The 288,358-nt window shown below is 43.1% G+C and overlaps 1 protein-coding gene across 5 annotated transcripts; it reads left to right on the top strand.

Moving 5' to 3' along the window:
• The first annotated feature begins 80,624 nt into the window (after nucleotides 1-80,624).
• Nucleotides 80,625-277,946, top strand: EML6 (EMAP like 6). Of its 5 annotated transcripts, XM_073553918.1 has the most exons (45): nucleotides 80,625-81,381; nucleotides 135,795-135,954; nucleotides 136,844-136,942; nucleotides 143,137-143,205; nucleotides 143,767-143,952; nucleotides 144,083-144,218; nucleotides 160,953-161,154; nucleotides 166,209-166,346; nucleotides 167,551-167,807; nucleotides 174,935-175,147; nucleotides 178,701-178,868; nucleotides 180,042-180,148; nucleotides 185,198-185,316; nucleotides 187,327-187,513; nucleotides 189,895-190,000; nucleotides 193,264-193,357; nucleotides 194,694-194,794; nucleotides 196,649-196,851; nucleotides 198,400-198,511; nucleotides 201,725-201,852; nucleotides 207,003-207,144; nucleotides 207,953-208,105; nucleotides 209,572-209,703; nucleotides 214,678-214,766; nucleotides 214,975-215,151; nucleotides 217,076-217,277; nucleotides 218,682-218,808; nucleotides 220,040-220,147; nucleotides 229,978-229,992; nucleotides 247,391-247,399; nucleotides 250,746-250,824; nucleotides 252,141-252,270; nucleotides 253,727-253,825; nucleotides 263,548-263,568; nucleotides 267,350-267,523; nucleotides 268,260-268,468; nucleotides 269,965-270,122; nucleotides 270,899-271,013; nucleotides 271,479-271,667; nucleotides 271,744-271,916; nucleotides 273,338-273,500; nucleotides 273,656-273,759; nucleotides 273,866-274,019; nucleotides 274,937-275,037; nucleotides 275,920-277,946. In XM_073553918.1, the coding sequence occupies exons 1-45, from the start codon at nucleotides 81,185-81,187 to the stop codon at nucleotides 275,942-275,944; spliced, it is 6,030 nt and encodes a 2,009-aa protein (XP_073410019.1). In that variant the 5' UTR covers nucleotides 80,625-81,184; the 3' UTR covers nucleotides 275,945-277,946. The 5 variants fall into 5 exon arrangements, with proteins under 5 accessions (XP_073410019.1, XP_073410015.1, XP_073410016.1 ...); XM_073553914.1 differs by lacking the exons at nucleotides 220,040-220,147; nucleotides 247,391-247,399; XM_073553915.1 differs by lacking the exons at nucleotides 220,040-220,147; nucleotides 229,978-229,992; nucleotides 247,391-247,399.
• Nucleotides 277,947-288,358: the final 10,412 nt, after the last annotated feature.

Here is a 288,358-nt window from a genome sequence, read left to right as displayed (position 1 = left end):
CGGAGACACCATCACATGTTTCTCAACGCAGTGATCTAGAGCAATGCCCCCATCCCTTATGGGAAATATGCAAAAGCATGTAAAGCAACAGCCGCGGAGACACCATCACATGTTTCTCAACGCAAGCAATGACTAGCCAGGTCTTTCCCCGGGAAGGAACAACCACGGGAAGGGCAGTCTCCAATGAAGGAAACCACCTATGCCAAAACATGGTATCCATCCACAGACAGCTGTTTCGGGGTATTGCCCCTCATCAGTGTGGAGTAGGAAACTGGCTAGTAGGAGCAATGCCTAGTGAAAGGCTATGAACATAAGGATGAGTGACCTCATGGAGATCAACATCCAACACTGCGGAGACACCATCACATGTTTCTCAACGCAGTGATCTAGAGCAATGCCCCCATCCCTTATGGGAAATATGCAAAAGCATGTAAAGCAACAGCCGCGGAGACACCATCACATGTTTCTCAACGCAAGCAATGACTAGCCAGGTCTTTCCCCGGGAAGGAACAACCACGGGAAGGGCAGTCTCCAATGAAGGAAACCACCTATGCCAAAACATGGTATCTATTAGGGACCCTGACGGCCTGTATTCCGGTGGTCAGGTGGGCTCAAATTCACACCCGACAGCTCCAGGGGGAGATACTGTCAGCACAAAGATCGCTGAGAGGGAGTTTAGAAGGAAGACTGGAGCTTTCCTTAGAGACCAGAGACTCTCTCAACTGGTAGCTGGACAGTACAAACTTGGCTTCGGGAATGCCTTGGGACAGACAGACGACCGACGTAATACTGACAGACGCAAGCTCCTTTGGGGTGGGGAGCACACCTAAGGTGTCATGTAGCCCAGGGTTCCTGGAGGCCTCAAGAAATGGGGGCATCCTCCAACCTGAGAGAACTGTGGGCAGTGAACAAAGCCCTAAGCCACTTCATTCCCCTACTCAGGGGTTGCAACGTCCGCATCCTGTCGGACAACAAAGTAACGGTGGCGTACATCAACCAACAAGGGGGGACAAGATCACACTCCCTAATGAAGGCAGCGGGCGAGATACTTGGCAGAGCGGAGCAACACCTAAATTCCTTAACAGCCTTGCACATAAAAGGGGCAGAAAACATAGGCCTATTTCCTGAGCCGCAATACTCTGAGGCAAGGAGAATGGGCTCTAAATCGGTCTGTTTTTCAAAAAAATAACAGCTTTGGGGGAAACCGGTGATAGACCTCTTTGCCAACAAGTACAACAGGCAAACTGAGAGGTTTTGCTCATTAAACCCGAGGGAAAAACCATGGGTAGTTGACTCATTACAGATTCCGTGGGACTTCAGGCTAGCCTATGCGTTCCCCACAGTGGCCCTGATCCCAACAGTTGTCAAGAAGATCAGGAACGATCAAGCCAGGGTGATTCTAATAGCTCCATTTTGGCCAAAAGGCCCTGGTTTGCTCTGCTACGAATGATGTCCCTCTCCGATCCATGGGTTCTGCCAGAAATCCCGGACCTACTAGCTCAGGGTCCAATATTCCACGCTCAGGTCAAAGGATTCCATCTGATGGTGTGGAATTTGAAAGGTCGCTTTTAATGGATAGAGGGTTCTCTCTCGGGTTGGTGGCCACCCTGCTAAAGAGTAGGAAACCGGTGACGACCAATATCTATGGCAGAACATGGAATAAATTCCTGCAGTTCCTAGGTAAGCCGTTAGGACAAGAACCCCCGATTAGTGCCATCTTGGAGTTTTTACAATCAGGGTTGCAGCCGGGGTTAGCGGTAAACACTCTTAAAGTTCAGGTATCTGCAGTAGGAGCGCTCTATAACTGCAACTTGGCAGCAGATAGATGGGTATCCCGATTTATCAAATCCTGCCATAGGTCTAGGCATATTCCAATACCTAGAATAGCCCCGTGGGATTTAAACCTGGTACTAGAAGCCCTTACAAAAGAACCATACGAGCCTTTACATCAGCTACCCATAAAATATCTGACCCTAAAAACGATCATTTTAGTGGCCCTTACATCGGCCCGTAGAGTAAGCGACTTGCAGGCTCTCTCGGTAAATCCACCCTATACACAAGTTTTTCAGGACAGGGTGATATTAAGAACAGACCCCGCTTATCTGCTTAAGGTAGCATCAGATTTCCATCAAGGTCAGGAGATTATCCTCCCATCCTTCCGCGATAATCCAAAGAATTCAGGGGAGGAAAAATTCCATAGATTCCATAGATAAGAGAGCCCTGCTAGAATACATATCTGTCACTAGCCAGTGGAGGAGATCCCAGTCCCTATTTGTAGCCTTCCAGGGTGCCAGGAAGGGCTATTGAGTATCAAAAGGGACTATTGCCAGATGGATTAGGGAGGCCATTAGTGTTGCCTACTCAGCTAGTGGTGGTCCGATTCCTGACTGCATCCATGCTCATTCCACCAGAGCCGTGGCGACCTCCTGGGCTGAAAAGGCAGAGGTATCGGTTGAACAGATTTGTAAGGCCGCTACCTGGGCCTCACCTTCAACCTTCTTTAAGCACTATAGATTAAATCTATCCTCCTCTGCTGACTTAACCTTTGGTAGAAGGGTGCTGCAAGCGGTGGTCCCTCCCTAAGGTGTTTCGAAGTCTCCAAAAATCTCTCAGGTGTGCTGTCATGGGTGAAGGAAAAACCACCATGGTTACTTACCGATAGCCGTTTTTTCCAGAACCCATGACAGCACCCGTATATTCCCCCCCCCTTTTTCACCGTATGGGTGTGCAAGATTAGTAGGGTGCATTTGTGTGATGTGGTGTTGGATTAACATTTAACAAACTGGGAAGTCCTCTCAATGCTCTGGAACCAACTGAAGCGGGGGAGAGGTGCCACCCCTTATATCTCAGTAGGTTCCTGTCCTGGCGGGGCGGATCCCGCTCTCAGGTCATGGGTTCCGGGAAAACCGGCTACAAGTAACCATGGTGGTTTACATTGGTAACCAGCGTGCAGCGTCGCTCATCGCTGGCTCCCGCTGCCACACGCAGCAATGAGCGCTGGCCAGCGGGAGACCAGCGATTAAAAAATGGCCCAGGACAATCCAGCACGATCAGCGATACCCGGCAGGGGGGCCGGTTGCTGCTGGATGTCACACACAGCGATCTCGCTGGAGAGATCAGATCGCTGATGTGTCACTTAAATCATCGATCTCGCCAGCAAGATCGCTGTGTGTAACGGGCCCTTTAAGGCAGCCTCCCAAGTCTACTATGCAATATTTAGTGTTCCAAATTTTTCAGTCACAAGTGTAGAAACTGTATAAATTTATTCTAATGTGTAAATTGTCTTGAAAATTGGCCATTTTCACACCCCTATATAAGTCTGGGGTGTGTACAATCCTTACTCCACTCGTATGACTGCAATAAACCAGGAAAACGCCACACTTTCCCATTAACCCCTTACCTACAATTGACGTAATATTCCGTCCATGTGACCATGGACCTAATTACCATGGACGGAATATTACGTCATCGCGATCAGCGGCGCCCACGTGGTGAGCGCCGCTGATCGCGGCCGAGTGTCAGCTAATTATCATAGCTGACACCCGGCACAATGTGTCAGGGGCGGTCACGGACCGCCCCCGACACGTTAACCCCTTGCACACCGCGATCAAACGCGATCGCGGTGTACCGGGGGTTAAAGGGAAGCATCGGCAGGGAGGGGGCTCCCTCCGTGCTTCCCTGAGCCCCCCACGGCAGCGCAATGTGCAGCGCTGCTGCGGGGGACTCCCTTCCTCCAGGCCCCCGAATCCAAGATGGCGACGGGGGCCTTCGGGGGCCTGAGGAAGCTGGCTTCCTCAGTGCCTGCAAAGCGCAGGCATGAGGAAGTCTGCAGCAGTGCCTGTGACAGATCGCTGATCTGTCACAGTGATCTGTGATGTGACAGATCAGCGATCTGTCACAGGACAGTGATGTCCCACCTGGGACAAGGTAATAAAGTAAAAAAAAAAAAAAAAAAAGTGTTAAAAATAATTTAAAAAAAATCGCTAAATAAATTAGTTAAAAAAAAAAAAAATATTCCCCAATAAATCCATTTTTTGAAAATAAAAAAAAAAAAAAACAATAAAAGTACACATATTAGGTATCGCCGCGTCCGTAATGACCTGCCCTATAAAACTGTCCCATTAGTTAACCCCTTTAGCGAACCCCTTAAAAAATAAAAATAAAAAACGAAGCAAAAAATATTGATTTATTATCATACCACCGAACAAAAAGTGCAATAACGCGCGATCAAAAAGACGCATATAAATATCCATGGTACCGCTGAAAACGTCATCTTGTCCCGCAAAAAACGAGCCACCATACAGCATCATCCGCAAAAAAATAAAAAAGTTATAGCTCGCAGAATAAAGCGATACAAAAATAATTATTTTTTATATAAAATTGTTTTCATTGCAAAAAACCGACAAAACATAAAAAAACGACCTAAATGAGGTATCGCTGTAACCGTACTGACCCGAAGAATAAAAACGCGTTATCAATTTTACCGCACGCGGAACGGTGTAAACGCACCCCCCAAAAGAAATTCATGAAAAGCTGGTTTTTGTTCATTCTGCATCCCAAAAATCGGAATAAAAAGCGATCAAAAAATGTCACGTGCCCGAAAATGGTACCAATAAAAACGTCAACTCGTCCCGCAAAAAATAAGACCTCACATGACTCGGTGGGTCAAAATATGGAAAAATTATAGCTCACAATATGTGGTGATGCAAAAACTATTTTTACAATAAAAAGCGTCTTTTAGCGTGCGACAGCCGCCAAACATAAAAACCGCCATAAATCGTAAATCAAACCCCCCGTTATCACCCCCTTAGTTAGAGAAAAATAATAAAACTAAAAGAAAATGTATTTATTTCCATTTTCCCGCTAGGGTTAGGGTTAGGGTAGGGTTAGGGCTAGGGTTAGGGCTAGGGTTAGGGCTAGGGCTAGGGTTAAGGCTAGGGTTAGGGTTAGGGCTAGCGTTAGGGCTAGGGTTAGGGTTAGGGATAGGGTTAGGGCTAGGGCTCAGATTAGGGTTAGGGGTGTGTTGAGGTTAGGGTTGGAGTTATAATTGGGGGTTTCCACTGTTTGGGCACATCAGGTGCTCTCCAAAGGCAACATGGCGTCTGATCTCAATTCCAGCCAATTCTGCGTTGAAAAAGTCAAATGGTGCTCCTTCCCTTCCAAGCTCTGCCATGTGCCCAAACAGTGTTTTACCCCCACATGTAGGGTATCAGCCTACTCAGGACAAATTACAAAACAACTTTTGGGGTCCAATTTCTCCTGTTACCCTTAGGAAAATAAAAAACTGGGGGCAAAAATATAATTTTGCGGAAAAAAATGTTTTTTTTATTTTCACGCCCAGGCGTTATAAACTTCTGTGAAGCACTTGGGGGTTCAAAGTGCTCTCCACACATCTAGATAAGCTCCGTGGGGGGTCTAGTTTCCAAAATGGGGTCACTTGTGGGGAGTTTCAATAGTTTAGGTACATCAGGGGCTCTCCAAACGCACATGACACCCGCATACCAATCCATCAAAGTCTGCATTCCAAAACGTCACTACTTCCCTTCCGAGCCCCGACGTGTGCCCATACAGTAGTTTTCTCCCACATATGAGATATCAGCGTACTCAGGACAAATTGGACAACAACTTTTGGGGTCCAGTTTCTCCTGTTACCCTTGGGAAAATAAAAAAAATGGGGACTAAAAGATGTTGTTTGTTGAAAAAATACGATATTTTTATTTTCACGCCCGGTCGTTATAAACTTCTGTGAAGCACTGGGGGGTTCAAAGTGCTCACCACACATCTAGATAAGTTCATTAGGGGGTCTAGTTTCCAAAATGGGGTCACTTGTGGGGGGTTTCCACTGTTTAGGTACATCAGGGGCTCTCCAAACGCAACATGACACCCGCAGACCATTCCATCAAAGTCTGCATTCCAAAACGTCACTACTTCCCTTCCGAGCCCCGACGTGTGCCCATACAGTAGTTTTCTCCCACATATGAGGTATCAGCGTACTCAGGACAAATTGGACAACAACTTTTGGGGTCCAATTTCTCCTGTTACCCTTGGGAAAATAAAAAAATGGGGACTAAAAGATCATGTTTGTGGAAAAAATACGATTTTTTTATTTTCACGCCCGGTCGTTATAAACTTCTGTGAAGCACTGGGGGGGTTCAAAGTGCTCACCACACATCTAGATAAGTTCATTAGGGGGTCTAGTTTCCAAAATGGGGTCACTTGTGGGGGGTTTCCACTGTTTAGGTACATCAGGGGCTCTCCAAACGCAACATGACACCCGCAGACCATTCCATCAAAGTCTGCATTCCAAAACGTCACTACTTCCCTTCCGAGCCCCGACGTGTGCCCATACAGTAGTTTTCTCCCACATATGAGGTATCAGCGTACTCAGGACAAATTGGACAACAACTTTTGGGGTCCAATTTCTCCTGTTACCCTTGGGAAAATAAAAAAATGGGGACTAAAAGATCATGTTTGTGGAAAAAATACGATTTTTTTATTTTCACGCCCGGACGTTATAAACTTCAGTGAAGCACTGGGGGGTTCAAAGTGCTCACCACACATCTAGATAAGTTCCTTGGGGGGTCTAGTTTCCAAAATGGTGTCATTTGTGGGGGGTTTCTACTGTTTTGGTACATCAGGGGCTTTCCTAATGCGACATGGTGTCCGATCTCAATTCCAGCCAAAAACGTCAAATGGCGCTGCTTCCCTTCCGAGCTCTGCCATACGCCCAAATAGTGGTTTACACCCACATGTGGGGTATCTGCGTACTCAGGATAAATTGCACAATATCTTTTAGGGTCCTGTTACTTTTGGAAAAATAAGAATTGAGGGTGAAAAGATCATTTTTGTGGAAAAAATATGATTTTTTAATTGTACTGCTGTACGTTATAAACTTCTGTGAAGCCCTTGGGGGTTCAAAGTTCTCACCACACATCTAGATAAGTTCCTTGGGGGGTCTAGATTCCAAAATGGTGTCATTTGTGGGGGGTTTCCACTGTTTTGGTACATCAGGGGTTTTCCAATCGCGACATGGTGTCCGATCTCAATTCTAGCCAAAAACGTCAAATGGCGCTGCTTCCCTTCCGAGCTCTGCTATGCGCCCAAATAGTCATTTACACCCACATATGGGGTATCAGCGTACTCAGGACAAATTGCACAAAAACTTTTAGGGTCCTGTTACCCTTGGAAAAATAAAAATTGTGGGTGAAAAGATCATTTTTGTGGAAAAAATATGATTTTTTAATTGTACCGCTGTACGTTATAAACTTCTGTGAAGCCCTTGTGGGTTCAAAGTTCTCACCACATATCTAGATAAGTTCCTTGGGGGGTCTAGTTTCCAAAATGGGGTCACTTGGGGGGGTTTCCACTGTTTAGGTACATCAGGGGCTCGCCAAACGTGACATGGCGTCCGATCTGAATTCCAGCCAATTTTGCATTGAAAAAGTCAAACGGCGCTCCTTCCATTCTGAGCTCTGCCATGCGCCGAAACAGTGGTTCCCCCCCACATATCAGGTATCAGCGTAGTCAGGACAAATTGCACAATAACTTTTGCAGTCCAATTTCTCCTGTTACCCTTGGTAAAATAAAGAAAATTGAACCTGAAGTATTTTTTTTGTGAAAAAAAGTTAAATGTTCATTTTTTTTTAATATTCAAAAAATTCCTGTGACGCACCTAAAGGGTTAATAAACTTCTTGAATGTGGTTTTAAGCACCTTGAGGGGTGCAGTTTTTAGAATGGTGTCACTTTTGGGTATTTTCTATCATATAGACCCCTCAAAGTGGCTTCAAATGTGAAGTGGTCCCTAAAAATAAAATGGTGTTGCAAAAATGAGAAATCGCTGGTCAAATTTTAACCCTTATAACTTCCTAGCAAAAAAAAATTTTGGTTGCAAAATTGTGCTGATGTAAAGTAAACATGTGGGAAATGTTATGTATTAAGTTTTTTGTGTGCCGTATCGCTGTGATTTAAGGGCATAAAAATTCAAAGTTGGAAAATTGCGAAATTTTCAAAATTTTCGCCAAATTTCCGTTTTTTTCACAAATAAACGCAAGTTATTTGAATGCAATTTTACCACGAACATGAAGTACAATATGTCACGAGAAAACAATGTCAGAATCACCAGGATCCATGAAAGCGTTCCAGAGTTATGACCTCATAAAGGTACAGTGGTCAGAATTGTAAAAATTGGCCCGGTAGTTAACGTGCAAACCACCCTTGGTAGTGAAGGGGTTAAAGGGATGCCATCATCAGAAAATTACCTATATTTTTAAATCAGATTTTTGTGTTGAATGTATTTTTTTTTTATATATATATATAAATGTTGGCACTTTTTTTTACCTCACAATTTATTAAAAATAAAAAAAAATATAGAATCTTGCAATTACATTAGGGCTTTTTACTTCCTGTTAATTCAGGAATCAACACATGTACATAGTGACAATAGCGTCATACCCTGACCTTATTTCTTTTTATTAAATTATCTAATGAGCCAGTGCAATGGTCATTATGAAGGAAAGGTAAGCTGTGGTGGAATCCTGTGTGATCTGCTGTCTATAGAGGTATTAGCAGTCATTCTAATCCAGTCTCTAATGAGCCTGCGGAAAGTAACGATGAGTCATGAAATGGAAAAATGAAATTGGCAAAAGTTGTTTTGTTTTTTTAAATGCACGAAACACAAAAATCTGATTTATACGATGGGTAATCTTCTGATTATTTCCCTTTCAGACCTAATTTAGTCAAAATTGGAAATCGGAATTTAGCATGGATCGCTGCAAGATTTCTACAAGAGCTAGGAAAATCTAACAGTGATGATGAATGTGAACAAATACTGCTATTTAGGTCAGGTTCAAGCAGCCATATTTCATGGTCCTGACCAGAACTTACTGCCTCATAGAGGTGATCTGGTTTAGAAGACCCACGGTTCGCATAGGCATTGACGTCCGTATACAGATCGTGAAAGAAGTCTGTCTAAACCCTGCTTTGCTTTACTTTTCCTTTTCTAGGTTGTGTTCCTGCTGGTCACACAGAATATAGTTCTTGCCTAAGCAATCTCCCCTTCATTTATACCCGTGTAGCCAAGCTGGAGAAGTGAGACAATGGCATCCTACAAAGGCACTGACCCTTCTTTTTCCTGAAGAGAAACCTCAAGGGACAGTCCAGGATCTTCTTATACACTACTGATTGTTAGTGACGCCATCCCATATCCAGACAGGCATTATTACCATCTTAGCCTTTCATTGTTCTATACCGATTATGTTACAAACACGGCGTGGCTCTACTTTCTGTGGTCGGAGCTGGATGGATTCCAGTCTTGGATACAAAAGGCTGAAATAGGACTAACCATTTAAGATGTGGCATCAGGTTTTGACCATACTCTTATGATTTGCGAAAATGATCTGTGTGGTCTGTGGAGACATTTCATGATTGGTGGCTCCCTTATACATTATAAAAAAAATTTTAAGTCTGCATTGACACTTCAGCTATTACTGCATCTAGTGCAAAACCATTGCGAGGAATGTACTTGCAAAAAAAAAGCCTCATCTAAACGTTCAAGGTCTTCTAAGTTTGTAGACTTCAGATATCAAAATCTTATTCTCACAATGCAAAAGCTGTTCTTCAAGAGGAAGAAAACAGTCTCTATGAAGCCATTTATGTGGCTTAAGGCAATGGGCCTGATTTATCAACACATTCACACTACTTTTTAAGAACTTGAAAAAGTTACAAAATGTACAAGTTGCCCCTAAATTTTGCATTTTTTTTTGGCGTCTTCACACCAGTTTTCCCAGTTCTGCCGAGTTGAGCAGAACAACACAGCTGATGCAACTCATGATGAGCTGTGTCATTCCTTATGCCAGAAATCTCATTTCTCTATATGACTGGAGTGAGATTTCTGGCGTATTGCACAGGGATTAATGCCAATCGTCCGCTCCAGATTCATGAAGAGTTGTGACTCCAGTACGTCGCCCTCTTCAAGACCAGCGTGAACCATGCCAGTCTTGATGAAGTAGGTCTATTGCTGCTTTTTAATAAATCTTTAGATATTATTCCAGGTTTTTAGCAAATATTCAAAGTCCAGTTTCAAGGGATATTCTTAAGTTTGGATGTTATCTCTTAACCATGGGATAGGGCATACCTTCCTGACTGCTGGACGTCCAACCATTAAGACCCCCACTGATTCCCAGAACCGAGCTCTGTGTGGAGGTATATCATGAGTAGGGATGAGCGAATAGCTTTGGATAAGTCCTTAGCTCTTCAGATACAGTTCCTTAGTGAAAGTAAGGAACTTGGTCTTCATGATGCTCTCTGTGCATCAAACAGAACCCTGAGACTATCACAGAGCAGGTGCATTTATACAGAGACTTGATTACACACAGGTGGATTATATTTATCATCATTAGTCATTTGGGACAACATTGGATCATTCAGAGATCCACAATGAACTTCTGGAGTGAGTTTGCTGAAATAAAAGTAAAGGGGCCGAATAATATTGCGCGCCCCACCTTCAGTTTTTGTATTTCCACAAAAAATTTAAAATAACCAATAAATTTCGTTCAACTTCACAATTGTGTCCCACTTGTTGATTCTTCAATAAAAATTAACATTTGGTATCTTTATGTTTGAAGCATGATATGTGGGAAAAGGTTGAAAACTTCCAGGGGGCTGAATACTTTCGCAAGGCACTGTGTAACGCTTTCGAATTGCTGCATCAGGAACCTGGAGCGCTCCCGATGATCTGTTCGGTGCCGTGGCTGTGTGACAGTCACAACACATGCATAGAGAGCCTGTTTGTTGGCTCTCCATGCATGTGTTGTGATTGTCACACAGTCACGACACATGCAGCCGCGGAACCGAACAGCTAATTATCGGGAGCGCTCCGGGTTCCCGATGCAGCAATTTGGATAAGTACTTATTCAAAGCTATTCCGGTATGACCAGTGCTACTCCACGTATTCTCTATGGGACTGACTGACAGCTAAGTACTACATATGCAGAGACAATGCAGCTGCATGAGGGTCACTCCAAAGGGGACGTGTGTACCCCAGCAATCAGATCCACACCACCCATCCTATTAATAGGTGATAAGTCTTTGATCAGTTTCACACTGCTGCTTTATTCCAGCCTTGCTATCAATATTTCAAAAAGCCTATTTTCTGTATGTGAAAAACCTCTCCAATATTTCCCATGGGTTTTTTTTTTGTTACCAACGTTTCACCGCTGTCACACACTTGTTTTGATGACCAGTTTTGCTTCCGATCCAGGCTGCGTTTTCCCTTCACATGCTTGATCACTGCTCCATTCACACAGGATTTTGGAACCCTTGTTTCCGGAATTGATGGGGGTCACAACAGTCGCTCCTATATTTGGCACCTATCCCATTTTCCTTACCCTTTAAGGAGTACTTAACATGGCCTACAACATATCAAAAGTTTTAAAATATTATGTTTTCTTAGATCATCAATATTTGATCAGTTTGGGAGTTGTCAGCTTAGGGTTACACAGTGTGGTGACCTTGTGAAAGAAGTTGACGTTCCCTAATTTATTGGAATGGATAGAGACTACAGTTATGTAGAAATCCTGCAGGGCTGAATCTCTGCTGAAAGCCAGATTGCTATTGCGGCCACTTATGGATTGCAGCATGATATAGAGAAAAATTAAAATCCATGAAGACATCTCCTGAGAGGGGACAGATCACTCCCACTTTGAACATATGGGATTAATTATAACTGGGGAAGTGAAGGGTGACACTTCAACCTCAATTGAAGCAGGGACCTCCTGCAGTGACCAGGTAATTTCAGCAGAGATCTGCTCTCGGAACATGCCACCATGACTGGGATTCGTTTATGCAGAGTCAAGAGTACACTTCTGAGGCAAGAGTTTCCTCTGTTCAAAAGGCTTTTCTAAGACAATTTGGAACCAATGGTCAGTGATGAATATTGGGGTTTGCATCGATCCAATAATTTGAGAGAGATATTTTTGGTGTCGTAGAGCGAAGGGAAGAACATATCGCATTCACTCACATAACCATAAGGCCATTCTAACCCCTCCAACTTAATATTGGTCTGATTGATGATGCCATCCATGACATGTTTCATCTCTATAGAAAGATAAAATCGGAAATAGAAATAAGAAACATAAGTACAATAACTACCTCCAGGAGCAAAGACATCCTGAAAGTTAGGGATCTTATAAAATTCTAACATACCTAGCACATCCCACAACCAGCCCCCATATGAGGTCACTAAGGGGAGGTATAAGGGCATAACCATGAGCTAATAAAAATCGGAGTTTGGGTTTCCGTCGTTCATTCTGGAAGACAGAGTTCGCTGTGAGAGTCTTCCATTTTCCTAACTGGAGCGCTTCCCTCTAGAAAGATAAGAGCCACTCCTGCAACATGAGGTTTAGTACTTCTCTTTCATTATTTTATTTAATTGTATATACCGTATTGCTTTGTTCCCATTTTGTAACATGTTTTGTATATTTTTAGAAATACTGCCTACCTGTCTGGATTAAATATATAAAATTTAATAAGTATGTTCCTCTTGCTCTGTGAACCGCACCCCTGAAGCCATACATTACCTGTAACAGTTGTCCAATCAGCCTGTATAAATGATTGGTGGTGGCAACTAGTAGTTCCTTTTGTTATTGTGGAGTCGACAGCAATTGAATCAGGCAATATATATTCCACGAGTTGGAATCGGAGGTGTATATACCATACACTCACTGTGAGTCCTCAAGAATTGGCCTAGTAGTGGAAGCAGCCACAGCCTCATCCATTGATTCCCTGCAGTATGCACAAACTGTCAATGCAGGTACGCTCACTTCACACAGAATTAGGTCTGTGACCCTGAGTGCAGCGGTCAAGTGCTGCAGATGGGAGAGAGGGATGAGAGCACACTGCTCATGCAGTGTCAATGCAGATGTGCAGGACTGGAGATTCAAATCAGGCTGCACTCATTCTGGGCAAGCGCACTGTCAAGCTGAAGTGAGGTGCATGGCAGGTTGATTGAGGTGGCGGAATGGTGCACTAACTCTCTAGCCACACACCAAGGGTATACCGAGGAACCCTTATTCTGGCAGAGGTTTAAAAGCTTTTTATTGTCCAACTAAATAAGTAAAATCTATCATGTAGGTTGGAGCTTTATAGAAGCATAGTCCCCTGTACGGCAGTGTAAGTAGTTAAAATCGTGGTTTTGGGGTCCAGACTCCTTTTTATGCCTTCTCTACTAGCTCTACTCTAAAGACCCATTTAAAAATTGGAAATTCCTAAGGTTCACATATTTATAGGATATCCTGAAAAAAGGCTTCAATAAAGTGAATATTCTCTAATCTAGCAATAATCGAATTTCCTACATAAATTAGTGGTCCACAGGAGAAAATAAGAGTGCAAAGCCTTTTTCACATGTCCCTGTTTCAAGTGTGAAGAGAGCCTAAAATGGGTTGTATAAGACTCAGAAATGCAACATTTCTTTTACCTAGTGCCACTCTTGACTTTGGGATCTCTCTGATACTGCAGTCAAGCCTCATTTAATAGAAACCTGTTGTTTCCAGTAGCTTTTCAAAATAAGCTGTTGTGTATTACATTAGCTGTAACACTGATTCTGCCCATCATTTGGCTTTTTTTTTTATCAGTGTTACATTGTTCTGGCTCTGGCTCTTTTTCAGTTGTCTCTGAGCTAGTGGGTGAAGATTAGATGTTATGATGTATCATATACAAAGTAAACACGGATTCCTACTCTTTTTTGTAGCCCACAAGCACCTGCTGCAGCATGCAAGACATTATACAGCAGTACTGGGCTATGTGGCTGTGAATCCAGCACTAAATCTTTGCTGAAAGCTACAACACTGTATGTCTGATCTCTCATTGTGTGGAATGCTCCTCACTAACTCCTCCCATCTCCATCAAATATATTAGGAGTGTAACCTGACATCTCACTGTGATGGCAGTCCATCGTTTGTTGATCAACATGAATTTGAGCTGGGGGGGTTCATAGTGCTTAATGAGTTCAGGAGGTGGAGAGAGAAGTACAAGTGGCTCGTAAGTGAGGAAGAAGCAGATTTCTCTGTTAAGATATGATACAAAGTTATATTCGTTTGTAAGTTTGTTAAAACGAGAGTAACTATTTAAAGGGGTTGTTCTCTCCAAGATAATAAGTCTGCAGTTAATCTGTGTGACTGCAGACTTATGAATCCCCCAGTGCACATACTGGTTTCTGAGTCCGGACCGGCGGGTATATATGTGTTTCATTGAGCGAGGCCACGCCCTGTCTAGTGATGCTGCCATACAATGGTCGTGGTCGACTAGTGGCCTTGCTCAATACAAGTGTATGGAGCAAGGTTGAGCCCACTTATCTGGCATGTGGTGGGGGTATGCATCACATATACATACCCGGCAGTCCTGGCTCATGAACCAGCGAATCCCCGCAGCGCACAGTAGGGGGGGATTCATAAGTCTCCAGTGACACTGATTTACTGCAGACTTATCATTTTGGACTGGACAACCCTTTTAAGTGAGTGGGGTTGCAGTGGGCTGGTTTGCGATCCTGGATATAGAATACTCTTTCTGAGAAAAGAAAAGCAGATCTGTTATCCTAACCTCAGACTACATAAAGTTCTGCAAACAATATTATTACTCTTGTAGATCATGCCAAACAGAACAACTTGTCAATAGGAATCATTTAGAAAAAAAAACAATTCTGATTTCTAGATATTGCTGCTACCTACTTATTATTGTTCTACCCAACACGTTGGGACGCCGCTTCTACCGAAACGAGCCACAATGCCATTATTCATTACAGGGCCCCCCGCATGAGAGGATCCAGACTGGGATACTGATCATATTCAACCAAGAGCAAAGCACAGAGGAGGACAATCTGAGAGGGAATAAATTATACCCGGCAGCGCCATAGCATGTATTTCATCGCAATATCTAGTATACACAGTAAATAGAGGGCACCACCAGAAAAATGTATATTTATATGTAAGAGCAAGAGGTCTCACCAGGGTATGCAAGTAGACATGTAATAGAGCAAGAAAAAGTCAAACCCATAAAAGGGAGCACCTCAATTGCATAAGAAATATATATATATATATATATATATATATACCAAATATAAGTGCAATACAAAATTTGAATTTTTACTATTTACTAAAAAAATACATACAGAGATAGAACAAAACACATATAGTATAAAAACAATTGAAATTGCATCTGTGTGCAAAGGAGACTCAAGACCAAATGCCAGACCTCAGTATAAAGGCAATGGCACACCACAGCCGGCTCCCATCCAAGGCGCTGAATGAATCAATATAACTGGCTTTAGAAATGTATGCCTACAAATGTACAAGCACGTATCACAGAAAACTTATGTGAATATAATATGTGTAAAAAAATTTGCATATATAGAGTGACTAATGACAAAATCTAACAATGAGTATACAATACCAAAAGAGGGTCCAACAGCAATTGTGATCAAAAATTGGTTTGAAAAAAATATCCAGTTGCTAATATGAAACAATGGTAACCCCTCAAAGGGGGGAATGTTATCACTGAGTCAAATGTGAAGGACATATAACGAAGAGAAGTGTCCAAGAGATGGTAAGACTGAATGAGTGTGTAAAAGCACACTAAGGGGCAGAGAAGCTGGAATGAGATCCATCCCACATACTGGCTCCCCTTATCCCTGGTGGCGCTGCTGGCTTTTTTTATGTTTCTGGGACATACCATTGCCGATTCTCAGCTTCTCTGCCCCTTAGTGTGCTTTTACACACTTATTCAGTCTTACCATCTCTTGGACACTTCTCTTCGTTAATGTCCTTCACATTTGACTCAGTGATAACATTCCCCCTTTGAGGGGTTACCATTGTTTCATATTAGCACCTGGATATTTTTTCAAACCAATTTTTGATCACAATTGCTGTTGGACCCTCTTTTGGTATTGTATACTCATTGTTAGAGCTTGTCATTTGTCACTCTCTATATATGCAAATTTTTTTTGCACATATTATATTCACATAAGTTTTGTGTGATACATGCTTGTACATTTTGTAGGCATACATTTCTAAAGCCAGTTATATTGATTCATTCAGCGCCTTGGATGGGAGCCGGCTGTGGTGTGCCATTGCCTTTATACTGAGGTCTGGCATTTGGTCTTGAGTCTCCTTTGCACACAGATGCAATTTTAATTGTTTTTATACTATATGTGTTTTGTTCTGTCTCTGTATGTATTTTTTTGGCGAATAATAAAAATTCACATTTTGTATTACACATATATTTGGTATATATATATATTTCTTATGCAATTGAGGTGCTCCCTTTTATGGGTTTGACTTTTTCTTGCTCTATTATTAATCGCAATATCTAGACACAGAATTTTTTTTATACTTTGTTTTGCATGATCTGATAGAATAAATTATGTCTTTGTGCAGCAATCCCTTAAGAGTATATCCTTCTAGTAGGTACATTAAGCATCTACAAAAAATAAATATATATTTTAACAAGAGAAAAAAATGTATAACTTGTCTACTCTGTGACTTCACTAGATGAGATGAAGCACTGTGATCTAACACTACTATAGCTGGATCATCAAATTCACATTAGTCGTCTCTATTTACAACAACAGACATTTATATAGTAGTTTTCTCGTAGTGGACTCAAAGCGCGTCGGTAGTAAATGGTCAATTTGCTCTAATATCCAATGTGAGGACGAGTGTTACTTGTCTGGAAATGCCAAACTGAACAGGTGCAACTTAATTCGTGATGTAAATGTGTCTAGGGATGATAACTCCATTATTGATCGTACACATGACCCCCCCCGGTGCGGACATCGCTGTACCCCACCCCTGATAACTCACCATCAGTGGCTCCTTCTTGCAGTAGTAGCTTGTACCCTGCAATCCGGCTCTCGTAATACACCCAGTCCTCGCCTACAACAGGTTTAGTGTTGTAGTAACAGTTGCCGCGCAATCACACAAGCAGACAATGGCCGCACAAAACGTTGGCAGTGCAATGTTGTGGGATTCTATCACATTGTATAGAAACCGCCACCAGCCGCCAGCACACCAGCCATACAACAGCGGCATTCACAAGCCGGTACCGAGTCAATATTTACTCTGTGGGATTGTTCTTTAGGTATTTGTTAATAATTAAAAGTATTTTGCCAGAGATGATCGGGTTGGTTTCGTATTAGCACCAGACTGTGTTTCCAGCATACTGCACTCTCCAAGATTTCAAATTCTGCAAATTGCATGCATTTCTTATTTTAATCTGGGTTTTCTTTGTTTTTTTTCAATAATTTTGTTTTCATTCGCAGTAAGGTCCACGGGTCAACAGATTAAAAACGGATTAAGAAACTGACAAAAACTCAATTCATTTTGATCCGCCATTCTTTTGACATGTAAAAAAATAAATAAATAAAAAGATTTTTTTTTCAATTGGTGAAATATAAAATATAATAAAAATGTACAGTTTAAAAAAAATTATTAGAATTAAAAATGAAAAAAAAGTAAATGTACTAATTAAATATGCATAATATATGTATGGAATCCAAATGACAGGCCGACTGCAAAATAAAAATAATAATAATAAAACAAATATTAAAGTTCACACGTTGCGTTTCTTGCAGCAATTTTTTTAATGTAAATTGTAAGCTGCTTTTTTTTCACAGCAGACGCTATGAGATTCCAGAGACTTCATGCACGCGCTTGCTTTTTTTCCTGACTGAATTTAATCACTACAGCGTTCTGAAATCTGCAGCATGTGGATTCATTCAGCGTCTTTGGAGCGTTTTTCCACCCATAGAAAGCAACAAGAAAGTGTAAAACTGCTGCAAAAATGCAGCACACAGGTTTTGCTTTCTTTTTGCCAAATAAAAAAGGAAAAAACTCTGCGTGTGAATACAGCCGTAGTGTTAATGAATATACATTAAAGAATATGGCAGCCAAACACGCTGTATTTAAAGGGGACCTGTCATCACGATTTAGTGTGTTACAATAATGATGTGACCATAATGACGATAATATACTGATTTAATAGATACCAGTAGGGAAGAAATCCAAATCCTGGTTCTTTTATAATTCACATTTGAAGTTTTGGTGCAATATCCTTTTTGTTCATGGAGTCAGCACTGTAGGGCGGGTATTCAGCGCTGCCGTGACCTCTCTGTGTTTGTATGAGTCCGCCCATGCGGCAGGTGGCGCTTGCACACACTCATGTCCCGATGGTCTTCAGCAACAGGGCAGCGCATGCACAGATTGACATCCGATGGTCTTCAACAAAATGGCACCAGTGGCGGTGCATGAGATCTCCATCTGCACCGTCACTGGTGCCATTTTGGTGAATGCCATTGAATAATAATAATAATCTTTATTTTTTATATAGCGCTAACATATTCCGCAGCGCTTTACAGTTTTTGCACACACATCATCACTGTCCCCGATGGGGCTCACAATCTAAATTCCCTATTAGTATGTCTTTAGAATGTGGGAGGAAACCGGAGTACCCGGAGGAAACCCACGCAAACACGGGGAGAACATACAAACTCCTTGCAGATGTTGTCCTTGGTGGGATTCGAACCCAGGACCCCTTGAATGTCAATCTGTGCATGCGCAGTCACATCACCATCTTACGGAAGACCGGTGGGAGATTAATGTGCGCTAGCGCAAATTTTATGAAAGGAGGCTCATACAAACGCTAAAGAGGCCGCAGAGGAGTCAAAAACCCACAGTCCCGCCCCAATGCACGAAAAAGATATTGCACCAAAACCTTCTAATGTGAATTAAACCGGCAATACGAGTTTCTTCTCTACAGGTATCTATTAAATCAACATATTAGCGCCATTATGGCCATAACTTTATTGTAGCATGCTAGATCGTGATGACAGGTTCCCTTTAACATGTGAAAGTAGCATTACATTGACTATGCTGTTTACATATTGACATATAATTTCCCACATTATCCACTAGAGGTAGTATAATCCTCCTGAAATGTTTGAGAAGCTTGGTATAACCAAGGACAAGGATTAGAAGGGGAAGAAGAAAGAAGTCTCTAACATATTATTTGCAAAATATTTAGAAAACCAGCTAGCTATCATTTCCATTACACTTCACCAATACTTACTACTTTGTGTTGGTATATCCCATGAAATAAAAAAAAAAAAAAAATACATTTAAGCTTAAGGACGGGCAATGGGGAAAACAAACGATCACACAGTCCATAATATATGCAAAAAGTAGAAAATCATTTTATTAATAGACAAAATTACAGGTACAGGTAACAGACACCAAAGTATAATAGCAGCTCAAATATCGGGACGCCAATGTAATGACCAAGTAACCCCACAGACTTATAATAGAATATTTAATGGTAAAAACAAAATAATTTAATAAACATTCCCCCTGGAACAAAACCCATAAATAATGGTATGGGACTAGATAGTTTAAAACATTGCCAACATTCTTATAAGGTTATGGGCATATTCAATAGTAACTCCCATTAACACCAATGGTAACACGATCATATATTCACATATAATGGTAAAGTAAACAAATGCACATACCAATGAAACTTTCACACATAATCCGGGAAGCCCAGGGAAAGGAGTTGGGGACCTGTCAGCACACCAGCATCATCCCGATGCACGTTTTACCCCTGACGAAGGCTTGGCCGAAACGCACATCGGGGTGACGCTGGTGTGCTGACAGGTCCCCTCCTCCTTTCCCTGGGCTTCCCGGATTATCTGTGAAAGTTTCATTGGTATGTGCATTTGTTTACTTTGCCATTATATGTCAATATATGATCGTGTTACCATTGGTGTTAATGGGAGTTACTATTGAATATACCCATAATCTTATAAGAATGTTGGCAATGTTTTAAACTATCTAGTCCCATACCATTATTTATGGGAATTGTTCCAGGGGGAATGTTTATTAAATTATTTTGTTTTTACCATTAAATATTCTATTCTAAGTCTGTGGGGTTACTTGGTCATTACATTGGCGTCCTGTTATTTGAGCTGCTATTATACTTCACAGAGTATGAATACTTTTAAGGCACTGTATGCCAACCTGCCCTAGGGTACATTTGTGCCACAGAGGTGATTCAAGGTGATTCCCTGCTAAGAACCCCCCCCCACAAGCCAGAATAGTTTGCAGCTTTGCAGCTCCCCCTGGTGGTCCAATACCACCCACATCTCTATATATAAAAATGAATGTGTGTGTGTGTGTGTGTGTGTATCACCAACCAATCACGAAGCATCTTTCATTTCACCAGAGCTGTTCAAAAGAAGCTGAGCTGTGATTGATTGCTATGAGCAACAGTTTTCCTTGCAACCAATCACTAAGCATCTCTCATTTCACCAGAGCTGGTTAAAAGTAGCTGAGCTGTGATTGGTTGCTATGACCAACAGTTTTCCCACTTGACAACACCTCGGCAGACACTGACATGGTGGGAGAAATCTAGCATTCCCGGGAACATAAGCTCCCAGTCATTGTCTGCCCCCCTGAAAGGAGCAGAGAGCACATGACAGAAATGAATCCCCCCTCCCGTGCCTATATCCCCATCACACATCCTCCATCCTGTAGGCACATCTTCCCTCTTAAAGGGATCAGTGGTATGGAAGTCAGAGCAAATCTATCCAGCGCTTTGGTAGTGACCCCAGGGTCTCTTAAAGGGATCATTGGTATGGAATTTAGGGCAAAACCACTCTGCACTTTGGTACTGACCCCAGGCCTTTCTTAAAGGGATCTCCGGTATGGAAGTCAGGGCAAATCAATCCAGCGCTTTAATTCTGACCCCAGGCCTCTCTTAAAGGGATCCCCAGTATGAAAGTCAGGGCAATTGCCTTCAAATGCTCTGGTACTGACCCCAGGCTCTCTTAAAGGGATCCCCGGTATGGAAGTTAGGGTAAATCCCTCAGCGCACCGATTCTCACCTCAGGCTTCTATTAAAGAGATCATTGGTATGGAAGTCAGGGCAAATCCACTCCGTGCTCTGGTTCTGATGCCAGGCCTCTCTTAAAGGGAGCCCCAGTATGGAAGTTAGAACCGTTCCACTCAGCGCTCTGGTTCTGACTCCAGGCTGACGGGATGATGTGGGATATTAGTGGTAGTTGTCCGGTAGCTCTGGCTGATGGGATGCTGTGGGATATTAGGAGTAGTAGTCCAGTGGCTCTGGCTGACAGGATGATGTGGGATATTATGGGTAGTTGTCCGGTAGCTCTGGCTGACGGGATGATGTGGGATATTAGTGGTAGTTGTCCGGTGGCTCTGGCTGATGGGATGATGTGGTATATTATGGGTAGTAGTCCGGTAGCTCTGGCTGACGGGATGATGTTGGATATTATGGGTAGTAGTCCGGTGGCTCTGGCTAATGGGACGATGTGGGATATTAGTGGTAGTAGTCCGGTGGCTCTGGCTGATGGGACGATGTGGGATATTATGGGTAGTAGTCCGGTAGCTCTGGCTGACGGGATGATGTGGGATATTATAATGAATGTGGTTATGCAGAGTGGGCGGGGCTCTACACTCAGCTTTATATATATAGATATAATCATTATAATTTGTTACAACTAACCGTAGTTAGTTACTATGCTCGGGCAGCGCTGGGCTCTTCAGCTAGTATATAATAAGGCTGGTTCTCAACCAAAGCGATGTAGGAGCAAATGTTTTGCCCTGTGCCAACCATCTTACCCAGAAGATGGCAACTTTATGACCTAGTTTGCCTCTGAGTTGACTTTTTGTGGTGGAGAACGTAAAATCTGTTTCCTCATATGCCCAATTTGAGAGACTGATTTTTCTGCCAAATTGAAACAATCTGCCTCTAAATAGAGAGAAGGGAGATCAGTACCAAGGTGGTCATTATTGGTAATATCTGCCATACTATTGCTGCATAGTTGGTCAGGTGAGACATCTTTAGACGACTCTGCTCCCGCCAGGTGGGTGGAGTAGTCCAATAACGTGATAGCCTCTGTCATGTTAATAACACCACATTTGCTCCTTGTCAATCATGTACAAATGCTTTAAAGAAAGTGGAAAAAAAACACATCAAATATTTATAAAGCGTCCATGTATTTCTGCCTGGACATATATTTGTTTTCTGAAAGGGTGGAAGAGGTTAACCCCTTCACTCCCCCAGCCACTTTTCACTTTCCTGACTAGGCCAATTTTAACAATTCTGACCACTGACAATTTATGAGGTTATAGCTCTGGAACGCTTCAACGGGTCCCACTGATTCTGAAAAGGTTTTTTCATGACATATTGTACTTCATGACAGTGCTAAATATTGGTTTTAAGTTTATCCATGAAAATATAGTAAATTTCACAAAAAAAATTGAAAATGATGCAATTTTCAAACTTTTAATTGTTATGCCCTTAAGCCAGAGTTTTAGTACACAAAATAGTTAATAAATAACATTTCCCACATGTCTACTTCACATCAGTGTCATTTTTTAAACATCATTTTTGTTTGTTAAGAAGTTAGAAGGGTTAAAAGCTGAAAAGCAATTTCTAATTTTTCCAACCAAATTTACAAAACAATTTTTTTAGGAACCACATCTTTTTTTAAATGACTTTAAGGTTGTGTGCACACGTAAGCGTTTTTTTTGTGTTTATGCATTTTTACCGGCAAAAATGCTTAAAAAACGCTTACAAGAAGCATCCCATTCATTTTCATGAATTCTGCACTTTTTGTGCATATTGATGCGTTTTTTCCGCAAAAAAAAAAACCGCATCGCGATAAAAAACGCAGCATGCTCATTATTTTCACGGAAAAATCTGCATTTCTAACTATATTCTATGAGACTGTGGATGCTCCGGGGAAAAACGCATAAAAAACGAGCAAAAGTCACGCAAAAGAAACTCGCATTTCCTGGGAAGGAGTCCGGTTTTTAGTCAGGAATTTTCTTCATACGTGGGTACATAGCCTAAGGGGACTACGTGACAGAAAATACCCGAAAGTGACACCATTTGAAAACCTACATCCCTTAAAATGCTCAAAACCACATTCAAGAAGTTTGCTTTAGGGGCTTTAAAGCAGTGTGGAAGGAAAAAATGAAAATGCAACGTTTTCACGCAAAAATATTCCTTTACCATTTTCAAAAAGGTAATAGGAGAAAATGCACTGTACAATTTGTTGAGCAGGTTCTCCTAAGTTCAACAATATCCCATATGTGATGGAAAACTACTGTGATGGAAAACTACTGATTGGGCGCATGGCAGGCCTCGGAAGGTAAGGAGCGCTATTTGACTTTTGAAGTGCAAAATTGGAATAGATAGTGGATATCATGTCGCATTTGCAGAGCCCCTGATGTACCTAAAAAGTGGAAAAAAAACACCAGATGTTGGAAAATACATCCCTCCAGGAACTTATCTAGAGGTGTGGTGAGCACCTTGAACCCAAAGAATTTTATAGCGATGAGCAGTGAAAATGAAAAAAAAAATACATTTTTGATGCAATATTGTTGCTTTAGACCAAAATTTTCACAAGGGTAACAGGAGAAAAAAGGACTCCAAATCTGTTTTTGAGTATACCGATACCTCATATGTGGTAGAAAACTACTGTTTGGGTGCACGGCACAGCTCAGAAGGGAAGGAGCGCCAATTGAATTCTGGGGGGTAATTTTGGTTGGAATACATAGCGGATGCCATGTCACATTTGAAGAGCCCCTGATGTACCAAAACAAAAGAAATCCCATTTTGGAAACTACACTTCTTGAGGAATTCATCTAGGGGTGTTGTGAGCATTTTTAACCCTCAGGTGATTTTTCCAATAAAAATCTTGCTTTAGCCCAAGGTTTTTAATTTTTACAAGAGATAATAAGAGAAAATGGACAGTACAATTTGTTACACAATGTCTCCTGAGTACACCTATACCTCATGTGTGGTCAAAAACGACTTTTAAGACAGTGCAAAGCTCAGAAGGGAAGAACCGCTATATCATAGGAAGATTTTGCCAGAATTGTTTGAGGGTGCCATGTCTTATTGGGGAAGCCTTTGAGGTGCCAAAACTGCAGAACCTCACATAAGTTACCCCATTTTACAAACTACATCTCTCAATGAATTTATATAAGGATGTAGTGATTACATGGACAAGACAGGTGTGTCACAGAATTTTTTACCATTGGGCAGTGAAGAAAAAATAATTACATTTTTACCACAAAAATTTTGTTTCAGCCCCAGATTTTACATTTTCACAAGGGGAAATGGGTAAAAAAAATGGCACCAAAATTTGTCACACCTCTAAATACTTTGAAACTAATACCACGGCAGACACCTCACCTGGAATGGTGTGGATGGCACACAAAAAGTTTATTAATGGCACTTTGATGAAATTAGCAGTTCATAAAAAAAAGAGCCAGAAATGAAACTCAAACTAAGTTGGAAAGTAAGCTTGCCAAATTGGAATTAGCAAATCAACTATCTACATCCCTTTATCTCTCCAAACAAACAAATTCAAGATACTAAGATGCAGTTGGATGCTATCCTTACCACAAAAACAGAAAGAGCTTTAACCTGGTCCAAAGCCATCAAGTACGCCAACAAACCTAGTAAAATGTTAGCATGTAACTTATGAAAGAGTTACTCAATTCTATTTTTTCAATTAAAGACCTGACAGGACATGTATCCACTCACCCTGATAACATACAGTACAGACCAAAAGTTTGGACACACCTTCTCATTCAAAGAGTTTTCTTTATTTTCATGACTATGAAAATTGTAGATTCACTCTGAAGGCATCAAAACTATCAATTAACACATGTGGAATTATATAATTAACAAAAAAGTGTGAAACAACGGAAAATATGTCTTATATTCTAGGTTCTTCAAAGTAGCCACCTTTTGCTTTGATTACTGCTTTGCACACTCTTGGCATTCTCTTGATGAGCTTCAAGAGGTAGTCACAGGAAATGGTTTTCACTTCACATGTGTGCCCTGTCAGGTTTAATAAGTGGGATTTCTTGCCTTTAAATGGGGTTGGGACCATCAGTTGTGTTGTGCAGAAGTCTGGTGAATACACAGCTGATAGTCCTACTGAATAGACTGTTAGAATTTGTATTATGGCAAGAAAAAAGCAGCTAAGTAAAGAAAAATGAGTGGCCATCATTACTTTAAAGGGAATTTGTCACCCTTTTTTCGGCTTGCAGCTGCTGGCATAGACATCGGGGGCTTATCTACAGCATTCTGAAATGCTGTAGATAAGCCTCCGATGTAACCTGAAAGATAAGAAAAACACATTATATTATGCTCACCGGGGTGGGCGGTCCGGTCCGGTGGGCGTTGCAGTCCGGTCCGACGCCTCCCTTCTTCATGCGACGACGTCCTCTTCTCCCGTCCTGTAATGGCTGCGGCGCAAGCGCACTGCTCTGCCCTATTGAGGGCAGAGCAGAATTCTGCAGTGCGCAGGCGCCCGGACCTCTCCCGATGCCTGCGCACTGCAGGACTCTGCTCTGCCCTCAACAGGGCAGAGCAGTGCGCTTGCGCCACAGCCATTACAGGACGGGAGAAGAGGACGTCATCGCATGAAGAAGGGAGGCGTCGGACCGGACTGCAACGCCCACCGGACCGGACCGCCCAACCCGTTGAGCATAATATAACGTGTTTTTCTTATCTTTCAGGTTACATCCGAGGCTTATCTACAGCATTACAGAATGCTGTAGATAAGCCCCCGATGTCTATGCCAGCAGCTGCAAGCCGAAAAAAGGGTGACAGATTCCCTTTAAGAAATGAAGGTCAGTCAGTCCGAAAAATTGGGAAAACTTTGAAAGTGTCCCCAAGTGCAGTGGCAAAAACCATCAAGCGCTTCAAAGAAACTGGCTCACATGAGGACCGCCCCAGGAAAAGAAGACCAAGAGTCACCTGAGTTGCGGAGGATAGGTTCATCCGAGTCACCAGCCTCAGAAATCGCAGGTTAACAGCAGCTTCAATTAGAGACCAGGTCAATGCCACACAGAGTTCTAGCAGCAGACACATCTCTACAACAACTGTGAAGAGTAGACTTTGTGCAGCAGGTCTTCATGGTAAAATAGCTGCTAGGAAACCACTGCTAAGGACAGGCAACAAGCAGTCTTGTTTGGGCTAAACAACACAAGGAATGGACATTAGACCAGTGGAAATCTGTGCTTTGGTCTGATGAGTCCAAATTTGAGATCTTTGGTTCCAAACACCGTGTCTTTGTGCGACGCAGAAAAGGTGAACGGATGGACTCTACATGCCTGTTTCCCACCGTGAAGCATAGAGGAGGTGTGATGGTGTAGGGGTGCTTTGCTGGTGACACTGTTGGGGATTTATTCAAAATTGAAGGCATACTGAACCAGCATGGCTACCACAGCATCTTGCAGCGGCATGCTATTCCATCCGGTTTGCATTTAGTTGGACCATCATTTTTTTTTCAACAGGACAATGACCCCAAACACACCTCCAGGCTGTGTAAGGGCTATTTGACCAAGAAGGAGAGTGATGGGGTGCTACGCCAGATGACCTGGCCTCCACAGTCACCAGACCTGAACCCAATCGAGATGGTTTGGGGTGAGCTGGACCGCAGAGTGAAGGCAAAAGGGCCAACAAGTGCTAAGCATCTCTGGGAACTCCTTCAAAACTGTTGGAAGACCATTTCTGGTGACTAACTCTTGAAGCTCATCAAGAGAATGCCAAGAGTGTGCAAAGCAATAATCAAAGCAAAAGGTGGCTACTTTGAAGAACCTAGAATATAAGACATTTTAAGTTGTTTCACACTTTTTTTGTTAATTATATAATTCCACATGTGTTAATTCATAGTTTTGATGCCTTCAGAGTGAATCTACAATTTTCATAGTCATGAAAATAAAGAAAACTCTTTGAATGAGAAGGTGTGTCCAAACTTTTGGTCTGTACTGTATATAATACATTTTATAATTATTACCAGAGCCTTTATTCCGCTCCACAACCACCACCATCTCAAGCTATGCACAATTTTTTACATGATCTTCACGTGCCTAAAATCTCTGAATCCATGGCCCAACAACTTTATTTAGATATATCTGAAGAAGAGATAACTTTGACGATCAAAAACCTAAAAAAAGGCAAAGCCCCGGGCCCTGATGGCCTAACGGCGATATATTACAAAACATTTAGTGAAACCCTCATACCCCACATCAAAAACTTCTGCAACTCTCTATTAACCAGTTCCCAGATGCCCCCAGAGTTCTATGTAGCACATATTGCTGTCATACCCATACCTAAAAGAGACCATCTCTTGACTAAAAATTATAGGCCAATTATCACTGGTAGATTAAATGACCTACTGCCATCTCTTGTTCACCATGACCAAGTTGGCTTCATACCTGGTAAACAAGCTCCCGACAACATTAGACGAAACCTCAATATCATACACTCAGCAAACTCACGCAAAAGCAACTTCTACTTTTAGCTTTAGATATAGAAAAAGCCTTTGACTCGCTTTCATGGCCCTACCTGTTCCAGGTCCTCTCTAAATTTGGTATCCCCCTTAGACTCATCTCATGTTTAAAATTGATATACGATTGCCCAACGGCGTATCTTAAACTTCCCACCACTATCCCAACCCCATTAACATACGGAGTGGCACCAGGCAGGGATGCCCTTTATCCCTAGCCCTCTTCACTTTAGCCATGGAGCCTCTGGTTGAGGCTATCAGGAAAAACCCCAACATAACAGGTCACACTGACTTAGGTGACCAGTACAAGGTCAGTCTTTTTGCGGACGATCTCCTTCTATCTGTCACCAATCCTCACACCACTCTCCCTAATCTATTCTCACTATTGCTCGAATTTGAAGCTATATCGGAGATAAAATATTAATGTAGATAAGTCTGAAGCACTCTTTATTAATACCCCAAGAGATATACAAGATAACATTATCTCCCATTTTAAATTCACGAAAAGAGAGAATTTTCTAACCTATCTAGGTATTAACCTAACTTCACATAGAGCGTCTCTCTTTAAGTGGAACTACCCACCACTCCTCCAGAATCTCCAATCTGACTTGACCAGGTGGTCTTCTCTGAACTTATCTTGGCTAGGCAGAATACACTCGATAAAAATGGTGACACTACCTCGCTTCCTATACCTATTTCGTTCTCTACCAATACCAACTATAACGTTCTATAAGATTTATTCTGTAATACTTAAATTTATATGGCAAGGAAAAAAAACTAGAATTTCACAAAAAATTATGTATTTCCATAGGAGACATGGAGGTATATCTTAACCAAACTTTATGCATTACTTTAGAGCTGCACAAATAGCTCAACTAACAAATATATGTTTACAAACCAGTAAACCAAGTTGGGTACATTTGGAGTCTTTTCTCCTCAGACCTTTGTCCCTACCGGGCCTGATGTGGTCTACAGAGAAGCTTCCAAAAAACATATATACTCTCACACCCTTTGCAGCTCATTCCTTCACTCTTTGGAGAAAGGCCAGATTTAAATATAATTTGCAATCCACGCCTTCTCCGTTAATCTCCCTATTTCGCAACCCAATGTTCCTCCCTGGCCTTGATCCGCATCTTTTCTCCTGGTGGATTATGAAAGGAATTTCCACTTTAAAACACTTATATTCCCCTTTCAAAATATTGTTGGATATGCCAGAATTCATCCAAAAATTTACCCCTCCGGTCAGTGAGTCATGGCACATGAACCAGTTATTTCACTTTCCCCATTGATTTCTCCCTAACAAAACTCCTTTGTATATCTCAAGTTATGAGCAAAAATGTATACACGATCCTTTGGGAAGGGGTACAATCTCTTTGTTGTACTCCATTTTTAAATCTCCTCATAACGAAGAAAAATTAAGATATATGTCTCAGTGGGAGGAGGAAATGGGTTTTAATTTATCCTTGGAGGAATGGAGATCTTGCTCTGATACATTGTCCAAGGGCAGCCACCAGTCATCTCTTGTTGAAACCTCCCTGAAAGTTCTCCACAGAACTTACCTAAACTCCACAACATATATCCAAATGTATCTGATTCATGCTTCCGAGGGTGCAACCTCCAAGGCAACATGGGACACATATGGTGGACCTGCCAGGTAGTCCAAAGCCTATGGCAAAAATTTGGACTATTGATAGAATGGATGTTGGCAGGAAATTGGGATTATACCCTGGTGTCTTCCTATTGGGAGAAAAACACCCGTCACTTACTAAAAACTTCCACAAATTTCTAAATTTCATTTTTATGGCCACCAAAATCCACATCGCTGCGAACTGGAAATCTCCAGTGCTGTCAATTATACTCTGTTGTGAGTTCATCTTCTGGTCTACCAGTCAGGCTCCCTCTGGTGGTAACAGGAGGTAGTGAGGCTGATTTAATCAGTAGAGATCTGCCACCTGATAATGAGGATGACGATTGGACCTCAGGAATTTCAGATTGGATTTAAGACAGCCGACGCCCTACTCTGGTGCTGGTGATTCCTTCTGCTTGTCAGGTCTTAGTTCTCAGCTCTGTTCCAGTCAGCTCAAGCTAAGTTTCTCTGTTAATGTTCACACTTGATTTTGTTGTTCTATTCAGTTTTTTGTGTGGTCAGCCAGCCCCGGCTTGGGATGTGCTGAATTTCCACTCTTATTTATCTGTATTTGCCAATTGGCTTTTTGTCCCTTATTAGATTGGCCTCTTTTTGCTCTGCCTCAGAATATTTCAGAGTGCTGATATAGTGGGAGAAGTCTAGTGACTTCAGGGTTAATTTTGTTATCAGAAGTGTTGGACATTATTTTGTAGGGTTTTGGGCAGATTGCAGACAGTGTCTTTTCTTTCCTTTCCTCTCTAGTTAGTTTGGGCCCCATCGTTTGCTCAGCCTATTTTCCTGCGTTTGTGCTTTCATCTTGTTTCACCGTCAATACATGTGTGTGGGCTGTCTATTCCTTTGGGGTCTGCTCTGAGGCAGTTAGTTTTCCCCTTTCTTGCTTTAGGCTAATTTTGTCCTCCGGCCATGACGAGGCGTCTAGGATCTTCGTAGGAACGCTCCACGGCTGCTGCTAGTTATGTGGTAGGATCAGGGATCTGCAATCTGCATAGTTACCAACCTCTCTGGTTTTTCTGGGCTTAGCATGTTTAGGTTTTTTTCCTCCTCGGTGACCCATTCATAACAATACTCGTTAAAGAAAGAATGAATAGCATTATGCTTTACGAACGAATAGAGGCTACAAGAAATGACATGTGGATCAGCTTTTTCAATGCCTGGAGGCCTTGGTTGGAACTAGACCCCAATAGGTGGCCTAGGCACAGGCGATGTAGGTCACACTTTGTGCGAGCTCCTGAGGTAACCCTCTTATGCTACATTCAACACAACTTTTTTTTTGAAAATTTTGCTTCCACTCAATTTTATTTTTGTTCATAAATTCATTCTACACGTTTTGAGACGTTTCTCTACTGAATCGGATAGTCCTGCGATATTTTATCCTGGTTTGAAGATTGTGGCCTGTCAAAATGGCGTCAGTTAACTGCTGGACCCTAAGAGAGACTGTTAATCTGAGGTAATAAAGACTCCAAGACTACTGTTTTTTCTTTTTAAACATTTTGTTTATTTTTATTGAACACATTTGTGTGAATATTTTACTTTTTTAATATAATTTTCGCTTTTGGTGACTTTTTTCTGGCTTGCCTGCTTCCTAATGCACCTGAGGGGTTGCTATGGTTACGCCTGTGAGCTGTACTGCTCTGTTATAGGATTTCCTTTAATTTTTATTAAATATTGCCTATTGAGGTATTTGTTGGGACTGCCCCTGGCCTTTTGGGGGGTTTTTGCCTAATTCTGAGTAAGATTGCTCCTGGCATATTTTTGTGCAGCCCCTGTCATGGACCGTTACAAACGCTGGGGCCCTGCCATTTATTTTTTTCAGTGACGTCACCAGTAATTTGGTGTGGTGTCAATTTGTTATAAGACACCACCTGGGACCTTCCTTAGGTGTGCCCCTTGGCACGCCGGGGGTGAAGATTGTGATAGGAAAAGCTGCAGGCGCCATTTTCTTTTTATGGATGACATCATCGCAAATCAGAGGGTGTACTAAATTAATATGAAACACCTCTTTGGACCTTCCTCATCTGTCCCCCTTCTCATTTGGCGGTTTTTCACCCCTTTTTGGCCTTTTTTACCCCAGGCACACCGGGGGTGAAGATTCTGCTCCAGGTGCTGTCCCCCCTCCCTCCTGCTGACGTCACTGCTAATCGGGCGGTGTACTAAATTAATACAAGACTCATCTTCGGACCTTCCTTTGGAGTGCCCTTACCTAACTGGGGGTTTTCGCCCTCCTTAGACCTTGTTTACACCGAGCACACAAGCTGAGAAGATCCTGCAGCGCTCCAACTTTCTTCCTCCTCCATTTGACGTCACCGCGACCATTGAATAAATCAGACACAAGAATTCTGCTTGACTTCATCGTGAGTCTTCTCTGAGGCGGCCGCTACCCGTCCGGGTGGTTTTTGCTCCCCTCTGTCTGTATCCTCATCGGGCACACAAGCGGTAAGGATCCGGCTGCGGGCACGTCCATCTTCTCTCCTCCCACTGACTTTCACTAGGCTTCAGCGCTCATCTTCATTCTGGTTGTTGCTGCTGGCTAGCTGAGTGTTTTGGACTTTGTGTGACTGCGTCATTATCAGCAACGCCATTGGTACGGTCCCTGTTATAGCACGCTGCTTACACTGACCCCCAATCTCTCCGGCATTTTATTTTTCGATTTCCCTGCTTGTGTCGCCACTTATGGTCGCGGCCATCTTGTTGGTGGGTTTTGTGTCGCTGCCGCTGGATGCAGCCATTTTGTTGGTTGGTTTAGCAGATGCAGCTTCTCTATTTCCTGCTTAATATCATTTTTCTGACACATTTTGTCATTGAGCAGGGGAAAGGGGAGTGTATTGCTCTGGGTGGTTACATCTATAGAGTTATTTCTCTTATTTACTGTTTTAAATGCCAGTTGAAATTTTTAAGATTTACAAATTTGAGGGGACAGGTTCTGCCTTTAGTTTTAAATTGAGACAATTAAAAATAAAAAATAAAACTGAAACATATATACTGTATATAATCCGTATTAATTATTTTGATTAATTTAGGTTATTTTTGTTATTTATTAAATAATGTTATGTATTTTATTATGTTTATATATGTTTCAGTTTTATTTTTTATTTTTAATTGTCTCAATTTAAAACTAAAGGCAGAACCTGTCCCCTCAAATTTGTAAATCTTAAAAATTTTCAAGTCTATAAAACAAGTCTATGTAGTTTACTTATGTAGCTGTTGACATTTCATTGCCAAGGTCCGCACTAGCTAATACTTGTTCCCTTGGCCCTCTTTTTGGGAGTGGGGCTGCCAGTGCCTAGCCAATACGTAATCATTTGGGCACATCTTTGAGGAACCTTGTCTAACATACCCACAACTTCCTATTTTACCTTTCATCAGGTCTTAGTAATATAGCTTGGCAAAATGAGTCAATTTAATTCAAAATTGCCTATGGCTAAATCTACAGGTGCTTCTAGATTTCAAAGGCAAAATAAAGACATCAAGTCTAATCGTGTTCCTTCTAGGGACTCGGTTGATTTATTGAGTCCGACTAAGTCGCATTCTCCTATTGAGCGGACGCCCTCGCCATCCTCTCTCAGGACCCTCTCTCCTTCCTCATCCACATATAAGACTTGCTCAGCAGAATCAGTTGTGGCACATCTCTCTTCAAATGTTCATTCTGAGACCATGGATCTCTCCTCCTTCAGCAAGAGGAAGGGTGCGCAGTCCTCCGCTGCCAATTCCTCAGAGGAGGATTCTAGTTCTTCTTCACCCAGCCCTACTCCAAAAATGCCTAGGCCGAAGCCTGAGGAAATATCTATGCCTTCTTTGTCTTCTGGGGCCTTTCCTGATGCAACTTCCCTTGAGGCGTGTATGAATACTCTAGTTGAAAAACTTAGCGCCAGGTTGCGTCTGGACATGGAAAACCAGACAAAGATTTTCCAAGAGACTCTGGAGCATTTTACTTCAAGGTTGGATAACCATGAGCTTCGGTTGAGTGAATTAGAGAAATCGAGTGAGCTATCTCTGAAACACCAGTCTGATTTTAAATCTGAGGTACATCAGTTAAAGCTTAAATTGGTCGATCTGGAGGACCGTTCCCGTCGTAATAATATCAAGATTAGGGGAATATGGGGGGATATATCGCCCATTAAGCTCTCTGACTATGTTAAAGGGATTTTTAGGAGAATGATTCCAAATCTATCGGATACGGATCTTATCATTGATCGTATCATTGCCTCCCCAAACCTCCTTCCATCCCTAAGGAACTACCCAGAGACGTCATACTGAAAATTCATTTGTACCACATTAAAGACAAAATTCAGAATTTGGTAAGAATTAAGGGAGGATTCCTGGATCCATATCAACATCTAAAGTTGTTTTCCGATCTATCTAAAGTGACTATTGAGGGTCGGAAACACTTTCGTTCACTTTACCTCTGTTTTGAGGGAGAGAGGCCTTCCTTACAAATGGGGCTTTCCTCTATGCCTCATTTTTAATTTCAAGGGGAAAAATGCCATTTTTCTTTGCCCTGAGGAAGGGTTCCTCTTTTTGAAATCTCAGGGTGTCATTTCCTCTGTTCCTAAAGTTTCTTCAGCTGGTCCAGGACATGTCACTTGAGCCTATTGTAATTTGTGTCTTTGGATTGTCTGATATTATATAATTGATATTGTGCTTTTCTTATACATTTCTTTTCTTTTATATATTTGTTATAGATACTAATGAGGGTTTCCTTAGCCTTGCGCTGTACAAACCTTTCCCCCAGCGCAAGAAGGAGAACCACTTTTTTAGTTTATTTTATTGTTCTTTAAGTGTTGGGTCACTTTTATTTTTGTTTAACACTCCTACTTTCATCAGTAACTGCTTTGTTCTAGTCATATCCCATCGGGACCACTTTCTCTCGCAATGAAAATCAAATTGGCCACGTATAATGTCAGAGGTCTTAATAGCCCTAGGAAACGTTTTTCCATTCGCCATGAAATCAGTAGAGCCCACCTTGACATTGTATGTCTCCAAGAGACAAAATTAAAATCCAGTTCTCACCCTACCTTTATAGATAAAAATTATCCACATTTTTTTGAATCCTCTGGGCCCGAGAAAAAGGCTGGAGTGTTCACTCTAATCAGAAATTCCCTTTCATTTGAGTTCATAGAAGAAGTTAAAGATGAGAAAGGCCATTACCATATTCTAATTTGTAAGTTAAACAATTCTGATTATACTATTGTCAATACTTATGTTCCCCTAAAGGGGCAAATCAAATTTTTAAACAAATTGGTCAAAAAATTAACTCAGTAAGGAAAGGTTCATTTTTATTTTCCGGGGATTTTAACATGGTTCCCAAAGGTTCTTTAGATTCCTCCGCCCCAAATAGGCATAACACGGAATCTCTCAATACTTGGCTATACGGGAACAAACTTTTTGACACCTTTCAATGCCTGAACTCCACCACTATAGAGTTTAGCCATTTCTCTGATCCCCATAATTCGGCTTCCAGGATAGATATGATCATAACTGATATCTTCTCACTTCCCAAATTTCAGTCAGTTAATATTTTCCCTAAATCGATCTCAGATCATGCCCCTGTCGTGGCTGAGTTCTTGGATGGACCGGCCACCAATAGACAATTCCTCTGGAAGTGTAATTCCTCTCTTCTTCATGTCCCAAATGTAAATTCTGAAATATCCACAGCCATATCTAATTATTTTAAAGAAAATGACTCGGGTCTCACTAATCCCTATTCTTGTTGGAATTCCCATAAGGCAGTTCTAAGAGGACTGCTTATACAAATTTCCTCTAGAATAAAAAAAGCTAACAGAAATAAAATAATGAATTTACAAACACTCATTAAAGACAAGGAGTCTTCTCTTGCCGCCAGTTCCTCCCCCTGTCCCATTCTAAAAGCAGAACTCTCCAAACTCAGACAAGATCTCAGATCTCTGATCTTCTCATTTTACGATTCGGCGCTTAAAACTTCTAAATTCAAGCAATATTCCAACCTTAATCGTCCCTCCCGGTATATGACAAATAGGCTTAAAAAGCTCAGATGTAGGAATAGAATCGATGCCATCTCTTCCCCCAAAGAAATACTCTTATCTCATCCCCAAGAAATAGCTAATTCATTTGCCAAATTCTTCCATGATCTATATAATATTAATCAAAATTCCCCTCAGCTCCAGCCAAGTCAATTGGATATCCAATCTTTTTTATCAGTAAATCTTCCCAAATTAGATGATACAGATATAGACTTCCTTTCTTCACCATTTTCTGAAAAAGAAATCTTAGACACCATAAAACAGTTAAAAACTTTCAAAGCCCCTGGTCCAGATGGCTTTACCAATGACTGCTATAAAACTTTTGGTCCACTTTTAGCTCCCCACCTCACAAAAATCTTTAATTCTGCCTCTGAATCAGGTAATTTCCCAAATGAAATGCTTGAAGCCACAATAATCATTTATCCTCTTCTTTCAAAATAACCAATGGCACGAGGCAGGGTTGCGCCCTTTCGCCTCTCCTCTTTGTTCTGGCAATGGAGCCTTTGGCCCAAATGATAAGAGTAGACCCGGACATCCAAGGTATTAAAGCCGGGCTTACAGACTTCCGAATCAGCCTATTTGCTGATGATATTGTAATGACAGTCTCAAATCCACTCACTTCAATTACTAAACTTCAACTTTTACTCTTAGAATTTTCAAAGATCTCATGCTTCAAGGTAAACGAATCTAAATCTAAAATATTGCCTTTAAACCTAACTAACGCTCAAATAGAGGAAATCCAGCATATTTCCCCATGGAGTTGGACATATAATCATATTACTTACCTAGGTTTAAAATATATAAAGTGCTCTCAGTGAGAGAAACAAAATTTTTTTCTACTGGCTAACACGGTACCAAACCACTTTTTTCGTTTTACCTAGGTTTAAAATTTTCTAACAATGTCAACTCAATAATACCCCTAAATATGTCCTCTCTCATTCAATCCATTTCCAAAGACATGGCATCATGCAGCAATAGGGAACTCTTGTGGTGGGGTAGGATCTCCACCTTTAAATCATACATTTTACCCAAAATCCAATATATTTTTCGCTCCCTTCCCCTACCAATATCCACACCATATCTTACAAGCTTACAAACCCGAGCCCATAACTTTATATGGGGAGATAAAAAAGCGAGGATGTCATCAAATATTTTATCCAAACCTAAGAGTTTTGGCGGAGTCGGGCTACCTAACATTTCAGCTTACTTTTACACTTTTCTGATCAAACAAAGTCTTGCTTGGTGGCCACAATCCAATCCTCCAGCCTGGTATGATCTGGAATACTTTTTTAATAAGAACGTCCCACCCTTTCATTTAATCTAAAACTGTCTTCTTCTCAAGAAAGATCCCCTCCACTCGCATCCCATTTTTCATGCCACAATTGAGGCCTGGAAGATTTTATCTAGACCCAAAAGAGGACAGAAAGGATTTGACTTTATTAAAAATTTGTCTCTTCATACTATCTGCTCACTTTTTCACCAGGATATTAATCCTTTGTGGGCAGATTTAGGTATCACCAAACTCAAGGATCTTTATTCTGATTCATCTCATATCCCCTTTAGACAAATTAGAGAAAAGTTCAAAATTCCCTTTTCATCATTCTGCCACTATACAATTTTAAAAGACCTAATAGATTGCTTTTTACAGGCAAAACCCAGAATCTCTGAACTGGTAGCTAATCTTTTTAATAATCTTAATCAAAGTATATTTTGGTCTTCTTATTATCTATATAATTGGCTGAATAAAAGTTTTGAATTTGTAAAAACGCACAACATTCTGAAATGGGAATCAGATTTTCGCATAAATCCAGACCCTGCTGAGTGGGAACATGCCTGTGAAATTTCTTACGCCTCCTCCATCTCAATGTCCTTGCAGGAGACTCATCACAAAATTTTGTTGAGATGGTACTATACTCCTGCTAGGCTCTCCAAGATCAATCCCGAATTCTCCCCGGATTGCTGGAGGGGTTGTGGTCACTATGGTACCATATCTCATATCTTTTGGTATTGCCCCCTTCTTAAGCCCCTATGGAAAGATATATCAAACCTTTTTAATTCGTTGCTCATCAAATTCATCTCCATCACTCCCCAACTAGCTCTCCTTTCTCTCAATTCAGACAATATAGATCATCCAACAATCCCCCTAATTATTCACATACTGCTAGTTACAAAAAACTCAATCGCTTTTCACTGGAAACGGCCCGATCCACCCAAATTTCCAGATATCAAGGATATGTTAACCCTCCATAGATCCTTTGAACATAAGATCGCTACGATCAATAACAACCTCACTAAATTCACCAAAAAGTGGTCACGATGGACGGAGTTGTTTCCCTAGGGAGCACTCCATTCACTTTGCCTTTTATTGTAATTCTGGTGAAATGGGTATTCATTGTAGTTACTGTTCACATTGTTATATGTTACAAGTGTTTTATATGACTTGTTATCTTTTGTCTATTTTGACATTTGGGGCCACCTGGTCCTTTTCCCTGTTTCCTCCCCCCTCCCCCTCTCGCCTTTCCATTCCTTTATATTGTTAAAACCCCAATAAAATGTTTGGAAAAGGAACTAGACCCCAATAAGCAGCTGGACCGGGTGTTGCGACTTTCTCCTTGATGTTGTGGGATGGCGGGATAGGGGAGGAGATGGATGGGCCCTAGATTAGGCCTCACCCCTACTCTTTGTTAATATTATGACAACAAGTGCAATGACCTCCATTACACCTCATACTGTGGATTTATCACCTCTTTCCTAATGTGTTACTCCTCCATGTCTTTTTCAATGTCCAGTCTCGCCCCATGTCAGATATGTTTTATTATGTACATTTAAATTTGCCCTGAGATGGAAAAATTTACTCTAAACAAAGCTATGTTTTCAATTATTAAAATGTTCAAATAAAGCCTTATTGAAACTCAAATTTGTCACACAATTTCTGCTGAACATAGCAATACTCCACATGGCAAGAGTCAGGAGAGACAGAGCGCCATTTGACTTTTGGAGAACAAATTATTGTAAAATAGTTTGCCGACTCCATAGACAGAGCCCCTAAGTGCTAGAAGAGCAGAATCTCCTCTCTAGTGACCCCCATTTTGGAAATTACACCCCTCTGAGAAATTATCTACAGGTGTATTGATAATATTGACTCCATGGGCGTTTTCTAGAAAGAAACAGAAGTGGATGTTGCCGAGTGATAAATTGCAAATCTACCGTTGTAATGTCCAGTACATTGTACTGCACAAACATTGTGCCCAGCTCGTGCTTCTGGAGACATGGAGCTCATAAAATAGACGGGCTCTCGTCGCAACAGAAATGCCAAACATGTGAACGCTAAATCTGGTTTAGGCACACTGGGGCCCAGAAGGGAGTGGGGCATTTGGATTTGGGAGCCCAGAATTCGCTGGATTTCTTTTGGGGGTGAGGAGCCATTTTTCTTTTCAAAAGCTTGTGTGCTACCAGTAATGTGGAAGCCCCCTATATTTCCATTGACAGATTATAGACTTGAATGGCAGCTTTTTTGTGGATTGAGTTGAAGCTTTTATTGTGAACATTGTACATAACATTTGGGATAACATTTATCCTGCGTTCTATGCTGAGCACTTTGGGGCCTCCATCTATATCTCCAAATGACTTGATTTAGATGAAACCCCCAAGGGATGCGTTCACTATAATGAGGCAGCAGAGTAAAGGGCCCTTTACACATAGCGATATCGCTAGCAATATCGCTATAACGTCACTGGTTTTGTGACCCAGCAGCGATATTGTTAGCGATATCACTACATGTGATACTTACCTCTGACCGGCTCCCCCGCTGGTTATCGCTGATCGCGCGAGAACGTCCTGGGCTGTTTCTCGTCGGCTGCTTCCTGCTGGGCTTCCTGCTGTGGCGACGAGCGACGTGTGGACGCGGGCGGGAGGATGTCTTCATTGCCGCGTCTGACAGGTAAGTAGCGGCCGCCGACCGCTGCTATGTCGCTGGTGAGATCTGCCTGTTTGGCAGCTCACTAGCGACCACTTAGTGATGCACCAGCGATCCTGACCAGGTCATATCGTTGTCGGGATCGCTGGTGCATCGCTAAGTGTAACGGTACCCTTACTCTGGATTCCGTCTGGCTTCTGTTCAGTGATTTTTAACAGAGGTGCACAAAACTGTGTCCCACCGTGCTTTTATGGTTTGTTAATAAAGAAGGACAATGACAGATCATAGGCCAGACAGCGTCCACAGTGTCTCCATCTGCCTCACTATAGGGAATCTTCTGGGGCGGGAATCATGTGTTTCAGAGATTTACACAGAAACCTTGGTGTAAGCGCTCAGTGTAGAACGCAGGATAAACGTAAACCGAGCCTTACTGCGATCTTTGGGAGTCAGAATAAACAAATCAACAGCTCCTTCTCATTTGAGGGGCTCTCACAAAAGGAAGGTAAAATGATTTCCTGGTTTAAGTTCTGGAAGGATGTTATCTTGGGTACAACGGCAGGGTCCAATCTTAAGATTATGCGATCCTCCCAGATTTGAAGATATGGGTCAAGGGTAGACAGGACCTAGATCTCCCCTACTCATTTAGCCGTAGTAACGCCGTTTTTTAATGTCCGGATCGAGATGGGCTTCTCCTCCCCTGGAACATAAGGTTCCTTGCATAGGGACCTAAGAACCAAGTTTAGATCCCGGAGGGGGGGAATCAACCGCCTGGTTGTAGGGCGCAATCTCTGTACTGCTCTGACGAACCTTATTATCCATGGGTGAGTGGCCAAGGGGTAGTCAAAGTAAGTGCGAAACGCAGCTATCTGAACTTTTAGGGTGCTGGGCCTAAATCACTTATTAAACCCTGCCTGATGGAAATCTAAGACCCCTGGGATTTATGGAGCACTTGCCATGAAGTCAGACCTGTCACCCTCCAAGCAGAACCTCTTCCAGATCTTGTAGTATATTGCAAAAGTGACCAGTTTCCTGCTAGCCTGGATAGTAGCTATGACCTGATTCAACAAGACCCGAGCTCTCAGGATGTCCCTCTCAGGATCCAAGCTGAAAAGATGAAGCCTTCCTGGGTTCTGATGGAAGACTGGGCCCTGGGGGATAATATCCTCCCTCTGAGGAAGCAGGATCGGGTCTTCTACCGCCATGGCCCCTAGCAGTGGGAACCAACTTCTCCTCGGCCAGTATGAAATAATCATAAGTACCTTCACCTGATCTTCTTGAATCTTCCTGAGGACAGCTGGAATGAGTGCCATTGGTGGGAAGGCATAAGAGAGGGGCCTGTCCCACCTCTGACTCAGCACATCGACAGCTTCTGGGACGTCCAACGGATTCAGCGATTAGAATCTGGGCACCTTTGAATTTTTCATGGTTGCAAACAAGTCTACCCGAGGAGTCCCCCAGAGATGACATAGGTACTGGAACACCTCCTCATTCAGCTCCCACTCTGTTGGACAGATCTTCTGTCCGCTTAGGTAATCTGCCACGATGTTTTGAAAGCCTTCAAGATGAACCGCAGTTACTGATAGAATCTTTTCCTGGGCAGAGGAGACGATCCTTTCTGCTAGATCATGGAGTGCCCGATGTCTGGGGCCCCCTTGGTGTCGCAGGAAGGAAACTGTTGTTATGTTGTCTGACAGTATTCTGACGTGTTGATTCCTCAACAATTCCTGGTTCCGTCTTAGAGCTTCCCACATGGCGTAACGCTCCCTGTAGTTGGAAGACCTGTAGAGGATCTCTTCCGGCCATCTGCCCTGAAGGATTATTCCCTCTAGGTGAGCTCCCCATCCCCGCACGGGGAGGCGATCCACTGGATGCCCACCTGTAGGTTTCCGGGCTGAGTCCATCAAAATAGAGATCTTCTTACTGCTGGGGATAAAGACATTGTTTGTTGAGTGAGGACTGCTGCCGATCCCAAACTGACAGGATATGTCTGCAGAATTCTTGAGTGGAATTGTGCCCACCGGACACAAGGGATGCAAGCTGTCATTAGGCCCAACACCTTCATAGATCTGATGGAGATGCGGTTCCTCAGCAGCTCTTTGATTCTGCTTGCACTGACTCTTGTTTCTCTACTGGTAAGAAGGATGTCCTGCAACCAGAGTCCAGCAGCACCCCCAGGAAGACTTTCCTGGTCTCTGGTATTAAATCCGACTTCTGTCTGTTTATAGACCAGCCGAGGAACTCCATCTTTGAAATGGTCAGATCTCTGTGTCGAGCCAGTCCTTCTGCCAATCTTGCCACCACAAGAAAGTCATCCAGGTACGGCACTATGACGATCCCCTGGTTCCTTAGGTAACCCACTACCTCCGATATCAGCTTGGTGAAAACTCGGGGAGCCGAGGCCTGGCCAAAAGGAAGACACTGAAACTGGAAGTGGCAGGTTCGATTCGGCAGCTTCACCGCATATCTCAAAAACTTTTGGGATGCTGGGTGGACAGGAACCTGATAGTAGGCAGTAGAGTGCACAAAAAGGCGTCTTTGTCTATAAGGTGGACTGTAGATCTTACCGACTCCATCCTGAACCTTTTGTATTTGACCCAGAGGTTGAGAGGTTTTAGATTTATCATCGTACGGGCCTCTCCTGACAGTTTTACAATAGAGAACAGGGTTGAATAGTGACCCTCGCCCACCTCTGCCAGGGGAAACGGGACTATGACGGCTGAGCTGACCAGCTCTTCCAAGTCTGCTAACATAGCGGAATCTGCTGCCACTATAGTGGGAGCAATAAACCTTTCGGAGGGATAAGTAAATTCTATTACATACCCTTCTGCTATGGTCCTGAGGACCCATTGGTTCTGGTAATCTGGAGCCAATTTGTTGCACAGTGTTTGAGCCTCCCCCTATTAGAATGGCGTCACTGCCTCCTGGGTCTCGAGCTCGACCCAAACAGGGAGCTCTTGCTCTTCCCTCCTTTACCGTAGGAACCACTGTAGGTTCCTTTACTGGTCTTCCCCTGACTCTTGTATTCACATTTTCTCCAGGTGGGGCCTCCCTTCCAAACGGACTGATTCCTTCTAAACCTGTCTTCTGGGAACCCCTTCTTTTTATCAGAAGCCTGCTCTAGGATGTTATCCAATGCCGGCCCAAATACCCTCAACCCAGAGAAGGGAATGGAGCACACCTTGGTCTTGGAGGCGTTATCCCCAGACCAAGATTTTAGCCAAATAGCTCTATGGGCCGCACTGTACGGTGAGCTATTCCTAGCGGAGAATCTGACAGATTCGGCAGATGTATCGGCCAAAAAGGCAGTAGCTGATTTCATCAGAGGAAGGGAGGCTAAGATATCGTCTCTCGGGGTCTTATAGAACAAATGTTCCTCCTATTGCCCCATCCACAAGAACATAGATCTGTCCATGGACGTATCAGCTATGCTCGTTCTGATCAAGACCGCAGATCACTCCCAAGCCTGTTTCAGGAGAATCTCAGCCTTTCTGTCCATCAGGTCCCTTAAACTTGAAGAGCCCTGGGATAGATGTCTTCTTAGCGACCTTAGCGACTGGCACATCAATCTTAGGGATCTCCTCCCAAACCTTTATGTCTTCCGGATCAAAAGGTAGGCTACTTTTGAAGTCCCAAGACAGCACCAACCGTCTTTCCGCATCCTCCCACTCTTCCAAAACCATAGCGCGAATGTTATCACTTATCAGGAGCACAAGCTGCTTTTGCGCTCTAAGGCCCCCCTAACATTAAGTACTGTTCGGACTGTGGTTTTGGGACCTCCTCCACCTGCATCCTATCTCTAACAGCCTGTACCAGTTCATCTGTATCTTCAGAGGAAAATAAGTATCTTCTGCCCCTTTCGTGACTCTCCATCAGTATTTTGCTCTCTTCCTCCTGGTCTGTCCCCAGGATTCCTCGTCTGAGCTCTGCTCCATCTCCCACCTAGGCCTTTTAGGATGGACCCAGACTGGGAGGCTGTGGACGAGAGAGGCCGGATATAAAGGCCTGTACCTCTTCCCAGATTAGGGACCTCATTTCAGATAGAAGGGATGGCTGCTCTTCCCTTACAACCTTGGTAGTACAGGTATCACAGAGCATTCTGCCATAGGTGTCAGGGAGTTTTGTATGACATGTGGGGCATCGCCTGGATTTTGTTGTGGAGGCTTTGCCAGACCGCTTGGGCATAGGCAGGGCAGTAGCAGGGGTTCCATTATCCTGCACAGCGCAAGAGAGGGAATAGTTTAGGGGCTGAGTGCTGAGGGCAGGCCGAGTGCTGAGGGCAGGCCGAGTGCTGAGGACAGGGCTGCGCACAGCGCACTTACCCCACCATCCTGGTCCATCTTGCCCGGATCCTCCATTGTACCGCTGCACACCCTGCGATATCCAGGAAACCGGTCAGTTGCCTGTCTCTCTGCAGTTCCGTGTTCCACCTTGGAATGCGTGCCAACCTCTTCCCTGGTGCCCGTGACGTCATCAGAAGTGCGGCGGCCCATAGCGTGACCTCCGGAAGAAGCGATGCAAGCAGGCCGGCGTCCTAGCCAAAAGAGTGGCTCAACCCAGGAGCACGTCCGCTCGCTGGTCTCTGGGGCTGATGGACTCCCCACCAGGAAGTGTCAGCCTCGGGCCACTTGAAAGGGGGAAGGATTTGGACGAGTCGCACGATCCCTCTGAGCCCTCCGGTAAGCTGCGCTTCTCTCATGCGTCCCTCCATGCAGGAACAGGAAAAACACTGAGGGAATTGGGGTGGTGTGGGGCCTTTTAACCTCTCATGTACTTTTCATGTCCCTGTAAGGAGGAGGAGTACGCCCTACATGGTGCCATCAGGAGGGACGTCCTGGAAGCATAGTTTTCCCCCCCGTTTTTTATTTATTTTTTACAGTGTTCACTGAAGGGGTTAACTAGTGTTACAGTTTTATAGGTTGGGTGGTTTTGGAAGCGGCGATACCAAACGTATACTTTCCTGGTTTATTTTTGCTTTTACATAAATACACGTATTTCTTGGTATATTATTTTCTTTTTTTTTTTAAAACATATTTTTTATTTATTTATTTTTTACTTTTTTATCGATCGCGGTATTTAAGTGGTTATACAGCCGCCAGCCGGGAGCGATGCAGGGCACCGCTCCTGTCAGTGGAGCTGGAGCTCGGCTATCACGTAAGCTGGGCTCTCGGCGGCGATCGCATGGGCACAGTTCCTATGACGCGTATGATTGCCATGATGGACCCATACGTCAAAGGTCCACTCTACCTGACCATGACATATGGTACGTGAAAGATCGAGAAGTGGTTAAATTGTTAATTTTCCACTTAGTATGGTGTAAGATTAAGTAATAACTTGGTTTGAAAAAAATATGAGTGTCACCTTTAGCGGTGCTCTGCCACTTCACAATATGTTGAGTGAGCAAGTTAAAGAAGTATTCCTACTCCTCTCTTCAAAGTTTTTAACCTCTTAATATATTGCAGTCATCATATTATATAGCACTGTGTACTTACAATTGCTCATTTTGCCTTTCTACACAGCTAATTCTTCTATCGTCCATTATGCCTACGACATCACGTGATTAAAAATAGACTAACTGAATCCTTCTAAGCTCTGTGTAGGAACAGGAAGTCTCTTTTCTATCCATGAATCATCATTAGAACTAAGATTCGACATCACTACAAAATCACTGGCGGGAGGGGGGAGCGAAGCAGCTGGGTCAGGAGTTGAAGAGGAGGTGGAGATGGCCCGCTAGGGATTTTGCTGTGATGTAGAATTATAGTTCTAATGATGACTCATGAAGGGAAAATTTACCTCCTGTTTCTACATAGAGATTACAAGGATGCAGCTGATCTGATTTTAATCACATGATGTCATAGACCTAAAGGAAAGAGAAGAATTAGCTTGGTAGAAAGGCAAAAAAATTTTTACTTGCAGACTTGAACCATCAAAAGTAGCATGTCAGTTCTTACAGCATTATTGCAGCATTTTACACCCATGCAAATGAAAGGGAAAACAACATATTAAAAAAAGGAACAAAAACGTATCCAAAAAAGTAAAAAAAAAACATTTAAAAATCTCATATTTTACTCAGCATTTTTCTTGCCAACAATTTGTTTCTTTGCTGCAGTAAATCTGCTGCAAATACTCAGTGATTGCACATACCATAAAGGTATGTTCATACAGTGTCACTTAGACACCGACGTAGCTACCGAAATCTCCCAGGCAAAGCCAATGAGTGACTGCAGACTTTGGCGCCAAAGCTGGACAACCCCTTTAATTCCCACTTTGAGAGATTGAGAGGTTAAAGAGAATTTGTCAGCAGGGGGTTGCTATGTAATCTGAGAGCAGCATTGTATAGAGGCAGAAAGCCTGATTCCAGTGATGTGTCACTTACTGGACTGCTTAGTGTAGTTTGGATAGAATCCCTCTGAGCTGTATATAAGCTGCCCACACACCTGATTAGCAATGTACCATGTACAAAGTAAGCTGCCAATCATTGGTGGGGCCGGGGTTACACAGATTAGCCTGAATGACCTGCACGCGAAACCTAGTCCTCTAGTAAAAATCTCCTGCTAATAAAACACTGATTGAATTGAAACTGCAGCACAGCCTAATAAGTAACACATAGCTGGAGTCAGGGTCTCTACATTATGCTGCTCTCAGATGAAATAGAAAAAACTTCTGATAGACTCCCTGATGACTGTCCGTCAGTGTCGGTGCAGTTACAGCCGTGCTGTGAGCGATGACTGTTATTGCTCCTGGCTCACCTGAATGAATTGAAATAAAATTAATTTTCTCTTTCACTCCTGCAGCCAGGCACCTAAATAACACTACTGACCGGAGGATTAACCCTATATCTGCCTGTAATCAATCGCACAGATTCCCTTTAAGATGTAATCAATTACATGGACAATCAGACTAATTAATGTCTCCATATCATCGGAAGTATTGATACATATTTGCCAATCTCAGCCCCACTATATAGTATACTGAGCTATTGCTATGGGGGTCAATATAGTTTCAGCAAGAGCACGTAAATGGAAAAAAATGAGAAGAGAACCATGTTGTACTGATTGTCATACCATTGTCGTTCACACATTTTATTTATTACCAAGGTTAGATTACAGTCTTCATTATTTGTTAGGTTTTTTCATTTATGTAAAATGTTTCTCCAGAATCACAAAATGCACAGCCCGTCTTTAGGGCAGACCATCAGTATCAGACTTTCCACCCATGCAATCAGCTAACAGAAAGGACTACGTCCATGTCTGTCCCAGCGGGCGGATCTCTGTACAATTATTAGTCCTGTGGTACCCTGACACTTTTAGTAGCAGCACTGATTGATTTTAACTCTTTAGCTACAGGTGCTGTCCAACGCAATACATTGAGTTGTATACAATTGCATGGACTGCAGCTGCCACTTAAAATCAATATGTAGCACTACAAAAAGTCGCAGTGTAGCCAGCCCATAGTGACTGCGCCATGTACTTAGCGCCATAGACGGATTATAATAAGGGCAGTAGCCCAGACTGCCCGGGGCCCGAGGCTTCGGGGGAGCCCATGACCAGATTCCCTTCATGATAATGTTTTGTGCTCCGCCATCAGTGGCACATGTATCCCAGCAGGGGGTTTTACAGGAACTACAGAATAAAGAAGAGCAGCGCAGAGCCAGGGGAGCTCCCGTTGCCTCTGCTGTGACCTGCCAGCGCAATTATGTCATCAGCTGCCACATACCAGCATGTGCATGCCACAAGTACATGTGGACTCTCGGGGACCGGAGCAGAGCACCAGGGGAGCGGGAGCCAGGTATGTGGTGTTTTTTTAAGTAATATGCGTATGGCATGTGTGCCTATATATATTGGTTATGTGAAGGCTCATACTGTACATAGGTTTCTATGTGGGGGGTTCATACTGTATATAGAGAGTTATGTTGGGTTTCATAATGTTTATAGGGGGCTATGTGCGGGCCCATACTGTATATAGCCTCCTATATACAATATGAGCCTGCACATAGCTCCCTATATACAGTATGAGCTCCACATAGCCTACTTTGTCAAGAGTGTGCAAAGCAGTAATCAAAGCAAAAGGTGGCTACTTTGAAGAACCTAGAATATAAGACATACAGTGTTTTCAGTTGTTTCACACTTTTTTGTTAATTATATAATTCCACATGTGTAAATTTTTAGTTTTGATGCCTTCAGAGTGAATCTACAATTTTCATAGCCATGGAAATAAAGAAAACTCTGAATGAGAAGGTGTGTCCAAACTTTTGGTCTGTACTGTATCTTAGTACATAGAAATGAAATCCAATAGGGTCTATATTTAAATTCTCAAAATACAGTAAGTGTTACAAACCCCAAGATCTTGCTAACGTAATATGCTCAATAAATGAAGTGGACCACACAAGCAGAGCAGAGACTGTTGCTTTGACCAGGACACAGATATCAGGTGCGATAATATTGGACTTTGACTAATTTATATTTAAGCTACAGAAGGTTCTGATGAAAAAACAGTATAGGAATGGAAGAAAGAGGGCAAAGACAGCTCACCAATTGCCGAAACACCGGAAATCAAGGTTAGGTATCATTGCTCGGAAATGCCTGAGTCAAGGCCAGTGGAGTAACTACAAAGTTATGGGCCCCAGTGCGAACTTTCAAATGGGGCCCCCATGCCAAAATACATGCACATCTCCGCTCCGTACACCTCGTACACACGCGGCTCCGCTCCGTACACCTCGTACACACACGGCTCTGCTCCGCACATCTCGTACACACACGGCTCTGCTCCGCACATCTCGTACACACACGGCTCTGCTCCGTACATCTCGTACACACACGGCTCTGCTCCGTACATCTCGTACACACACGGCTCTTCTCCGTACTCCTCGTACACATCCAGCTCCGCTCCGTACACCTCGTACACACGCGGCTCCTCTCCGTACATCTCGTACACGTGCGGCTCCTCTCCGTACACCTTGTACACACGCACTCTGCTCCATACATCTCGTACACACACGGCTCTCCTCCATCCAAAATTGTACACACACAGCTCTGCTACATCCAGCCTTTAAACCCCTCCTGACCCTACACAGAAACTTTACCTCATCCAGCACTATGACAACCAGCACAGCAGAGTCCTGCAGACACGGAGGATCATGTAACCCCTGACTTCTCGCCTACTGTGACCTCATCACAGGTCCTGTGCGCACAGAAAAGAACAGCCTAGGATGTCATTGCAGGCCGTGGGGGGCTGCTGTGGATCTATCTGGGAGGGCGAGGATGGGGTGCATGGGAGGGCGTGGCGGCTCAGTGCAGTGCAGGAAGAATAGACTCCTGGGCGGGATGCGGGGGGGTAAAAAACGGGACTGTCCCGTGAGAATCAGGACGGTTGGGAGACATCATGGTCTGACCTGCCGGGCCCCTGACTTCCCCCGGGCCCGGTTACAGTGGCGACTGCTGCACCTGTGGTAGTTACGCCCCTGGTCAAGGCTTTACAGGGAAATCCAGAGTAAGTAGAAGATCCAGGGATGAGGAAACATAATAAAACTTCATAAATATGAAGTTGTAGCATTAAGTTTATATTTTATTTGTTAAAACACATGCTTCAATACAAAAGAGTGCTAATTCACATAGGACATCAGAACTGTGTCTTGGCATCAACAGAACACAGTACGTATCTCAAAAGAAAGGACAATGGAACGTTGGACATCAACTTACTACCCCTGGAGAATCTAAAAGGATTGCAAAGGCCATCCATTCACTAGGCCCCTAGATTGTGGATTAGAAAAAAAGCAGCTAGAACCATTTCATGAATATAAGGCTAAAGCCAAATTTAGTTAGTATGGAAAACAGGAATGTGTTCAGTATATAGTTAGTGACCAGTGGGACAGATATTTTGTTCATTTTCATGCAAGTTTTTGTAGGTTGAAAGTGTAAGGGGAGGCCAGGATTATAGTCGTGACCAGAGACACTGAAGCATCTATGTCCCGACCTTCTCTCACAGAAAACTGTATTCCACTTCTCAGCGTACCTGCGTCTCCAGGTTCAGGTCCCCCTGGGCACTTCCCAGGCAATGACGGCCCTCTTCCAGGCGACCTCCAGTAATGGAAACACAGTCCAGGATAACTTAAACATTCTCTTTACTTAGTACTTCACACGTTACATCCACAGTTGGCACATCATGGAATTCACTTGTTTCCTCATCTTTCCTTGCTTTGCTGACGCTTCTGTGTGGCACGCGTCCGGACCTTGCCACCTTAGACTGCTCCCCAGATCCTTCCAAGCCTAACCTGGCCATGATGACAATTCCTTCTGCCTGTTTCGCCCCAGACTCGAAATCATCAGCCACCCAGTTTGTTTTCCTCTGGTAAAGCATCTGGCCCATCTGTACCGTTCCCATTGAAGCTCCAACTCCCTTCAGTTCCTCACTCCAACCAACTCCCACCCTAAAGGCGTCCTGTTATGATGAGTCACCGACGGAGGAAAAAACAAAATACCAGCTAAGTCCAGAAAAACCAGAGAGGTTGGCAGCTATCGGATTGCAGACCCCTGAACCTATCCACAACAACTAGCAGTAGCCGTGGGGGGTTCCTACGGTGCCCTAGACACCTCGATCACAGCCGGAGAACTATATAGCCTAAAGACAGAAAGGGGAAAAACTAAACTGCCCCAGAGCAGACCCCAAAGCAATAGGCAGCCCCCAACAGATAATGATGGTGAAGCAAGATGAAAACACTAACACAGGTAGAAAGATAGGTTGAGCAAATGATGGGGCCCAAGCTAACGACATAGGACAGGATAGGAAAGCTGCTGTCTGCCATCCGCAAAAACCCTATCAAAATGAGCCAACCGACTGATAGGAAAAACAGGCCCTGAAGTCGCTAGGCTTCAAAAGACTATATCAGCACTCAGGTATATTCTGAAGACAGAGCAAAATATCAACAGATCAGAGACAAAAATGGAGTTCAGCTCACCCCCGGCCGGGGATGGCAGAACTCCCAAAAAACAAGGCAAAACAAAAACAAAACTGAAGAGTACAAAGAAGAGCAGAAAACTTAGCTTTGAGATGCAGGAATCAGACTGGTCTCCAAGAATCCAGCAGGAAAATCACCAGCCAGGAAGAAGGGCGTCGGCAGCCTTATATCCAGTCCTCAATTCCAGCCACCCAGTCATCATCTAGCTGCCCATGTGTTTGGTAATCAGCCTCACTACCTTCCTTCACCAGAGGAGGGAGTTCATCAGACCTCAATGGTGAAGGGAAAAATGAACTCACAACAGCGTCCACCCAGGCTATGAGTTGCCACATCTTTCTTCTCCTGTACTGCCCCACTGTTATGATGCCCAGTGGCCGTGGATAACTTGGCCTGCAGCTATTTAACGTTGCCTGGCTGCCGATCCGTCCTGGGCCTATAGCCCATGTGGACACTTCAGGCACCCTGGCCCCGTCTAACTTAATGGGTCGCCCTCACACCCAGGGCAGCGGGGTACTCGGTACCGGGCCGGTGTCAGGGGGAATGTGTCACAGCAGCGGTGACCCTGCCCGTGGCCCTGGGCGCCCAATATCAATGGCGGTGATGTTAATGGTGTTAAAGTTTATTGGAATAGTTTGTGACGCCACCTGTGGTGTTTGGCAAGAAAGATGTTAAGCCTGTTAAACGCTGCGTGCAGATTCACTGGGACTGATGGTGTGGTGCAGCAAAGATGGTGTAGCTCCCCACAGGTGGAGCTGTAGTCCCAGGGCAGTGTAGGTGCAATGGATGAGGAGAGGCGCAGAATAGTATAGACGCTGGTACTCAGGTGTAGCGGTGCTAGAATAACTGGAGGACACCAGAGTATGCGGTTCCAAAGCTTTACTCACTGTTTGCAGTTCACACAACTGCCTGCCTCCGCACTGTGTTCTTCAGGTCAGGGCCCCAGCCAACCTCCAGGCAGGATAGGATTCTCCCCTCCACACTCCGCCAATATGTACCTTACTGAACGACTCCTCCAATGCGCCTTTAGGTGCGAAGCACTCCAGTACTTAGCTACCCTGGAATGCCTCTCTCTAGGTGTTTCTAGTCTCTACTTGTATGACAGACAGCTGTAGCCTGCTTCGGGACTTCTCTCTGCATCCCGGCTCACTATCCAAGTGCTGTTGTGAGTTCATTTTCCCCTTCACCGTCGATGTCTGATGAACTCCCGCTTCTGGTGAAGGAAGGTAGTGAGGCTGATTACCAAACACCTGATCTGGTAGATGATGACTGGGTAACAGGAAATTCTGACTGGATATAAGGCAGCCGACGCCCTTCTGAGTCGCTGGTGATTTCTCTGCTGGATTCTTGGAGACCAGTCTGATTCCTGCTTCCCAAAGATAAGTTTTTGCTCTGCTATTGAACTTATTCGTTTTGTTTTGTTTACCTCATTTTTTGGCGTTCAGCCATCCCCGGTCGGGGGTGTGCTGAGTTCCATTTTTGTCTCTGATCAGTTTGTCTCTTTGCTCTGTCTTCAGAATTTACCTGAGTGCTGATATAGTCATTTTGAAGTCCTAGCGACTTCAGGGCCTGTTTTTCCTATCAGACGGTTGGGACATTTTTTGGTAGGGTTTTTTACGGATTGCAGACAGCAGCTTTTCTATCCTGTCCTTTTTAGTTAGCTTGGGCCCCATCGTTTGCTCAACCTATCTTTCTATCTGTGTTAGTATTTTCATCTTGCTTCACCGTCATTATATGTTGGGGGCTGCCTATTGCTTTGGGGTCTGCTCTGGGGCAGTTTAGATTTCCCCTTTCTTTCGTTAGGCCTATTTAGTTCTCCGACTGTGATCGAGGGGTCTAGGGCATCGTAGGAACCCCCCACGGCTACTGTTATTTGGGTGATTTGTGATAGATTCTCTAAGATGGTCCATCTTGTACCACTCCCTAAGTTGCCATCTTCCTCAGAGTTGGTGCCCTTGTTTTTGCAACAGGTGGTTCGCTTGCACGGGATTCCTGAGAACATTGTATCTGACAGAGGAGTTCAGTTTGTGGCTAGATTTTGGAGGACTTTCTGTTCCAAGCTGGGAATTCAGTTTTCCTTCTCCTCTGCGTTTCACCCTCAGACCAATGGGCAGACGGAGAGAACAAACCAGACTTTGGAGTCGTATTTGAGATGTTTTATTTCTGCTGATCAGGATGATTGGGTTTCATTTTTGCCCTTGGTCGAATTTGCTTTAAATAATAGAGCTAGTTCTGCCACTTTGATGTCACCTTTTTTTTGTAACTTTGGGTTTCATCCTCAATTCTCTTCAGGGCAGGTGGAGCCTTCTGCCTGCCCAGGTGTTGACACTGTGGTGGAGAGAATGCACCAGATCTGGGACCAAGTGGTGGATAAGTTGTCTCTCTCCCAGGAAAAGGCCCAGCGGTTTTCCAACCGGAATAGGACCATTGGTCCCCAGTTTAAGGTGGGTGATATGGTTTGGTTGTCATAAAAGAATATTGCTATGAAGGTGGCTTCTCCAAAGTTTAAACCTAGATTTATTGGACCTTACAAGATTTTGGAGATTCTTAATCCAGTCTTTTTTCGATTGGCTCTTCCTGTTACATTTAATATCCATAAAGTGTTTCATAAGTCTCTGTTAAAGAGGTTTGTTGAGCCAGTAGTTCCTGTGGTGGCACCTCCTGACCCGGTATTGGTTGAAGGTAATGTGGAATATGAGGTTGAGAAGATACTGGATTCTCGCCTGGCTAGACGGAGACTCCAGTATTTGGTTAAATGGAAGGGTTATGGCCAGGAGGATAATTCTTGGGTCCCTGCATCCGATATTCATGCCGAAAAATTGGTTTGTGCCTTTCATTGGGCCCATCCTGATCGCCCTGGTGGCGTGGATGAGAGTTCGGTGACCCCTCCTCAAGGGGGAGGTACAGTTGTGAGTTCATTTTCACCGTCGATGTCTGATGAGCTCCCTCTTCTGGTGAAGGAAGGTAGTGAGGCTGATTACCAAACACCTGATCTGGTAGATGATGACTGGGTAACAGGAAATTCTGACTGGATATAAGGCAGCCGACGCCCTTCTGAGTCGCTGGTGATTTCTCTGCTGGATTCTTGGAGACCAGTCTGATTCCTGCTTCCCAAAGATAAGTTTTTGCTCTGCTATTGAACTTATTAGTTTTGTTTTGTTTACCTCGATTTTTGGAGTTCAGCCATCCCCAGTCGGGGGTGTGCTGAGTTCCATTTTTGTCTCTGATCAGTTTGTCTCTTTGATCTGTCTTCAGAATTTACCTGAGTGCTGATATAGTCATTTTGAAGTCCTAGCGACTTCAGGGCCTGTTTTTCCTATCAGACGGTTGGGACATTTTTTGGTAGGGTTTTTAACGGATTGCAGACAGCAGCTTTTCTATCCTGTCCTTTTTAGTTAGCTTGGGCCCCATCGTTTGCTCAACCTATCTTTCTATGTGTTAGTGTTTTCATCTTGCTTCACCGTCATTATATGTTGGGGGCTCTCTTTTGCTTTGGGGTCTGCTCTGGGGCAGTTTAGATTTCCCCTTTCTTTCTTTAGGCCTATTTAGTTCTCCCGCTGTGATCGAGGGGTCTAGGGCATCGTAGGAACCCCCCACGGCTACTGTTAGTTGTTGTTGATAGGATCAGGGGTCTGCAATCTGATGGCTACCAACCTCTCCGGTTTTCTGGACTTAGCTAGTATTTTTGTTTTTTCCTCCTTTGGTGACTCATTCATAACACTGTTGTGTCCCAAGTCTATGATGGGAGTAAGGCGTTAGTGGCTCACTACTCCTCCGGTGTCTGTTGCCGGACATAAAGATCCAATCAACCTCGGGGACCGTGACCCGGCCTTTGCGCTCTGCACTGGAAGGGTTCTCTCTCTTTCTCAACCTGCTTCCCACCGTCCTTCTATTCTCCTTTGTTCCGATCTGTTCTATCTCTCTTATGGAATCTGTAGTCTCCAGTCTACGTCTGTTTCTACTTCTCTTCCTTCCCGTGCCAGCTGGCCCAGTTCACTGGGGCAGCTGCAGCACTCCTTCCTCCATCCCTTCTTCCAGGGATCCCCACTCCTCACCGAGTGGCTGTCCTCTCCTACTCCACCTGCCTTCTTCTGCGGACTGACCGACTGACTTGAAATCTTACACCTTCCATCTTTTATATCTAACTCCACCCGCCTCCCCAGCACCTCTCGTGTTACGAAGCCAGGGACCACAAAAGGCACCCTATGACCTTTCCAGCATAAAGCATGGATGGGTCCCTGCTGAACTATCCTGTGTGTGGGGTGCAGGTGTTGGAATGTGGGAGTTCCCACCCTACCTGGATAGTGGGGTACCACACCTTAGGAGAAGGTGCAGTACCTCTGTGGCGACTGAAGCCTCAGGGGTGCCACATACCCCTGCCGTTAAATACAGCACATCCGTGGGCTGCAAGACATCAAAAGTACAATACAGGAACACACAAAAATTTTAAATGCTGTTTAACAATACTTATCTAATCTTCCTAATGTAGGAGGCACATTTCTTAAATGTTACAAACAGGCTAACTTCCTATCTTAGTATCAAAAATTTTCTTTAAGTGCAATTCCTAGTTCAAAGTGCAATTATTCTTTATCTCTCTTTCTACTGGACGCAAGACACTGACCATCTGTACTTGGCCTGTCACCTGTCACTCTCAATTCTTTATTCTTTATTCAATTCTCACATTCTATCTCAAAACTTTTCTAATTTTCTGTATCAAACATGCTATAAAAGACATTTACTTTTCATAAGACACAACATTATCAATTACGTTGTCATAAAACATTCAAAGATTCTTGAAAAGTGCTGAACACTGCTCCCAGCCGGGATTTCTTGCAGTGTCCCTTGAGGTAGACATCATTCTTCGAAAAGTGTCAATTCAAAAACATCATCTTCGCAAAGTGTCTTTGTGTAACCATTATCTTCACAAAGAGGTCCTATATGTAAAACCAAGAAAGGGCACCTAAAGAGGTGCAACTATTTACAATAAAAGTTTTGGATCATACAGCATTCATGATCTCCTCAGTTCCCAATGTAGAAAATGCTGACAATCAAACAGGGAAACTTTGGAAAACCAAAAACTGAACCATGATGAGCAAACAAAAAGGCACAACGGTGCTAAACAAACCCTCCTGGGTAACGAGAGTTAAATTTTTAATGCTGTTCCCCTCCAGGGGTTGGTATCCCGGTCCCAGACCAGATCCAGGACGACCTGGCCAGCCGCTGCAACTGCGGTACACCCCAGGGCCTTCCCAGGTGGATGAACATCCAACATACCTGGGGCCTCCTGGCGGTGCGGCCTCTGCTCCGGTGCAGGTGCTAATGGAGAGGATGGTGGCTCCAGATCCGCAGGAGTCTCTGCGGGGACCTGCGCAGCCTCGTCAGGTCCAAGCGGGAGTTCCGCTTCCACTCCTGGGTCCTCCGGTAACTTCTCCGGGCAGGTGGTGCTCAGCTGCACGGTCAGGGTGGATGTGTAGGTCAGCGCCGTCCAGGGGCAGTCCGGTGTAGCAGCGGCGGGTACCAATGGAGAGGGTACCGCTGGTGTAGGCCCCGCCGGGGCGCGCTGCCGTCTCAGCTTCTCTAAGGCATCCTTCCTCAGCTGCAGACTGGCTGTCAATTCAGCTATTTCAGCTTCTAGTTGCTAGTGGTTCATTCCAGAGTTCGGGTTGGAGCCGTCAGCCATGGCGCCAGGGAGATCCGTTTCCCTGCGCTCCGCAGGCCTCCTTCCCTCACTCTCCAAAATGGCGTTCTTCTTCTTGCTCCGCCCTTCTGCTCGCCACTGGCTTCCTCTGCCCCTCCTTCCGGGGGCGGCATCTTCTTCCAGCGCCTCCATACCAAGCCAGTATACGAACCCCTCGGGGGGTGGGCCATGCATCTGTCACATAGTAATTCAGACAGGGAAGGCCCAATACTCTTCGCGGTCTTTTCTTAGGACCTCCCATCTCTTCACGCTCTTCTTCTCCACGCCAGCAGCCATTTTTGAGATTCATGTCACAGTCTATTAAATTTGGTCTTTTGCACATTTTCAAAAGTTGTAAATCCAAGGCACACAGAACCCGATGGCATCGGGTCTCGTCATTCTGTTTGTGACGCCAAAATTGGGTCGCCCTCACACCCAGGGCAGCGGGGTACTCGGTACCGGGCCGGTGTCAGGGGGAATGTGTCACAGCAACGGTGACCCGCTCCGTGGCCCTGGGCGCCCAATATCAATGGCGGTGATGTTAATGGTGTTAAAGTTTATTGGAATAGTTCGCGATGCCACCTGTGGTGTTTGGCAAGCAAGATGTTAAGCCAACGCTGCGTGCAGATCCACTGGGACTGATGGTGTGGTGCAGCAAAGATGGTGTATCTCCCCACAGGTGGAGCTGTAGTCCCAGGGCAGTGTAGGTGCAATGGATGAGGAGAGGCGCAGAATGGTATAGACGCTGGTACCCAGGTGTAGCGGTGCTAGAATAACTGGAGGACACCAGAGTATGCGGTTCCAAAGCTTTACTCACTGTTTGCAGTTCACACAACTGCCTGCCTCCGCACTGTGTTCTTCAGGTCAGGGCCCCAGCCAACCTCCAGGCAGGATAGGATTCTCCCCTCCACACTCCGCCAATATGTACCTTACTGAACGACTCCTCCAATGCGCCTTTAGGTGCGAAGCACTCCAGTACTTAGTTACCTTGGAATGCCTCTCTCTAGGTGTTCCTAGTCTCTCCTTGTATGACAGACAGCTGTAGCCTGCTTCGGGGACTCCTCTCTGCGTCCCGGCTCACTATTCAAGTGCTGTTGTGTCCCAAGTCTATGATGGGAGTAAGGCGTTAGTGGCTCACTACTCCTCCGGTGTCTGTTGCCAGACATAAAGATACAATCAACCTCGGGGACCGGGCCCCGGCCGTTGCGCTCTGCACTGGAAGGGTTCTCTCTGTTTCTCAACCTGCTTCCCACCGTCCTTCTATTCTCCTTTGTTCCGATCTGTTCTATCTCTCTTATGGAATCTGTAGTCTCCAGTCTATGTCTGTTTCTACTTCTCTTCCTTCCCGTGCCAGCTGGCCCAGTTCACTGGGGCAGCTGCAGCACTCCTTCCTCCATCCCTTCTTCCAGGGATCCCCACTCCTCACCGAGTGGCTGTCCTCTCCTACTCCACCTGCCTTCTCCTGCAGACTGACTGACTGACTTGAAATTCTACACCTTCCCTCTCTTTTATATCTAACTCCACCCGCCTCCCCAGCACCTCTCGTGTTACGAAGCCAGGGACCACAAAAGGCACCCTATGACCTTTCCAGCATAAAGCATGGATGGGTCCCTGCTGAACTATCCTGTGTGTGGGGTGCAGGTGTTGGAATGTGGAAGGGAGTTCCCACCCTACCTGGATGGTGGGTTACCACACCTTAGGAGAAGGTGCAGTACCTCTGTGGCGACTGAAGCCTCAGGGGCGCCACATTAACATCCTAAAAACTCCTGTCTTACTACCCAGCAGCCCCTCCTATTTTAGCCCCCTACAAACCAGCTATAACCTATTCTAACCAAGCACTCTAGTATGCCACCATCTAGTGGCCGCCAAAGAAACTACACTTACCCTTATCTATGAGAACTATAATACTAAGGTGCCCTCCTCTAATGTCCGAAGGGTGAACTTTACTTTCCATATCTTACACAGTATTATATTACAGGTACATAACACATATATAACATTGTACATAAATGGTAACGCTAAAAAGACTGTGACAGTACCATTGACTATGCGAGGTAATACATATTTTACATGTAGCAGTACCACTGAGTATTAACAATAACATTACAATAACTAACATATGTAAACAGTTACACATTAAGAACCAATAGGGGAGCAGAGCAAGGTGGTAATCCTATGTCACCCCCATACAAAAGCACCCATTTTGCTAAATGTGGACTGTGAAATTTGTCATTACCAACCATGCCACCAACACAAAATCCCAACAACTGGTATTGGATGCTTTGAGTATGTTGTTAGAGACAACAGAATGTGAGAAAGCTCATTATAAAGACTGGAAAATTGCTGGAAAATGTCCTGGTTCAAGTCTGCTGTTGTATTACAAAGCCAAGTCATCAGCGTGTGCCAGGCCCAGCAGGAAAGCAAACCTTTTGTTAATGGAACAAATTGCTGCATTTATAGACCTCATCCAGAAAGAATGAATTAAAGCTCTCCTGAGATTATTTACTTAAGGAGAAGCTTTGCCAAAGATGACAAAAAATGATTGCATTGAGACGGACGTCACAAGATTTGAAAGAGTGGCAACATAAGAGACAGCCCTAACAGTAGAATGAGTTCATGTTGTTGCACCTTTCCTGAACTGAGCCACAAAAAGTCTTTTGTAGCCTTAGTGAGCGTGATGTCAAGAACTATGCAAAGCTGAAAGCAGGGATTCTTCCTCATCTAGAGAACTGTGATTAAAGGGTCTATTATTGGAATCACAATCATGAACAAGTCTCCCAAATGGTGAGAAAGCGTATGGAACCAGTGTACACCTGCACCGACGGTGAGGTTGGTGGTTGTGTAGCACTTCTCCCAGACCATCTCTACTGATTTTCATCTCTGGGTACACATGGAGACCAACTTATTAACCTGTTGGAAAGGTTCTTACTAAGGACTAATTATTCCGTGATTTACCTCTAGCACAATTACCTCCCAAGAGTAACAGACCAATCACAACTTTTTGTACCAAAGCCCTTTTTTTGGTGGGGTGCACAAGAGTGCAGATAAAGGTTACTAGTGGGCAAAAGACTAATGGTGATCCCAAGTGGTCAAGTTGCCCAAGAGATGTTACAGATGCCAGCACAGATCGAGAGTGTTGGAGTTTCTATAACATGGGATATATACTGTAGCTGCCAACTGTCTTCTTACCTTTGACATAGAGTGTAATGCTGTCTGGGGTCAGTTACGGTTTGCAGAACCAGTTTGTGTTGCATCATCAGAACTAAAGACTAAGCCTAAGGTCTGCATCATCTTTGCCAATAACTGTCCTCTTATGTCCCTGTCTGCCTAGTGAGCTTGATTTATGTCAACATAATTGCTGGGGACTATAATCCCGCACAATGTATGAGTGAGGTTTGTGTCCATAGAGATGCTAGGCTTAACTGATAGCCCTAGTTACGACTGTGTTGGGAAATGTAAACTGTTAGGTTCGCGTGGTAAAAAATTCTGATACATAATACAGTACTAGGGCACCATTACCTTTATTTTGAAAGTTATGGGGGAAAAAAGTGAAATCCCCAGAAATAAGAAATGCCCTTCCCAAAAAGTGGTACAAACATTAATTAACAGAAATTTACTATAAGTGACAATTTTCTACTGCAAATCTGATCCTGAGAGGAGGATACTACTGGTCCAGAAGCAAACATCTGCTCTTGAAGTTTCCATTGATAATTTTGGAATCATGCAAGTGAAAGATCCTACTCTCATAAATGATGTACTCATAGTGGCATATGGTACTCAACATGGTCCATAATCACGGACTTGGAGGACAAGTAGGGACTATAAAAGCATGAGGACGATAAACCAAAGATTTTACTGGTATATTGGAAGTGAAGGACCACTGAGAGTCTTGCTCCATATGTCAGACAAGTGTCCCAAAGTCACAGTTTTATAGCTATCTGTTTGCCTTAAAATTATTGAGGTGCCACTTGTGAAAATTGCTGTGGTTTACTGAATTCTGCTGTAAAGGATGTTAACATATAGAATTTTGGTGGTCTGTGATTATGCAACGTGTAACCCTAAATCTTAAATTATGAGAAAAAAAAATAGGGAATTTCAAAGGGTGAAATTGACAGTTATATCAACAGCATAAATAGACATTGAACAGATTTAAATGGGAACCGTGCTTAACAAACTTTACATAAATCAAAAGTACGAGAGAATATAGCAAGTTTTGTAATATAGCATATGAAAGCTGCTACTTTCTCCCTTAATGAGCCACTTCTTTCTCTACCCATGCCTCCTGAACTGATCACCAGGAAAAGAGTGAGGTAGCAGGCAAAGGGAGACACAGAAAGATCATGCTGAACTTTCTAAGTCTTTTAACTCACACCACTGCTGGATTTAGACCTACACAGTTCAGCACTGCTGTCTAATTTCCTCCATGCTGCAGTTACTTTCCTTTGTGTGCTAACTAAGGAATGAAGAACAAGAATCCATCCATTTGCGCTGTGCCATTTATGGGAGACATTATAGCAGCTAGTCTCATCCCAGCAGCTCAGAGTAAATTGCAAATTATGAGACAGAGCCTACAGAGTGGAAAATACAAGACAAAAAGTAATATGGCTAAAGAGGAAGATGCTTTAAGTATTCCTCGCTTTAACACACATGATAGCTTATTCTTAAAAGTTACTTGAAAATATAGCTACCCTTTAAAATCTTCATTATGAATTTACACTTGGGGTAATCTCATTCATAATGTAGTTTTTTTTGGGCAAAGGTGCCGAGCTCTGGTCTGGAAAAGCAAGTACAGCAGGCGAATAGGGTGTATATTTCACTGAATATAGTGTTAGTAAGATAGGACGCCTGAAAAGTTGAGTTTCTTAGAAACACTAGTATTTCTAGGCCTGTATTTAATAAGTGTGGATTTGGTCATAGTAGTTGACCAAGTCTGATTTTAGGAAAATCAGACATGGGCTTTTATTTTTGGAGGGATTTGAAGGTCTGGAAGTGGGGCGAATCTCTCCCTCCACTTCAGGTTTTTGGAGTGGCTCTATGTGACGATTCCCATTTAAACTCTCAGTTTTGTCTTGGGTGTGTCAGTTTTGGTTTTTGCAAGCTGCAGAGCAGGAGGCTCTGTGCAACCCAGGCCTGTGTGAAGCCAACATAGAGCTAGGGACTTCAAAGTGGCTGACGCACCCAAGAGATACAGCGGTGTCATTGCCCACAGCAAAGGGTTGGAACATGGACTGTTTTTTTGAGGACCTGGCTGCGAACCGGAGGATATCGTTTTCCCGTTTATGTGAGTTTTTGGAGTAAAGACATTTTATGTTGAACTTTCTGTGGTCCCTGCCTATCTGTCATACTGTGTAAACCCCGCTGCACTATAGCAGGTAGGTATTGGGACCCACCATTCCCTCTCTTGCATTATGGGATTTTTGTAGAGGATTCAGTCAGCGCAGTTGATTGCATTTTCATAAAACAGCTTATTATACTCATATTAATAAATAGGTGCGGTTTACCACTAAAGTTAGGACAATGCAGCCCAAGATTAAGTTTCCTTAAGTTTGATATTTTTAAAATGGTGTCTAAAGTCTACAAATCCCAAGTGGAAGCAGGGCTTTGGTTAGACGCATTTTTTCTCAGAAGATGTACCATATTGGAAAATGTCTCACTGTGCGTCATATTCAGCCACTTTGATCGTGTGCAAGTGTCCCTATGCTTATATCATACCCACAGCCTCTAGTTCGCAACGTCTAATCATGCGAGTGTTCTGTGAAGGTACCGAAGCTCTCGGCCCCCGATGTGTAACCCACAGAAATCCTCTTATATCAATATTTATTTATTTCTAAATATCACGATTAGATTTACCAGATGAATTATAGAGTAATGAAAAGGGATAACAGAAAAAGCAGTAATATTTACTTTAAACACTGTGTGACGTAACCTTTCTCTTGCCAGGAGAGCAGAAAATATAGCTGAGCAAAAATAGAACTGCAGCTATAATGCCAACTTTCTGCCCGCTGGCAACATGCCATTGCACAAACATCCAGCCTTGACCACAGGCCAAACAAAAACTACATAGGGCTCTCATATTTTCATCTCCCATTTTTTGATGCAGTAAATGTCCATAACATTTTGTCAGCTTTTTGCTGCTTTTCTAAATCCATCAGTAAAGAAAAGAAGGGAATGCAGCACGTCCATCCAATGGTATTCTTAAAAAGAATTCATTTTATTGTTGGTCTATTAGAAAGCAAAAATCATAGGAACCATAAAAATCTGACGCATTTCTGGTGGAAAAAAACCGCCCTCCGTCAGGTCCATCAGTAGTCACACTTTACTTGCTGGGTTCGGTGCTCATGAAAGCAAAGTATCAGTTGATTCCTGTTTACATGCAGCCACTTATTATAGAAAATAGGGGACTCTCTGCAAGGTTAGAAAAACATCTATTATTATATTTTAAAAACAATCTGTCCTATTATTATCTAGATAACGGAAATCCTTTCATCTCTCCATTGTAGGCCTGTTCACGCACACAATCAGCAAACAAAACAGAATACAAGTAGTATAGCTACTGATAATATTTCAGAAAAACTTGCTTTTGGAGGAGTTGTATGTCCTATATTATTTTACCATGGCAGCATAAATTATTAATGCAAAGATATTGCTCCTGTGTCCATGTAAAGCATTTATTCACTGCGTGTAAAGTAAGGTATTTGAGTTTTCTACTCCAGTATAACATGTCTGTTGCTCATCCTTACCAAGGCCATATGTAAGGGGAAACAAACTGGGCATTTGCCCAAGGCCCCATCCAAAAAGGGTCCCCAGCCCTTCCAAACCAGAAACTGCACTGGTAATGTTATCAATGCAGTTTCAAAACCATAGAAAAACCTTTGGTGACATCTGGGTCATACGACCACTGATCCTTCATCCTGCGGAAATATGGAAGAACTGATAAAGAGCCAGGAGAAATTATTGTGGGATAGCCGGGTATGCCCTATACAGTATGTGTTTAACATGCAGTGTGTATGTAACACGCAGTGTGTGTATGTAAACGTAAGGCGCTTAACATGCAGTGTATGCACAATATGCTGTGTGTACAACATTGCAGAATGTGTGTAGCTTGAAGAATGTATATAACATGCAGTATGAGTGCAACATATAGTGTATGTGTGTACTATGCAGTGTGTGATGAAAACACATGAAGAAAAGAAAGTATATGCACACAAATAGAGATCACCACAAGGATATGATAATCAAAAAGTATCAATTTTATTAATGGACACAACAAACAGACACTTTGTTTAAAAACAATTAAAAAGTCTGAACAACCAGACACTGATGACAAAACAAAGACAATGGGTCATTTTGAAAAATAGTTAAATACTATGGGTCCCAAGGCCAACCATTCAGTATGATGCCAGATATCTGTGCTAGTTACCATAACCTAGGGTCTATCAAATCAATTGTAATGACAATCATGACCTTGGATCAAAAATACCATATTATCAATAACTACTATGGTTACATAGAGATTCTACATATGCCAGGACCTTGAGAAAGACACATCACTGTGTCGATACGCGTGGGTTTGGGGGTCCCATGTAACCTACCCGGTAGCTTGTTCATCCTCAGAAACCAGGTGATATCATGCTAGGGAAAGGGACTTGTTAATGTATGTTTATTTGTGTTGGCAACATGATAAGCATTCAATTTTCTGTCCATGGTATATGTAGAATCTCTATGTAACCATAGTAGTTATTGATAATATGGTATTTTTGATCCAAGGTCATGATTGTCACTACAATTGATTTGATAGACCCTAGGTTATGGTAACTAGCAGATACCTGGCATTATACTGTATGGTTGGCCTTGGGACCCATAGTATTTAACTATTTATCAAAATGACCCATTGTCTTTGTTTTGTCATCAGTGTCTGGTTGTTCAGACTTTTTAATTGTTTTTAAACAAAGTGTCTGTTTGTTGTGTCCATTAATAAAATTGATATTTTTTGATTATCATATCCTTGTGGTGATCCCTATTTGTGTGCATATACTTTCTTTTCTTCATGTGTTTTCATGTCAATCCATTTATATGCACTAGGTGATCCCACCTAAATTGACATTGTGGATGGTGCCCATTTATTCTATATCTTGTCAGACATTGATTACTATGCAGTGTGTAATATACAGTGTACTGTACTGTGTGTGTGTCTAGCATGTAGTGTGTGTATATTACATACAGTATGTGTGTAACATTCTGTGTGTGTAGCTCGGAGTGTATGTGTCTGTGCAACATACAGTGTATATAGCATCCACAGGTAATGCAGACGAGAGTCTGTAAGTGTAAACATGCCGGAAATCATCCAATGAATGAGCAAAGAGCTTACTCATTGGGTGATCGGATCCTTTATGCCGGATGCAAATGTTCTCAGCAGCTGAACGCTCGGTATAAATAGGTGATATGTTACCAATAACATCACAGTTTATGGGGACAGAACAAGTGTATGAGCAATCTTTCTATCCCCATCATTGTTTGTTAGCCTATGCAAAAACGGTAAACGAGTGCCAAACAACATGAATATATGAGACTGACGCTCGTTTATTGCTTTAAAATCAGCTTGTGGAAACAGATTCTAAATGGTTTTGTGTGATGGTGCATGTTCTGCCCATTCATGTGCAGCAAGACATTTCTTAAGTTCCAGCTAAGGCCATTAGATGTCATAGTTGCTCTTCTCTTTCCTATTCATGTGTTTAGAATCCTCTGTCCCTTTAATGGTTAATCTGTTCAGAACCGCCCCTTCTTCCTTCCAGGGTCAGCAACATGTAGCCATTTCTGCAAGATCCCTGAGGTACTTACACGTGTCCAGCTCCCTGAAAGATCACTGCTTATATCAAGTGGATTCCGTTTTTATCCGAATCATCCGCAACTTTGTACAACAATCTCCGAAATCATCCACAACTTTGTTTAACAACCTCTGATATCATCTATTACTGTTGTAGGGATTCGACTCGCTTAGGTGCAGCGGGAGACAAACATGAGGCACGTTCCTTTAAAATTTCACCAGGTTTATTACTCCATAAACCATAGACAGCATAACACTGAAATGTAACCTTCACTTCATGCAAAGGAACAGAAATGTCCGTGGCTTCAGACTCGGACTGAGAGTCTCAGCACATGCTGGGAGCTGTAGTCCTCCCCATATACACTCTCTGTAGTGTCCCACCTGGACACATGGAAGTCTGTCCACACTCAGACAGACTCCCTCCACACTCTCTCACATGTGCCAAACACCTCAATTACATAGCCCTGTAACCACACCCACAGGTGATCACATGGCTATGACATCACTAAAGGTTGTATAGACACACACAGGCTTTTCTGACACAGTGTAACAGAAAGATCAGCAGTACCTCTGCTGATCAATACACCCTGGAGCCTGTATCCCAAGGCCACCCACCTTTAGACCCATAATGGTCATTTAGGACCCTGCTCCTGTTACCACACTGAATGTGCCTGTACACCCGTCCTGGGACACCCACACAGCGCCCCCTAGCTGACATAGTGGTAACTACACCACATACCTCCCCCCTCTGTTCAAACTTGTGGGGTTGAACACATGACATCACCCAGGGATCTTGAGACCTGGCACCCATGTCACCTTGCCCTACCAGTCGGGAGGACCATCTCCGTCTGTTTCGGTAGTCATACTGCATATTTACGTTAGGCCTCCCCTGCCCCCAGCGGTCAGTATCTCGGCCTTGGGCTTTGGCATTCCCGTCAACGTCCGTCAGTGTGACCAGACCCTCTTTAGTCTCCACATGTCTGCAGTGTGCTCCATCACGTGACCTTTCTCTCACTGGCTGGCTCTCCCAGTTCGCACGGTCATGAGTCCCACGTCCAGCTGGGCCAACTGGCTGGTCTGAGTCTGACCCTCTGTCGCTATGTCCACCACCGAGTCTCGTGCCTATGTTACTAAGATTAGAACGGCCACTTGCGGACTCTCGACGTTCTTGCCTTCGACTACCTGTCCTTTCATTCCTTGGAGGATCCCTTCAGGTCTTTACAACTTGGGTTGGAGGTGGACGCCACCTGACGTTCTGTATCTGCTTATTCATCTGCAGCCGATCCTGTCTTAGCTGCTCAATCTCCTTCAGCTACGCTACCCGATATTCCAGGAGCATGCGAAGCTTCCCAATGCTTTCCACCGAACCAACCACAATGACAGGAACCATGTCATCTTCAACAACGACTTGGATTTCACCAGCAGGTGGGATCCTCACTCTCTTCACACAGGATCGATTCACCATCTCCTGCATCACCTTTCCAAGTCTGCCAACGACTTTCCCCACCAGATTTCTGGGTACCGGAATTATGTCTTCCACAAAGCCCAGCCGACTTTGTGCTTCCCTTGCAAGCTCCAGACGTCGAGCGGCTTTCCAACTACGCTTCACGAGCATCTGTTTCGTGCGGAGACATTGTAGGTGCATCTCCTTCAGGACAGCCACCCTTCTCTCTGTGTCTTCCGTTTCTGCCAGTATCACCAACTGGTCTGTTTCTGGTGCCCAGCTCACACTATAGGCCTTTACTGCCTTTTTAAAGGTCTCATGCACACCTTCGCTGGCACACGCTTCTCGCACGTCTTCGGGTACCTCCATCACACACTTGAAGGTCATGGACTTGCTCTCATCCTGGACAGATGGCTCTGGGTTCCCCACGGACACTTCCCTCAAGGTATCTGCCAAGACCGGGTGACTGTCTTGTGCAGCTCTTGGCTCACCATCTTCCTGAGATTTACAGTCTTCAGGACCCTTTTCCAAGATGGGCTTTGGCAGTTCTGCCTTGCTATCAGTCGGGCAAGGCCGCTGTAGGTCTTCGCCCATCCACTTCTTCTCCTGTAGAAGACCTTTTACTACTCCACTGAGTTCTTGCAGAACTTTATCTCGCTCCTCTGCCAGGTAGCGACGCTGATCCTCTCTCCTGAGAATCTCCTGTTGATGCTTCTCTTGGGCCTCTCTGAGCACCTCCATATCTTCCAACAGGGTCTTGTTCATGGTTTTACACGCTGACAGGTGACCTCTGAGCTCAGAGACTTCCTTCTCCAGCTCATCCACTCTGTGCTCAGCTGCTTGCCTTAGGACTCTTTCCCGTTCGACATGTTCTGTTACAGTCTCCTTTATAAGCTGTATCTCACAATCTTGTTCTCTTTTGGCCAGCACGTGTCTCACCACTACCTCTTTAATTATATCATCAAAGGGTACCACTGGGTCAGTCACACCAGTCGAGTGAACCCTCCAGTTACCGTCCAGCACCAATGTGTCTAGTCCAGTCGTCTCATCTCCCAGCCCACCATCTGTCTTATCACGAGACGTCAGGTCCGTCAGTTGGGCAGATGTACTTCGTCCTCTGGTCAGTTCTACCTCTGACCTGTCCATGTCAGGAGCCGTCACTGTCTTAGTGTCTGCTTGCCCCACAGTCGAAGCATCTCCACCGTCCGACCAACGTCATCAAACAAAAGAAAGTCCCGGCCCCTCTCCCAGGCATAGACTAAGTCCCGTGGTATCCCTCTACCTTGGCACTCACCACCTTTGGTCCCCTCAAACACTACCGTGTCTACTGCGTAGTTCACCGTGACCCCGTGTTTACAGCGAACCCTGACGTTTTTCTCGGTCAGAGAGAAAACGAGAGGAGTTCCTGTCAGAGTCACCTGACTCTCTGATTCCAGCCGACCAAAGGCTCCTTCCCGGTGCAGCATCACTGTACACATCTGTGGCCCGTCATTACTACCCGGAAAGGATATTCCACATTCTGAAAAAGACCTGCACATACACTGCGGTACTCCAGACATACCTACTGAGTCACCCAGTGCTGTCACTTCTTCACACTTGGCCCCTTTCTGGACCACCACCCCACTTTAGGTTGCCACTCCAATTTGGGTCACCGCCCCCTTTTGGAACTTCACCCCTTTTTGGGTTACCACTCCAATTTGGGTCACCGCCCCCTTTTGTGACTCCACCCCTTTTTGGGTTACCACTCCAATTTGGGTCACCGCCCCCTTTTGGGACGCCACCCCTTTTTTGGTTACCACTCCCTTTTGGGTCACCGCCCCCTTTTGGGATTTCCCCATGTCCATTCTGCAGAACTTCTTATGCCACAGTTCACACAGTACAGTTTGTTTCTCACGATACCAGACAAGTCCTTGCTGGCACCACCGCAGCTTCAGCTGTCACAAACCACCGGCACCTCCGGCTGCCGTTCACACACACACAGCGGCTGGTGTCACTGCAGTTCCTGCTGCGCCGTCTTCGTGGACCTGCCGATCCACCGGAAGCCGCTTGTCCCCTTCGTAACCCCGCCGGGTTACTGGAAGCCGCTTGTCACCCTCAAAGATAAAAAAAACCACAAAAGCGCGCCCATAGGGCCTTACCAGTGCAGGTATAATGGGTATAAAGAAATAATACAGGGTACTCACCCTTAATAGTTGTGTAAAGCCACAACTACTGTATCCGCTTAGTCACATGCAATACAGCTGCAGCAGGATGGCGTAGACAGACAGCGTCTGCTACCAATGCTCCCAGGGCAGATCCCAAAAAGAAAACACCAGGTCCCTGTGCTGCGAGACCTTCGTGACCCCACTGAGCCACAGCAAGCACCTTCAGGTTTTTGCAGAGAAAACGAGGAAAAGGAAAAGAAAAAAAAAAAAAAACACATGCACAGTCTCTCACGTGTCCTGTTCGTGTGCCACTCAGGACGTACCGTATCCACCTGAGACCGTACAACACACAGGAGCACACCGAGTGCTTTTCAGGGAGCCGACCCTCCTCCCAGGGTTTCCCAACACACCGGCCTCACCAGGTCCAGGGGCTCAGCGGGTGCTCTTCAGGACATCAGTCTCCGCCTGAGACTGCCCAACACACGCCTCACCAGGTCCAAGGTCATAGCACGTGCTTCAGGGCTCTTCCCAACACTGACCCTCCAGGACCTTGCTCACTGACCCCTCCAGGAACACAGTCTCACACTGACCCTGGTCAGTGCAACACAGACTCCTGTCTGTTACCTACTGGTGTCAGCCCCACAGTTTCCTGGACGCCTCTTCTCCTCAGAGGTATCCCACAAATATTAATAGTCACTTTCTCTGACCTCGGTCAGTATTACTCACAGTTGTCAGATCGGCTGCTCTCCTGGCTCAGAATCGCCAGCGCTGCCACACGTGCTTCTGGGAATCGCTGCCCGCAGTCTGTCACCAATTGTAGGGATTCGACTCGCTTAGGTGCAGCGGGAGACAAACATGAGGCACGTTCCTTTAAAATTTCACCAGGTTTATTACTCCATAAACCATAGACAGCATAACACTGAAATGTAACCTTCACTTCAGGCAAAGGAACAGAAATGTCCGTGGCTTCAGACTCGGACTGAGAGTCTCAGCACATGCTGGGAGCTGTAGTCCTCCCCATATACACTCTCTGTAGTGTCCCACCTGGACACATGGAAGTCTGTCCACACTCAGACAGACTCCCTCCACACTCTCTCACATGTGCCAAACACCTCAATTACATAGCCCTGTAACCACACCCACAGGTGATCACATGGCTATGACATCACTAAAGGTTGTATAGACACACACAGGCTTTTCTGACACAGTGTAACAGAAATATCAGCAGTACCTCTGCTGATCAATACACCCTGGAGCCTGTATCCCAAGGCCACCCACCTTGAGACCCATAATGGTCATTTAGGACCCTGCTCCTGTTACCACACTGAATGTGCCTGTACACCCGTCCTGGGACACCCACACAGCGCCCCCTAGCTGACATAGTGGTAACTACACCACACTGTGTTCTACTATACCATCTGTTATCATCTCCCATTGTTGTCCATATCATCCCAATAAACACAGACTTAAGCACCAATACAGTCTTCTTACTGGGAGTGGATGAAGGGTTTAGCCATATGCTGGAATCCACACAGCGTCATACGTGGAAGAAAGCAGAACAGTGCAATATGTTTGCAGTTGGAGACCCACTTTTAGGTTTTGCCCAGAGCCACACTTTGCCTGAAACAGGCCCTAATATTTACCAAACACTTTTTATGACTTCATAATATTTATTTTCATAATTATTGTACACACAGGACAAATTATCATTGATATATTATTTCTGAATTAAAGGAGCTGTCCAAGCTAGTGATACAGATGACCTCCTCAGAACGATCAGCTGTTCTGAGCGCCTGCTCTGGCTGTATGTAAACAGTGACTGGAGCTGATCAGCACAACTTTGCTCACCGTGTAGTGGTAGTTGCTTAAAACGTCAGCTGAGCACCTAGTATTCTGCTGCAGGAAATATGTATATCTTTGTACCGTGTTAGCCAGTAGATAGAAAAATATTCAGGATTGAGAGTCCTCAGTAGTTGATACCTTTTAATGGCTAACTGAAAAGATGGTAACACATTGCAAGCTTTCGAGACTACTCAGGTCTCTTCATCATTGACTTCAGATTTTGTATTAGTCTAGCCTGATGAAGAGACCTGAGTAGTCTCGAAAGCTTGCAATGTGTTACCATCTTTTCAGTTAGCCATTAAAAGGTATCAACTACTGAGGACTCTCAATCCTGAACCTGAATAGTATTCTGCTGGACATTTTGAGCCAATTGCGGTTTTAAAGCCTGTGTCACCCAGAGAATCATCTTTTGGGTGACTCTGACCCTGCTGCTGGGCAAACAATAATAATAATAATCTTTATTTTTATATAGCGCTAACACATTCCGCAGCGCTTTACAGTTTGCACACATTATCATCACTGTCCCCGATGGGGCTCACAATCTAGATTCCCTATCAGTATGTCTTTGTAATCATAGATGCTTGTATTGGCAATAGTGGAATAGTCACTGGTAACAGAAGTCCTCCAGAAGATGTCAGCTAAGACTATGGTAAGAATAAAAATGTGTGCGTCTAAATAGCCAAGAGTCCATTGCGCTAAAAAAATTAGACAAACAGTATTTTCAGGGAGCAAAAAGCAGATGTCACTATCAAGGAATCTAGCAATGAAAATACCAGAAGTAAATCTGAAGGTACAAGGCAGGAGAACAGGTCAGGAAGTTCACAAACAGAAATATGCAATAGGAGTACGGCAAGAAGTCATGAATACTTGTAGTTCAGATGAAGTGGGTAATGACATTGGGCTCCTAAAAAGGTGCTGTTGGACTGCGCTAGTTCCTATAATAGTGCTGTTGGACTGCACTAGTTCCTATAAAGGTGGTGTTGGACTGCGCTAGTTCCTATAATGGTGCTGTTGGACTGTGCTAGGTCTTATAATGGTGCTGTTGGACTGTGCTAGTTTCTATAATGGTGCTGTTGGACTGTGCTAGTTCCTATAATGTTGCTGTTGGACTGCGCTAGTTCCTATAAAGGTGGTTTTGGACTGCGCTAGTTCCTATAAAGGTGCTGTTGGACTGCGCTAGTTCCTATGTTGGACTGCGCTAGTTCCTATAACGGTGCTGTTGGACTGCGCTAGATCCTATAACAGTGCTGTTGGACTGCGCTAGTTCCTATAACGGTGCTGTTGGACTGCGCTAGTTCCTATAATGGTGCTGTTGGACTGCGCTAGTTGCTATAATAGTGCTGTTGGACTGCGCTAGTTCCTATAAAGGTGGTTTTGGACTGCGCTAGTTCCTATAATGGTGCTGTTGGACTGTGCTAGGTCTTATAATGGTGCTGTTGGACTGTGCTAGTTTCTATAATGGTGCTGTTGGACTGTGCTAGTTCCTATAATGTTGCTGTTGGACTGCGCTAGTTCCTATAAAGGTGGTTTTGGACTGCGCTAGTTCCTATAAAGGTGCTGTTGGACTGCGCTAGTTCCTATGTTGGACTGCGCTAGTTCCTATAACGGTGCTGTTGGACTGCGCTAGATCCTATAACAGTGCTGTTGGACTGCGCTAGTTCCTATAACGGTGCTGTTGGACTGCGCTAGTTCCTATAATGGTGCTGTTGGACTGCGCTAGTTGCTATAATAGTGCTGTTGGACTGCGCTAGTTCCTATAAAGGTGGTGTTGGACTGCGCTAGTTCCTATAATGGTGCTGTTGGACTGTGCTAGGTCTTATAATGGTGCTGTTGGACTGTGCTAGTTTCTATAATGGTGCTGTTGGACTGTGCTAGTTCCTATAATGTTGCTGTTGGACTGCGCTAGTTCCTATAAAGGTGGTTTTGGACTGCGCTAGTTCCTATAAAGGTGCTGTTGGACTGCGCTAGTTCCTATGTTGGACTGCGCTAGTTCCTATAACGGTGCTGTTGGACTGCGCTAGATCCTATAACAGTGCTGTTGGACTGCGCTAGTTCCTATAACGGTGCTGTTGGACTGCGCTAGTTCCTATAATGGTGCTGTTGGACTGCGCTAGTTGCTATAATAGTGCTGTTGGACTGCGCTAGTTCCTATAAAGGTGGTTTTGGACTGCGCTAGTTCCTATAAAGGTGGTGTTGGACTGCGCTAGTTCCTATGTTGGACTGCGCTAGTTCCTATAACGGTGCTGTTGGACTGCGCTAGATCCTATAACAATGCTGTTGGACTGCGCTAGATCCTATAACGGTGCTGTTGGACTGCGCTAGTTCCTATAATGGTGCTGTTAGTCCCTTGTTATGCCAGGTTTTTGCCATGTAAAAAAAAAATCATACTAAGAAGAATAATATCAGGACTTTGTTCACCTTTAATATCACCCATATTCTGTACAAATCCATTGAGAAACAACTGAAATCATTTTGAGAAGGGAAATAAAAAAGTAAAATAATATGGTTACATAAGTGTGAACACTGTCTTATAATTGGCGATATGGATTTGTTTGGAGTTAGCTAATCACATTTGGGGCCTAGTTAGACGGCCGTATAACACGGACGACGATTGCATCACAATGCTCGGACTAGCCTGTGGCTCTCCTGACCCAGGTGTGACAGCATGTATCTCGAAGCAGCTGTCACGCTTGGGTTATGTGAGCCACCAGCCAGTCCGAGCATTGTGATGCAATCGTCGTCCGTGTTATACAGCCATCTAAAGGCGCCCTTAACCTCATGTTACATAGCAGTCATGTCACTTGAAGCAAGGATCACCAAGCTACGACTTTCCTATTTTGGACACATCATGCAAAGACAGCAATCACTGGAGAAGGACATCATGGTTGGAAGAATAGAAGGAACAAGGCGAATAGGCAGAGCAGCAACCTAAAGGCTTGATACCATCAAGACAACGGTGGAGAAGACCCTGGTGGACTTATCTAGGCTTGCACAAGATCAATCTTCCTATCAAGCCTTCATCCATCAAGTCGTCTCGGCTTGAGATCGAGCCAAAGGCCATTAAAATAAAGCTGCCATCATTTACAATGATTCTGACTAACCCCATATAATGTTTAGCTGTTCTAGTAGGATTTTTATGACATTGACTTTTGCTGTAAAAGTCAACTAAGACATTGTCCCATAAACAGCTTAAAACACAGTAAAAATAACTTGTTGTTGAACGCTCTGTAGTCTCTGTAGCAGGTAACCGGGGCCTCAGGGGTTAAATCGGGAGGCAGGGGGGACACTGGGCAAACTGGGTCTCCCCTGATCTGAGTCTCTGCTTTCAAACTATCAGGTCTCTGCAGGAATGATGTACCGCCCCTTGTTAAGTCTCTCAGCCAGAATCAGGGGCTCTGACAAGTCACCGCGGACATCGGGGCTGCGTGCGCGGACTAGAGGACGTTCTCCTCTAGTCAATGGGGACTCCGAGTCCACGTACTCACAGACAGCAGTTTCTATTTTACGTCCTCCTGTCTTAGCCCTCTGACCGGGAGTCCTCTCTCTTCTGGTGTGTGCGGCTGCGACCTGCTCTCTCTGCTGCACACACTGCTCTGACTCACGCACACTATTTTTTCGCGCCCTCAGCCTGCACTGCTTCCTGTCCAGCACCCCTTCACCTTCGCCACTGCTTCTGACAGACACATGATGCAGACAGTCCAGGTCTAAAAGTCTCCCCCCCCGGCAACCCTGCTGCCCTGCTATGTGGGTCCGGGCAGAGGAGTAAACCCCCTTCTGATTCTTCTTGTGCTTCACCCCCTTACACTGGCATGCTACAAGGCTTCATTATATAATTAAAGGGTGTGTCCAGGTTTGACATGAAAGTCTGCAGTTGGGTCGCCCTCCCAGGGCTGCGGGGTACTCGGTACCGGGCCGGTATCGGCGGGACGTGTTACAGCAGTGGTGACCCGGACCGTGGCCCTGGGTGCCCAATGAATAGCGGATGTTGTGAACGGTGGAATGTAGTTAGATGAATAGTTCGTGACGCCACCTGTGGTGTTCGGCAAGGGAGGTGTTAAGCCGACGCTGCAGACAGATCCTCTGGGACAGATGGTGTGGTGCAGCAATGATGTTATAGCCCTCCACAGGCAGGGCTGTTGTCCCAGGGCAGTGTAGATGTGGAGACACTTAGATGGTGTAGTGTTTGGCGCAGGGGATGTAGCAGTGCCAGGCGGACGGACGCAGGAAGGAATGGAGGACACCAGGGCATGTAGTTTCAAAGCTTTACTCACAGTCTGTAGTGCCCGCTTCTGTGCCGTGTCCTCCGGGTCAGGGACTCAGTCAACCTCCAGGCAAGATGGAATGCTTCCTTCCACACTCCGCCATCTTATATGCCTTTCCTGAACATCTCCTCTATAGCGCCTTTAATTGTGAAGATCTCCTAGTACTGAGTTACACCGGAGTTCCTCCTGACAGATGTTCCCAAGAACTCTACTTGCACGGCAGACAGCTGTAGCCTGCTTCGGGGACTCTCTACTCCTAAGTCCCGGCTCTCTATCCGTGTTGCTGTTGTGCCCTCAAGTCTTAGATGGGAGTAGTGCATTTACAGCCCACTACTCCACCGGTGTCTGCTGCAGAACCATTAGTGTCCATACAACCTCGGGGACCGGGCCCCGGCCTTGCGCTTAGAACATCTAGGCAGGGTTCTTCCTCTAACCCACGTCCTCTGTGTTCCCTTTCACTCCTACGTTCCGTACTTGTCTTTCTTTCCTATGGAAGCTCAGGCTTCAGTTCAATGTCTTTCTCCTTCTTTTCTTTCCCGTGCCAGCTGGCTCAGATCACTGAGGCAGCTGCAGCACTCCTTCCTCCATCCCTCTTCCAGGGATCCCAACTCCTCTCCGAGTGGCTTCCTCTCTCAGCCTCACTCACTGACTGACCTGACCTGTAATCCTAAACCATCCCGATCTTTTATGTGTTCTAAACTCCACCCATCTCCCAGCACGTTTAGTGTTCCAAGCAGGGAACCAACAAAGGTGCTCTGCCTCTCTCTAGGCAAAGAGCCGCAATGTGGCTTTGCTGAACTACTCTATTGTGTGGGGTGCGAGTGTTGGAGCGTGGTCAGGAGCCCCCAACTTACCTGGATGGTGGGGCACCACACCTTAGGAGAAGGTGCAGTACCTCTGTGGCGACTGAGCCTCAGGGGCGCCACACAGTCACTTTAGGGGACTGCAAACTTCTGAATTCTCACAACACATGCACTGCACACTTTTAGCTTACTCCCTTGCCGGTGGCAAGAGTGGACGGTCATGTTAGAACAAGTATATGATTTTGTATACTTCTGGACACATTCTGACTAGACATGTCCAGCATCACTCAATTCATTTCACTAAGTGATGCCAAGCATGTCTAGTCGTCATGTGACCACATGAATGTAAATCGCCAGCACCAGAGACTCCTGACAGAATGCAGTGCGATCTGTGAAAATGCAAAAGTCTACAGTCACATAACATGACTGCAGCCTCATTGCAGACTTGGACAACCCCTTTCATGCCCCTTACATAAATAAAAATATGAAAATTAGTCAGTATCACAAATAACATTTACATCCAGGTACCTTATAGATGATGATGTCTCTGATTGCTGTTGTTCCCTTTCTTTTCATCTTCATCTTGTCCAGACTCCATGATGACTTTTCTCATCCACAGCTCTTCTTCGTCTCTGCAGACTTCCATTGTTTCCCGTCTTGTGCACCACATCCTGACCCAATGCCCTTAAAAATAGCAGTGTTATTATAATGCTCCTGAATAAAAATATCTGCCCTACACTGAGCCCCTAAATAAATAATTGCCCCTCACTATATTCCTTGAACAAAATATAACCCACACTGTCCCTCTTATGGTACATGCCCTCCACACTGCGCTCTCTTTTCTATACTTGCCCCCCTCTTCACACGGTCTCCCCCTATAGGGCCAAGTCTCTATACTGTGCCCCTTATCACATCCCCCTCCTTAGCTTACTGTCCCTCAATGTTACCCCCATTACACAGTTTTTATAATTTAAAAGAAAATTAAAAAAATCCACTGGTGCTAAACATCAGGTTTTTTATGAGGATTTTAGCTGCCTGTTTGAGTGACAATAATCACCTATTGTCAAAAAATTAATTAAGGTAAACTCAGATTTGGTAGAAATCCAAAACGGCGCTCAGAAGCCAATTAGGGGGCAACATTAGTCTTATCACATGTTGCCCCCTCCCTCTCACATCCTCCCTGCTAACCATACTGTCTTCTTATATATTTACCCGCTCACACATCCCCCAACTTCCCATACTGTGTCTGCACCCATCCCATCATCCTCGTTCCCAATACTGTCTGCATACACTTTTCCCCTCGCTACTCATACTGTATCTGCACCCATCCCCCCACTCACCATACTGTCTGCACCTATCCCCCCACTCACCATACTGTGTTTGCACCCATACCCCCACTCACCTTACTGTTTCTGCACCCATCCCCCCACTCGCTCCTCATTCTGTGTCCCCATACATTACCCCTTGGCTCCCCATATTTTGTTTGCACCCGTCCTCCCCATTGATTCTGCACAAATCCCCCACTCACCATACTGAATCTGCACTCATCCCCCATACATCATCCCCCCTCGCTCCTCATACTGTCTGCATCCACCCCACCATAATGTTTCCTCATACATTCCCCCCTTCTCTCGTCTTGCTCCTCATACTGTTTTCCACTTTCTACCATTCTCCATATTGTGTCCGCACCCATCACCCCACTCACCATACTGTGTCTGCACCCATCCCCCCATTCACCATACTGTTTCTGCACCTATCCCCCTGCTACTAATACTGTGTCCGCTTACATTCCTCCTTCGCTTCCCAAACTTCGTTCGCACCTGTCCTCCCCATTCTGATTCTGCACAAGTCCCCCCACTCACCATACTGTGTCTGCATTCACCCCCGTACATCACCCCCTCACTCCTCATAGAGTATCTCCTGCACTCACCATACTGTGTCTGCATCTATCCCACCATACTGTTTCCTCATACATGCCTCCCATGTATGCCTCTTGTTCCTCATACTGTGTTTTCAACTTTCTACCATTTCTACTGTTCTCCATATTGTGTCTGCGCCTATCCCTTCCTCGTTCTCCAAACTTGTGTCCTCAAATCTTCCCCTATTACATTCAAGCTCCCCTGCCCCCACACTAAATCTCCCCCACCACTCCTACCCACCCTAAATCTCCCCCACACTAAATCTCCCCCACCACTCCCACCCATACTAAATCTCTCCCACACCACACAATCTCCCAACCACTCTAAGTCTCACCCCTACACTAAGTCCCCCACACACTATGTCTCCCAGCCACACTAAGGGTATGTACATTCGCTGCAGATCCGCAAGTGTGTGACCAACCAATGTAATTCAATAGGGAAAAAAAAGCTGTGCACATGCTGCGGAAAATTCTGCACGAAATCCACAGTTTATTTTCCGCAGCATGTCAATTCTTTTTTCTGATCCGCATGCGTTCTTACACCCATTCCATTAATGAAATCCGCAGGGCTAAAAACACATGCCAATCCGCAAAGAATCCGCACAAAAAATGCAAAAAAAAGCACGGATTTTTACCTGCGTTTTCTGCCAAGAGATGCAGATTCCGTGCAGAAAATTATGCAGGCAAATCTGCAACATATGCACATACCCTTAATCTCCTCCACCACTCCCACCCACACTAAATCTCCTCCACACCACACTAAATCTCACCCATTACAGTGAATCTTCAGTGTCTTCAGCTGCACTTGGTACTTACCACTTCACACGCCTCTGCATGCCAGCGAGTGCCATCAGCAGCATGATCACATGACTTGATCACTTTGCTGATGTCGCCCTGACCCAGCAGTCATAGATTCAATTGTACTCACATCTGAACAAGTACAGACTAGGGCTGAAATCACACAGGCCCATGTTGTCCCCGTCCCCATGAACCAGATGGGATATATTAATGGGTCGCCCTCCCAGGGCTGTGGGGTACTCGGTACCGGGCTGGTCTCTCAAAGGGGAATGTCACAGCAGCGGTGACCCGGTCCGTGGCCCTGGGCGCCCATGTAAAAGGGGTTAAGTGATGGAATAAAGTTTATGAGTGAATGATTCGTGACGCCACCTGTGGTGTTCGGCAATGAAGATGTTAAGCCGACGCTGCAGACAGATCCTCTGGGACAGATGGTGTGGTGCAGTAATGATGCTGTGGCCCTCCACAGGTAGGGCAGTAGTCCCAGGGCAGTGTAGATGAAGAGATAGGGGAGAGACGTAGATGGTGCAGTGTCAGGCACAGAGATGCAGCAGTGCTGAGGGTGTTGGCGGAAGAAGGCAAGGACACAACAGGGTGCAGTTTCTTTACCTTTACTTTGCTTGGCAAATGCAGTCCAGGGTCCAGATTACAGATGGCACAGGAGCTGGCTAGCCTGGAAGCAACTTAGGAATCTCTCTATGCAGATGGGTTGTGTAGTCTCCTTCCTAGCGCTTATTTTTAGGTACTTGCAGTACAGTGTTACACTGAAGTTCCACTTGCTTATTCTCTTTAGAACTCCCTCGTATGGCAGACAGCTGTAGCCTTCCTCTTCTGGCTCACACGTCGCTGTTGTGCCTCCGAGTCTTATGTGGGAATAGAGCATTTACAGCTTCCTATTCCTCCGATTTCTGTTGCAGGACCTTCAGTGTCCATACAGCCTTGGAGACCGGGCTCCAGATCATGCGCTATAGCTGGGAATGAGCCTGAACTCTCTGCTCAATCTCCCAGCTCTTCTCCTCCATATCCACACACGTTGCCCTCCTCACACGAACTCCTGTCTTTTCCCTTCTGGCCCCCAGAGAGTAGATTCTCCCCCAATTTTGGTTCAGAGCTCCCTCTGCTGATCTGGAAAGGAAACTGTGTTGTGTGTATTGATTAACTGCTAGAGAGATCCTTTATTGCTTCCAAGCATGACATCATCTTCCCTAGGAGGAAGGCAATGCCACTGTGGCGACCATACTCCTGGGGGCGCCACATTAATAATATTACCCTGGATTGGAGGAAAGGAAGATTTTCTACAAGACCAATATTTCTAATGATACCCATGACCTGCTGGGGTAAGTGACGGAGTCAGCAACTTTGTGCTCCATCACAACTCTTAACCGTGTGGGTGTCTTGAGAACACCGATTCTGTTAACAACGTAGCAGAAAAGGCGGCCCATGACCAGACAGACCCTTCTGGCATTTGCCAGAATTGCCAGATGGCCAGTCCAGCCCTGCATCTGAAAGACCTGAGTAATTGGGAGCCGGACAGCTGTAGCTTCTCTGAGCCGGTTGTCAGCTTGATAGCCGTCTCAGAGAACGGCCAACTCCTAGTCTCAGGGGGTGTCAAAATGCAGCTGCGAGGAGAGATCGATGGCGCCCCCATGCCGGCTACGCCTGAGCAGACGCCTTGACTTCTCTACCCCAGATACGCCTCTGTCTTCAAATGTTAAGTATTTTTACAAAGCACAGATGAGCAAAAATATTGTAAGTTTTGACGTTTTCATACCAATTTCAGCCATCTCTCTCAAAGTGGAATGTGCTGGGTCAGTCTTAAGGGGGCTGTCCGGCGTTACGCTAGAAGTCTGCCATCACTTTATGTGACTGCAGACTTGTGAATCCTCTCATCGCGCGCTGTGTGGATTCTCCATTGCCAGCAGCATCGGGCGTGTGACCGCAAGTACGTGATTTGCACACATGCGGTCACGTGCTGTCATGCCGGGCATGGCTTGGCTCAATGCAAGTGTACTGAGCGAGGTCAGACACGTCTAGTCGGAATGTGGCTGGAAGTATGCAAATCACATCCTTGTGGTCACATGACCGCTGGCTTGCCGGGACTCACAAGTCTGCAGTCACATAGAGTAGCCACAGACTGGTAGCCTAAGGCCGGCCAACCCCTGGAATGTCAGCCCTGTGTGTGAACGCACCCTAAGGGAAGGTTTGCACGTTTTTTATGTGAATTTTGGAGTAGATTGTGCCTTAAAATCCATCTGAAAAAGTCTCCAAAAACTCATTGTTTAACCTTCCTATTCATGTGAAAGATTCCCCGCGCCAATATTGTCTGTGGGGGTTTATTTTCCCCATGTTTTATTCCACGCTGCTTCTTAGATGTTTCTGCTGGAAAAAAAAACAACAAAACGCTTCACACTTGATAACTGAATCGATGCAGAAAAAATGCCCCATATAAAAAAATGCATAAAAATGGGCCAATAAACTTAGTTTTTTTGTGTATTTTTCCACCTGAAATACCACATAAAACACCTCTGTATGAACATGCCCTAAAGCCCTTGGCATCTTGTCACTACCTGCCCTATAGTGACCTAGCCTCACACCTACACAGACGAGGAGGCTATTAGTTGCCTGACAACCTGTAACAATAGAGAATCACTAACATTCGTGTTTGCATTTACAACGGCAAAAAAATAAAAATAAACGGAGAATTAGGCCGCAAAGCACCTTGGGAATGTGAGTTTCTTCTCCCTTATCACACGATGTAAACACCTGAGCGTTCCACAGATGATCACTGCATTTCCCAGAATCCTTTTCGGAACAGTCGTTACTTCCAGATTTACAAGTGAGCAGCTGGCTCCCGCCCGCTTGGCGTCGCGGTTTCCATGCAATGTCTCACCCTGGTTACTACGTGCGGCCGCATTCTAGAACCTGACTTACGTGAGTGTTTTAGCGTATCTAGTGGTAGGATACGAGGGCTTACGGCACGGTGCCTCCGCCTACTGTCTGTGATTGAGGAGAGTGTATTATTTCCCCCCCAGTGGTTCATACGAGGCTGATTGGCCGTGCTGTGTCTGTCCTGAGCACTGATGCTGCGGATTGTTACCTCTCTGTCCCCACTTCCTGCGTGCAGCTGATGCACAGAGCCACATCTGATGTCCGGCCGGGATCGCATTGTCCCTCTGCGCTGCTGAATGACAAGCTGGAGATGCGGCAATGAGGGCTCAGCGCTGCTGCAGGCGGGAGCCCCCTCCCCTCACAGCCATCACACGCGAGCGCCCCCCTGCAGCCCACCTGTTTGTGGCGTAAACTTCCAGCCCCTGTCCGCAGCGCAGGGCATCTGCCCGGGCACCGGAGCCGTCTGCAGCATGATGCCATGAAGGCTCCCGCGGGTGCAGGCTCCGCCGCCCTCTGGCAGCTCGGGGATTATGGTGGCACTGGGCTGTGCTGTCATTAGCGCTCCTCTGCCGGCCGTCAGGTGCTGACAGCACAGGCTTCCCTTGTGGAGGAGGAGCAGCGGACACCCTGCCAGGAGGAGACCTTGTGCCCCCCTTCTCTCCTCTGTCCGCACACAGCAGTGCCCTCCTCATATCATGGCGGATAGGACTGCTCCTGGATGCCAGCTGCGCCTGGAGTGGGTCTATGGCTACAGGGGGCACCAGTGCCGCAACAACCTGTACTACACAGCTGGCAAGGAAGTGGTCTACTTCGTGGCAGGGGTCGGGGTGGTCTACAACACCCGGGAGCACAGCCAGAAATTCTTCCTTGGACACAACGATGATATTATCAGGTAAGCAGCTGGCACCCTGCCCTAGTGGTGGGCATCACTGGTACCCTGCGCCTGTGGTGGGCATCACTGGTACCCTGCGCCTGTGGTGGGCATCACTGGTACCCTGCGCCTGTGGTGGGCTTCACTGGTACCCTGCGCCTGTGGTGGGCAACACAGGTACCCTGCGCCTGTGATGGGCATCACTGGTATCCTGCGCCTGTGGTGGGCATCACTGGTACCCTGTGCTTGTAGTGGGCATCACTGGTACCCTGCGCCTGTGGTGGGCATCACTGGTACCCTGCGCCTGTGGTGGGCATCACTGGTACCAGGCGCCTGTGGTGGACATCACTGGTACCCTGCGCCTGTGGTGGGCATCACTGGTACCCTGCGCCTGTGGTGGGCATCACTGGTACCCTGCGCCTGAGGTGGACATCACTGGTACCCAGTGCTTGTGGTGGGCATCACTGGTACCCAGTGCTTGTGGTGGGCATCACTGGTACCCTGTGCTTATGGTGGGCATCACTGGTACTCAGTGCTTGTGGTGGACATCACTGGTACCCTGTGCTTATGGTGGGCATCACTGGTACCCTGCTCCTGTGATGGGCATCACTGGTATCCTGCGCTTATGGTGGGCATCATTGGTACCCTGCGCCTGTGGTGGGCATCACTGGTGCCCTGCGCCTGTGGTGGGCATCACTGGTGCCCTGCGCCTGTGGTGGGCATCACTGGTGCCCTGCGCCTGTGGTGGGCATCACTGGTGCCCTGCGCCTGTGGTGGGCATCACTGGTACCCAGTGCTTGTGGTGGGCATCACTGGTACCCAGTGCTTGTGGTGGGCATCACTGGTACCCTGTGCTTATGGTGGGCATCACTGGTACTCAGTGCTTGTGGTGGACATCACTGGTACCCTGTGCTTATGGTGGGCATCACTGGTACCCTGCTCCTGTGATGGGCATCACTGGTATCCTGAGCTTATGGTGGGCATCATTGGTACCCTGCGCCTGTGGTGGGCATCACTGGTGCCCTGCGCCTGTGGTGGGCATCACTGGTGCCCTGCGCCTGTGGTGGGCATCACTGGTGCCCTGCGCCTGTGGTGGGCATCACTGGTGCCCTGCGCCTTTGGTGGGCATCACTGGTGCCCTGCGCCTGTGGTGGGCATCACTGGTGCCCTGCGCCTGTGGTGGGCATCACTGGTGCCCTGCGCCTGTGGTGGGCATCACTGGTGCCCTGCGCCTGTGGTGGGCATCACTGGTGCCCTGCGCCTTTGGTGGGCATCACTGGTGCCCTGCGCCTTTGGTGGGCATCACTGGTGCCCTGCGCCTGTGGTGGGCATCACTGGTGCCCTGCCCAGGGATGCTGCTGATTACATGCCCATCACACCCATGCTGTGCTCAGTCATCAGGGAGGGGGGCTCTTCTGAATGTGGAATATTTGACTAAGCAGCAGATGCCACCGGTCTAGTTGTGATAGTGCCACTTCTGCTACATGGTGCCAGGTCATCAGCTTTATAATGGCTTTACTTACTCAGACGTCTGTGGTTACAGGTGATAACGGGTCGCACAGACCCAGCATGGCCAGGATATATATCTATATATCTTAGTCACCAGATAATAATGTACCATAACTACAGAAAAAAGACATGGACAACACGTCCAGATATTATACATCGATATGTCGTGGATAATGAAAAACTGACCATAAGGTTCTAAGTTGATACTATGATTAGAACGTATGAAGCCCACTACCACATCACGGGGAGCCAAGGGCGCTTTACCTTGCAACATGGGTGCTGTGGAGCGCCCCTTGCTGGTATGGTGTTGCTGTGGCGGCAGTCGCCATGCGACGACACGCCCGACAAGCTATGTAGCCACTAAGACCTACTTACAGCCAAATCAAATGGACAATACTCTATACTCCTGCTTCTAGACCTGTCTGCTGCATTTGACACAGTTGACCACTGCCTCCTACTACAGATCCTCTCCTCCTTCAGCATCAAAGGCCTTGCCCTATCCTGGATCTCCTCATACCTTTCCAACCGCACATTCAGCGTCTCCTACACCACCTCCTCATCCCACCCTCTCTCTGTTGGAGTCCCCCAAGGCTCTGTTTTAGGACCCCTACTCTTCTCAATCTATACACTTGGTCTGGGGCAACTCATAAAGTCCCACGGATTCCACTACCACCTTTATGCTGATGACACTCAGATCTACCTCTCTGGCCCAGTCGTCACCTGTCTGCTGTCCAGAATCCCAGAGTGTCTATCAGCCATATCCTCCTTCTTCTCCTCTCGCTTCCTCAAACTCAATGTAGACAAATCTGAACTCATCATCTTTCCTCCATCTCACAGATCTTCTTTACTCAACCTAGCAATAATTAATGACATCACACTTTCCCCCGTACGAGAAGTCCGCTGCCTCGGAGTAACCTTTGACTCTGCCCTGTCCTTCAAACCGCACATCCAAGCTCTTTCAACCTCCTGTCACCTCCAGCTCAAAAATATTTCCAGAATCCTTCCTTTCCTCAACCCTCAATCTACTAAAATGCTTGTGCATGCCCTCATCATCTCCCGCCTCGACTACTGCAACATCCTTTTCTGTGGTCTCCCTGCTAACACCCTCGCACCTCTCCAGTCCATCCTTAACTCTGGCGCCCGACTAATTCATCTCTCTCCTCGCTACTCCTCCGCTTCTCCCCTCTGCAAATTTCTTCACTGGCTCCCATTCCCTCAGCGTATCCAGTTCAAATGACTAATTCTGACCTACAAGGCCATCTATAACCTGTCTCCCCCATATGTCTCTGAACTAATCTCCCGATACCTTCCCTCACGTAATCTCCGGTCCTCCCAAGACCTCCTTCTCTCCTCCACACTTATTCGCTCCTCACCCAACCGCCTCCAAGACTTCTCCCGAATAGCCCCTATTCTCTGGAATTCTTTGCCCCAACAAGTCCGACTATCAACCACATTTGGATCCTTCAGACGGAACCTGAAAACCCATCTCTTCAAGAAAGCCTACAGCCTGCAATGACCCCGCTACCTCCTTCTCTCTCACCACTACCGGTGATATCACCTCAACCAACACCAGAACTGCTGCAACCCACCAACCTACTGTCTCCTTCCCCACCATCCTGTAGCATGTAAGCCCGAAAGGGCAGGGTCCTCTCTCCCCTCTGTATCAGTCTGTGATTGTTAGTTTGTTTCCTGTATTTGATATCTGTAATTTGTATGTAACTCCTTTTCATGTACAGCACCATGGAATCAATGGTGCTATATAAATAAATAAGAAGAAGAAGGTCACTGTGACGTGGCAGGCGACCTCATACATTCAGTTTGGTAAATGATTGTTTAGCCACAATAAATCAATGTGTAAGATTGAAATGTCTTTTTGACTATTGAGTGCGGCATTTCTACTATTTACATCACTAGGAGCCTGTATAAAAGAAGCTTTACTAGAGAAATTTGGTATTTTTCTTTAGAGAAATCATCCTTACATATACTTGGCTGCAGTTATCGAGATTTCTTTTTGGTTTTCATCGGTGAGACAGTCCGTGCTTGTGTATGGGGGCCTCACTGCTCTCTCCCAATACATAGGATCTTATGTTTGTGTTCCCTTTATTTTTTAGAGCACTATATATTAGGAGATAAGGAACGGCAGTTTAAATTTAAAGGAAATCTGTCAAAGACTTCAAAATACACATTGCATACATTATTAAATCAATTGCTTATACCTGATGAAGCTGGCATAATTATTTTGAAAATTCTTGTCAGATTGGCTGTATAATCCTGATATTAAAACAAGAATTCTGTGTGTCCAGGTAAAGGGTAAGTTCAAAGATAAGTGAATAGTTCACTCCAATAATGGAGTGTTGGCAGGAAAAGCTCTGCATAAAATCCATACATTTCTTCCACCTGATTGTGCATTTTTTCCATTCACTTGAATAGGTGAAATAAGCTGCAAAACTGCTGAAAGAGTTGACATACAGCAGCTTCAAATCTGCAAGGAAAAAATAAGCAGCGTGTGCATGAGATTTCAGAAATGCTGAAAATGCTGCTTTCTTCGCGGCAAAAACGCAACATGTCAGCAAGCCTTACAGGGATTTCCCGCCAGATTGTATTGATGATCTATCCTAGATATAGGTCATCGGATCCGATCGGTGGGAGTCAGGCAGCCACCCCCTCACCGATTAGCTGTTGGAAGCTACACCCTGATGTGAACACAATGAATGGAGCTGCAATGCTCAATGTGTACAGGTGCTTCTCACAAAATTAGAATATCATCAAAAAGTTAATTTATTTCAGCTCTTCAATACAAAAAGTGAAACTCATATATTATATAGAGTCATTACACACAGAGTGATCTATTTCACGTGTTTATTTCTGTTAATGTTGGTGATTATGGCTTACAGCCAATGAAAACCCCAAAGTCATTATCTCAGTAAATTAGAATAATTAACAAAAAACACCTGTAAAGGCTTCCTAATCGTTTAAAAAGGTCCTTTAGTCTGTTTCAGTAGGCTCCACAATCATGGGGAAGACTGCTGACTTGACAGATGTCCAAAAGGCAGTCATTGACACACTCCACCAAAGAAGCTGGCTGATCACATAGTGCTGCATCCAAGCATATTAATGGAAAGTTGAGTGGAAGGAAAAAGTGTGGTAGAAAAAGGTGCACAAGTAATCGGGATAACCGCAGCCTTGAAAGGATTGTTATGAAAAGGCCACTCCAAAATTTGAGGGAGATTCACAAGGAGTGGACTGCTGCTGGAGTCATTGCTTCAAGAGCCACCACACAGACGTATCTAGGACATGGGCTACAAGTGTCGCATTCCTTGTGTCAAGCCACTCATGACCAATAGACAACACCAGAAGCGTCTTAGCTGGGCCAAGGAGAAAAAGAACTGGACTTGTTACTCAGTGATCCAAGGTGTTGTTTTCAGATGAAAGTAAATTTTGCATTTCATTTGGAAATCAAGGTCCCAGAGTCTGGAGGAAGAGTGGAGGGGCCACAATCCAAGCTGCTGGAGGTCTAGTGTGAAGTTTCCACAATCAGTGATGGCTTTGGGTGCCATGTCATCTGCTGGTGTAGGTCCACTGTGTTTTATCAAGACCAAAGTCAGCGAAGCCGTCTACCAGGAAATTTTAGAGCACCTCATGCTTCCCTCTGCCGACAAGCTTTTTGGAGGTGGAAATGTCATTCTCCAGCAGGACTTGGCGCCTGTCCACACTGCCAGAAGTACCAATACCTGGTTTAAAATCAACAGTGTCACTGTGCTTGATTGGCCAGCAAACTCACCTGACCTTAACTCCATAGAGAATCTATGGGGTATTGTCAAGAGGAAGATGAGACACCAGACTCAACAATGCAGACGAGCTGAAGGCTGCTATCAAAGCAACCTGGGCTTCCATAACACCTCAGCACTACCACAGGCTGATCGCCTCCATGCCACGCCGCATTAATGCAGTAATTGATGCAAAAGAAGCCCCGACCAAGTATTTAGTGCATTTACTGAACATACATTTCAGTAGGCCAACATTTCGGATTTTAAAATCATTTTTCAAGTTGGTGTTATAAAGTATTCTAATTTATTGAGATATATTGGGTTTTCATTGGCTGTAAGCCATAATCATCAACATTAACCGAAATAAACACTTGAAATAGATCACTCTGTAATGACTCTATATAATATGAGTTTCACTGTTTGTATTGAAAAACTGAAATAAATTAACTTTTTGATGATATTCTAATTTTGTGAGAAGCGCCTGTAGCAGCTGCTGCTGGGAACGGCAGAATAGCTCTTATTCTCTTGGATAGTAGTTGTTCTGCAGTTCGCAGCAGTAACCGCTACACATTGGAGCTGCGCATTGCAGATGGAGGTGCGGTGGGTGTCGGTCTACACCTATCTGATATTCTTGACCTGTCCTGAGAATTTGTGCACACAGCAGTATAAATTTGATGTGTGCTACTTGTACTTTTGATGGATAGCACTCGTATCTTTTTCTATGGGGTTGTGCACATGTCCAATTTTTTTTTCCTCAGATTGAGTGGTTCGAGAAAAAAAAATTGCAGCATGCACGATTTGCCTCAGAGAATCGGATGGCACTCTCCAATTCAAGTCAATGGGTTCGTGAAAAAAATCTGACAGATTACGCCAGAGTGCAGTCTGATTGTCACAGACAGACTGCATGGTGGAGATTTATTAGAAACTTTTTTTTCTCTCCACCTCCAAGAAAATCAGATCACACTCTGACTGGAGTCTGATTAACATAATTGGACCGATTTTCTCAGATGGATAGAAACCAGATGCCTGCATCTAAGTCATCAATACCTTCTGAACGGACAACCTTTTTAAGTAGTTATTTTATTTTACTTATTCCTTCTGACTTTGCCCCAAAAACTGTATAAAATCTGTAGTGGCTTCTATTTCCCCCAAGTTTTTTTTTTTTTTGTGGAACTTCCACATTTCATAGGAAGTGAGCAGCAAGTGTCAAAAACAGCAGTGGTCGTTGTGTTCTTCCATAGGACAGCTAATTGAGTGAAAATACTCTCAGGAGATGCATATAGCCACTGCTAATCCATTAGACCAAGCAAGAAGATATAATCAATGTATACCTGTGGACATGTTCTCGTTAAATAATGTTTATTTATTTTCTTTAATTGCATAACCATTTAGCATAAAAAATTATTATAATACTAAAATACATTTGGTAGTGTCTACCTCTATAGTACAAAAATACAATACATGTAGACTGAACAACCCAAACCCTCTCCCTCTTCACTGGAGGAGAAAAGAGAAAAAAAATCCACAACACAGATTACCGGTATTTACCATCACTCTGGCTTTAGTTCCTATACATTCTTGAAACCAAGGATTCCAGCTCTGCACATACAGTTGGATCTTAGGTTACCATACACCGACTTCCCAAGTAAGATCTGATAGCAGGCATGTTTAACCCACACAGTTATAGAATGGGAATTATTACTAACCCAGAGGCGTAATATGCATTTCTTAACATAAAATAATAATTTAAACACAGCCAATGGTATCCCATTAGACACTAGACACATCTCCTAACCTGTAGACAATGGTGTTAGTCCAGTGCCCTCCCCCACTCCTGCTCTCACACCAGCATGTCTGCAGGAATACATTGATTTGCATAATATCTTCTTACCCTTGAGCTTTTTTTTAGTCAGTTATCTGTGGATTGCACACTGGTATAAATGTATTGGTGTCTGGGTTAATAACATTTTATTTTTCATAGTTATTTAAATTCTGGACCATTTTTGTTATTTTTCGGACCACCTGCAATACATTGTATATTATCTGTAATGACCTTGAGTTTGGAGTGAATTTTTTGCCCTTCGCTTACATTTATAAATATACTGTGTGTGTGTGTGTATATATATATATATATATATATATATATATATATTATGTAAAGCTCAAGTGTATGTATGTATGTATGTATGTATGTTGTGTATATCCGGGATTGGCATCCGCACCGTCGCAGCTACAGCCACAAAATTTGGCACAGTCACACGTCTGGACCCCGAGAGCGTCCTAGGCTATGTTGTGAGGCGAAATTTTAGCCCCGCGCGTTCCAATTCACCAAACAATTTTGCCCCTATCTACATATTTGGGAAAAAGTGTGTGTGTCAAGCCACGCCCCTCATTATGATGTCATAATGGTTGCCATGGCGACGCTGATGTCATAGGTTGCAAGCCCCGCCGCTCATTATGATGTCATAATGGCTGACTATGGGATGGAGGATGTGTGATGGGTATATGGGCACTGGACTATGGGATGGTGGATGTGTGATGGGTATATGTTATGCGAGGCTTAGGTCGAAGGAGGCTGACAAAACCCAGGCCCCTGCGGAGTCCCTCAAACTAGGGAAAACCCTGTCTGACCCTCAACCCAGGGTTTTTGCTAAAGGTGCAAATGCCTGAGCCTCCAGCCTCTCCTTATCTCCTGCTCAGCCCTAAGCTGAACCCTCCACCCTCCACCCAGTGAGTTGTCAAACCACCAAAACCCACACAGTAATGACAGACAGGGAGAACTCAAACCACACCGCACCGCAACCACACAGGACAATACTATAATGTGAACAGGGCAAAACAAAGCACAAATATAGGAAGACGAAAAGGTAACAACGGATCATACGACACCAGCTATGAATTTCTCTCTCCAACACCTCCACTCCAGACCGGAACCACTTGGCACAAAACACAAGCTATAATCGGCGACGCCCACAGGCCAGCACGACTATTTAAAGACCGTGGGCGTGACCAAACATCCCACCTGATTTCCAGCTAGATTAACCCCAGATAACCTGAGTAAAATCAAGCCGGCGCCACTGAGGCTATAGTGGACGGAGATGGAACTACCGCTGCCTGCCGGACGCTGTTCACACCACAGGACCCCAGGGCCCTCAAGACTCATAGGACCCGGCTTGTCCGGATGACGGCGGTGAAAGGAACTGACCAGCCGATCCGCATGTATGTCTGAGGCTGGAACCCAAGACCTCTCCTCCGGACCATACCCCCGCCAGTGCACCAAATACTGAAGAGTACGGCGCAGTACTCGAGAGTCCACCACTTTGGAGACTTCAAACTCTAAATCGCAATCCACCATGACTGGAGGTGGCATCGGCGTCGTGTCCACAGAGCCTACCACCTTTTTCAATAAAGACCTGTGAAACACGTTGTGTATCTTGTATACCGCAGGAAGCTCCAACCGAAAAGCAACCAGGTTTATGATGGCAGCAATCTTAAAAGGGCCAATAAACCTTGGACCCAATTTCAATGATGGAATTTTGAGTTTTATGTTTTTAGTAGCTAACCACACCCAATCACCCACACACAGGTCCGGACCTGGCACGCGTCTAGAGTCAGCCACACGTTTGTATCTTGCACTCATGCTCAGCAATCGCTGTTTCACACTCCTCCAGACCGATGATAGTTGAACTCCTAACCGGTCCTCCTCTGGGACGCCCCCAGAGCCCCCCTGATGCAAGGTACAAAATTGAGGATGGTGCCCATAAACACAAAAGAACGGAGACTCTCCCGATGATTCTTGGCGGTGATTATTTAATGCGAACTCGGCCAAGGGAAGGAACGTCGACCATTCCTCTTGGTTGTCAGACACAAAACATCGCAAATACTGCTCCAGATTTTGGTTCATGCGCTCAGTTTGACCATTTGACTGCGGATGAAACGCCGACGAATGAGACAACTTGATCCCCAATCGTGAGCAAAAAGCTTTCCAAAACTTCGCCACAAACTGGGTACCCCTATCAGACACTATGTCCGACGGAACTCCGTGCAGTCTGACCACCTCCTGCACAAAGACCTGAACCAACGTCTTCGCGTTGGGCAAGGAAGGCAATGACACAAAATGCGCCATCTTCGAAAATCGATCAACCACCACCAGGATGACCGTGTTCCCCGCCGAGGCAGGCAAGTCTGTGATAAAGTCCATGGAGATTTCTGTCCATGGCCTACTAGGTATCCCCAGAGGCTGTAGAGTGCCAGCAGGACGGGTTCTGGGCGACTTGGCCCTGGCGCACGTGATGCAAGCTGTCACGTAGGAAACCACATCCTGCCGGATTTTTGGCCACCAGAAGCGGCGCGATACCAGTTCCAAGGTGCCCCTAACCCCTGGATGACCGGCCAGGACCGAGTCGTGGTGTTCCCCCAACACTTTAAGACGAAGATGAAGGGGTACGAACGACTTATTAGCGGGAAGTCCTGGTGGTACCTCCTCCTGGGCCTCGGCAATCTCCGCCTCTACCTCAGTCGTGAGAGCCGAAACCACTACACCCTCCTGGAGGATGGGTACCGGCTCTTCCCGAGGTTCTCCCCCCGGAAAACACCTGGACAAGGCATCCGCCTTGGTGTTTTTCGCCCCAGGACGGTAAGTCACCAGAAAGTTAAAACGTGTAAAAAACAATGCCCAGCGAGCCTGCCTGGGAGACAGACGCTTGGCCGACTCCAGATAGAGCAGGTTTTTATGGTCGGTGATGACTGTGACCTGGTGGGCCGCCCCCTCCAAGAAGTGTCGCCATTCCTCAAAAGCCAATTTGATGGCCAACAACTCCCTGTTGCCGATGTCGTAATTCCGTTCGGCCGGCGACAGCTTCTTGGAGAAGTAGGCGCATGGATGCAAATTGCTCAAGGACGAGCCCTGTGACAGTACTGCCCCCACTCCCACCTCAGACGCATCGACCTCCACTGTAAAAGGTTTAGATACGTCCGGTTGCACCAGAATGGGGGCTGAAGCAAAACGGTTCTTCAGAAGCTCAAATGCACGCACCGCATCCTCAGACCAGATAGCGAGATTGGTACCTTTTTTCGTCATGTCCGTGAGCGGTTTGGCTATAGTAGAGAAATTCTTAATAAACTTCCTATAATAGTTGGCAAACCCAAGGAACCGCTGGAGCGCCTTTAGATTACCAGGCCGTTCCCATCGCAGCACCGCTTGCACCTTCGCGGCATCCATTTTAAACCCTGCGGCGGACACAATATATCCCAAAAAAGGCAACTCTTGAACAAAAAACACGCATTTTTCAAGCTTAGCATAGAGCTTATTCTCACGGAGCAGCTGTAACACCTGCCTGACATGCTCTAAATGAGTGTCCCGGTCGCTCGAATAAATGAGGATATCATCCAGGTACACAATCACAAATTTCCCCAGCACATGAGCAAATACATCATTTATGAAATGTTGGAACACAGCAGGCGCGGTTGTCAACCCAAATGGCATAACTAGGCTTTCAAAATGACCCTCAGGGGTATTAAATGCCGTCTTCCACTCATCCCCCTGACGGACCCTTATGAGGTTATATGCCCCCCTGAGGTCAAGTTTGGAAAACCACTTCGCACCAGCCACCTGGTTGAACAAATCAGGGATCAGAGGCATCGGGTATGGATCACGGATCGTAATCTGGTTTAACTCCCGGAAATCCAGACACGGGCGTAACCCCCCATCTTTCTTCTTAATAAAGAAAAACCCCGCTGCTACAGGTGAGGATGAAGGCCGGATGTGCCCTTTACTTAAACTCTCCGCAATGTAGTCCTTAAGAGCTTGTCTCTCCGGACCAGAAATACTAAACATCCTCGCCTTTGGCAATTTAGCCCCGGGTTTTAACCTAATTTGACAGTCATAGGCTCGATGTGGAGGTAGTTCTGAGCAACCCCTCTCAGAGAATACGTCCGCAAAATCCAGCAATGCCTCCGGAAGGCTGGACTTCACGGCGGACACACATGTGGCCAAGCAATTTTCCTGGCAGAAACTGCTCCACTGGACTATGTCCTGGGTTCTCCAGTCAATCACCGGGTTGTGCTTAGACAACCATGGGAAACCCAGGACTATTTGTGCTGGGAGATTATTGAGTACCTTACATGTAACCCACTCAGAATGTAGGACCCCAATGTGGAGTTTAACCTCAGCTACAAACTCAGTAATCTCCCCCTGTGGGAGGGGAGCGGCATTAATGGTAACCACGCGAATAGGATGAGGGAGTTTTTCGATCTTGAAACCTGCCATGCGTGCAAACTCCTCATCCATGAGATTGGTGGCTGAACCGCTATCCACAAACACTGATATTGGTAGCTCTCTGCCCGCAATAATAACCCTGGCAGGGAGCATACATTGAGATACCATCATGGAGGATATGCATACGCTCAGTTGGGCCTCCTCCATACCCTCTGAGCTTACCAGTTTTCCGCAGGTGCAACTTTCTTTGGTAGCACAGGACAAGCATTTACATAATGATCTCTTTTACCACAGTAAAAACATGCTCCATGCTTCCTGAACCCAGGAACGCGACGCTGCACATGTGATACCCCAGCGATTTGCATAGGTTCCGTGGGCTCATCTGCAGCAACCACACTGGCACCCCTGCTTTCCCCCAGAGGCAGCGTCTCCTGCGCCCCTTGACGCAAACGGCGATCAATACGGATAACCAAACTCATGGCAGATTCTAACGATGCAGGAGTCTCATACATCAGGAGGGCCTGTTTAACTCTTTCTGAGACCCCATGAATAAACTGACTCCGCAGCGCTGGGTCGTTCCACTGTGTGTCTACTGCCCAACGGCGAAATTCTGAACAATAGTCTTCCGCCATACGTTCCCCCTGACGGAAGGCGCGGATCTTAGATTCTGCTAAAGCCAATCTGTCGGGGTCATCATAAATGAGCCCGAGTGCTGAAAAAACATTCTCAACCGAATGAAATGTAGCAGAGTCGGCTGGTAAGGAAAACGCCCATGCTTGGGGGTCCCCACTCAGTAATGATAACACCAGACCCACCCGCTGAGCCTCATTACCTGAGGAGACCGGGCGCATGCGAAAGTATAACTTGCAGGCCTCCCGAAAGATGACAAATTTGCTGCGTTCCCCAGAAAATCGTTCAGGCAGCGGAATCTTCGGCTCTGCACCTGCAGAAGCCGCTTGTACATTAGCTACAACCAGGCCCTGCTGCTGAACTGCCCCCTTCAACTCGGTGACCTGTACGGACAGCGCCGCCAACTGGCGGTTTATGGAAGTCGTGGAATCCATGGAAAAATGTTGGGCCGATTATAATGTTATGCGGGGCTAAGGTCGAAGGAGGCTGACAAAACCCGGGCCCCTGCGGAGTCCCTCAAACTAGGGAAAACCCTGTCTGACCCTCAACCCAGGGTTTTTGCTAAAGGTGCAAATGCCTGAGCCTCCAGCCTCTCCTTATCTCCTGCTCAGCCCTAAGCTGAACCCTCCACCCAGTGAGTTGTCAAACCACCAAAACCCACACTGTAATGACAGACAGGGAGAACTCAAACCACACCGCGCCGCAACCACACAGGACAATACTGTAATGTGAACAGGGCAAAACAAAGCACAAATATAGGAAGACGAAAAGGTAACAACGGATCATACGACACCAGCTATGAATTTCTCTCTCCAACACCTCCACTCCAGACCGGAACCACTTGGCACAAAACACAAGCTATAATCGGCGACGCCCACAGGCCAGCACGACTATTTAAAGACCGTGGGCGTGACCAAACATCCCACCTGATTTCCAGCTAGATTAACCCCAGATAACCTGAGTAAAATCAAGCCGGCGCCACTGAGGCTATAGTGGACGGAGATGGAACTACCGCTGCCTGCCGGACGCTGTGGTGTGAACAGCGTCCGACATGACAGTATATGGGCACTCGACTATGGGATGGAGGATATGTATGATGGGTATATGGGCACGGGCCTATGGGATGGCGAATATGTATGATGGGTATATGGGCACTCGACTATGGGATGGCGAATATGTATGATGGGTATATGGGCATGGGACTATGGGATGGAGGATGTGTGATGGGTATATGGTCACGGGCCTATGGGATGGTGGATATGTTTGATGGGTATATGGACACGGGACTATGGGAAGGAGGATAATTATAATTTGCTATAACTAACCACAGTTAGGTACTATGCCCGGGCAGCGCCGGGCTCTTCAGCTAGTATATATATATATATATATGTATTGTTTCTGTAAATGATCACTAGGGAACTATAAGTTTGTTAATTCTATATAATAATAATAATGTTTGTTTATATAGCGCCAACATATTCCACAGCGCTTTGCAATTCAACAGTTCATATACAACAGTCATAACAAAGTTAACGATAATACAATAATTAATGCAAAGATATAAGACTTCTTGTTGCTATTGAGAATATAAAGAAACTTGTGCTGTTGTGATATGTTACATGGGATATATTTTGTGTGTCTGCGCTGTTATGAGCTGTTGGATCTAAGGAACCCATCTTTCTATCATTTTCATTATATGTTTTTGATGTGGTATATTTAATGCTGATAAAATACACATTCATGACATACTCTAGTGGCTTTGATATCTCCTTTTTGAATTGCAATTGCAAGGTATCTGCATTAGGCTGAGTTCACATGTTGTAATTAAAGAGGAAGTTTCACTGGATTTTTTTTTTTTAACTGAGTACCTCTTTCAATTGTGTTTGTTACTCTGAATCTGGAGCAGTTTTTCTTTTTCTTCTGCGCTCCTTTGTTCCATAATTGGGCCCCCAGTAATAATTGTGCATATTCTCCTTTAAAACAACTAAGCGTACACAACAGAACGCCTCAGTGGGTGTGGCCATGTTTTGATTGGTCAGTATCGCTGGAGAAGACTCAGGCACCCGCAGGTGAAGTTCTGTGGTGTATGCTCAGTTGTTTGAAAGGAAACTTTACATCATATTACTAGGGGCATAGGAGGAGCAGAAAAGAAAAATAAAATCTTTTCCAGAATCAGTAGAGCCATGGCAATTAGAAAAGGTACTGAGTTTAATAAAAAAAAATCAGTGATAAGTGCTCTTTAAGTCCCGTTTCTTGCAGCGATTTGTGGAATAACTTTCCAATCTGAAAGCAGAGCTGAATTACAGGGTTCATAAGTAAAGACTATCTAGTGCGGCCAGTCTGTACGTTAGATTGCTCACAACTGGCTACGTCGATGGTGCCGTCAGCAACGATTTGGATTTCTGGATCACGGAGTGAACTACTTATACGATGGACTACTTGCTAGAGATGGGGTGCACCTTACGAAGACTGGTAAGCATGTATTTGGAAGTCGCCTTGCTACACTTGTAAGGAGAGCTTTAAACTAGAACAACATGGGAAGGGAAGCAAAAGACCAGAAAAAGCCATACACCTGACAAATGCTATTGAGAACTCTGCTATTAGAAGTGGAAAGGAAGAACAAAGACGAAAGAATCTAATTAATAAAAATATTGGAGAAAGAGAAACCAATCACAAACTGAAATGTTTCTATACTAATGCACAAAGCATGGGCAACAAACAAGGAGAATTGGAACTACTAACACAGGAAAAGAAATATGATGTCATTGGAATCACTGAAACTTGGTGGGACAATACACATGATTGGAATACAAGACTAGAAGGATACAACTTATTTGCAAGAAACAGACTTGATAAACGAGGAGGGGGTGTCGCATTGTATGTTAGAAACGCGTATATCTGCACAGAGATTGAAGCTTCAGAGACTGGGAGTTCTGTGGAAACTGTTTGGGTAAGAATACAAGGACAGAACAATGGAAAGGACACCATTGTAGGCATTTACTACAGGCCGCCTGTGCAAGCTGAAGCTATGGATGAACTCTTTATGCATCAAATGGCCAAGTTCTCCAAAAAATATGACATAGTTGTCATGGGAGATTTCAACTATCCAGACATTTGTTGGGAATCTCTCTCAGGCAAAACTAACAGGTCAAGGAAATTCTTATCCTCTCTTGCTGACAACTTTATCTTCCAAAAGGTAAGGGAGAAAACAAGGGGAACTGCTACCTTGGATCTAATCCTTATAAACAGGGAGGAAATGGTTGAGGAGGTAAAAGTGGCTGGGACCCTAGGAGGTAGCGACCATGCTATTTTAGAATTTTGGATAACTAGAGGCGGAAGACCTGTGAAGACTCAGACGTCAAGGTTAGATTTCAGAAAGGCAGATTTCAAGGGATTCAGAAAGAGAATTGGAGGGATCCAATGGCTGGATATCCTTAAAGACAAAAATGTCCAGGAAGGATGGGAAATCTTGAAAAATGAAATTCTCAAAGCACAGTTGTTAACAATTCCGAAAAGAGGGAAGAATAGGAAGCAGTTAAGGAAACCAGGATGGATGAACACAGAACTTAAGCACATGCTAAAAAGGAAGAAAAAAATGTTTATAAAATGGAAAGAGGGAGGCATATCTAAAGAAGAATATAATGCTGTCTGCAGAACCTGCAGGGCACAAATCAGATTATCTAAAGCTGAAAATGAATTGAGGCTTGCAAGAGATGTCAAAAGCAATAATAAAGGATTTTGGGGATATGTCAAAAGTAAAAGAAAAGTCAAAGATGCTATAGGATTTTTACAGGATGAAAATGATGAAATGGTAAGACAGGATGTTGAGAAGGCTGAACTTTTAAATTCCTATTTTGCATCTGTTTTCTCTCAGAAAGGAAATGTAACATCAACTGTTATTCACTGTCCTATTAAGGGAATAGAAGAATCCAGGATATCTATAAACAGAAAGATAGTGAGGAAACACTTAGCTAGCCTAAATGAATTCAAGTCTCCAGGTCCAGATGAATTACACCCCAGACTACTGAAGGAGATAGCAGAAGAAATTTTTGAACCCCTCTCTATAATCTTTGAAAATTCTTGGAGAACAGGAGAAGTGCCAGAAGACTGGAGAAGAGCAAATGTTGTTCCTATCTTCAAAAAGGGGAAGAAGGTGGACCCAGGTAACTATAGGCCGGTGAGTCTGACTTCTATACCAGGAAAGATCTTTGAACAAATTATTAAACAACATGTATGTCAATACCTGGATAAGAATGAAGTGATTAAACAGAGTCAGCATGGGTTTGTAACTAATAAGTCATGTCAGACTAACTTAATTTCCTTCTATGACGGTATCACTGATTGGGTGGATCAAGGAAATGCTGTAGATATAGTATATCTTGACTTCAGCAAAGCATTTGACAAAGTCTCTCATACAATCCTTATTGAAAAAATGATTAAGTATGGAATGGACAAGGCAACTGTTAGGTGGATTCATAACTGGCTTAGTGATCGGACCCAAAGAGTGGTCATAAATGGCTGCACATCCAGTTGGAAGAATGTCTCAAGTGGGGTACCACAGGGCTCTGTCCTGGGCCCTGTATTGTTCAACATCTTTATCAACGATTTAGATGAAGGAATTGAGGGTAAACTGATTAAATTTGCTGATGACACAAAGCTAGGAGGGATAGCTAATACTAGAGAAGAGAGAGAGAGGATTCAAAAAGATTTAAATAAACTGGAGAAGTGGGCAGCAACTAACAGAATGGTTTTTAACAGGGAGAAATGCAAAGTACTACATCTGGGCAATAAAAATGGAAAAAGCATATATAGAATGGGAGGAATAGGGCTAAGTGACAGCACATGTGAAAAAGACTTGGGTATACTAATAGATCACAGACTGAATATGAGTCAACAGTGTGATGCAGCAGCAAAAAAGGCAAATGCAATTCTAGGATGTATTAACAGAAGCATACAGTCTAGATCACGTGAAGTCATTATTTCCCTCTACTCCTCTTTGGTCAGACCTCATCTGGAATATTGTGTCCAGTTTTGGGCACCACATTTTAAAAAAGACATCAACAAACTGGAGCAAGTTCAGAAAAGAGCGACCAGAATGGTGACCGGTCTGCAAACCCTGTCTTATGAGGAAAGGTTGCTGGATTTGGGAATGTTTAGTTTGCAAAAGAGAAGACTGAGAGGAGACTTAATAGCTGTCTTCAAATATCTAAAGGGCTGTCACATTGTAGAAGGATCAACTTTATTCTCATTTGCACAAGGAAAGACTAGAAGCAATGGGATGAAACTGAATGGGAGGAGACACAGATTAGATATTAGAAAAAACTTTTTGACAGTTAGAGTGATCAATGAGTGGAACAGGCTGCCACGAGAAGTGGTGAGTTCTCCTTCAATGGAAGTCTTCAAACAGAGGCTGGACAGACATCTGACTGGGATGATTTAGCGAATCCTGCTTTGAGCAGGGGGTTGGACCAGATGGCCCAGGAGGTCCCTTCCAACTCTACGATTCTATGATTCTATGATTCTAAGACACTTAAAAAATACATCAGAAATGCATGTATGAAAGTGAAATGCACCAGTGTTTTGTATCAAATGGCACCAGAAATTAGAGTTGGTGGCTATTACCAAATGTATTATGTGCTTTTAAGAAGTAAAAAAAACTATTGGAATTCTGGCAACTAATTCCAGCTGTTGGGCTCATGCTAGTTAAAGTTGACATTAAGGATTCCACTGAATTATTATTTATACTGGATATATTCCCGTATTCAGATATTGCATAAATCTGAATTGTAAAACTCATTTTTCTAAAACTAAAATGTTTGAAGAGTGCAGTATTGAAAATTCTGTGAAAAAAATATCCTATTATTCCTGTTATCCTGAAATTCACACAATAGAAAAATAAGTTTTTACGTGTGAAACTTGGTGCGTCTGTCGTTTAAGGTAACATTTTAGAGTAAGCTGTATTGTGTGTATACATGGCAGGTTTTCCTGTACCTGGATCAAAAGTTTGGATTGGTTCACCCCCCCCCCCGCCCATGTAAAGCTTTAGGCTGGCCAAGCACATTAGATAGCTGCCAGCCAAATGACTATTCAGCCAACAGCTATATCTTCCGACTCTCCCATACACAGGAACCCGTATTCTGTGTTCTCTACGAGAGAGACGCTAAGGGCTCATACTCGCATGCGAGAAACTCGGACGAGTCTCGCACATTAATACCCGGCACCGCCGCCGGCACTCGGATCAGAGCGTTCAGCTGCATAGAAATACATGGATCCCCACGCTCCGATCCGAGTGCTGGCGGCAGTGCCAGGTATTACCGTGTGAGACTCGTCCGAGTTTCTCGCATGTGAGTACGAGCCCTAATGCAGTACGAGTATATTCCTTCGGCAGCTTATCTCTCTGCCTAACCAAAGGATCGGCCACTGAAATTCAACAGGCAATTCAACATCCTTCTCTCCACTGATATCAATTGTTTGGAGATTGTCAGGAGCCCCCCCCCTATACATATTTCATTGTTAGCCAACTTTTATGTAATATACAGTTGCATGTAAAAATTTGGGCACCCCATGTCAAAATTACTGTTATTGTGAACAGTTAAGCAAGTTATTGATGAAATTATCTCTAAAAGGCCTAAAGTTAAAGATGACTCATTTCCTTTATATATATATATATATATATATATATATATATATATTTTAATCTTTTACATTTTAAAAATTACAAAAAGGAAAATGGGCTGATGGAAAGGTTTGGGCACCCTGCATGGTTAGTACCTAGTAGCACACCCTTTTGAAAGTATCTTAGCTTGTAAACGCTTTTTTGTAGCCTGCCAAGAATCTTTAAATTCTTATTTGAGGGATTTTCATGCATTCTTCCTTGGAAAATTCTTTCAGTTCTGTGAGATTTCTGGGTCGTCTTGCATGCACTGCTATTTTGAGGTCTAACCACAGATTTTCAATGATGTTCAGATCAGGGGACTGTGAGGGCCATTGTAAATACTTCAGCTTGCGCATTTGGAGGTAGTCTATTCTAGATTTAGACGTGTGTTTAGGATCATTATCCATGTGTAGAAGCCAACATGTTTTCAACTTTAGATTTTTACAGATGGTTATATTTGCATCAAGAATTTGTTTAAATTCCATTGACTCCATTCTTTTTCCATGAAATGTCTCCCGTGCCATTGGCTGCAACTCAACCCCAAGGTCTGATTGCTCCACCCCAATGCTTAATGGTTGTCGAGATGTTCATAGAGTCATAGAATGTTAGAGTTAGAAGGGACCTCCAGGGTCCTCATGTCCAACATCCTTCTCAATGCAGGATTCTAAAGCATCTCAGATGTCTGTCCATCCTCTGTTTGAAGACTTCCATTGAAGGAGAACTCACCACCTTTCGCGGCTGCCTCACTGTTAAAAAGTTTTTTCTAATATCTAATCTGTGTCTTCTACCTTTTAGTTTCATTACATTGCTTCTCATGTTTCCATGTGCAAACGACAATAAGGATGATCCCTCTACACTGTGACATCCCTTCAGATATTTGTAGACCGTGTCACGTAGGGACCACTAAGCGGGTAGAGGTACACTCACTTGTCAGCAATAGTTAAACAGTAACAGTTTATTCATTTCCTGTGGATGCACATGGATCACGGAGTGATAGAATTCCTCGAGAGCGTCACTGTAAGCCACTTCATCCACGCCGGGAATTCTGCACAGCTCCTGCTGCGGTCGCTCTTGGTCCTGGGACACTCCTCTGAGCCACAGCAAACCTGGGTTGAGCGCATTGATAAACTTCGTAACCCCACCAAGTTATAGCCAGATGCTTTAATCTTCGTGGCTCCTTCGAGCTACAGCCAGATGGGTTACCTGCTCTACAGCTTTTCAGACTGGCTTTATCTTGGTCCTGTCCCTAGTCCAGACCCTCATTAGCTCCCTGGACTTTCAGGGCTTCAGCCAGCTCCAGACTCACACATGTCCTTTTTTCCCTCTCCAGTTTTCCAAAATTGCCAAATGCTTTCTCTAAAATTTCTTCTGTAACGGTGTTTGCAAGGTTGCGCACAAATAATACTTTGACCTCTGCCATGACTTCTGGATCAGGAACTTCAATTGGGTCTGCCCACTCTACTGTCACAACATTGCCCGCATTCTCCACCACTTGTGAGGGGTTGAGTGGCTTAGCTGCTCCTCAAGGGAGACTCAGGCACACGAATAGTTAAAGTCTCACCACACATCTAGTTAAGTTCCTTGGGGGGTCTAGTTTCCAAAATGGTGTCATTTGTGGGGGGTTTTCACTGTTTTGGTACATCAGGGGCTTTCCAAACGTGACATGGTGTCCGATCTCAATTCCAGCCAAAAACGTCAAATGGCGCTGCTTCCCTTCCGAGCTCTGCCATGTGCCCAAATAGTGGTTTACCCCCACATGTGGGGTATCAGCGTACTCAGGACAAATTGCACAATAGCCTTTAAGGTCGTGCTACCCTTCGAAAAATAAGAATTGAGGGTGAAAAGATCATTTTTGTGGAAAAAATATGATTTTTTAATTGTACGGCTGTACGTTATAAACTTCTGTGAAGCCTTTGTGGGTTCAAAGTTCTCACCACGTATCTAGATAAGTTCCTTGGGGGGTCTAGTTTCCAAAATGGGGTCACTTGTGGGGGTTTCCACTGTTTTGGCACATCAGGGGCTCTCCAAACGTGACATGGCGTGCGATCTGAATTCCAGCCAATTTTGCATTGAAAAAGTCAAACGGCGCTCCTTCCCTTCTGAGCACTGCCATGTGCCGAAACAGCGGTTCCCCCCACATATCAGGTATCAGCGTACTCAGGACAAACTGCACAATAACTTTTGCAGTCCATTTTCTCCTGTTACCCTTCGTAAAATAAAAAAAATTGAACCTGAAGTATTTTTTTTTGTGAAAAAAAAGTTAAATGTTCATTTTTTTTTAAATATTCAAAAAATTCCTGTGACACACCTGAAGGGTTAATAAACTTCTTGAATGTGGTTTTGAGCACCTTAAGGGGTGCAGTTTTTAGAATGGTGTCACTTTTGGGTATTTTCTATCATATAGACCCCTCAAAGTGGCTTCAAATGTGATGTGGTCCGTAAAAATAAAATGGTGTTGCAAAAATGAGAAATCGCTGGTCAACTTTTAACCCTTATAACTTCCTAACAAAAAAAAATTTTGGTTCCAAAATTGTGCTGATGTAAAGTAAACATGTGGGAAATGTTACTTATTAAGTTTTTTGTGTGCCGTATCTCTGTGATTTAAGGGCATAAAAATTAAAAGTTGGAAAATTGCGAAATTTTTAAAAATTTTCGCCAAATTTCTGTTTTTTTCACAAATAAACACAAGTTATTTGAATGAAATTTTACCACTAACATGAAGTACAATATGTCACGAGAAAACAATGTCAGAATCACCAGGATCCATGGAAGCGTTTCAGAGTTATTACCTCATAAAGGGACAGTGGTCAGAATTGTAAAAATTGGCCCGGTCATGAACGTGCAAACCACCCTTGGGGGTTAAGGGGTTAATAATTTGTTCAAATACCTTTCCTTCTATAACGGTAAGGCTCAATTGCCTGTAATTTCCTGGCTCCATTTTCTTTTCTTTTTGAAGATAGGGACAACATTTGCCATTCTCCAATCTTCTGAGACTTCTCCTGCTTCCAGGATTTTTAAAAGATGCTGGCTTGTGGTTCTGCAATTTCCTTTGCCAGCTCTTTCAGAACTAGGATGTAATTCATCTGGACCAGGAGATTTAAATTCTTATAAATTAGCTAAGTGTTCCATCACCATCATTTTGTTTATGGATAGTGTAGATTCTTTTATTCCTTCGATGGAACCATGAAGATCAGTTGATGTTACAATTGCTTTCTTAGAGAACACAGATGCAAAATAGGAATTTAAAAGATCGACCTTCTCAACATCATTTTTGAGCACTTCACCCTTTTCATCCTGTAAAAAATCCTATAGCATCTTTGACTTTTGCCTTTGTCATACTCCCAAAATCCTTTTTTATTGCATTTGGTTCCCGTGGCAATTCTCACTTCATTAATGTATTTAGCTCATTTAACACTTGCCCTGCATTCCCTGCAAAGAGCATTATACAGTCATATGTTAAAGTTTGGGCACCCCTATTAATGTTAACCTTTTTTCTTTATAACAATTTTGTTTTTTGCAACAGCTATTTCAGTTTCATATACAGTGGGGCAAAAAAGTATTTAGTCAGTCAGCAATAGTGCAAGTTCCACCACTTAAAAAGATGAGAGGCGTCTGTAATTTACATCATAGGTAGACCTCAACTATGGGAGACAAACTGAGAAAAAAAAATCCAGAAAATCACATTGTCTGTTTTTTTTTCATTTTATTTGCATATTATGGTGGAAAATAAGTATTTGGTCAGAAACAAAATTTCATCTCAATACTTTGTGATATATCCTTTGTTGGCAATGACAGAGGTCAAACGTTTTCTGTAAGTCTTCACAAGGTTGCCACACACTGTTGTTGGTATGTTGGCCCATTCCTCTATGCAGATCTCCTCTAGAGCAGTGATGTTTTTGGCTTTTCGCTTGGCAACACGGACTTTCAACTCCCTCCAGAGGTTTTCTATAGGGTTGAGATCTGGAGACTGGCTAGGCCACTCCAGGACCTTGAAATGCTTCTTACGAAGCCACTCCTTCGTTGCCCTGGCGGTGTGCTTTGGATCATTGTCATGTTGAAAGACCCAGCCACGTTTCATATTCAATGCCCTTGCTGATGGAAGGAGGTTTGCACTCAAAATCTCACGATACATGGCCCCATTCATTCTTTCATGTACCCGGATCAGTCGTCCTGGCCCCTTTGCAGACAAACAGCCCCAAAGCATGATGTTTCCACCACCATGCTTTACAGTAGGTATGGTGTTTGATGGATGCAACTCAGTATTCTTTTTCCTCCAAACACGACAAGTTGTGTTTCTACCAAACAGTTCCAGTTTGGTTTCATCAGACCATAGGACATTCTCCCAAAACTCCTCTGGATCATCCAAATGCTCTCTAGCAAACTTCAGATGGGCCCGGACATGTACAGGCTTAAGCAGTGGGACACGTCTGGCACTGCAGGATCTGAGTCCATGGTGGCGTAGTGTGTTACTTATGGTAGGCCTTGTTACATTGGTCCCAGCTCTCTGCAGTTCATTCACTAGGTCCCCCCGCGTGGTTCTGGGATTTTTGCTCACCGTTCTTGTGATCATTCTGACCCCACGGGGTGGGATTTTGCGTGGAGCACCAGATCGAGGGAGATTATCAGTGGTCTTGTATGTCTTCCATTTTCTAATTATTGCTCCCACAGTTGATTTCTTCACTCCAAGCTGGTTGGCTATTGCAGATTCAGTCTTCCCAGCCTGGTGCAGGGCTACAATTTTGTTTCTGGTGTCCTTTGACAGCTCTTTGGTCTTCACCATAGTGGAGTTTGGAGTCAGACTGTTTGAGGGTGTGCACAGGTGTCTTTTTATACTGATAACAAGTTTAAACAAGTGCCGTTACTACAGGTAATGAGTGGAGGAAAGAGGAGACTCTTAAAGAAGAAGTTACAGGTCTGTGAGAGCCAGAAATCTTGATTGCTTGTTTCTGACCAAATACTTATTTTCCACCATAATATGCAAATAAAATGAAAAAAAAACAGACAATGTGATTTTCTGGATTTTTTTTTTCTCAGTTTGCCTCCCATAGTTGAGGTCTACCTATGATGTAAATTACAGACGCCTCTCATCTTTTTAAGTGGTGGAACTTGCACTATTGCTGACTGACTAAATACTTTTTTGCCCCACTGTATCTAATAATTGATGGACTCAGTTATATTTCTGGATTGAAATTAGGTTTTTTGTACAAACAGAAAATGTGCAATCTGCATTTAAACAAAATTTGACCGGTGCAAAAGTATGGGCACCGCAACATAAAAGTGACATTAATATATCGTAGATCCTCCTTTTGCAAAAATAACAGCCTCTAGTCGCTTCTTGTAGCTATTAATGAGTTCCTGGATCCTGGATGAAGGTATTTGTGACCATTCCTGTTTACAAAACAATTCCAGTTCAGTTAAGTCTGATGGTCGCCGAGCATGGACAGCCCGCTTCAAATCATCCCACAGATGTTCAATGATATTCAGGTCTGGGGACTGGGATGGCCATTCCAGAACATTGTAATTGTTCCTCTGCATGAATGCCTGAGTAGATTTGGAGCGGTGTTTTGGATCATTGTCTTGCTGAAATATCCATCCCCTGCGTAACTTCTACTCCGTCACTAATTCTTGCACATTATTGTCAAGAATCTGCTGATACTGAGTTGAATCCATGCGACCCTCAACTTTAACAAGATTTCCGGTGCCGGCATTGGCCACACAGCCCCAAAGCATGATGGAACCTCCACCAAATTTTACTGTGGGTAGCAAGTGTTTTTCTTGGAATGCTGTGTTTTTTAGCCTCCATGCATAACGCCTTTTTGTATGACCAAACAACTCAATCTTTGTTTCATCAGTCCACAGGACCTTCTTCCAAAATGTACCTGGCTTGTCCAAATGTGCTTTTGCAATAAACCTCATTTGAATCCAGAAATATAACTGAGTCCATCAGTTATTAGATATATGAAACTGAAATAGCTGTTGCAAAAACCAAAATTGTTATAAAGAAAAAAGGTTAACGTTAATAGGGGTGCCCAAACTTTAAAATATGACTGTATTCTACTTTAGATATCGCCCCCCTTTCCATTTAATATAAAGTTCTTTTTTCCTTTTTAACAAGTGTTTAAGTTCTGTGTTCATCCAACCTGGTCCCTTTAAATGCTTCCAATTTTTCTTTTTTTTTTGGGACTGTTACTGAATGTGCAGTTTTTTTTCTGACATTCTGTGCCTTTTTTCTCCACACATACCTTTTATCATTTTGGCTAAACAGTTCTATTTTATCATTGTTCCATTGTTTAGATGTTCTTTTGCATACCTCTGATGTTGAATTTTATGTTGAGGACTGAGGACGCAGGAGAGGTATTCTTCTGATGACTTTTCCATGAAATAAATATCTCTTCAGGTGTCTTTGAACAGTAGAACAATGTACCACAGCTCCAGAGTCTGCTAAATATTTCTGAAGGTCTTTTGCAGACAAGCGGGGGTTCTGATTTACCTCTCTAGAAATCCTATGAGTAGCTCTTACTGAAATTTTGCTTGGTCTTCCAGGCCTTATCTTGACCTCCACTGTTCCTGTTAACTGCCATTCTTAATTACATTTCGAACTGATGAAAGAGCAACTTGAAAACGCTTTGCTATCTTCTTATAGCCTTCTCCTGCTTTGTGGGCCTAAACCATTTTCATTTTCAGAGTGCTAGGCACAAGGTCAGAGGAGGCTGGGATTTTATAATCTGAAACCTTGGTCAAAGTTATTTGAGCACACAAATCTCCAAGGGTGCCCAAACTTTTCCATCTGCCAATTTTACTTTTTGTAATTTCTTCTTAGACTTGCTTAACAGTTCAGAATAACAGTAATTTTGACCCGGGGTACCCAAACTTTTACGCGCCTCTGTATATGAGGGCTTTAGGGTACTACTAGACAGATTGGTGGTGTCAAGATCTGGATGCTGCTCAACACACCTTTTTCTTAATTGATTGTTCAGCAATCACTTGATTTTGCAAAGAACAGCTGTTTCACCAAGGACATACTAAAAAAATATTTCTGATGTCTAACACTAAAACAAAGAAGCTTAGGTTTTCAGGCTGTGTCTCGCATGTATCAAGGCCACAACGTGTTTGCGCCATCAGGCTTTAGGCTGTGTGCCCACGTAAGCGCTTTTTAAGCGTTTTTGAAGCGTTTGTCCTGGTCAAAATGCTTCAAAAACGCATAAAAGAAGCATCCCATTCATTTTCAATGAATTCCGCACTTTTTGTGCACATTGATGCTTTTTTTTCCACGCAAAAACGCTTAGTGGTAAAAAATACAGCATGCTCATTAATTTTGTGGAAAAGTCCGCGTTTTCGCTATTTTCTATGAGTCAGAAAACGAGCAAAAAAACGCATCAAAAACGCGCAGAAATAAAACGAGCGTTTTCTGGGAATGTGTCCGGTTTTGAAGCAGAAATTTTCTGCATGCATGGGCACATAGCCTTACTCTTAGGCTGAGTTCACATGTCGCGATTTTTTTCGCGTTTTCGCAGCGGTTTTAAACGCGCGATTTTGCCGCAAAAAATAAGCATCCCATGCAATCCTATGGGATTCCGCAATGCTGTGCTAATGCTGCGTTTTTTTCCATGGCGGAATCGCTTCACGGTAAAAAACGCAGCATGCTCATTAATTTAGCGGAATCGCGGCGTTCCCGCACCCATAGGATTGCATTGTTCCGCTTACTTCCCGCGTGTGGCTGTGCCCACCATGCGAAAAGTAAGCAGAACATTTGCGGATGGTACCCACGGTCCGGAGGAGAGGAGACTGTCCTCCAGGCTGTGGGTACCATATCCCTTTAAAAAATAGAATTAAAATAAAAAATATTGTTATTCTCACCTTCCGGCATCCCGCGCAGCCTTCCCGCCTCTCTCCACGCTCCCGGTCCCAGTAATCCTTTGCGAGAATGACTGTGATGACGTCGCGATCTCGCGGGAGCATGACGTCTCGCGGTCATTCGCGCAAAGGATTACTGGGACCGGGAGTATGGAGAGAGGCGGGAAGGCTGCGTGGGACGCCGGAAGGTGAGAATAACAATATTTTTTATTTTTTTTAATTATTTTTTACATTTTATCTTTTACTACTGAGGCTGCATAGGCAGCCTCAGTAGTAAAAAGTTTGTCACACTAGTCAAACACTATGTTTGACGAGTGTGACCAACCTGTCAATCAGTTCTCCAAGAGAAGCTCCAGATTGCTTGGAAAACGCTAGCATTCTGCAAGGTAATTACGCTTGCAAATCGCTAGTTTTTCCGCAGGAAAATCGCGGGAATTTAAAATGATATTTTCCCGCGGAATGGAATTCCGGAATTCTCGCGGTAACTTCCGCGAGAGTTCCGCTACGTGTGCACATTAAACTATTTGCTGTGCCCTTCTGCCATCAATGCAGAAATTCCAGCAAAAATTAGCCTTTAGTTACACAGATGGACAGTGGTGCAGTAGTAAACCTTTATTCAATACACAAAGTTGTCCGAGTCTGGTGAATGCTGCAACTCTGCTACAGCTGAGTGACACAACGCATCTCGGGCGGCTGAATATACCTCAGACCTCAGTCTGTTGAGTGACTTTGGTGCCATCACTTTCCCCTTCTCTGCCTGCTAATTGTAAAGAGAGGCACATGCTACACTTGCCCTCAAGCTAGTCCCCTAGTAAATGAGAGACAACATTATTTATCACATTTATACGACTTGTGTTCTGCATTTTCCAGCAACTTTGCCCTCTGCAGGTGCTATCTCTGTTTTCTGTCCTCTCTGTGCTAGTGGATGGAGACAAGCTACTGTGATATCTCTCATAGACAGTGCTATGACTAAAGACTAGAGAGATTCCTGCTCTCCTGTCTTTATGTAAAAGAAGTATGTAAAACACATTCAGTAATAGAAAGCAGCAGGCTAATATTAGTTAGATTTCCTGGAGATATCAGCAATCGGTTTTACATTTGTGCCCTGCATACTGAGGGCATTAAAGGGCTGTTCCCACTATAGTAAGTTATTCTCTATCAGTAGGTTGATAGATAACTTATTGATCACTGGTAGTACAAACATGTACAATCCCCAGCAATCCTAAAAACAGGGCTCTGAACCCCAGGACCAGGCTTTTCAAGTACAGGTGCATGCTCGACTGCTACAGTCATTGACTGTGCTATAGCTGTAAATAGTGGAGTGCAGCACTCATCGTTGTCCGGCAGTCCCAAAGACAATGAATGGAGGGAAGGTTGAGCATGTGCAACTCTGTTTCAATCAAACAGGGCTTTTCAGAGCCGGGTTCTCGGGATCACTGAGGTTCCCAGTGATTGGGCACCCATCCAACAGTAAGTTATCCCCTATCCTGCAGATAGGGGGTGACTTACTATCTAGGGAATAACGTTGTGCTTATATATGACTTTTAGTGCTTTTTTTTCTGTCTACTTCTCCTTTACATGTTGGTATGGTTAAAGATATCCACTTTTCAGATGTAAGCCATGATCAGTGCCGAGATTGGCAATCTCGCTGATATTCCTGAGAAGTTTTAGTTGGCTATACTTTGTAGTAAATGTAGCATTTCATTGAGGTCATTCACGTGATTACATTGATTGCTAAATTCCTTTTGGCTGAGAGCCTGATCTAACTTATAGACGGGGTCCTACCTCTATGACATCCATATCACCTAATAAAACATGGGACTGGCGTTACCAGACAACCATTTTAACACTTACATATCAAAGCATAGTACATGGACGGACCGTGATGCACGGACCGGACGCAGTCGTCCAGAATTCAACAGCCTTGTATATGCCCATGAAGCTGTTGAGTTTGGAGACCCGTGCAGATCCATACATCTTGGTCCTTAGATCTTGGTCCTTAGATCTTGGTCCATAGATCTTGTTCCATACATCTCAGTCCATACATCTCAGTCCATACATCTCATCCATACATCTCGTTCCATAGATCTCGTCCATAGATCTTGGTCCATACATCTCGTTTCATACATCTCGTTCCATACATCTCGTTCCATACATCTCGGTCCATAGATCTCGGTCCATAGATCTCGGTCCATACATCTCGTTCCATACATCTCGTTCCATACATCTCGTTCCATACATCTCCTTTCATAGATCTCGGTCCATACATCTCGGTCCATACATCTCGGTCCATACATCTTGGTCCATAGATCACGGCCCGTACCAGGGCCTTATACTGATAAAGAGATGTGGTGTAATTAGTGTACAAAATTAATCCATGGAAATAGAAATTACTATAATTTTGACTTTTTGTATGCAAATAGGAACACAATGAAAATTGTATAAATAATCCGAGTTTGGTGCTCAAATAGTCAGTGTTAATCTCTTAATATGACCTTTATGTAACATTTATTAGTGCCCACCAGGATGTTAAAGTAATTGCTAGTGTAATAAAGCTTAATGGTAGCACACAGCGCTGTCTGGTCTTGAAACCCAGTGTGAGTCCGGCGTATACCTTTGCAATCCTCTGTGTCAAGCCGCTTTAATGTGTGCAAATGACCTTTTATTTATATGCCTTCTTTTCTTTCCCCGTTGCAATGGCATATATTCAGACACTTTTGCACCTTATTGCACCATTAAACATTTTGCTCATGTTTTCAATTATAATGAATTTTTGCAAGCAAACTAAATCAAAATCCTGATACTATACATGCAGCAGGCCCTTATCACAAGGGGCACAGTTATTGCCTGACGGCGGCTGGGGAGCTGTTGAATACAGCAGCCTTCACATCTCAGACGGTGCCACTGTATCACAGGTTGCTATATAGTCAAGATGAGTTTGTCATTGGCTGCTGCGCTCTGCATAGGCAGCGACTGGTATGACAAAGCCCTCAGTTTGATGAAGCGAGCTTTGTCATCAAAGTGCAGCAGTGATGACAAAACTTTCATCTCACTTGCAATTTTGTGAAAGGAGAGACATAGATCTGCTGGGGAGACGTCCAAAACATAAAAAGTGGCCTGTTGTGAGTTCATTTTCCCCTCCGTCACTGAGGCCTGGTGAACTCCCTATTCTAGTGAAGGAAGGTAGTGAGCCTGATTATCAGGCACCTGGGACTAATGAAGACGATTGGCTGAGTGGAGTCACTGACTGGATTTAAGGCAGCCTACGCCCTTTCTGCCCTGCGGGTGATTTCTTTGTGGACTCTTGGACACCAGTCTGATTCCTGCTCTCCTAAAGCTAAGTTTTCTGTTTTGCCTTTTGCATCTAAGATTTGTTTTTGTTTTTCTTGCTTTTTGGATTCTGCCACTCCCTGCTGGAGTGTGCAGTGTTCCGTGAGCTCTGTCTTCTGAAAGTACCTGAGTGCTGATTTAGTTTTTGAAGCTTAGTTGCTTCAGGGCCATTTTTATATCAGCTTGTTGGCTTTTGTCTCTGATAGGGTTTTGGCAGATTGCAGACAGCAGCCTTCCTATCCGTTCCTATCTAGGTAGTTTTTGGGCCCCGTCTTTGCTCAGCCTGTCTTTCTGTCTGTGTAAGTGTTTTCATCTTGCTTCACCGTCATTATATGTGGGGGGCTGCCTATTGCTTTGGGGTCTGCTCTGGGGCAGTTAGATTTCCCCTTTCCTTCTTTAGGCCTATGTATCTCTCCGGCTGTGATCGAGGGGTCTAGGTCATCGTAGGAACCCCCCACGGCTACTGCTAGTTGTGTTGATAGGTTCAGGGGTCTGCAATCTGATAGTTGCCAACTTCTCTGGTTTTCAGGACTTAGCTAGCATTTCTGTTTTTGCCTCCTACGGTGACTCAATCATAACAGTGGCCCCTATTAAAAGCAGTTTACGTTAAAATAAACTTTTTAAGTTCTGGCACGTTTTTTCTAACACCTAACTATGGTTCGTGCTAGGGTTGGGAGTAAGGTTATTTAAAAAAAAAATACATCAGATTTCAGAAAAAAGATAACTCAAGGGTCAAAGGGAAAACTATAATGACTTCAGTATTTTTGTAAAAGATGATACGTGTCCTTGTGGGGAGGAGGAGTTCAATTTTGTTACGCGTCTGTCTGGCCTCCATGGTCAGGCTCGCTCCCCTCCCCTATGGACACCGCCCTTTGTTGTGCTCCTTGTCGGATTTCACAAATTACTCTTGCCTTACCGACACCATCATCCACAGGGGAGTTTGAGTAATCAGTTAGTGATGTGTTCAGTTGCTGTTTGTCTTGGAGTTTTGCAAACATCAAGTTCCCTCAGCTGCAATAATCTCTTCAAATACCTGTGTTTTCTACAACTTGCATCTAGTGCTTCTCGGGCCTCCCGACTAACCCTTCGTTTGCTGTAAGCATTACGAACTGTTATGTAGAAAGTGATAACCTTACGCTGCAATCATCTCTACTATTGCCTGTGCGTCTTCAACCTGCACCTGCTTCCTGGTTCAAACTTTTTGTTTAATATTTTTTTTTGCGGAGTTTGACTACACTTCTGACTCTGTGGTTTCCTGTGTGTCCTGCTCCACCTGGTTGCTTGCTGCCCACCATAGCCCATTATGCAGGTATTCACTTCTGTGCCATCTCCCGCAGCCCCTGTGGTCACCCTGACCTGAGGCTAAGTGGATCCATCTCACCAGGTGAGCCCTAACAGGACTCAAGGAGGTTAAAATGTGAAAAAATCTTGCCTTGCCCCCGGTGCTGGCAACCTGTGCTATGCCACTGACTAGCGGGCATCCTATTAGTTCAGAAGGGAGAGGAGTTCATCTTAATATCGTATTTTGAAAGAAACCAGGCCATTGAAGGTATATTAATGTTTATTTCTGATAATGGACATAATGTACACTATATTTGTAATGACATAGAGTACTATAGGTACCAATGCCTTGTTTCCTGCTGAAAGGTCTCTGAGTGCTATCTGGTTATTTTGCATCTCCCATAAGCCACGATGAAGGAGCTACTTCTTTGGCCAGCACTGAGAATTGGGTGAACCCAGGCTTGGATCATGCAGAATTTCAGTAGTTGAATTCCTAACATAATCAAAGTGCCATACAAGTCTTTAATAAGAATACTACTTTAGCCAAATGGTTTTATTACATTTCTAACGGTACGTCTATAGTCGTGTCACATAAAACATCCTGAACACTTACAATTTAGAACAAAAAAAAAAAAGAAAAATTGTATTCAATATACCGGAATTGAAAAGAAACCATAAAACTAAGTTACCCGGTATAAAAGGAATATGGTGCTGTAGTGAAGAAACGCCGGTTGTGTCGGCTAGGTTCACATCTGGGTTGAAGCTCCATCACCGGTTGTGTCACACAAGCTGTAAAAAAAAAAAAACCTAAATAGCACTATTTTTTCTAAAATGACAGACACCATGATGACACCTGGAGGGTCCCGCTATGGTCAGTGGTGTCCTATTGTGTCAGTAATGTTGTGAATCCAGTACTGACGTTATTTGCAGTTTCTGTTACCTTGAATTGTCTTACCACCGCCAATCTAACAGTCTTTCATGACTAGTCAGTACAATGTACTTAGAGGTGATAGACGTGTTGTAAATTCAGATTATGATATCGCGATAAGATTCTGTTTCTCCAGAGTAAAAGGTCATCTTCGTTTCATGTTTAGGAGGTTCTGTTGCCTGGGCTAGGGTTAGAATTAATAGTACCCAGACCACCACAACACAACATATACATTTTTGACATCTGCCACTTTTTAATGAAGCTATTCCTGGTACCAGATCTTCTTCTGTATATGTGGACGCTGGGAATAGTACAAACTTATATCCCATCAGCCATAATAGTGCCATGTATAGAACCAGCCCTATCAGTGTCCAAATATTCTCTACATTGCCTATATACACTGCTCACAAAAATAAAGAGAACACTAAAATGCCACATCCTCGATATCACTGAAATATTCTAGTTACAAATCTTTATTCATTACATAGTGGAATGCATTGAGAACATAAAACATAAAAATGACAATGTAAATCAAAATTAATATCACTTTGCAGTCTGGATTTGGAATGATGCTCAAAATCATTGTGAAAAATCAAAATACAGGCTGATCTAACTTCAGTGGAAATGCCTCAAGACAAGGAAATGATGCTCAGTAGTGTGAGTGGCCTCCACATGCCTGTAAGACCCCCCTACAACGCCTGGACATGCTACTAATGAGGCGGCGGAGACAGTCTGTGCGTGACGTTGGTCGATGGAACGAGACATGATGTCCCAGCGTGCTCGATTGGATTCAGGTCTGGGGAACGGGCAGGCCAGTCCATAGAATCAATAGCTTCATCATGCAGGAATTGCTGACACACACTTCAGCCACTTGAGGCCTAGTATTGTCATGCATCAGAAGGAACCCAGGGCCCACTGCACCTGCAATATGGTCTCTAAGTGGGTTTGATGATCTCATCCCAGTACCAAATGGCAGTCAGAATATCTCTAGCTAGCACATGGAGGGCTGTGCGGCCCTCCAAAGAAATGCCTCCCCAGACCATTACTGACCCACTACCAAACTTCTCATGCTGGAGGATGTTCTCCATGGCATCTCCAGACTCTCACGTCTGTCACATGTGCTCAGAGTGAACCTGCTATCATCTGTGAAGAGCACAGGTTACCAGTGTCGAATCTGCCAATCTTGGTGTTCTCTGGCAAATGCCAATCACTCTGTACAGTGTTGGGCTGTAAGCACAATACCTGCTTGTGGACGTCAGGCCCTCATGGAGTCTGTTTCTGACAGTTTTAGCAGACGCATGAATTTAGTGTCCTGCTGGAGGTTCATTTTGCAGGGCTCTGGCACTTCTCCTTTCACAAAGGAGGAGATAGCGGTACTGCTGCTGGGTTGTTTCCCTCCTACATCTCCTGGTGTACTGGCCTGTTTAGCGGTACCTGCTCCATGCTCTGGGCACTGTGCTGATAGACACAGCTACCCTTCTTGCCACAGCTTGCAATGATGTGCCATTCTTGGACGAGCTGCACTACCTGAGCAGCTTCTGTGGGTTGTACTGTAGACACCGCCTCATGCTACTGTAGCTCCAAAAGTGAGAGCAATGACAAAATGCAAAAGTGACCAAAGCAACAGCCAAAAATGATGAGAACAGAGAAATGGTCTGTGGTCACCACCTACAGAACCACTCCTTTATATAAGTTGCCTTGTTAATTGCTTATCATTTCTATCTGTTCTCTGTTCCATTTGCACAACAGCAGGATTGATATCACAGAAGTTTGATTGACTTTGAGTTACATTGTGTTTAAGTGTTCCCTTTATTTTTTTGAGCAGTGTAGTAATATAATATATGATGTCATAGATATGCATATATAATAGTTAATGGGGTTGTCCAGGCGAAACATATGATCACTTATCTGTAGTATAGGTGCTAACCTGCTGAATGGTGGGGGTCCCAGTGGTGCCCCCCCCCCCCACTCCACCGATTGGGATATCGAAGAATTTTTATCCCCACTACAAAATGGCGTGGCAGATCGAATGCCCAACCGCCACTCCATATATTCTTTATGGGGCAGCATGACAAGTCTGAGTGCAGTGCTTGGCAGACCATCAAGGAATGAACTAAGCAGCGGTCAAACATGCGAATTGTTACACGATTCTCACGGGGACAAATGTGCCCTGTTCTGCCAATAAATGCCGGACCCAAGCTATAATACCTGGTAGCTTCTTGTTTCGTATCTATTTTATAGCTTTTACAATCATATTGTGGCTTGAGAACATGTCTCTGTGATATGGATCTCAAGGTAATCAAGCTATGCAAAGTATAAAATCCATTGCAATTCCACAGATAAATATTTTTCACATGGGCAGATTTGCTACGAAACATCTGTAGATGGGTGTCTCTTCATTGTAGAGAACCTTTGCTTGGTTGATTGAAGGGAACCTGTCATTAGATTAACGCCATAATAAAGGTTCATCAGATTGTCCAACTCTATAGTTGAAACGTGATATGGTATCATATGGGGCCTTCAAATATGGCCCTTGTTCTAATCCAGACCCAACAGCTTACATACAGGTGACTACTGTTCTGGGAAATTTGTGATGGTGTCAGCAGTTTGACTTCCACCAATGAAACATTAATGGCTCACTTCAAGTGTCCCTCAATCTCTTAATAATCGTCCCTCTCCTATAGTAATTGTTATGACTCCTGGAGTGGACCCTCTGGGTCGCGATACCAACCCACCCTGAGCGATCTGACCTAGTGCAACCAGCCCTTATACAGGGAGTGTCAGGGGCAGACCCAGAGGGATAAAGAACCGTGACTGCTGGTACCAGGTGGCCGGCTCGAAGGAGACAAAGAAGGTTATGAAAAACACAGGGACACACACAGGATACAGAAGAGAGCAGAGTGCACACTGGGAAGCCGACTGGATACAGGAGAGCGCAGGGCGCACATACAGAATACCACAGAGGATACAAGGGAGCGCAGCGCGAACACTGGGAAGCGAGGGATACAGGAAGAGCAGAGTGCGTATAGGAAGGCACACTGGGACCCGAGAATCAGAAGAGCACCTACGCTGGCACCAAGACTGGCCCAGAGCAGATGCTGAAGTAATAGTCAGGTGCGTCCTCTAACAGTAATAATGTCCCCTGTTCTGTAGTAACTTCCCCATCCTGGTCCCATCTTGTAATGCTCTCTCCATCCTGGTCCCATCTTGTAGTAATATCCCCATCCTGGTCCCATTTTATAGTAATCTCCCCATCTTGGTACCATATTGTAGTAATGTCCCCATCCTGGTTCCGTCTTATATTAATGTCCCCATCCTTGTCCTCTTCTAACAATGTCCCCCATTCTGCTGCTCTTTACATACACTTGTACATGTATACATGTTTGAGACCCTGTAATAGAGGATTGTCAATTAGCTATTGCTGACATTCTTAAGGAAGCAAGCGCCTAAAGGCCCCAATACCCATCACATGGGTGTTGGCCGACCACTATCTCTCCTCGCAGGAGCATTCTCACAGGAGCATTCTGCCTATTTTAACCATGGTCTCTAGGAGAGAGACTCATCTGCTGGGGAGATTAGGTGAGGCCCATACACATTAGACTGCTTCTTTTGTGCTATTTATTATGGTCATTACAGGGTGGGCCATTTCTCTGGATACACCTAAATAAACTGGGAATGGTTGGTGACCCAGATCGGCGCGCTGAATTTGCAGAATGGGCAAAACAAAAATTGGAACAGGACCTTCAGTATACACAGAACATTATGTTCAGTGATGAGGCAAACTTTTTTGGGTGGGCCACTTATATGGATACACCTAAATAAAATGGGAATGGTGACAGTTTTCTTGTGTACAGTGTCTTGCATTGAAATCTGCTGCAATGATCCGGGTCCTGCGTTCACCAGACATCAACACAATTTCTATCTGCTCCTCATGTGTTAACCTCTGCGACATGTCAATGGCTGTAAACAAAGAGAAACTTGTAAATAACTCATGAAAGAATAAAGTTACGTTAAAACTAAGCACACCATTGTTTTTCTTGTGAAATTCTCAACAAGTTTGATGTGTCACATGACCCTCTTCCCATGGAAAAAATAAAGTTGGATCCAAAATGGCCGACTTTAAAATGGCCACCATGGTCACCACTAATCTTGAAAAGTTTTCCCCCTTCCATATACTAATGTGCCACAAACAGGAGGATGATATCACCAACCATTCCCATTTTATTTAGGTGTATCCATATAAATGGCCCACCCTGTACTAAGGGGGTGGTGCTCAGAAGGTAATAATGCAAAGCAACCTCAAGACACGCTCCAAGAAAATCTAGAGCACTGCCCCCTTGGAAAAGACCACAGCATTAGCGGGCGATTCTGAATGCGGTGATACCAAGTATGTGTATATTTGAATTTTTATTGTTTTATTTTGAATGGGGCGAGGGAGTGTGGTGATTTTAACTTTTTTTTAAATTTTTTTTTTTATACTTTTAAAATTTTTTACTTACTTTTTGCATGCTTCAATAGTCTTCCATCCGAGACTAGAAGCTTCAATACTTCAATTGCCTCTGCTACACAAAGGCGATGATCAGATCGCCTGTGTGTAGCAGAAATGCTCTGGTTATGACAACCATAGAGGTCTGCTGGAGACCTCTAGTTGTCATGCCGACCCATCGGTGACCCGCGATCATGTGACTGGGTCACCAATGGGTGGGATTAGTGACTCACGTCTGGTAAGTGGGATTTAAATATCGCTGTCAGAAATTGACAGCGGCATTTAACTAGTTAACAACCATGGGTGGATAGCGATTTCACCCGTTGCTGTTGTGGGCACATGTCAGCTGTATACATCAGCTGATATGTGCCCGGAAAGGTGCGGGCTCAGCGCCAGAGCCTGCACCAAACAGGAGAAGTCCGACATTGACGTACTATTACGCCCAATGTCAGAAATGGGTTAAAGCTGCAGACTATCAACTGGATTAGTGGAAAATTTGAGAAAACTGCACATTCCATTTCCTTGTATAAAAACATACAAATGTTATCTAAAAAATAGCATGTCATATTATTGCGTATATCCCATAGAAAACATCTGACGCATCTCTGGCTCGTAGCCGCCCTTAGTTATAGTGGATCACATTAGGAGAAGTCACTCAGAAGTTTTCTCGTTTCTTCACAGACTTTAAACACAAGGTTGCTCAAGGCTAAAAGGAGCCTAAAAGCCCCTTGATTACAGCTATTTTGAGCACAGCGAGGCCTATAATTTGCATGTATCCACTAACGTCCTAGAATAAGGATTCATTTCTTTGTTGTGTGTATGTTCTGGAAATTAGCATGGAAATACTTTTTCTTTTTTTGGAAATGACAAAAGATGGGCTACAATGGGACAGCGGGACTATAAATTCCATGGAACTGTTGGGGGTCTTGGTTCGGACTTTCCATGTAGCCCCAGAATCTTTACATTTGTTAAAGTAGTCTGGTCCAACTTTGGCGCTTACTTAATTTTGTAGACATATGCTTACCGCTGTCAAACGCTGCCTCTCTGTACCTAGTGGTGGCGCTGTCAGTGGAGGAGGCGGTGACTTAGCAGGACACATGCCTCCCTGCCAACTATACCGGGTAGGCCAATGAGAGAGATGGCGCTCTGTCCTCTCCTGCTGGGTCAATCAGACAGTGCTGACCGTGTCAGTCATGGTCCTGCTGATCACGCTGCTCAGCATGATAATCAGAATGCTGGGTCGGTGCAGAGTTGCCAACTTTATTTTTTGTTTTCTTTACTTTGTAGCTTCTCAAAAAATCTGACTGGCAGAAAACATTATTTGCCTAACATTATTGCGCAGCAGCGCAACCTCACAGCCCAGCTATTCTTGGCTACACTTTTGACTCTGATTTTGTCTTGTTTGCTGTCTCTCCCGGTCACTTACGTTTCTCCTTCAGTTCACTCCACCGGCCACCAGCTACTCTGTGATTACAACTCACAGGCCCTTGCAATAAATGCTTGATCTCTGTGTTGGGGTGAAGAGGTGAACACCAGGGTGCTCTTAGGGCCTGCTGAAGAGAGTGTCTTGTGCAATGTTTATCCGTGGATGGCTATTTTGAGTTCATGAATTTTCTGACACCCACAGTGATAACCACATGGTGCCAGAGAATTAAAGCCCCCGTCACACACAGCGATCTCGCTAGCGAGATCAATGCTGAGTCAAAAGTTTTGTGACACAACAGCGATCTCACTAGCGAGATCGCTGTGTGTGACACTTATCAGCAACCGGCCCCCCTACCGGTATCGCTGATCGCTGCAGGAAAGGCCAGGACATTTTTTTGATCGCTGGTCTCCCGCTGGCCAGCACGCATCGCTGTGTGTGACAGGCGGGAGACCAGTGATCAGCGAGCAGGAGCTGGTAACCAAGGTACACATCGGGTTTCTAAGTGCTGTGCGCCGCTTAGAAACCCGATGTGTACCTTGGTTACCAGCTCCCTGCACCAGCGCGCTGGTAACTAAGGTACACAGTGGGTAATTAAGCGACGTGCGTCGCTTGTTACCCGCGTGCCGCTAGTGCTGATCGCTGGTGAAGCTGCCTGTTTGGCAACTCACCAGCGATCCAGTTTTTTATATAATAAAGGATTTTGCATGAATTTTTTCACAATATTTCTGGACTGTATGATCGTATTTTTTCTGTTGGTCTGTGCGGTTTCAATTTGCGATCAGTCCCTATTTTAGTCCATGATATTAGTACCAATTTCACGTTTTTTCATACATATATATATAATTGAGCATGATTTTGGTACTTATGTTGAATTGCTTTCTCACCAGCGATCATGTAGCGACACAGCAGCGATCCTGACAAGGTCATATCGTTGTTTGGATTGCTGGTGCGTCGCTATGTGTGACGTGGCCCTTAGCCTGCCCAGATCGTCATGCCGTGCCACAACCTAAATAAATAGCGTATCCAGTGATCAGTTAATGCACACAGTCCACCATAATAGAGCAGCCCTTGCTCCTATATTGATGTAACTTCCTGCGTCCTAATTGACTAACTTTACTATAAAAAATAATGTGAAGACTTTGCGAGTGGATGAAAGGAAAGCAAGAAAGAACCCAAATTTAACCTGTCCTATATATATATATATATATATATATATATATATATATATATATATTTATTTTTTTTTAATTTTTATTTTTTCTTATCTTAACATATTTGTTTTGCTTTTCATTGCTCCATCTTTTGCCATTCATTGAAACCATAATATTTTGCATTTCTCACCCCATGCCATGTTTCCATGAAATTGGTCTGATTCAGACGAGTGTATTTTATGTCCATCGACTGACTATATGCAGAACAGATAGTATACGGAATAATGCAAGTCTTTTTACAGATCCATCAAAATTATTAAAGGGGTATTCTCATGTTATTAAATTGCTTTAGTTACCGTACTTGGACAACATGAAAATAAGCAAGTTCGAATTTGACTTGCTTTTTCTATCTGCTGTCATTCTTCTGCAGTGATAGCTTTTATCTTACATAATGTATAGCTTATTTTGAGCCGGGCCGAGTTTACACAGTCGTTATATTCCAAGCTGAGGCGTTAACTCCTGAGTTTACAGTCAGATCTCTCCAGCACTTTGATTTCTCTATAGCAGTTAACTGCTCATCTCTCTTCCCCTGTTTCTGAGATCCTGATCTGTTTTCAGTCCTGCAAAATTAAAAAAAACCAGCATTGGCAGTTTCCAGAGCAATTCTCCTAATCATGGCTCTCACTTTCCAGCACCATGTGCTTGTTCAAAGGTCTTGTTACCTCTACATGCAAATAAACATGAACAAAATACAAATATATGAGCAAGGGCACTGACAGACTGTTGATGTGTCACAGCAGCATAAGCTCAGAAGAGGGAAGCTGACCAGAACTGTCACTCAAGGAAGAGCGCCCCCTCCCAGCACCCAGGAAGTAAGGAGACTGGTAGCTGTGTGCTGTTCAAGAGACCACATGAAAAATAATCCTTTAATTTAGATTTAGATTTTCTATGTGTATAACAGATGCCATACGTATAAAAAAAATGGACATACAAATAAATGCAGAACCCCTTACAGATGAAAATTGTTCATTTTTTCTGGATGAAAAATGAACAATTTTACATACACACATCTGATCCCAACCAAACTCAGATAATCATGTACTTATGATTGACAAAGTCTGAACTGGTGAGTCTATGAATATGTGGCTGCCTGTGGGTAACGTAACTTGTTTACCAAATCTCTTAAAGCACCACTCCTGCATTTTTGGAGTGGTGCTTCTAATGCAAGGTCCCTGCACCTAGTCTGATACTTATCTGCTGACATCTTCACCGTCTATCACTGCCGCTCCCATGGGTCTCCAGCTGTTTGTGACCTGCTGGATCGCTCTAGTGTTTGCTGGAGCAAGCCGCTTGTAGGTCACAACCGATTTACATTGAGCTCTTATGACCATTACCTCTGCCTTCCGGGCAATCAGAAGTCGCGGTGAAAATGGTGGCATGTAAATGTAAGACAGGGACCATAGTTTAATAGCACCACTCCAGGGCTGAAAAAACTAAAACGCTGGAGTGGTGCTTTAACAACATAGTCTTGAAAATGGCTAACTGGTGGCAGCTCCAGTATCAAGTACCAAAGGGTGGGAAGAGCATTAGAGGTGAGTGAATGTACTTGTGTAGGAGGGTTGGCTGACATGTAGACCTGTCTGGTAAAGAAGGAAATGTAACCTGTGATGTGTACAATGCTTTATTCTGACTTAAAAACGTATGGGACAACAGCTAGAATTGGGGAAAGATGGTGTAGTACCGGGTTTTGGCCACTAGATGGACACCTAGGGTAGTGAACAAAGGACTTAACAGCTTCTTAAGGCTGGGTTCACATTGCGTTAGGGGGCAATGCGCTGACGGATCCGTTACATAGCGGCACTAACGCTATGTAATGGACCCGTTAACGCCGCCATTGCCCGCAATGAATGTAGCGCATCCTAACGCATGCCAAAATTGGCATGCGTTAGCAAGTATGCGTTAATTCGTGACGCACCCTCGAACGCTGCTTGCAGCATTTTTGGGTGCGTTGGCAATAACGCACAGCGAATGGACCCGTTCGCTGTGCCTAGAACTGTATGGGCTAACGCTAGGTAACGCATGGTACCTGAGCGCTACCTAGCATTAACGCATACCATTAGTGCTAGGTCACAAAAGATTTCAAAATTGACATCAGCGTTAGCGCATCCGTTTAATGGATCCGTTAAACGGATGCCCTAACGCAATGTGAACCTAGCCTAAGGCTAAGATACGAAGAGTCATGGTGGGCGGAGTTACGGGACTGGGAAGGGGATTTCCAGAGTATGGAGATAAAAGGAGAGAGAGTCCCAGGGGCAGGGTGAGACACCCAGGAGGAGACAGAAGAGAGAAGAGCTCAGGAAAGACAGAGGAGAAAGACGGGTACTCGGAGAGGGGGGTGGCCCTGATAGGACAGCTGCTGACTAAAGGAGGCCTTGGGTACTGGACGGCTGGACACTGAAGGAGCAGTAAGTGTCTCAGCGGGCAGACTCGGTCAGGGGAAACGCTGTGGTCGTGGGCCTAACGACAGCCATGGTGGAAGAACCCAGGGGTCTTCGCCAACAGGAGCAGGAGGAGGTGACAGGTACCCGGGCCTGGGAGCAGAAGCTGTCGTGTTTTGCTGTGGATGTCAAGAGGACACCCAATAAAGTTGGACCTGATTGAACGTGTTTCTGCATCTGTCGTCAGTCTGTCTCGCAGCCGAAAGGGACCACCCCCCAGTCGGCACACTTACTACACTTGGATAATGTGTTATCCCAGCATGCTCAGGTGCATCCGAGTGTCTTTGGTATGCTCGAAAAATATGGTTGAATCCCCACGCCCGCATGTCTCGTGGATGTTGGACAGCAGGGATTGCCTAACAAACAAACAGCCCCTGCAACCCCTGTCCAACAGATGCGAGACATGCAGCTGCTGGGACTCGAACCTATTATTCAAGCACCCGAGCATTCTCGACTAACACCTTATCTGAGCACATTGGCTCATCGCTAAAGAACATCTCTAGAGCACAATGTGCCGCACTAAATACCGTGAAATACAGTGCAGCCTATAAGTGTTCTTTATAAGTAGATGTTCTATTATTTGGTAAGGGGACACACCATTAATAATGTGTATCATGTAATGCTGGTGACTTTCTGCCTAGGGTACGTGTACATGATGGATGATCTCCATAACATTAGACGTCTGATTCCTTGTTTGTTAGTGAGGCAGATAACGAGTAATAAGCTCATCAGCATTGGTGCTGCGGATTTGATTTATGTGACTTTTTTTCCATCCATTTTTGAAATGTCTTTTTGTGTGCAAGATGAATAATTGAGGATAAGAGGCAATCAGTTTTATCGGAGCGGCAGCTATAATGCGGGAAAGAAGGGCTTGTCTATAAATAGCTGCCATTGATTGAGTCTGACACAGCGCTCATAAATTTAGTGCGGTAAAGTTCTTCCAGCGAGACTCTCTCACATCTAAGCTTGGAAAATCCAGTTTGTCTGCCATTGTGTGCCTGTCTATTAGGAAAGTGCCTCAGTCCTGTTTGTGACAGCGAGGATCGTCGTTGCGAGAGTCCATTAGCTTCCAATTTGCAGCTGCTGTCATGGCGCTACCTAAACATGACTTATATCACACGTATGGCTACGGGACGAGACGACCACAATGAGAAGTGCGAGTGTCGCTGGGGACAAGTAATAAAAATGTCATCTAGTTATATCCTGACGCAGAAGAAGCTAATTTGCTGCTGATTTGTGATTAATTCACTAATAATTATGTAATCTATAAAGAGTTCACATGTCCAGCAAGTATCCGCACAAAACAGATCCAGTAAGCGAAACAACGGATCCATATCAAATGGAAGAAAAATGTACGGCTGATTAACGGATCCATAGACTTGCCGTAAATGTTAGAAAAAGACTGATCCAGTCGCAGTCCATTTGCCGGACTAAACATTGTGACAGAACAACTGCTAAGATAAGTGATTGCTGCTGGATCCTTTTAAACAGATGATTACTAGACATGGGAACTTACCTAAGGCCTGTTTCACACTTCAGTCTTTTGGAATCAGTCAAAATCCATCAAAGTGTTTAAAAAACAGATCCGTTGCCGATTGCCAAAAACTGATGCAGCGGATGCCATCACAGCAGCTAGTGTATGAAATTCAAAGGCACAGAACTCTGGAGAGAGAGCGAGATATAGACTTTTTTCAGTGCCAGAACGCCCTTTGGGGTTTAATGAAATGAAGAGAAATTGTTCTGGGCATGCTCAGTTTGAAAAAGCGGAATCCAGCGACGGATCCGTCATATGACAGACGGCGACGGATCTGTCAGACTTTTCGATGGAGACAAAAAACGTTCCTATGGACGTTGTTTCCAGCCAACGGACACCTATTTTCCAACGGATCCGTCACACAACGGACGAAACGGATGGCCATCCGTCACAATCCGTCGCTAATACAAGTCTATGAGAAAAAAACGGATCCGCCAGGCAAATCCGTCGGATCCGGTTTTTTTCAGCTAACGACGGATTTTAACTGACGCCAGAAAACTGAAGTGTGAAACAGGCCTAAGGCCTCATTCAGACATCAGTGTTGCATGTACGTGTTGCATCCGTATTTTTACAACAACAACACGTCATTGCTTTCTATGGTGCTGTTTACATGTGTGTTTTTTTCCGGCAGCAAAAATGACAGGCTAATACAACTCTATGGGTCCAAGACAAACACGTGCAGCACACAGATGGCATCACTGTATTGTCCGTGTGCCGGCCGTGTTTAACCTTGCAAAGAATAGGAGAAGCTTTGTAATTTATTTATTTCTTTATCCATCCGTGAAAAACACTGATGACACCTGGAGAGTAGAAACGGACACACTGGTGACACCTGGATGGTAGAAACGGACACACTGACAGCTGGATGGTAGAAACGGACACACTGATGACACCAGGATGGTAGAAACGGACACACTGATGACAGCTGGATGGTAGAAACGGACACACTGACAGCTGGATGGTAGAAACGGACACACTGATGACACCAGGATGGTAGAAACGGACACACTGATGACAGCTGGATGGTAGAAACGGACACACTGATGACAGCTGGATGGTAGAAACGGACACACTGATGGCAGCTGGATGGTAGAAACGGACACACTGACAGCTGGATGGTAGAAACGGACACACTGATGACAGCTGGAGAGTAGAAACGGACACACTGATGACACCTGGATGGTAGAAACGGAGACACTGATGACACCAGGATGATAGAAACGGACACACTGATGACACCTGGATGGTAAAAACGGAGACACTGATGACAGCTGGAGAGTAGAAACGGACACACTGATGACAGCTGGATGGTAGAAACGGACACACTGATGACAGCTGGAGAGTAGAAACGGACACACTGATGACAGCTGGATGGTAGAAACAGACACACTGATGACACCTGGAGAGTAGAAACGGACACACTGATGACAGCTGGATGGTAGAAACGGACACACTGATGACAGCTGGAGAGTAGAAACGGACACACTGATGACACCTGGAGAGTAGAAACGGACACACTGATGACACCTGGATGGTAGAAACGGACACACTGACAGCTGGATGGTAGAAACGGACACACTGACAGCTGGATGGTAGAAACGGACACACTGATGACAGCTGGATGGTAGAAACGGACATACTGACAGCTGGATGGTAGAAACGGACACACTGATGACACCAGGATGGTAGAAACGGACACACTGATGACAGCTGGATGGTAGAAACGGACACACTGATGACAGCTGGATGGTAGAAACGGACACACTGATGACAGCTGGATGGTAGAAACGGACACACTGACAGCTGGATGGTAGAAACGGACACACTGATGACAGCTGGAGAGTAGAAACGGACACACTGATGACACCTGGATGGTAGAAACGGAGACACTGATGACACCAGGATGATAGAAACGGACACACTGATGACACCTGGATGGTAGAAACGGAGACACTGATGACAGCTGGAGAGTAGAAACGGACACACTGATGACAGCTGGATGGTAGAAACGGACACACTGATGACAGCTGGAGAGTAGAAACGGACACACTGATGACAGCTGGATGGTAGAAACAGACACACTGATGACACCTGGAGAGTAGAAACGGACACACTGATGACAGCTGGATGGTAGAAACGGACACACCGATGACAGCTGGAGAGTAGAAACGGACACACTGATGACACCTGGATGGTAGAAACGGACACACTGATGACACCAGGATGGTAGAAACAGACACACTGATGACACCTGGATGGTAGAAACGGACACACTGATGACACCAGGATGGTAGAAACGGACACACTGATGACACCAGGATGGTAGAAACAGACACACTGATGACACCTGGATGGTAGAAACGGACACACTGATGACACCTGAGTGGTTGAAACGGACACACTGATGACACCAGGATGCTATTTAACAAATAAACACTTGAAATAGATCACTCTGTCTGTAATGACTCTATATAATATACGAGTTTCACTTTTTATTTTGAAGAACTGAAATAAATTTACTTTTTGATGATACTCTAATTTTGTGAGATGCACCTGTATCACCATAATTGGCCCAAATTTCTCAGATGAGTGAAAATCTGTAATGTGACCCTAGACTTATTCGCATGTGGAATAAAGTTGAAATTATGAGGCAATAAGACGTAAACTCTAATTACTTTTTATTGAGCCTGTTTCTCCTATTAAGTTCCCTTTAATCTTCACAAGGTTTTCATGAATCTTGAACCAATGTTCTTTGTAGAAAGGAGTTCAGCCCATGTTATGACCACCAGTCAACATCTATGGGGATTTTTCCAAAAAGAGCTAGGTTTTCTTTTTTCATGTGACTGCAATTATAGTATAAAAGCTCCTGATCACTGTTGTGGGCACTAAAAAAGCTCATTGAAAAATGTACCTATACAGTGTATAATTAATCCTAGTCCCCCCCCCCATAAAAAAGCCCCTGCAGAGAGTGCTACGCATGGGTGGTCCAGTCATGGCTGCAGTCAGCTGTCATGTAACTGCAGCTCTGAGATCTCTAGCACTCAGTAGATCCCAATTGCTGGTTACTAGGATGCGTGATGGCTGATGGATGGGAAATACACTGCTGTGATTCAGTGTACACCGCGTCCAAGCTGTAGCTCTCACTGTGGATGAATCTGTGTAGCGCCAGGCGCACACCCAACGTATAATTCTTCTGTTTTCTGTAAAGTGCCCTGGATTCTTGGTTTGCCTTTACAACAAGCATGATGCTGACATCCAAAATGAAGGGCCAGACACATGATATCTTTGATTAATTAGAGAACATAAAGCTAACTGCATTCTGCTATTTTAATTATGGAGAATGTAATAAAAACAAGATCAGGGAATTCCTCAGCAATTAATTACTGGCGTAGCTAGGGGAGAACGCCGTACACTGTGGCTATTCCCCGACATCGTGTTTCTACTTGACTGGTGAATGATGCCAGGGGCGTCCTTGCCCTCCTTGTTCCTAACCGCGCAGATGATCAGCCCATTCCTGCTTCATTTATAGTAATCTTCTGCCTTAGGAATTTGCTTTAAATAAATGATAGCATGAAAAGTATGAACGCATTATTATTATGAAGGGAAATGATATATAAGAAATATTTTGTATATGACTCTTTAACTTAAGGGCGTAAAAACTAAAAGTTTGAAAATTGTGAAAGTCACATCGCCGAAATTTTACCACTATCATAAAGTACAATATGTCACGAGAAAACATTCTCAGGATCTGTTGAAGCGTTTCAGAGTTATGACCTCATAAAGTGACAGTGGTCAGAATTGTAAAATTCGGCCTGGTCATTAAGGTGAAAACAGAGTTTGTCTCAAAGGGGTTAAACAATAGATTTACTGGACATTCCCTTTAAATACACAATTGTCCATACCTTATTAGAATATGCCATATTAGGTTCAGATCAATTACTTATCCAGAGAACCAGTTTAATTTAAATAATTAACTTGGGTCCTGGGTTCAAATACCATCAAGGACAACGTCTGCAAGTAGTTTGTATATTCTCCTCGTTTTTGCCAGGGTTTTGTCCAGGTTCCTCATTTTCCTCCCGTACTCCAAAGACCTACTGATTTAGGTTGTGCACCCCAATATGGATAATGATGCTGATGTCTGTAGAGCGCTGTGAATTTCTCCGGGATAGGGGATAACTTTCCGATCACCGGGGGTCCGACTGCCGTGGTCTACGGTAATCCTGAGAACCAAGGCTCTGAAGAGCTCCAGCTTAATGGAGCGGTGGTCGATCATACGCACTATCCATCCATTAATTGTTAATCGAAAGGCAAGAATGCTAGGTACGGCTGATCTTCGGCGTTCCAATTAGAACTAATGGAGGGGTAATGCGTATGATCGACGACTGCTCCATTCAGCTGGGGCTCTTCAGAGGTTCTCAGGATCGCTGGTGGCCGTAGGGTCAGACCCTTAGCAATTGGAAAGTTATTCCCTATCCTGTGGATAACGTTCAAACTTGAGAGCACCATTTTAAGCAAATAACTAAATGTAATCCAAATGTTGTTAATGTTCTTTATGACAGTGTTAAATACTTGTTGGGAACAATCATTTCCCAGGTTCTTTCCTGCGATGTGTGAGATTATTATTGTTTCTTCAAACAAGTCCCATCGCTGAGATAATGTTTTGCTATTCCCGATGCTGATTATACAGCCAACCTTCTTCACACTTTCACTGTTTTTCCGTGGAGCTGTGAGAATTCCCCTTGCATAGATCCCTATTTCACCTTGCTGTGACAGCACGCACAGACCTCAATCAGTCAGTTTCTATCTATGAATAGTAATCATCTCATTTCTGGAAAAAACAGTGGTAGTCATTTATTTTCCACTTTGCTCAGATTTTATTGCCAGTGTGAACAATTACAAGTTACTACTATTTTTTCCTTATGATTGGAAAAGTATTTCTGAAACTAAAATACATAAAAATTCAATAAGCAAAGATGAGCGTATCGATTCATAGGACCTTTGATTAGCGGCCACATCACTACTCCAGCCTGCCAGGCGGGAGCTTTGCACACCGCTTCCTACCTGCCGGACTCCCCAACACCTTGTTTTGTTTGTAAGCTTGGCATGACATAATTTTGGACACGCGCTTGATATCGCGTCGGGGTTACTAATAAGAAATAGCGGTGAGGATACAAGCAGGTATAAGGTGATTCGCAGGGCTCACCTCCAGTGGCTACAGACCACTAACGTGACGAGGTGATTCTCAGGGCTCACCTTTGGTGGCCATAGACTACTAATGTGAAGAGGTGATTCGCAGGGCTCACCTTTGGTGGCTACAGACCACTAACTTGAAGAGGTGATTTGCAGGGCTCACCTTTGGTGGCCATAGACTACTAATGTGAAGAGGTGATTCGCAGGGCTCACCTTTGGTGGCTACAGACCACTAACGTGAAGAGGTGATTTGCAGGGCTCACCTCCGGTAGCCACAGACCACTAAAGTGATGAGGTGATTCACAGGTCTCACCTCTGGTGGCCACAGACCACTAACGTGAAAAGGGGATTCCCAAGGCTCACATCTGGTGGCCACAGACTACTAAAGTGATAAGGTGATTTGCAGGTCTCACCTCTGGTGGCCAAAGACCACTAATATGAAGAGGTGATTCCCAGGGCTCACCTCCAGTGGCCAAAGACTACTAACATGCTGAGGTGATTCACAGGTCTCACCTCTGGTGGCCACAGACCACTAACGTGATAGAGGTGATTCACATATCTCACGTCCGGTAGCCAAAGACCACTAAAGGCCCCGTCACACATCGCGATCATGCTAGCGAGATCGCTGCTGAGTCACAAGTTTTGTGGCAAAACAGCAATCTCACCAGCGAGATCACTGTGTGTGACAGCGATCAGCGACCGGCCCCCCTGCCGGTATCGCTGATTGCTCTTGGAAACCTCTGGACATTTCTTCCATCGCTGGTCTCCTGTTTGCCAGCACGCATCGCTTCGTGTGACAGGCGGGAGACCAGCGATCAGCTGGTAACTAACGTACACATTGGGTATCCAAGGGACGTACGTCCCTTAGAAACCCGATGTGTACGTTAGTTACCAGCGCGCTGATGCAGGGAGCTGGTAACTAAGGTACACATCGGGTAACTAAGGTACACATCGGGTATCTAAGGGACGTGTGTCCCTTAGATACCCGATGTGTATGTGTACAACGATATCAACGTGTCAGGATCGCTGGTGAGTCGCTACATGATCGCTCGTGAGCTGTCAAACAGGCAGCTTCACCAGCGATCAGCACAGCGACGACGAGCGCGCGACGTCGCTGTGTACGTTAGTTGTCAGTGCGCTGATGCAGGGAGCTGGTAACTAAAGTACACATCGGGTGTCTAAGGGCCGTGCGTCCCTTAGATACCCGATGTGTACGTTAGTTACCAGCTCCCTGCATCAGCGCGCTGGTAACGTACACAGCGACGCCACGCGCTCGGCGTCGTTGATGCTGATCGCTGTGAAGCTGCCTGTTTGACAGCTCACCAGCGATCATGTAGCGACTCACCAGCGATCCTGACATGTTGATATCGTTGTCGGGATCACTGGTGAGTCGCTATGTGTGACTCCAGCTTAACATGATAGAGGTGATTCACAGGTCTCAGCTCTGGTATCCACAGACCAATAACGTGATGAAGTGATTCACAGGTCTCACCTCCGGTGGCCACAGACCACTAACGTGATGAGGTGAGTCACAGGTCTCACCTCCGGTGGCCACAGACCAATAACGTGATGAAGTGATTCACAGGTCTCACCTCCGGTGGCCACAGAACACTAACGTGATAGAGGTGATTTGCTGGGCTCACCTCTGGTGGCCGCAGACCACTAACACGATAGAGGTGATTGCAGACCAAGAAAAAGTATATGCAACAACTATAGGGATCACCACCAATATTTATAATGCAATAATATATTTTATTTAATTCCAGCAAACACTACATACAAACACATGGTTAAACACAATTAAAAAGTCTGTGCAAAAACAGACATTAGAAAGTGAACAAAGAAAATTGGGTCATAATCACATATACCGTATATACTCGAGTATAAGCCGACCCGAGTATAAGCCGACCCCCTAATTTTGCCACAAAAAAACTGGGAAAACTTATTGACTCGAGTATAAGCCTAGGGTGGGAAATGCTCCATAGATTATTCCCCCATATGGTGTCCCCAGAAGAAGCTCCATAGATTGTTCCCCCATATACTGCCCCCATAAGAAGCTCCATAGATTGTTCCCCCATATGCTGCCCCCATTAGAAGCTCCATAGATTATTCCCCCATATGCTGCCCCCATTAGAAGCTCCATATTGTTCCCCCATATACTGTCCCCATAAGCAGCTCCATAGATTATTCCCCCATATACTGCCCCCATAAGAAGCTCCATAGATTGTTCCCCCATATACTGCCCCCATTAGAAGCTCCATAGATTATTCCCCCATATGCTGCCCCCATAAGAAGCTCCATATTGTTCCCCCATATACTGCCCCCATAAGCAGCTCCATAGATTATTCCCCCATATACTGCCCCCATTAGAAGCTCCATATTGTTCCCCCATATACTGCCCCCATAAGAAGCTCCATATTGTTCCCCCATATGCTGCCCCCATTAGAAGCTCCATATTGTTCCCCCATATGCTGCCCCCATTAGAAGCTCCATAGATTATTCCCCCATGTGCTGCCCCCATTAGAAGCTCCTTAAGATTATTTCCCCATGTGCTGCTGCAGCATGTAAAAATAAAAAAAATGACATACTCACCTCTCCGTCGCTGGGTGTCAGATACTCACCTGTCCTGCGTCCATGGCTGCTCACTGCTATCTGCCACGTCATCAGTCAGTGACGTTCAGACTGCAGGGGGCGCGGCGCGCACTAATCACGTCACCGCGCCCTCTGCTGTCTCAAGTCACTGACCGATGACAGACAGCAGCAAGCAGCCATGGACGCAGGACAGGTGAGTATCGCTATACTTACCTGTCCTGACGCTGTCGCTTGAGCCCCAAGCTTCTCCGCGCTCTCTCTTCCTGCGTTCAGCGGTCATGTGATACCGCTTATTAAAACTCATGAATATGCGCATATTCATGAGTTTTAATGAGCGGTACCACGTGACCGCTGAAGGCAGGAACAGAGAGCGCGGAGAAGCTGGGGGCTCAAGAGACAGCGTCAGGACGGGTAAGTATGACCTGACACCCCCGCCCCCTCTCCCCCTCCGACCCCCCGGTGTATATGACTCGAATATAAGCCGAGAGGGGGACTTTCAGCCCCAAAAAAACGGGCTGAAAATCTCGGCTTATATTCGAGTATATACAGTAATTCAATATTTAAGGTTCCAAAACCCCAGACAAAATACAAAAGTGCAAATGCTCATTAATTAATGAAGTCCCACTACATAGAGATATATATTATTATATTACAATATTTCAAGTACTGATACCTGTATGCATGCTGTTTACAAATAAATACTGTCATAGACATACAAAATATGCTAGACGTACGCTTACACAGGGAACCATCAGCAAATATTATTAATGGTACTTCAAGCTCTATTACCATGCACCCTGGGACACTCAAATTGCTGCAGCCAATATTACCTCATAGCAGATAATCAGAGCATATTACCAGCACAGGAGCCCTGGAGGCATAGACAAAAATCTCCCCTGCCTCCAACCATGATACTAGGCGGACCCCAAGTGGAAGCACACAACCGGGTTTCGTGGAACCTAGGACCCACGCGTATCGACACTAAGATGTGTCTTTCTCAAGGTCACTGACCACTAACATGATGTGGTGATTCACAGGCTAGATGTAGATGTTACATTTGTGTTAACTATTTTTATGGATTTAATGGAGAAAAACTAAAGATTCATGCAATTTTTCCATTATTCACAGGTCACTAAGTATTCTGTTCACTGTATTTTACGGGTTGATGCATTAAAGATGATATGAAATCTGTTCATGTTATTTACTGGTTTGTCTCCTTTTTTTCTTAAAGTGTATTGAAATATAAGGTTATTGTAATGTTTTTTGTATGGAGATGCATTAGTATATAGAAATGTCACAGTACAACTTGGTCTATAAAGAAGATTAGTATTTAGATCTTTAGGCAGAGAAAATCCTCCTATACTTAGCAGTAGAACCAGTGTCTCACTGCTAAAGTTTCTGCCTACCATGCTCAAGTTGTGAGTTTGAATCCTGGAAAAGGCCAAGCTTTAAGAAAAGCAAATAATTAAGGAAAACCCATCTCTGTTCTTTTGTTCCCATTGCTTCCTTGAGTATTCAATTTTTTTTTTTTTTTTTTAAATCTTCAGTTCCCAAAATATGGATCTTTTTATTTAATGATAATTTTAATGATCTTGACCAGAAGGGCGTTGCTCTCATGGCATTTATACAAAGTAGCCTAAAGACATACCCCCAGAGAATCTTGTAAGCCATGCTTGCTAAAGGCAAAAAAAAAATATGTAAACTGGCACTAAATAAAAAAGGCTCATATCTCTGGAGCTGTATGTTGGATTTAAAAAAACAAGCAAAAATAAAACTGGAATATTTGGAACAAGTGGAAATAAAACATGAAACTGGTTACTTTTGGTGGCAGGTCCTCTTTAACTAGCTATGGAGGCAACTACTAATCATAGACAGATGCCAGACTCCTCTTCCCCAATGTCCTGTGTTGAAGTAGGAGAATCTAGCTGGGCAGAAATCAAAATGAGCACTCTGCCTAGCTTTAAGCTTGATCTTAGGGGTGTGCACCTTGCCAAAAATGCTGCTACAGTCAGGGGCTGGAGTAACATACTTCATTGCATAAAAAATTTCGCAACTTTTCAAAAGCGTTTTTTCCAGAAACTTTAATGAATCGGCCCATGGCTTTGTTGGACCCATAGAAGGTAATAGAGTGGTGGTTGAGGAGTGCAAGACCTCCACATTTATACAAAAACAGGAATGTTCCCCCATTCTGCATATCAGTGGGTGTCCCTACATATTATGTCGATAGCTGAAGAATGTAGCGATCCGATCTTCCAGTAATGGGAAGTCTGATGTAGAAGTCATAGGCGAATCAGGTTGCAAGTTCAGTGGGGGGGTGTCATTTCATTGGACAGCTTTTCCCAAATGCATTGACACGCCCCCAATGATCTTCCAGCTTAATTTGCATATGGCTTTTACACCAGACTTTCCATTACTGGAACATTGGATCTCTACAAAAAGGTATCATTTTTATAGGGGGACAAGTGACTATACAGCTTTACCACTACTTCCATATGTAAAAATGTGCTGAAAGGTCCTCTTTACATACATTATTAACCTGTGATATAAGCCAATATGTATGTAGCTGTTGTGCCAATGCTTTAAACACAAAAAAAATAGTAAGTGACATTTATAATTACCTCTATTACTACTCATTTTCTTTATATACAAGATATATATGGTGGAAGTATGAGTATACAGTCATGGCAGAAAGTATTGGCAGTTTTGAAATTGTTCCAGAAAATGAAGTATTTCTCCCAGAAAATTATTTCAGTTACGCATGTTTCCTTATGGAGAAGTTGACACAGTCTTTGCATTGTGTGTCTGTACGTAATGTACTAAGCATGGAGAACAGGAAGAGGAGAAGAGAAATATATGAGGACTTGAGAATGAGACCTATAAAGAAAATAACGCAGTACCTACAGTCAAATATGGTGGAGGTTTCAAAGATATTTTGGGGTTGTTTTGTAGCCACTGGCACTTGGTGCCTTGACTTTGTGCAAGGCATCATGTAGGAAGCTTGTTGATGGTTATAGGAAGTAATTGATTGCAGTTATTTATTCCAAAGGGTGTGCAACCAAATATTAAGTTGAGGGTGCCAACAGTTTTGTCCAGACCATTTTGGGGATTTTGTATGAAATTATGTCCAATTTGACATTTTTTCTCTGTTTTTTTTGTGTTGTTGCAATACGCACAAAGGAAATAAACATGTGTATAACAAAATGTGTAATTGCAATAATTTTCTGGGAGAAATACTTTGTTTTCTGGGACAATTTCAAAGGTGCCAACATTTTTGACCATGCCTGTAAATGAGATTTATGACATGATGAATATGCCCAACTTTTTATTTGATTGTAAAACTACCAGTAATGTAGTAATTTTTTTCCATTATGTTTCATTGCCTACAGCCTTGCTTTACATCCAGACAGATCCCTTGTTGCCACAGGACAGGTTGGAAAAGACCCTTATATATGTATATGGGATTCATACACTGTTCAGACAGTCTCTATCCTAAAAGATGTGCACACGCATGGAGTAGCTGGCTTGGCGTTTGATTCAGAAGGACAGGTTTGTATTTAATATACTCGCTTCTACATTTCACATTGCCTTAGACAGACGGTCATTATACAGCTTATATTATTACCAGTTAGTAGTGTTGCACACTATATAGCAAATAGTGAAAGTAGATATCACTGTAAGAAGTGTCAGACTGGGGTGCCAAGGGCTCAGTAGTAACATTGACTCTGGGGCCCACTGCTACCTACCGTATATGTATTGCATTACCCTCATTCACAAATTTAGCTATGCCTCTATAAAATTGTAAACTGGACAGTCTGATGAATGAATGATGAGATGCTGGCTTGGTTTGTACATAGTGAATGAAGTCTTTTGTACCATGATCTGCTGATATATTGCAGTGGGGGCTTTACTCCTCTAGAGGGGCCCACCGGGGAATTCATCTGTCTTCCTGTGGACCAGTCCGAGCTTGTGTGTAAGTCAGAATGAATAAGGCAGAGACAAAAAATTAGGCCTCATTTAAATAACAGAAATTTTGTGAAGTGGTCCTAGGAAATTTTAGATCCCTGAGTGCCCAGTAATTTATATTATATTGCCCCTATACCAAAAATAAAATACTTTATTCTTAACCACAAACTAATTACAGCACAAGCCAAATACGGCTGCACAGGATTTATAAATCTGCCCTTATAATGTAAGATCGGATATGGCATAAAACATTGCCCGTCGTAGTGCATTTCACTAAAAAGATGCCCATCACCAAGTTAATGGAGAATATAAACATGATTTCTTTGACATATACAGTATAAAGTTTAAAACAAGTAGTATGCTCTTTGTGGATTAGGCATACGAATAGTATAGACTACTACATTATGAATGACGTGAATTGTAATTGTTTATTAGACTCATTTGTCTTTTTTCTTATTGCCTCTTTCCATAGCGCCTTGCCTCCGTGGGATTGGATGCCAAAAACACAGTTTGCATTTGGGATTGGCAGAAAGGCAAAGTTTTGGCAACCGCTACTGGACACTCAGACAGGGTATTAAAGTGTCCCATGTACTTCTGCTGCTGTATATGTGTGTTTATTTTTTGTTGTACTATTTTTTGTTCTGTTTTTAATTAAATGTTGCAGTTATTACCGTAGTAATATGCTGATTGAGTTATTTTATATTTTATGTTTCTGTCTCTAGTGATATGCCTTACAGCTGGCTGTCCATTCATACAGAGGTTCTTGTGTTTGCTCTTAGAGGTGGGATATCTGAGCTCACATAACAAAATGGTCCCCATAAATCAGAACTCAATATATCGTTACAATTTGAAATTTAGCTTTGCACATAGATAATGGAGAAGAAAACATGTTACTCCATAGTTTACAATTATCAGCATTTTGTGACATGTCTGCTGGTACTTCTGTTCGGAACCTCTGTCTGTAGTTCTTCTAGATTCTGTGGCACCACAAATGTAGTTGTGCATAAGATAAAGTAGTTTGTAACACCCCCCAGTGTAAGGCAATCCACGTAAAGCTGCCCACTTGGGGGTGTCCAGACAGTTCAAGCAGCCTGTGGATTACACACAAAGCCAGCCTTTCTCTAGGAAGAGAAACCATATTTTTATTCAGTGCATGATTTGATCATAGTGTACCACCAAAAAACAGGATATTTATTGATCCGCTTTTGAATGATATAATTTTGGAAAATAATTTTAGGACAAAAGTACAGTGGTAATTTTTTTTCAAGGGTAAAACTTGGTGACTGGTGAATTTATTAGAAGGCCAAATTATTTCTAGTGATTAGATGTTTAATTTTAGACTTGAAGGACCTCTTTTCAACCAAACTCTTAACGGCCCTGAAATCTGGTGTAAAACTGTTTGAAATATCATGACATCTTTGCACAACTTGTGGTTTAGCAGTAGCTGTGCCAGCTTTTTGAAAAGTAGGTTGAGTTTAGTGGGACTGGGCATGGTCAAGTGCAGCATGACAACTTCTCTCTACTTGTCTACATTTCCGTGAATGGAAGCTGGAAGGTTCCCCAAATGAAAAGGTGCACGCAAGTGGACCCTTCATCAATACTGACCTTCAAAATGTCAGCGTTAATATTTCGACACCTAGAGGCCCTCAAACACATTAGATTAATATCAGTCCAATCTGCTAATATTGTGTGGGGGTGCAGGCTAACTGATGGTCAGGAGAGATGTCGATCGCGCATGTCCAATTTCGGACTACCATTCATATTGTTCTGTCAGACAAACGAGTTCTCCTGTGTATTGGATAGTTGGCCAACATATATTTGAAGTATTGATCAGCCAACGGCCATCTAATGTGTATGGATAGCTTTAGACTCTATCTAATAGCTTCTCTTAAAAAACTGCTGAGTTTGGTAAAGGTGAGCCTACTGAGAAAATACATGGAGGAAACTTTTGTAGACATCTAATTTGGGGGAAATGACAGTTTCCACACATTGGGTAAAGGTCTGGCAGATCTTTAGGTATCAGGCTGTCTGCAGAACCCACCATAACCAGCTAACTTCACAAATGAATATTCATTGCTTATGGCGAGGCTATGTTCCTGCGTACATCCATTGAAATTACTATGAAGTGCAATCCAATGGGAATTTACAGTATAATTCAAAACTTCGTCAGACTAATTATGTTCTTATTGATGCAAGGACTCCAAACGAAAAGCAACGCAATTAGGCTTCTCCGAAAATACATAACTGGCGCTCATTGATCATGATGCGTGTGCACATCTGCTAAAAACGTGAAGAGTCGTATAAACTGCATGTGAAAAGGAGAGTATGGAATATAGAGAATTCAATTCTGACTAATGCTCTTGTCTGAATGATTTGGAAAAGGACGTTAAAAGCAGAGCACATGTAGCGATCACGCCTCTGAATGCTTCTATTTACCCAAATTGCTGCTTTTATAAGCAACAGCAATATAATAGAGGAGAACATTTAGATTCCCGTCTCTAAACCTGCTATCTTGGAAAAGTCTACAAAATAAAGTAGCCATTATAAGCAATTGTATTCTGTGATGGAGAGCGGAGAGGCTGACGCAGTGTTCTGATGGCCATTATGGCAAGTCTTCTCCCTCCTTTACCAGAAAACAAGGGGGTAGAGTGGATGCTATTGTTAATGTATGGTCATTATACCTCTGGAGTAGATGGCTTTACCCCCTAGTGATTTGTCAGAGTATGAAATTCTTGGTGGGTGTCCCCTTTTGGAAACGAGTAAGCATTGTACATTTATACAAAGTGCATATAGGATAAGTAGTATCATTATACTAAGTCACTTATCATTCTCTTTATAAATGGACAAGATGGAATGTCAAGATGGGGGCATGTCAAGATGGTAATGTCACGATGGGGGCAGGCTTTGCAGCGTTGAGAATCTACTCTCTCTTTCCCCATGTGCTGACTTCTCTCGTCTGTGCTCTCTTCTTTGACCTGACTACCACATGTGCTATCCCCCTTGTCTGCTGTCTCTCTCCTTTCTGTGCGCGACCAATCAGCGACGGGGGATTCGCAGCCGAACTGCGCCTGTCGCTGATTGGTCGCGGCCGGCGCGACCAGGCTAGCGCCACAGATCTCCCGACGGTGGCGTGCGTCGTTCAAATTCCGCGCCAATTCGCGGCCGGACTGCACCTGTCACTGACCAATCAGTGACGCGGGATTACCATTACAAACAGCTGCGCCTGTGGCCGGGCGCGACCAATCAGCGATGCGGGATTTGCTGCCGGACTGCGCTTGTCGCTGATTGGTCATGGCCAGCCAGGTGTGACCAATCAGCGACGCGGGATTTCCTTTACAAACAGAGAGACAGACAGACAGAATTAGACGATTATATAGTAGATGAGTCACAGTTTACTCTTTGCTTTTGAGACAGAAACTGAACATTTTTGGAAAAAAATTAGAACATTTCTAGAGATTGGATGCATTCAGATTATTTTCCCTGAATTGTGGCAGACTTGCTACTCAATTTTTTTTTTCTGCCACACATCATTTAGCAGCCTATTTGCCCAAATTCTTGCCTGACTTATTTGACTTCTGCCCCGGCTCCCTTCAAGCCTTCTGTCAATTAAGCAGACCATAAATATTAGTCAGCTGGCCGATGACCGATAGCTATCTCTCCAGACTCCCCCATTACCCACATACGCCTTGTTGAGCGTTCCTATGTTGAGTAGGAGAGCCGCTGCCAGAATCATCTGGTAAGGGCTTGTCTTCATGCCGAGCAAAACGATCCGGTGTCTGAATTGCAACCGCCATATCCTTATGTCCCTCAACATAATCTGTCTGGTCACAGTCAGGAATCCATCATTTGGCTAATCCCGCTGAAATTGAGCCGTTAAGGCTAGTTTCACACTTGCTTTTTTTTGCAGCGCGTTTTTCCCGCAAAAAAAGCATTAAAAAAACGCATACAAAAGCATACAACTGCTGCGTTTTTTTCAAGCATTTTTATGAGCATGCATGAAAAAAACGCAGCGTTTTTAAGCGTTTGTATGCGTTTTTAGTGCGTTTTTACCGCGTTTGCGTTTTTTTCCAACATTTTTAGGTGGCCCCTCACACTACCCAAACCATGACTTTACTAACCCTAACCCTAACCCTGACCCTAACCCTAACCCTAACCCTGACCCTAACCCTTAACCAAATCATACTTAACCCTAACCCAAACCCTAAACCCTAACTAACCCTAACCCTAACCCTGACCCTAACCCTTAACAAAACCATACTTAACCCTAACCCTGACCCTAACCCTAACCCTGACCCTAACCCTTAACCAAACCATACTTAACCCTAATCCTGACCCTAACCCTGACCCTAACCCTAACCCTGACCCTAACCCTTAACAAAACCATACTTAACCCTAATCCTGACCCTAACCCTGACCCTAACCCTTAACAAAACCATACTTAACCCTAACCCTGACCCTAACCCTGACCCTAACCCTAACCCTGACCCTAACCCTTAACCAAACCATACTTAACCCTAATCCTGACCCTAACCCTGACCCTAATCCTTAACAAAACCATACTTAACCCTAACCCTGACCCTAACCCTGACCCTGACCCTAACCCTGACCCTAACCCTAACCCTGACCCTAACCCTTAACAAAACCATACTTAACCCTAATCCTGACCCTAACCCTGACCCTAACCCTTAACCAAACCATACTTAACCCTAACCCTGACCCAAAACCCAACCCTAACCCTGACCCTAACCCTAACCCTAAACCCCCTTAACTAACCCTAACTCTAACCCAAACCCCTAAATTCCATGGTTAAAAAAAAAAAACGCATATGCAAAAAAACGCATACATGAGCATGCCAGTGCGCACATATGCGCATCCATAGGCTATAATGGCCATTTTTTGCGCAAAACGTGCGCATATGTGCGCATGCGCTTTTTTGCAGGGCCAAAAAATGCAACATGCTGCGTCTGGAAAATCCAATCGCACACCCCAAAAAAACGCAGTGCATGAAAATCGCATACATGCGCTTACAAGCGCGCAGGTATGCGCACCCATGTTAAATATAGGGGAAAAAACGCATGCGCACATGTGCGTTTTTTTCCAGCGCTAAAAAACGCAAATGTGAAACCAGCCTTAGCCAACTGTTATCTAATGTGTATGAACATTAGTATGTTTGTACTCCAGTTATGTGCTAATTATCCATTACTGGCAAAAGGCTCTTAGAGATCCAGTTATAAAATGGGCTGAAAATATGGATGAAATTGGATGGCTAATTGTACATCAAATCTAAAAGACTTGAAAAATTCTGTTTATGACCCTGAAAAATATTCAGGATTGAGAGTCCTCAGTAGTTGATACCTTTTAATGGCTAACTGAAAAGATGGTAATACATTGCAAGCTTTCGAGACTACTCAGGTCTCTTCATCAGGCTAGACTAATACAAAATCTGAAGTCACATATTTATGCACAATACAGCCTAGAAAAAATGCAATAGATAAGACAAGTGACGTGAAGCTTCACGTCACTTGTCTTATCTATTGCATTTTTTCTAGGCTGTATTGTGCATAAATATGTGACTTCAGATTTTGTATTAGTCTAGCCTGATGAAGAGACCTGAGTAGTCTCGAAAGCTTGCAATGTATTACCATCTTTTCAGTTAGCCACTAAAAGGTATCAACTACTGAGGACTCTCAGTCCTGAATATTTTTCTATCCACTGGCTAACACGGTACAAAGATATACATCTTTCCTGTTTATGACCCTATACTTCTTAGCAGCATGTGTATTATCTTAGAATCATAGAATGTTAAGAGTTGGCAGGGACCTCCAGGGTCATCGTGTCCAACCCCCTGATCAATGCAGGATTCACTAAACCATCTCACACAGATGTCTGTCCAGCTTCTGTTTGAAGACTTGCATTGAAGGAGAACTCTGGACTGCTTGCATGTACACACAAGATGCTAGCACTTTAAAATCTTAGGCCCCAATTCATTACATCTGGTGAGGTCCACTCGCTAGACACTCCTGATTCATTTAGAGGCATGAGCCTCTTAATCAATCAGGAGCGTCTGATCGCAACACGCCCCCTCATCCAAACCGGGCACCTCCTAACAAACTTTAGTCAGGGACTGGAGTAATATCTATGGCGTAAGGAATGACACAGCTCATCATAAATTAGATGAGCTTTAGCGTCGGTACCCCGCCCTATCCCAGCTCCACCCATTTTGACCAGAAGTGCAGATTTCTTCAGCAAAAATTCTAGGGTAATTACTTTGATGAATCGAGGCCTTAGCCTTTTAGCCCCTCTATTCTTAGGCTTTGTGATAGAGCCTCATGTGCGAGAATTCCTTTGTGATCTTTTCTCCTTACATTTCACATGTTCCATATAATTTTACTCCTGCCTCTTCTTAGCCAGATTCATTTTAATACCCCAATTGCTCAGGTATATACACACAAGTACACTTTGGGTTGTTCAGTTTATTCTGAGGTTTTTAATTTTACCTTTGTTTTGTAGTTTTTTTTCCCTGTGATTTATGATTATACACTAGTACACCTATAATACTATTGATATCTCTTGCCTGCAGTTCATCTAGGTCTTGCTTTGCGAATGTACTACCTGTCTATGCAATGTTCCTTTTGGCTTCATACTTGATCATTGTAAGACCTGGTTTACATATGGGGTACAGGTTCATAGAGCTATATGGTGAAGCTGATAGTGCATTTTTCTAGTGGATTACATGGGACGTAATATCTTTTTGTTTCCATTCAGATCTTTGATATCTCATGGGATCCATATCAGCAAAACAGATTGGTCAGTTGTGGGGTCAAACATATCAAGGTGAGTTATTACATCATGTTTATTTTGCAGTTTTATTACTTTAAAGCCCATTCCCAACATGTCAAGTTATCACCGCTCCCTAGGTTAGATGATAACTTGCTGATAAATTGGGGTCCTGGCAGGCGGACCCCCCCACCTATCCCAAGACTGGGGCCTTGAATTGCCCCAACGGACAGAGCGGTGGCTGCGCCTGCTGATAAAAGTTGAGCTCTCTACTCAAGTATCTACCAGACAATAAATGAAGCAGAGGAGTATATAAACTTTCTTCCTGCCATCGATGGGGAGGTCCTGACAATCCGACCCCTACCGACCATTAAGTTGTCACCTACGTAGCAAATGAGAAATGTCACTTGCTTTGATAAAATTGGCAGTGGGCCTACATATAGTTTGGTATTACCTTAGTCAATTTCTCAGACACAGTAAATGTATGTGTAATATAGAGTTTTGGCAGCATGAAAGTAATACAGTGATTGTTATAATAGATTCTGTTTTTGTATGGAATACTTTTTTTCTTGAATTAGTATGTTTAATTACATTGGATCTATTATACTGTCTTTCTAGTTCTGGACTTTATGTGGAAATGCCCTTACAGCAAAAAGAGGGATTTTTGGGAAAACTGGAGACTTGCAGACCATCTTGTGCTTATCATGCGCAAGAGATGATGTCACTTACTCAGGTGCATTAAATGGAGATATCTATGTATGGAAGGGTCTGACACTAGTCCGTACCATTCAAGGAGCTCACAGCGTAAGTATTTGCTGGATTATGGCAGTAGACGCTCCACACTATGTCCTGCCAAATTAATGTGAATGCACTTTGTAAGGTTTTATTCTGTGCCTCAATACATTCTTTTCCTGATATTCTCTTTACATCGAAGGCTGGAATATTTAGTATGTATGCCTGTGAAGAAGGCTTCTCTACTGGTGGAAGAGACGGATGCATTCGCCTTTGGGACAATGACTTCAAACCAATTACTAAAATCGATCTACGTGAAAGTGATCAAGGTTATAAAGGTAGGTGATATGTATCACAATCTATCACCAGATACTAATAGGTGCAAACACTTTCTTGTGTCACTTACCCTAAAACAGCATTTTGGCTAAGAACATTTATGGCATTTCCTAATAATATGCCATAATACTGTAGTATAGGTTGGAGTTATTGTTTCCCAACAGCCAGAGTTGTGCAGGGTGCTGATCCCTACTGGGATAATTGGAGACCATTTCACTAACACACTTGAGATCGGATGAGAAGGGGTGCCTGTGAAAGTCAGTGACTCTAGGTAATTGTGTTGTTCACTACTTTTTTTTTCTTAAAAACAGGCCCAAGCATGGTATAAAAAAACGTATATGGAAAATTTGTTAAAAAGATATACTCACCTACTGATCCCCAGTGCTTCTCTCCTGACCCTGCCTGGTCCCCCGCCGGTCTCTTTCTGTGATTTATTATGTGCAGTGGTCATATGTCCAGAAAACTGAGTTGGTCTCTCTACATTCTGTTCTGGATGTACAAACATGTGATTTCTTGAGCCAGTCACTGGCTGAGTAGTGATGCCTTGGTCGCCGCTATGGCCAGTCATTGGCTGAAGTTGTCACATGCCCATCTCCTCCCAAAAAGGAGGCTTAAGAACTGACGGGAAACTTGGGCAGTGCCAGAAGAGCAGCTTAGGATTTTTTGCTTATTTCTACTACTTACAGTTGTGGCCAAAAGTATTGACACCCCTGCAATTTTGTCAGATAATACTCAGTTTCTTCCTGAAAATGATTGCAAACACAAATTCTTTGGTATTATTATCTTCATTTAATTTGTCTTAAATGAAAAAACACAAAAGAGAATGAAGCAAAAAGCAAAACATTGATCATTTCACACAAAACTCCAAAAATGGCCCAGACAAAAGTTTTGGCAATCTCAGCCTAATACTTGGTTGCACAACCTTTAGCCAAAATAATTGCGACCAACCGCTTCCGGTAACCATCAATGAGTTTCTTACAATGCTCTGCTGGAATTTTAGACCATTCTTCTTTGGCAAACTGCTCCAGGTCCCTGATATTTGAAGGGTGCCTTCTCCAAACTGCCATTTTTAGATCTCTCCACAGGTGTTCTATGGGATTCAGGTCTGGACTCATTGCTGGCCACCTTAGAAGTCTCCAGTGCTTTCTCTCAAACCATTTTCTAGTGCTTTTTGAAGTGTGTTTTGGGTCATTGTCCTGCTGGAAGACCCATGACCTCTGAGGGAGACCCAGCTTTCTCACACTGGGCCCTACATTATGCTGCAAAATTTGTTGGTATTCTTCTGACTTCATAATGCCATGCACACGGTCAAGCAGTCCAGTGCCAGAGGCAGCAAAGCAACCCCAAAACATCAGGGAACCTCCGCCATGTTTGACTGTAGGGACCATGTTCTTTTCTTTGAATGCCTCTTTTTTTTCTCCTGTAAACTCTATGTTGATGCCTTTGCCCAAAAAGCTCTACTTTTGTCTCATCTGACAAGAGAACATTCTTCCAAAACATTTTAGGCTTTTTCAGGTAAGTTTTGGCAAACTCCAGCCTGGCTTTTTTATGTCTCGGGGTAAGAAGTGGGGTCTTTCTGGGTCTCCTGCCATACAGTCTCTTTTCATTCAGACGCCGACGGATAGTACGGGTTGACACTGTTGTACCCTCGGACTGCAGGGCAGCTTGAACTTGTTTGGATGTTAGTCGAGGTTCTTTATCCAACATCCGCACAATCTTGCGTTGAAATCTCTTGTCAATTTTTCTTTTCCGTCCACATCTAGGGAGGTTAGCCACAGTGCCATGGGCTTTAAACTTCTTGATGACACAGCGCACGGTAGACACAGGAACATTCAGGTCTTTGGAGATGGACTTGTAGCCTTGAGATTGCTCATGCTTCCTCACAATTTGGTTTCTCAAGTCCTCAGACAGTTCTTTGGTCTTCTTTCTTTTCTCCATGCTCAATGTGGTACACACAAGGACACAGGACAGAGGTTGAGTCAACTTTAATCCATGTCAACTGGCTGCAAGTGTGATTTAGTTATTGCCAACACCTGTTAGGTGCCACAGGCAAGTTACAGGTGCTGTTAATTACACAAATTAGAGAAGCATCACATGATTTTTCGAACAGTGCCAATACTTTTGTCCATCCTCTTTTTTTATGTTTGGTGTGGAATTATATCCAATTTGGCTTTAGGACAATTCTTTTTGTTTTTTCATTTAAGACAAATTAAATGAAGATAATAATACCAAAGAATTTGTGTTTGCAATAATTTTCAGGAAGAAACTGAGTATTATCCGACAAAATTGCAGGGGTGTCAATACTTTTGGCCACAACTGTACATGGCCCTTATTTAGAAAATTAAGGTGTTGGATGACACTGTTAAGTCAATAAAACTTACTGTATGCAAACAGCCAAGCAGGACCCGTTATCTTCAATGGTGGCTTCATTACAGATTAAAGGAAATCAACGATAAAAGGTGGAAGACACAAAATAAAAAAAAAGTCATCATATAAAGTTATTTTAAGGTATATTGCTTGCCTATAGCCAATGAGAATGAGAAATGTATCTTTAATAACCTTTGTGACTATTGGGAAGTGCTAGTGATGGCCCAATTGGGATAATATTTAGTGGCTTTGTTGGCCAGGTAGACATTGTCCCAGAACAGTGTGCCCGCTGACAGCCTCAGTCCCGTATGATCACCTTTTCATCAGACATGCTGCAGTCTCAGGAGATATCTGTATGTGATCCCCAGGCCTATCTGTGACCTGAGAGGGTAGTTATTTATATAGAGAGTATTGTTCATCTCGTGTTAAAAACACAGCGACTAAACCATGCAATGTAAACAGTGTTAGTCCATTTTTTGTCAAACTGGTAACTTAGGTTTTTGTTCTTAACTTGTATCCATGTTAAAAGCTGTACAGACGTAGAAAGGTTGTTGTTCACTTGGTTTAGACAAGCCCTTCTTAATTGCCTGATTCCCCCAAGCAAAACAATGAAAGCATATACTCCCCCGCTGCACCGTTCCAGCGGTGTCGGAGCTGGATCTCCGGGTGCTTGCATGACATTGTTATTAGAGAATATGGTAAGATATCCAGCTCAATCCACAATTCAAATGGTAACTTCTTTGGTTAGATATGATTAAAATCCACATTTGGAAGTGTGGTATAATGATTCATCAATGCGTTTCGAACATAATGCGTTCTTACTCCTGATGATATGATATGTGTTGATGAATCATTATACCGCACCACCAAATAAGGATTTTAATTGTATCTAAATAAAGAAATTGAATTTTAATTGAGAACTGAGCTGAACCATTTACAATTTTTACCAGTTTCTATTATTATTATTATTATTATTATTATCATCATTATTATACAGCAAAAGGTGAAGTCTTGGACTCTCCTGTAACAACTGAAGAAAATGGATGAGCTGATGGTTTTTATGTATACCTTCCTATGACACTGTTATGTCATGTGAGCACTGCAGCCAATCAGCGGTCGATGGTTGGCTGCTGCTCATCAATATTCTGTGAGAGCACATGTCCGCTCTGATAAAATCATAAGGACTGGAGCGGGAGATGAGTATATGCTTTTTTATTTTTATTTGGGAGAATCAGGCATTTATGAAGAGGTTGGCCAAGTAGTGGACAACCCATTTAAACACCTGAAGGTATATCAATAGGATATATCATTATTTTATGATGGGTTTTGACCTGTAGGATCTTCGCCAACCCTGACAAAAAAGAGGCCGCAACTCTGATTTACCTCACGATCTCGAGAATGAAGGGGCCAGAGGTCAGACGCCTAGCAGGATTGAAATATTGAGTTTTCTTTTAATCAAAACTTATCATGTACACTGCTCAAAAACATAAAAGGAACACTTAAACAACAGAATATAACTCCAAGTAAATCAAACTTCTGTGAAATCAAACTGTCCACTTAGGAAGCAACACAGATTGACAATCAATTTCACATGCTGTTGTGCAAATGGAATAGACAACAGATGGAAATTATTGGCAATTATCAAGACAAAATAAAGGAGTGGTTCTGCAGGTGGGGACCACAGACCACATCTCAGTACCAATGCTTTCTGGCTGATGTTTTGGTCACTTTAGAATATTGGTTGTGCTTTCACACTTGTGGTAGCATGAGACGGACTCTACAACCCACACAAGTGGCTCAGGTAGTGCAGCTCATCCAGGATGGCACATCAATGCGAGCTGTGGCAAGAAGGTTTGCTGTGTCTGTCAGCGTAGTGTCCAGAGGCTGGAGGCGCTACCAGGAGACAGGTTGTGAGCACAACCCCCATCTGTGGACATCGGGCACTCAGACCATCCTCATGGAGTCGGTTTCTAACTGTTTGTGCAGACACATGCACATTTGTGGCCTGCTGGAGGTCATTTTGCAGGGCTCTGGCAGTGCTCCTGTTCCACCTTGCACAAAGGTCCTCCAAGGATATTATATAAAATATTAAAATTTTATTAAATAACACAAAAAATAAAAAGAAACAGCAAACCATACAGAAAGTGGAAAATAGCATGACACTGGGTGACAAACATAATTTATGAACTATAAAATGACTGGTACAATAATGTAGCACATGAGGGAATATAAAACAATTCTTAAAGTGCTGGTGCAGCAAGCAGAAATAGATAATGTTAATGATATAATCTCACATATTAGAGCCTAATAGCATGTTAAATGAAGCCTGCAGCGACATTATGCACAATGAAATAGATGAAACCCAGACATTGCTGGTTTTCCCATAGCTGATCTCCTCAGAAGGAAAAAATCCTTCCTAAAAATAAATGATGTGGGTATAGAAAGGATCAAGTAAGGGAAATGCACATCATGGCTAGAGAATTAAAGCAATAACGTATTTACCAGAATGAAAGAATTCTCCAGGGTCCCCCTTAACGCGCGTTTCGATGAATATCTTCCTCAGAAGGGGTGTGTAACCTCCCATTGCTAAGGCCTGTTTCACACTTCAGTTTTTTCTCTCAGTCAAAATCCGCCAAAATAGCGGAAAACGGATCCGCAGGCGGACTGACAGAAACGGGTGTGAGCGGATTGGCGGATCCGCTGAAGGTAAAAATTTAAAGGAACCGCGCCTGGGGGGGTGGGAGAGAGAGAGAGAGAATGAATTTTCTTCCAGCATCCAGAAAAGATTCAGCGTTAAAAAGGGAAAATGCGGATCCGCAGGGCAAAAAAACGTTACAGGCTCTGTTCGATGATCTCAGCGGACGGCAAAAATTTGGCGGATCCGCAAAAAAACGGATCCAACGGATGGCCATCCGTCAAGATCCGCCGGTACTGCAACTCAATGGGGAAAAAAACGGATCCGCCAAGCAAAATGGCGGATCCGTTTTTTTTTGCAAAACGGCGGATTTTGACTGATGGTGACAAACGGAAGTGTGAAACAGGCCTAACAACCACCTTTTTATATATAAGTGCAGGCTCAGAAATGCAGATCACCTGTGAAACATCCTGCTGCAGCCAGTTTTTTATTTCCAAAGTTCCTCCAGGCAAAAACGATCAAGGTGCTCAAGGACTGGCCAGCCCAGTCACCAGACATGAACATCATTGAGCATGTTTGAGGTAGGATGAAAGAGGAAGCTTGGAAGACAAAACCAAAGAATCTAGATGGACTCTGGGAGGCATGTAAGACGGCATTCTTTGCTATTCCTGATGACTTCATTAATAAATTGTATGTATCATTGTTGAACCGCATGGATGCAGTCCTTCAAGCTCATGGAAGTCACACAAAATATTAAAAATGACTCTAATAGCACCACAACTTCATTCACCAATGTTATGCAACATATATTTGTCTTTTAAGTTCATTATTTGTTTGAATATCACATTGCTTTCTGTGGCCGACAAAACTTTTGTCTTGCCAAAATCTGACCATTCTGTGTCCATTAAATGATCAAAATTTCTGCATTGACGCCAATTTATTTTCTTAACCTAAACCACATTTCGGAGGGTTTCAGCTTTCAAAAGAATAATTTAGGCTGGTTTCACATTAGCGCTTTTTAAGCGCACGCACGGCCGGGGGTAGCTCCGCCCCCGAGCCGGCTCTCTGCCCGGCGTGCCCGCCCCTTGCTTGTAGCGCCGCCTCCTAGCGGACAGCGGCGCCTGCGATCGGCGCACCCTATCTTTAGCATAGGGTGCGCAGATCGTGCGCAGGCCGTGCGCTAGTTGCGCTTTGACCTGCGCTGCGCACTTTTGACGGTGCGCCGTGCGCGCCAAAATCAAACTTTTCGGATTTTGGCGCGCACGGCGCACCGTCAAAAGTGCGCAGCGCAGGTCAAAGCGCAACTAGCGCACGGCCTGCGCACGATCTGCGCACCCTATGCTAAAGATAGGGTGCGCCGATCGCAGGCGCCGCTGTCCGCTAGGAGGCGGCGCTACAAGCAAGGGGCGGGCACGCCGGGCAGAGAGCCGGCTCGGGGGCGGAGCTACCCCCGGCCGTGCATGCGCTTAAAAAGCGCTAATGTGAAACCAGCCTTATACAGCCAATGGATGAATTTAACGTCAGGTTATAAGCTTTTATGTACATAACATGGATAAGCGACATAACTTCTGTCAGGGAGTGTAGTATAAGCTACATTTAAAAGTGACTCATGCACATAGCGTATTTCAATATTTTTTTTAACGTTTGGCACCCCCTTCATAAAAGCATACTTCATACCGAACGGCCAGTCTATCCTACAGTTTACTGCTTGCGAGCCCAGGCTTGCAATTATCATGCGTGTTACCATCTGTTAAGTGATAGAGCAGGTGGCTGGTTAAAAAATAACCCACTAAAAATGATGTCTCTCTCCAGTGTTTGTCTAAATGTGCTCCATTGTTAATATACAGCTCCGAAGATTATACGGGCGATCGTGCGGCAGGAAAAATCCATAGCTCTGCCATGTGCATAACGTTTTGTTCAATGTTCTCCATTATGACTTTTGACAGATTCTTTCATGCTACATACTCACCGTTTCTATTATTCATTGCCCCCAATGAATAACATTAGATACCCAATAGGTAATATTCAGGACCGGTTTATCCTATATAAAGTATTTATGTATGTGTATATAAAAAAATAATTTCTGTTGTCTGTTTTTTTATGCATTGCCAAACGACTAGACCAATCTGCACCAAATTTTCACATAGGTAAATCAGGAACATTTTAGTCTGGATTATAGCTGTCTAGGACCGTTTTCAACCTATTCGCAAAAAAGACAGTATGCAGAGGAAATTATTCATTTACGGTCAAACTATTGAACCAATCTGCCCAACATTTGCCACATTTGTCAATCAAGAGATTTGGAAAGTTTTGGACCGGGCTTCAGCTCTCCTCATCACATACTTTCAAATAAAAAAACAGTATCCAAAAGCAAATATTAATTGAAATTTCTTCGGGACACTACTACAGTCAGAAATAACATTTCTGCGCATAACAACACAAATATATTGGCGTTATATTAGTAGCAAACAAAGTTTATAACCACATACAAACAACAGGTAAACAAGATAGAACTATGCAAAGCCAGGTAGTTCTACTAGAATCTAGGAAATGGGAATTATCGCTCAAATTGAGCAAAGGCAAAATAAATTTGCGTAAATTAAAATTTGAGGACTTATTAAAGTAGAAGATCAATTTTTTTCTTTTTGCCTATATAATGCAGCAAAACATATTTCTAAAGAATAGTATGGAGGTTTTGGTATGCTTTGTATTTACAGCACGTGTGTTAGTTAACATGCCGGTTCTGGGTTTCTTCTGCTCTCTCTGATATGGCTCCTCTAATATAATGCAGACTTGTTTGTCCATAATATTGTAGGATTTGGAAAGGGGAATTAGTCTGCTCTGTGTAGCCCTATGTCCGGTGCCACTGCATGGTGTCCTCTTCTCCCTCCATTCATGGACGCTGGCTTACTCAACACCCCAGCTCTGCGGCATGGTCTCCCAATGTAACCCTCCTGTTTCCTGGCAGTGCGCATAGTATGTTCGCTCCCCTGTTCTTAAAGGGCAGCGTTGCTGAGAGGCATTTAGTATAACATAGTGCACCTGCAAGATGGCTCCCAGCCAATGGCTGGGAGGCATCTTCTGTAAAAGACTCCTCACCCCTAGGGAGTTGCCAAGCAGCATGTAAAGTCATTAGAGAGTAAGGTGTACTACTAGCAAGTTGTGAGGTCCCCTGGTCATGGTGTGGCCAGTGTCCTGAACCTGTATCCCTGGTCTCGGTGTGGCCAGTCCTGTATCCAAAGTCTCCTGGTCCCAGTGTGGCCAGTCCTGTATCCAAAGTCTCCTGGTCCCGGTGTGGCCAGTCCTGTATCCAAAGTCTCCTGGTCCAGGTGTGGCCAGTTCTATATTCATAGTCACCTTGTCGTGGTGAGTTCACCCCTGTTTCCGTAGTCCACTGGTCCTGAAGTGGCCATGCTTGAACCCTTTCCCCTGGCCCCTGAGCGGCCAGTGCCTGAACCTCGTTCCCTGGTCTGTAAACAGCCTTTGCTTGAACATTGTCCCCCTGTCCGTGTGCGGCCAAACCTGTTATGATGAGTCACCGAAGGAGGAAAAAACAAAATACCAGCTAAGTCCAGAAAAACCAGAGAGGTTGGCAGCTATCGGATTGCAGACCCCTGAACCTATCCACAACAACTAGCAGTAGCCGTGGGGGGTTCCTACGGTGCCCTAGACCCCTCGATCACAGCCAGAGAACTATATAGCCTAAAGACAGAAAGGGGAAAAACTAAACTGCCCCAGAGCAGACCCCAAAGCAATAGGCAGCCCCCAACATGTAATGACAGTGAAGCAAGATGAAAACACTAACACAGATAGAAAGATAGGTTGAGCAAATGATGGGGCCCAAGCTAACTACATAGGACAGGATAGGAAAGCTGCTGTCTGCCATCCGCAAAAACCCTATCAAAATCAGCCAACCGACTGATAGGAAAAACAGGCCCTGAAGTCGCTAGACTTCAAACGACTATATCAGCACTCAGGTATATTCTGAAGACAGAGCAAAATATCAACAGATAAGAGACAAAAAATGGAATCCAGCTCACCCCCGGCCGGGGATGGCAGAACTCCCAAAAAACAAGGCAAAACAAAAACAAAACTGAAGAGTACAAAGCAGAGCAGAAAAACTTAGCTTTGAGATGCAGGAATCAGACTGGTCTCCAAGAATCCAGCAGGAAAATCACCAGCCAGGAAGAAGGGCGTCGGCAGCCTTATATCCAGTCCTCAATTCCAGCCACCCAGTCATCATCCAGCTGCCCAGGTGTTTGGTAATCAGTCTCACTACCTTCTTTCACTAGAGGAGGGAGTTCATCAGACCTCAATGGTGAAGGGAAAAATGAACTCACAACAGTACCTCCCCCTTGAGGAGGGGTCACCGAACCCTCATCCATGCCACCAGTGCGATCCGGGTGAGCCCGATGAAAGGCACGCACCAATCTTTCGGCATGAATATCAGAGGCAGAGACCCAGGAATTATCCTCCTGACCATAACCCTTCCACTTAACCAAATACTGGAGTCTCCGTCTAGCCAGACGGGAATCCAGTATCTTCTCTACCTCATATTCCATGTTACCTTCAACCAGTATAGGGTCAGGAGGTGCCACCACAGGAACTACTGGTTCAACAAACCTCTTCAACAAGGACTTATGAAACACATTATGAATTTTAAATGTGACAGGAAGAGCCAACCGAAAAGAGACCGGATTAATAATCTCCAAAATCTTGTAAGGTCCAATAAATCTAGGCTTAAACTTAGGAGAAGCCACCTTCAGAGCGATATTTTTTGATGACAACCAAACCATATCACTTACCTTAACCCCTTAATGTCCAATGACGGACACAGTCCGTCATCAGACATTTCCCCTGCTTTGATGAGGGCTCCGGCGCTGAGCCCGCATCAAAGCCGGGACATGTCAGCTGTTATGAACAGCTGACATGTGCCCGCAATAGGCGCAAGCGGAATCGCCGTCCGCCCGCGCCTATTAACTAGTTAAATGCCGCTGTCAATGCTGACAGCGGGCATTTAAATAGCATTTCCGGCCACCGGGCCGGAAATGACGTCATCGCCGACCCCCGTCACGTGATCGGGGGTCGGCGTCATGTTGCCTGGACAACCGGTGGTCGGCACTGAAAGCACAGCAGTAAATCTGCTACATATGGGCGATCTGCTCATCGCCCATATGTAGCAGAGCCGATCGGGTTGCGCAAGTTTCTAGCCTCCTATGGAGGCTATTGAAGCATGCCAAAAGTAAAAAAAAAAACGTTTAAAAATAAAAAAAAATTAAAAAAACCTAAAAGTTCAAATCACCCCCCTTTCGCCCCAATCAAAATAAAACAGTAAAAAAAAAAATCCCACATACACATATTAGGTATCGCCGCGTTCAGAATCGCCTGATCTATGAATAAAAAAAAAGCATTAACCCGATCGCTAAACGGCGTAGCGAGAAAAAAATTAAAAACGCCAGAATTACGTTTTTTTGGTCACCAAGACATTGCATTAAAATGCAATAACGGGTGATCAAAAGAACGTATCTGCACAAAAGTGGTATTATTAAAAACGTCAGTCCGGCACGGAAAAAATAAGTCCTCACCCGACCCCAGATCATGAAAAATGGAGACGCTACGGGTCTCGGAAAATTGCGCAAATTTATTTATTTTTTTTTTAGCAAACTTTGGAATTTTTTTTCACCACTTAGATAAAAGAGGACATAGACATGTTTGGTGTCTATGAACTCGTAATGACCTGGAGAATCATAATGGCAGGTCAGATTTAGCATCTAGTGAACCTAACAAAAAAGCCAATCAAAAAACAAGTGTGGGATTGCACTTTTTTTGCAATTTCACCGCACTTGGAATTATTTTCCCATTTTCGAGTACATGATATGGTAAAACCAATGATGTCATTTAAAAGTACAACTCGTCCCGCAAAAAATAAGCCCTCACATGGCCATATAAATGGAAAAATAAAAAAGTTATGGCTCTGGAAAGAAGGGGAGGGAAAAATGAAAACGTAAAACCAAAAATATCCCTGGTCATTAAGGGGTTAAACTGGGGACCAACATTCCTACGCCGGTTGGAAAACCGCTGGGACTTTTCCTGGGAGAGAGACAACTTATCCACTACTTGGTCCCAGATCTGGTGCATTCTCTCCACCACAGTGTCAACACCTGGGCAGGCAGAAGGCTCCACCTGCCCTGAAGAAAATCGAGGGTGAAAACCAAAGTTACAAAAAAAAGATGACATCAAAGTGGCAGAACTAGCTCTATTACTTAAAGCAAATTCGGCCAAGGGCAAAAATGAAACCCAATCATCCTGATCGGCAGAAATAAAACATCTCAAATACGACTCCAAAGTCTGGTTTGTTCTCTCCGTCTGCCCATTGGTCTGAGGGTGAAACGCAGAGGAGAAGGACAACTGAATTCCCAGCTTGGAACAGAAAGTCCTCCAAAATCTAGACAAAAACTGAACTCCTCTGTCAGATACAATGTTCTCAGGAATCCCGTGCAAGCGAACCACCTGTTGCAAAAGCAAGGGCACCAACTCAGAGGAAGATGGCAACTTAGGGAGTGGTACAAGATGGACCATCTTAGAGAATCTATCACAAATCACCCAAATAACAGTTATTCTCTGAGAGACAGGCATATCAGAGATAAAATCCATTGAAATATGGGTCCATGGCCTCCTGGGCACCGGCAAAGGCATCAACAAGCCACTAGATCGAGAACAAGGTTTAGACCGGGAGCAAGTCCCACAGGACTGCACAAAATTTCTGACATCACGAGACAAGGCGGGCCACCAAAAAGACCGACTCACCAGATCTCTAGTACCAAAAATACCTGGATGACCAGCCAATGCAGAGCAATGAACTTCAGACATCACTCTCTTCCTCCACTGGTCAGGAACATACAACTTTCCACTGGGACTACGCTCAGGTTTGTCCTCCTGAAACTCTTCCAGAGCACGTCTCAAATCGGGCGAGATGGCAGAAAGAACTACCCCCTCGCCTAAGATGGTAGCAGGCTTAGTCACAACAGGAGAATCAGCAAGGAAACTCCTAGAGAGGGCGTCTGCCTTGACATTCTTAGTGCCCGGAAGAAAAGAGACCACAAAATCAAAACGTGTGAAAAACAAGGCCCACCTAGCCTGTCTAGGATTCAAGCGCCTGGCCGACTCCAGGTAAATCAAATTCTTGTGGTCAGTATGGACCACGACTTGGTGTTTGGCTCCCTCAAACCAATGTCTCCACTCCTCAAATGCCCATTTCATGGCCAACAGTTCCCGATTCCCCACATCATAGTTACGTTCGGATGGGGAGAACTTAAGGGAAAAGAAAGCACAAGGATTCATTTTAGATGTCACAGGATCTTTTTGGGACAACACCGCTCCTGCACCAATCTCAGAAGCGTCCACCTCCACCTGAAACGGGAGTGAGACATCAGGTTGCCGCAAAACCGGAGCAGAAGTGAATCTTCGCTTCAGCTCCTGAAAGGAAGAAACAGCCTCCGGAGACCAATTCAGCACATCAGCACCCTTCCTAGTCAAATCCGTCAATGGCTTGGCAATACCGGAAAAATTAGCTATAAATTTACGATAAAAATTAGCAAAACCCAAAAACTTCTGGAGGGCCTTCAAAGAAGTGGGCTGAACCCAATCATAAATGGCCTGTACCTTGGCCGGGTCCATTTCAATAGTTGACGGAGACAAAATAAATCCCAAAAATGAAATCCTCTGTACCCCAAAAAGGCATTTCGATCCCTTGACATACAGGGAATTCTCCCTCAAAATCCGGAACACAGTCCGAACATGTTCCACATGAGAGTCCCAATTCTTAGAGAAGATCAAAATATCATCCAGATAGATAATCAAAAACTTATCCACAAAGTCTCGGAATATATCGTTCATGAAGCACTGGAAGACAGAAGGGGCATTAGTGAGCCCAAAAGGCATCACCAGGTACTCAAAATGTCCCTCCGGAGTATTAAACGCCGTCTTCCATTCATCCCCATGCTTAATGCGAATAAGATTATACGCCCCCCTGAGGTCAAGCTTGGTAAACCAGCAAGCACCTTTAACTCTGGAGAATAGATCAGAAATCAGGGGTAACGGATACTGATATTTAACAGTAATTTTGTTGAGGGCACGATAGTCAATACAAGGCCTTAATGAACCATCCTTTTTAGCCACGAAAAAAAACCCAGCACCTAAGGGTGAAGAGGATGGTCTAATATGACCCTTCTCCAATGCCTCCTTAATGTAGGATCGCATAGCCTCGTGCTCGGGTACAGATAAATTGAAAAGCCGACCCTTGGGGAATTTACACCCCGGGTTCAGCTCAATAGCACAGTCATAACTCCTATGAGGAGGCAAAGACACAGACTCATTCTCACTAAATACATCATAAAAGTCAGCCAAATAGTCAGGAACATCATGTGACTGGGGAGAGGTGGAGAAAACAGGAGCATCACTAAGGGCACACCAACAACCCCAACTCACCACAGACAAAGATTTCCAATCCAGAACTGGATTATGGATTTGCAACCAGGGAAACCCCAGAACAATGGTATCATGCAAATTATGCAACACCAAAAATCTGCAATTTTCTTGATGGTCTGGGGCGACCCGCATTACCACCTGGGTCCAAAACTGAGGTTTATTCTTCGCCAAAGGAGTAGCATCAATACCCCTCAAAGGGATAGGCGTCTGCAGAGCTGTCATAGGAAATCCACAACGTTTAGCAAAATCCAAGTCCATCAGGTTCAGAGCTGCTCCAGAATCCACAAAAGCCTTGGCGGAAAATGTGGACAGGGAGCAGATCAGAGTAATTGCCAGAAGAAACTTAGGTTGAACACCACCCACAGAAAACGTGTGTGCTAAACGTTTCTCTCGTTTAGGGCAGACAGAAATAATATGCGAGGCATCTCCACAAAAAAAACACAGCTTATTACGCCTTCTGAACTCCTGACGTTGCGCCCTAGACAAAACTCTATCACATTGCATAGGTTCAGACATTTGTTCAACAGGTGGTAACATCTCTCGTGTAGTTTTGCGTTCTCGTAAACGCCGATCCACCTGAATGGCTAATGACATAGAATCGTCAAGACCAGAGGGAACAGGAAATCCCACCATAGTATCTTTTACAGTTTCTGACAAACCCTTCCGAAAGAGGGCTGCCAAGGCACCATCATTCCAGGTAGTAAGGACCGCCCACTTTCGGAATTTTTGACAGTACAACTCTGCCGAATCCCGACCCTGGCTTAATGCCAACAGGGTCTTTTCAGCCTGATCAATAGCATTAGGTTCATCATACAACAACCCCAAGGCTTGAAAAAATGCATTCACATTATTCAGAATAGGATCATCAGGTTTCAAAGAAAACGCCCAATCCTGGGGATCGCCGCGCAGCAATGAGATGACAATTTTAACCTGCTGCGCGGAGTTCCCCGACGAGTTAGGCTTCAAGGCAAAAAAAAATTTACAATTCTTGAAATTCAAGAATTTAGACCGATCCCCCAAAAATACATCAGGAGTAGGAATCTTTGGTTCAGCAGCATGTGAATGAGCAAGATAGGCGGAAATTCCCCGCACTTCAGCAGCGAGCTGCTCCACACAATCAGACAATTGCTTCATCTCCATTGAGAGAAAAATTCCCCCTACGGCCTCAGAGATATAGAGGAAAAAATATGCACAAAAAAAAAAATTCTGACACTTTTTTTTTTTTTTTACAATTCTCTCCTGCTATTGAGTACCCTAGGATCTGCGGTATGGCTGGTGATTCTGTTATGATGAGTCACCGAAGGAGGAAAAAACAAAGTACCAGCTAAGTCCAGAAAAACCAGAGAGGTTGGCAGCTATCGGATTGCAGACCCCTGAACCTATCGACAACAACTAGCAGTAGCCGTGGGGGGTTCCTACGGTGCCCTAGACCCCTCGATCACAGCCGGAGAACTATATAGCCTAAAGACAGAAAGGGGAAAAACTAAACTGCCCCAGAGCAGACCCCAAAGCAATAGGCAGCCCCCAACATGTAATGACAGTGAAGCAAGATGAAAACACTAACACAGATAGAAAGATAGGTTGAGCAAATGATGGGGCCCAAGCTAACTACATAGGACAGGATAGGAAAGCTGCTGTCTGCCATCCGCAAAAACCCTATCAAAATGAGCCAACTGACTGATAGGAAAAACAGGCCCTGAAGTCGCTAGACTTCAAAAGACTATATCAGCACTCAGGTATATTCTGAAGACAGAGCAAAATATCAACAGATAAGAGACAAAAAATGGAATCCAGCTCACCCCCGGCCGGGGATGGCAGAACTCCCAAAAAACAAGGCAAAACAAAAACAAAACTGAAGAGTACAAAGCAGAGCAGAAAAACTTAGCTTTGAGATGCAGGAATCAGACTGGTCTCCAAGAATCCAGCAGGAAAATCACCAGCCAGGAAGAAGGGCGTCGGCAGCCTTATATCCAGTCCTCAATTCCAGCCACCCAGTCATCATCCAGCTGCCCAGGTGTTTGGTAATCAGTCTCACTACCTTCTTTCACTAGAGGAGGGAGTTCATCAGACCTCAATGGTGAAGGGAAAATGAACTCACAACACAAACCCTCCTTACTAGCCTGTATGGAGAACTAACCCTAATCAGTGTCCGTGTACCTGAACCCTGGGGTCAGCAGCTGTAGTACCGGGTTCTGCTCTGGACTGGGACCTGGCAGCTACCTGCAGCTCAGACTGCCTCCACCATCAAGAGCTCCAGTGAATACCAGGTAGCCGCTTAGTTACGCCCCTTACGCTAGCCGTTTTTGGCTAAGGACCAGAAAGAAAGCTCCACCCCTCACCCCCTTCAAATAATTTTGAATTCAAAATATTTGAAGCTCCAACCTAAACAACCACTAAACAATGGAAAAGTGCCTCCAATACACCTGACATTATAGATGCTGTAAAAGCACAGTTGCCCAAGACTATTTTGTGCACCATCATCACACAGAATTAATTCCCAGAGGAGCATTGCACGGCCTGTCAGTCTCCCTTCGGAAACTTGGCTCTCCACAAGAAGGAACCTTTCCACTTAGACCCCTGTCAGAGATTTCTCACCCAGACAAACCAGTTCTCCTGCTTTGCACTGATGAGGGGCAGACACCCTGAAGCAGATGTGTACATATCGGGTTTCTAGTTTGTCTTCTAATCCTAAATCATATCGCAAGGCCCTTTAATTGTTCAATATTTACTTTTAGGATTGCTACTTCCAATACGTAGCACTAGAGGACCTATCCTGTTTTTTCTAATGAGGGTACTTGCAAACCGAATGAGTAGGAATTCCTAAATAAAAGGAGCATTCTATTAAACCTCATGACCACACTGACTGGGGGCTTTCATAGGTGCTTAATCTTATTATATTGTTTTTTGAAGCTTGAGCTTTGCTTCCTCTTGGTAAGTTGATTAGGCAAAGGTAATAAGGACCTGGCAATTAGCAAAGTGCAAGTTATTGGCATCAGCCTTATCCAGAGTAGATCATCAAGTAAAGTAAAAAAAGCTTCGTTTTGGTGGGTCTAGCAAATACATGCTTACTTGCATGCAGAAGGTCTCTGCTCTTATTGATTAAGTCATAAGAATTAATTAGGTTCGGCCATGTATTATTACTTGTTTCTAATGATGAGGCCTGATGCCGTCCTACTGACAGAGAAGGATTATTGCACTATTAAATCAGCTTGTAACTATTTTTTTTTTACTTATTCTGTGTATTCAGGCCTCTCTATCAGAAGTGTGTGCTGGAAAGGAGACAGAATTCTAGCCGGAACTCAGGATAGTGAAATCTTTGAAGTGATGGTGCGAGAACGGGATAAGCCCATGTTAATAATGCAGGGCCATTGTGAGGGGGAGCTCTGGGCCCTTGCCATGCACCCGAAGAAACCTTTAGCAGTCACAGGAAGTGACGATCGATCTGTAAGGTGTGTGGAAAACTTGATTTCTTATATCAAACATATGAACGTTCCGTCAGTGATTTAAATCCAAGAGATCGGATATACTCTTAAAGGGAATCTGTCACTAGGTATTTGCTATCCCATCTGAGAGCAGCATAATGTAGCGATAGAGACCCTGATTCCAGAAATGTGTCTCTTACTTTACTTGCTGAGTGCTGCAGCTTTGATTAAAAACTGTTTAATATGCTGCAGATCTCCCATTTCTGTTGAGCCCTGTATAACCCCATCCACACCACTGATTGGCTGCTTTATGTGTACACTGTGCAAAAAGCTGCCAATCAGTGTGGGGGGGGGGGCGAGGTTATACAGTGCTCATGAATATGGAGGACTACCTGGCAGCAGATTTTATTAGTCCTTTAGGGTTAATTTCCTGCTGATAAAACAGCGACCTTATCAAAACTAATGCAAGCAACCTAGTAAGTGGCACATTACTGGAATCAGGGTGTCTAGCTCTAAATTATGCTGCTCTCAGATTAGGTTTGCAAAAACATGGGGACAGATTCCCTTTGAATTACATTGTTGATAAAGTCTAAAATTTAAGAAATCAGATTTACAATGGTTTTCAAGATCCAAAAATACCATATGTATCGATAGAACGTCCAGTGCTGCTGCTCCCATGTTCCTCATCGTTCTTTGCTACAATGGTCACAGGCTTTCCACCCACCTGATTGCCTGCAGTGGTTGTTACATGGGTAGGAAGCATGTGACCACTGCAGTCAACAAGAGCAGTGTCACTGAAGCCATAAAATAAATAACAGCTAAATCTAGGTTCTTTTATTATTGTATTTCTGCCCGTTAGGCATATTATTCCTAATCCTAGAAGTTCCCTTTAAGATTTTAAGGCAACTACTATCATAGATCAGTGACACTTCTAGTAGCATGATTTTTTATGGCATCTCTTAAGATGACCATGGAACCACCCAGCACCAAGATCTGATAGCGTGAAATTCTGAGATGTGATTACTTCTGTGTCTGATGAAGTTGCCGCAGGGAAAGCTGTAGACCACAAGCTAGCCGTACACATTAGATAGCTCTCAGCCAAGCAGCCATCCAGCCAACAGCTATGTCTCCCGACTCCTCCATACATGGGAACACTCTGCTCGTCTGAGCATTCATGTCTTGTGTATGAGTCACAGTCCTCTAAAAGCAACATACCTTATCTTCCCGTCAAACCAAAGGAATGGTCATTGAAATTCGGCAGGCCGGATCCTTCTGTCCCCCAACATCATCTGTTGTGGTAGAGTCTGGAGACCTAGATGATCTGCCGATCCCTCTGAAATCGATGCTTTCTGCTGACTTGCCTAATGTGTATGTTAGCCATTAAATAAAAGAAACAAAACAGGGCACATCCACTGTATAAAACCTTTAAACCATAATTGTAATGGTGAGGCATGGAGAGACTCACCTGATAGGGTTGTGAAACTTCGGTCAACACCTACAAACGCATGAAACAGCTGCTGCAGTCTGCACAGGGTCCAAAGACTTGTAAATGAAGATGGCTCTAAGGTGCAATGATACACTGCGCTCCTGTAGGTATAATTCAAGGAGCTTTATTGGTGCCTACGTGTTTCCAGAGCTGTCCCAGCTCACTTCATCAGGGCATGATACAAGCATGCAATGCAGGAGTTTATATGCAATCCAAAGTGGGAAAAAAAAAAAGGGGGCAGATCAAGTAACTGCCACATCAGCAAGGCAATAGTATAACACATAAAAATAGTTGTATTTTAATAGAATATATTAAAACCACATATAATAAGAATATATACTCAAGAACAATAAAAAAATGTATATTTCTTTTGAAATAGACACTGGGGATCACGGGGTCCAATAGAAAAGTAGTTAGAACCATCCTCAAGGAGTCTAGAACACAGTTCCAAATTTGAGTGTATGGTGTTTTAATCCACATGACTATGGTGACTAGTGAGGAAGGGGGTATGATTTTTGGGATCAATGTTGAGATCAATCTATTTTCTTCCAGAATAAAGAGTAAATCCAAATAGATGTACCCTGAATAACGGATAAAAAAAAAAAAAAAAGAAAAATTATGGAATAAAGTGCAGTAGTGTTTTAATATTAAATATATTAAATCATAAAAACATGATAATGTAAAAAAAGAGGGTTGTAGTATTTTAAAGAGACACTAAAATGGCGCTAACACAAGCTTCAAGAAAGTGTCAGAGGCTTGAAGAGAATACTATAGTTAAAAAAGAAAGCTTTCTGTGTGAAACCAATGTGTGGAATGGAAGGATAAAGCAAGATGGTCAGGCTAAACATCCCAATGGAGGGTTCAGTATGCATGGGAGGCAGGGACAAAAAACACCAAAAAACAAAATGGCCTTTTAATAAAAGACATCAGAAACAGTATTTAGTCCAAAGGGTTCCAGAGATTTTAATTTGTAAATCCAGTACACCTCTTTCCTATTAAGTGTCTGGATTCGGTTTGGTGTATTGTCTGGTATCTGTTCAATGGGGTAAATAGTCAGTTTCTTGATGTCACGACCATGTATAAGTTCAAAGTGACGTGACAGACCATGCTTCTGAAAGCCAATTTTAATATTATGTCGGTGGGAATTTAACCGACAATGAAGTGCCTGGGTGGTACGTCCAACATAGATTTTGGGGCAAGTGCATGTAATGATATAAATGACGTGTGAGGACAGACAAGTGAGGTGGTATTTGATGGGGAATTTTTCTTGAGTGATGGGATGTGAGAAAGTGATAGTCTGATGTGCAATATTGTGACAGCAACTACATTTACAGTGATGACATTTATAGATGCCAGGAGATAAGAAATTGTTCTGCCCGTGGGATGGAATAGTGAGCCTGCTGGGGGCCAGTGTGTTTTTTAAGGATTTAGCCTTCCTGAAGGTTATAGCAGGTTTCTCTGGAATGATTTTGTTTAAAATAGGGTCTCTTTTGACAATATGCCACAGACCCTCTATGATGTTCCTGATGGATTTGTGTTGTGAACTGTAGGTGGTGATAAAGTTGGTACAGAATTTATCACCTGAGGGTTTGGGAGTAGGTTTTATGGACAGTAAAAGATCTTGATTCAAATTTTTAAAAACATTCTCACATGTGGAAGAAACTAATTTTCTAGGATATTTCTGACTTAAAAACCTCTCCTTTAAAATGTTAGCCTGGCTAGTAAAATCATCATCACTAGTACAGTTCTTGCGGATCCTTTGGAACTGGTTGTGAAGGATATTAAAAAGCCATTTCTGGTAGTGGCTACTACTAAAATGGACATAGCTATTTGTATCTACCTGTTTAAAATAAGTCTTGGTGCAAATCTTACTATTCTTGACATAAAAAGTAATGTCTAGAAAGTTCATGGTTTGGTTACTGATGTGAGGGGTGAATTCCAGTCCCGTTATTATTCTGTATGGTGGAAATGAACTGATCAGCACTTATAAAACGTGTGTCCCATATTAAAAAGAGGTCATCTATATATCTTTTATAAAGGATTATGCTTTTTGCAAATTCAACTGTAGTAATAAAAGCCTCCTCAAAAACACCCATAAAAAGATTTGCATAAGTAGGTGCGACAACTTTCTAGACATTACTTTTTATGTCAAGAATAGTATGATTTGCACCAAGACTTATTTTAAATGGGTAGATACAAATAGCTCACTATTCCATCTCACGGGCAGAACAATTTCTTATCTCCTGGCATCTATAAATGTCATCACTGTAAATGTAGTTGCTGTCACAATATTGCACATCAGACTATCATTTTCTCACATCCCTTCACTCAAGAAAAATTCCCCATCAAATACCACCTCACTTGTCTGTCGTCACACGTCATTTATATCATTACATGCACTTGTCCCAAAATCTATGTTGGACGTACCACCCAGGCACTTCATTGTTGGTTAAATTCCCACCGACATAATATTAAAATTGGCTTTCAGAATCATGGTCTGTCACGTCACTTTGACCTTATACATGGTCGTGACATCAAGAAACTGACTATTTACCCCATTGAACAGATACCAGACAATATATCAAACCGAATCTAGACACTTAATAGGAAAGAGGTGTACTGGTTTTACAAATTAAAATCTCTGGAACCCTTTGGACTAAATACTGTTTCTGATGTCTTTTATTAAAAGGCCATTTTGTTTTTTGGTCCCTGCCTCCCATGCATACTGAACCCTCCATTGGGATGTTTAGCCTGACCATCTTGTTTTATCCTTCCATTCCACACATTGGTTCACACAGAAAGCTTTCTTTTTTAACTATAGTATTCTCTTCAAGCCTCTGACACTTTCTTGAAGCTCGTGTTAGCGCCATTTTAGTGTCTCTTTAAAATACTACAACCCCCCCTTTTTTATATTGTTATCATGTTTTTATGATTTAATATATTTAATATTAAAACACTACTGCACTTTATTCCATAATTCAGGGTGCATCTATTTGGATTTACTCTTTATTCTGGAAGAGAATAGATTGATCTCAACATTGATCCGAAAAATTATACCCCATTCCTCACTAGTCACTATAGTCATGTGGATTAAAACACCATACACTCTTAACTTTGGAACTGGGTTCTAGACTCCTTGAGGATGGTTCTAACTACCTTTTTTATTTGACCCCGTGATCTCCCGTGTCTATTTCAAAAGAAATATATATTATATTTTTGTTGTTGTTCTTGAGTATATATTCTTATTACTGTATATGTGGTTTTAATATATTCTATTAAAATACAATTATTTTAATGTGTTTTATACTATTGCCTGGCTGATGTGGCAGTTACTTGTCCTGCCCCTTTTTTTTTTTTTCCACTTTGGATTGTATATAAACTCCTGCATTACATGCTTGTATCATGCCCTGATGAAGTGAGCTGGGACAGCTCAGGAAAGGCGTAGGCACCAATAAAGCTCCTTGAATTATACCTACAGCAGCGCAGTGTATCATTGCACCTTATAGCCATCTTCATTTACAAGTATGTTGGCCATTAGTCTACTGTGTTCATTATGATTTATACCATGATATGAGTTTTGGTTCCTTGGCCGTAGGTTATGGAGTCTCGCAGACCATGCATTAATAGCTCGATGCAATATGGAGGAAGCTGTGCGGAGTTTGGCCTTTAGTCCAGATGGATCGCAGCTTGCCCTTGGGATGAAGGATGGTTCATTCACTGTACTCAGGGTTAGGTAAGAGATGTTTCTATCTAATTGTTTATTTGCTAGGAGGATGACATCTTTTCTCTTTGGAATCCTCATCATTTATATTATACATTGTTGGTTACCATGGATGTTATCCGAGATGAGAGTTTATTAATATTGGAAATGCATGGGATCAATTTAAGGGAACCTAGATCTCAGAGTGGGACACTTCTATGTAATCTTTAGCAATCTATTAAACCACTTTATTAGTTGACCAGAAGTAATCAGTAAAAACTGTAACAAGACAAAACTTGAAATGCCAAAATTGCCAAGTTTTTGGTTGCCACATCTCCACAAAAAAAACCAAAAAGCATTAAGAAGCGATCAAAGAGCAGTATCTACCCCAAAATAGTTTCAATAAAAACATCAGGGAAAATGATGACTCAAGCTAATTCTTTTTTTTTTATACTAATTTCTGAAAATTTTCCCTCCAGTTATGGTATATAAAAACAGAAATATTCAAGTTTGGTATTGTCATAATCATGCTGACCCGGACAAACTATCATATTTCTAAGTATTTAATACCGCAATATGAACGCTGAAAAAACAAAGCCTTAAAATCAATTGTGGAATTGCGGGGTTTTTTTTTCCCCGCAATTTTACTTCATTTGGAGCTTTTTCCCTGTTTCCCAGTACACCCTATGGTAAAATGGATGGTGTCATTCAAAAGTACAACTAGTCCCACACAAAAAAACAAGCCGTCATGGCTTTATCAGCAGGAAAGTAAAAAAAAAAATACTGCTCTTGGAAAAAGTGGAGGTAAAGATGAAAGTATGAAAGATGAAACATAAAAAGCTTTGATAAATCGGGGTCTCGGTCTTTTCTTTGTAGATGTTTTCCATTTATGAACCTTTTCTTTTTTTTTTTTTTCACTTCAAAAACTACATAAAAAAACCTGAACCTGGAAACCTGGCCTCAGAATCTTACCTGAAAGCATAAAAAACAAAATTCCACTAAAAACATTTGTAATTGTTTACTGACAAGCAGTGGGCATGGAAGCGCTCACATTTCATCATTTCTTTTTCATTTTTTATTTAATCGGGAGGTTTTTTTTACTGTGTATTTGTCACGTTGTGCGACGTATTAATAATATATCATTGCATCTGCAAATTGATTTTATCTCACAGAAAGGGAACATTACTGAACTGTCTTACTTGGCATTAATAAAGCACATTTGAATGTGGTTTTGCAGGGATATGACAGAAGTTGTTCACATCAAGGACAGGAAAGAAGTGATTCATGAAATGAAGTTTTCTCCGGATGGATCCTATCTTGCTGTGGGCTCTAATGATGGCCTTGTGGATGTGTATGCAGTTGCACAGCGATACAAAAAAATTGGGGAATGCAATAAATCTTCCAGTTTTATAACCCACCTTGACTGGGCTGTGGATAGCAAGTACTTGCAAACTAATGATGGAGCCGGAGAAAGATTGTTTTACAAGATGCCATGTGAGTATGCTTGAAATGCCCTGGTAAGGGGTCGTCTTTTGCACATGTAGGGCTCCTACTATCAAGCATCCAAATCCAGAGTGAGGGGGGCACTATGCTGGCCTCCAACTGAAAGGGACATTTAGGAAGAGTTGCAGTACATAAAAAAAATTGTGAGCTGCTCTCATCCGATGAGAATTGAAAAAAAACACTTCTTCTAATGCTGATTTCTTGGGCAATGTACAATGCTGCAGTTGTAGTGATCTCTGCCAGGACCACAAGCGATTCCATCCAGTCCATCAGTCATCTTATATTACTGATTGGCAGCAGTCGTTAGGTTTAGGTGACTGATGTACATTATGTCTTCTCCAGTGAGATGACAAAGTCCTGGAGTCTTCTGACTCTGCAACCATCATCAGATACCTCTTATTGGCAGCAGTCATTAGGTTTAGGTGACTGATGTACATAACGTCATCTTCTCCAACGGTATGACATCCTGTCCTTGAGTCTTCTGACTCTGCATCCATCAGCAGATACCACTTATTGGCAGCAGTTGTTAGGTTTATGTGACTGTTATACATAACGTCATCTTCTCCAATGGTATGACATCCTGTTCTTAAGTCTTTTGATTCTGCAACCAATCAGTATTGCCAGCGATTAGCTAACTCATGGACAGGATTTCATCACTTCTGTATCTGGGGAGACCACCGGAGGGTTAGCGCTGTAGTGTCGGGGAATTTGAGTGTTTAGTTCTTGTTACTACAGTAACACTTATAACGAGCCCTAGACTATGACATGTCTTAGAAAACCTGTAACAGCCCTGCTGGCGTCACTGCATGGCCTCCCATCCCCCGCACATCAACTTACTCACTGCTCCGGGTCATGCTGTGAATTCTGTCTATTGCCAGCCCTGTGCTCTGTGCCTCTGCTCTTCTGTATGTTTCCTGGCTATGTGTGTATAGGGGGCGGCGCCAGAACGCTCTGGTTCTTATGCAGTCAGGGTGCACCTGTCTAATCTGTCCCTGACCAATCACCTAGAGCCCTTGACTATTTAGTTCTGCCACACCCACTGAAACATTGCCTGTGCAATGTCTATACTCAGCAACTTGCTGCTCTGGAAGCCAGGCCCTGTTCTGTGTATCTCTTTCTCTGGAGGATTACTCCTAGTCTTGCTTTGTACCTTGTCTGCCTGCCAGGAGGCTGAATATCCTGGCCCTTGAGTCTTGGTCCCAGTACCTTGTCTGTACTCTGTCCTACCTTAGTCTCCCTTTCTCCTTGTCTGTGGCTTCCTTCCCTGCTGTGTCTTTCCTTGTGTCCTCCCTGTCTGTGCATCTGCTCTCTTGCAGCTCTGCCTGCTCAGCTCCCTAGCAGCTCTGCCTGCTCGGCTCCCTAGCCGCCCTGCCTGCTCAGCTCCCTAGCCGCTCTGCCTGCTCAGCTCCCTAGCCGCTCTGCCTGCTCGGCTCCCTAGCCGCTCTGCCTGCTCGGCTCCCTAGCCGCTCTGCCTGCTCGGCTCCCTAGCCGCTCTGCCTGCTCGGCTCCCTAGCCGCTCTGCCTGCACGGCTCCCTAGTCACTCTGCCTGCATGGCTCCCTTGCCGCTCTGCCTGCACGGCTCCCTTGCAGCCCAGCCTACTCCACACTCCTGCCTATATCCATACCTGCACCCCCTCTTTGAACAGGTCCAGATGCTGTTCCAACATACACCACTCCCTCCTGCCTATACCTGCTGTGTGAACAGGTCCCTACCTGTCTCTTCTCATACCACGCCAGTCTGTCCTGTGTCTACAAGCCGTGCCCGTTTGCCCTGTGTCTCCAAGCCGTGCCCGCTTGCCCTGTGTCTCCAAGCCGTGCCCGCTTGCCCTGTGTCTCCAAGCCGTGCCCACTTGCCCTGTGTCTCCAAGCCGTGCCCGCTTGCCCTGTGTCTCCAAGCCGTGCCCGCTTGCCCTGTGTCTCCAAGCCGTGCCCGCTTGCCCTGTGTCTCCAAGCCGTGCCCGCTTGCCCTGTGTCTCCAAGCCGTGCCCGCTTGCCCAGTGTCTCCAAGCCGTGCCTGCCTGCCAGTGTACCAAGCCGTGTCCGCTTGCCCTGTGTCTCAGCCTGCTTGTCACTCGCACCTGTCCAGGTGTCCTGTTCCCGAGTGGGATCAGCAGCCACAGACAGACACCACCCTGGAGTGGCACCCGGCAGCTACCTGCCGCACAAGCCTGACCTCACCATCAGAGGCTCCAGTGAAGACCGAGGTAGCTGCCGTAGTTACGCCCCTTCCAGGGTAGTCTGGTTTGTGGCACAGTGGGGCCACACCCCCCTGTCGTGCCACTCAGCCAAGGCGCGAGCGTGACAGTTTGCACAGGCCATGGTCCCCGCTGAGTCCCATGTCCTTCCAGTATGAGCAACTAGAGGAATTTGTTCAGTCCTGCGTGGTTCCGATTGTGGAGACCTCTGAACCAATCATCGTCTCCAATGCCCTCTACAATCAGCTCCTGGCCTATGAAGAGCACGACCCAGCAGACCCGCCTAGGTTCTATGGGGACCCTACTGAGTGCCAAGGGTTCCTAAAAAAGTGCCTGCGCTAGATCCTGCAGAATGCAGCTTGTTTTCCCTCTGACCGGGTCAAGGTGGGATACATCATGTCTTACCTAGCTGGTGATGCCTTGATGTGGATCTGTCCCCTTTGGGAAGCAGGGGACCCTGTCGTCATGAGCCTGGGGGCCTTCCTGGTGGCCTTCCGTAAAGTGTTCGACATGCCTCGTCCAGCTGCTCCTGAAAAGTCTTCCCCTCCAAGCTTCCAGAGACAGACCAGACAAGAGGAACCTGTGGGTGAAACGTCTCAGCCACCTATGACGGTCCAGCCATCACCTGTTCCACAGTCTGCCAATGCGGCCTCCCGTGCAAGATCCAAGAGGTCTAAAAAGTAGAAGCAGGCAATGTTGCAGCCGGAATCTGGTCTCTGCCCTGTGAAGCCTGTACTCCAGAACCCTGGGCCAGTAGGAGAGGCTGCCCCTGGCGAGAGTTCTCCCTCTCCATTAAAGCCTATGACTGTTTCATTGCCTTCTGGGAGCTTTGGGGTGTTCGAGCCACCAGCCATACAGAGTCGGTGTGTGATCTCCATTCTTCAGCTCCAGGACCCAGCGTGGACATCGTCTAAAGGTGGCCGAGTCCTCCTTGAGAACAGTCTAGTCCTGCAAGGACAACTACAGCTCCAGGTTGGAGCTTTGTATACGAAGAAGTTCATCTTCCATTGGCTGTCTGGTATGCCCATGGGTCATTCTGAACCAGAGATCCTGGTGCCCATTTATGTTTGGAGACCCAGCAAGGTACCGCGCCTGAGACAACCAAGTGACAAGAGGTGTCTGGTTCCCTTGCGTCAGATTCAGTCAGCCAAGTAGTCGTCTTTATCCAGTCTGCTGGTCGTCGAGTCTAGTTTTGAGGACGCCTCCGAAGAGGGCGAAGCGGAGGTCTCCTCGTCACACATCTCCAGCAATGATGCCAGTGATCTGCTCCCTAGAGCATCCCTGCCTCCTGATTGTCTTCCCCAGGATAAAGGGCTGAAGATGGATCCTGAGTGGATGCCCTCGGCTCCTCTATGGCCAGTGGGTGAAGGTCCCAAGATGGAGCATTACTTATCCTCTAACCTGAAAAAGGGGGCCCAGTTTTTTCTGAGTAGCAGGTTGAAATGGCTCCCTGTATGTATGCCTCCACCTTCCATATGGCAGGTGGATGCAGAGGTGGGAACTGTGGCCTACGTATCTCCGTTGTTCACTCACCTGGAGGAGATCCAATTTTCTTTGGATAATGGGCTAAAAATGGACTCTGTGCGGTGTCTTCAGTTTCTAGCTGGCCGGCTGATGTAGGGGCGAAGTCTGAAGCTGCCAGGGCCCCGCTTTTTGCCAATCTGGAGGAAGAAGTCTTTGTACCCTCTGTGTTGGAAACTGACTCCCTTGGGCACCAAGAAACCTGATGGCACACATACTCCACCCTACCTGAAGGATGTCGTGTCAACCTGGACTGTGTGTGGTCCCATACTCCTTCTTCAGGTCATTCTGGCAGGCTTGAGGAAGAGGGGCCGTAAAGGGGGGGTACTGTAACAGCTCTGCTGGCGTCAATGCATGGCATCCCATCCCCCGCACATCAACTTACTCACTGCTCCGGGTCATGCTGTGAATTCTGTCTATTGCCAGCCCTGTGCTCTGTGCCTCTGCTCTTCTGTATGTTTCCTGGCTATGTGTGTATAGGGGGCGGCGCCAGATCTCTCTGGTTCTTATGCAGTCAGGGTGCACCTATCTAATCTGTCCCTGACCAATCACCTAGAGCCCTTGACTATTTAGTTCTGCCACACCCACTGAAACATTGCCTGTGCAATGTCTATACTCAGTTAGCAACTTGCTGCTGAGGAAGCCAGGCCCTGTTGTGTGTATCTCCTTCTCTGGAGGATTACTCCTAGTCTTGCTTTGTACCTTGTCTGCCTGCCAGGAGGCTGAATATCCTGGCCCTTGAGTCTTGGTCCCAGTACTTTGTCTGTACTCTGTCCTACCTTAGTCTCCCTTTCTCCTTGTCTGTGGCTTCCTTCCCTGCTGTGTCTTTCCTTGTGTCCTCCCTGTCTGAGCATCTGCTCTCTTGCAGCTCTGCCTGCTCGGCTCCCTAGCCGCTCTGCCTGCTCGGCTCCCTAGCCGCTCTGCCTGCTCGGCTCCGTAGCCGCTCTGCCTGCTTCGCTCCCTAGCCGCTCTGCCTGCTCGGCTCCCTTGCCGCTCTGCCTGCACGGCTCTCTTGCAGCCCAGCCTACTCCACACTCCTGCCTATATCCATACCTGCACCCCCTGTGTGAACAGGTCCAGATCCTGTTCCAACATACACCACTCCCTCCTGCCTACACCTGCAGTGTGAACAGGTCCCTACCTGTCTCTTCTCATACCACGCCAGTCTGCCCTGTGTCTCCAAGCCGTGCCCGCTTGCCCTGTGTCTCCAAGCCGTGCCCGCTTGCCCTGTGTCTCCAAGCCGTGCCCGCTTGCCCTGTGTCTCCAAGCCGTGCCTGCCTGCCAGTGTACCAAGCCGTGTCCGCTTGCCCTGTGTCTCCGCCTGCTTGTCACTCGCACCTGTCCAGGTGTCCTGTTCCCGAGTGGGATCAGCAGCCACAGACAGACACCACCCTGGAGTGGCACCCGGCAGCTACCTGCCGCACAAGCCTGACCTCACCATCAGAGGCTCCAGTGAAGACCGAGGTAGCTGCCGTAGTTACGCCCCTTCCAGGGTAGTCTGGTTTGTGGCATAGTGGGGCCACACACCCCCGGCTCGCGCCACTCAGCCAAGGCGCGAGCGTGACAAAACCCCTATACAGTAATCCATCAGGAGATCTTGAAAACAGTGAGGATTAGAAACTAAGTATATTAGAAAGTTGACCTCTCTTTGTGTTATGCAATGACTAAGCTAGCACAGAAGACTTATGGCTACAGTCATATGTTAAAGTTTGGGCACCCCTATTAATGTTAACCTTTTTTCTTTATAACAATTTTGTTTTTTGCAACAGCTATTTCAGTTTCATATATCTAATAACTGATGGACTCAGTTATATTTCTGGATTCAAATGAGGTTTATTGTACTAACAGAAAATGTGCAATCTGCATTTAAACAAAATTTGACCGGTGCAAAAGTATGGGCACCCTTATCATTTTCTTGATTTGAACACTCCTAATTACTTTTTACTGACTTCCTGAAGCACTAAATTGGTTTTGTAACCTCATTGAGCTTTGAACTTCATAGCCAGGTGTATCAAATCATGAGAAAAGGTATTTAAGGTGGCCACTTGCAAGTAGTTCTCCTATTTGATTCTCCTATGAAGAGTGGCATCATGGGCTCCTCAGAACAACTCTCAAATGATCTGAAAACAAAGATTATTCAACATAGCTTTTCAGGGGAAGGATACAAAAAGTTATCTCAGAGATTTAACCTGTCAGTTTCCACTGTGAGGAACATAGTAAGGAAATGTAAGAACACAGGTGTACAGTTCTTGTTAAGCCCAGAAGTAGCAGGCCAAGAAAAATATCAGAAAGGCAGAGAAGAAGAATGGTGAGAACAGTCAAGGACAATCCACAGACCACCTCCAAAGACCTGCAGCATCATCTTGCTGCAGATGGTGTCACTGTGCATCGGTCAACAATACAGCGCACTTTGCACAAGGAGAAGCTGTATGGGAGAGTGATGCGAAAGAAGCCGTTTCTGCAAGCACGCCACAAACAGAGTCGCCTGAGGTATGCAAAAGCACATTTGGACAAGCCAGTTACATTTTGGAAGAAGGTCCTGTGGACTGATGAAACAAAGATTGAGTTGTTTGGTCATACGAAAAGGCGTTATGCATGGAGGCTAAAAAACACAGCATTCCAAGAAAAACACTTGCTACCCACAGTAAAATTTGGTGGAGGTTCCATCATGCTTTGGGGCTGTGTGGCCAATGCCGGCACCGGGAATCTTGTTAAAGTTGAGGGTCGCATGGATTCAACTCAGTATCAGCAGATTCTTGACAATAATGTGCAAGAATCAGTGACGAAGTTGAAGTTATGCAGGGGATGGATATTTCAGCAAGACAATGATCCAAAACACCGCTCCAAATCTACTCAGGCATTCATGCAGAGGAACAATTACAATGTTTTGGAATGGCCATCCCAGTCCCCAGACCTGAATATCATTGAACATCTGTGGGATGATTTGAAGCGGGCTGTCCATGCTCGGCGACCATCAAACTTAACTGAACTGGAATTGTTTTGTAAACAGGAATGGTCACAAATACCTTCATCCAGGAACTCATTAATAGCTACAGGAAGCGACTAGAGGCTGTTATTTTTGCAAAAGGAGGATCTACGAAATATTAATGTCACTTTTATGTTGAGGTGCCCATACTTTTGCACAGGTCAAATTTTGTTTAAATGCAGATTGCACATTTTCTGTTAATACAATAAACCTCATTTGAATCCAGAAATGTAACTGAGTCCATCAATTATTAGATATATGAAACTGAAATAGCTGTTGCAAAAAACAAAATTGTTATAAAGAAAAAAGGTTAACATTAATAGGGGTGCCCAAACTTTAACATATGACTGTATATGTACGCTAGGACTACATTGCCACGTATGTGCCCTTCTGATCCATTATTCATGCATTACAGCTGGGAAGCATCTCACAAACAAAGATGAAATTAAAGGCATACATTGGTTTTCTTGGACGTGTGTGGTTGGACCAGAAGTCAATGGAATATGGCCAAAATATACCGACCTTACTGACATCAATTCAGTAGATGCCAATTTCAATAGCACAGCGTTGGTGACTGGAGATGATTTTGGGCTAGTAAAATTATTCAGGTTCCCTAGCCTTAAAAAAGGTAAGCTGATTCCCTACTGTTTTCATTTCTATGACTTACCAATACCCAAATTCTGTAACTATCAGCTGGCAGACAGGAATTGTGCAGGGAAGCCGACGTGGTTAAAGAGGACCTGTCGCTTCTCTTGACTGGTGTGTTTTAGTAAGTACTCACCTATGACAATTGTGGATCATATTTTCTCAAAGTATGGCAATATTGCTGATCTATGTTGTGCTTATCCCCTGTAGGTTCTACTATAAATGTATGAATAAATTGATTGAGTGTCACAAGTTGAGGGTTCGTCATTCAATGAATGCTTGACTCGACAACCTGGCATGTTTTCTCAACTGAAAACACAATATCACCCAATACTAGTGATGAATTATCTCCTGGGAGAAGAAATGATTGGACATTCAATGACTGGCTGGTCTTACTGAAATTGGTAGGTTTGGCCAACATTAATCTAATGTGTATGGCCACCTTAACCCTTTCTAGGTATCCACCATATATGTGCAATGAATGCCTGTTATGCATGTAGGGAGAGAGCTCAGGAGCCAAACACGCACCATACATCCCAGGTATTGACTGTGTTATACAGCCTAACTCTGATGGCACCAATCAATGCTTTTTAATTACTTAAATACTGCTGTCAGTCTCTGACAGGTTCATTTAATTGGTTCCATCTGGGGTAGGTCTCTGTTCCATTGCCCACCTGACCCTGTGACTGGTTCAGCATTCTTCATACATGTAGGTTGTATATATAGAGGTGGTTGAGGTGGCCATACGCTTTAGATTGTCTACCAAGCCATACCAACACCAGCCAGTCATTTAATGCCCTATTATTTCTTTTTCCAGGAGATAATTCATCATTAGCAACAAGAGTGTGCGTCATTACTACACTGCCTTCTTTACTTTTTGCAGTCTACCTGAATTTTTCATCATGCATTTTTTTTAAAAACGGTAATTGAAACATCCCCTGGAGCTCTCCTTGGGCATATGAAAGAATTATGTCAGATCAGTGGATTTCTTTGTGTACTGGTATGGATTAGACTGATTTAGAAAGGTGTAGGCCATGTCCTTCTCCATCTTTAGGGTGATGTATAATAGATGGTGTTCATGCAGTACTTACTATATATTAAGCTGCTGCAGTCAGTGGATACGAGCATTAGATCTGCGAGCATTTCTCATAGTGAACGTGACCATTTGGGTACTGACTGATCTCAATTTAGGATTTAGGTTTTAAATATTTATGCAATGAACGGAAAGGAAGTTTCTGCTTTTCTAGAATTCTGTAATGTTTGCTGAAGATGAAGCCGTCAATGAATAAAATAGCAGTCGTGATTTGGGTCTGTTAAATAATGCACACATTGCATTTACAGTATGCTTCGTGGTGTGACTGCAGAACAACCAAATCCATGTACAAATCAAAAACATTCATGAGTTGCTAAATGATACTTATATTTTATCTACACATGCTTTAAAGAAAAAAAATAAACTTAAAATGTAATAGTTCCTCTAAGGTGGAGCTTCTCAATTTTTTTTCTATTGGGACTTTGCCAGAGTGACCAATCTGATGCTTGAACTTTACCTGAAAGACAAAGGTCATATCTGGGCCTCCCTACATGTGGGGGCAGTCTGTGCCAAAGTTAAAAATATTGCCTAATTTATCTTTCATTTGTCCTCTGAATTTTATGTAACTTTATAAGAAATTCAAAATGGATGAGTTTTGTTGCCAAACTTTAAATCACTGCAACCTTACTTCTGCCAAAGTGTCCTCTAGAGCTGCTGTGCTTCACCAACTACTAGGTGGCCCCTCACTGGTGGGGGTCGCATCGTAGTTTGAGAGGCATCAGTCTTAGCCAATTATCCAGACCTTGGCTTTTATATTTCCCAGCACTAGTTAAAAAATTAATTAAATGAACTGATTAGTTAATACTGGCAAGTCCACTGTTTTTTGGCTGATGTAGTTTATATACATTAGAGCTAAGTAATATTTCTGTGAAATCTTAGACGTAATGAAATGATGAATTAATTTTCTTCGATCCACACTGGCATTGACAATTAGGTCATGCACATTAGTTGTGATAGCTCTTTCTCCCGATCCTTCATACGCATTCACGCTGAACGGACGCTTACCCCCCTTGAGAATACAGGATTTTTATATATTCAAATCCAACAGTCTGATCCTGCTCATCCCTTCATACATTCAATAACTGTATCAGTCACAGGTTGTCACATCTTGACCAGAACCTGCTTCTGCGACACCTTCTTCTGTCGCCAGGCGCCACCATTTTCATTCTGTGGGCAGCACAGGTGACAGAAGAGACTTTGGAACTAGAAGCTCTGGACGTTGCATTCTCTGTCCAGCTATTTAGATTTGGATGGCTAGGAGCTGCGATGTTGCCTGACAGTACGGGTGTACGTGCTGTTTAGTTGGAGTTATCAGCTCCCTTCTCCAGCCAAATGGAGAGCACCACACCTTGCTTAAGCCTCAACTTTACTGCTGGAAGCTGCCAGATATAGTCTTGTGCGTCTCTGGTTCAGTCCTGTCTATTTATCCTTCGCTAACAACATTGGATCCGAGCATCCACAACTGTTGTAAAGTTTAGCTGAATACCCCTTATTCCCTTATTCAAGCTTGTAGTTTCAAGTTTCCTCTGAGTTTAAAACACTTCCATCATTAAAAAATCACAATAAACAATATAACAAAATGTACATTTTACTAAGAGCACAGATCTAGACACTGCATTATTTTCACTACTGTGGACTTATATAGGTAAGGCTGGCCATAGACATTAAAAAGCTGATTGCCGAGCCATGCTTTGGCCGATCGTTCGGCTGACAGCCATCTCATCCAACTCTCCCATACATTGGAGCGCTTGCTCGGACGAGTGCGCCTGTTCTCTCTATGACAAAGCCGCCAATTGACACATCGGCCGACAGCTTAACTCAGGTAGAACCATCTAATGGCAGTCCAAAATTGGACATTCGCAGTCAACATTTCTACCTACGATTATTCAGTTGGCGCCACATTCACATGTTCAGTATTTGGTCAGTATTTTACATCTGCATTTGTAAGCCAAAAACAAGAGTGGAACAATAAAAGGAAAGGTATCATAGAAACACGTCACCACTTCTGTATTTATCACCCACTCCTGGTTTTGGCTTACAAATACTGATGTAAAATACTTAATGTGTGAACGTGGCGTTTGACCATTGGCCAAACCTGTCGATAGTGACGGGTTCAGCCAACATTTGTCCAATGTATATGGAGACCTTAAGTCACCCTTTTGTATTTTTGTTGGCCATGACAAACTATATTAATTTTATGATGTTTTCACTGAGAAGTGTGTTATAATAAGGGAACATTAAAGGTTAAATTTTAAAGTGTATTTCTGCTGAATCTATATCCAGGTACGTAAAATGAATGACCTGCCAAAACTGTCAACTAATGCAGAAATTTAATGGACTATGGCCAGTGGAGCTTTTTTTGTGTCTTTAAGTTGTTCAATATCTGGGAACTTGGTTGAGTTGACTACTTTGTAATGGATCTGCTTGCCTTCTATTATTTAAGGAGCCAAGTTTCGGAAATATGTTGGCCATTCTGCACACGTCACTAATGTCCGCTGGTCCAATGACTTCCAGTGGATTTTGAGCACCGGTGGAGCTGACCACTCTGTTTTTCAGTGGAGATTGATTCCTGAAGGAATGGCGAATGGCATCATTGAAACTCCACCTCAAGGTAAGTGTGATGGTTCTTTTGCGATGGCCAGAAAGGATGCGATAATATCTTAGGCTTATGTCAGGCACGGGGGAAGAAAATCAGACAGTGAGCTATCAATCAAGTTAAAAGGACTAAAAGTGGTGTGAAGGGATAACAACCTAGTAAGTTATTGGTAGTCACACACCGAGCACTTAACACCTCATTTATACATGAATGAAAACACTATTTTCTAAAAAATTTAGCAACATATAGAAGATATACAGTGGCATGTAAAAGTTTGGGCATGCCCGATCAAAATGACTGTTATTGTGGACAGTTAAGCAAGTTGAAGATGAAATTATATCTAAATGGCCAAAGTTAAAGATGACACATTTACTTTGTATTTCAGGCAAATATATAGACGGCAGGATAATGATATACAGTTACTGCAAGGCTTGGCTTATAGATTGGGGCTAGTTAATGATAAATTTAGAATATGACTAGAAGGGTCTTGTAGTCCTTGGAGGGTCAGCTATAGTATATTTAATAACTACGTGTAATCTAGCGCATAGAAACCTACCACAGCCACAACTCCGTGCATTGTTATGTTATATGTGTTAAATGTTGTACTTTCTGTAAGACCTCATTCAGATGTCAGTGACTTCCCCTTCTCCACAAACAGTTAGATTTCCATCAGTGTTTTGGATCCGAGTTTTTACCATCATTGTTTCATCAGGATTTTCTCGTATGAAAAACATAAATTGCAAAGCTTCTTCTACCCATTGCAACGGTAAAAATGGACAACACACGGATTAATCATGCGTTGCATCCATGTGCTGATTTTTCACAGACTTGTATAAGTGTTTTGATTTGATCCATGGGTAGCGTGTATCAGGCACTAGCTGTATGATCTCAGCCAGGTATGTTCGACTCTGAAATGCAGAGAAAAAAATACTCGAAAAGCCACCGGGGACCAAGCAGCACTTGAGACTAGTCAGACAGGCGGGTCCCTGCCCGCTGCCCTGGATTGACAGGTCTCCGCCTACGTGCGCTTATAGGGAGAGATCAGTAAGTCATGTTCTTAGAGTATCACACATTATAGAGTATTATTTCAAATGGATACACATCGAGCATTATAGAGATCATACACAGAACTGCATAGGACGGTTTACAATGTGTTTATGTAATAGTTTATTTCTCTTGCTTTATTAGAAGGTATCGTTGATTCCTGTAGCGAAGAGTCGGATTCAGATGTATCAGATGTACCAGAACTAGACTCTGATATCGAGCAGGAGACACAAATCAATTATGATCGCCAGGTCAGTACAAAGGTGCAAGAAATGACAAATGGTCGGTTTACGAGACGATGTAAAGATTTCCCTTATACACGGTTGGATACGCTTGGCACCATTATAATAGGAATTTGTGCAGTGTACCACAGCAGGATCTCATGGACAGAAATGCACAGGGGATTTTTATTAGGATTTTTCCTTTTCATTTGTGCCATAATTTGATCAGTTTTGTATTGTGGGGCATATTTATCAAACTAAATGCGCCAGATTTCTGGCATAATTTACTCTAAAAAAAATAACCCGTCTTTAATGACTTGTACCATCTTATGAAAGACAAGGCTGTTGAATTGGAGGAAAGTGGCTAGTCAAAAATGTGCTAAGATTCTGGCACAAATTTCCAACACAAATAAAGCCAACTAATAGGTGGTGAGGTGGTGTACGCTTACACTAAATTTATTTCACAGCATGCAACAGTGATACATTTTAAGACTGTCTAATCAAAGAGTTCATATAAACTATCGCAGATTACTATTATTCGTTCAATGCACATCTGAAGTTCTGTGTAAACAGGCTGTGTAAGCAAGCAGCTGAATGGCGGTCGTTTAGTGCCGCCAGTCGGTTCACGTAAATGGACATTAAGTTTGCGCTGTCTAAGATAAAGCAAATAACATGAGGTCTAAAAATTTAGACAGTATCAATAAATATACCGTGCTGTGTTATAGGGTTATTCCGAAAATCACAATGTGTTCTTATAATAACGTACACATATATTTATTAATTTGTGCAAATATAACCCATTTTTAAATACCCTGTTTTACATATATCACTTCCCCTAAGGATGCTCCTCTAGTCTCTATTTACCCATCAGGTGCCATTGGAACTGTCCTGTAGTTCTAGTGCTCCTGGTCGATCATGCGCAGTGCATCCTGCCAGCATATCTGTGTTCTGGGATATGTCTATAATTAAGCTTCTACTGTAAGGGATGGAAAGTTGTGAAGCCTCTTTCATTACAGTGTAGGAACTCATATCATGGAGCAGCGGTGTCCTGGTAGCGAAGGGGAGCGATGTATTGCTGGATGGGGTGTATACCGGGGGCTGTGAGGAAGATATACTGCAGGAGGGGCCTCTGTATAATGGGGCTGAGTGGAGAGATATAGTGCAGGAGGGGACTCTGAATAATGGGGCTGAGAGGAGAGATGTACTGAAGAATGGGGGTGTATACTGGGGGGATGAGGAGAAATATACTGCAATAGGGGGCTCTCTATAATAAGGCTAACAGGAGAGATATACTGCAGAATGGTGCTTGTTGTACAAGGGCTGAGATTAATTAAGCTGTGTTTATTGACTGCTGCTGAGAGACTAGTGATATAAAATTGTAAATGCTGCTTTAATGCATATGGCAGAAGATTGTCTTCTGTCATATGCATTATTAGAGCTGGATTTGCAGTTTCACAAATCTGATCTGTCAGCAGTAGGCAGGAAACACAGCTCTGCACTGACGTTGTGTAGAAGGGTTGAGCTCTGCTAATAACCAGCTAATGATGTAAAACCACACTGCAACTTTACTAATGTAAATGACAGAAGATAAAATTGGTCAGGCAGGGTACAGTACAGGAGCTATTTACCTGCTGACATAGGGTTAATCTTTAGGCTTAAAACCATGCATGCCTATTTTACTGGAAGCTTGGTTACAGAGAGAAGATGTATGTACTGTATATTATGTGTGGCTGTAATCTCTCCCAGCCACATTGATTGACAGTCTATTCTGAACACACATGCTGCAGAGCAGGCTGTCAATCAAAGCGGTAGGGAGTGATTACAGCTGTATAGCTAAGCTTTCCATTAAGGAAAGTGGAAAGCCATGATTTTAACCCTATATCAGCAGGCAAATAGCTTTTTGGACATGACAGGTTCCATTTAAAGGGGTTATCCTGGATCTGTATGTTAATGGCTTATCCAATATCATATTATTGGGGATTGAACACCCACCAATCCCATGATGGCCCATACACTTCAGTGGGAGCTGATCCATAGAATCTTAAAAACGTCCACTACACAGTATTCAGAGTGATGCTGTTTCAGCTCTATGTACTTTTTACTTTTGGCCACTGGACCTACTAACAGCTAATCGGTGGGGGTGCCAGATGTTGGTATATCTGATATTGATGACCTATCCTGAGGATAAGCCACCACTATGTAAATCCTAGAGAACCCCTTTAATAGTGGGTCGCAGTGCTCTTCAGTGCTTATAGTCCCCGATGACAGAGTAGACAGTGTTTTTTGCTCCTCTTCCTCCTCCTTCACACATTGACTGAAATGCATTATGTATGAGAATGCCGCCAGTGGAGCTGGTAATGGGGTATTGACATAGCTCATTTTCTAGAATAATCCCTTCCAGCTGGTGGGCCTTCAGGCATTTGTTGGAATGGGGGGAACAAGATGGGAAGGGATTTGTGCCTGTTATTTGTCACATTTTTACTTGCTTTGTTACTTAGCTAGCAAAATGCAATAAAAATTAATCAGTAAAATAATCTCCTTAGTGCGGCCTCAGCCTTTAGGCTTGCATCTTCATATGCAGAATATTGATAAACTGTATTCAATTTTTTTTTTACCCTGAAGGCTTTTTTCATATTTTTTTTTCTCGTACATATATTAAACAGAATATAATATGAGACAAAGAGTGAAATAATAGTAGATTTGTTTTGTATTTTTCATTCGAGGCACAAAGTTTTCCAACATCTGTCAGCAAAGGGGAAAAGTATCTGCTCCCTTCAACTTCAATGGGTCATTAGCCAAGGTCATTATTCCTTAGACCTGATGAGACTGGTATATTTGCTTTGATAAACCAAGTTAGAATGGCTCTATAACCCTATTAATAAAATAAGCTAAAGAGTGAGAGAGCTCATGAGTCCAAGCCAGGGGCTGATATACCTTTGGTACAACCTATGCAACCGCCCAGGGGACCCACTTCCACCTTTAACGATACAAGCAGCTTCTGTTACAACCCATAAAGGGGCGCATTATGATGAACTATTGGGCCCAGACACTATTTTTGCACAGGGGCCTCCTTCTGTCTGTGTCTGCCTCCTGGTCTAGGTATATACGGTATCTGCTCACCCATTCTGACTGACAGCTGCAGCTTGTACTGAGCAATGTGAGATCTCAGCAGCAGCAGGGAGGAGGGACACTGAGGAACTGTCTATCAGTTTTGGTGGGTGGAGATTGAAGTCAAACTTTCAAAAAGGATTATGCAGCCATTCTGATATGTATTATCCCACTATGTACACTAGTCTCATCAGGTCCAAAGTACATGTTAAAGTATTCAGTTTATATGATTAAATCTGGTAACGTATCTGCTTTGATTCCTGACTACTCCACCTTTAGTCGGCAATGATAGTATCACATTGATGGCTTTGATACTGTTGTGTTTTTATTGCACCTCATACATTGCAGGTCATTAAGCAATTATACCGTGCCACAAATAACTGCTATAAGAAACGAAACAATTCATTTTCTCAATGGCTTTGTAATATTTTAATACAAACTCATTTGTATGGAGGACAAAAGAATGACTGTATCCGTAATAACAGTGCCTGTCGATAATGACATTTATTTTCTCCTCCCTGCCGGCACTTCATTCTTTATACATTCTGAGCCTGCGTCTGTATTTCTGGCAATAACTGATGGAAACATTCAGCATTTTAATTAGAGTGAAAGCTTGGTTTTCTTTTACTCTGCAGAAGTCAGCCGTTCATAACAGCAGTGTCAGCTCATTAATGCCTGCTCTGCCTAAAAGTGACAGGAAGATTGTACAATGCGCACTAATGGCGTAAGTGACTGCAGATGCCTACCTGGAGTAGAGCTGACGCATTTCACATTCTGTACCAACTCACTTCCTCAGATCCATCATGACTTTACAGACTGTCCTATCACCAAGTCACAAGTGACCACTTCTTGCTGCAGTCATATGCCCGCTGCTCTCCTGAATATTTCAGGGGTTTCTTTTTCTTTTAGTCCCTCATACAGTTTTAATGGATCTGTTTATTTAGTGGAACTTTTTATGGTCTTTACCAAAGGGGTCAAATCTCACATATTCTCTGGAGGTGTGTCTTTTGGCTTTTTTGCATTATTATCCCATCAGCAACGTCCCCCTTGGCAAAGACCATAAAAAGTAGCACTAAATTTAAAAAAAGCCCATACCATTTAAAAAAAATAGAGAACGGATTATTCAGCGGGGCAGTGGAAATAAAATAAAAGCACAAATGGGCCACTTTTGACCAGTGACAGGTCATCCTTAACAGATTTTAATGGAGTTTTCCAGCAGGTTCAAAATGGCAAAAAATGTAAATGGGTTAGCTCTCAGGATATCTGTTAAATGTGATAGCATTACTGTAGATGCTCTGTTGCAGGGACCCTCACCAATCACATGGACAGGGGTCCCAGTCCCACACTCTTAGCTGGTGATGGATGTGCACTAATGCTCCGTTCAATGTCTATAGGACTGACGGAGAGAGCTGAGCACGAGCTGCACTCTATTCAAACTCCCCTAGAATATTCAACTGGACCCCTGTTCTGGAGATCGTGGGGGTCCCAGCAGACGGCACCTAGCTATCAATCATTTATCACCTCTGCTTTGGGCTGTTTATGTGCCATTATGATCGTGCCGAGACATCTGTTGGAAGAATACTCCCATTTTAGAGATTGGTGGTGGTCCGAGTAGCAGGTACATTTATCGCCTATCCTGTGGATGGTTGATAAATGTTTTTTTTTCCTGACCACTTTAATACATACCGTAATACACCAATGTCTCATGTCACGTCACGTCACCACAGGGATGATGTTTAGTCCATGGCTACACAACGTCACTATGAAACAACATACGACCATTTTGGCCATTGACCCCAAAGGGCTTTTGCATTGTGATTACCTTCAATTTCTGATCACTTCATATTATTGAGATGCAGAAACGCTCTGAAGGATTCAAAGCAACTCAAATAATTTACTGGTGACGGCGGTTGTAATCCACATGAGTAAGACGTGTTTGATGTGTTATGAGGATTACTCTCTCGCCTTCAGGTTTACAAAGAAGATCTACCTCAGCTCAAGCAGCAAAATAAAGAAAAGCAAAATTCATTGCCTTCCCTTAAAAGAGAAAAAGCCCCAGAAGAAAGTTTGAAGCTGAAATTTGTACACGGGTACGTCCTCGAGTTGACGTTATGTCTATAATATCACGTTATTGTTGGTAATATGGTTGGCACTGTGATTGAGCCACTATTGCTGACGGTTTGGGATTTAGGGGCGTCGTTGCGGCCGGTTCTGGCGCCAAGTTGCAGATTGTACAATAAAAAGGCTCTTGGAATGGTCAGTCTGTTCACTTTGACTAATGTCCATGTTAATTTCCTGAAACAGTGGGAAATTAGAACCTAAAAAGTAGCCAGTGTGAAATTTGCATGAATTCCAATTTTTCGATTTTAATAAGGATGGCGATTTAAAAAAAAATGGCCAAAAATGTAAAAAAAATAATTTAAACCTGATTTAAGGAATAGGTCATTTTCTAATAACTAGGACGATGTTAGTAAACGGTCAGAGGAACACCAGGAATAAGAGAAGAGAGCAGTAGTTTCTTTAGCCCACAACGCGTTTCGACGGTAAACCGTCTTCATCAGGTGACTGCCACCTGATGAAGACGGTTTACCATCGAAACGCGTTGTGGGCTAAAGAAACTACTGCTCTCTTCTCTTATTCCTGGTGTTCCTCTGACCGTTTACTAACATCGTCCTAGCTTATCATCCTCCATTAGAGGTCTACGGCTGGAGCTGCATTGGACTACTAACTCAAAACATCCTGACGTCGCTTCCCTGCGCTCCCCAGTGACCACTATAATTCTGGACTTCTATTTTCTAATAACTAACTCCCTTCAATAATGTGGATAAACCATGTGAATTAGTGTTACATCCAGACGCTACAGCCGCAAATGAAGATCATGACTCAAGGCGGTGGCATCAGTTACCAATAGAAACCCACAGCACAGGGTAGCTGAGCTAGTTTTCTCAAAACTTAAACTCCTCATAGTTTTGGAGAGTCTTGGAGTACGCTTTGACTAGAGGGATACTTGCTTTAGACACTGCTATAATAATCTATGTAACCAATAAAGTATAAATAAAGCAATCCTCCATTGTACTCCCGAGCAGTCAATCACTAGCGTAATGAATTACATATCACAGCCCAACAGATGATTTTAGGTTTGCATTGATCATGGCACAGATTTATGAAGATTGGCAATTTTCTTGATGAGGGGGCATGGCGGAGTCAGACATTCCTGATTTAGGAAGAGGTGCATGCCTATTCAGGAATCAGGTGTATCTGACGAGTGGTAGGCACCGCTCCAGTAATCTTACCAGTACCTGACTTTAGTACAAGTGCCGCCACAGCTTTTCGTGAGTTGGACGAGTTGTGGTATCCCGTACCGTACCCCCATCATACCCCAATTCCACTCAGCCCATTTTGTTGTAGATGAGAGAAACAGATGTTAAAACGGCAAAAGTCATGCTACTTCAAGGTAAGCCAAAACTTTGTGATTTTACAAAGCAATTTACAAAATTCTTATGAAATTACTTGGATGAATCAGGGCCCATGTGTCAAAATATGTAGTAGCAAGTGGAAAGGTTAAAGGACCTGGGAATTTTTAGCTTGCAAAAAAGAAGGCTAAGAGGAGACTTAATAGCTGTCTACAAATATCCGAAGGGATGTCACATTGTAGAGGGACCATCATTATTCTCATTTGCACATGGAAACACGAGACACAATGGAATGAAACTAAAAGGGAGAAGATACAGATTAGATATTAGAGAAAAACTTTTTGACAGTGAGGGTGATCAATGAGTTGAACAGGCTGCCACGAGAGGTGGTGAGTTCTCCTTCAATGGAAGTCTTCAAACAGAGGCTGGACAGACATCTGTCTGAGATGGCTTAGTGAATCCTGCGTTGAGCAGGGGGTTGAATACGAGGACCCTGGAGGTTCCTTCCAACTCTAACATTCAAAATTCAAAAAGAAGTTTAATAATCTGTTATTTTATGTTTTGGGCTTTTGCTCCTAAGTTTCAGAATGAGAACGAAGATTAAATTGTATAATTTACTTCAGCCTTTCACATTTTTTTTAAATAACATAATATATTGTATATGAAGGTAGTTTTTTTCTGCTGCAGCTACAGGGGCTATGACTGTAGGAACAACCTGTTCTACACGCAGACTGGCGAGGTGGTGTACCACGTGGCAGCAGTGGCCGTGGTGTATAACAGGCTGCAGCATTCCCAAAGACTGTACCTGGGTCACGATGATGACATCCTCAGTTTGGCCATTCATCCGGTGAAAGATTACGTAGCCACTGGCCAGGTAAGATAAAGGTTTCACACTTTATATAAAGTGCATTTATCTTTCTTCCGTCTTGTAAAGTTCATCAGTAGCACTAGCATACATTTCTCTTTAGATACTTAAAATAATCTAACTATATCTAAGCTCATATCTTTCTCCCGTACTATAATACCCATGGAGGGTCTGTTAGGGGAACCAGTGAAATATTGTGCACACTAATGGAAAGGCCTGGCATAGCAAGCAGGCCGTGCCTGTTGTGCTCCCACGACGCGACTGCTCACCACAGCGGCAATTACCCGCTGTGGTTTGGTGATGGTTTAGTAGCAATCACTTGAATTTGAAGGAGAACAGCTGTCTCTCTCACAAATCCATGCGGCAAATTGTAATTGCCGCACAGTTTTGCTGGGAAAAAACAGCTGTTCTCCTTCAAAACTACATAATTGCTTATTAAACAGTCACGAAAATGCTGAGCTTAATTGCCGCTGCACCACGGGTGTGAGCTGGCTGCTCTGTCTGGCCTTACACAAAGAAGTCTGAGAAAATCAGTACAAAAATTTACCCCAGCAGGTGCACGTAAGCTGAACAATGTGTGGACACAAACTGATGTGCCTTCACCTGTATCAGATGTGCAAGTGTTACTGGGGTTGTCTCATATTGCAAAGAGCTTGTGAAAAGAATCAACTTTGCGATTTACTTCTTATTAAAATTCTTTCTGTTCTCAAGAACGGTGAGATTTTTAATTTTATAGTTTACAGCTCATTGGCTAGTTTATCAGCCACCACTGCAGTCTGTCAGAGGTGGCTGGATTCCTTGACAACGGGTTTGTGCTTGCAAGCTGTATGCTGTATGATCTGGCCATCTTTTCCGGTGCTGCATAGCCAATGCTGTCTCTTCTAGCAGCATTGATGAGCGTGCAGTTCGGGCTCCCACTGTCAATCCTCACCAGCGCACTGATTTCGAGGAAGCCGGGAGGCAGAGGGACTTTGAGCTATTGAAGAAAACACATGAGACAACCCCTTTAAAGGAGGGAAACAGCCATGAGCATGTGGTGTATTGTGGTTGGGTACTGAATAGGATCATGGATTCAGACCCTAAGCAATTATATTTAATAAAACCTGGGTCCACTGAGTCCTGTTTTTTGTAGACTACCCCAGTTTTATTCTACGTGACTTTAAATGAATAGTCAGAAATGTTACGGTTACCATCCTACCGTGGACTTTGTCACCTACGTCTGACGTCTCATTGACGTGTAAACTCAGAGCATTCACTGAGTACATCACTGATGCCAAATTACCGGTCTGGGATGGCCTTGGGTTACCAAAATGTGAATAATCCATTGTGTATGGACTTTGGATATAAGGACACCTGCCCTAGGTGTATCAATAATGAAGAAATAAATCTCTCACAATTAGGTAAAAACTGAAAAGGTACACATCCTTGATTTGAGACTTGAGTCTTCGGCACTGTAAGGTACCTGTACTGTACAACTATGAATGCGACCAGAGTCGCCCTGGCACGTGGAATCATCAGCACTACACCACGTGCTCCTTGTAAATTGCAGAAGACAAGCTAAAAAAATGACAGTTTACAATTTTTTCTTTAGTCTTCACTCAAAGCATTAAAATGGTGTAATTTCATTAATAGGCTCAAAGGCAAGGAAACAAAATAGATGTTCTGTATATGGTGTTGTGCAAAATATTTCCTAACATAATAAAAATGTCTTAACTACTATTTCATTGCTTAAATCATCTTGCATCTGTCATCAGATTTGGGAGTCTGCTATAGAACAAATGAATAATTAAAGGGACTCTGTCAGCACAGAAAGACTGTTCATACCAAAGCGCTCGGTGTATCATGGTGGGGCCAGTCATTTATATACACCTTACCACCTGCTTATTTTCCATTTGTCTACCCCCCCCCCCCTTCTTTGATTGACAGCTCTGGCTTCATTGAGCCAGAGAAGGTCCAAGATATTTGGAAAACTAGTAGGTGTGAAGGTGCACTTAAATGTTTGGCCCCGCCACGGTGCACCGAGCGCCTGTACTTGGTTTGAACAGTCATTGTGTGCTGACAGAGTCCCTTTAATGCATTAAATTAAATAAGCATTCCCATCTCTATTTTGTAGTAAATGTGTTTTTATGCATGTAATGTAGTGTATTAATATATTCACCTACCGCTTCTCTTCGGGGTCCAGCGCCATGTAGGGCTGACACCATATGAATGTCGGCTGTTACAGTACTCTGCATTTTTGGCCCTAGTCTGGCCTTACTAGGAAGCACAAAAATCCCATTTTTCTATTCTAACATTTTTCTATTTTCTTTACAGTTCAGAAAGTAGGGTGGGATTACACTGTAGCTGATTTTTGAGAATTATTATATTGATCATATTTAATTACAATTTAGATTGGACGGGATGCCGCAGTTCATTTATGGGATACGCAAACATTGAAGTGTTTATCACTGTTGAAAGGACAACACCAAAGAGGGGTCTGTGCACTGGACTTTTCAGGTACTGTGCAATTTATTTTGATATCTTTTACTATTCTTAGGACTTGTTCACTTATTTCTGTCCATAAAATGAAATCACAATGCCCCTGAGAAGCCTTTGGCACCTGATTAAACCAGCTGCCTTATAATAGGGTATGTTGAGTTCACTTGTGGTGTCTGTAGATATGACAGGAAAAATTGCCCTGAATACAGAATTATTTTTCCTCTTAAGTCTACTGGCATCTTCAGCAGTGGGTCCAGATTAATGGAATCAGTCAGTAAGTGTAAAGCCCCCTATTTATATGCGTATACAGCCCAGTGAAAGTTGAACCTGTTGGCACTTTGTCGTCATTCCATTGCCGGAATGCTGAGAAATCCCCAGTTTTTGCAGAATGCAAATGAGTTGCTAAGTGCAGTGGGCGGGAGATGCACTTATTAAAAACTCTGCCTCCTTGGTTATTAACATTCTTGCCGCCTCCATGTTTGTTGACTGATAGTTGACTTCGCCTTTGACAACAAGTACCAGCCAGGAAATTTCATTCCTGTGCAGATCTGGGGTCTCCTTGCTTTCTGCTCAGTAACTTGGCACTGACTTCACTGTTCTACTTAACGCATGCCACATAATGCTTAAACCTGTGGACACAGAAGTAAGGACTTTGCTGAGCTGCACAGGGGCAGGATTTCCTGGCCAGCGCCTGACATCAATGGCGAAGTCAGCTACCGATCAGACAAGGAAGTGGCATGAATGTTAATATCCAAGGAGGCAGAGTTCCGGTAAGTGCATTCTCCTGCCCACTGCACTGAACTTATTTGTACCACAAAAACAAGGATTATTCAAAGTTCAGGCAGTGGAATGACAATATATAGGTAACAATGGGTTTATCTTATGCAACCACATATAAGTGGTTTGGGGGTCAAGCTTATTGACAGTTTCCCTTTAAGCCTCTTACAAGATATCATCAGCCCCTTATGTCTGCCATGGTACTGATGGTAATGCCAGAGGAGATTTTGACTCTGCAGTTATGACCCGGGACTGGATTTTATACATCTGTGACAATGGGAATAAATGAAAAAACTGAATTCATGGATTACCAGGTGTCACAATACTTTTTTTGCATAGTGTATATTGTGAACACGCAGCACTTTATAAAACCATAGGGCTGGATAATGGTTGGTGGGTGGCTCCTATGTCATGTGTGCGACCCAGACTTCTCACATAGGCGAGATCCTGTCTACTGAAGTACAGTATGTCGGAATTATGTTGATAACCCCAGAGAGGGAGCCACACGCCGGCATCTTCACTTCTTTTTGGTTAGATATGATTGCCAAACAGCCATCAAGTAATCTGTGTTTTTTTAGAGAGGCCGTGGTCTCAGAGGTGGACAATGTATACACTGTTATTAATGTAGGACAATAGGAGGTTTACTAAAACTGATACTTATATTGGACACTGTCATAGTTTTCAGGTGTTCCTCTATTACTTGTCTAGCCTTAAAATCTGAAAATGACTTTACTTGTTAGTGCTGCAGCCATCATCATATAAGGTTATAGCCCATAATGATGTTTTCAGCTTGCCATCATGGGTTTGCAGCGGCAGCACTGCCAAGTTCATGGCAGCGTAAAGGGGTTAAGTTAATAATGTTCATTGTTGTATTTATGCTTTATTTTGCTTACTGGTATTGCTACATGTTACATGTACTACCTCATGTATGATATGGTACTGCTACCCCTGCTTTGTCTTCATGTTCTCCATTGTATATAGTGTGATAATGTTCACTATGTTTCTTGTACAGTATAGGGAAATCGTCGTGCTCTTAGTTGGACACTAGAGGGGGGCACTTTAGTAGACAGAACAGTTAGTAGATAGTATAGGGTTAAGTGTAGGAGGGACTGCGGAGAGTTAAGGTTAGAGCAGAAGGGAAGCTAGTCAGACGGGGCCAGAGTGCCCAAAGTGTCCACATGGACTATAGGCCCAGGACGGTCGGCAGCCACGTAACATTAAGCAGCGGCAGCCCACGTTATCCATGGCCACTGGGCATCATTGCAGTGGGGCTAGTACAGTAGGGAGAAGATGTGGCGACTCATAACCTGGGTGGACGCCTTTACGGCGGGAGTCGGTTGGAGTGAGGAACAGAAGGAATTTAAAGCTGCGCAGGGAACGGTACAGACGGGCTGGATGCTTTTCCAGAGGCAACAAAACCAGGTGGCTGATGATTTTGAGTCTGGGGCGAAACAGGCAGAAGGAATTGTCATCATGGGGAGGTTAGGCCAGGATGAAGCTGGGAAGCAGTGTAAGACGGTCCGGTCCGGACATGTGCCGTACAGAAGCACCAGCAAAGTAGGGAGAGCTGAGGAAACAAATGAAGTTGAATGTGTATCCCATGATGTGCCAACTGGGGATATAATGTGTGAAATTCTAAGTAAAGAAAACGTTCAGTTACTCTGGACTGTGTCTCCATTACTGGGAGTCGCCTCTGAGAAGGGCCATCGCCGGCTAGGAAGTGCCCAGGGTGACCTGAATCTGGGGACATAGGTGCTCTGAGCAGTGGATTACAGTTTTCTGTGAGGTAAGGTTGGGACACAGATTCTTCAGTGTCTGGCTATGACTACAGTCCTTGCCTCCCTTTACAGCAGCACGACAGCAAAGTGGGTTGCTGCCATGGGGTGCTGCCAGACTGCAGAAATTCACTGTGTAACCATAGCATTATATCATGAACAGTAATATATATCTATGGTTGGGGCGGCCCAGATGGCTAAATGCAGGATTAACGCCTATAGGTCTTTATGGTGGGAGATTACACATCAGTGATTTCTGTCATGTGTAACAATTTCTCTAATCTTAGAGGCAGACAAATGCTATAATTAAGTGAATTATATAGTCCAGATATATATGATGGCTTACAGCTGCATGGGATGAGTCAATGGTTCATTTAGGAGCTAAATCTAGTGAAGTGGGAGCTTATCTGTGCTGACTCATTATGCAGTGCATAGCTCCATAGTTATGTACCGATCTCATCATACGATCTCATCATACGGATTTGTAGTTAACACACTGGTGAACACAATCCTTTTAAATAAGTTTCTTGGATGATACAAATGTTAGACGTGCTAATTATCGTCCCCTGACATTTCCTTCTTCTAGACTGATCATCAGACCGGGGTGTTCAGGTGTACTTTCTATCTGGACATTTGTGACAGCCGAGTTTTACAGAGGGCAGTGGTCCTGAGCCATATGTGGTCTGTAGTCATATTTTCAATACTCAGTCATGGCTTCTTGTCTTACAGCTGACGGCAAATGTTTGGTGTCTGTTGGCTTGGATGATAACCACACAATCGTGTTCTGGGATTGGAAAAAAGGAGAGAAAATTGCAACAACGCGGTACAGTAGTCCCTATTGACACCTGCCATTTTGTTTTATGCTGTATTACTACTTTTTTTTGCTGTGGAGTACTCACATGAAGTCTGTTCTAAAGTAGGGTTACGTTTAGGTCCAGAAATATTTGAAGCTCTTAATAGAAGAGAAACATACTGTCATTAGGGAAGAAATCCATCACAGAGAGAGATCTGGAATGTTAGGAGTGGCCAAATCATCAGTTTGGTACATTCTGCAAAAAAAGAGCATGCTGGTGAGCTTGGCAACTCAAAAAAGCCTGAACGTCCACGGAAGACAACAGTGGTGGATGATCGCGGAATACTTCCCATGGTGAAGAAAAATCAATTCACAATATCCACCCAAGTGAAAAACCCTCTCCAGGAAGTAGATGTTTCAGTATGTAAGTCTACCATAAAGAGAAGACTTCATGAGAGCAAATACAGAGGGTTCCCCACAAGGTGCAAACCATTAACCATCCTTACCAATAGAAAGGCCAGATTAGACTTTGCTTTTTCAGAACTGGGTGACTTCTTTAGATGCTTCTATTTTGGCAATCTATGGACAGATGACACTTAGATCAACCTGTACCAGAATGATGGGAAGAAGAAAGTCTGGAGAAGGCTCATGATAAATACCACACCACAACAGAATGCAGCATGGTTGAGTGGACGACACTTCACAGTACAAATGGGCAATTACTCAAAATATACTGCAAAAGCAACCCAGGAGTTTTTTAAGACAAAGAAGTGGAATATTCTGCAATGGCCGAGTCAATCACCAGATCTCGACCACCCCATCCTGCAGCATTTCACATGCTGAAGACAACACTTAAGGCAGAAAGACCCACAAACAAGCAACAACTGAAGTCAGCTGCAGGAAAGGCCGGCAAAGCATCACAAAGGAGACATCCATGGCTTCCAGACTTCAGGCAGCCATTACCTGCAAAGGATTCCCTACAAAGTATTAAAAATGAACATTTTATTTATGGTAAAGCTACTTTGTCCAATCACTTTTGAGCCCGGGAAGTGAAGTGAGGAGACTTTGTAGAAAAATGTTTGCAATTCCTAAACATTTCACAGGATATTATTGTTCAGACCCTTTAATAAAACCTGAAAGTTTAAACTTCAATCAATTGCATCTCTGTTTTATCATTTTAAATAAAAAAAATAATGGCCTGCAGAGCTGAAATCATAACAATTCTGTCACTGTCCAAATATTTCTGGACCTACTGTAACTGTATGTGCAAAATATTATTTAGCAGTGATAATGGAATACCGTATGTAAGACTTTCGTCATTCAGTGAATCACTGTTTTCATTCTAATCTGGTTCTTTTTATTGCAGGGGCCACAAAGATAAAATCTTTGTTGTGAAATGTAACCCACATCATACTGATAAGATGGTCACCGTGGGCATAAAGCACATCAAGTTCTGGCAGCAAACAGGTAATGATCATTACTGTAATAATATGGCACATGCAGCATTAAAGGGGTAATCCAGGACTAAATTATTTTTTTTTTTAATATGGGCAACTACCTGCATGTTCTATCCAGCGCTGTCTCAGAGTGGTCACTCAGCTGCTCCTTGTCAACAGAGCAGCTCTACTGCTTCTGGGCTTCTATGTTAATGGGTCGTGACTGCCGACATCATGCTGATTGACAGGCTGCGTACTGCAGTTTTGCAGATGGGAGCCGGCTGTCAATCAGCATGAGATTTGCAGTCTTGCCCCATTAACAGAGCAGAACAGAAGAAAAACCGCTGCTCTGTTGACGTGACGTCAGGGGAAGCTGCAGGCGCAGTCAGTGACCGGTCTGTGACGGCAGAGATCTGCATAGGGCAGAACAGTCAAGTACCTTCCTGTTAGTACTTAGGCCCACAGGAAAAAATAATATAGTCCTGGACAACCCCTTTAAATATCACTGATAAGATCACCATAGAGCTGCTAAATGACCACCAGTAGATGGTACTTGGCTCCCATGCTTTCTTCGTAAAATAAGCTGATTAATCACTGCACACACTGTCTGTAAATTACCTTGCTGCAGTCAAGGAGGTAGAGCCGCCCAGCAGAATAGTCACTGTGTCCATACCCTAATCCACCCAATATGGCTTACTTAATGTCTCTTGAGGACACGGAACATCATCTCCAGCTCTGACATGCCGGTGACATCCGGCGTATGGGAAATGTGCCGATGAAGCGAGTGCAGGCAGACTCAACGTTGCTGTGCTTGCCTTAAATTAAAATCTCCCTCTGAGACATCAGCCAATCCATATTGGGCATCTCCACAGAACGGCACGTGCAGTGATTAATCATCTTATTTTACAAAATCCTGCCTCTAATCTTACAGACATGAAAGCGAAATAGCTGCTACAGCAGCCACTGTTCGGAGGCTTAGTGGGGTAAATCTGCTGACAGGTCCCCAATAACCAATAGAATATCACACAGCTCCATTATAGCAATCTGTATGGAGAGTTTTTCTTACACAGCTGTGCATGTAATTAAGTCACATTGTCTGTGCATTATTGCTGTGTATTATGACATAAGAAGCATAAGATCCCTATTCAAAGACCATCGGTGAGCAATAACTAGTTTGCTGAGAGTGCGGCACTCCTTATGACTCTTGCAAATCCCTTACCTGATAAACCGATTTCTCTGGAGAAATCCACCAGAATGTTAAAAGGTTTTTCTCATCTTCTTTTATGGATAAAAGTCCTTGTAAAGATAAGCAACCTTGCCATTGGGCTCCCACTGATCTACAAGTTACCACCTAGTCTCTGGTTAGATGATAACAATTAAAGGGTTGTCCAGGCTTGGGCTTCCAGTCTGCAGTCGCTCTATGGAGCTGCAGACTTGTGAACCCTCACAGTTCTCAGTGCACACTGTGAGGATTATCCCATTCCGAGAGAGGGCGGCTTCATGACCGCAAGTAGGTGATTGGCATACATGCAGTAACATGCCGACTAGACATGCACAGCTTCATTCAATGCAAGTGGATTGAGTGAGGCTGGACATGTTTAGTCAGAATGTGGCCGGAAATATGCCAATCACATACTTGTGGTTACATGACCGCCAGCTGCCGGCGAATCCTGACAGCACACACTGTGCGTGATGTGAGGGTTCACAAGTCTGCTGCCCATAGAATGCAGACATGAACCCCAAGCCTGGACAACCCTTTAATTTAGAAAAGCCTCCCTGTGATGGTGCAGATAGGACATAACTACAATACTGTATCACCTAACACATTTTAATATACAAATAAAACACATAGATTTTGTAAAGCCTTCACATTTTTTCTTGGCAGGGGGCGGATTTACTTCAAAACGTGGAACTTTTGGAACTGTTGGAAAACTGGAGACGATGATGTGTGTTTCATACGGACGGACAGAAGACTTGGTGTTTTCTGGAGCAGCGACAGGAGATATTTATGTTTGGAAAGAAATCCTTCTGCTTAAAACCATTAAAGCCCATGATGGACCTGTATTTGCCATGTACGCATTGGATAAGGTGATAACATCTTTATACGAATAGTGTCATCTTGGTGTGTGTAAGCAGAGGGCATGTAAGATAATTGACAGAGGACCTGTCACCTCTTCCTTACACATTTCTATGTCTATGCACTTGTATTGGCCGGGAAATGACTATTCTTTCTATTTTTCTATTCTTTCTGCTTTGTGCCGTTGGTGAAAACTGGGTGTTACCAATTGGGGAGGTGTGGCACTACATACCCTGACACTGTCCATTCAGGGCGGACTTTACCAAGTTGTGCAATGACACACCCCTTTGACAAGAAGTAAATTTCAAATATTTCAAAAATTGTTATTTTATGGGTAATACGAGCAGTTGCGAAATATTATGCCAGGAAAGGTGACAGGTCTTCTTTAAGAGCACCAGATTTATTATAAGAAGTGACTATAGATTTTCTATGGGTATGTGATTTATGCGCATGTTACTCGTACAGTCCCCTCATAATTAGAGCCAAATGTGAACGACAGAGTGATTTATTGATCAGCTGTGAATGGGGTACGACAGTTCTATCGACTTTCTAATGGCTCCTGTGCATTAAGAGCTGGCACGTATTCTCCCCATAATCAAATATATGTAAGGCAAATACTTTCATCATACAGAAAGTGATGGAACATCTCACAATTGTTTTTTACCTTATTATTTTTGAATGAATCTGCACAAAAAAAAATCTGCCAGTTGTATCGAAATGCATTCTGGGACAGAGAGGATCCACAGGGGACTGTGTACGTGACTCAATTCTGTCTAGTGCATGGGGCCATATTGACCATAATGAGAATATATTTATTATATAGGCCCTTTATTATATAAAAAAAATATTTTTACGTATGTTAGTCATTACTATTAAAAAATAGTTTCAGTCTGCAAGCCTATTCCTTCAATAATTTTCAGCCCCCCTCATCATAAGCAATTTACATCCTGCTCCTAGTTTTCTAATTAGGGAGTGTCACTTCCAGCAATACATGCTGTGTGTGGTCTCTGTGTCCAGGATGCTGATGACTTCAATAGTTCCATCAACTAAAACTTTATTTCTTTAGTGATTCCCTTCATGTACTTTCTTCCCTATCCACAACCTATTTTCTCTGCTATCCCCAAGAACGTAGATACTTTCCCCCCTCTCCTCGATATGGTTTGTGTACAACCTCCTCCCCTTCCCTGCTGCTATTACTAACTTTGAAAGCAGTGAAGGGGAGGACAGATAGAGTCAGAGAGAGCGACAAGCAGAGGTCTCAGGAATTTTGGTCAGAATTTGCAGACCACCTAACTAGTTAGAAAAATTTTCAATGACTGTTTAGAAAGTTGCTTCATTTTTCATTTAGGAAGCAAATGAACAAAAAAAAAAATATCAGTGCCAAAGTATAAATAGTCTTTAAATATAAAATTTACCAAAGCATATTGTTTTTTTTGTGAATATTTGAAATAGTCTGTGTATGCACAATTTATTTAGTGGGATTTACAAATGTGAGCATAATAAATATTAATTGCAGAAAGTGACCATACTTGTATAATCAGTGGCAATTCATGTGACAGGGCTTTGTGACTGGAGGAAAGGACGGAGTGGTGGAGCTCTGGGACGATATGTTTGAAAGGTGCCTAAAGACATATGCTATTAAAAGATCAGCAATTTCTTCTAATTCAAAAGGTAAATTTGAATTACGAATTTTTATTTTTTTTAAATTTGAATTTTTTGTGTGCATTCAAGTCATCAAAAAGTTAAAAATAATAATTTTTTCATTATATCATGTTTATATTGAAAAATTACAGTAGGCCAGTTTCACATTTGCGCTTCAGGGCGCAGCGACGGCCTGCGAACAGCCGCAGCTAAGCCCCGCCCCCTGTCGCGCCTCCGCCGGTAGCTCCGCCTCCGGGCGCATGACGTTGCATGCGTCATGCGTCCCCTATCTTTATCACGCAGGCCGTGCGCAGTATGCGTTTGGCGGCGCCTGCGTCCTTTTGACGGTGCGTCGAGCGCAACCAAATTGCAACAGGTTGCGTTTGGCGCTGGTCGGCGCACCGTCAAAAGGACGCAGGCGCCGCAAAAACGCATACTGCGCACGGCCTGTGTCCTCAGTGATAAAGATAGGGGACGCATGACGCATGCAGCGTCATGTGCCCGGAGGCGGAGCTACCGGCGGAGGTGCGGAAGGGGGTGGGGCTTAGCGGCGGCCGTTCGCAGGCCGTCGCTGCGCCCTGAAGCGCAAATGTGAAACTGGCCTAAATGCATTTTTAAGTCCCCTTTCAAGTCATTTCACAAACTAAAAGTATTTTATTGAAATTATCCTTTTTGCTTTTTTATATGCTGTATATATTTTTGCAGTAGGAAAAATGTTTGATGACGAGGAACTGGTCATATGTGATGTTAATTAAAAAAAATCTTCTTCTTGTTTGTAATTAATTTAGGTAGTAAACAAGTAAACATTTTGATTTTTTTTTTTTGTCACAGTTTTTTTTATTTGCTTTACCCCAGAAATGTAATTTTTTATACAATTAAAAACATAATGGAGCAAAACAGAATGGAGAAATATGAAGCAGTAAAATTTACGAGTTTGCACCAAATATTCAGGCTAAATTTCTCTGCGTCAAAAAGAAGGTCTTCAGACTAAAAGCTGCAGCAGTAATTAGAAATACTAAAATCTGATTTTATTTTTACTGTAGATATATTTCTAAAGGGTGATATTCAGTCAGTTTGGTGCAGACATATGCAGGGCAATATCTCATTACATAGCCAGACACACTACATGCCCCATCACATTGCCAGCCAATACCCCCTGACTATGCCTCAACAGAACCCCCTGACAATGCTTCAACAGAACCCCCTGACAATGCTTCAACAGAACGCCCTGACAATGCCTCAACACAACCCCCTTATAATGCCTCAACAGAACCCCCTGACAATGCCTCAACAGAACCCCCTGCCAATGCCTCAACAGAATTCCCTGACAATGCCTCAACAGAACCCCCTTACAATGCCTCAACACAACCCCCTGACAATGCCTCAACACAACCCCCTGACAATGCCTCAACACAACCCCCTGACAATGCCTCAACAGAACCCCCTGACAATGCCTCAACAGAACCCCCTGACAATGCCTCAACAGAACCCCCTTACAATGCCTCAACAGAACCCCCTTACAATGCCTCAACACAACCCCCTGACAATGCCTCAACAGAACCCCCTGACAATGCCTCAACACAACCCCCTGACAATGCCTCAACAGAACCCCTTGACAATGCTTCAACAGAACCCCCTGCCAATGCCTCAACAGAACCCCCTGACAATGCCTCAACAGAACCCCCTGACAATGCCTCAACAGAACCCACTGACAATGCCTCAACAGAACCCCCTGACAATGCCTCAACACAACCCCCTGACTATGCCAGCCATGGTGCCTGTGGTCTATGTGTATGATGTGACTGTTCAGTGAGAAAATGACATATAGGAACAGTCCGTGATGTGTTCACACGCTGACTTGCCTGGGCCTTAGTGTAAGTTCACATGACCAATTTCTCCACATCTTAGAAAAACGGTCCGATAATTCTGATTAGACATTTATCAGAGTTTGATCAGAGTGACATCAGTTTTTCTCAGATGAAGAGAAAAAAAAGTTTTTCCACCTTCTTCATTCTGTCAATCCATGAAAAAAAGGACTGCACTTTTTTTCATGGATTGACAGTGCGGTCTAATTTTTTTCACATACCCATAGGTTTGCATTGCCAATTTTGATCCGACCCTCAAATCAACATCGGATAGGTCTCCAATATTTTCCGCGGACCACATCCTCATAGAAAATCATAAGTACGAGTGCCATTTCTGAAAATAGGACTTGGCCGAAAAATCGGTCATGTGCACAAGCTCTTACAATCACACGGAGCTCAGACTTGTGCTTTCCCCGCTGCCTGCGTGCAGACTGTCAGGCGCACGAGTAGTTTGCAGCAACATTTTTAGAAAAAAGTGTCTCAGTCGTCCGAAAAAAGGTAAATAAGCAAAAAAAAAAACATGCTCCGCAAGCCCCTAGAAACTGGAGCATTGTAAAAAATAAATGACAGGTCATAAGGAGAGACATAGTTTTGGCGCAGCACATAAAAAACAGTAATATGTTGGGATTTTCTAGGCAAAACAGGTACATATATAAATCTGTACATTTAAGCCAAGAAGGCTTACATTGCAATCTTGAATGGAGCTAAGGGGCGCACACATGTACCCGCTTTATTTCTAACCCTATCCTACCAATATCTGGTGTCACTTGTCGTCGATGGCTCGTTGTCCCGATATAGATACCTTTCATAATTTTTGAATATAAAATACTCACATTATTTTATTAGTGAAATAGCAGCAAATATTTGATAGTTGTGAACGGATTTTAGCCGATGATTCTAATCCCAGTTTATTCCATTGGGGCTCTTGATAACGGGGCACGACTCTAGTGATTCACTCCTTATCTGTTTGTTAAATTACGGAGTAGATAAGTGCTTGGGAAAGGTGGGAAGTCATTCTATGCGGTTTATTTTTCATGGTACCAGAAATATCTATAGAAAGAAACTCCGCAGGGGCGGACACGACGAGAAGAGGCCCCTGTGCCAGAACAATATATGAGCCCTTTGCTGCCCAATAGCTGATCGTAATTCACCGTTCCTGCTGCTTTGGAGGAGGATTGGGCCCCATTATCTCTTGGGCCCCAGTGCAGCTGCACAATTTGCACCGTCCGCCCCCTTTTTCATTTGTCGAGAAGTATCTGTCTTCTCTGTTCATATCCTGCTCATGAATGGTTGTGTTACTGAACACCTTTTTTTTTTACTTGTTTTTACTACTACTCCTTTGCTACTGTTTACCGTCTCATCAATATATGTCTCCTAGGCTTACTTTTAGAAGATAATCCTTCAATCCGTGCCATCACTTTGGGACATGGACACATATTGGTTGGGACCAAGAATGGTGAAGTTCTAGAAATTGATAAAAGTGGTCCAATAACATTGCTTGTTCAGGTAAAACATTTTTCTTAGTGAACTGTCATTACCTGGGTGTATACTCAGTTGTATGATTTATTTAGGTGGTAAGCCCACCCTAGAACACCATTTAGCATTTTAGATGTAGAAATAATCTTAATTATACAAGTGCTCATTTTGTAGTGATCATGAGTTATAGTGTGTATTGTGGTTCTAATTGGTATTGGGATCGCAAACAGATTCTTTTCTTTGACTGTGTTAAATTGAAGGCGGCCATAGTGACTTGTAACGGCACGCTCCATTACATGCCTTATATATACAGATTTTCCCCTTTGAGGATACAATAGCTCCGTACATAGAGCACCCATTAGAGCCTCTACAACATGTGCCTACAGTGGGCATGGCCCACTCATTCAGGGGCTGGCTCACCATTACGTATCACATCCACTGTATAGATCAAGAAAAATAAATAATGGTCGCAGTTTGCAGTCTATTAAAAAAATGATCCCATCTAGTGAATAGTTATTACATTTATATAGTATGGCGCCTGATGTTCACAGTGTATAGCTATGTTCAGGTCCATCTATTAATGGGAATCTGTCAGCAGGTTTTGCTATGTAATCTGAGAGCAGCATGATTAATGATTAACTTGAGAGCCTGATTCCACTGATGTGTCACTTACCAAGCTGTTTCAATAAAATCAGTGTTTTATCAGCAGCAGATTATTATTACAGGACTAGGCGTCCCGTGTCTCCTAGTCAACTTCTCTGTGTATCTCCACCCCCTCCACTGATTGGCAGCTTTCTGACAATCCACAGTGTATACAGACAGCTGCCATTCAGTGGTGTGGGCAGGGTTATATAGGGTTCATCATTCAGAGCATTGCTAGATCTGCAGCAGAGAAAACTGTGATTGTATAAATATGGCAGCTTGCAGACCAGCAAGTGATACATCGCTGGAATCAGGGTCTCTGTCCCTATATTTTGCTGCTCTCAGTTGGCATAGCAAGCACCTAGTAGCAGATTCCCTTTAAGCTGAGTGTTGCTGGGCACCCATGCTCAGTCACTCTTCATGGAGCCATGCAGAGTGAACTCCTATATTTCTATATCTCAGACTGATTCGTATTAGTGAGTAGACGTGTATCTGCAGAGATCTGCATGACCTCCTAATACAAAAAGACAGTAAGTAGTTGGATGCGAGCACAGACACACTCAGGAGACAGAGCTCCCCTGAGATGTGACACTGAAGAAACCTAGTGTGACAACGTGTTATACTGCCCTGCATGAACCTGCCACAATAAGACCAATCCATGATAAATCAGCGTCTCGGAGACAATCAGGACAGCAGCGCACACATAACACATGCATGCCGTCGTCTTTTTCTTCAAGTCAGCGACACGCGGCTCCAGAATGGAGTATGTGCCATGTATAGCAGAAGGTTCGGTGTGTCTGTACAATGCCGAAGATGCTTTTATTAGAAAGGCATAACATCATTGCAGATCTGTACTTTATGAGCAAACACAAACCAAATGTAGATGAAGAAGCTGCAATAATACAATTAGCGGAAAGCAAATGGCATTATGCTGTAGATTGATTACATCAATGGAAACGAGTATTGACTGTAGGATGGAATAAGAATCCATTAGATGTAATTAGGGAGCTCTGGAAAGCCTTGTTTATGGTTACACTAACAGAAGACTCTCCATTGCAGGGTCTGACACCACCAGTAAAATGGCCTCTCATAGGCCTATCTTCATCATACAGTGTTCTAGTTTATCCGTCTTGGTTATTTAAAATAATGCAAACATATGGGGTACATAATCCACATGTTCAGCATGTAATTCTTGGACTGGGTTAATACCATCCTGGCCAAAAGTGTTGGCACCCTTGAAATTGTTCCAGGAAATGAAGTATTTCTCCCAGAAAATTATTGCAATTACACATTTTGTTGTAGACATGTTTATTTCCTTTGCGTGTATTGGAACAACACCAAAAAAACATGAGAAAAAAAAAACAAAGTGGACATCATTTCACACAAAACCTCCTCAGCTAGGGGTTTAACTTGTCCGGTAAGCCCCAGTTGTTTTTCTTTCTGGAAATATGTGAGTTTTCCTCCCCAGCACCTTTCCCTTCTTCTTCACGTTTGGGGGTCTGAGAGGTTTTGCTTATTTTTTTTTTATTTAGTTCTCCTTATTTATCCCTGTCTATCCTTTGTGAACGTGTTTTAGTTTCTCACCCTGGGTTCTCGTGTCTCCCTGCATGCCTTTCTCTACTTTTGTTGGATTTGTGTTGAAAATATGACAAACCCCTCGACGGCCTTTTAGGTAGCCAGGTGCGAGGAGGTCTATTCACTTGTGCGGCTAGGGCTTTTTCTAGTCTGTACGGGGACCAGTTGGGTACAGGGGAGGCTTCTCTGTTTGGTAGCTTTTTCCCTCTTCAGCTGCTATACAATGCACTGACGTTTTAGAATGCGACTTCCTAGTAGAATGAGGACTTCTCAAACATTTAATGTCAATGGGCTTTTTTAAAGTAGTTAAAGAGGGCCTGTCACCAGATCAAAAGCGACAACTTTTTGCTCCTATTTTATTCCCATTATTCCCCAGAGTATTCCATCCGATCATACAGATCCAGAGATATGAGCCTTTTTATATAGTGCTATTTTTTATGGTCTTTACCAAGGCATGTGGCTTACATGATTCTCTGGGGTGTGTCTTTAGACTGCTTTTCATTATTACCCTGTTAGCAACGGCCTCTTTGTAAATTTCATAAAAATTAGCAGTAAATAAAAAGGCCCATATCTATGCAACCAAATGGTGGATTTGAAAAATAAACACCTCAAAGGAGCTACTGAAATAAAATAAGTGCAAAAATTGGACACTTTTGACTGGACTGGTGATAGGTCCTCTCTAAGGTTAGTCAGATCTATTAGGTGATAGGTCCTCTTTAAGGTTAGTCAGATCTATTAGGTGACAGGTCCTCTCTAAGGTTACTCAGATCTATTAGGTGACAGGTCCTCGCTAAGGTTAATCAGATCTATTAGGTGATAGGTCCTCTCTAAGGTTAGTCAGATCTATTAGGTGACAGGTCCTCTCTAAGATTAGTCAGATCTATTAGGTGACAGGTCCTCTCTAAGGTTAGTCAGATCTATTAGGTGATAGGTCCTCTCTAAGGTTAGTCAGATCTATTAGGTGACAGGTCCTCGCTAAGGTTTGTCAGATCTATTAGGTGATAGGTCCTCTTTAAGGTTAGTCAGATCTATTAGGTGACAGGTCCTCTTTAAGGTTAGTCAGATCTATTAGGTGACAGGTTCTCTGTAAGGTTAGTCAGATCTATTAGGTGGTAGGTCCTCTCTAAGGTTAGTCAGATCTATTAGGTGACAGGTCCCCTCTAAGGTTAGCCAGATCTATTAGGTGATAGGTCCTCTCTAAGGTTTGTCAGATCTATTAGGTGATAGGTCCTCTTTAAGGTTAGTCAGATCTATTAGGTGACAGGTCCTCTTTAAGGTTAGTCAGATCTATTAGGTGACAGGTTCTCTCTAAGGTTAGTCAGATCTATTAGGTGGTAGGTCCTCTCTAAGGTTAGTCAGATCTATTAGGTGACAGGTCCCCTCTAAGGTTAGCCAGATCTATTAGGTGATAGGTCCTCTCTAAGGTTAGTCAGATCTATTAGGTGACAGGTCCTCTCTAAGGTTAGTCAGATCTATTAGGTGACAGGTCCTCGCTAAGGTTAATCAGATCTATTAGGTGATAGGTCCTCTCTAAGGTTAGTCAGATCTATTAGGTGACAGGTCCTCGCTAAGGTTAATCACATCTATTAGGTGATAGGTCCTCTCTAAGGTTAGTCAGATCTATTAGGTGATAGGTCCTCTCTAAGGTAAGTCAGATCTATTAGGTGACAGGTCCTCTCTAAGGCTAGTCAGATCTATTAGGTGATAGGTCCTCTCTAAGGTTAGTCAGATCTGTTAGGTGATAGGTCCTCTCTAAGGTTAGTCAGATCTATTAAGTGACAGGTTCTCTCTAAGGTTAGTCAGATCTATTAGGTGATAGGTCCTCTCTAAGGTTAGTCAGATCTGTTAGGTGATAGGTCCTCTCTAAGGTTAGTCAGATATATTAAGTGACAGGTCCTCTAAGGTTAGTCAGATCTATTAGGTGACAGGTCCTCGCTAAGGTTAATCACATCTATTAGGTGATAGGTCCTCTCTAAGGTTAGTCAGATCTATTGGGTGATAGGTCCTCTCTAAGGTTAGTCAGATCTATTAGGTGACAGGTCCTCGCTAAGGTTAATCACATCTATTAGGTGGTAGGTCCTCTTTAAGGTTAGTCAGATCTATTAGGTGACAGGTCCTCTCTAGGGTTAGTCAGATCTATTAGGTGACAGGTCCTCTCTAAGGTTAATCAGATCTATTAGGTGACAGTTCCTCTCTAAGGCTAGTCAGATCTATTAGGTGATAGGTCCTCTCTAAGGTTAGTCAGATCTGTTAGGTGATAGGTCCTCTCTAAGGTTAGTCAGATCTATTAGGTGATAGGTCCTCTCTAAGGTTAGTCAGATCTGTTAGGTGATAGGTCCTCTCTAAGGTTAGTCAGATCTATTAGGTTATAGGTCCTCTCTAAGGTTAGTCAGATCTATTAGGTGACAGGTCCTCTCTAAGGTTAGTCAGATCTATTAGGTTGTGAAGCTGTGGACAGCATGGTGGTTAGCTCAGCTTCCTTACAGCTCAGGAGTCCTGGGTTTAAATCTGACCAGGAGCAACATTTGCACTTGTGTGTGGTCTGGTTACACATCCCAGAGGTGTATTTTATATATTGACTCACTATCTGTGAAGGAACCTAGCCTCTGTCCCCTCAGTTTTCAACATCTCTTTATTCTCCTTTCTTACTACTTTCCTTTGCTCTATCTTTGTATATTATCATTTTATTTGCATGTTAAGTATGGTAAAATGTTTTTTTTTAAATATAATGTGTATATAAGCGTTTATCTTACTTGTTCAGTGTTATATAATGATATATGGGCAATACATTCATTTTAACACATCATTAACATTTTACTGTAGTTGCCATATTGTTGTGAAACATAACTACCTAATAGTGAAATGATTGCTAGCTGATCAGCTGCACTACGGAACCATCCACATAGGTGTGTTCTCCATCAGAAAGCAGTGTTGTTTTTCATGGAATTTATTATTTGTGACAGGGTCATATGGAAGGTGAAGTCTGGGGTCTGTCAACCCATCCGCAGCAACCTGTAAGTGCCACAGTGAGTGATGACAAAACACTCCGGATCTGGGAACTCTCCTCCAATCACCGCATGCTGGCTGTGCGGAAGCTGAAAAAGGGTGAGTATCGGGTGCAAAAAAAATCTAAATACTTAGGTATTCAGAAGACATTTATTGTATAACATACTATAGTGTGTTGTTATAACCCTTGTAGGCGCAGATCTTACTCTGGACTATGCTATTAAAAAAGCAGATTTCCTGTTTCTGATAAAAGCAACTTGTTTACTCTTCAGTTAACGTTGTGCACAAGAAAACATAGTTTTTGTGATAGAATTAAAGCTTTTTACATGTCCTGCAATATAAAATGATACCTTTTCTGTAAAGATCCCATGTGCCAGTCACATGTAATCTAGTATAAAAGCTATAGGCAAATCAGACTAAGAGTGCACTGGGGACGTGCCAGTGCACTAGAAGAAGTCAGTGAAAGTGCAAGGACACATGCCGATGCACTTCCAGACTTGCATATGGCTTCACCTGTGGACTTTCAACTGTTCACAGCTAGCTATACACCCAGCATGGCTGTCAGCATTAGGCTCCCCAATAAGGATGTATAGATTTATCTCCACAACATCTCAGGATGGGATATGTGGATATCAATCTAAACTGCTGCTTCTTTCCTTCCTCCATTTTTCCTGCCAGGTAGTGAGATCAGTTAACGTTGGTCTACTGTGTATAGCACAATAAACCAAAGTTGGCTGATGCGTTTTTGCATGAACCAGCAACGATGCTTTTATTAGGTAATGATGGGTATAACAACTGGAAGCAAAAAGAATGACATTTTATTATTTAGAGACAAAATTAAGGCTGTTTTCAAGTGTCTACAGTGTGCTCCTCACTAACCACTGCGTGTTACCTGTGTGTGTTTCAGGTGGACGATGCTGTGCCTTTTCTCCAGACGGGAAAGCCTTAGCTGTAGGCCTGAATGATGGCAGCTTCATAGTGGTAAATGCCGATACTCTTGAAGACATGGTGTCCTTTCACCATAGGAAGGAAATTATATCTGATATTAAATTTTCTCCAGGTATGAGCCCCTTCTAGAACTATAGGTTTTGTTCTTGATACTTAGATATTTTTTTTAAATTTATTTATTTATTCTTCTTACATAAGATTCTCTCACCACATGTCGATACACTATTACCTCTACTTGTATTTGTCCTTTTTTTTGTTTTTGTTTTTTTTTTTTTGCTTTTTAAAGAGAGACTACATTAGTTGTTTGGTAAGATTATGTATAGGAAAACAGAATATTAACGGGAACTTCTCAGGAGATTCATATTGTCCGAGCCGCAGGCAGTATATAATCAGACACCGACTCCATTATTGCACTTGTGTTTGGGTTACCATGAAATGTTGTGGAGTTCACAGAAAACGTTGTTGAAAAGCTGGTCCGGGATCTCTCCGATGACTACTTCTCCAAGGCAAGTTCATGGCGGCCTCTCTTGCTTAGGCTAGTGTCTCACCAGTGCATTTTCTCTGATCCAAGAGAATCGGGCCGATTATGCAAGTCACACTTTGATCAGAGTGTGGACATAGTGTGCTCTGTTTTCCTCGGATGTGGGGAAGATGAAAAAAAAATGACCCCATTTTCTCCATTGTGTCAGTCCGTGAAGATCAGAATGCACTCAGATGTCATCTGAGTGCAGTCCTATGTTTTCCACTGACTCATTGACTTGCATGCAAATCATACACACGCCATCCACATCTAGCTGGAAACCTTACACTATCACTGAGTGGATTCATTTACCTTGAACCAGATAGTATGAAACGCCCATGCACCAGCCTATAGGAGATAGTGTGAGGTGCACAGCTCTTCCTGAATTATCAGCTTGTCAGGAGGCGCTGATGATGGTCCAAACCCACTCATCAGACTGATAGGTGATAATTTACATAGTGCGTTAGACATTTATGAAGACATTTTTCCATGGTATGCGGTGATTTGATGGTGATGTGAGGACATAAAAGTGGAGAAGGATTTTAAATTGAGGAATTAAAATGCATAGGTATATAGTGCCCTTTATGAAAACCTGATCAAAATTACAGATGATTACTTTGCTAATTGATTGGTAAAGGAGGCTTTATTTATTCTAGGTGGAGTTCCTATTATTATAGCAGTAAAATAATGAGATGACAAGGCAAGGTTACATTACATATATTACCTGCGTATATAAGGAATATATGAGACACACATTGGTATTTAGAAATTGGATTTTTCATTAATGGTTCTACTCCCAACAAAAGTCATAATTTTCTGTATCATTTTATATTCGACTGTAAATGTGGTGACCGTGTATCTGTCCGGCTGTGGCTGATTTACGGCTTGTCGGTAGTTGTGCTGTGACTCTTACATGAGCAGTGCAGTTATGCTTCGCTTGAATAAAGGGTTTCTTTTCTATCAAGGATGACTATGGAGCTGCCTATCACTGTAGGAGGAACAGAGTGTCTGCCATAAGGAGAAAGTGTACTATAAAGTCCTACTTTTGTCTTTTGCAGATGCTGGAAAATATCTGGCAGTGGCCTCTCATGATAACTTTGTTGATTTCTATAATGTACTGACAAGCAAGAGGGTTGGTATCTGCAAAGGAGCGTCCAGCTACATAACCCACATTGACTGGGACTCTAGAGGTAAAATATTCACACTACCATTAAAGAATGTCTAAAAAAAAGTACCATACACGGAAAATGTTGACTAGTCATTTTTAATATTGTCCTCTGTCCTATATCACTGTAAACTAAACATCACAGTTTGCAGTTGGTTGGAAGTATAATATAGGCCGGGGTCACAAGTGCGAGAAACTCGCACGAGTCTTGCATCTTAATACCCGGCACTGCTGCCGGCACTCGGGACTGGAGCACTCAGCTGCATAGAAATACATGCAGCTGCACACTCTGGTCCCGAGTGCCGGCGGCAGTGCCGGGTATTAGGCTGGAGTCACACTAACCTGCGCAAAATACGGTCAGTATTTTACAGGCATAATACGGATGACAGACCCCTAAATAGTGCTCCGTATGTCATCCGTAATCAAGGTGTGGTCGCGTATTTTGCACATGTCAGCATCCGTATGCAATCCGTATGGCATCCGTATGGCGAGATTTTCTCGCAGGCTTGCAAAATGGACATATAATGGAGCCCTATGACAATTTTAATAAAGAAATGAAAGAATAGATATATACTCATAGAATGCATATATATATATATATATATATATATATGTATTCTATGTGTATATATCTATTCTTTCTTTCTTTCTTAAACCTGTCAGTGTGAGTTTACTGTATAGCGCACTGAATTGCCGGCTTTGCTAAAAGACACCTGGTGCGTATTTCTCGCAAGTCACATGTGTGGCCTGTGTGTAATCCGTATTTTTTGCGCACCCATAGACTTGCATTGGCATATTACGGCCGTAGTACGCTGACAATCGCAGCATGCAGCATGCAGCCATTGGCACGGAGCGTAGAATACGGATGAGAAATATACGGCTGATTCGAGGGACCCAAGAGAATCATTGGTCCGTGTGTAATGCGTGCTTTTAGCGCCTCTCTCTCGGCCGTATTCCTCGCCAGTGTGACCCCGGCCTCAAGATGCGAGACTCGTGAGAGTTTCTCACATGTGTGATCCCCGGCCAAATGGATTTTCTACTTTTAAGACGTTCTGAGATCTTCCTAAGATAAGCTTATCTTCCCTGGGAATAATAGGATTGTGGAGTGGAAGTCCATCTGCACAATTCTTATTTTTCCAGATGTCAGGGTAGAAGAGAATTGCACAATTGGACTCTAAATGCTGGGAGGCTCCCATATAAATTAGATGGGGCCGATCCCTCTGAAATTGGGTGATCACGTCCTTAACAAATGAATGGGTGTGCTCAGTTTGGACAGTTATTTTATCCTGACAGACTTCCTTTAAATGGTGCCCTTTATTGTATGCCTAAACATTTCAGTGTCCCTTCTCACCTACTTGTTTTCCATCTGTCTGTGCCTTTTTCTGTTTCCTGTGAAGCATGAAGGCAGAGGGAAGATGCAAAGCAAGGATGCACTGAGCACCTGTGCTTGGTTTGAACAGTCGTTTTGTGCTGACAGACTTCATTTAATGTAGCGGAAAATAAGGAAAATTCAACAAACAGTTCTAATACACTGGAGTAGACACAAATACCTTTGTTCTGAAAAACTTTGGGGATCCCAATTTTTCACCACAATCTTTACCCCTTACTGATATATGATGTACAGTTACGCCTTATGCTGGCTCGCTGACTTAGGGCTGAGTCAGACTGCCGTATAACTCATGCAAGAATCGCATCGCACTGAACGAACTGGCCCGGCACCTCTCCTGACCTGAGCAAGACAGTATGATGTATTTCTATGCAGCCGCCAAACTTAGGTCTGGAGAGCTGACAGCCAGTACGAGGTTTATGATGCGATTCTCGCACGAGAAATACGGCAGTCTGTCTCTGCCCTTAGATGCAGACTTACAAAACGAGCCCGCATTTTTCCTGGCAGATGATGGCTGTGATGTTCAGCCATCATCTGCCTCTAACAGGTGCAGGTTGAGCAGAACTATGCATAGCAGTACTGTAGCATTGTTGTGTATAGCATAAGTAATTAGATGATTGCAGGTTCAAGTCCTCAAAGGGGCACTAATAAGTACAGTAGAAAGTGAAAAAAAAAGGTTTTAAAATTATGAAAAGATAAAAAAAATAAAAGTTCAAACCTGCCTGTTGCCCCATCAAAAGTAAAGTAGTAAAAAGAATAATAAAATATAGATATTTGATATCATTGCATCCATAAAAGTCCAATCTATCAAAATATAAATTAATTAACCCGATCGGTAAATGGCTTAATGAGAAAAGTGATTTAATCAAAACCCCAGAATTATGTTTTTTCAGCTGCTGTAGCATTGCAGTATAAAAACAATAAAAGGTGATGAAAACATCATATAATAATAATAATAATAATAATAATAATACATTTTATTTCTATAGCGCCGATATATTCCGCAGCACTTTACATTTCAGAGGGGATTTGTACAGACAATAGACATTACAGCATAACAGTAATCACATAGGTCATAACAGATACCAAGAGGAATGAGGGCCCTGCTCGCAAGCTTAAGGTACTGTCACACTTAGCGATGCACCAGCGACCCCGACCAGTGATATGACGCGGTCAGGATCGCTGGTACATCGCTAAGTGGTCGCTAGTGAGCTGCCACACAGGCAGATCTCACCAGCGACATAGCAGGGGTCGGGGGTCGCCTCGTCTGAAGATAATAATACCAAAGAATTTGTGTTTGCAATCATTTTCAGGAAGAAACTGAGTATTATCTGACAGAATTGCAGGGGTGTCAATACTTATGGCCACAACTGTATAGTCTTGGAGATGGGAGTGGGAGGTTCTGATTATTGTGGATGCTAACCTCGGGTCATCAGCAGAACAGAGGGCGCGGGTTGGATGGTATACTGAAACAAGGGAGGAGACGTAGGGTGGTGCTGAGCCATGGAGGGCTTTGTGGGTGAGGGTAATAAGTTTGTACTGGATTCTGGAGTGGATAGGTAGCCAGTGTAATGACTGGCACAAGGTAGAGGCATCGGTGTAACGATTGGCGAGGAATATGATCCTGGCAGCTGCATTCAAGACAGATTGGAGGGGGGAGAGTTTGGTAAGAGGGAGACCGATTAGAAGTGAGTTACAATAGTCGACACGAGAATGAATAAGAGAAACAGTAAGAGTTTTTGCGGAGTCAAAAGTAAGAAAAGGTCGAATTCTAGAAATGTTTTTGAGGTGCAGATAACAAGAGCGAGCCAGTGATCGTATGTGGGGGACAAAGGAAAGCTCGGAGTCAAGTATGACCCCAAGACAACGGGCATGTTGCTGGGGAGTAATAGTGGAACCACACACGGAAATGGCAATGTCTGGTATAGGTACATTAGTAGCGGGAGGAAACACAAGGAGTTCAGTCTTTGACATGTTCAGTTTCAGATATAGTGAGGACATGATGTTAGACACAGCGTTTAGACAATCGCTGGTGTTTTCTAGAAAGGCAGGCGTGATGTCAGGAGAAGAAGCGTATAATTGGGTGTCATCAGCATAGAGATGGTACTGGAAACTAAATCTACTGATTGTTTGACCAATAGGGGCAGTGTACAAAGAGAAGAGGATGGGGGCCTAGGACGGATCCTTGGGGAACCCCAACAGTAAGGGGAAAATGAGAGGAGGAAGAGCCAGCAAAAGATACAGTAAAGGAGCGGTCAGAGAGATAGGAGGAGAACCAGGAGAGAACGGTGTCCTTGAGGCCAATGGAACGGAGCATAGTGAGGAGGAGCTGATGATCCACAGTGTCGAGTGTTGCAGAGAGATCCAAGAGAATTAGCATGGAGTAATGACCATTTGATTTAGCTGTTAGTAGATCATTAGAGACTTTAGTGAGGGCAGTTTCAGTAGAGTGTAGAGTAGAGTTCCAGGAGTTTAGAGATGAAGGGAAGATTAGAGACAGGTCTATAGTTAGCGGCACAGTCTTGGTCGAGGGATGTTTTTTTAAGTAGTGGATGTATGATGGCATGCTTAAATGCTTATGCTTATATCTACCCCAAAATGGTATAAATAATAACATAAGCTCAGGGTGCAAAAAATAAGCCCCCACACAGCCCATCGGCCAAAAATTGAAAACTTTACAGGTGTCTAAAAATGGCAACACAACCAAAAAAATGTATTTTTTTTTTTAATTTCTGAATTTTGTTTTACCACTTAATTAAAAAAAAAAAAAGTATGCAGGTTTGGAATTTGAACAATCGTACTGACCTGGAGAATCATATTGCCAGGTCAGTTTTACTGTATAGTGAACATGATAAAATTAAAAAATAAAAAAAAACAATTTTGGAATTGCACTTTTTTTTTCCACAATTTTGCTGCACTTGGAATTTGTTTCCCTCTTTCCAGTGCATCACATGATAACGCAGTGCAATTCATAATACAACTGATCCCCCAAAAACAAACCTCTAGATGGCTATGTGGACTGAAAAATAAAAAAGTTAGGGTGTGTGCACACGTTGCAGATTCTGCTGCGGATCTGCAGCGGATTTGGCCCTGCGGATCCGCAGCAGTTCCGCAGACATTGTGCAGTACAATGCTAATCAATGGGGTTTCAAAACCACAGTGCACATGCTGCGGATTTTTCAGCGCGGATTTGCTGCGGTTTTAAATCTGCAGCATGTCAATTCTTTCTGCGGATTCCGCAGCGGTTTGACACCTGTTCCATTGTCCAGATGTTAAACCGCAGGGAAAAACAGCAGGCTAATCCGCAGGTAAACCGCAGGTCACTTTACCTGCAGTTTTACCTGCAAATGCGCGCTGAAAAATCCGCAGATGATTCCGCACTGTGTGCACTCACCCTTATGGTGCTTGGAAGAAGGGGAGGAAAAAACAAAAAAAAATGGAAATTGGCCTCAGCAGGATAGGGTTAACAAAACTAATGTAGGTTTCAGTTCTTTAGGGCTCCAGAGGTGAACGATCCCTCCAGGTTTTGTGGCAAGATCTATATAACACTACCAATGTTTGCCTTCCTATATTCTGATTGACAGTTTTGTTCTTTTCTGCTTTTAATAAAAGGTAAATTGCTGCAAGTTAATACAGGTGCCAAAGAACAATTATTTTTTGAAGCTCCAAGGGGAAAAAGATATGTCATTAAATCTGCAGAGGTAACAACTGACCCCATTTTAATGAATATTATTATTATTATAGGAGTAGTAATTGTAGTAGTAGCAATTAGTAGTGCAATGTCATTTCTCCAGAACCTTGATGCAACTTTTTTTTTTTAATAAAACCTATAATTTCTCCATGAGTAGAGTTTTTTTTGTCTTGTAAGTGGGACTTCTAACGTGTTACTCGTGATGTACGTTGTCACAGATGGAGCGGATAGAATGGCACTCCTGGACCTGCGTCCTTGGACCCACATGTGAAGGCATCTGGCCTGCTCACAGTGACGTGACTGACGTAAATGCTGCCTCTCTTACCAAAGATAGAAAATCTTTAGCTACAGGAGATGATTTTGGATTTGTGAAACTCTTTTCTTATCCTGTGAAGGTAAGTCTACAGAAATAAGCAAAGTCAGTGGTCTAGTTTAAGAATTTGATTGTGCTTATCAGCGCTGGGTGAATAATTTCTATCGCCATTAGGGCTCCCTGACACTAGCGTATAAGGCCACGTTCACACGTTCAGTATTTGGTCAGTATTTTACCTCAGTATTTGTAAGCCAAAACCAGAAGGGGGTGATAAATCCAGAAGTGGTGATGTGTTTCTATTATAATTTTCCTCTGATTGATCCACTCCTGTTGTTGGCAAATACTGAGGTAAAATACTGACCAAATACTGAACGTGTGCACGTGGCCTTAGGCTGTGTTCCTACGATAAGCTTTTGGTAAGTTTTTGATCCTATTAAGTAAAATATGTTACTTGGAACTTGGATTTTTTCGAAAATATGCAGAGTAAAAACTCACCAAAAATTCATTGTGGGAACATAGCCTAAGGCCACGGTCACACGTTGAGCATTTGGTGAGTCTTTTTTACCTCAGTATTTGTAAGCCAAAACCAATAGTGGGTGAAAAATCCAGAAGTGGTGAGTCTGGTGACGTGTTTTTAATATACTTTTCCTCTGATTGTTCCACTCTTGGTTTTGGCAAATAGTGAGGTAAAAAACTCACCAAATACACAATGTATGCACGTGGCCTAACACGGCCGAGTGCCATCTGATGTTTTATTGGATAGCCCTCGGCCTAATGCTATACTATGCAGATCTGCAGTTTTTTTTCTCATGCCGATTCGGCATGCTGTGAGTGCTTCCAAATCGGACCACGCACACTCATACAAGCCTGTGGGTAAAATATTGGACAGCACTTGGATGACATCCCAGTGCAGTCTGATATACACACCCAGAGACCATGGAAAAGATGGAGAATTAAGTTCTCCATCTTCTCCGCACCTGTGCTGTGATTCTCTCATGCAAGAGAATCAGATCCCAGTAGCATGACACTCAGCTCAAATTCTGACATAGTTTGATCTAAGTGTCATTAGCATAGTAATCGGCCCAATTCTGTCGCATGAGAAAATCAACATCCGTGTGATTGAGACCTTAGACTGGGACTACAAGGTGACATGTTGTGTGACATCAACTCACAGATAAATCGCGCAACCAAAAACATCTGTGCCACCTATCTGTGACTTGCCTTTTCAATACTATTTTATGGTTGTGCGAGGGCTGTAAAACAGTGGCAAAATCCCAGATAAGTTGGACGCAAGTTGCATGCACCTGTACAGTAGTAGCCTTAGGCTATGTTCTCACAATGAGTATTTGGTGAGTTTTTGATGTTGCAAATTTTGCTCCTCTCTCAGTAATGGGAAAGTGACTGCACTGAATACAGATTTTACCTCAGAATCGAGAATTTTTATAATGACTGATTAATTTTGGCAGAGAAAGAAGTTGAATCCTCTGATAAGATATATTACACAGTTTCTTATTGTCACGTGCACTATTGATTTATGAAATAAAAATGAAAACTATGGTTATTCTTTAAGCTTAGTCAGGATTTGTACAAGTATAAATAGTCTACCCCCTTTTATGACCGCTGTGTTGATCCTGCAACTTTCCTGCTTTAATAACATTTTTACAAACTAAACTTTTTTTTTTTTTTATATCTCCTCTGTTATTCTAAGCTGGTTTTGCATGTAATTATTACCGTGCAATGTCAGGTGGCTTTCTGGGGCTTTTCTGATTGTAGTTTACTGTTCCTCTGAGTATATTTCTTCTAAGTATAGTGTTCTCACAGCTGAAGAGATGAGGCGATTTGGGGGAGCGTTTTTAGCAAATTTTTCATATATATTGGTATAAGTTCTCTATTACTATGATGTCTTTGTGCAGAATAATATGATAAAGATATATAAAAAAGTTAACTTTTTTTGATCTGCTCTGTTTGGTCAATTAATAACAACATTTTTTTGTCTCCTATTATAGGGTCGTGATGCCAAATTCAAAAAATATGTCGGCCATAGCGCTCATGTGACCAATGTCCGGTGGTTATACGATGATTCCACACTGCTGACAGTAGGTGGGGCAGATACCGCGCTGATGATCTGGACACGAGAGGCATTTGGCAACTTAGAGAGTAAACCTGTGGACAGCGAAGAGTCAGATACTGATGCCGAGGAAGATGGAGGTGGGGAAGTATATCGGATATGCTGATTTAAAAGAGATGTCTAGTTTCAATAGCTAATTTTAAAGCGCCACGCCAGCGTTTTTTATTATTCCAGTTCTGGAGTGGTGCCACAAATCCAAGATCCCTATTATACTCACAAGCTGCCATATTCAGCTGTACCTGACACTGCTTCGGTCTCTCATTGCCATGTTGTGACCACAACTTCTGTCTGACCAGAAGTCAGAGGTAATGGTCACAAGCTCTCAGCGTAAGTCTATGAGATAATCGGTCAGGCCGCATTCTGGCTCTCATAGATAGACTTACATTGAGTAGTGACTTCCGGATCAGCCGGCATACGGTGAAGAGATCCAGCAGGTCACAAACTGCAGAAGATGAACGCAGCAGCGCTGATAACAGATAAAGATGGCAACTGGTAAGTATATTATTAGATGCAGGGAACTTAGTAGCACCACTCCAGCGGTGAAATAGAGAAAAATACTGGAGTGGTGTGTTAAGTAATCCTGTTTAGGACTTCTGTGTTAATAGTGGAGGTCCCTCATTTTGGACTTTCAGCTACAAAAAGCATCTCCCTCCCCGAAGGATCAGTCATATCCTTGCATTTCTCAACTATCATATTTATCTCTATAGACAATGGACCCAGATTCAATAGTCAGACGCTCCTGATTCAATAAGAGGTGCATGCTTCGTAATGAATCAGGAGTGTCTGACGAGTGGATATTGTGGTGTCATGTGCCCACGCCGAATTTTGGTAAAGCTGAGAGAAACTGGCATAAAAGCACCAAAAGATACAAAAATGTTCAACTTTTCAAAGTAATTTACCCCTGAATCCTGATGAAATTGCTTTGATGAATCAGAACCAATGTGCAATACTTTGGGGCTGATTCACCAAAACAGACATATTGCATGCTTAGCACACGCCAGTTTATGAATTTGGTACATTTTTTGAGGGCTGTGCGTCTCTGAGATCCGCACTAGAAATGCTACTCCAATCATTGTCTAGAGTAACATTTCTGGTGTACAAAAAAACAGTATTTTTAATTAATTTGGTGGGCAGGCATAGCTGCGCCTTGGTTCCTCCCCAACTTCAGCAATTTTGATGGAGCTAATTCAAATTTGAGTGAAAACACCAAAAGTCGCAACATTTTGGTCGATCCCCCAATAGTTGCGACTTTTCAGAGTTTTTTCTCCAATTTTGATAAATCATCCCATAATTCCTCCTGTGTTGATGCTGCACTGATATTGAACTCTTGCAAGTCGGGTTTCCTCACTGATTAATAATCTTTTTTCAGACGACTTTCAGAACAAAGCTGTGCTGTCCATAAAACCCTTTTAATACACTATTGTTGCTTACCACACTTTATTTTTTTATTACTGTTCAGTTGAATATCAATTCATTTTACCTAGGTTACGACAGTGATGTTGCCAGAGAGAAATCCATTGATTACACCACTAAAATCTATGCTGTGAGCATACGAGACATGGAAGGAACAAAACCACATCAGCAGATAAAGGAAGCTTCTGTGGAGGAAAGGTACATTCAAGTGCAGACACCAGGTGTGGGGGAGCTCTGTTTCACATCAGTATAGCTCACACATAAAGGCTTTGTACCAAGTTTTAAAGGTGATGAGGGTCTGATGACTAGGACCTCCGCCTATCCCGAGAACAGAGTCCCATGTGAATGGCACTTTGCAGTCCCAAAGGAAGTAAATGGAGTGAAGATGTGCATGCTTGTCCTCTTCTCTTCAAAAAGAGCTCTGAAGATTTATGTTCTTGGAGTTAATGATGGTCCCAGTGGTCAGACCCTGAGTGGTCTGCAAAGTATAACTGGAGGTAATTTTGAAACTTGGTGCAACCTCTTTTTAGTCATTTTGATATTTCAAATAGCTGCATTTGCTCTAAAGTCTGCCTTTATTTTTGATATACACCTATGCCAGCGGTTATCATGACCATTACACTTTGATTTTCATTTCCAGTTCATGTTGTCATACCAGTCAGAGCAATTAAAATCTACCACCTACTCAGTCTAATTTTCAGTGTGGCATGTGGCCATCATGCCATCATTGTGTATGGAGACGATGAACCATGCCTTGCAAAATAATTGGAGTTCTGCAGCACCCAACTAACTTTTTCAGAGCCATAATCATCATCAGCAGATCTGACAACAACATATCATCATGACGTCATCAGGGAATAGTCTCATGCCCAATGACTCCAATAATTATCAATGTATCAGAGGCGTTGATCACGTCTCTCAGTTACAACAGTGAACAGATCACCATCGTTTTGATGGCACACATGAATCATTTCATGCCAGCTTCATATCGATTGGGAAGCAGATGTCTTACGTAAAAAATGCAAATACCTTACCATAGTGGTTAATATCAACCTTGCCATACTTAGCGCCATCCTTGGCTTCTATAGCACCAGTTTTTGGCCAGTCTAAATTAGTGGAAAGTATTTTTGCCCATAAAGTTCTCCAAGGATATGTTTCACTTTACATTTGTGCCATATGCCTGGAAAACCATAAAGACAATTACCGAGTAACTGGCGCTGAGGGATCACTGTCCCTTTATCGTTTCATCCTGCATTAAGCTAAAATATTTTTAGTCCAAATTTCATCTTTTTTTTGTTAATGAAATGAATGAAAAAGAACAGAAGAAAAGTTGTGTACTCCTTTCTTCTGTCTCCCTCTATATCTTGTCTTCTTTTCTCTTTTTCTGTCTTCTTCCCCTCTATTTTTCTGTCCTTTCTATGGGCATTAGGTTCAGATACCAATGTAACCTGCCAAAATCAGGTGATAATTTTGGTGTTTGCGAGTATTTTGACCCCTGCTCATCTCTAATCTCTATGCTCATGCAATTTCTGAGAAGGTAAGTATCCTGCATGGATTCACTCTTGTGAATCATGTGCCTCCTTGCACGTGGCATCCAACAAGATGCAGAGCTTTGAATTCTAGAATGCAATATGACTGCGAGATGTTGCATTTCACCAATACATGCATATCCACCACCCCCTGAGCTAACCACCAACTCTTCCTTTTTTCATGTTGTTTTACCTGTGGCTTTCCTTATGCAACATACGGGAATCTGTGCATTTGGTCATTATAGTGTATTTAATAAGACATCTTCAGCATAATTCATTGACTGTTAGACTGGTAAAGACTGATATGTAAAATATGCTTTGCATTCTTTCAGATCTTAGGCTGGTTTCACACTTGCGTTTTTTTTGCGCTGCTTTTTAGCGCAAAAAAAAGCATGCGTTTTTCCCCTATACTTTAACATGGGTGCGCATATGCGCGCATACATATGCGCACGTCCGCGTTTGTATGTTCATGACTTTTTTTTGCAGTGTGCGCTCAGGCGCACAAAATGCATCCTGTTGCATTTTTTGTGCGTCCGACTTGCCCCAAAAAAATGCATGCGCACGCAATGCGTTTTTTTACAGCAAAGCACCCATTAAAGTCTATGGGTGCGCATCCGTGCGCATTGTAATGCGCACGTATGCGCAAAAAAAGCATGCGTTTTTAAAAAAAAAAAATGCACCAAAACCCGCAAAAAACGCACACAAACGCATGATGAGTTTTTTTCATGCGTTTGTGTGTGCAAAAAACGCGCAGCAAAAAAACGCAAGTGTGAAAGTAGCCATACTTGGATTGTTGTATTATTGGTTAATAGAAGGGTTCTTTAGCTTAAAGAGACTGGTGATTAGTACTCACATGGCCAAAGATTACTGTATACCGCATCGCAGCATAATGCAGCTGAATGGGCTTGCTTTGCAACCTGCAAGGTACTTCGACCACGTCATAAAGAATTCAACAAGGTTACGACTTTTTGCGAGTTGCAATACCTTGTGGGTCACAATGTGACCCCAGCACTAGGCCTCATTAAACTTGTCCTTGTTGCACATAAGTTGTAGTCTACAGGGAATTTCACATGTCAGGTTTTTTTACAATATCACGGATGACAGGGGCCAATACAAGTCTATGGGTTCATGAAAAACACTTACAGCACACGGATGACATCAGTGTAGTCTGTATGTAAAATTGCAAAGTATAAGAGAATGTTTGTCATTTACTTATTTACTTATCCATCTGTGAAAAACACTGACATACTGACCGTACACTGATGGTAAAATGGACATACTGACCGTACACTGATGGTAAAATGGGACACACAGACCGTACACTGATGGTAAAATGGGACACACAGACTGTACACTGATGGTAAAATGGACACACAGACCGTACACTGATGGTAAAATGGGACACACAGACCGTACACTGATGGTAAAATGGGACACACAGACTGTACACTGATGGTAAAATGGGACACACAGACTGTACACTGATGGTAAAATGGGACACACAGACCGTACACTGATGGTAAAATGGGACACACAGACTGTACACTGATGGTAAAATGGGACACACAGACCGTACACTGATGGTAAAATGGGACACACAGACCGTACACTGATGGTAAAATGGGACACACAGACTGTACACTGATGGTAAAATGGACACACAGACCGTACACTGATGGTGAAATGGACATACTGACCGTACACTGATGGTAAAATGGACACACAGACCGTACACTGATGGTAAAATGGGACGCACAGACCGTACACTGATAGCAAAAATGGGACACACAGACCGTACACTGATGGTAAAATGGGACACACAGACCGTCGTACACTGATGGTAAAATGGGACACACAGACCGTACACTGATGGTAAAATGGGACACACAGACCGTACACTGATGGTAAAAACGGACACACAGGCCGTACACTGATAGTAAAATGGGACACACAGACCGTACACTGATGGTAAAATGGACACACAGACTGTACACTGATGGTAAAATGGACACACAGATGATACACTGATGGTAAAATGGGACACACAGACCGTACACTGATGGTAAAATGGGACACACAGACCGTACACTGATGGTAAAAACGGACACACAGACCGTACACTGATAGTAAAATGGGACACACAGACCGTCCACTGATGGTAAAATGGACACACAGACTGTACACTGATGGTAAAATGGACACACAGACCATACACTGATGGTAAAATGGACACACAGACTGTACACTGATGGTAAAAACTGACACTGGACCATACACTAATGACACACTGATCCAAAAAACTGATGACACCTGTACCGTTTTTTTACATACATGTTTAAACATGGACATGTGAGTGAGGCCTTATGCTGTGATGTAGCAGCAACATACAGTGATCTTAGGAGGCGCCACCTATATTGCAGCCACAATCTTGGTGTAGTCCCAGTCTAATCGGTAGAGCAATCATAGAGCTCTGTATAGGGGAGGAGTGCAGAAAGGTAGATCTCCGCTCTGCTTATATATGCCGCAGGGTAGAACATGTAGTGCAATGTATATAGAGATTTGTATGTCTATAGACAGATTTTTCCCAGTATATAAATATATATATATTTAGAGAGAGACCCCAAATGTAATAGTTTTGCAGCCCCCACAAGTAGGGGATCTACTCTTGTGGGAGCACTCTGACTAAAGCTGGATTATCAGCAGAGCTCCCTTCACTAATTATTGGTATTATTAATCTATGGATCCCCTTAAAGGGAATCTGTCACCCCTTTTTTGAGATATCATATAATGAAGTCATTCAATTGTGTGTCACATAAGGATTCTCTTAGTACTTTTGCTTCCCCCTGACCCCGCACCTTTCATGCATAAATACCTTGTTTATATCGGTTCAGATGTATGTAAACTGCCGCTGTCTGGTCCGCTGGGCGGGGCTTATTCACCTGCTCCCCCCCCTCCCTGTCTTGCTCTACGCATTTCTTCTTGTGTAGAGCAAGACAGGGGGGGGGGGAGCAGGTGAATAAGCCCCGCCCAGCGGACCAGACAGCGGCAGTTTACATACATCTGAACCGATATAAACAAGGTATTTATGCATGAAAGGTGCGGGGTCAGGGGGAAGCAAAAGTACTAAGAGAATCCTTATGTGACACACAATTGAATGATATCATTATATGATTTCTCAAAAAAGGGGTGACAGATTCCCTTTAAATATTTTCTCAATACAGAATGCATAATGACCCTCTAAGCACATTGTTTAGTGCAGTTTATTTTCTGATTTTCTAGGTAGCATTTTATTTCATGTATTTACAGATATTGCATATTATATTACAACATTGTATTTGTGAGGTTTATGATGTATGTATGTTTTTCTGTAATACAGTGGTCTCCAACCAGCATCTTTTCAGCTGTTACAGAACTGTAACTCCCAGCATGCTCCGGTAGCCATAGACTAGTAGTGGATGCTGGAAGTTGGAGTTTGACTACAGCTGGAGAGCCTCTAGTTGTAGACCACAGGTGTAATGCTGTACATAAGAGAATTAACAAAGAAAACTAAAGGCTGTGTCCACTTGAGAAAAATATCTAAAACTTACTTGATTTACTTGTATTATCAAAGGAGTTCTGATTTCCAGATATCAGAGTCATCTTCGGCTCCTGGCACATTCACTTCCGGCTTGACATGCTGCCACTAGAAATGCTCCTATGTGTTGGTATGTTATAATGAGGGCTATTTGACTGGATCTTGTCAAGAACTAGGCCAGCCCCCATCATCTATACATTGCCCTAGTCGGAGAAGAGGTTTGCTTTACTTACTGAAATGAGCCAGTCATCTAGCCCCCATCCCTCCCACACAGCCCTGATGATGTGCCAACACAGGAAAAACAACCTGCTGTGTCCAACACAAGGTGGAAGTAGATCTGGGTTGATGGTGACTTCTGGAGATCAAGTGTAAAACCGTTTACGTTGATCTCATAAAACAAGAGAATTCTTATTTGTAGAAGTGTTAAGTTTGTCCCAAGAAACACACAAGAGATCTCTGAAATATTAATAATTGCCTATGCCAAATAATTTAGATTTGGAGTAACGTAAAACGTAATTTTCATGTTAATATTGAGTTCATAAATGCATAGTACACATGAAAATGAGAAACTTTATAATATATTTTATCAGAGAAATCTGCTTCTTTCCTTGACGGGACTGATCATTAATATTCTAAATGTTCAATTCTTGGTAAAAATCAGAATTCAGTGAAGACAGATTTTAACATTACTGAGATAGGAGATGACAGATACTACTGATGAGATTCTATGTAGACCACAGGGGGAGCTCTGCTACTAGCTTCTCCCTCCCCCTCCTCCTCGCTCCTCCCCTCTACATAGAATCTCATCAGCACCAACTGTCATCTTCTATCTCAGTAATGGTAAAGTGTCTGCACTGAATACAGATTTTATCATATTTCCTATCAGATTTTATCAGAGAATTGAGAGTTTTAAGAATGACAGATCAGTTTTGGCAAAGAAGGAATATTGCTCCTATAAAATATATCACAGACTTGCTTATTTTCCTGTGTACAGTTGATTAATTAAATACAAATTAAAGCAACAGTTATTCTTTAGAGGGTTTTCTGTCAATGAAACCTGTTAGTTCAGCTGTCAACCACTGACAGCGGGATTTAACACACACCAGCAGGAAGCGCGTCATTAATCCTGCCCATTGGCGCCTCTTTCATATGATCGCCAGGCGCCGATCGGTTGTCATAACAGTCAGAGGTCTACATTGTGATATCCTTGTGAATGCAGAACTGTTGTTGGTGTTCATAGGAGATTGTGATTTCTGTTATATAGTAGAGGCGATCAGGCGATCGCAGCTTCAAGTCTCCTAAGGGACTACTAAATTCAGTGAAAAGTTTAAAAAAAAAAAAGCTTTTTAAAATAGGAAAATAAAAAAGCACAAAAGTTCAAATCACCCACCTTTTGCCCCATTGAAAATGGAACGATTAGAAAATATATAGATATATTTGGTATCGCTGCATTCAGAAATATCCAATCTATGAAAATATAAAAACCATGCGATCAGTAACCGACGTAACGAGAAAATGAGTCAAAACCCCAAAATTACCTTTTTTGTCCCCCACAACATTGCAATAGAATGAAATAATTGGCCTCAAAACATCGTATCTACCCCAAAAATATATGAATAAAAACGTCTGTTCAGCTCGCAAAAAATAAACCCTCACCTAGCACGAGTCTTGAAAAATGTCGACATAAGCAGAAAAAAATTTTTCTTACAAATTTAAGATTTTTTTTCACCACTGAAATAAAAAACAACTATACATGTTTAGTATCTGCGTACTCATATTGTCCCGGAGAATCATGTTGTCAGGTCAGTTTTACCTAAAATCAATGGTGTCGTTCAAAGCAACTCGTCCCGCAAAGACAAGTCCTCATACAGCTATATTGACGGAAAAATAAAAAGTTATGGCTCTTGGAAGAAGAGGAGTAAAAAATGAAAGCGCAAAAACGGAAAATCGCAAGGAAAGAAGGGGTTAAAGAGCCTTTGAGATAATTGTCCAATTACTTTTGGTCACTTTCAAAATAGGCAGCTACATATTAACGAGCTGCAATTCCTAAAGCCATCCTCCAATTTGGATGTGAATACTCTTAAAGTAAAGCTGAGAGTCTGCACTTTAAGCCCATATTGATTATATACTTGTATCTTGAATATCTACAAATGCCAAAACTTATGTCACTCACCAAATATTTCTGAACTGTACAGTGGGGAAAAAAAGTATTTAGTCAGTCAGCAATAGTGCAAGTTCCACCACTTAAAAAGATGAGAGGCGTCTGTAATTTACATCATAGGTAGACCTCAACTATGGGAGACAAACTGAGAAAAAAAAATCAAGAAAATCACATTGTCTGTTTTTTTTTCATTTTATTTGCATATTATGGTGGAAAATAAGTATTTGGTCAGAAACAAGCAATCAAGATTTCTGGCTCTCACAGACCTGTAACTTCTTCTTTAAGAGTCTCCTCTTTCCTCCACTCATTACCTGTAGTAATGGCACCTGTTTAAACTTGTTATCAGTATAAAAAGACACCTGTGCACACCCTCAAACAGTCTGACTCCAAACTCCACTATGGTGAAGACCAAAGAGCTGTCAAAGGACACCAGAAACAAAATTGTAGCCCTGCACCAGGCTGGGAAGACTGAATCTGCAATAGCCAACCAGCTTGGAGTGAAGAAATCAACTGTGGGAGCAATAATTAGAAAATGGAAGACATACAAGACCACTGATAATCTCCCTCGATCTGGTGCTCCATGCAAAATCCCACCCCGTGGGGTCAGAATGATCACAAGAACGGTGAGCAAAAATCCCAGAACCACGCGGGGGACCTAGTGAATGAACTGCAGAGAGCTGGGACCAATGTAACAAGGCCTACCATAAGTAACACACTATGCCACCATGGACTCAGATCCTGCAGTGCCAGACGTGTCCCACTGCTTAAGCCTGTACATGTCCGGGCCCGTCTGAAGTTTGCTAGAGAGCATTTGGATGATCCAGAGGAGTTTTGGGAGAATGTCCTATGGTCTGATGAAACCAAACTGGAACTGTTTGGTAGAAACACAACTTGTCGTGTTTGGAGGAAAAAGAATACTGAGTTGCATCCATCAAACACCATACCTACTGTAAAGCATGGTGGTGGAAACATCATGCTTTGGGGCTGTTTCTCTGCAAAGGGACCAGGACGACTGATCCGGGTACATGAAAGAATGAATGGGGCCATGTATCGTGAGATTTTGAGTGCAAACCTCCTTCCATCAGCAAGGGCATTGAAGATGAAACGTGGCTGGGTCTTTCAACATGACAATGATCCAAAGCACACCGCCAGGGCAACGAAGGAGTGGCTTCGTAAGAAGCATTTCAAGGTCCTGGAGTGGCCTAGCCAGTCTCCAGATCTCAACCCTATAGAAAACCTTTGGAGGGAGTTGAAAGTCCGTGTTGCCAAGCGAAAAGCCAAAAACATCACTGCTCTAGAGGAGATCTGCATAGAGGAATGGGCCAACATACCAACAACAGTGTATGGCAACCTTGTGAAGACTTACAGAAAACGTTTGACCTCTGTCATTGCCAACAAAGGATATATCACAAAGTATTGAGATGAAATTTTGTTTCTGACCAAATACTTATTTTCCACCATAATATGCAAATAAAATGAAAAAAAAACAGACAATGTGATTTTCTGGATTTTTTTTTCTCAGTTTGTCTCCCATAGTTGAGGTCTACCTATGATGTAAATTACAGACGCCTCTCATCTTTTTAAGTGGTGGAACTTGCACTATTGCTGACTGACTAAATACTTTTTTTCCCCACTGTATATACTGGATGTATAGGGATTTAGGTATAGAAGGCTAGGAAAGATTTCACTTTAATTCAAGTAAGCAAACTCTTGTGCTTAACACCAAAATCCAAACTACAACCAAAGTACCAGAAATAACTAGAGAACACCTTTTCTAATTGTATTTCACTTCTCCTATTTAATTCCATTTGTGGCTTTTGTAAAGCAGCGGATTTCGTGTCTGTGCTGCAATGAGTCATTGACACAAGAAAGTTCAACTTAAACACCTTTATTCTCCAACTTAAAGACAAATCCAAAATGTTCTTGTCCGTTTCGCAGCCAGAATGTGCGACTCAGTCCATTGACATGGACAACTGCACCACCGTATAATCCGTGGGTGCGGTAATGGCTTGCTCAAGTCTCTGGTCTTAGTGTTACACAGACCTGTCCTGTATAGAGCCTCCTGCTCTGTTACTTGCAAAACTTAATACTGACCCACCCAAACCTTAACTGAAAGTTTAAATGGGAATTGTGGCAATGGGCCACTCCCAAGATCCGGAGTGGAGGGAGTGATCCGTCCCACTACCATTCTTACTGATCTCTCCAAAAATAAAAGCCCATGTCAGGTTTTCTTAAATCTGACTGTCAAATAGCTTACTCAAGGCCACACTCTGCTTTGTTTTTGTATGTTTCTATGCACATTCTGGGGGACATGGACCGACCCTCGTATCTAATCCTGCTCACTGCCTCACACTTTTTAATGATCACGACGTTAGGTGTCAGATGATTAAAGCCTGGATATTACTTGTGGGCATGGATTGGAGCCTGGAAATAATCCAATATCTGCATGATAAAGTACTTTTCTTATCTTACAATATTCTTGCAATTCCAGTTTATAAACAGTGAAAAAATGCTATATTTCTATAGTGCAGAATTCCTGCTTAGATAGGACACACAAGTCCTATACATATTTTCTTATGAGGCAGCATACATTATCTATTTTGCTGCATGTATTTTATGAAAATGCTTTTGCAGAGGACCTGGTGACTCTCATCACATCTGTTATCTTCACTTGTATTAGCCAGAAAGTACAAATGCCAGAGCATCTTTTTTTTATAACTCCATTTTTCTACATTCCCTTCTATTTCTTCCTGATTTTTTTATGAATACAGTATCAACTGGGTGTTACCATTCTCTTTGTCAAAGACGCATGCCCGTGCACACTTTCTGGTACCTACAGGAGCTATTGTACAGTGTAGGCACACTCTCCCAGCACCTAACACCCAGTCGTTAATGTATAAATATATTTCTAGGAGGAATAACAGATGAATGCCACAATCAACAGTACACAAATAGAAAGCATTGATGTCTTCAGGAGAAACCAGCAATTACTAAAATAAATATGTCAGGAGATCTGGGCGTTCTTTTTTAAGGAAGTTTATCAGAACAAATGGATGTTCAAACCAAGTATCCTTGGCGTGACCAAAGAGATAGGTGCACACTCCCCACTACCTGTTTTCCATCCATCTATTCCCTTCTCTGACTCTCATAATGCCAGATCTATTACCCAAGAAACAAGATGTGGAGATAGATTAAAAACAAATAGGTGTGAAGGTGTTTTCAATTTTTTGGCCACACCAAGAGTGCACTGGGCGCCTGTGCTTGGTTTGAACAGTCATTTGTGCTTGCGCACTCCCTTTAAATTGATGTTTCAAAACCTGCTGGGTAATGTAGTGTAATGGGTAGTGTATGGTCATTATAGAGAAGAGATCTATGAGTCAGATAACCACTGGAAAGCCATTAAGTATGAGTGGCTTCTGCTTGTGGAGGACTCGGCTGCCTGGTTTCTGGAGATTACAAGAAATGTAGACGTGTGATAATGCACTGATCACGGGGACCTACATTTCTCAGTAGTTATCCTATTGAGGACCTGATAGTCAACATCTCCCCAGCCAAAGTTGCCAATACTTGACACACTGCAGCCATATGCTATGGTAGACCGAGGGTTGGTGTCCCTTTCAGAAAGGAGTCATGTTTATATAGAAATGTATAAAAATGGAGACTCACAGTCCCAATCAGTGGAGTTGAGTGATCATGTAGATAAGTGCATTACTTTTGAGATCTCCATGAATATGGACTGAAATATTTTTGATTTCTCATTACTATTATTATTTTCTTTATATGAAAAGTGAAATTGTACGCTCAGTATACGAAAACAACCAGTTCTTCAACATATGATGTAGTTGTGTGCCAAATAATAAATGCTGCATAGAAGAAGATAAGCATTGGTGCCGATATTATTAATAAGTGGTTAATCCTGATGCAATCAGTACATTTTGTGAACCCTGCGGATGTGTAATATTTCTGTAAATGAGTTGTGATTTCATCCTCTCGTGTCTGGCCGTTTTCTGTATGAATGTTAATGTGCGGCCTGATTGTTTTGTGCCGACGAGGAAGAAAACGGTTAATATTTGTATTGTGTTTTAATCTGCTTTCCTTTGGAGGCAGGGCATTGTCAAGTAAGTATCCCAACAGAAAATGTTATTTTACATACATAGAAATTAGAGCTGTGCTGACACGACCATACATCACACTGCAGTCTGATTGTCATATCTCTGTCATTAATCAACTGTGTATGGTCCGCCAACATCTCCAATAGTGGTAGCATCGGGAATGGAACCATACAGCCATAAAATGTATATTCATTGTATCATTATCGCTAGAACTGACTGTAATGATGTCCATAATAAAAGAAACATTGCGCACCAGCGTCTTGTTCTGAACGACTCTCTGACGTCATTTCTGCATTTATCCAACATTTATGTTGCACTTAACCGATTCAAGACTTTATATCAAATGGAAAGAAATTGTCCCAAATTGCTCTTGTGCCTGAGAAGAGGATCACACTTGCTGGTTAGACCCTTTGGGGAGTAAGGGATTCCTCTTCTCTCATAATTCAGCCTTCCTGAATTGTTTGTACTCAGACTCCTTGGCTTAAAGAGGTTGTCTTGTCACAGCAAATCATTAACCAATCTATACAGTAGGTCATCAGTATCGGATCAGTTGGGGTCTGACATGTAGAACTTCCACCGATCAGCTGTCCTTTGCTCTAGCAGCCATCGGATGTACTCACTTTGAACAGGACTGCAAAGCACATTTTGTTGAATGTGTAGTATCTGATATTGATGACATATCCGTCATTTGGTGTGACCAGACAGCCCCATTAAAGTACAATATTGGTGTATTACAGATCTATTTTGTACAGATTTGTAAGGCTGTTTTTCATGTGTTCATTTTAATTTCCATTTTTATGATCTATTTGGGACTAAATTGTTGAATTATAGGACCCATTCATTTTAATGGGTTTTTATGTTTGTTTGTTTTTAAATGCATCTGTTTGCATCCATTATATCTGCAATCTTTTAGAATGATCCAAAAAAGTGCAAAAAACGGATCCATTTAATTTTTTTAAATAATAAATTGTATGGGAACCAAATTATAATGGGTGGAGATTCATTTTCTCATCCGCTTATAGATCCTTTTTTTTATAGCAAAAACCAATCCGCTCAAAACAAAACGAAAATGGATGCAAATAGATTGAAAACCATAAAACAAAGTTTCCATTTTAAAATGGACCTGTTTAAAATGTGAGACTTTGGTTTCAGTTTGATATCAGTTTGCATCAATTTTTTTACTGGATTAATTACAAACGGATCCTAAATAGACATGTCAAAATTGCATTCTTCCAACAGGTCTACAAACGTGGTAGCAACGTAATGTGAACATACAACACCTGTATCTTTCTGTTGACTTTTGCTGTATCTCTGTATGCCTCCAATGCTATGATTTGGAGTTTATCTTTCCTAGGAGGGAAGAATAAAGGGAATAGATTGCTGTGGGCTCTTATCATGGCTCTGTGAAAAAAAAAAGTGTGACATATTCTTCCAACGCATGTGAGAATATAAAGATATTCTGCCCTTGAAGCGTCACTTCTAGGAAAGAATACAGTCCCTCATGGTGGCACTATATGGGGGCATGCAGAAGGGCTACCCATGCCTTTAGAAAGAAGCCATCCAACTGCTAATAATGGGAATTTTTCATAGAACAAGTAGTGATTATTTTAAACGAGCTGAACAAGTGCAAACCCCCCCAGAATATTTACATAGTAAGGTCACTGTGGCATAGTCTGATGTCTTCCTAAATATACATCCTATGGATCTTGTGCGTCTTGTAGTCTTTGAATGCAGTGATTAGATAAATAAAGCTGAGTTGTAAAGTCCCCCATACAGATTACACTAAATTCTGCTGTGAAATGACCAATATTGATGGATTCGGCTGACAGTCCAATGTGTGTGGGGTTCCCAACTCTCCCCCGACAGATAATGTTGGATGAGACAAGGATCTGGACTGTTGGGTTTTTCATAGCCGATTCTTTGTAAGAAACCAGATGAATTTTTCAGCTGCTCTCTCACAGAGAACATAGGCTCACTCAGCCAAACCGCTCTTTCCTGTGTATGAGGGAGTCTGGAGAGATGGGAGAATGTAAGGTGGAGTTCTGAGCCGTGTTTCATTGCTGGAAGCTCTGTCAGATGATCTGTTCATACGACTGATGTGTTTCTATTCAGATAAATGAACCTTCCAGTGTCAGAATTTGTGCTGGTCTCTGATTTAGCCAAGCTGTTTAGTTGACAGCTATTTCTCTAGACACCTGTACACATGTACACGAGAGGAATAATCCACTACCTGGCACCTGCATGCACACTACATAGCTGGCATGTCCACCGTAAATCAGTAGGTTGCCCCATAAACATCCACATCTATTGGAGAGTTGATAAAAAATTATTACTAGGTGTCTGATGTCCCCAAAACTGAGACTCCAATAAGCATTTGTAACCACTGAGACCCCTAGCAATCATAAGAACAAGGGTCCCAAAGTCCCTCCTCTCTGTAACTCGTATGGACCGGTAACAGAGCTCTGATCACACATACTCACTAGCAATTTGTTTACACAGGGTTTTTTGGGATCCTTGTGCTCATTATCATAATTAGAGATGAGCGACTTTGCCTTTTTTTAGGGCTGAGTCGGGTTTCATGAAACCTGACTTTCTCAAAAGTCAAGTCTAACGAAATCGGCCGAATATCGTGAAAAGTCGAAGGTCCGACTGAAACACGAAACCCAATGCAAGTCAGTGGGGAAGCAAAGTCGGCAGGGAGAGGAGGACAGTAAACACACCTACATGCCGGACCGCTTTTCTTTCTCTCTCTCTCTCCGCTGCACATGTCATCTCGTTGCCCACAGTGTACGTCCTTGCTCAGTGGCTGAAAATAGTCACATGCAAGCATTCTGGGAAATCCAACTTTGGCGCTCGTTTTGCCGACCGCATGGCCGACTTCACGCTGTGGTCGGGTTTCGGTCGGCGAAACCCGACATTGCCATAAGTCGGCGACTTATGAATCTGGCCGACCTGTTTCACTCAACTCTAGTCATAATGGGTTATAGTAGTCGGATTCGCCTTCTGCTCATTGATCATCCATTTATCACCTTTCATGTAGAAATATCTTCTGTGAATGGCCAGCTTTTTATTTTAGACCTTTCTTCAAAAGTCCATCTAGATCTGTGTACATAAAATGTCCATTAAGTGACATCATTTTTCATTATACAATTTAGCTTTTTTTTACAGTGGACATTTCATTTATAGAAATATACTTTATTATTCCTAGTTTATATGATAGTTACAGTATATCTATGAAAAAGGAAAATCACATTGAAGATATGATCGAGTGATCTTTTACCCTAATATTAACTTCTAGTGGTACAGTTTTCACTTTAAAACCAAGTTCTAGAACTGTGATAGATTGCCTGGTGCCAATCGTGCACAATAGTTGAGATGCCACTTGTAACTAACAAAACACTAATTGGGCAACACTGATATAAAATAGGGAATATTGGTGTGAAGAATAGCATAACTGAGATACAGACAAAAGGGCATGTTCTCCAGCACCAAAGGAAAGTACAGTAGTTAAAATGGCCCTTTAATCATATAAGATAAAAAAAATTGGGAAAATGTGCACATATTAAAAAGAAATCCCAATATGCTTACACGTTTCAGGTCGAATAACCCTTAGTAGCTATGAGCTATCAGCTACAGTATAATTAATGGTTATTCTACATGAAACGTGTAAGAATTATGGGTTTTCTTTTTTTTTTTTAATGTGTGCACATTCTCTCAGTTGTTTTTTTAATCGTATATGATTAGAGGTTAAGTTGTAACTACTTTCCTTTGTTGCTGAAGATCATCCCCTTTTGGACCATTAAGAGCTATTTAACCTGGAAGCCAGACCAGTGCGTACATCCACCACACCCGACCAGAGACGGTCTATCTAGGCGTTCTCCTGGGATATCATCTAGGTGTGCTGAGCTGAATTGAGACTTTTTCTATTTTGTTAGATATAGACTGCTGAGGATATACAGAGATTCTGTATCGTGTAATTATACACATAGATCTGTCATATAAGGAATAATATAACTATGTGTTTATCTGCAATGTAAGAGGATAGAAACTGATAAGTAAATTATGAGACTAATGCCCGCCTGTGCGCACTGAGCGACCTAATACAGATTGTTTGCTGATTCATGGTGTTATAGTGCCACAGAATCGGGTATTGTAAACCCACCTTTAATTTTGCAGTGTGATTAGTGGCCTTCTCATATAGATAATCTGGTATGCTTTTGGGAGGTGCTTCTTTATCTGATTTTCGTGCCTATTTTTATTTCCATTCTTTAATTAAATGTACTAAGGTCATCACAAATAATCTCGGCAGCCCCTAAGGGTTCATCAAAAATGCTCTGAAATCTACATAGGTCAAAAAATCTGCCAGTGGATAATGCTTTAAGGGCTGTACAGATTATCTGTGATGTTTGTACCTATATAAATATTAATTAAATAATTAAAACAGAAAATAAACAATAAAATCAGATAATTAAGATTATTTCTATATGTGCATGGGATTTAAAAACGTTCATTCATGACAACGATCCCTTTCCATATGCTTTAATAGGGCACCTGGATGTCTTAGGCCTCTTTGACACTTCAGTTTTTTACAATCAGTCACAATCCGCCAGGTTTTGAAAAAAACGGATCCACAATTTTCTTTTGAGGATCCGTTTATTCCCCCATTGACTTCCATTATTGGCGGATATTGACGGATTGCCGTCCATTGCATCCGTTTTTGTGAGGATCCGCCATAATGTTGCTGTCCGTTAACATCCTCAAAGATTTCCAAATGGAGCTTGCAACGTTTTTTTGGCCGGCGGATCCTCCAGACACTGATTTAACCTGAAATTTTGTCTGGGTGCTGGACAAAATAAAAAAATATCTCTCTCTCTCTCTCTCTCTCGCCAGCGGTTCCTTTAAATTTCCTCATTTTGCGGATCCGTCAAAAAACGGATCCTGTGGCATCCGTTCACATCAGTTAATAACGGATCCGCTTCTCCGCCTTTTTGGCGGATTGTAACTGACACAAAAAAATGAAGTGTGAAAGAGGCCTTAGAGGAGATAGCCATGCTCCGAACCCCCTCGAAGAGCCAATGCTGCTCTGTAAGATGGCTTTGACTCTTACAGACATGGCCCATCTGTGCATTACAAATTACATGATTTGAATGGACTCCATTAGTCCTAAACATTTCCAACCTGAACACAGAAAATGTCTGATAAGACGTCTGGCTTTGTCTTTGCGGGGGAACAGCCCTATCAATGGATAGCCCATAACAGAAACAATAAACCATCTATAGTACCAACTGTGGGGTTAAAATTGTGTCATACAAGAGTGTTTGGCAGTCATTATTAATAACAAATCTTCCATAACCCTCTATTATCTTTTTATTTTTTTTTTCTGTTTAAGGGATTTTATACTATCAAGTTTTTTATCCCCAAAAGTTCCTATACTACCTTTAAGACAAAAAACACAGATAGTTCTGTTTTCCAGCGCCCACTATCCTCCGGCCTCTGTTAACAAGTTGAAGCGTTGATGTCGCTACTACTATACAATGCATAGCACCGCTGCAGCCAATCACTGAGTTCAGCATCTCTGTTCATATAGATGGCTTGAGCCACTGAGCTTAGTCATTGGCTGCAGCAGGGATGTGTGCTGTAGTATTAAAACCCTGCTACACCACTAAACAGCACTGGACCTGGATTGGGTGAATTCTATCTGTGTCTGGTGTTTTAGAGGTATAGGAGCATTTGAAAACATAAAACTTGATAATGTAAAACAAATTTAAAATAAGAAATATTGATCTGACATAGTTGTGATTAATGCACAACAGGTCAGTACTTGTATGTGTAGGCTCACCAATTACTGCATCCCCATGATTGTTATTCATATTTTAATAGCAGCCTACTCATTGGGGCCTATATACTAAGTAAATATGAAAATTGAGTTTGTGACTTTTCGTTCATTAGTCGTTAAAAGGCTTAATGATTACTGAATTTCATAACCATGAGACTTTATACTGTGGTAAGAAAAAACTCAACAATAAATCACCTGCTAAAAAAATCATGCCCTTCAACAGGTCTTTAATTCATATTATTTTAATTATGCACCGTATACTGAGGAAACCACAAGATTCCTACCGGCTTCAGTGCTATTCCTCTGGAGAAGTATTGAAGCTTGTTGTAATCCGTGCTATACTTCCAAGATTGTGGTCTTCCAGTTTAGTTCTTGTTCTCTTACCAAAGATATACTTGATCCTTGGTAACTTTGTTCTACACATCTCTTCTGTAGGATCTACCTATCTGAGCTAGATTGAGCAGTACAGCATAGAAAAAATGCCTTGAAGTATGAAGCTCCTTGATCACTGTCACTGTTTTTGTTTTTATATACAATTTATAATGCCCTTAATACAGTGTGGAAAATAAGTATTTGATACACTGCCGATTTTCAAGTTTTCCCACCTACAAAGAATGGAGAGGTCTGTAATTCTTAAAAAAAAATCCAGAAAATCACATTGTATGATTTTTACATATAGTAATTAATTTGCATTTTATTGCATGAAATAAGTATTTGATACAATAGAAAAACTGAACTTAAAATTTGTTACAGAAACCTTTGTTTGCAATTACAGAAGTCAGACATTTCCTGGAGTTCTTGACCTAGTTGGCCCACACTGCAGCAGGGATTTTGGCCCACTCCTCCATACAGATGTTCTCCCAATCTTTCATTTTTCAGGGTTGTCGCTGAGCAACATTAAGTTTCACCTCCCTCCAAAGATTTTCTATTGGGTTCAGATCTGAAGACTGGCTAGGCCACTCCAGGACCTTGAAATGCTTCTTATGGAGCCACTCCTTATTCGCCCTGTGTGTTTTGGGTCATTGTCATGCTGGAAGACCCAGCCACGATCCATCTTCAGTGTCCTTACTGAGGGAAAGAGGTTGTTGGACATAATCTCGCGATACATGACCCCATCCATCCTCCCTTCAATATGGAGCGGTAATCCTGCCCCCTTTGCAGAAAGCACCCCCAAAGTATGATGTTTTCCCCACCATGCTTTACAGTTGGGTCGGGGTTCTTGGGGTTGTACTCATCCTTCTTTTTTCCTCCAGACACGGCGAGTGAAGTTGATACCAAAAAGTTCTATTTATTCGGACTCCCATGACAGCACCACGAGAGAGGGGATCCGCCCTTCAGGAACAGGAAACCTACAGATACACAAGGGGGCGGCACCCCTCCCACGCATCAGTTGGTTTCCTGTTCCTGAGGGGACGGGATCCTAAAGACAGGCATGGATCCAAGGCCGGCCGGTGCAGGTAGCGGGGGGTCTCCTACCTCAGCCTGGCGCGGAGCTCCTGGAAGGCGCCACGGTGGCCCTGGATGGGCGGCACGGCGGTGGTGTGTGCAGCAGGGAGCGGCGTCTGGAGGATGTCCGCCTCCATGGAGAAGATCAGCTGCCGCCGGTGAGTATCCCCCGGGGTCTCCCGGCTCCGGCAGCACAGTTGCGGTGGTCGGGGGGGCCGGCGCGGCTGCAGGGTGCTGGGGACCGGGGAGCGCTGCATAAGGGAACGCCCGGGCGTCCCGCGTGACTTCCGGTTACGTTGGGGTCGCGGTGATGTCGGGGCGGAGCCTGGGGGCGCTTCCGGGTCGGCGGCGCCACTGCGCAGGTGCGAGGACCCCAAGATGGCGGCGCCCATCGGGAGAGGCGCCGGTAAGCGCTGGTCCACCGGCCAATAGCGGCGCCAGCTGGGGAGGGGGGCCCTATTAGGGGGGAGGTCGCGGCATGTCTGCTGTCCAGAGGAGGGGTATATAGGCAGGACCCTAGATGGGTGCCATGCCTTGGCCACATTATTGCACGCAATAATGGAGAGCGATCAGGAGCAGCAGCGGCAGCAGCAACGGCAGCAGCAAAAGCAGCAGCAATGGCGGCAGTAGCGACAGTCATCACTGCCGCCCCTAGAGGACCTTCGGCAGGTCAAACAAAAGAAGAAAGAGTCCCGTGACAGGAGCGTGCGGGACGAAGTGACCAGTCCAGTCATAAAGGCTCCTCTAGGCGGACAGGAGCATCGACTGAGAAAAATCCTCCTCATTCTCCGGTACTTAATTGTGGCACTGGTAAGTGATCTTTGTGAATGTTCACTCAGTGACGGGGCCTCCCTCTATGTTTTATTTTAGGAGAAGAAAGCCACGAGTAAAGCAAAACACAGAGAATGTGGGACTCATGCCCCAAAAGATTGTGTCCCCCCTGTATCCAGCAGACAGTGGCGTAGGAATCGCCCGTAGTAGCTGCAAGCTTAAAGAATATAGTCAGGGCAGAGATGAGGGAAACCCTGAAATCCCTGTCCCAACTGGAAAGCTTAAGGGGTGAGGACCCGGTGGAGTCAGATTCCTTGGTAGACTGGAGGAGAAGCAAGGACTCCCATGTTTCAGGCCCATCATCCTCCTCAGAGGAAGAGGATTCGGGTCGGCTTTGTCTGCCGTTTGACAAGCTGGTAAAAGCAGTGAGAGGAACAATGGAAGTGGAGGAGCCCAAACCTCAATTATCCATGCAGGATATCATGTTTGGTGGGCTGGAGCAGAGGAAGCGAAGGGTCTTCCCTTTTAAACAAAAAGATTCAAGATCTAATCCGTAGAGAGTGGAAGAAACCGGATAAGAGGGGTTCGTTACCCCCAGCCCTCAAACGGAGATACCCCTTCGATGGTCCAGCGGTGAACACTTGGGACAAGGCCCCCAAATTAGACACAGCAATAGCGAAGGCGTCAAAAAGATCCTCAATACCTTTTGAGGACATGGGGTCCCTTAAGGATCCTTTAGATAGGAAGGCAGATACCTTCGTTAAAAGTACCTGGGAGATGGCGGCTGGTTCCTTAAGACCAGCAGTGGCCTCAACATGTACGGACAGGTCCATAATAATCTGGTTGGACCAGTTGGAGTCACAGTTGAAACAGGGGACGTCTAGACAGGCAATTCTTGGGGGCCTACCAGTAATCCAGGAGGCCGCAGGCTTCCTAGCAGACGCCTCTGCTGATGCGGTAAGAAAGGCCGCCAGAGCAGCAGGACTCTCTAATGCGGCTCGTAGAGCCTTGTGGCTAAAGTGCTGGCAGGGAGACATTCAATCTAGAGCAAAACTTTGTACTATCCTGTGTGAGGGGGAATATTTGATCGGAGCAGTCCTGGATGAGCTGCTTGAGAAAGCCGGGGACGATAAGAAAAAGTTCCCAAATCTTTGGTCCGCATCCTACCGACGTCCATTTAATAGAAGGAGATTCGTTCAAGAGAAGGCACAATCCTTCAAATAATAGAGACCGTCCCAGATGGGAGGATAGAAGAAGAAGAGGTACTGGCTTCATGTTCAGGCGCTCGTCGAGAGAACGAAAGAAACCGAGTCAATGACTAGCAATTCCCGTGGGGGGTAGACTGTCATCCTTCCTCCCAGCATGGTTACAGATCACCAATAGTGACTGGGTGCGGAACGTGATATCCACCGGGCTCAGGTTGGAGTTCAGTTATGTTCCACGGGATATCTTCAAACCAACTCCCTTAAGATTCTTGCCCCTTGAACAAGCTGCTTTAGAGGCAGAGGTCTTGAGCCTGTGCCTGAAAAACGTCCTGGTAGAGGTTCCGGAATCAGAGAGAGGTAGAGGTTTCTACTCTCCCTTATTCCTAATCCAAAAACCGGATAAAACATTTAGAACGATTATTAATTTACGGTTCCTCAATGAGTTTTTGGTTAATCGCACCTTTAAGATGGAATCCGACAAAATGTTGTTTGAAGGGTGTTTTATGGCAGTCGTGGACTTGAAAGACGCGTACTATCATGTGCCTATCCACGCAGATTTTCAGCAGTTCCTGAGAGTGGCGGTTTCAATAGACGGGATAATCCGTCATTATCAGTATAGAGCTCTTCCCTTTGGTCTCTCAGCAGCTCCCCGGGTATTTACGAAGATAGTGGCCGAAGTGATGGCTCATTTGCGGGAGGCCGATATCTTAATTGTTCCGTACTTAGACGATTTTTTGATTGTGGGGAGTTCGGTGGACCATTGTCTATCCCAGATAGAGAAGGCTACGTCTAGATTAGAGAGCCTCGGATGGATAATAAATTACGAGAATTCCCGATTTCAGCCCTTAAGAGTCCAAAAGTTTCTAGGCTTACTGTTAAATTCAGAAACTCAGCAGTGTCTTTTGCCATTAGATAAATTACAACATATACAACAGCAGGTTCTTCGGGCAAATAATAGACCCTCCATGACCCTCAGGCAGGCCATGTCTCTGTTAGGCTCTCTAACCTCATGTATCCCAGCAGTCAGGTGGGCACAATTCCACACTAGATCCCTTCAGAGAGACGTCCTAGTTAATAGCAGGGCCTTAGAGGGGTCTCTACAGGGTCAAGTATCGCTAAGCCCTTTGACTCTTACATCTCTTAGGTGGTGGCTCGATGACAGGAACTTATCCTCAGGGGTGCCCTGGGTGACGCAGATAACTCGCATAATAACCACTGATGCTAGCCCCTTGGGTTGGGGGGCCCATATGGGGGACATAGCGGTACAGGGACATTGGGACTCCGATGCTGAGACCTCATCTAACCAGAGGGAGCTGTTGGCGATTGAGTTAGCAGTTAAAAAAACTCATTATGTCCCTACAGGGTCATCATGTGAGGATCCTCTCGGATAACCAGGTAGCAGTAACCTATGTCAACCACCAAGGTGGAACACGCTCTGAGGCCCTGATGCGGATAACGGAACGTCTCCTTCAGATAGCCGAGAAAATTTTTCAATCTTTAACTGCGCTCCACATCAGGGGAAAAGACAACGTGAAGGCAGACTTTCTAAGCCGCAGGGCCCTAAGGCAAGGAGAATGGGCTTTAAACATGGACATTTACAACCAGATTGCCCGCAAGTGGGGTCAGCCGGGTGTAGACCTCTTTGCCACCAAGGAGAACAGGAACGAAAAAACATTCTGCTCTCTAAATCCCAGGGAAAATCCACTGGCAGTGGACGCCCTCCTGATAAGATGGAACTTCTCCCTGGCATATGCCTTTCCACCATTAAACCTCCTACCTCTGGTAGTAAGAAAGATCAAGGAATACCGGGCAAGGGTCATATTAATTGCCCCCTTCTGGCCCAGAAGGACCTGGTTCGCATGGTTGAGGACCATGTCGGTATGCGATCCCTGGGTACTGTCGAACCGTCCGGCTCTCCTCCAGCAGGGGCCAGTCAGCCACCCACAGGTAGCGGGACTCCATTTGACGGCGTGGTGTTTGAGAGGACACTGTTGAAGGATAAAGGGTTCTCCAATAATTTAATTGATACCCTCCTGAAAAGCAGGAAACAAACTACCACAAATATCTATGCTAGAACCTGGAGGCGATTCCTGTCCACCTTTGAGTATTCCTTTGATGGAATACCCACAAAACAGATTCTGGTATTCCTCCAGAGGGGTCTCGAATTCGGCCTCTCCACAAGTACATTAAAAGTACAGGTTTCATCCATAGGGGCCCTATTTGCATGTGATATTGCCAGCAACTATTGGGTGGCGAGATTCATCAAAGCGGCTGCCAGATCGAGACCCATACACAAGGACAGATGTATACCTTGGGACTTAAATTTAGTCCTTACAGCCATGACAGAAAGACCATTCGAACCTCTAGATTCTGCTTCACTAAAGATAATATCACTTAAGACAGCTTTTCTAGTAGCGATAACATCCGCACGTAGAATAAGCGATATACAAGCACTTTCCAGGTTGCCCCCTTATACAGAGTTCTTACAGGATAGAGTAATCCTAAGGCCGGACCCGGCATACCTTCCCAAAGTAGCATCCCACTTTCATAGGACACAAGAGATAGTTCTGCCTTCCTTCCTCCCTAATCCGACCAATCCCAAGGAACAAAAGCTTCAGGCGTTAGATGTTAAAAGATGCCTACTTAAATATTTATCAGTCACTGATCCTTGGAGGAAGGAGAACGCATTATTTCTATCCTTCCAAGGTCCCAGGAAAGGGTGTTGAGTATCAAAGCGCACGTTAGCAAGGTGGATTAGGGAGGCTATCTCTCTTGCCTACACAGCAGGTGGCGGTCCGGCTCCACAGAATTTGAGGGCGCATTTCACTCGTGCCATGGCGTCATCTTGGGCAAAGAGATCTGGAGTATCAATTGACCAGATATGTAAGGTGGCCACCTGGTCATCTCCCTCAACCTTTTTTAACCACTATCGGTTAGACATCGGTGCCTCCTCAGATCTCACCTTCGGGCTAAGGGTGCTGCAGGCTGTAGTCCCTCCCTAAATTAGTTTACATCTCTGTAATTCTCTCGTGGTGCTGTCATGGGATTCCGAATAAAGTATTAAGTTACGTACCGGTAACTGTATTTTTCAGAAGTCCATGACAGCACCCTTAGTTCTCTCCCTTGTTCACGTATAGGGGTGCACCCCTTTAGAAGATTGTTTCACGAATTTACCTTATGTGGGAGATGGTTTAAAGAATTGTAAATAGAATAGATAGGTTGTATACATTGTGTATATGCTGTATACTAACCATGGTAGCCTCTCAATCTCTGTAATCCAACTGATGCATGGGAGAGGTGCCTCCCTTTTGTATCTGTAGGTTTCCTGTTCCTGAAGGGCGGATCCCCTCTCTCGTGGTGCTGTCATGGGCTTCCGAAAAATACCGTTACCGGTACGTAACTTAATACTTTTGGTCTCATCTGACCACATGACCTTCTGTGCCTCTGGATCATCCAGATGGTCATTTGCTAACTTCAACTTCAAACGGGCCTGGACATGTGCTAGTGTGAGCTGTGGGACCTTGCCTGCCCTGCAGGATTTTAATCCATGACGGCGTACTGTAGTATGTTACTAACTGTAATGTTTGAAACTGTGGTCCCAGCTGTCTTCAGGTCATTGACCAGCTCATTCCATGTTGTTCTGGGCTGATTCCATACCTTTCTCAGAATCAATCTTACTCCACGAGGCGAGATCTCGTATGGATCTCCAGACCGAGGAAGATTGACAGTCATCTTGTGTTTCTTCCATTTTCAAATAATTGTGACAACAGTTGTTTCCTTCTTGTCAAGCTGCTTGCCTATTGTCCTGTAGCCTGTCCCAGCCTTGTGCAGGTCTACAATTTTGTCACTGATGTCCTTAGACAGCTCTTTGGTCTTGGCCATAGAGGAGAGGTTTGAGTGTGTGGACAGATGTCTTTTTTTACAGGTAATGAGTTCAAATAGATGAAATTATTACAGGTAATGAGTTCAGAGTAGGAGAGGCGGCTTCTTAAAGAAAAATTAACAGGTCTGTGAGAGCCAGAATTCTTGCTGGTTGGTAGGTGATCAAATACTTATTTCATGCAATAAAATGCAATTTAATTATTGAAAAATCATACAGTGTGATTTTCTGTTTTCTTTTTTTTTCTTTTTAGATTCTGTCTCTCACAGTTGATGTGTACCTACGATAAAAATTACAGTCCTCTCCATACTTTGTAGGTGGGAAAACTTGCAAAATCGGCAGTGTATCAACTACTTATTTTTCCTACTGTACATAATTAATAATCTCCAGCAATATACCACTTAGTAGCATTAAAATAGATGTCATGGATTGATTCCAGTTTTAGTAACTTAATTTCAGGAGATAAAACAACTGCAGTTTAGACACTCGGTGACCTCTTCATTAGGCATACTCATCAAGTACGGGATAGAATCTCCTTTATTCTTATACTTTTTTACTTTGGGTTGTGGATTTGGCCCTGGGGGTATTGGTTGTCCTCATGGAGGTCTAACTGTTGTGTGGAGTCTTACATGCAACTGTTCCTGGAAAAAAAATATACAAATTGTCTGTCCACCAGAAGGAAGAAAAGAAAACTGTATAGAATCATAGAATCATAGAATCGTAGAGTTGGAAGGGACCTCCTGGGCCATCTGGTCCAACCCCCTGCTCAAAGCAGGATTCGCTAAATCATCCCAGTCAGATGTCTGTCCAGCCTCTGTTTGAAGACTTCCATTGAAGGAGAACTCACCACTTCTCGTGGCAGCCTGTTCCACTCATTGATTACTCTAACTGTCAAAAAGTTTTTTCTAATATCTAATCTGTGTCTCCTCCCATTCAGTTTCATCCCATTGCTTCTAGTCTTTCCTCGTGCAAATGAGAATAAAGTTGATCCTTCTAAAATGTGACAGCCCTTTAGATATTTGTAGACAGCTATTAAGTCTCCTCTCAGTCTTCTCTTTTGCAAACTAAACATTCCCAAATCCTGCAACCTTTCCTCATAAGACAGGGTTTGCAGACCGGTCACCATTCTGGTCGCTATCTCTAGCTTCTATAGGTGGCTACCCTGTGGGTCATTATCCAAGCAATTAAAGAGCATTGACACATTATTTGGGATATCAGCTAGGTGTCTCTGCTTTGACTTATATCCCCAGTCAAATTTTAAGGCACTTTAGTGGGTTGGACATATCACGAACAGGGTAGACAATTCTCTTCCTTCTGGAGCAGAGGTAATTTAAATATTGTTAATTCAGCAGGGTGCCAGAGTTTAATTAATGTTAACCTTCAGTTAGGGTACCGTTACACCTAGGGATGCACCAGCGATCCCGACCAGCGATATGACGCGGTCAGGATCGCTGGTGCATCGCTAGGTGGTCGCTAGTGAGCTGCCATACAGGCAGATCTCCCCAGCGACATCGCTGGGGACGGGGATCGCTACTTACCTGTCAGACGCTGCGATCCTGCGTCCTCCCGCCCGGCTCCACGCATCGCTCGTCGTCACAGCAGGAAGCGCCGCAGGAAGTGGCCAACGAGGAATGGTCCAGCAGCTTCTCGCGCGATCAGCGATAACCCGCGGGGGAGCCGGTCGGAGGTAAGTATCACATGCAGCGATATCGCTAGCAATATCGCTGCAACGTCACAAAATCGGTGACTTTACAGCGATATTGCTAGCGATATCGCAGTGTGTAACGGGGGCTTTAGTCACACCAAAATACTTAATGCTAATAGTTGCATGTGGTCCATGGGACCCCAGTTTTCGTAGAGAAAAATAAACAACAAATAATAAGGAATATTGTTTTTACTTGGGAACTTAAGGTACAACATCTTCGCTAAACAATAATATAACATTTTTAGTAATCAACAAAATTTAAATAACTACTTATGTTGAATGAAAAAAAACAATTATTTTGCCCAAAAATCACATATCTTCTACACTGAGGAGAGAGGGCGCTTGAACTAGGAAGCTACGGAAACAGATGGTTACCTTGCGGAAATATGACGAAAACAAACTCGCTTGAAGTCCAATGGACCCCACACGACTAATTAAAAGTTAACCACATTATGCAGGTGCAGTTTAAATCCTCAAGACTCTAATCTTCTGTTTTTACCACCTTCAGAAGTGGCCACTGGAGTGTCCATCCATATTTTTTGGCAGAAAACAGAATGGAATTGTGTGTTGGGCTAAGTTCACATGTCCGTTTGTTGTATTTGTCTGTTCGGTTTTAGGAACAGGCAAACAGTATTCCTATGCAAAAGTGATCTGTTGCGTCAGTTATACAAACAGAAGCAGGAAGGGGCCCGATTGACCGTGAGTTTTGTTTGGTGTCCGTTTTTTAGAATGGAAGAAAAAGTTCTCACAATACTATTTTTCTGTTCTACCAAAACAAAAAAATGGAACCCAAATACATTGACATGTGACCGTAGCCTAAAACAACTTGTCCACTACATTTTTTTTATTGATGACCTATCCTTCGGATAGCCTATCAATAGATGATCATTGTGGGTGCAACACCTGGACCCTCACCGATCAGCTGTTATCAGTGGCGGCTGAAAGTTCTTGGATACTACCGGAATGCAGCAGGTCCATCAAAACTATAGTGGCCACAACCAGGTACTGCAATTACATTCCCTATTCATATGAATAGTAGGTGGATCTGCAGTACCCGGCTGCGGACGCTATAGAAATGAACTGCTGTGTTCTGGTAGCATCCAAGAACTTCCAGCTGGTGCCGGTAACAGCTGGTGGATGGGGGTGTCGGGTCTTGCACCCCCATGATTAGGTCAATTAAGAAGTAGTGGTCAACTTCTTTAATGTGGTTTACAGCAAAGTGTGATCCAAGCATCTCAATAGTGAGGCAAAAATAGCGATTTATGAGACCAGACTACATTTTCTTAGTGAAGTTGAATTATGGTGACGGTATGCTCACTTTAGCCAGAATTTCCCGATCTTAGTTGGGTAGTCTCTTGCCATAAAATCTCTATTTCAAGGTTCATGCTCTGTTACAGTGCATGGTTGTTTCAGTTCTTTACTTCTGACCTTATTGAACCAAATCTGACCTCCCCGGCACATGTAGATTAGGCAATATTGTTTTGTTTTTTTTGGCTTGCCCAACATTGTTCATAGCCTTTATAAGCATCTAGGGGAAATCATTGAGATACTCAAACCATCCTCCTTCAATGGTCAGTGTCACGGGGATCACATTTTTCCTCCTGTGTTTAGTATAAGAAACAACAGGACCTCTTGTCCATTCCTTCAGACATTTGTGCAATGGGTCGCTGCCACTATTGGCTGAGTTTGTATCTGCCATAATAAGTCATTTTATACGAGTTACGAATAAAGAAGTCACTGAGAGTAAACTAAAGGGTATTTCTGATAGAAAATCTTATTACCAATGTGCAGTAAGTGGTACAGATGTTATCATGAGACTCTTTTCATCTTCTTTTGATGTTTCTTCTGATTGGATGACAATATCTTAAGTAACTATAGTTACTATAGTAACTTATATTCATTAGATGGAAAAATTACACTAGGGTTCTCACAAAAGAAAAATGTTAAAATTGAATTTGGTGCTTACACACTATCTGCACCAAGTTCAAACCACCAGTTTGAGAATTGTTTTTAACTTGTACCAAATATTAAATATTTTGTGACTCATCAGACATTGTTTAACTTATACATACATAAAACATTGTGCGACATATAGTCATCAGTGGTGTCATGTGCGATATATTCATCATAAATGTATGCATATGATCATGGCTGAGTAAAAATGATCATCTATGTGACCCCAAATGTCATTGTATTGACCTAAGGAGAACACTTATCCCTATATTTCTCCTATCATGGCTGTTTGATCTTGAGACACCAAATTCTAAAGAGTTCCTATGAAATCCAAAGCTTAGTAAATAGGCCGCATTGTCTGAATGCTCTCCTGTTCCTTTTGGCTTTTATCACATAGACTGTGATTTATATGTTTTCTCAGCAAGTATGAGCCTCCTTCCCTAATGCGCTCTATGATGTGTATCCTTACAGTTGCTGGCATGTGTTCATTTGATTTGTTCAGCAAATCAATGCTCATCTGACCCTCGCTTGTGCATGTGACGCATGCTCGGGTATCTTCAGCAAAGTTATACTAAGTTTTTCACTTGGTTTTATTTGCTGCTTGCAAGGGGATCAAGGTAAAGTTGAAGATTGTGATAATGATTGTTGAAGACTTGCCATAGATCACATGTTACAATGAATTCACAAATGGAATTTGGTTTATCTTTAGCATTATTAGAAGCATAAAATATGTGAATAGAGTATGGTGACATTATTATCAGGGTTCTTGTACCTGTACCAAACTGGTAAATCTAAAATACCGGCTGGTCTTGACATGGAAACTTACATGAATTTGATACATAACCTTACAGAAGGTACTCTAAAATTTTGTAGAAAACTTAATATTGTAAAAAAATGCGCCTATCGTATGGCAGATTGAATAAAAACAGAGACATCTGTAAATGATCAATAAAGTGTTAACACAAAATATACATATAAAATACCTTTATATACAGTATATATGGCCCCTTTCTGCCCAACAACTGCCGTATTCTCTCATCATCCCTTTCATTCTAAGAATCAGTGATTGTCCAAGAGTTCAGCATTCCACTGTTAAATGGGTCATACCCCGGTGATGTGCAGTAATATGCTGGAAGCCCTATTAATGAGCTTTTTCAGTAATAGAAAAAAAACTAAATTAAATGTCATTATAAATAGATTCCTAAACTAAATACATTTGTTTTTGTCTAGAAATTCAGTCACTACAGAATACCAATGGTTATTGTCTTGTTACTCTGGCATCTCCGGCAGTAATACTCCCTAGAACATTAGGATCGGTGTCTGTGAGGATGTGCAGTACGAAGCTCTGCTGCTGTGACCTGGAGATACGTACCACAGACTGTTAAGCTATCTCCAGGTCACAGCATCCAGTCAGCACTCACAAAGAAAACCGTGTATGCAGCATCTTCTTACCTCATTCTTCCATTGTATCTCCAGTAGTAGATCAAGATCAGAAGGACAGGGTAGACAGCAGTGTGCGAGCAGCCTCTTCTTAGCTAATCACTCCTGGTATTTTCAGTATTGCATCAGAAGGACATGGTGGACAGCAGTGTGAGCAGCCTTTTTTTCTCAGCTCTCCTGTTATCTCCAGTATTATATCTGAAGGACAGGGTGGGCACTGTGTGAGCTGCCTCTTCGTATTTCAGCACTTCTGGTATCTCTAGTATAAGATCAGCTGGATAGGGAGGACAGAAGTGTGAGCAGCCTCTGCTTATTTCAGCACTCCTGGTATCTCTAGTATAAGATCAGATGGATAGGGAGGAGAGAAGTGGGAGCAGTCTCTTCTTATCTCACACCCCTGAGATCTCCAGTATTAGATCAGAAATATATGGTGAACAGTAGTGTGAGAAGCCACTTCATACCTCAGCACCCCTGGTATCTCAAGTAGTAGATCAGAAAGACATGGTAGACAGCAGTGTGAGCAGCCTCTTCTTATCTCAGCACCCCTGGTATCTCAAGTAGTAGATCAGATAGACATGGTAGACAGCAGTGTGAGCAGCCTCTTCTTATCTCAGCACCCCTGGTATCTCAAGTAGTAGATCAGAAAGACATGGTAGACAGCAGTGTGAGCAGCCTCTTCTTATCTCAGCACCCCTGGTATCTCAAGTAGTAGATCAGATAGACAAGGTGGACAGCAGTGTGAGCAGCTTCTTCTTACCTCAGCACCTGGTATGTCCAGTATTAGAACAGAAAGAGACTGTGGACAGCAGTCTCTTCTTATCCCAGCCTCCATGATGTCTCCAGTATTAGATCACATAGACAGAGTGGACAGCAGTGTGAACTACCTCTTCTTACCTCAGCAACTGTGTTGCTTCCCCCTGTACATGCTCACAGGCACTAGGATAGGTTACTGTCAATATAAAAAGGCAGCAGTCATTTTAATCTGTAGTGATTACTTCTGTAGAACAAAGAAGTGTGATTTGTTAATTAAAGATATTTAGAAATGTATTTATAATGATGGTTTCTTGTATTATTTACTTTTTCTGTTCCTGGAGAACTACTTTTTGAGTCATAAAATATTGGTTATCAGTAGTTGCGACTAGAGGTAACTGCATACATATAATTAATGTTAGTATTGACATCAGCTAGAGATCTATAACTGTAATTCCCCATACTGGTGGTTACAGACAGCCAAAATGTTATCTGTATAAAGGAAAGCAGGGCATTCTGGATTTTTTTTTTTTTTTTAGAAATGTGAGCTCTGAGCTCTATTAAAATAAACTATGATAATCAGTAGGCTGTTTTTAACTTTTTATAATAAATGAAAATACAGGAACACTAAGATGACGGTGGACCCCCTTGCCTACTGTACTTCTGTATGATTGCACAGGCTGTACAAATAGTGCGCTTGCCTCTGATAGTGGCATGATGCACTCACTATGCAGGTGTCATGTGCTTAAATTTTGTGAATTTTTACGACAATTGATTTATCTTCCAAAACATCTGCAAACTCCGCCCACAAAGAGGAATATAAAAAAAAACAGGCGAACACATGTAAAATAGACTTTAAAGGAGTTGTCCAGACTTAGGCCGGGGTCACACTTGCGAGTGCAATGCGAGAAACTTGCACGAGGCTCTCGCATCAATACCCAGCACTGCCACCAGCACTCGGGACAGGAGTGTGCGGCTGCATAGAAATACATGCAGCTGCACACTCCAGTCCAGGTTCCGGCTGCAGTGCCGGGTATTGATGCGAGAGACTCATGCGAGTTTCTCGCATTGCACTAGCAAGTGTGACCCGGCCTTAGGAGAACAATGTACAGGCAGTCCATGTATGCGATTTGCACACTTGCAGTCAGGTGTCGACTAGACTCATCTAACTTCTCTCAGTTCACTCCCTAGGAGAGAAGCCCCACGTGTCTAATTGGTACGTAAGCACAAGAATGCAAATCGCATGGGTGGTCAGTGGTCACGTGATGACACGCTCATACCACGAGATTGCAACAGTGTGCACACTGCACATTATTGGGCTTTTCCGCTAGAGAACAAACAGAAAAAAGTATTCTAAAATAGTGGCTTTCAGGGACTATACCATGCTTAGAATAAGCCATCTTTGATTAATATTGGCCTGGCTTCTGTTACCTCGCTGTGCATCTGCGACTGCTGGGCTCTTTAATTGTTCCATATACACATTCGTTCAGGAGAATAAGAGGCGCTGCAGTATCCGATACAGATTGTGTATGGGAACAATGATGGTCATACTCCACAGGCAGAAGTGTCATGGCCTCGTCATTGCGTTGATATGAGGAATGGTCATTGGGATTGCACCTAAGTAATGAACTAAATGCACAAGTGGTTTATTCTAGAGATGGTCAGTCCACTTTATAAGAAAAAAGAAACTGAAGAAGTATAATAGGAAAAATTGAGTTTGCGTTCCCGTCCACTATAATTCTTCTGATGAGCTTCCTGCTTCCGTGTTTCTAGACCATCAGTTAGCCGAGCGGCTCCTCAGCCTGAAAAGCTGCAGAAGAATAACATCAATAAGAAAAAGAAAGTCATTGAGGTAAATGTAAACCAATGTTTTTGCTCTGATTTTAATTCAGAATTTGCATAAAAGAGATTGTCCACCAATTGGGTAAACCCTTTTTTAAATACTTCATTCTTCAGTGTAAAATAAAAATAAATCTTCACCTCCCCGACAGGCGCCGTTCCAGCGATATCAGAGCCGGGTTTTAGTATATGAGTACTGCAACCAATCACAGACACTAATGGGCTACTTCGCTCTCACTTTCTTTGAACAATCAAAGAAAGTGTGAGGACTGCAGTACATTAGCGGCCACTGATTGGCTGCAGCACTCATGTACCATAACTATGTTACGAGACACCTGGGAAACCTGGCACCGATATCACAGAAATGGCGCCATTGTAAGAGGTGAGCATCTGTCTTTTTTATTTTTTTTTTACACCAGGGAATATAGTATTTAGGAAGGGGTTGTCCAACTGATGCGACATGCAGATTTGTGTGGAAGTGCATCGGAGGCGTGTTGCTGCTCTTTAAGTGCATTGACACCTCCCCCAGTGCACTTTCAGGCTAATTAGCATTAACCCCTTGTTTCTTTTTGAGAATGTGATGACTGATATATGTAAATGCTTTCTTTTATTAACAATGAGATGTATTTTTTTCACTAGTGTTCCTTACAGGAGGTTTCCGATCTTTAAATTGAAACAATCAGCTGATTTTGGCTTGGTAGGCTTTTTCTGTATAAAATTATTCCCCCCAAAAAAACAAACAAGTTATTTCCTATCCATGGGTTATGAGATAACTTGCCTTGCCGATCATTGGGCGTACTACCATTGGGACCCCCCGCGAGTCTCAAGATTGGGGTATTTATCCCCAGCCTGAATGGAGCAGACATGTGCACGTGCGGCCTCCATCACATTCATTGTCAGTGGGACTAGCTGATGAGTGCTAAACTTGGGGTTGTAAAGCCTCAATATTGGAATCACTGGAGATTCCCATGGTCGGACCCCTAGCTATCAGCAAGGCATCTCATATTCCACAGATAGGGGATAACTTGTTTTTCTTTATATCTTATGAATAAGGGATCAACTTTATCTCCATGTGGTTGTTCCTGAATGTTAAAAGAGCAGCCATGTGATACATGGACACTGAGTCCACATAAGCCTCTTCTTGCTGTCTGAGGGGTAAACCATCCTCTATGATGACTGTGTGTAAATGGGTAGTAGAGATCAGCCAAACCTTATATAATTTCATGAACGACATTCTGGTCTGTTTCCAGTTCTTTTCCCTTTCTTTATTAGCCCTCATATGTGCCTCGTCTGGATTTTTGGCCACCACTATGTTGTGTTGTGTTTCAGGAGCTCTCTTTGGAACATGTTTTTGGCTACCGAGGCTTTGATTGTCGGAACAACCTCCATTACCTCAATGATGGTGCTGATATCATCTATCACACAGCTGCCGCTAGCATCGTACAGAGCCTTTCTGCAGGTATGGTTACTCATTTCTACTGCCATGATATCACTTCCATGGGTTCATGTTTTTTGTACCTCCCAAATTGTGATATTTTAATGACTGAAAAGCCATATGAAAAAGCATATGGAGATATTTTCTGCCTTATGTGTGGCTTGTGACAGCTCCAAATTAAAGCAAAGATCATTGCTGTACATTTGTACCATGTTGCTGATCAGACCATGCACACTTTACCCTTTGGCTTTGTTTTTGATCATTGGTCTGCAGAGATGAACATAGAATAGAATTCCAATGGCAGGAGGTCCCGTACCAGTATAACCTGCCCCTTTTCTATCACCCTATAGCTTAGTGTAGACTTACACCACCCTGGAGCCTGTAAGCCTGAGATGGGACTATCAGTTATCCGCTTAGCAGGCATAGCCCATGGACACCAGTGGTGTTAATTCTAAGAAATTTAAAAACAGACCTGTTTTCAATGTCCCTGGTAAAACCCATATAAAATGATTGTCCGGTTCAAAATTTTGCAGTGATGATGTGCACTGTAGTCATGACATCACTGCTGCAGCCTGTCATCACAGGCAGGAGCAGCGGGAGTGAGGCATAGCTGGACTCCGGGAAGATGAGTAACAGATATGACCTCATCAAATTTGACACCAGATAACCTCTTTAATGTCATTCATCAAAATAACACCTACGCTAAGGATGCTATCTGTGCTCACTCCTTATCGGACAGTCTAAACAGGCTGCCAATCTCCTGACGGACAAGGAAAATGGTCAATCGTAAAGTGAAATTATTTTTAAATTTGTTATCAATTATCAATTTTGGGAGAACATTGTCCTGCGTAATCAGATGTGCTGTCGAAAAACAATGGTACTCTACCTGCACAGAGCAATCGTACTACCGATCATTCCGTGCACATGGAAGTTTGACTGTACTGTTTAAACGGGCTATTAAATGACCGCAGACTGGCAAACATGGAGCTGATTGGCAGTTCACAGAGATCATTGACTAGTGTAAGAGCAACCTAAGCCCAGAATTATTACTAGGTAAAACACCAACTAGAAACATACAGAACATACACATAATATAATATTCTGCAACACCCTTTATGCCTTCTTGTAGTAGTATAGTAACATTTTATTCTGGGGTTCAAAATAGGAATGAGTAGAAAGGGTATCCATCTCAACGGATAAAAAAAATCTTCAATTTTATTAACATATTGTAAAACATCTTCATTCATGCAGAGCGCACCAGAAACGCGTTGATGCTTTGATATTTCAATTTCCCACAGATGCATGTTAAGATGTTTTAACAACGTGTTAGTAAAATTGAAAATTTTGTTTTTCTTTGAGCTGGATCCCTTCTCTGCTCATATTGATTGCTATCGAATTTGGCAATTACGCTTGTTTCGTGCTCCGGAAGGATCAAACAGATACAGTGAGCTGACTTCTTTTACTCTTTTTTTCAAAATAGGAACTCAGAGCTTTTATCTGGAACACACGGATGACATACTTTGCCTGACTGTTAATCAACACCCAAAATACAAGAATGTTGTAGCAACTGGACAAATTGGTAAGAAATGCACAGATATTGGGCAACCAAGTCTAAGACTTATGTACACAGCAAACTTTGGTATCATGTGTGAAAAATAACTTTTGCAACATTTTAAAACGTGGGTACCATAGGGTTACTTTTTGATGTGTTTTTTTTTTTTCTTTTTTAAACTCGTTAATTAAGTCATAAACAGATATACAGTATACATACAGGTATATAATATTAAACATAATACAAAATATATATATGTTCATATGACATTAAAGTATACGGCAAAATGTGCATACCAGATGTATACAGAATAAAGCGAAATATAATGTCACAATGGTCTTGTATTATTACTTGTGCAATGAGATCTGCCTAACTTTTAAGCCAAATCTATATCTACAAAAACATAAACCTAAACTATTCCGCAGCCTACTTTCACACACTTAATCCTTTATTATTATGTGACATCTCCACTCTACAAAGTGAGGTGAGAAGAATTCCACCTCTCCCAAATCTTTTTGAATTTACCCTGGCACCCTCTGTTTTGATATAATGTGCGTTCATATGGGATGATCGAGTTCACTAAATTAACCCAGGACCCGAGCGAGGGAGATGAGCCTCCCATCCATCGCAATGCCAGTACCTTTCGTGCCATAAACAACGTCTCCCGTAACATAGTTATTAGGGTGAAGGGAGTCTTTAAGTCCATCTAGTTCAACCCATATCCTATCCTAACCAGCCCTAACATGTTGATCCAGAGGAAGGCAAAAAAAACCCCATGTAGCAAACAGTAAGCTTCACATTGGGGAAAAAAATAGAAAGATCCCAACATATTGATCCCATGTCTCCTCGTCCCAGACCCCAAACAGACAAACCAGCGGTTCAAGGGGAACAGGAACCTGTACCAAGGATGTTAATAATGATATGAGCTCTCTCCAATATTGCGCAACGACAGGACAGCACCAGATCATATGGATAAAATCTGCATCTGTTGAATGACATCTCAAACATTCCGATGATTGGTATCGGCCCATCTTAGAGTCGAGCTGGAGTCAAATATGATTGATTTATAATATATAATTGGATCATCCTGTTATTAACAGATGGAGACACCATAATTGAGGACTCCAGTATTTCTTCCCACTCCTCTCCTTGCCCATTCAGAACGAGCCTCTCCCATTTTTTCTTAACGAAGTCTATAGCAGGTCCTGGCCCCACCGACAACATATATGTATATAGAGAGGAGATGAGACCTTGGGGGCCCTGAGACTTCAGGATCCCTATCAAGAGTAGAGACGAAATAACAATATCTATACCTACAGACCTTATATGCGATTAAATAGCTGACCTCAGTTGTAGATACCGAAAGAACTGGGATCTCTGGTCATTGCGATTAACTTGCAATTATTCAAAAGACATCAGAGTTCCATGATCATATAGATCGCCTATCATGCAAATATTATACTGAATCCAAAACTCAGCAGACGGGTGCTCAAGTAACGCTGGAAGATAACCATTATCCCACAGAGGCATCTCAGCTATGATATCTTCAAATCCAACCACCCTTTTAATCTGTCTCCACACCGACCGTGCCAATCGAAGCAGGGGCAACAACCGTGGGACACTTACTTTCCTCACTTCCAAAAATCCGAGCGGGCAACCAACCTGTGCGGCATGAAGCAGATGATTCTCAGAATTAGGAAGGTGACCACCAGGCATGCATGTGTTCATGGCTTTGGCCTGTCCGGCCAAATAGTACAGAAAGAAATTGGGTAGCACCGCCCCCCCCCCTTCCTCTTAGGTCTCTGCAAAGTGGATAATTTAAGTTTGGGCCTGGTCTTCCCCCATATGAAAGATGTGATCTGGGAATTCAGAATAGCGAAAAAAGGATCTGGGCACCACCACAGCACTATGTTGTAGAAAATAACTAAGCTTAGGGAGTAATATCATTTTGATTAAATTGATGCATCCAGCCACAGACAATGGAAGTTTACCCCAGATCGCAAACTTGGCCTTAACCAACTCCAGCAGCGGATACACATTAAGTCGCAAATCGAACGTACTGTCTTGGGAAATGTGGACACCCAAATACTTGAAACTGGTTACAATGGGCAGTGATGAGAGAGTTTCAAGTCGTGGCATTGGAGCGTGGGAAAGAGGCATCAAAGCAGATTTCTCCCAATTTATATATAGGCCAGAATATTTACCGAATTTATTTACCGTACTGATCACTCTCGCCAAGGTTTCCTCTGCTTTGTCCATGAATATTATCATATCATCAGCATAGAGGTCTATGGTATCAATTCGACCCGCTATTTCTATACCAGCAATATGAGGGGTTGATCTAATACAAATTGCCAGTGCCTCGATTGCCAGAGCAAAAAGGGCCGGGGAGAGGGGGCACCCCTGGCGAGTTCCCCTATGTAATGAAAAGGGTTCAGATATGGAGCTGTTTACTATGACCCGGGCTTTAGGCTTCATGTATAATATACTGACCCATTTTCGAAATTTGTCACCAAACCCATACCTCTGCAAACATGCATGAAGAAAAGGCCACTCAAGAGAGTCAAAGGCTTTGGCCGCATCAAGTGATGCCAATGTCCATTCATTATCCGATACCAGGGAGCTATACTGGACCACGGACTGAACCCGTCTAATATTGATGGAGGTGCTCTTACCAGGCATAAAGCCAGTTTGGTCAGAGTGTATAAGGTCTAATATGACTGAGCTCAACCTCTTGGCCAAAATTTTCGTAAAGATCTTATAATCCACATTTACTAATCATATAGGCCGATAAGATCCACAATCTAAAGGGTCCTTTCCTTTTTTCAGAACTATTATATTAGCCTCATAAAAGGATTCCGGCATGCATCCCCCTCCCAAATCCCACGAAACACCAGCAGAAGGGGCACAAGTATCTCCCGATATTTCCTATATAGTTCGACAGGAAATCCATACGGCCCAGGGGCCTTCCCAGAGGCCATATCTTTCATGGCAACCTCCGCCTCCTCTAGAGTAAACTCAGCATCCATAAAGGCCTGTTGGGAAGGGCTTAGTGTGGGAAACTCTATATCTTCTAGGTAGTCTAAACACCCAAGGTTGTCGACCTCAGACTTAGAATTGTACAGTGAACCATAATAGTCACAAAAACACTGCAATTTCCTCAGTTGTAGAGACCAGAGTGCCATCAGAACAGCGAATCTGCAGGACTGTATTAGTTGTATTATGTTGCCGTACTAGATAAGCCAAAAATTTGCTTGCCTGATTCCCCATTTCAAAATAAGATTGTCGGGTAAAAAATAATTTACGTTTAGTTTTAGTGTCAATATGTTGAGTATATAACCTTTGAGCTGTCAACCACTCCACCCTGTTACTATTACTTTGGTCAGATATGTAGGCAGCCTCCGAATCCTTCAAACGTCGCTCCACCTCGCCATCCTCCTCCGATGTTACTCGTTTAATATAAGAGATTGTGGAGGATAAACAACCCCTCAGATAAGCTTTAAGAGTGTCCCAAAATAGATAAATATTTCGGGGTTCAGGGTGGGACGAGACGAAGCAACGTAGCTGATCAATTGTTCTATCAGGCGGTTTTATCAATTTCAGCCAGAAAGCATTCAGTTTCCATGTTATCCTATTATTCAATGGTCCGTACTTAAGTTTAAGAACAACCAGGCTGTGGTCTGAAATCCCCCTACTGCCATGTTCAACATCATCTACCCACGTCGCCAGGCTGCTGGATCCAAAAATGTGATCTATGCGAGATAGGGAGTGTTTAGTGGAGGAATGGCAAGTATATTCCCTTGTCTCTGGATGGCGCAATCTCCACAGATCCAGCTACCCGCCATAAATTGCGACAGCTGGGATGTGCCTGGGGGGGATGCCCCACTCTGTATTCCATCGTCCAATCTCAATTTATCAAGATGATTATTCATGACCAAATTAAAGTCTCCCATACAAATGACATGTGCATCTGGGTAATTTAGGGCAAAGCTCAGTGCCTTCTGGATAATTGACATATTGGCCAGAGGGGGGTTGTAAATACACAGAATGACATATTTCTGAGAGTTAATTAGCGCATGTACAAACACAAACCGTCCCTCGGGATCTTTCCGGGCCTCCCTGGTTTCCCACCGAACATCTTTATGAATTAACAATGAAACCCCTCTCGAATACCTGGTATGAAAAGCATGTATAAACCATTGTACCCATGGTTTCTGCACACACCGAACGGTATCTCTGGTCAGGTGCGTCTCAACCAAGGCCACAATGTGAGGACGATATTGTCTAATTTGTGAGACACCTTAATTTTCTTCCGGGGGGGTTTTATGCCTCTTACATTCCAGGTCATACATATTAATTCAGAACCCATTCCCGCCCATCCAAATATGTTGCATAGTGGTGCCCGAACAAAATGTAGAGATATCACCTACAGTCATGGCCAAAAGATTTGAGAATGACACAAATATTATATTTTCACATGATCTGCTGGCCTCTGGTTTTTATGTGTGTTTGTCAGATGTTTTTATCACATACAGAAATATAATTGCAATCATATTATGAGTAGCAAAATGTTATATTGACAGTTAGAATGAGTTAATGCAGCAAGTCAATATTTGCAGTGTTGACCCTTCTTCTTCAGGACCTCAGCAATTCTCCCTGGCATGCTCTCAATCAACTTCTGGATCAAATCCTGACTGATAGCAGTCCATTCTTGCAAAATCAATGCTTTTATTTTGTCTGAATTTGAAGGTTTTTGTTTGTCCACCCGTCTCTTGATGATTGACTACAAGTTCTCAATGGGATTAAGATCTGGGGAGTTTCCAGGCCATGGTCCCAAAATCTTTATGTTTCGTTCCCTGAGCCATTTAGTTATCACCTTTGCTTTATGGCAAGGTGCTCCATCATGTTGAAAAAGGCATTGTTGATCGCCAAACTGCTCTTGGACGGTTGGGAGAAGTTGCTCTTGGAGGACATTCTGGTACCATTCTTTATTCATGGCTGTGTTTTTAGGCAAGACTGAGAGAGAGCCCATTCCCTTGGCTGAGAAGCAACCCCACACATGAATGGTTTCAGGATGCTTGACAGTTGGCATGAGACAAGACTGGTGGTAGCGCTCACCTGGTCTTCTCCGAATAAGCCGTTTTCCAGATGTCCCAAACAATCGAAAAGGGGATTCATCAGAGAAAATTACTTTACCCCAGTCCTCAGCATTCCCTGTACCTCTTGCAGAATATCAGTCTGTCCATGATGTTTTTCCTGGAGAGAAGTGGCTTCTTTGCTGCCCTCCTTGAGACCAGGCCTTGCTCCAAGAGTCTCCGCCTCACAATGCGTGCAGATGCACTCACACCTGCCTGCTGCCATTCCTGAGCAAGCTCTGCACTGCTGGTAGCCCGATCCCGCAGCTGAAACACTTTTAAGAGACGGTCCTGGCGCTTGCTGGTCTTTCTTGGGCGCCCTGGAGCCTTTTTGGCAACAAGGAAACCTCTCTCCTTGAAGTTCTTGATGATGCGATAGATTGTTGACTGAGGTGCAATCTTTCTAGCTGCGATACTCTTCCCTGTTAGGCCATTTTTGTGCAGTGCAATGATGACTGCACGTGTTTCTTTAGAGATAACCATGGTTAACAGAAGAGAAACAATGATGCCAAGCACCAGCCTCCTTTTAAAGTGTCCAGTGGTGTCATTCTTACTTAATCATGACGGATTGATCTCCAGCCCTGTCCTCATCAACACCCACACCTGTGTTAATGGAGCAATCACTGAAACGATGTTAGCTGGTCCTTTTAAGGCAGGGCTGCAATGATGTTGAAACGTGTTTTGGGGGATAAAGTTCATTTTCTAGGCAAATATTGACTTTGCAAGTAATTGCTGTTAAGCTGATCACTCTTTATAACATTCTGGAGTATATGCAAATTGCCATTAGAAAAAATGAAGCAGTAGACTTTGTAAAAATTAATATTTGTGTCATTCTCAAAACTTTTGGCCATGACTGTAGATAGCTGAGTTGGCATCGGCTGCGGCATTTACCAAAATAACCAGAAAAACAAAAACTTTTGAAAAAGAAAAAACCGAACAAAGACCTAACAATATAAGGAGCACAGTCTCACGCCCCCATGAAAAAATAACAAGGCGATACCATCACTGAACACAGTGTCCGGTATTGTTGGTAACTAGATACCCACCGAGAAAGTTCCAATTAGACCTTTAAATAAAAGGATCCAAATTAACAGCCATCACATCAGGATTCCTTCGCAGGGAATCTGCCTTCAGAACTTCTTTTACATGAAAGGAGGACTTACCAGAGTGAGAAATGTAATGAATGACAGTCTGCTCTCCTGATCTACAGTACATGTCTCACACTGGTAACTCCACCTTTCATTTAATATAAGTTCTGGAGGCAGATTCTCAGGGAGATCTATATCCGGCCCATAGATCTTAACAGCTCATTACATGCTAAAAAAAACATGCATTTCTCTGGAATAGAACATCGGATCGTGGATATTAAGGTCTCATTGTATTCAGCTTCCTATGTCCTGCGTGCCCATGACGGCTTAGGGGGGTTGATCCTACGGACAGATTCCCTTTACAAATCTAACACACACTATGCGTAGACATAATTTTTCCACAATTCATGGCTTTGACAGGTGTTATAACAAAAAGATTAAGGACTACACTACAAATCTTATTGCTCTAAGGTTTGAGAAACATATCTGAAAATGATCTTTGCCCAGATTGTGTGTCTCTGTCATTTTAAAACCATCTTATACTGCCGTTAGAGGCACTTTCCACCTTCAAATTTTTGTTCATAGATTTGTGTCAGAGGAATAGTAGTCTCTTTTTTTTAGGATTTTGTTACAGATGATGCTGATTGGAACTCACAAATCCCACGAATGTGTTGTCTGACTTCATTCTGGCTCCTATTCTTTATGGATCTCTTCTTCAAGAATTAAAGGGATCCTTTTGTCTGAAAAAAATTTTGTTAACCTGCAGATAAGGGGTTAATAGCATGGTGAACCTGCCTGACTCTGACACCCATGCTGCTGATAGGAAATTAACTTTATACTTCATGGCAGCTTTCGGGTTCCAGTCATAGCGGAAGGGCTTATTAAGTCACTGCTCTGTGGATAGAGAGTGACAGCTGTAACCGCGTCCCCAGCACTGACTGACAGCGGCTCAGCATTAGGGCTGTCAGTGGGGGCGCAGACAATGCCACCGCTCTCTACGCACATAGCAGTGACGTGAGCCCGTATCGGCAATGACGCTATGACTGGAACCCGAACTCTGCTGGGTGAAATAAAGTTAATTTGCTCCCGGCGTTGTGGGTGTAAGTTCCAGTGCCCAGCATGTTCACAACACTATTAACCTGCAGATTAACCTCATCTGCAGGTTAATAGTGTTTTTTTCAGGTGACAGGTTCCCTTTAAGGTTCTCATTGAGTGACAATGTTGTATTTTCAATTGTCAGGAGAATTTCCTGAAATTATCTGAGATAAGTAATAACAGCATTAACATTGCCACAGGCTCTTGCATTATCATCCCATTACTCATCTCTACCAGATGCAAGAGCAGCAAAATTGGGATCTATTTTTCTCACAGGAATACATAAAAGTTACCATTGTTTTGACTATATAGGCCTTCTTAACGCCTCTTCTCGCTGCCAACAGAATACAGGTAAATAAAGGATGTAGACACATTTGACATGGAAAAAAATATTTTACATATGAGAGGTTGCCTTTAAATTATAATTGAGTCCGTAATTTGCATTCCTTCATTCATTTACGGGCCCCCCGATGATCAGTTTGTAGTCCAAATTTCAGATTATTATTTTGTGGGAGTGTCTTTCCCAGTAATATAGGTTGGATAGTGAGGTCTCTCTGTATCAATGCTAGAGCTGTCTTCACTAGCTCAGGTTTAAGCAAAGCTTCTATCCTGTAATTATTTCCTCTTTTCCATAGCCTATATTTTCTGCCATCCCCAAGACTGTACATTTTTCTACCCTATCCACTATTGAGATCTGTTTACAGCCTTCACCCCCTTCCAACTGCTATCTGTAACACAAAGAGAAAGGAAGGGGAGAGCCGAGAGAACACCAAGATTGAGCAAGAGCTTATAATTTGTAAAAATTATAGAAATAGCAGTGAGATGGATAAATGTCTTTTGCCTTATTCACACATTCATGTGTTACAATCTGATTACGGGACTTTGGGTTTCACGACCAGAACTTGACAGTCTCATATGTGTCTATTAACCTGTCAAATTCAGTTCAGTAACGCCTTGGACATTCCATAAATCACGGTATATACTCTGACCATGACTCTCGAATCTATGAATACGACATACTAAACACTGCAGCAGCAAAATGGCAGTCTCTTCTTACTTCCTTGGGGGTCGGATGCCTCTTGTTGAGCGACAGGTCTGGGGAGCTGTGTCATTAATTAAGCTACCACAGATTAATGGTCTGCCGGTGTTTGTTCTGATTTACTACATTTACATATGGAGATAACAGGGACTTTGAATGCACAGTTCCAAAAATTGAGAACCTTAATTAAAACTGCTGTGGAAACTGCTGATGCAATGCTTAGTGACATGCTATGGATTGTGAATATGAAGGACTGATAAGAGCCCTACGTTGAGAGTGAAGGGGGAGAAGGTGAGCAGATAACTTATAGAAATTCATAGACTGGAAAGAGCTAACTGGTATGTTAGGAGTCAACTCCTCTACTGGAATGTAACTACAGTGCACACTCAGCAAGGGTCTGGGCAAGCATTAGTGGCCAAATTCCATGGAAACCTGCTGTACACTATGTAAGATAAAAACTGTCATTGCAGGAGAATGAAAATGGATAGAAGAAGCAAGTCAGTTGCAAACATACTTATTTTCATGCAGTATAACTACCTAAAGCAATAAGTGTGAGAACTTGAAAATACCTCTTTAACTTCATATTTAGAAAGCAATTGAGCAATAACAAAAATATTTGTGAAGGTTTACATATCTTTTAACAGGGTAGTATAGAATTAGAAACCTACAGATGCCCTCTTCCCAAAGTAATACCATACCTTTCCATTAATCACAGCTCCACCCTATTGAAGTTAATAGGGATGAGTTGCAATACCAAAACCTGTGGATATGTACAGACAGTTTACCAGGAGCCTGTATTCTGGAGACCTGCCTGAAAGACTGCAGAACTGTTGCTGTGAAAATAATGGGCACCCTGATGAATCTGTCATGCAGTCCCATGGATGCCGTTGGGGTCCTCTATCATGTGATGTATCCGACACTGCCTGGTGGTTTTCCATTTGTAGCTCATGATGCAGATGTGATCTGAAGCTAGTAGTTACAGGATATCATAGAGGATATTTCTTAATATGTATTTATTAAAGGTCCCTGCTCCTTACATCTGTATTATTACCGTGTCACTGCTTCATAGCTGTTCCTGATGAGCCTTGTTTCAGTATTTGATGCCTCTGATTCAGGGAGGACATTTCACATATGTATTAATAAAAATATCGAATTATTTTTACTAAAAAAAAATTGTGTGGCCGCAAAACATTATTTTGTTGAGCCCAATGCCCTTTTATACTAAACAACAGTTCTATATTTATTTCGTTTCCAATCATTTCCATACTTTAAACATTTTGTTTTTGCATGCCCCTAATGCTGACTTATCTTGCCTCAGCATTAGCAATATTACTTCTTTAAGTTGTTGGTAGCCCTGACGCTTCCCCATTTGCCATTGCTCTCACAACGCAGGCGAAATTGCTGAATATTCAGGTAAGGTGTTACCCACAGCGTTCATGTGTGTGGCTCCAGGCCCTCTCTGGTCCAGTTGTTATGTCTGTCCTTATACTGGGCTCAGATACATATTAGCCATGGTCCAGGTTTTGCATGGCTGCCTCCATCTCGCTCATAACTTTTAGTCATTCTCCATAACTCACAGTACTCCTGTTCCCACGAGCTTCTAGTACGTACACTTAGCTTTGCATAGTACATTTTTGAATTGTAGATGTTGTTTTAGTAAGCGTTTCTATGTTGTATACTAACTGTTCATGTCTGTGGAGGTCTACATTCACGCTGTAAGCCCGGAAATTCCTCTATAACTATATTTATTTTGTTTCCTTAAAGTGATTTTTTTCCTAGAAGAGAAATAAACCACTAGTGGGTAAAGATAAAGAGAAGGATTCACTGGACCCTGCTCTGGTTGCACACTGGTACTCTGCGGCAGCCGGATCAGGGGCCTGCGAATCTGTGTGATCAGCTCAACTTCTGAATATTATTCCTTATGCTGTCCATCTCCTTTTCTGTAAACTCTGACTGGCTGCTAATATGGCCATGTCTGTAGCATTCACAGCACTTGTGATCCAGTGGCGTTCACATTCGTTGTGACTCAGATTTCCTAGAACCTGCCACTTCCATCAATCAGGTGTTATAAGCTCCTGTTGTGGCAGGATGTAAATTCATTGGATGGAGCTGTCAATGCATAGCTCCCTTCAGTGTGTAGCAGTCACTGCCGGATGCTGGAGGACAGTTTCAATTGAAGAGACTAGTCTGGTCACAATACCGGGAGATGTTCTGCAGTACTTGGCAGCTACTGCTACACATGGAACAGAGTTTTCCATTGACAGTTCCATTCAATGTTTTTACATCGGGCCGCCACTGGAAATAAATTACAATTGGTTGGTGGGGATTGCTGACCCCAATTCATTTGATATCAATAACCTGTCCCCAAACTAGGTCATCAATATCTTGTGATCTGACAACTCTTTTAAAGTTAAACTCCACCTTTTATCATATAAGTTTTAGGTCCAAAGTTCTGTTTTGATTCATTTAATAACGCAAAAGGTAAAGTTTTATTTTTTTTTCAATATATATATTATAACAACTGTTCAGTACTGATAAAAAGTTGACCCCTACCAGTTGCTCAATGGAAGTGACCGAAGCGCAGCTCATCCTCGGGTGCAAGCAGGGTGGTGTACGGACACACAGGCTGTATGCTGAGCCCCTGCACCACCACCCTGCGTGCACTCACACATAAGCTGTGGATTTATGACCCTTGGTTTGAGCAGTCAGTGGGGGTCTCAGGACCTGGACCCACCGATCAGGAGTACTGAACAGAGGCTGTGACATATAAAAAATTATTAAAACTTCTGGTTATCCTTTAGTATAATTTTACAGTAGTTGAAACTAAGTATTTTTGGACGGTGAGCACTAACTTTCTTATAAATACTTAAATATAAAAGATGCTGTAAATATAGCTTTTAAGGGGTTTTCCATTACTATGATATTTATGTCCTATCCTGATTGGCAACCAGTATTAGATCATTGGCGGTCAAACACTTGGCACCCGCTCCAATCAGCTTTTGTCAGCTCCGGCAGCTGGTGGATGTAAACAGTGTCTAGAACAGTACAGCCCTGAACACTGTGTACTGGCAGTTACCGAGCACTACAGCTTAGCTGGTGCTGACAATAGCTGATCGGTGGGGTTCCAGGTGTTAGACCCTTACCTATCTGATATTGATGGCCCATCCTTAGGATAGGTCATCAACACCTTAGTAGTGTACCACCCATTGTGGGATGGATGTGGGCTGTCTTGTCATTGAGTTTAATGTATAGAAGCAAGCAGTAATATGCAGTTATCATAACTCCCTCTAGTGGTCTCTGCTGGTATCCAGCATGTTGTGTCTTATGTACAGCGCTGGCAAAAATTAGAAGACCAGTGCACAGTTTTATAAAAATCAGCTTCTCTACATGTCTGACAGCCATTCCATTCCAGTGTCAGTTGAATTCCCGCCAGAGTGCACCTCATTCTACTTAATGTGCTTCTGATTAGGTGATCACCTGAACCAAATCTTATTTAAAGAAGGAAAGTATAAAAACTCTGCTGTGGTGTTCACAATCCTCTTGCAATAGGACAAGCTGGATTTCAAAACAAGTGCTAGTAATATCCCAAAAGTAATAGGAATGAAAAAATAACTTTTAACCATGCCAAAGGAGTTGAAAAGAAAAGTCTTGAGTGAGGAAAAGAAGGGCTCAGAGGGATACAGTGAGCGTCATGTTGCCTCCATCCTTAAAATTTCTAAGACAGCAGTCCATTACAGCAAGGTCAAGCAGCAGACATTGGGAACAACAAAGCTACAGACCGGCAGAGGGCGAAAACAGCTCTCCACTGACCAAGATGACCGTCATCTTATTCGAATATCACTCAGCAACCGCAGGATGACATCAAGTGAACTACAAAAAGAATGGTAAATGACAGCTGGGGTGAAGTGCACAGCAAGAACAGTTCGTAACAGGCTCCTAGAGGCAGAGCTCAAGTCATGTAAAGCTAGAAAAAACCCTTTCATGAATGAGAAGCAAAGGAGAGCCAGGCTGAAATTTGCCAAAGACCATAAGGATTGAACCATAGAGGACTGGATTAAGGTAATCTTCTCTGATGAGTCTAATTTTCAGCTTTGCCCAACACCTGGTCATCTAATGGTTAGACGGAGACCTGGAGAGGCGTACAAGCCACAGTGTCTTGCATCCACTGTGAAATTTTTTGGAGGATCGGTGATGATCTGGGGATGCTTCAGCAAGGCTGGAATTGGGCAGGTTAATCTTTGCGAAGGCCGTATGAATCAAGCCGCATACAAGGTTATCCTGGAAAAAACAGTTGATTCCTTCTGCTCAGGCAATGTTCCCCAACTCCGAGGACTGGTTTTTCCAGCAGGACAATGCGCCGTGCCATCAATGTCAATCAATGTGTGGATGAAGGACCACCACATCAAATCCCTGTCATCGGCAGCCCACTCTCCAGACCTGAACCCCATTGAAAACCTCTGGAGTGTAATCAAGAGGAAGATGGATAGTCACAAGCCATCAAACAAAGAAGAACTGCTTACATTTATGTACCAGGAGTGGCATAAGGTCACCCAAAAGCAGTGTGAAAGACTGGTGGAAAGCATGCCAAGAGGCATGAAAGCTGTGATTAAAGATCATGGTTATTCCACAAAATATTGATTTCTGAACTCTTCCTGAGTTAAAACATTAGTATTGTTGTTTCTAAATGATTATGAACTTTTCTTAGCATTATTTGAGGTCTGCAAGCACTACAGTTTTTGTTAGTTTGACCATTTCTCATTTTCAGAAAATAAATACAAAACTTATTGCTTGGAAATTCGGAGACATGTTGTCAGTAGTTTATAGAATAAAAGAGCAATTTACATTGTACTCAAAAATATATCTATAAAGAGAAAAATCAGACAAACTGAAAATTTTGCAGTGGTTTCTTAATTTCTGCCGGAGCTGTATGTATCATATGTGCCTTGGATTTGGAATTGTTTATCAGAAAAACAGACTTGTACAAAGAAAAAGAAATAAAAGAGCACAGAAATTTTATGTAGATTTAAAAAAATAATAATAATCATAAAATAGTGTTCTAGCGTGGAAATTCACTTTAAGGAAGATCTGCTCTCCAGCCTTCAGTATGGACTTACTGTCAGAGTGTGAACTTAGCAGATAGTCGATCACATTTCTTCTTAAACACTTAATTGTGGATTCTTTCTTTTCAATACAGGCGCTACTCCCTCTATTCATATCTGGGATGCTATGAGCAAACAGACCTTGTCCATCCTGCGGTGCTTTCATGCTAAGGGAGTTGGATACATTAATTTTAGTGCCACGGGGAAGTTATTGGTGTCTGTAGGCGTTGACCCAGAACATACCATAACCGTATGGAGATGGCAGGAAGGTAAGTGCATCATGTGGCAGCATGTACTGTCCTTTGTGTAAACTTTTTTTTGGGTGGAAAAAGGTGCAGAGACACGTGGTCAGCAGCTTCTATTACAGTCCATATGACTCCATGAGTTACATACATGCACCTCTATGTACACAGATATGTTGCCCCAGAAACAATGCATAAAGGGATATTCCCATGTGAGACATTCATGGTATTTGTACGATTCATCTCATTTTATATGCCATGAATGTTGGATACATGCAGGGATCTGCGCATATCTTGAGAATAGGCATCTTTGTGCACTGCTTCCTTGGTTACATGTGGACAGGGATGGAGATTTGTGTGGGTCTAGTTAGTAGGCATGCCCATGTATACAAGTCCTTCTGCACCAGCCCCCACACATAATTAGTAAAACCTGCAGATTACCGTAAGCCTTGTTCTCACTCCATGTGATCATATCACCTTTTCTTTTTGCTATTTGCTACAGTTTTGTAAAAATCGCTGTAAAATAAAACAATATGATACTCTATGTGAATGCACCCTATTGATGGCATGTGCAGGTATTTCCAGCAAGATACCAATAATTAATATTCTTCATAAAGTAATATGTTTAGAGCAAAAATATTGATGATCTTTAGTTACTGTTCAGAATGCAGAATAGGATAATTTCCCATTAGCAAAATCATTAGTGTAACTGGTCTAATCGGGCAGAACACAGTAAAGACTTGTCTTATGTGACCCTTCGCAGGTGCTAAAGTTGCCGGTAAAGGAAGTCACGTGGAGCGGATATTCGTCGCAGAATTTCGTCCAGACTCGGACACCCAGTTTGTATCTGTTGGAGTAAAACACATTAAATTCTGGACTCTGGCAGGGAGCGCTTTACTCTATAAGAAAGGGATTGTCGGATCGGTAGACAATGCCAAAATGCAAACAATGCTTTCCGTTGCCTTTGGGGCTGTAAGTTTCACAATGCTTTTTTTTCTAAAAAAAAGTCTGAAATTTTTCATCTTTAGTTTTTTCTTTGTGTTTTTTTTTCTTTAATTCCTCGCTCACTATATTGTCAGGAACATCCCTTGAGGTTTTGTAACAACTGAACCCCAAACACTTTACTTGTGTACAGACCCTATAGATTTCACTGTGAAATAAGCTTTTCCTACCATTTCTTTAGGTATCCATCCATGTTAGACAGCCATCGACCCACATCTGACTCCCCTGTGTGCATTTTACTAATGTACCGTAATATATAAGTGGAAATTGTTGTTTTTAGTTTTAAGAACTCAGAAAACACAATTTATAATATGGTGAAGGTGAAGTTTTCCATTTCTGGACAATTTAGCTTTCATACTAACTTGCTAGAGAAAACACTGTGTGAGAGGCCTAACAGCACTTGTTAAGTCTAGTAGCAATATACACTGTGTGCACAATGATTAGGCAAGCAAGTATTTTGACCATATCATAATTTTTATGCAGATTTTCCAACTCTGCGCTGTATAAAGTTGAATACTTAGTGGATGAAGCAAATCAGGTGATGTGTATTTGTGTAATGAGGGAGGCCGAGGCGTATGCATACAAACGCCCTTCATCAAGGTGTGCAGAATTACTAGGTGACTTGTTTTCTTAAGGCAAAATGGTCATAAAAAAATTTAACTGACTCTGAAAAGTCAAAAATTGATATTGGGGCTTAATCGCAGAGCAATTATTGCAAGTAGTCGATAGAGTCACAAAAAGTGTGTTGCGGAAAAAAAAGACTATTATCTGTCAAAGATTCAAGAACAATAAAACGTGAAGGGACCAGGAAGCCAATATCCTCCAGTGCTGTCATATTCTAAAACTGCAACCTCCCTGAAGGCCCAGAAGTATGAGGTGTTCAATGCTCAGACATAGCCAAGGTAAGGAAGTCGGAAACCACCACTGAACAAGACACAGAAGTGGAGACGTCAAGACTGGGCCAAGAAATACCTGAAGACAAATTTTTCAAAGGTTTTATGGACTGATGAGATGAGAGTGATTCTTGATGGACCAGATGAAAGGACCCACGGCTGGATCAGTAACAGGCACGAAGAGCCACATGGATTCAGCAAGGTGGAGGTGGGGTACTGCTAAGGGTTGGTGTTATTATAGCTGAGCTAGTTTGAGTTGTTTGGGTAGTATTCTCACTGTAGCTGATGAAAATAAGCAGCATTTATGTTTTTCATTTAGCTGCATAATAATTCTGCACAATAATAGTTGCCAATAATTCTGCACACATACTGTAGATATTCTCCTAGGAAAGAAAAAAACTCACTTTTACTTTCTTAAATATTCAGATTTATTAACCTTTTGGATTGACTGACAGCACTGGAGTTGTTGAATAGTAAAATTAGTCATCAAACATTCATATTGCCTAATAATTGTGCACACGGTGTATATTAGAAAGCCGTTATAACATACAGATACTTTTGTAATCGTTGCAGAATAGCCTGACTTTCACTGGTGCCATAAATGGAGATGTCTATGTCTGGAAAGATCACTTTCTAATCCGACTGGTGGCTAAAGCACACACAGGCCCAGTCTTCACCATGTATACAACACTACGTGACGGACTCATTGTAACTGGTGGAAAGGAACGGCCGTAAGTATATCTTAAACCATTTAAAAACCAATGTGAATGTGAAGGACTCTTATCTTATGAAATGGATGCAACTATCAACTATTGGACAAAGGATGTAACTAGAATTCAGGCAGGGTTTTTGGACTGCATTAATGCTTATTGTTCAAGAGGGAGCAACATTGGCATCTGTTTGAGGGAATAAGAGTTGTTCTGCAGTACCTGGCAGTGGCCACTACACTTTGTATGGAGTTGTGCATTGCAGCTCTGCTCAATAGGACCAAGTCATTAAAGCTTTCATGCCAGAAACCTGTCAAAAGCTTTGAAAAGTTGAAAAGTGTAGGCGCAGCTCAGAATTGCACCCAAATTTAGCAACTTTTGGCATTTTGACACCATTTTCTCCCAGCTCCGCTAAGTTGGGCGGGACAGGGGCAGGTTGCCACAACTTATCTAATTCATGATGAGTTGTGGCATTGCCTACACCAGAAATCTCACTCCAGTCTCTCATCAAGACCGTCTTGAACAACGCCAGTCTTGGTGAATTGGGCCCAATGTGTCTAAGTCTGATGGGCACAAGAGATTATAACAGCTTATTGGTGGGAAAAATTGTGTTGGACCCCCACCCATCTGATATTGATGATCTATCCGATCAATTAGTCATGAATATCTTCTGACTGGACAACCACTTTAACATATAACAGTAATGCTAATTATGAATTTTATTTTATTGTTCTGGATGGTGAAGGACTATTTAATGTACCAAATACATCATTCTACTCTTGAAATATTTTCCATTTTAGGACAAAAGAAGGAGGTGCTGTTAAGCTATGGGATCAGGAGATGAAGCGCTGTCGGGCATTTCAGCTGGAGACAGGTCAAACCTTGGACTGCGTGCGATCCGTGTGCAGAGGCAAGGTACGGTGCCACGGGACCTATGCTTTCTGCTTCTCAGCACTTTTAGGATATGTTATAAATGTCCAAGAGATGTGTGACTCTTCCATTGATAGGGAAGTGGCTGCAGATACAAGGCTCTCGCCATACATTTGTATTAGTCAGGAATATTGCCAAGCATGGCTCACCACTGCAGAGATAGAGGAAGGACCAAACTGTGTGACTTTCATCTCTCAGATATCTATGGCACTAGGAATAGATGGGAAGGTGACTGAGTGTGATTCCAATCCATAACAATGGGTAGATAGATGAAATAAAGGAATATTTATTCATGCAATCCAGAAAATCCAAAGTACTAACGTTTCAGTGCTATATCTGGGCCTTCATCAGAATTATGCAGATTTTTTAGGGTCAAGTGGAAGAAGAATGTTAGCAGCTGTCTTTAAGAAAGTATTGCAAAAATGTCCCCAAATGTGTTTTTTTTTCCAGGGCAAAATTTTAGTGGGGACCAAAGATGGAGAAATTATTGAAGTTGGGGAGAAAAATGCTGCTTCCAATATCCTAATTAATGGCCACGTAGAGGGAGAGATCTGGGGCCTTGCTGCACATCCATCCAAAGACATGTTTCTTACAGCGAGTAATGATGGCACAGCGAGGATATGGGACCTGGCTGATAAAGTAAGTACAGGGTAGAAATAATGATGGAGAATCATTAGGACATGTCACTCAGAATATGAACTTTTATATTTTACAGAAGCTTCTTAACAAAGTGAGTCTGGGCTACGCTGCATGTTGTGCAGCATACAGCCCTAATGGAGAAATGGTAACCATTGGGATGAGGAATGGAGAGTTTGTTATATTACTTGTGAATTCTTTGAAAATTTGGGGCAAGAAGAGAGACCGCAGAGGAGCCATTCAGGACATCAGGTATACATTATGTGCTTGTGTGGATTGTCCTCTTCTTCTGTAATCTGTGCTAGAGGCGATGTACCCGTGTGTGGAAATGCTCTGCAGTCGTCCGCTCCAAAATTTGCATCTGTTTATTGCATTTATCTTTCATTATTTTATGTTTTCCTTTTCCTTTTTGTGTGTATTTTTGTGCAGATTCTACACTTAAAAGTGCAATTTTTTATTTTTTTTTTAACGTGCCTTTTAAAGAGCTGAAAAGGAGTCTATAAGGTATAAAATGCACAGATCCAGTGTCCTTAAACACAGAGTGGACGTGAATTGTCATGTAATCACGTTCACTTTGCTTGATCTGCTAAACTCAGCAGAATTTTCCGCAAGCAAAAAAAAATTATGGGAAAAACTCGCTGCCTACATTAAGTGGGAACAAGGCCGTTGTTTTAATTTTTACTCTATAAATCAATAGTACACAGGAAAATAAGCATTTTTGTAATATACTGTACAGTATCTTATCAGAGAAATCTGTTTCTTTCTCTGCCAGAATTGATCAGTCATTATCAAAATTCGCAATTCTCTGGTAAAATCTGTATTCAGAGCAGACACTTTCCCATTACAGAGAGGAGATGGCAGCTGGTGCTGATGAGATTCTATGTAGAGGGAGGAGCTCTGCCTTTAGCTCCTCCCTCCTCCCGTCTACATAGAATCTCATTAGCACCAGCTGTCATCTCCTCCTTGATAATGACTGATCAAGTCTGGCAGAGAAAAAAGCAGATTCCTCTGATATGATGTATTACAACGTTGCTTATTTTCATGTGTACTATTCATTTATGAAATAAAAATAACGGATACGGTTTAAAGTCTGAAGGACTTTCAGAATTAACTGGACAAACATTGCATAAACCTTTTTAGAGCCTATCAACTGTGGCAGGTTGGATTAGCAATCTAATATATATGGAGGTATCTTAACTGTGGACTGATTTCAACATGCCTGTCTTAGCCACGTTCTACCTGGTCTAGCTCCATACTGTTCACACCAGAGGTTCCTGGCATTACCGCCCAGTCCCACTCACTTAATGAGAGCGGAGTCTTAATGAGCTGTAATACAGCCGCCACCAGAACTACAGAGCTGTGCCACTGCCTGGTAAAGACGGACTTCCATAAGTATCTGTACCTGTAAATGTGTTCATTTATGTTCACACCTATTTTCACTAAAACTGATGCAAACAGTAATGTAAGGCGATGTAATCAGTATTGTAAATATGATTATAATGGATCCGATGAAGTTGTACTTGATCAGAATATTGTGCCTGTTTGGACTCGGCACATGGGATGACATTATAGATCTACAAAAACAAAAACCGTGCCACTAGAGATATGTTCTCCCTTGAATAAGGGCATTATTGCACTCACCTAATTATAATTATATGGTCCGTTTTTCATAGGATCAGTCCTGATAACAAATTCCTTGCTGTCGGCTCAGCAGAGAACACAGTGGATTTTTATGATATCACTCAAGGGTCTTCGCTGAACAGGATTGGTTACTGCAAAGACATCCCCAGTTTTGTTATACAAATGGACTTTTCTGCCGATAGTAAACACATTCAGGTACATGTCCGACCACTCAGCGGGATTGTTTGGCTAGTGTAATATAGGTGGGAAACGTGGGACCCTAGACTTTATGTCCCTGATCCCTGGGGGTGACATCAGGACGGTGAAATCTGCTGCATATATAAAGGTGGAGGTTTTTTTTTCTTTTGTAGGTAGCAACCGGTGCTTATAGGCGGCAAGTACACGAAGTGCCATCTGGAAAGCAAATAATAGACGGTGCCCTGATAGAGAAGATTACCTGGGCTACGTGGACTAGGTGATAATATGTGATCTTTTATGATTAATCTAATAGTATGTGCTACCGATACACTGGTGTTGTAAGATGTGTTATGTATAACGGTCACATCATGTGTATTCATCAGCATCCTGGGAGATGAAGTGATCGGGATCTGGCCACGAAATGCGGATAAAGCTGACGTGAACTGTGCCTGTGTGTCACACGCTGGACTTAACATTGTGACAGGAGATGATTTCGGCCTGGTTAAACTTTTTGACTTTCCTTGCACTGAAAAATTTGTAAGTGTAAAAGTAGCACAGTGTGACTGTACTGATGTGAAATAGTATTTTTTTCTGTGTCATAAAAATACTTTCAAGGGTTATACTCAAGTTTGAAAGTTATCCCTTATTCCACCTTCCCAATCGCTGGGAGTCCAACCAATCCCAAGATCCAGGGCTCTTCTAAATGGAACGGTGGTCAACCATCTGCTCTGCCGCTCCATTCATTCATAAGGGAGTGTCGAAGACCAGCGAGTGCAGCGCTCGCCTATCATACACAAAGGAGATGAGGAAGTTGTCATCATTGATATGGTGATTATTTTTTTTTATGTCAAGCTGCAAAACCCTTTGGAAGAAGACCTGAAAACAGGTTAAAAATGATATTATTTTATTTCTGCTTCTCCCCTGAGTGTTTAGTTTTTTTGTTGTTTTTATATTATTCCATTTATTTAGGTGTCATTAATTTATTTTTTTAAATCCAGCATACAGTTTTACAGATATGGGCCTTTTTAATTAGTACTAATTTATCTGCTCTTTTCCAAGGAGGCGTGGCTCACACAATTCTATAGGGGCATGACTTCAGTCCACTCTGCATAATTACCCTATGAGCCACGCCCCTTTGTAAAGAAATCATAAAAATTAGCACTAAATATAAAGGCCCATAATCTGTAACCATATGGCGAATTAAAAAACAAAACACAAAACCTGAATATTCAGGGAAGAAGTGGGAATAAAATAAAAGCAAAGACGAAACACTTCTGACCCGGTGACAGATCTTATGTAATGTTGCATCTTTGGAAAAGATTCCATTCGCCACACATAGTGTACAAATTAATAAGCCATCTATGCCGTTTAATGGATGTCACTCACCATGCAGACGTTACTACATTTTATACTGCTCATAACCTTCTGGTTTTTTTTTGTTTTTGTTTTTTTAGGCCAAACACAAACGTTACTTTGGTCACTCAGCACATGTGACTAATGTACGTTTTTCGCACGATGACAAATATGTCGTAAGCACTGGTGGAGATGACTGCAGGTAACATCAAAACGATAAAAAAGAATCCGTGAAATATACTGTCTAACAAATATGCAATTTAATTTTGATTAAAAGGAACCTGCCTTGTACATTCAGTCTGATCTATAGACGGCACCGTATACAGAGGAGAAGCAGAGCAGAATGATATATCGGTTTATATGTTTGACGCAGGCTGCCACTGTAGTTATGTAATGGCATTATAGGCTGTTGAGATTGTCCAGAGTCGCTGGCTACAGCTGACGGTCATCTGACCGCAAGTAGGCGATTTGGATACTTCTGGCCACATCCCGACTAGATGTTCTTGGTCTTGCTCAATGGCGAGCAAATTGAGCAAGACCATCACGTCTAGTCGGAATGTGACCGGAAGTATGCAAATCACCTACTTGTGGTCACATGACTGTTAGCTCTCAGCAGCAATGCTGTAAAATCTTGATAGCGTGTTGTGTGCGCGCTGTAAGGATTCAGGAGTCTGCACTTGTATAACTGCCGCAGTCTGGTCCGATGGGCGGGGCTTATTCACCTGCTCCCCCCCCCTCCCTGTCTTGCTCTACACAAGAAGGAATGCGTAGAGTAAGACAGGGAGGGGGGAGCAGGTGAATAAGCCCCGCCCAGCGGACCGGACAGCAGCAGTTTACATACATCTGAACCGATATAAACAAGGTATTTATGCATGAAGGGTGCGGGGTCAGGGGGAAGCAAAAGTACTAAGAGAATCCTTATGTGACACACAATTGAATGATATCATTATATGATATCTCAAAAAATGGGCGACAGATTCCCTTTAATACTAATTTAGCAGTGTAATTTTTTTATTGTTATTTACTATCTCTATGATCTGTGGGAACTCCCCAGAGCTAATGAAGCCTCTCCTTTTTGCTGCAGTGTGTTTGTATGGAGATGCCTTTAAGAGCAGAGGAATGCTTGGATCAGACTTGAAACGCGTGGTGTCAGCATCTGCGCACGTTCTTCTAAAATGCTGCACGGATTTCTTGTGTCAACCGGACTGTAACGACAACGATGTAGAGACGGGACGCGTCATTTCAGAGAGGTGTAAAGCAATTCTTTTGTACAATGCAGCAGTTTACTTCCAAGAAGGCTGAGCTTACAAAGAAACGTCACCATCCAAACATGATTACTTTAGCCCTTCACTGTATCTTGGATCTTATAGCGGTGTCATCGACTCCATCCCTGTGCACCCCTTCGCAGGCTATCGATATTTAAAATGTGAATTTATTTTATTGACAGATTTACTAGAGCTGCATCTTTAGTGATTATGATAATTGCACATTTTGTAAAGAAATCTGAGAATAATCATTGCTATTTTTACATTTTATATTTTACATAAGCCATGTTTAAAGCACTTGGACTTTTTAGTTGCTTAGGGTTATTCTTTTATTTTTTTTAACTCATTAAGTGCCTTGACCTATTTGTTGGTGGCCAGGCTCAGTGCAGTGCGTGGCATTGGTGCTATGACATCCTCAGTGACAGCCGGCTGTATGTGGAGCGCTGCTATGTCACTACTTCTTAGTTCATGTGACTTTCCATGTAAATCTGTACATGACGACCATACAATGACATAAGCGATCACTGTGAACAAGTAGGATACGTAGATCTGTTCGGTGTAGGCCACGTTTTGTCTTCCACATGTTTCCTAGACTGTGCCAGTCACACTTAGTCCTATGATGTGTGCCCATTATATATTTGTTAGCTCTTACCCTGTGAAATGTAAGAAGGCCAAGAGTTGGTATATATAACGTCATAGTATATAATTATAGTCTCTCTTAACATTCCATTAGGAAGCTAATATTAAATTATAATCATTGTTCGCTCCAGCTTCCCATCATAACCTGTAGAAGCCATGACTGTAAGGGCGGTTTCACACGTCTGGACCGATCACAGGTCTCCCAAGCCAAAGGCGACAGCCTCCTATTTGCCTAATCTGGTCAGGAGATCTGCGGCCGGTCCAGACATTGCAATCCATCCGAGTTTTGGTGTCTAACACTGGACGTATTGAAAATGATAATAAATAATTCTATATATTAAATTTATAGCAATCGCTATATTTAATATATTTGGAAATGATGCATTAACTGGTGAAATGTTTTTTTTTGTGTGTAATATGGAAAATATAGTAATTCTGATCAGAATGAGATGCCTTAGTAATATTTGTACATGAATTACCTCTAGGATTTCATCTCATCATCTGATGTTGTAATTGTTCTTTAGATCACAAGGATTTGTACAAAATCTGGGGAACCGAGCAGGTAGTCTAATAAATGAGGCTTAAGGTGGGGCTGTCAGTGGAAAATGACTATTCAAACCAAGCATAGGTGCTCAGTGCATCTTTGGTGTGGCAGCTGACTGTTCAGTGCACCTTTTATCCTACTTGATGTCCCATCTGTCTCCACCCTCTCCTCCTTGATTGACAGCTCTGTCTCTAAAAGAGCCAGAGAAGGGTGGAAATAGATGGAAAACAAGTAGTTGGCAAGTTCCTCTGAACTGTTTGGCAATAGTAATGGTGCATGGAGTTCCTGTGCTTGGTTGGACCAGTCATTTTGTGTTGACAGTCTTCCTTTAGGTTGGCAAACATCCATACCCCTGACATCAAACAATAAGATTGGACAGACCGAATCTTTATCTCCATAGATATGAAATTGTTTACTTGAAGAAACTTGTAATCACCCAACAAAAGTCTCTGTCTGTGGTCACTGTACCCGTGACGAAAAAATGAACCCATCAATGTAATAATGTTAACATTTTCTGTATACTTCATCATTCCATGAATGTGTTCAATGTGCCTACCAGTTAGTCATTTACGACTTGTCAGATTGCCAAACCTCATAATTCCATTTTACCAATTAATCAAAAAAATTTAATATTTCCAATAAATTTTCAAAATGAATAAAAAATCTCATTTTAGTGTATCCAGTCATTTCAGTGCTTGCTGATGCTATTATTGAAACATGGGCTCATTTTAGACAAGGTTTGTAAAAATATATTGCGTCCATGGCGGCTTTAGAATACGTAAAGATGTAAAAATAATCAGGGACAACTGCCTGCAGAAAGCTCCATCATAGCCGCTACATCCGGTGCTGATTTCCGGGAAAATTACTATTGGCCTTTGAGAGAGGACTTCTTAGTGGTGTTTGTTATGTGCCAGTCTAAGCAGCAATGGTGTCAAAACAACTAAACGAGGCCTTACGTTTACATTGATTCCCAAAGGAACAATTTTAGGGAATTTCTGGACTATTCAAAAATTACACATTTAGGCATAAGACTTTAAACCTCTTATACTGTGTATAATACAAGAATGTGCGACAGCAGAGAAGTAGAAAAAAATGCTATTGCCACAAAATGTGCCATGTCAATCCCCCACCCCTACAGAGGGGCATGAAATTTAGACCAAAATGAACTAATGGCATTCACAATATGGAGAAAGATATTGGAAAATGTGCACAGTACACCTACAGGAGCTTTTATGACTTCCCCTCCTATTTCTAGGTGCTTAGCACTACTATATCTGACAATTGGCACTGTGCTTGGTGATGTAAGGCTTGCAAGTAGCTGCTGAGCTGTGGAAACCCATGTTATGAAGCCTATGGCACATAGTTTTTGTTCTGAAGCTAAAATTAGAGGAAGTTTGGACTCTTGAGTCAGCATGGTATTGGTGACTTTTGCACCCACTGCTTCTCAGCATTTAGCGACCCCACTGTAACTTCACATGGTCTCCTTTTCTCGGCTGAGTTGCTTTCGTTCGTAGATGTGTCCATATTTCAATAAAACTACTCCTAATCGATCATATTTCTTCCCTCCTAAATATTCCACAAGTGGACTTGTCACGTTGATGACGTCCTATTACAGGACCACCCTCGTATTTGTGAGCTCTTTAGAATGACCCAGATGGATTTTATACACCTATGAAAATGGTAGCAAATGAAAAACCTAAATTCTGTGATTATTAGCTGTGCCCTAATACTTTGGTCCATATAGTGTATAACTGTTTATATCTTTGACATGTTCTTCCAGCAGCCTCTACAGTAGGCGACTTATTGTGGTGAAGCATTTGTTAAGGACCTCAAACATTTTGTGTCTGGTGTTTTCCTTTCTACTACGCTATGTAGATATTTACAGTTTACATTCCTTTCCAGTTTGCGCACATAATGCGAGTTTAATGTGCCCCAAAGAATATCAAGTACTTATGATAAGGTTTCTATACTGTCAGATCAATGCCTTACCTTCATGCTGAAATATCAGTCCACGGGCTAGGATATGGTTATTGGCTCCACCAGTGACTCCCTGACTAGTAACATATGTGCAGGAACATCTTTCTTTGTATGTTACATGAAGCATCACAATTGCAAAGTCACGACCCTACATCTAATAGCCAAACAGGTAAATGGGGTCCTCCAGTGTCAATGGGTGTGGCGGAAGGAAATGCTCATTGGCATATTAGGGAGCAGATTGAGCCTTCTTCTAAGTAAGGCATTATGATCGTTATGGATTCACTGTGATGATGATAATAATAATAATGAGGGAATGTATACTTAGAAGCATAACTAGAATTTTTGGACTGAAAAAAACAAAGTTTATATTATAGTGTTTCTAATGGAAAATGCTCCAAAATAGATCCTGTCCAATAAAAGAAAAAATGCTTTGAAAACAACAATTCTTCAAAACTACATTAGTGGAAACACTTCAAGAAATTAAAAACCCCTCCAAAAAATCCCCAAAGAAGCAGTGTTTAATGAAGCGGTAGAAAACGAATTGTTTTTGACGGCCTCAAAAATAAAAGCATCGTGTGTACATAGCCTTAGTTTTTAAGCCCCTAACCAAGGCAGACTGACCTGTTGGTAGACTTCTTTACTCATAGCATGTGCCTCCAACACCAGTTACACCCTCAGTGTAATACAGGCAATTAAAGGTGAGCATCTCAATTTGTGCTACTCCGGTCCGGCATTCAGTCTACTCCTTTGTGGCACCCATTCTTCACCTCTGCACCCAGCATCTTGGGCACCGCTGATGCTTACATGGCTCTGTGACATCATGGGGCTCAGTCAGCTCCAAAATTAAAGATAGACTTCCACAGGGGACCATCTAGATCATAGATGTCAATCTCTGGCCTGCGAGCAAAATTTGGCCTACAGTGTAATTATATTTGGTCTGCAAGAAAATACCAAATGTCTACTAGAGCTGGCCCCGCCGGTAGACAGAGTATGCACCTCTAATACTACATGTCTACTAGAGCTGGCCCACTGGTAGAGCATGCACCGCTAATACTACATGTCTACTAGAGCTGGCCCACTGGTAGAGTAGAGAGTAATGCACCTCTAATACTACATGTGCACTAGAGTTCCTCCACTGGTAGACAGAGTATGGGCTTCTCATACTACATATCTACTACAGCTGACCCGCCAGTAGATAGAGTATGGGCCTCCAATACTACATGTCTACCAGAACTGGCCCACCGGTAGACAGAGTATGCACCACTAATGCTACAAATTCTGTTTCCAGTCCGGCACGCTCCTTGGTTACTTCAAGGTCATAGTACTGCTCCCCCCAGCTATGGCACACTTCCTATACTGTATTCACTCTTCTCCCTACATCAGTGCACACTCCCCTAGCATACATCTCTTCACACATAGTTTTTAATACCCCCTGTCTCCTCCACAAGCTGGGCACAGTATACTATAGAGCCGATGTGCTCATGCCATGATTTATTTTATTGCTCCATTTGGTCATGTATTCTCTATTTTGATTTTTTTTTTTTGTACATTGTTATCCTTTCCATATATATATATATATATATATATATATATATATATATATATATATATATATATATATATACAGTGGGGCAAAAAAGTATTTAGTCAGTCAGCAATAGTGCAAGTTCCACCACTTAAAAGGATGAGAGGCGTCTGTAATTTACATCATAGGTAGACCTCAACTATGGGAGACAAACTGAGAAAAAAAAATCCAGAAAATCACATTGTCTGTTTTTTTTCCTTTTATTTGCATATTATGGTGGAAAATAAGTATTTGGTCAGAAACAAAATTTCATCTCAATACTTTGTGATATATCCTTTGTTGGCAATGACAGAGGTCAAACGTTTTCTGTAAGTCTTCACAAGGTTGCCACACACTGTTGTTGGTATGTTGGCCCATTCCTCCATGCAGATCTCCTCTAGAGCAGTGATGTTTTTGGCTTTTCGCTTGGCAACACGGACTTTCAACTCCCTCCAAAGGTTTTCTATAGGGTTGAGATCTGGAGACTGGCTACGCCACTCCAGGACCTTGAAATGCTTCTTACGAAGCCACTCCTTCGTTGCCCTGGCGGTGTGCTTTGGATCATTGTCATGTTGAAAGACCCAGCCACGTTTCATCATCAATGCCCTTGCTGATGGAAGGAGGTTTGAACTCAAAATCTCACGATACATGGCCCCATTCATTCTTTCATGTACCCGGATCAGTCGTCCTGGCCCCTTTGCAGAGAAACAGCCCCAAAGCATGATGTTTCCACCACCATGCTTTACAGTAGGTATGGTGTTTGATGGATGCAACTCAGTATTCTTTTTCCTCCAAACACGACAAGTTGTGTTTCGACCAAACAGTTCCAGTTTGGTTTCATCAGACCATAGGACATTCTCCCAAAACTCCTCTGGATCATCCAAATGCTCTCTAGCAAACTTCAGACGGGCCCGGACATGTACAGGCTTAAGCAGTGGGACACGTCTGGCACTGCAGGATCTGAGTCCATGGTGGCGTAGTGTGTTACTTATGGTAGGCCTTGTTACATTGGTCCCAGCTCTCTGCAGTTCATTCACTAGGTCCCCCCGCGTGGTTCTGGGATTTTTGCTCACCGTTCTTGTGATCATTCTGACCCCACGGGGTGGGATTTTGCGTGGAGCACCAGATCGAGGGAGATTATCAGTGGTCTTGTATGTCTTCCATTTTCTAATTATTGCTCCCACAGTTGATTTCTTCACTCCAAGCTGGTTGGCTATTGCAGATTCAGTCTTCCCAGCCTGGTGCAGGGCTACAATTTTGTTTCTGGTGTCCTTTGACAGCTCTTTGGTCTTCACCATAGTGGAGTTTGGAGTCAGACTGTTTGAGGGTGTGCACAGGTGTCTTTTTATACTGATAACAAGTTTAAACAGGTGCCATTACTACAGGTAATGAGTGGAGGAAAGAGGAGACTCTTAAAGAAGAAGTTATAGGTCTGTGAGAGCCAGAAATCTTGATTGCTTGTTTCTGACCAAATACTTATTTTCCACCATAATATGCAAATAAAATGAAAAAAAAAAACAGACAATGTGATTTTCTGGATTTTTTTTTCTCAGTTTGTCTCCCATAGTTGAGGTCTACCTATGATGTAAATTACAGACGCCTCTCATCTTTTTAAGTGGTGGAACTTGCACTATTGCTGACTGACTAAATACTTTTTTGCCCCACTGTATATATTTTGAGATCGTATCTTTTGTTCACATCCTACCATCTTGACTCTGCGAATATTATTGTTTCGGTGCTGCTTATGTACTTCTGATGTGCTCTCCTTCCCTATATTTTCTTCTATTTGAGAGTTACAACGCATTTTTCATTCCCCTGTATACTGTGGTCTACCGCCTCCAAACAAGTCACTGTCTAATCCAATAGGACTAATAAAATATACCTTTTAATAATAATCATATCAAAAATTCTGGGGAAAAAACACCAAACGAAAAATTCTGCTATATATTAATTACTGTCCACCAGTGCATCTTCATATTGGATAGGATACGCCGAGCATGTAGCTTGTTCTACTCTTCTGTTGACAAGCCCATCCTGACCGCTTCTCTTTATTGGGGTTGGGTGCCATATATGAAAACTCAGCCTTGTAATTTACAAGATATCTGTACATATATCATAGGTAGCCACACCACCGTCATAGGACAGTGGTTCAGAGTGAATTTATAGGCTCCTTTCTCAGGTAGAAGACAATGGCCTCCACTATTACTCTGCGTTCCCACAATGAGTTTTTGGTGATTTTTTTTTTTTAAGTCATGTGTTTTTGAAAAGATGCAAGTAACCTATTTTACTCAATGGGTTTAGAAAATCTGAAGCATCAAAACCTCACCCAAAGCTCATCGTGGGAACATGGCCTTGTCTCATTAGGCCCAAAAACATCTGCATTTTAGGCCCCACATTAAGTCCAGCCTAAAGATGTATGTAGGAGGAATTTATCAAGACTGATTATTTTTTTTTTTTTTTTTTGCTGGTCCTGAGCAAAAAGATTGGTGGGATAAGATGCAATAAATACGGTATATTAAGAGGTTCATCTTTTGGGCTGTCCATGTGCCAGAAAATTAAATCTGCCAGCTGGTGTTGGATTTCTGAAAATTTTCTGGTGCAAGTCATAGTAAACTTGTTGGTCACATGTTTACTATCCAATGTGTCACACTCTAAGTATCACCCATGTTTATAAAAAGTAATTAATGCAAAATATACATCTTGGGCCAAGTTTTGCAACTTTTTCACAATAGAAGACTGGAACAATACATTCCCTCAATTTTTCTTTAATGGTACAAGCAATTTTCCCAGTTAAATGATGCTATTCTGGGTTATGTCTGCCCATTGTACCACATGTATTTTTCTGGTATGATACTATTTAACCTATACAATTGAGTCATTTACCACGAACTATCAAGGAAAAATGTACAATTCATGACATTGGCTCCATTTAGGTCTATGACCAGATAAGTACAAATGCTAATTGTTGAGAAGCCGTTGTCTATGCTGGTCACCATGCTTGCCTATGTCTTAATGTAAACCATACTGATTGTATCTATGGAGTCATAAAATTATATATACATATTTATATAGAGACGGCAATACATACGGATAGAAATATATGCGTTTTCAGCAACTGATCAGAAATATAGCATTAGCAGATACCGAGGCTATATTCTGTGGATCTCACCCATGGGGCTGTTCTGGTAATTTCTCTTACTATCTATAAAGAGGCTTTATTCCTAAGATTTGTACAATATTGTATAATGTATAAAATTATTTTTTAATCATTCTTTGTGCAAGTTTTAACAATCAGATTTTGTGGTGAATAAATCTATGTTGCATTTTTTTATTGTGTATGATTTGTTCATTATTAATTTTGGCTCTTAACAGGACATACGATTATAGTAACAGCATACACTAGAAATGCAGGAAAAATTATTAGAATTAAAATTTGGATATTCTGCAAAATTATATTCTAACTAGCTGAAGAGCCCGGCCTTGCCCGGGCATAGTAACTGTCTTCCCGCTTTCTCCCTCCACAGCCCCGCTCGCCACCCCGCTTTTTTCTTCCAAAGCCCAGCTCTCCATCCACCGTCATGCCCTCTCCTTCCGCAGCCCCGCTCTCTCCCTCAGGAGACCATCTCCACTGGCCGTCCCGGGCTCTCCCTCAGCAGCCCTCCATCCGTGTCCCGCTCTCTCCCTTAACAGCCCCGCTCTCCAGCTGCCAGTGCTATGTGGAGGTTTTATGTATGCAAGTGCAGTTTCAGGTATTCCTGTAGTTAGAGGTGAAAATGAAGTCTACCGGCAACCACCACTTGATTTGAGCTTAGGTGTAGAGATGAGCGAACTTAAAATTTCGGGGTTCGTACCAGACAGTTAAGCGTTCGTCACTAAAGGCCAAACACAGACATCCCGGAAGTCTGCTGCAGCCAAAGGGAGAGAGAATTTTTTTCCCCCAGACCCAAAGTTCAGGTCTCCATTGTTTTCAGGTTTCGGTTCAGATTCAAGTTCGGGTACAGTTCTGGTACCCAAACCAAACTTTGGGCTAAAGTTTGTCAGGTACCAGAACTTGAAATTTCCACAAGTCCACTTATCCCTACTTAGGTGCTTACTGTATACAAGGTTATTAAAGGGGGTTTATAACATATACAGTGCCTTAAAAAAGTATTCATAGCCCATGAACTTTTCCACATTACACCACAAACGTAATCCTATTTCATTGGCATGTACAAACACTGAAGTGTCATTTGATTGTGTCAAATTCACAAACTTGTGTGCCATTTGGAGAATTTGGCTCAGAAATTACAGTGAATATCACAAGAAAAAAAGTGACTAATTGCAAATGATGAACTGGCCTCATGTGTTGATTTATACCACTTTAATAGAAAATATATTACCAATGATAAGTCATTTAGCAACAGCATATACTATCTAGATATCTAATTGGTGCGAGTCAAAATCACTGTACACCCGCCTCATTCCCTGTTTACCTTGTTCACTTGAATGGACCTGAGTAATGCAAATGAGGAGCAACCACTCAAAATGTAGAAAACATGATCAGCGGCACAGCATTTCCCAGAACAGAAGTTGTCAATAATGATGAGCGAATGTGCTTGGATAAGGTGTTCTCAGCATGCTCGGGTGCTAACAGTGTCTTGGGCGTGCTCGAACATATTATTCGAGCATGCTGAAGACACTCGGATAGCACCCTAGCATGATAAGATAACACCTTATCCCAGCACGTTCGCTCATCACTAGTTGTCAAACCAACCTGGAAGTCGGCTGCTTCCAAGGCCAACAGGGTGCTGTCATTTATTAAAAGACACTGACTCACAGGACAGGGATGTAATACTACCAGACAAAGCATTTGCACAATCTCATATGAAAATATGCAGTTCAGTTCTGGGCACCAGTTCATAGAAAGGATGCCCTGGAGTTAGAAACGTTACAAGAAGAGGCACAAAACTGATAAGGGGCAAGGAGGTTTAGTTGCAAGTGAAGATTAAAAGAATTACATCTATCCCTCATTCAAGGATCCAGAATTTTTCTCATACATAAAGACCATGGAACATTCATTAGTGATTTGCATCCACATTTCATCAGTGTTTGGTCAGGGTTCCAGTTTTTACCATCAATGTTTTGGAAGTGAATATTTAACATATGAAAAATATAAAACACAAAGATTCTTCTACCCATTGCAATGACACGGAACAAAAAACGGACATGGCTCTACAATTTTTTTTTTGTCCATAGACTTCAATTGGTACGTATTAAATCCGAGAGAAATCACAAACAGGGCAAGTACTTGATTCTCAAACATCTGAATGAGGCTTTAGCCTTGGGAAGAGACATCAAAAAGAGGGAACGTGCTTAACTTTTAAGAGCACACAAATGGACCGAACAAAAAAAAAAAAAAAATTGCGATCAAAAGCCATGGAAAACATAAAGTGAAAGTATAAAATTGTTCTGTTGATCCAGTGGATCAAAACTGAGGAGGAAAAATAGTGATTTGTGTACTCACCGTAGAATACTTTTCTCCGAGCCAATCATTGGGGGACTCAGAGACAGTGGGTGTTAGTGTCCTCCTAGTGGCAGCAGCATAAGTAAACCAGAAAAAAAAAAGTTAGCTCCTCCCCTGCAGTATACACCCTCTCGCTGGCTGGGATTTCTCCAATTCAGTGAAAAAAGCAGTAGGAGCATAACCAGTCAACAATAACCATAACTAAGTCAAAGCCTAAGAAAGCTACAGTGAGCCAATAGGCTAAACAGTGGGGGGTGCTGTGTCCCCCAATGATTGGCTCGGAGAAAAGGATTTTACTGTGAGTACACAAAAATCCCTATTTCTCCTACGCCTCATTGGGGGACACAGGCAGTGGGACATCCTAAAGCAGTCCCTGGGTGGGGAGCATACATCTGCTAATGCACCATTGTACCACTGAGGTACTGCCGATTGCCAGCTGCGTCTGCCGAGAGCTGCATCCGCAGAGGCCCAAGAATGAATTAGGCAATGTTTGTAAAGGTATGCAGGCTGGACCAAGTCGCAGCCTTGCGAACAGGCCTGAGAATGAATTTGGTAATGTTTTGTAAAAAGTATGCATATTGGACCAAGTCGCAGCCTTGCAGACCTGTTCTGTCGAGGCTTGATGCCGAATGGCCGAAGAGGTGTCCACTGACCGGGTAGAGTGCGCCTTAATCCTCGCTGGGACAGGTGCGTTCCTGACACAGTAGGATTCATGAATCGCCAAGCGAATCCACTTGGCTAGCGTGCTTTTGACGCAGTTAGACCCTTCCTATGCCCCTCTGGAAGCATGAACGGGGCATCTGACTTATGGAAGGGAACTGTCCGCGAAATATACAGTTTCAGCGCCCTAGCCACATCCAGGGTATGGAGGGCCTTCTGAATGCGATGGACTGGTACCGGACAAAAAGGAAGGCAAAACAATTTCCTCGAGATGGAAAGAGATGACCTTGGGCAGGAAGGACGGGGACATCCTGAGAACTACCTTTTCCTGATGAAAATTCAGGAACTGAGAGCGGCAGGACAGGGCTGCCAATTCCGAAATGCGCTTGATTGACGTAATTACCAGTAGAAGACCACCTTCCAAGAGAGGATGGACAGTAGGGTGACCGGATCTCATATGGGGGGGAAAAAATGTCAGAATCTTGTTCGTCTGGACCCCACAAAACGATTCCCCTTTCCAGATATTGAGAGAGCCAAAATTTGAGCTCGATCAAACGACGTTAACCCGTGCCGCTCGTCGCTCAAAGTTTGAAAAAATCCAAATTGAGGTATTTTAAGATTTAGGTATTTTGCATAGTCTGTTAGACTATAAAGAATGTGACAACATTGCAGAAATAGCCCTGACCAAATTTTCAAACCATTTGTGGTATTTGAATGCAGAGTAGGTGGGATTATCGTTTTTTGATCTCACCATTACAGACAATGAAAAGTTAATGGCTAATAAATTGCTCAGTAGCACAGATGAACCATCAGAGCACGCTAACCTACATGAGTTGATAATTTTACATAGTTATCTAATCTATTCTAGAGCTTTTGTTAAAGTAGTTTTTGAAACATCAGAATATAATGCTCGGCATTTGCTTACAACTTGCAGGACATATTGCTTTTGTTCTTCATCTTTTGTCAGAAGGTCGTTAAAGTCGGTTACTTCCTACCTCTTTTAATTTTTCTTTCCTAACTTTTGGATTTACAACCCTAGCGTGCTCTGATGGTTCATCTGTGCTACTGAGCAATTTATTAGCCATTAACAACTTTTCATTGTCTGTAATGGTGGGATCAAAAAACGATAATCCCACCAACTCTGCATTCAAATACCACAAATGGTTCGAAAAATTGGTCAGGGCTATTTCTGCAATGTTGTGGTCACATTCTTTATAGTCTAACAGACTATGCAAAATACCTAAATCTTAAAATACCTCAATTTGGATTTTTTCAAACTTTGAGCGACGAGCGGCACGGGTTAACGTCGTTTGATCGAGCTCAAATTTTGGCTCTCTCAATATCTGGAAAGGGGAATCGTTTTGTGGGGTC

The sequence above is a fragment of the Dendrobates tinctorius genome, unplaced genomic scaffold, assembly GCF_039654945.1.
Source record: "Dendrobates tinctorius isolate UK_male_01 unplaced genomic scaffold, ASM3965494v1 ptg000203l, whole genome shotgun sequence".
Classification (NCBI taxonomy): domain Eukaryota; kingdom Metazoa; phylum Chordata; class Amphibia; order Anura; family Dendrobatidae; genus Dendrobates; species Dendrobates tinctorius.
The sequence above is the reverse complement of the archived record's forward strand: the minus strand, read 5'-3'. Positions and strand labels throughout refer to the sequence as shown.

Bases quoted from the DNA above. Each gene is read 5' to 3' on its own strand.
- EML6 (XM_073553918.1), top strand. From the start codon at position 81,185: ATGGCGGATAGGACTGCTCCTGGATGCCAGCTGCGCCTGGAGTGGGTC. The intron at 143,953-144,082 runs GTAAGTATTTGC...TTTACATCGAAG, and splicing joins CCATTCAAGGAGCTCACAGC to GCTGGAATATTTAGTATGTA. The intron at 271,917-273,337 runs GTATACATTATG...CGTTTTTCATAG, and splicing joins GGAGCCATTCAGGACATCAG to GATCAGTCCTGATAACAAAT.